General features: G+C 39.7%; 1 long non-coding RNA gene across 1 annotated transcript; it reads right to left on the bottom strand.

Annotated features, from left to right (window-relative positions):
* Positions 1 to 9,732: 9,732 nt before the first annotated feature.
* On the bottom strand, positions 9,733 to 159,495 carry LOC122813478. The gene is made up of 3 exons (XR_006366693.1): positions 159,458 to 159,495; positions 103,916 to 104,020; positions 9,733 to 9,828 (listed from the first exon to the last, which is right to left on the bottom strand). It is a non-coding gene; the product is annotated as an uncharacterized LOC122813478 (long non-coding RNA).
* Between the last annotated feature and the right edge of the window lie 93,663 nt (positions 159,496 to 253,158).

The raw sequence follows: 253,158 nt of genomic DNA, 5'->3' as shown, positions 1-253,158 counted from the left end.
ACTGTCATGTGTGTGTGTGTGTGTGTGTGTGTGTGTGTGTGTGTGTGTGTGTGTGTGTGTGTGTGTGTGACACAGATGACCTAGGCCACAGACAATTCTGATACATGTAGTTGACAAGTGCGGTAATGCTCCACCAGATGTGTCCAGGCACCAGAACTGTGACTTGAGCAACACAAACACATGCTAGAGTAAGGTTTCTGTATGTGCGTGTGCCTCATTATGGCATTCATGTTCATGTGTGTGTGCATTTCTAATGTGTGTCATCAGCCACAGTTGAACTGCGCATCCGGCATCCCCCACTAGGTGACTATGAAGGTTGTCCCCATTGCCAAATGTTTTGTACAGCTGCATCAGATGCCACATATCAGAAGCATTGCAGCTTCCAGGGCATCCAGCACACACATTCATTATTACGGGCTGGCCATCACACACAAACCACCACTTCATGAAGGGGAAGCCCTTGTGGATGATGTAGGCCCTACCACACTCACTGGCTGGTGCTTTGATGCATATGTGCGTGCAGTGTATTGCACACAGTACTTAGGGTATTCCACTATTGTGTGGAAACGACACATAATGCTGCCCAATACCTTATGGGAATTGGGGATATATACATCATCACTGACATGTGCTGACATGGCATTCATGAACTGGTGCAGTACCCTGGATGCTGATGTTTGTAAAATCCACATCATATCACCAGTTGATCTCTGGAAGGTACCTGTTGCTGGTATACTTAGGGCAACACATACCTTGGTTTCCACTGGGACAGGTTTCCCTCTGTTGGTTCTGTGTGTGAGACATGGCCTGCACAGATCCACAATCTTCTGCAGGAGGTCTCTGTCCACTCTATAGCGCTCTACTATCTCCAGCTCATGTAGCCCCTGGTAGGTTACCCTGTGCCTGCACACTCGTCTCCATCTACTCACTGTGTGATGCTGAGCAGCATTCACATTGGCACAACCCTCCACATGTTGCATATGTTGACGTATAATAGCAATGGCAGCCCCTAACATTATGTTGTCTCAGTTAAGCTTTTACAGTTTGCACTTCTCTTAGTATACTACAGTGTTGCAGTGTGTCTGAGAAAACATGGTGGACTACTGTTTGTAGAGTTGTACGTGCTGTGCTGTGCTGGCCTACTGTACTGGCTGTGTAATATACTCAGTCTGATTGTTTTCACCTGCTAGCTGTGGTAGTTCTCCTTGGTTAACTTACTGCTATTTGTTTACCTTCCTTTTCACTGTTTGTGTCCACAGTGAGCAGCGCTGTGCATAGGCGCACAGTGAAGTGCATATCCGCTTCCACGTGCGCATACAGGCTTATACATGCGTACAAACACTTACACTGGCTTACACAACATTACATGGGCTTCAACATTCTTACAGTAGCTTACTCATTCTTCAAGTCGCGCACACAGGCTGACACACATGCACACATGCTTACTCGGGCTTACAGGCTTGCACAGGCGCAAACATACTTCACCAGGTTTGCAACGAACTTCAGTGATATCCATGGCATACACCATCAGTTTACTGACTTTACCTAGAATAAATCATAACACGCCTCTTCCACTGATGAGTCACTGACAGCAGACATGTGACACACTGCTCCAATAAGATTACAGTGTTTTATACATACACACTCATGATGTCACCTATCTTCTACGCTGATAGTCCCCTTAACCTACTCTTACACCGTAGAGGCTTGGCCCATATGGCATGACAAATTGTGCTTCACTATCTTCAGCCTCAATTGCATAGGATTGCCTACTAATGCTTGGTTACATCTCTGAGTGTGCGCTTCCACACATAGCAACCACTACTCAGTAGCCATGTTGTCTTCAGCTTGCCATTCACCTGCATGACGCAATAACTTTTAACTGACATTACAATTTGTATGTATATTTTACATATTTGTCTTGTTTTGTATGCACAGAGCGTACTCGCGCCGCTGCGCTACGCTTAAACACCGGAGATCGGGGGAGCATAACTAGAGTTTTATTAATTTCCAATGGGAATACATGCCACTGGCCTTATATTTGGCCATTGGCATGCTTCTTCAACTAAACCATCCTTTATTTGCAGATGACATTGCTCCGTTTAGCTACTTGCAGAACGTTACTCGGTTAACATCCGTGTACATTTCTGCACATACCTCTACTCTTGCACGGACAGCTTACTGTTTCATGTATCGCATATTTTACATCATTTGCATAGCTTTCACCTACAAATGGGGTAATTTGCATATCCTAACATTGTCCGTGCAGCGTTCGTTTGAGGGGCTGTGTTACACGCCCCTACAGGATATTGCTGAATAGCTTGGCGGACATCTTGCCTTGCTCTACTCTTACTCTACTCGTACACCGACCAAAGCTTTGTGAATCCTGGCCTAAGCTTTGATGTGTGCTAATATGTCTATTTGTGGAGTAAGCATGGCTGTAGGTATGTTTTGACCTGCTACATCTGTCATTTCTACAGAGCACCTCCCACTTTCATCATTTGTAGAGGTGACAGCCCTATAGAAACTATATGTACAGCTGTGACATTTGACAAGTCCACACATACCTGTGGTCAATACTAAACTGACTACTTCAGCACTTTTCATACCTTCAGATTTGTCTTGTAGTGGTATAGTCGATGATACTGTTTCCTATAACATGTATCTGTTTCTGATACAAGATATGTCATTTTATTACACCACTACACACAATATATGGAGAAATCACAGGCCAGATGCCATTACATTCCTTTTGTAGGACACACCGGCCCAGAGTGTTGTGTTCCTCACAAAAGCCAACAGGTGCTGATCAAAACATATTCTGCTATCATCTACCTTATGTGTTCGCCGGTATTTGCGCTTTCCGTCAGTGGCAGAACTCACATGCGTGTGTGGAAGACTGAACACTGTATCGGGGACACTGCATAGCACCCTGAGGGACACATTTATGTTGTTTCTATTAACCTTCCACATTGACTATCACAGGGCATTAGTATTCATCCAGATTTGTCGAGGTACATGCTTTTGACTTATACATGTTTTGTCATTTGCCATCACATCTTTCTTCACACCTTACCACCTAATCGCACTAGTTCTGTACATTTATTTAGGTCAGGGTTACCTTCATACCTCTCAACTGTACACATTTTGGGTAAATGTCCCGAACTTAGACGTCTGATTTTGTTCCTTTTTTAATAATATTGTGCCTTTCTGGTAATTTAGTGGGAAGTCATTTGGGACTGTGGGGTTAGACAATAATGACAGACATTTGTTGTTTACAATTAATAACCCTCAAAACATTCATACTATTGACTGATCCATTATTCTATCAACGTTCTGACTTTGTAAGAGGAATATTTGAGATATTCCCTATTTGTACTTATTTTAAAATGCCTTTGTCCAGATGTCTTATTCTGATTGAGAGGTATGGTTACCATCTTATTCGTACGCATGTACGTCCATGATAATCGCTTACACAACACTAATATAACTCCCTATGTCTTCCCCCAATAATTTACATGATATCCAGTAGATGGGTTCTTCATTTTAGGAAGTTAGAGGCGTCTGCTATACCCACATAGGTATATTAATCACTCCCATGGGGCGGACCTCATAAATCTTAAATCTGTGCCAACCAACACCTAGGCACCTAGGCCCATTATTGCATACCCATGATTCCCAGACCTGACACCCCTCCACAGTAGTCATAACACATATTTAATGTGATTGATAATAAAGTATGACGACACTTCTAAGCACTATCCACTCTCCGCATGTCGGTACATATGTCTTACATTCTGTCAACCCATGTGTTATTACACTTGCACAAGCTACTGTTGCATGTACAGCTATATTGTAGTTGCGGATGACACTTCTTTGCAGCAATCATTACAGGACAGTGCGTTTATAGATTCATTATTTTTGGAGTCCTGCAAAGGACACCTATATCCATGTTTAAAGAGTAGGACTTACAGATCTGGCACACTGATACTTTCCGGGCAGTAGTTTTGAGAGCAGCAGTGTATTTACCTTAATTGCATGTCTGTTATGTGTATCCAAACTAGCTATGGTGTAACCTATTTATGTACATGTGTTATATCTACGAGGACATTTGTTTATGTTTGTTAGGTATATATCAATTGATGTTGTATGTGTTGAGTGTATATATATATATATATATATATATATATATATATATATATATATATATATATATATATATATATATATATATATATATATATATATGTCTGTACATTCTTTATTTCATATATTTATTTAGTTTAAGTCTGTGGATATATATATCTATACACAAATGTATATATCCATATATAGACATTACGTGTAGAAACCAGCATTCATTTGCTATGCTGTGAGCGGATTACACACGCACAGGCGCACTTGCATTTCCTTATTGTGGATTACGCGCAGGCGCACAAGCATATCCTTATTGTGGGTTACATATGTTTACTAAGTCTTTGTGCTTACGTGGACTTTATTACTTGTGACAGTACCAGTAAAATATCTGTAATCCGGTTAACGGACATATGCAAAACACACGTTCACCTTTACATATTTAAATGTCTGTACAGCACAGACGCATTCATTACACTTTAACATTATATGTGCTGTAGTCGTAGTTGAACCGGGACTGCATTCACGTTGGCCGGATGCTGTAACCACTATACGTTTGGTGTTATGACTCATTTATAGGCATACCCATAGTACATAGCTACATTAACATATGCCTCACCACTACACTTACGACACAGGCATCCATTCTCCTGCTGGGAAAAATGCGGTACTACATATTACACATTCCCTATTCCCTACTGCTCTGGACCCAAGCTGCATATTTTATCACTGCAGGGATATTCAGAACCCCAAGGCTTATAGTCCTGACACATACAAGTCTTTAATTGTCAGGGTGTTCATGTAGTGATCTGGGTTTAGGCTTGTCCGCCTCGTGAACGGAACTGACCTGACCGTGTTCAAATGTCAGACAAAGCACACGGACAGAGTTTGTCCATTTTAAACATTTTATCTGTGTTTACAGACAAAGGAGTTTGGGCACCTGTCAGCAGCTTATAATGTTGGCAATACATAATATGGGTGGGGGTAGTTACAATACATAATCCACGGTGTTGGTGTTCCTATTCATATTATTTTACCTGTGTTTACAGACACAGGTGTTTGGGTACCAGTCAGCAGCTTATAATGTTGGCAATACATAATATGGGTGGGGGTGGTTACAATACATTATCCACGGTGAGTGGTGTTCACATTCACATTTGACTATTTCCTGTATTCATTCATATGAGGATTATTATTTTGGACATAAATTAACTATGAATTAACTACAGGTATGCAGTAGTACAGTAAACATATGTGAAGGTTTGTTACAGTAAGAATGTACGGACCTCTGTAATACTCGGGGACTACCCCACATCCTTCACAACATTTCATGCTAATGTACATACTATTATTCTGTGAACTTTCAAAGTTTGTGAGAGCAGTACTTACATCTATCCCTATTTGTCCACCCGTCATTTTAGGCTTTGTCCAGATTTTGTTGCTGTAATAGGTTGAGTGGTGGTGTCGGTATGTGATTGGGTTGAATATATACTGTCGATAATTCAATGGGGAGTAGGCTTACCACCTCTTCCTCTTTGCGAGGGGAAGTCCCACTTTGGACAGTTGTGTCCTGCAACGACACCTAAGACATGGCAAGTGTCCTGTGATTTTAAGACGCAGGTATATTTCTTATTTTCTTTAATAGTTGCTTGATACAGGTATTTTGTATCTGAAACACATAACTATTATTTGGGTTAGCATAAGTTATTCACATGCTATAACATAAGCTTTTACCTTGGAAAACAAGTGTAATTCTGTCCTTTGCACTGGCCGGGGGTATGTTTTATCCTGCAAATTCTCACATTTCTACAAGGGATGTCCCACCTTGGGCATCTAAACAGGTGGCAACCCTAGTGGGGAGACCTGCATGGTGGACAGCTGTTCCATCCTGCGTAGTATGTTTTGTATGTCTGTGTAGACACTGAACAGTACCGTGACTACACATACATGTTTTGTCCAGATGTGTACAGTACTGGACAACGTGGCGTGTAAACAACTCTGGGGTTTCAACAGGTTACTTATCCCACGTGGGATGTACACACATTTTGCCGAAACATGAACGCGTGGGCATTTGGATTTATGTAACTGTGATGGGATGTTTACAAACGTGGCATACATATTTGCAATCCTGACACTGCCTAGGATGATACTTCCTACTACATATGGGGAATACTCGCTATGTGTAGGTGTACAGCTGCGCAAGGCTGGTAGCTGGATTTGGTGGACATTCGGACATGGGTGTGGGTTATGTGCTATACAGGGGTTGTTGCGTATTGCATTTGCATGCATGGGTTCTGCTTTTGGATATCCCGGTTCCGCATATAGCATCCTATGTGTATGTGCCATTACGTTCCTGTTCATGTGTATAGCACATTTTAATATACATATGTTTGTGTGTGTTTGGTATACAATTTGGACTGTCAGGTTTCTTTACGGTTGTTATATAGCCACAACTGCAAAGCTGTGTACTATCACTACCACTGTGGGACTGCTGGTGACCATGCCCATGGGGCTAGACATGTGTATTGGCGGCGCACTGACATGATGCACTTCACTTCCACTGGGTATAACTACTGACAGTGCAGTACATTACGGACACACGATTTTAAATATCATTTGTTCCATGGACGGAAACTCATATTGTGTTGCGTGCATTTCTGTTTGGTTCTCCATTTTGTGTGGCCGGGAACTGTCTTGCATGCTTTGCATACGTTTCATTATCCACGGACACTGATAGGTGTGATTACTATTGCAGGCAGGCTATAATATTTAGCAGTTTAGGTTGCTCATCGCCAGCTGACATTGACACATCTCTGGGCGCAGCTTAGTAACGCCTCATGCACTCACGCACGTGTCCTATGCACGGGGACGTGGTGGCAGCGCACCTTCATTAATATGCATATGTCGCTACTACACCATTACTTACACCGGCCTTGCACCGAGCTTCATGAATATGGGGGTTAATCTTTCAAAGCTGTTTTACAATCATCTAATTCTACCATTAATGTTAGTAATACGACACAGGGTCGAAATGTGTAAATATGCATATAACATTGAACCGTTGGGATTACATTACTCCTAATGTAGTGTGGCTTTATAAACTCTGTATTAGTGCCAACTTCAATGTTTTATTCTATTGTAACTGTATTTTACTCTATAATATGTGTTATTTTCTTGTATGCACTGTGATATGTGGAGCGCTTCTCCCGGAGCCTCCCCTGAAAATGAGCTCACCTAGGCCCAGTGGACCATCCCAGTAAACAAATGCAATCAATAAATAAATAGATAAATAAATAAATAAATAAGAGTTGACAATTGCCTTTAAACCCTTGACTGATCTAATTGCTTTGTTTTGCTAAGTTCTCCTCCCCTTTGCAATAAAAACAGAGGAAAACAGTTCCACAGTTTTTTGTCTTTTTTATATCAGCTGTTGCGCTCCTGACATTAGCAGGATTCATTGCCCATCTAAGATTGACAGCAGTACCTGATAGGGTAAACTACAGACTTAACTGTGTCTATGATATGTCATGCAGGTAGAGATGAATTTCTCTGCAAAGTATGTGAGAAGTTGAGTTTATAAAAAGTAAGTGAGCTTTCCCTTCCTTTGACTCCAATGCAAGGAAATACAATTTTTAAAAAGTGCAGTCAGGTTTCTGTTACCTGCACAATGCTGGAATCATAGTGTAGGGAGAAAAGAAACCACATTACCAAAGTGGTTAGAAAGACCTTCTACATAGCCCACCTCATCACGAAGGGTTTCACATCTAGATCAAGAGAGGTAATTGTGCCCCTTTATTCATCCCTCATCAGGCCCATCATAGAATACAATGCCCCTTTTGGGATGTACCTTACCTGACACCTGCAGCAATTAGAAAGACACCAAAAGTATCTCACCAAGAGGATCAAGGGTCTCAAACAGATGCCATATGCTGCTTGGTTAAAAAAACTCCAGCTCTACTCAGTTGCATACCGCCTACTTCGAGGCGATCTATGCCTGACATACAAAGCTATGTCAAATCCAGAATTAATGGACTGTCAGGCCCCAGTGGCATAATGGATAAGGCATTGGCCTCCTAAGAAAGGGATTGTGGGTTCGAGTCCCATCTGTGGTGATATAATCTTGAGGGTTGGGAGGGTGGCTTAATGGTTAAGGTGTTTGCCTTACAAACACAAGGTGCAGGGTTTGAGTCTCACAAGGGATAATTGGCTAAGCTTAAAATGGCTCACAAGGGCAGTTAGCTTAGTACAAATCTATGTGGAATGGGGAGGGTGGATTAATGGTTAATGTGTTTGCCCTACAAACACAAGGTGCAGGGTTTGAGTCTCACACAGGATAATTGGCTAGGCTTAAAATGGCTCGCAAAGGCAGTTAGCTTAGTACTAATCTATGAACCTATGAATCTATGCTCCACCTCCATAAATCTAAATCCCTTAGAGCCACATGCTGAAGGGACTTGAACCTCAGCACAGAAATAAATAGAACTTGCTGGAGGGACAGGTTCATAACCCAGAGGCTCCCTTTGCTCTGGAATAGAATTCCAGTTCATGTGAGGCAGAGCACCTCACTGAATCTCTTCAAGAAGAATCTTGATAGGTGGATGGGGGATCGTAGGTTTGTCCCAGGGATTACTCCTGTGTCACTATTAGATAGAGGCACAGTAAACTAAACCTTAAAAAGGGCACAGTATACTCAAATCAAGGGGTGGCGTCAGCCATACAGAATCGGGCTAGGCTTATAATTGCTTCAGGGCAGATAGCCTAGTATGAACCTATGAACCTAATGATTGAGTTAAATTGTATGAGAGGGTGTGTTTGTTTTCCTTGTCTGCTCTTGCCTCTATTTCTGTGTATCCTATCTTCCCACATTTCCAGCTTTATATACAAGAACACCCTCAGATTAACATAAAATGTTAAATAGTATTGATAAGCCACGAGAGCAGCACTGAGCCACAGTCAGCACAAAATCTCGTAGAAAGTTTCGAGAGATCTGTGCAGATCTGTACTTCCTGCCACTTGGTAAAAGTAGATACAAACATTCAAGACTTTAAGAACATACTGATTTTTCTGCACATAACTACACTCATTTCATGTCAGTTTCTGCCGATTCAGATATGTGAATGTGTATTGTGTGCTCTGTTTTTTTCAAAAACTGAGACGTTCTAAAATCAGTGCTGTTTGCGTATGCTTTATCCATTTTAGTACAGGAGTCGTAGAGGTGTGATTCACAGGTTCCCTTTACATATCCATGGTGTGACTATGAAAATCAGCCAAAGTCAGAGAAAGACAGACTTAAGGAAAAAGGGAGAAATAGAATAGTAACATTTATTTTACCAGGTTTTTCAGTTTTATAAAACAATCACTTACCTGTCATTTTCTTTTATTAGAGTTTTAGAATTCTTTATAAATCAGCTTGTCTGCAAAATAAATTTCCTCACCAGACTTTTAAGTAGTTGTACAGTTTCAGGTAATTGCAGTTGACTTTGATCATGAGTAGTTTCACAGTACTTTCCCAGAATTTGCTTATTTCAGGTGGCTTCAGTAATGCAATTCCTGTTCTGTTGTAATGTTTACATAAACATAAAAGATACTCACTGCAGGTACTGTGCCATGTTTTTTGTTCTGTTCAGCATTGTCATCTTGTATGACATCATAGGTAGCCTCTTCACCTGGTTTTATTTTCAAGTACATCTTTCTCTAATTAAAACAATTTTAGTTCATGTTAAACAATTTCTGTTTCAAACAAACAGAATTTAAATTTTGGATTTTAAATATCATATATCATCAGACTGTTATATCACTGCGCTTTGTTACCTAAAACTACAGGTTCAAAATCACTAAAAACAGAGATCAAGGTTAGATTCTATCATGCTCACATGCTTAATACAGATGACAGATTTGCTGCTAATTCATTTAGAAACAGCATGCTCTTATTATCATTAAAAAGTGTTTTATTTTTATTTAAAGAATCATATTTAAAGCATTTGTTTCTGTTAGATAAGATATGATTGAATGAAAATACAGACTGAAGCTTTCTGAGTCCAGCAGATCAACATGTGTGTCGTACAGAATTGCTGCAATGCTATTGTGGATCCAGGGGCAATGTCTTTGTGTCAGTGTACAGGGTTTCCACAGCAGGCGGACCACTTATCCCTACTCCATAAACTATACAGTAACTGTTCAATTTTGAGATTAGTAAGGGGGTTTGAGCTTGGAACTTTTTAATTCAGGAAGAATTCTAATAAATTGAAACTGTCTATGCAGCCCTTTCCTTGAGTTGCAGCATTAGTGATTTTTAGATATAGTGCAGGTTAGGGTCTATTTCATACACTTTTATAAATGTACAATAAACTGCGCAGCATCAGTTCCATGCCATGGGATGATTTTATATCTGGAAAATAACCACTTGAAAAGAAACATGGAATGACTGTGGTAAAAACAGACATTTTTAGCCCGTTTTCTAAAATAATTGACTGTACTTTAGAACATAGGCTAATATGGCAGATCATTTCAGCCTGAAAGCTGAAGTCTGTGAATGCCATAGCATCGACACATAAATGTCAATCTACAAAAACAGTGAAAGACGGAAACGTTGAAAGTCACAACGCTGAATGAATTCCCAGAAGCAACAGTGCTACACATGTAAGTTAAACTTAACTAAACAAACATAACGTAAAACAGTTTTCCAAATGTTTTTGTAGGGGGGCAAGCCCCCCTGCACCCCCCCACCACTACTTATATACACCAATTCTGTGACCGCACTACAGTGGGGAAAAGGATATATTTCCTCATCCCCACGATCACCTTGCTGGCCAGGGAAATTCATTCAATGTTGTGTCTTTCGGCGTTTCCGTCTTTCGCTGTTTTCATAGATTGTTTATGTGTCGATGTTATGGTATTCATGGACTTCAGCTTTCTTTGTTCTCATATAGACCTGGTCATTTATATGTCAGACAGTATCTATATAATTTTTATGTTTTGTGTCCCTACTCTAAGTGATCAAGAATCCCCATCATCAGCCCCACAGACCAAGCTGTTCAGCTTAAGGAGATAACTTATCTGCCCCTTTTTCCCCCATCAGGGTGAGTGTGCAGGTCTCACTACCCATTTACTCCCTTCTGGGGTGAGAGCACTATGAGCACTTCCTTCCTCTAAGAGGTCATACTCAGAGTAATGAGAATGGTGCTATCATATGCAGAGAAGTGAAAGTTTTTGTGTCACACACCTAACTATCCTCTCACTGGCAACTCTTAGTTCCAGGAATGCTGCTTCTAAGGGTGCATGCATGATTCCGCATATGACAAAGTCCCTTTCTGGGTGGCACATCACCATGTATTGTGGTCATTAACCCCACTTGTACTGTAGCATACTGTATCCCTCATATGCCTGTAGTGTATTGCAGCATACTGTGCCCCTTACACTCCTGTATCGTAGTGCAGCATACCGTACCCCTCATACTCCTGTATCATACAGCAGCATATTGTACCCCTCATTCGCCTGTATTGTACTGAAGCATACTGTACCCCTCATACTCCTGTATCATACAGCAGCATATTGTACCCCTCATTCGCCTGTATCGTACTGAAGCATACTGTACCCCTCACACTCCTGTATTATACTGCCACACACGGTACCCCCTCATCTTCCTGACCCTCATTTTCCCGTATTGTACTGTAGCATACTGTACCCCCATACTCCTGTATTTGTACCCCTCATACTCCTGTTATCATATTGCAGCATACTGTACCCCTCACACTCGTGTATCATACTTCACCATGCTGTACCCCTCACACACTAGTATCATACTGAAGCATACCATACCCCTCATACTCCTGTATTTATATCCCTCATAATCCTGTATCGTACTGCAGCATACTGTACCCCTCATACTCTTGAAGTGTATTGCAGCATACCGTACCCCTCACACTCCTGCATCATACTGAAACCTACTGTACCCCTCATTCTCCTGTATTGTACTGAAGCATACTCTACCCCTCATTCTCTTGTATCGTACTGAAGCATACTGTATCCCTCACACTCCTGTATTGTACTGCACCACACTGTACCCCTCATCTTCCTGTATTGTACTGTAGCACACTGTACCCCTCATCTTCAAGTATTGTACTGCAGCATACTGTACCCCTCATCTTCCTGTGTTGTCCTGTAGCATACTGTACCCCTCAAACTCCTGTATGTGTACCCCTCACCCTCCTGTATCATACTGTAGCATACTGTGTCCCTCACACTCCTACTGCAGCATACTGTACCCAGCATGCTCCTGTATTCGCACCCCCTACAGTCCTGTTTCATACTGCAGCATACTGTACCCCTCATACACCTGTATTATACTATAGTATACTGTACCACTCATACTCCTGTATTGTACTATAGCTCATTGTAGCCCTCATACTCCTGTATTATACTATAGTATACTGTACCACACATACTCCTGTATTGTACTATAGCTCATTGTACCCCTCATACTCCTGTATTATACTATAGTATACTGTAACACTCATACTCCTGTATTGTACTATAGCTCATTGTACCCCTCATACTCCTGTATTATACTATAGTATACTGTAACACTCATACCCCTGTATTGTACTATAGCTCATTGTACCCCTCATACTCCTGTATTATACTATAGTATACTGTACCACTCATACCCCTGTATTGTACTATAGCTCATTGTACCCCTCATACTCCTGTATCGTACTGTAGCATACTGTACTCCTCATACTCCTGCAGGTATTAGTATGGCAAAGTACTGGGTCATCACCTCCTCCTTAGTATTGATGGGTTGGCATTGGTCACTCACTCTCATCCTTCATTTCCTAGTACCTTCGACACTGCTTTGTATATAGGACTGTATCCCTCTATGCTGCACAGTTATATATTTAAAATCTTTTGTTATTAAGTCAGGTTTTATAATTGCAGCCACTCTTCTATCTTATTTTTTGTGCTCATCCATAAAAAACACAAAATACAGTTACAAAAACTGAACAATTTATGCTTCATTGAAATTCATAAGCATCAGGACTCTGACAATTATAAGTACATTTTTGCGTGAGCAGGTATATTATCTTAATTAAATATCAGCTTTTTACATGCTCCCTGTAATGCATTTTGTTGTTTATAGGTATGATGTGAACTGTTTGCTCTTTGTTAGTAAATTGTGAACTTTTTTACAAAAAAAAAAAAAAAAAAAAAAATGAAATTTATTGATGTAACTAAATTAAACTAGGTTTCTGATAGGTATGATGTGAACTGCTTGCTCTTTGTTAGTAAATTGTGAACTTTTTTACAAAAATAAAAATTAAATTTATTGATGACAGTAAATTAAGGTAGGTTTCTATACCTTGTTTTGTTCACTAGTAATTGTGTGTATGCATGTACATGTGTGTGTGTGTGTGAGTGTGTGTGTGTGTGTGTGTGTGTGTGTGAGTGTGTGCGCGCGTGCACACGTGCGCCCACCTTTGTTTATGTCTGTCTGTGCTAATGTGTGTCCACGTGTGGAAAATTAGTACTCCATGCTCCCATTATGTTGCATCATGTTTGTGTAACTTGGCAGAGTTACTATTTATTATTCCTTCTACAGCAATGTAGTAAGAGTGATGTTTGCCTCTGTATTGGCCATTCCATAAAAAGTATTATGAACATCAAGAAACTGGAAACAACCCCTCCCCCCCTCGGCCCCCTCCAAAAATAAAAATGATGGTAGAACTGCTCTATAATTGTGCAAAGTTATTGCCTTCACCTTATTAAAGCATTAAAGGCAAGGACCCCATTTATCTGGCAAGTGCTTTATAATTATGCATTGTTAACTGCATTATGTAAGAAAACAACTCTTAAATTATCCACATTGCAACTCAACAGGACTTGTATTTTGACAGGGCTTAACAAATTCCTAGAACCTTGACATGCAGACTCCTCAGGAGTCATTGCTCTTCTAGAACTTTCTTTTGTTAATGCCACAGTAACATAACCCCTGATCCTTTATATCACTACTAATACTATTTCCTCCCTCATCCATGGAAATGATACTTCCATTTTCTAGGTAGACTGTTTTCAAATTTTATTCAAATAGTAATTCAGGGACAACAAAAGCAAACACACACACACTGCATTGGTCTCAAAATTCCACTTCCATGTGTTTACTTTATGATATAAATATTTGGAATTCTTTGTTACCACATTTTTCCTTTTCATAATTAGCTTGTTTTAGGAGACTGCGCTTATTATGATTTACTACTGTCCAGTTTAGTTTTGCATTTTGCAAATCACATGCATAAATGAAACCCTATTCATCTGGATAACAGATAACAGCACTCTGTTACATAGAGGGCTTACAATTAAACAGACCTTTTTGCAATAATAAAAACCTTTTTTTTCTGGTATACATTCTTTTAAGAATAACTCAGTTTGTTTTTCTGAAGCCTGATATTTATTTAATTTCAATTCTGATCTGTTTATTTCTATCAATAATTGTTGTGGGAGGAGAAATCTTTGCATGAAAAATAACGGTGAGAATTCTAAATTTTATTAACCTTCTTTAGTTGTCCAATAATAGAAAGCTGTAAAGCACAGAGATATGAAAGCAAACATGTGCAGAATGTTAAAGAATAAACTTTATTCCCGGCTGGAATAATTTCGGAAGCATTTTTCACATAGTTAATATTAGCCAATAAGAAGTATGCATTGGCCTCCTCTTTCAGAAGATGAACAAAACAATGAGCAAAGATATACTGTTAAATACTGAAACCATCTGTTGTTGCAGTAAGAAGAAAATGCAATGGTGCTGAACACCTCAGTTGGAAAATTGGTTGTTATTGGGTCCTATCTTGTAGTGGTACGTCAGCTAAGAAATGCCATACTTAAAGACATACAGTCAGCATCTTCTAGAAAGAAAGTGTTGCAAAGTTCAACACCACTTTCAATATTTATTAACCAAACTCAAAGAACAAATGCTTTTTAGTACAAGGCTGTGTAATATGTAAACAGTAACTTATGTAAACTGGTAACTTTAATGCCAGCTCTTATTTCACTATAATATGGCTGTGGGAGAAGTATAGCTCAGTAAACTTATCTCCAGCCATCTGCTGCCTTTTTCAATGATGAATCCCAGCCTCTAAAATTGCTATTGTACAATACAATGTCACCCTTAAACATGGATGGGCTTCACAGACAGATCCTATCATCTATTTTTTTTAATGCTAAGGACTCTGAAATAATTTCTTTCTAAGGTGGAGGTGAGTGGACATTTAATAAACTATACTGGCCAATGAGAACAGTTTATTTTCTTTACAAATATAAAACATGTTGCTAAGTCCTTATCAGTTATTGACATAAAGCTTTGCAAGCCTTTTTATAGTGGACACTCCCCTTGCTCTATATATAAGCTAAATAGATCAAGAATAAGGGTCACCAACTCAAAAGGCCATATGGTAAGAATTGGTGCACTCCGGTTTCCTTTGTTTTCATTTGCTCCATATTGACATATTTTACTGCAAAGACTTTATAATCAAAGAAAGTCTGCAAGTTAGCAGGAGCTGAGTTATACAAAGTATTGCTGACTGAAACTTAGATGCTACAAAAACTATGTTATTCTGCCGTTGAAATGCCTCAGTCCAATGTGATCATTGCAGATGTCAGCATAAGTACCAGTGAAGCTGTTGCTACAACTTAACGTTTGACAACACAGAATTTAGACATCAGAATTCTTAGAGCTTTTAAAAATAACTTTGTGTCACTGCTTTTGGAAGTTGTTTGAATGGCAGTACCCTTCTCAGTAACAAAATAGCAAAATGAATTATGCACATTTTTGTTAAATTGCTTCTTCTGAAGGTTCTCCTGTGCTAACCTTATAAATCTTATCTGCTTCATCTTGTTATCTGTTTAAATAATGAAAACATTCAGTTGCTGCAATAAAGAAAAAGATGCAACAGCTTGCTACAATTTTTGAAGAAAATGGAAAGGGCGAAGATGCATAAACCACTACATAGACAGGATTACTCCAGTGTAAGTATAGGAAATTAAACATACAGAGAGGTGAGGTGAACTGAGAAAAGCTTCATATAATTCTTTTTTTTTTATTTTTTTATTTTCAAATATAATTGAATAAATTCCATAATATTTATAAATATCATCTAAATTAACTATTTACACTATTTACATTAGCCTGACACTATAACAAATCTAATATGTACAGTTGCTGTATAAGTATGTCCAATCCGTTATCAGAGTGTCTAATCAGTCATTGTATGATCAGAGATAAAACTTTTCCCCAAGGGTTGTTAATAAATGGCTTTGGATTCAATCTTAGTTCTTTAATTTTAGTTTCCAGTAATGTATTCCATCTTCTTCAGAGATTCATAGGTTGGTACTAGGCTATTGGCCCTAGGGCCTATACAAGCCTAGCCATAACAATTCCCTGGATATTTCTTCCCACAATATTTACTTCCCTGGACCCTGTCTATCAGGGTGACTGATGTGATCCACAAGGTGAATTTCCTATCTCCCATCCAATCATCAAGGTTCCTTTTGAAGAGGGCCAAGGAGGCACTCTGCTTGACATGTATGGGCAGTCTGTTCCAGAGTATGGGGAGTCTCTGGGTCAGGGACCTATCCCTCCAGCATGTTTTGTTCATTGTGATGACAAGGTTTAGATCCCTGGAGCATGTGGCTCTGAGGGATTGGGATTTCTTTAAGTGGAGCATGTCCAACAGCTCAGGGTTTGACATGGCCTTGTATGTTAAGCAGAGATCACCTCTGAGTAGATGATATGCCACAGAGTATAGCTGGAGTTATTTTAGATGGTCAGCATAGGGCATCTGCTTTAGGCCTGTGATTCTCTTAGTGAGGTATTTCTGCAGCCTTTCCAGCTGTTGCAATGTCTTGTGAGGTACATGGCGTTGTACTCTATAATGGGTCTAATGACGGATGAGTACAGTAGGACAATGACCTCCTTTTTTCTGGATGAAAAGCCCTTAGTGATGAGGTGTGCTATATAGAAGGATTTCCTGACTGTTGTGGTGATGTGGTTATCAAAGGTGAGACCACTGTCCACCTGTGTCCCTAAGTCTCTCATGACACTTTCGGTGTTTAATGTACTGCCATCTATGTGGTAATTCATGGGTACATGTTTTTTCCCAAAGAGGATAACTATACATTTCTTAGCATTAAGCTTGAGCCCATGGCTCTGGCACCAAGCATCTGTTTCTGTAAGGACCTTTTGTAGAATGTCCACATCATTTGGGGATTCAATAATGGCTCCCAGTTTGCAGTCATCTGTGAACTTTGTTAGCCAGAGTCCCTTAGTGTTGGCCTGTACTTCAGAGAAGTAGATGCCAAAAATGAGCGGTCCCAGGACTGAACCCTGAGGTACTCCACTTGTCACCTGTCTGGAGCTGGATTTGGCGTTGGCTACTTTTACATTCTGGGTTTTGTCAGTATGCCAGTTGGCAACCCATCGAGTGACATATGGATTTATGCCCAGCTTAGTAAGTTTATCTATGATTCCAGAGTGGGGGATGGTGTCGAAGGCCTTGGCGAGGTCCAGATAGGCTGTGTGGAGATCCTTACCCTTATCCACAACTCTGGAGACTGATTTGAAGAAGTCAGTCAGGTTCAGGAGACATGATCAGCCCTTCAGGAACCCAACTGGGTAGGGTCCAGTGTTTGAAAGTTGCCAATGTCTTTGTTTATAAGTTCCATTATAATGCATTCCATGCCCTTGCAGATCAGGCTCGTCAGACTGATGGAAAGTACAGTTGTGTACACTTACCATAAATGTAGATGTTCGAGTGTATTCACTGTTGCAGTCATTACATTTGGGTAATCCTGCTGGCAGGTTGCCCTCAGCTGGCCTGAATTCCAAAGTCTTGGGTCCTGCATCAGCTGCTGTCGCCCCTACCCTGACGTCAGGTTGTCAGGGGTATAAAAGAAGCAGCAAACGCCATTTTCTTCAGTCTTTCTTGCCCCAGATGTCAGGTGCCCCCTAAAAGGGTAGCCAAACATTATATATATATATATATATATATATATATATATATATATATATATATATATATCAATCAATAAATGCACCAATATAAATTTTACCTTCGTCTATAAGCAAATACACCACATAGGTTGTATAAATCAGAGAAGGAAAGATAAAATCCACAGAAAAAAGGGGGGATGGTGGGTGGGTAACCTGGACTGCAACAGTGAATACACTCAGACATCTACATTTATGGTAAGTGTACACAACTGTACTATGTTTTTCATGTTTCACTGTTGCAGTCATTACATTTGGGTAGAGTCCCAAAGCTATGGTTGGGAGGCTGGAGCTAAACAGCATTAGGAGCGGCTATGAGGCCCTGCAGCACTGCAGTGGCAAAGCCTGCCCTGGATTTAGAGTAGAGTGGCAGATGATAATGCTTTGTAAAGGTGTGCACTGAACTCCAAGTAGCCGCCTCTAAAATGTCTCTGGTTGGTACTCCCTTGAGAAAGGCTGCTGAAGTGGCCGCAGCTCTGGCAGAATGTGGCCTAATGCCCTTAGGCACTGGCTTGCCATGGTGTAAATAGCAGAAATGAATGCAGTGGCCTATCCACTTAGAAATAGTTTGCTTTGACATAGCCTTTCCTTGTGATCCTGCAGCATATGCCACTAGCAATTACTCTGTCTTCATGAAAGCTTTGGTTCTGCCCAAGTAGAATCTAAGCTGTCTGTGTACGTACAAAGAATGCAGAATTCTCTCCCCCTTGTTCTGTGGATTTGGATAAAAAGTTGGCAGATGAATAGTTTGGTTAAGAGCCACACTGAACACCACTTTAGGCATAAATGTTGGGTTTGTCCTCAGAGAGACCCTGTCTGGATAAAAAATGATAAAAGGTTCCACAGCCATGAGCGCCTGTAGCTCTGAAACTCATCTTGCAGAAGTAATTGCTAGGAGCAGAGCTGTTTTCCAAGATAAAAACTTTATATCAGCAGTAGCAGCTGGCTCAAAAGGAGGCAGGGTGAGCTTTTCCAAGACATAGTTGAGGTCCCATGCAGGTATTGGTGATCTCCTTGGAGGCCTTCATTTTTTGGCTCTTCTGAGGTACTGCTTTAATAAAGGATGAGAACAAATTGTTGGCTCTTTATTGTAATGAGCTGAAATGACAGAGGTATGAATTTTAATTGATGAAAATGATAGGCCTTTGTCCAGCATCTCAGTTAAGTATTGCAAAATCTGAGGAATATTTGGTACAGCTGTATCAGTTCCTTGTGCCTGGTTCCAAGCACAGAATCTCTTCCATTTTCCAGCATAAGACTTTCTAGTACTAGGCCTTCTGGCTTCCAGAATGACATCCATCACAGCTTTACTGAGAGGTGTTTTTTGTATGACTACATTATCCGCCATGCTGCCAGGTTTAATGTCCTGAGTTGGCTGTGCAGGATGTGATTGTTTTGCTGGGACAGTAGACGAGGTATTTGAGGTAAGGTCCAAGCTGGGCATAGAGACAAGTTCCTTAGGATTGGATACCAGTACTGGTGGGGCCAGTCTGGGGCAATCAGTATCATCTTTGACTTCTCCTGTCTGACCTTCAGGAGTACTTTGGGGAGAAGAGGCAGTAGAGAAAAGGCATATACTGACAGGTTTTTCCAGCTGAAAGATAAGGCGTCCACTTTCCATGCTTATCTTTGATAAGTCCTTGTGCAGAATCTTTTTATTTGGTAGCTGTGAGGGAAGGCAAATAGATTTATGTCCGGGTATTCCCATTTCCTTGTTATCATGCTGAAGACTTGTGGATCCAGCTTCCACTCGTGGGGATCCATAAGGTTTCTGCTTAGTTCGTCTGCCAGAGTATTTTCCTTTCCTGGCAGGAATTGTGCCTGCAGATGTACTTGGCAAGTCAAAGCTGTGTTCCACAATGTCATGGCTAGTCTGCAAAGGGGGTAAGAATGTGTGCCCCCCCCCGCTTGTTTATATACCACATGACCGTGGTGTTGTCTGTCTTTATCAGTAGTTGTCCCAGATGAAGTAGTTCCTTGAAGGCTGTCAGGGCATTTTGAGCTAGCATCTCTTTTTGATTGATATGTAGAGGCATTTGGATTGAAGACCATGTGCCCTGAATGCATCTTCCTGCCATGTGGGCCCCCCAGGCATAATCTGATGCATCCGTTGTTAGTGTCTGCCTGGCTGGGGATAATGTGAATGGCTGTCCCTTGTTCTGGTGACAAGCCTTTGCCCACCATCGAAACTCCTGTTGCAGGCAGGGAATGAGAGTAATCATTGTTTCCAGGCTGTGGCAATGTTGAGTCCAAACACTTTTTAGGTACCATTAAAGTTTCCTCATATGCAGTCTTGCACATGGAATTAGTAGGATGCAGGATGCCATGATGCCCAAAGCCTGCAGAATTTTTCTTGCAGATAACTGGGCCTTTGTTGCCAACATTTTAAAATAGGTATTGCAGCCAGGAATGTTATCTCTTGAGAGGGTACTAGTTTTGATTTATTTTCGTTGACTGTGTACCCTAGGCATGTTGGAAGTCTTTTCACAAATGCCAGATGTTGAAGAAGAATGTCCTTGTTCTCTGCTTGAATTAGACAGTCGTCCAAGTAAGGATATATTTGTATTCCTCTTTGTCTGCAGAATGCAATTACTGGTGCCAGGCACTTTGCAAAGATCCTGGGCGCAGTAGATAAGCCAAAGGGCAGTGCAGAGAATTGGTAATGCATTGAACCAGCCTTGAATCTGAGGTATCTTCTGCATGATTGTCTGAATGGAACATGCAGGTATGCCTCTTTTAGGTCTAAAGTCACAAGCCAAGCATTCTTGCCCAGCATGGGCAGAAGCTACTGCAAAGTCAACATTTTGAATTTTGGAATATCCAGGAATGTGTTCAGAATAGATAGGTCCAGTATTGGCCTCCAGGCCTTGTCCTTTCTGGGTACCAAGAACAGTCTTGAATAAAATCCTTGTCCCTGCTCTTGCTCTGGTACTTGCTGAATTGCCCCCATGTCCATGAGGGATGAAACTTGTTTTTGTGCCTCTCACCATTGATTTTTTTGGCAGATCTGGCCAGCCGTTTGCCTTTGGCAGAGTATGGAAATGGAATTTGTAGCCTTGTGACACTATATTTAGAACCCACTTGTCCTGGGTTATAATGTGCCAATTCTGAGCAAAAAGTGCTAATTTTCCCCCTAAGGGTGCTACCAGAAGAAAAGTGCTTGGTGCAGGCAGGGGAAAGTAATTGGGACTGCTTTCTGTATGTTTGTGCTTCATCTTCTCCAGCTCTGGAGGTAGAAGCAACCCATTGTTTTGACCTATAAGAACCTTGCGCCTGGGATCTGCCCCTAGGGCGTCTGGATCTGCCCCTTTGAGGTCTGTCTGACACAGGAAAAGACCGATTTTTTGTAGGTCAGTGTCTACTAAACCAAGGTGGCTGTACTTGTAAAAAATCTTTAACAGTTTGCATAGATTTAGCTTTGTCTTCCATTTTCTTTAACACCTCTTCTGCCTTAACACCAAACAAAGTATCATGCTGTAAAGGTGCATCTAGTAACTTAACTTTAAAATGATCAGGCAGATTTTGTTCCTTTAACCAAGCATGCCTCTTATTACAGAACCCGTAACTATGGCCCTGCAGAAGGCCTCCAAAGAACCAAAACTGCATTGCAAAGTATGCTTTCCAACTTGTTCAGCTGCATGCAATACATCCTGCATTTTCTTGTTTTCAACACATTCAAAATTTAACATCATCTTTTGATTAAGCAATCCCATGACATGTTGCTGATACTTGAGCATATGAAACTGACAGTTTAAGGCCCTTATAGCCAAAGTTGCAGATGTGTAAACCTTTTTTCCCCATCTATCCAGTGCCCTTGAATCTCTGTCAGAGGGGGTTGGGTTTTTTGCTGTCAGGGCCTTAACTCCCTTTGGACCCTGTGAAATAGTTTCTGGGTCAGCAGCAGGGTTTTTAAAAAGAAATTTGTGTGAATCAGGAACCCTGTAATATCTGTCAGGCTTAACAGGAGCTCAAGGGTCAAACTAGACTCTGAAAACACATCATCTACAATGTCTAACACAGGGGGAATGGCTAGAGGCCTGTGCTGTGGTAGTAAAAGGAAATCCCTGAGCCTCTTTTTACATTCTGAAAAATCTTGGCTTTCCCAGTGAAAATGCTCCCTCATGGTATGCAAGGTTTCCCCAAAGGAATAATCCTCAGGAGGGGATGCTGAAGGTATAGATTCTTCAGCATCAGAATCCTCATGGGGGGGTAAAGAATATTCCTGATCATAAGAGGAATCAGAAGAAATAGAAACCTGATCTGAAGATTCATAGTCAGTGTCTTGCCTAGGCCTCTTATCAGGAGGGGGATGGGAACCCCTGATCAAGGTAATCAGGTCTTCAGCCATTTTGATCATCTGTTTTTTGGGTATACAGGTCTGTGCACGTGGCTCATGAGTTTGTTTCTTTGCTTTAGAAGATGCTTTAGTCTTTGTCTTTGAAGCTGAAGTTGTTTTAATGTAAAGATGTTGAGGTCTGAATACACCCTCAGAAGCCGGTACCTGCTCAGCGGCTCCGGACCCATCTGAGGGATTAGCGCCCAAGGCTCCAATACTTTAAGTATCCAGCGGTATGGCAGACTCCACATGGGAGTCGGTAGTGGCCTGCGACTCTAAAGTAGCGGGTGTAAGGGGCTGCGAAAGCACCTCACTGAGAACCGGCAACTGGCTTAGGAGAAGCTTCGTCGCCGGTTTTGAGCCTCGGTTGTTTTTCCTCTATCCTTTTCTTTGCATTTTTTGTAAACTCCGGTAGTCAGATGGCTATCCAACGACATTTTAGGATAATTAAACCGGCTACCAAAATACTTTAAGGCAAAATTATACCGACGCTTAATAGTGCGTTGGTTAAATCTAGCACAAAACCGACAACAAGTAACGTGATCAGGGCCTAGGCAAGGAATACAGTAAGAATGAAAATCCTTATGAGGTATTTGCTTTCCACAAGTAATACAATTATTAACTTTTTCTGACATCGGTCTGGAGCAAGAAAAGCATTTCCCCAATGGGGTACTTAGCTTTATTGAAGACTTCGGTTCTGAAACTCAAACATGAAAATTTCAGGAGTTGGCCGACCTGCACTTACAAACTACTTCTGCTTCGGGCACCGCGCGGCAAGAAAGACTGAAGAAAATGGCGTCAGCTGCTTCTTTTATATCCCTGACGACCTGATGTCAGGGAAGGAGTGACAGCAGCCGACGCAGGACCCAAGACTTTGGAATTCAGGCCGGCTGAGGGCAACCTGCCAGCAGGATTACCCAAATGTAATGACTGCAACAGTGAAACACAAAGAACATCTGTAGTTTCCGGGATCCAAGGTGGATCCCCCCTTGTGGAGTGGGATAACTGTAGCTGTGCACCACTCAGTGGGCATGAAGCCTGAGGTGAGGCTATGATTAAACATGACATCTAGGTGAGGTGCCAGTTAATTTTGTAGTTGATGTAGCTCACAGCCCAGGATGTCATCTGGTCCCATAGATGTTGTATTCTTAACTTTGGAGAGTGCGGTTTCTACCTGTGTGGCTATGATTACCGGAATTTGGCAATCTTTTGGTATTGAGATGGGCCCTTTAGGGGGTGAGGGGGGTGACGTTGGCACTAAATCGATCTGCCAGGATATTGGCAATATCCTTGGGATCAGTATATTTAATGCCATTCTGTTATATGCCATTCTTGTTATACACTTTTTTGAGATTGCAAGTATAGGCCATACAAGATACATGTTTGCTTATTCAACTGAGAACCTTCATTTACATTTAATAATACAAGGGTTTTAGTTAAATAAAATGATTCATTAAATAAGGCTTGTAAAAAGTTATTAATACCATTCCAAAATGGCTTAATTTTAACACAAAGAAAATGGGGTTCCAATCTGCACTGAGTATTTGCTCACATCTCCAACATCTTCCTTTAGTGGAAGAATTAATTTTGCTAATTCTGTCTGGGGCTAAGAAGGCTCTGTGCCAGCATTTCCAGTTAAAAACTTTCCAGTAGTGTGTCAAGGATGTATATGTTATCGATAATAATATATTTGTTTTAATATCTTCAGCTAACTGTATGAGTGTCCTTTTGTTATATGTTTCCAAGTGTTGTTTTATAGTTTATCAATAGTTTGTAAAACTTTGAAATACTGTTTCCCATGTCAAAGTCATTATATATGATTTCATATATGTATTTTGTAAATTTAGGTATTTATTTAAATGAAGAACTATTAATTATTCTACTTAAATCTTGCAAGTAAGACAGAATACTCTGTACATTTAGCCAGTCCTGTTGTGGAATTTTGTATATTGTTAGTATTACTTGCATTTCTAAAACTTTTAGTTCTTTGATACATTGGAGCCAACAAACAAATCCTTTCTTTTCCCAGGAATTAATGATTCTCTAAATATTTTATGTGGAAAGTGCTTGGTGACTATAAGTGGTGTTAAAAACTCAAACCAGATTTTTAAGTCTATATTTGCATTAACAATTTTCCTAAATGAGTCAATGTAATAATCATACAAGTTTTAGTGGGTTTAGTTATGTGATATTTAAGCAATAACCGACACCGTGGTGTGGCATATTGAATATTTACCCATGGTTGGTGTGGTTTAATCCCGATGGCGAAGCCTGAGTGATTAAACAAAGGTAACCTTGGGTAAATCTTCAATATACCACAACCACAGAGCCGGTTATTGCTATTAATCAATGACATTATTTATTAATCAATGACATTATTTAAGAAAAAAAATACTTACTTTTCTTAAATAATGTCTTTCTATAATGGTATATTGCTGTTCTTCCGCCAGTTGTGGTATACTGCTTCTGTGTTTTGATGTACTGCGCATGCGTATGGGACTTGCGTTCCCATGCATACCCAGTACATCAATGCTTTGAAATGGAAGCGACGGAGAAAAGAAAGTCTCTGTTGCTCCATTTTTTCTCTTTTTTTTTTTATTGTAAAAAAAAAAAAAAGTTTTGGGGCAGTTTATACCAATGGAAAAAAAGTCCGGGCTGGCCAATCAGCATGCACATTTTTGAATATTAATAGGGAGACATTGTATAATGCAGGCTAATACATAATATGTGCCATGGCAGATTGTTTATATCTGTTATTTGAACTTTTTTTTGAAAATCAAGTTAATTCATTAATATTACAGTTAGTAACTCTTTCTAATTTGCAGGGCAATTTGGACGTAGCCAATCTGAGATTGTTTTAGATATTGATGCTTTTATATATGTTTCTATATCAGGAAAGTTTAATCCTCCCTGCTTCCATGGTCTGATATGATGTATTAATGCTATTCTGTTTCTTTTGGGAAACCATAAAAATTTTATTAGGCATGAATTTATTTCTTTACGTGTATTCTTTTCTGGCAACGCTTGTATTGCCCAGGTTGTATATAGGAACGTGGGCAGTAAAACCATTTTTATTAACGGTAGTCTGTCTTCAAATGTTAATATTATTTTGTTCCATTTTCCCACAGATACTTTAATTGTATTAATGATATTATTGTAGTTTTTTGAGACTAATTCATTATTATCCTTGCATAACTCAATTCCTAGATATTTTAAGCTATATTCTTGTTTCCCTATGATATGATCCCCCTTAGTTTGCAGTTCTTTCTTTTTATTTAGAAATAAAAATTTTGATTTTGATTTATTGAATTGGAGTCCTGAAGTCATGTAGAATTTGTCAGTTAATATATCTAATTATTCTGTCTCTTTTGCATTAGATAATGTTAGTAATATGTCATCAGCAAAAAAGCATTATTTTAGAATTGTATTGTTCATAAAAATCTATTCCTTTGCTTTTTATATTTTTACAAATTAAATCTGCCAATATTTCAATAGCCAGAGCAAATGGTATTGGAGACATGGGACATCCTTGTTTAGTGCCTTTTTGTTATATGTATAGATTCAGAGGTAAAAGGACCTAACTTGATATACGCTAAATTATTTGTATATATATTCTTTAGGAGATGAATAAAGGATGCAGGAAATTCAAATAGCTTTAGGGTTTTGAACAAATAGTCCAAATTTAGGAAATCCATGGCTTTCTCTACATATAAGCCAATTACAAGTGTTTCTTTGTTTTCTTTGTTAACATAATCTATAAGAGAAATTATCCTTTTAATATCGTCGTGTGTGTGTCTATAATATATAAATCCAGACTGATCATTATTTATTGTTTTGGATAGTGGTATTTTTATTCTATTAGTTAGTATTGTCATAATTATCTTATAATCATTATTTAATAATGATATAGGTCTATATGAGGTACAGAGGTTTGGGGATTTGTTTTCCTTTAGGATTGGTGTGATTAAGGAATATCTCCAAGAAGGTGGAATTAAAGCTTGTAGCTGAATTTCTAATAGAGTTTTATGGAAGACGGATAGTATCTTTAAAGGAAAATGTTTATATATCTCCATAATTATGCCATCTATACCAGGAGCTTTATTATTTTACCTTATTATATTGTATCTGTAATCTCTTTGTAGGATATGGGTGCTTGGAGATCTAGTTTTAATTTTTCTGTTTTTTTTTTTTATATTGGAACATGTTTTGTCTAGATTTAATTGATCGGTATGTATATTTTCTTTTTGGAAATGTTCCATATAGTGATTTCTATAGGCATCAAGCATGTCACCTATATCCGATACATTTTCCCCTTTTTTTCATGAAGGATACTTTTAATGTTATTAGCTTTTGATTGTATTTTGATTCTTGTAGATAAATTATGTAGATATTTGGAAGAAGTGGCCAAAGTTTTAATTTCTAGTTTTTTCTAGAGATAAACTAGTTTTTTGTGTTAGAATTTTGTTGTATTTATTGTTTAATACTTTTACTTTCTTTTTCATCTCCAAATTGTCTTGATTTTTTTCAGCTTTTACTGACAAAAGTATGGATTGTAGATCTAATAATTCAGAATCCCATTCTCTGATTTTTTTTTTATACCAAGTTAGGGTTTTGCCATATATATATAAGCTTTTGAGTCCCATATCATTATTTTATGTATCTCTGTGGTATAGTTAATATCTAAGAAGAACTCTAATTCAGATAATAGCCAGGGCTTGAACTCTTTAATTTTAGTTATATATGCTGGAATTCTGGAGTTAAAGATTAATGGTTTGTACCCATTTTGAAGTTTTAGTATCAGTGAATTGTGGTCTGAAAAGGGGCAAGTAGTGATTGAAAGATTAATGATTTTAGAGTGTAAGTCATGGTCAGTAAATATGTTATCTATTTTAGTTTGGGTACCAAATCTGTGATCTTGATGGGAAAACAACAAATATTTATCTTCTTTAAATTTGAAAGTATCTTCAAGTTGAAATGATTCTACCCACTTGTTTAAAGCTTTTGACACATTAGATGTATGCAGCTGTCTTTTATTTGTAGTTTCTGAAGTATCAAATATACAATTAAAATCTCCTCCTAATATTAAGTTGCCTTTATAGTTATTGGAAATGAAATCCAAGTGTTTTTTAACAGTTCCTGATCCAATGCCTGGGAACCAATATAGATTGGCTAGGGTCTATAATCTGTTATTATATTTAACTATTACAAATGCCATAAGGCCTTCTTTGTCTTCATACTTATAAAAGATTTCTGGGTTAATCATGTTTGTTTTCCATCAAATTGTTACCCTTTTTTACTTTGTTTTATAAGTGGACTGTGCCAATATTATATACTCCTTCAAATTCCATTTGTTTTGAAATGAGTTTCTTGAAGGAAGACAATTTGTGCTTTGTTCAATTTTAAATATTTCAGTAGATTTGATCACTTGCTATGATTGTTTAAACTACTGGTATTTAAAGATAATAAAGTTAAATCCATCTTATGTTATTTGAACTATGTATTTTTTTTTGTTTTAATGTGACTAGTAAACATTTTCCTCTGATAACTATAAAGTATAGGTTTGAGCTTTTAAAGGAAATTATCAGTATTATACTGTGAAGGTTTACCAATAAAGTAATATTTTGGTCAGGCATACTAGGCTAACTGCCCTTTTTGAGCCATTTGAGGCCTAGCCAATTACCCCATGTGAGAATCAAACCCTGCACCTTGTGTCTTTAAGGTAAACACAATAACCATTATGTCATCCTCCCACCCTAAAATGTTTTTGTAAAATAACAAGTTTAAATTAATAAATGTTACCAAACCTAAGATCTGCACTAGCCATGGAATGAAAATCATTCCTAATCTGATGAATAAACCCAAATCCATCAGATTATCACTCATACCTTGACAAATCAGAACATCTCTGCTCCATCAGTTGAATTATCATATGGAGAATATTTATAATAAGAATAAGCAACATTTATGTTATTTTGAACAGATATAGTACTATTGTAGATTAGACAGAATTCTAATACAATATGTCTACTTGTTATATAAGCAATTAATATTTACATAAAAGATAGATAACAAGGAATTCAAACATAGTAAAGAAGGATGCATCGTATATAAAACCTCAGTAAAAGATTATAGCACATAGTTATTTAACATATTCACCCTTACTGAAGTCTTTCAAAACTTATTACTTAATCTAAACAGATGATAATATTTATACCTAATGTTTATAATACAGTGTATTTTACTACATATGTCAGAAGCTAAATGTAATTGTTTATCAGCATTTAAGTAATCACTTTGTTTGTATAATCAGCAAAGGATAAACAGTGATTATTGTCAATTTTATGCTATTTGTTTAGAATGTGTTTGTTACATGCTGTGACATTCCTAGTTCAGGCTTCTATTGTTTACTTTTAACAACTTTGTCAGTTTGATGTCATATATAAAACAGTTACCTTGGTAACAGTTTAATTATCATGTATGGTCAAGATGGGTTACAAAAACTACAATTCAAGTTAAAGCAATTACATGACTTGTTATACATATTTACTTATATAAGAAAATCATCATGCTTCCCCTTGATGTTCAGCACAGTGTATGCCAATTATGACAAGTTAATACAGCAGTGTTATTATACTGAAGCCCGTGTTATTAAACTGAGTGGTTATTGTCAATTTAATACTATTTGTTCAGAATATGATTGTTACATTATGTGATATTTCAAGTTCAGGCTTCCACTATCTTTCTTGAATAACCCTGTCAGCCTGATGTCATGTACAAAACACTAGTTGTCTTGGTAACTGCTTAAGTATTACACATGGGCAAGATGGGCTAGAAAACCTACATTTCAAGTTAAAACAATTACATGGCTTGTTATAGATGTTTAATTATAGAAGAAAATCATCAAACTTCCCTTTGATGTTCAGTGTAGTGTATGCCACCTATGACAAGCCAAGACAGTAGTATTACTATACAAAAACCAAAGTTATTGAACCCAGATTTACTATCTAAATTCAGCGGCCTGGTTCATCTTTGTTACGATTATATATTTTGTGTCCAGATTACTGAAATCGAACACACATTCTCATTTACTTCCCTGCTGTAGCTTAGTTGCTTGACACAAGCTAAGCATTATGGTTGCTGTGCTCCCATTACCATAGCAACTTGGGAGCATCTGGGCACTGCCAGTGTGTCTGCGAACCACTCACCAGAGGTGCGTGATGCACCTGAAGCAAAGCCTCCCCTCACCAGCAACCCCAAGCCCAAACTCCCTCCATCCCAGTCCAGCAACAGCCAGGAAAAGAACAGATCCGCCACATAACACAAGCACTCAGGTCACTCCAAGGCAAGTACAAATATGACTCAGTCATTGTCCATGCTGGTGTGAATGACCTGAGACGTACCTCCCTGGGCTACATGAAAAGAGACATAGAGGAGCTCTCTGAGCATGTAGCCCAGGCCGGTATGACCCTGACCTTGAGTAGCATCTTACCCTCACCAAGAATGATGCCACAATATGAAGACAAGATAATCAATTTCAACAATTGACTTAAGTGTTGGTATCATTCAAAGGGGATCCAATGCCTGTCAGCCTGGGATGACATGCTCGACAAGCCACGATGCTTCGCTAGGGACGGCTTGCACCTGTCACCCTGGGCTTCGGATATTGGCAAAGGCTCTTGCTACCCCATAGTGCCTTTTTAAGCTAGGCTCAAAAGACAAACCCACCTCCATAGGTATCACAAGGGATAAGAAACTAAGAGTAATGCTACTCAATGCCAGAAGTCTAAACCTCAAGATGCATGCACTCGAAAGTCTCCTTAGCATGGAGAACATCGATATCTGTGCAGTAACAGAAACCTGGTTCAAGGTTCCCAAGAGCACCCCAGCACTACCAGGTTATACCTCATACCATGCTTTTCGCCCCAAAACTTGGACCGAACCACAAAAGGAGGGGAGTATCAATATTCGTCACAAAGATACCCACACCTCCAGGTTGGTGGCACAGCACGAAGCATCAGAGACTATCCATGTGCAACTAACTGTGGGTAAAACTGCCTTCCAGTTTATAGCCTGCTACAGACCACCCTCCCAAACACAGGAACCCCACTTGGCCTTCCTGAGAATACTGGAAAATATGAAGGTCTCTCCAAACACCATTATATTGGGCAACTTCAACTACCCAAACATAGACTGGGAGCATTACTCTAGCTCCTAGCCCAAAGGTTCCTAGAATTTATAAACTCAAATGCTATGGAACAACTTGTTACCACTCCCACAAGGGGGAAAACATACTGGACCTGATCATCACCAACATGGGGACACTATGCTCCAGACCAGAAGTGTATCCCTCACTGGTAAGATCAGACCATAAACTTATCTCACTGGATATTCACATCCCGACCCCACCCCTGCCCAGAAAACCACAGTGAAAAACTTCTCTAAAGCAAATTTCACACGCCTCAAAACCGAGGCGAAATCCTTCAAAGCCCCCGGGCCTGTGGAAAATATGGCCCAGACCGCAGAATCCTTTATAAACGCATTCTATGAACACCTTCAGGAATGCATGGATCATGCAATCCCAAATAAAACCAAGACCCAATCCTCCAAAGGCAGACGTCCTGTCTGGTGGACCCCAGCCATAAACAAACTGTACAATAGAAGGAGGAAGCTACTACATGATAGAGCAAAATCCCAAAAGGGAAGGCATCTCTGATCAGTATTAGCAAAAAACTACGGGCACTCATAAAATCGTCTAAGGCCAGCTTCGAGAGAAAAATTGCAAAGGACACTAAGGATAATCACAAGGCTTTCTTTAGTTATGTTAGGAACCTGGGTGGGAATTCCCAGATATGCTCAGAATTAGTCCAAAATGACAAAAAATACACCGAGCCCACAGACATTGCCAACATCCTAGCTGACAGGTTCAGTGCAAACTTCTCCCTCTCCCCACCAAAAGGACAAATATCTATCCCAACAGAGTGCTGCCCCTGACATCTCAGATGCTCAGGTAAGAGCCCCTCTCCAAAGCAAAAACACAGCATCAATGGGACCAGATGGTGTCCCGGCTGCCCTACATGAACTCCAAGAAGAGCTAAACCCAAACATAAAACTACTGTTCAATCTTAGCCTTACTACACGATATGTACCCAAAGAGTGGCGTACAGCAATAGTGGTCCCTCTCCACAAAGGTGGTGCCTCAATGGATCCTGGAAACTATCGCCCCATAAGCCTGACTAGCTTGGTCTGCAAAGCTATGGAAAGGATCAACATGGACCTCATAAATAAAGATATTGGGGACCTACAGACACTGGATCCTACCCAGTTTGGCTTTGTTAAGGGCAGATCCTGCCTCTTAAACCTGGTCGATTTCTTTGAAACAGTCACCAAGGCCATTGACGAGGGGAAGGTGGTCCACACAGCCTACCTGGACCTCAAAAGCCTTCGATACAATACCCCACTGGCATTATAGATAAGCTCACCAGCTTAAATATAAACCCCTATGTCACTAGATGGGTTGCAAACTGGCTCAAGGACAGAACCCACATGGTTAGAATTGCTGGAGCCATGTCAGACTCCAAACCAGTTACAAGTGGTGTCCCACAAGGCTCAGTCCTGGGACCTCTCTTGTTCGGTATATATTTCTCGGTACAGGCCAATACGGAAGGATTGTGGCTGACCAAGTTCGCAGATGACTGCAAACTGGGTGCCATAATCAACTCTCCAGCCGACACAAGCATCCTCCAAAAGGGCCTCATAGAAACAGACAACTGGTGCCAGAGCCATGGCCTCAAGCTAAACGCCAAAAAGTGTATAGTCATCCCCTTTGGCAAAAACAAAGTGCCCACAAATTACCACATAGGTGGTAATCCATTAAGTACAGAAGAAGTCATTAGGGACCTGGGGACCCAAGTTGATAGCAATCTCTCATTTGACAACCACATGGCCAAAGTGGTTAGAAAAACCTTTTCATATAGCCCACCTAATCATGAAGGGATTCACATCTAGAGCAGGGGAGATCATTGTACCTCTTTACTCATCCCTCATCAGGCCCATAATTGAGTACAATGCCCCTTTTGGGATGTACCTTACCAGACACCTGCAGCAACTGGAAAGACCCCAAAAGTACCTCACCAAGAGGATCAAAGGGCTCAAACAGATGCCATATGCTGCCCGGTTAAAGAAACTCCAGCTCTACTCAGTGGCATACCGCCTGCTCAGAGGCGATCTGTGCCTGACGTATAAAGCCATGTCCAACCCAGAATTAATGGACATGCTGCACCTCAGAAAATCCAAATCCCATCGAGCTACGCGCTCGAGAGACTTGAACCTCAGCACTGAAATAAATAGGACATGCTGGAGGGACAGATTCATAACCCAGAGGCTCCCTTCACTCTGGAATAAAATCCCAGTCCAGGTTAGGCAGAGTCCCACATTGACTCTCTTCAAGAGGAATCTTGATGAGTGGATGGGAGATCGTAGGTTTACCCCGGCTATCACTTCTGTGTCACTGTTAGACAGAGGCACAGTATACTAACCTCAAAAAAGGCATAGCAAAATTAATTTAAAATGGGTGGCGAAAGCCAAACACACTCTGGCTAGGCTTATAAATGCCCTAGGGCAGATAGCCTAGTATGAACCTATGAACCTATGAACCTATGAACCTATGAAAGCAAACAAGTCAGCAAAAACAGCTACTAAGCAGTTACATGACCTGCCACACACATTCACCTATACAGGAATACCACCATGCTTCCCCCCGACGTTCAATGCAATGTATGCCATTCATGACAACCCAAAATGGCAATGTTATTAAACTCAAGCCCATGTCATTAAACTGAATGTCTAATGTGAATTTAATGCTAGTTGTTCAGAATATGATTATTACATTCTGTGACATTTCAAGTTCAGGCTTCCACTGTCTCTCTAACCTGGTCAATTTGATGTCATGTACAAAAACATTGGTTATCTTGGTAACCATACTACCCCTGGTCAAGATGGGCTACAAAAACTACAATTCAAGTTAATACAAATAAATAACTTCTTATAATATAGTGACCACAAGCTGTTAAGCTTTATTGTCACTCTGTTATCATTACCATAGCAACCTGGGAGTGTCTAATACTGTTAATGAGTTTGTGAACTATTTATCAAAGGTGCGTGATGCCCCTGAAGCAACGCTTCACTTCACTAGCAACCCCAAGCCTGAATTCCCTCCCAGCCCGGCAACAGCTGGGAAAGAGCTGAAAGCAAACAAGTCAGCAAAAACAATGAACAACGAAAACAAAGCAAAAAAAAAAATGATAATTATAATGACATCTGCACCAGCTACCAGACACGGCTGCATCCATGCACACCACATCAGGACTGACCAAGCAGCACACAAAGCCATGATACCTGTCACAAATGCCATCAACCATATCTATACAGAATAATAATGACATAGAATAATGACGACATTTGTACTAGCCAGCAAACACAGCTGTATCCACGCACACCATTTCAGGATTGATTAAACCGCACTCGTAGCCATAATACCTGCCATAACTAAAACTAACCATAGTTAATCAGAATAACGATGACATTTGTAGTAAGAGCTTGCTACTATTATTAACCAGGATATACATGACATTTCTATACCATACTTTAACTGAAGAAGGCTTCGGTGGTGGTGCTGCAGTAGCGTTTTTGCTTCACAGTAAGACATTGTCCTGTTCGATTCTCAGCTAGAGTGTCTTCTGTGTGGAGACATGCGCGGATGGGCATACCTTCGTTGAAGGTTGTGTGTCAGGGCCGGCAACACGCCATGTAAAAATCTACTGCCAATCATTAGCGGACTGGAGTTCTGCTGTGGCAACCCCTAACCAGGAAAAAGCCGAAAGACACAACAACAACTTTAACTGAAGAAGGCATTAGTCTCCATGACAGCATTTTTTTTAAAAACACTCTACTGTTACTGCTATTTTATGTTGCTTTGTTTGGCTAATATATAATATAAATAGTAACCCATCTTGACCTACCTTTGTTTTTGAAGAATTATTGGACTTTAGAACATTCTGAATAAATCATTACTGTTTCTCAGTTGTTTAAAAAACCCTCCTTTTTTAAATAAAAACAGATGACAAGTGATGTACCATATCAGTTGATACTTTGAGAGATGTAGTTGTAAGAGTTATTTTTTGGGACAGCTATCTTGGAATCAGTTTTTTTTTTTTGTTTCTTCTTTCTAGCATCAGTCCAAGCATTTGTTTCTTTTATTATTTTAAGGGTAGGGGCCATCCATTCCATTCCTTCTGGAATAGGCATTATGTTGTTGTTTTTCATGAATATAGTAGCTTCTTTTAAGTCATTAAAGGTTCTCATCTCATTGGCAAAAAGTATTTTTATCTTGGCTGGAAAGGCAATCTGTGCTTTAATGTTGTTTTGTTTCAACAGTTTTATTATTGGCCAGACTCTTTTCCTTTGTTATAGTATTCTAGAAGAATAATCATTGTCAAACCTTATCAGGCTTTGATTGTATTTTAAGGGTGATTTTCTCCAAGCAGATTTTACTATTAGTTCCTTGTCCAGAAATGAAAGACATTTTATAACTATGGATCTAGGTGGAGTATTTGTTGAGTTAGAAGCAGGTTTCCTCAGTGCTCTATGCGCCCTTTCAATTCCAAATGAAAGTCCCTCTTTCAAGTCCAAAAATTCAGGAATCTAGGTTGTTAAAAATGAGATAATGTCTTCACCTTCAGTGTTTTCAGGCAGACGAAAGATCCTTATGTTGTTTCTCCTTTCCCTGTTTTCTAAGGCATCTATTTTGTTAAGCAGCCAAGTATTCTGTTTAAGCAGAAATTCTTATTGGGATTCTTTCTCTTTGAGTCTCCCTTCAATCTCATTTAGAGAAGTTTCTATAGTTGCTATTTTTGTCTGGTGTTTCTGTAATAGTTCCTTAAGAGAGCTGTTTTTGAAAATTTAATTTGAGGTTTTCTAAGTCATTTTAAAGCCATCAATCTTCAAAGATAGTTCATGTAAGGTAGTTGTTATCATTTGCAGTTCTTTTTTCAAAGCAGCATCTGGGTGAGAATTCCTTGAGTTGTTCATTTTCAGTGATTCAATATATCTCCAAGTTACTTGCCAGGAAAATTTTTGTATATCTCCACCAAAATTGATATTTATGTAGTTTAGTAGTTTTCTATAGATTTCTGATGTTTTAAACGTGACAATAATAACATTTTCCTATATTATTTTACTGGTTTTTGGAGCTCTGAAAATTCACTGCTCTCAGCTGGTCATCGAGGCTCCGCCCCAAAGCTTCCTGGAATTCAGACTATATAGGAATGCCTTCCTCAATAACCAAGGTTCCACCGAATGCTTACTTGAGACCAGCATTGGCCGTCACACAGAAAGTGCATGAAAGAAGAATGCATAAGATGGATGCATTCTACATGTTATGATTTTTATAGAACCTCATTCAGAGAGGATCTAATTGCCCTGTTTCATTTTTTAAATGATTTTTACCCTCTTTTGCCCCTCTAGTACACTGCATATAGTCTTTGCTCCATAACTCTTAAAATCTGAAATCCAATAATGTTTATAATGGACCTTAGCTTCTGTTGATGAGGGGAGTGGCTATAGATTTCGTGTGCCAACACCCAGAGACTTGACTACATCCAGTTTGCCTTCATTCATTTAGTGAGTTGAATTTCACTGGAGCAAGTTTAAATTATTTTATTTTTTTTGTAATAAGAACCACACCAGGAATCACTGACCAACACTTGTACAGTCTGCCAACTCCTGTACAGTTCAGTCTACTTTTCACTCATATGTTACCTGGGTAAACCCACACATATACTCTGTATTTCGGGGGTGACTCAGTAGCATCTTTGCATCTGACTTTCCTACTTAAGCAAACAGTATGCAGAAGAAGCACAAGGGAATCAAACCCAGAGCAAAATCAAGAAGTTCATTAACTGCTCACAGCATTAACACTATGTAATTCAGTGTCTTAGCTTACCTATTAAATATAGCGATTCTTCACCTATTTCATTAACTGGTCTTATGGATTATATTCACTCTTCTCCTATTAATGAGATCATCGGGGAAGAGTTACCAGATCCTGCTATAAACTGTCTGTACAAGTATCTATCTTGAATATCCCACACTTAGCTGCCATTTACATTTTGAAAATGTGTACATGAGCTACAACAGTTAATGGGATGAGTTTTCATCAAGGATTATGACTATGCCCAGTTAATGACCTGCTTCCTGTTGCTCCACATTTGCCTATCATGTGATTCTCAACAAACCAATGAGTCATAGACACACAAGGAGTGCTTGGGTTATGGAAATAATACCAGTATGTAAATGATTGCATAACAACATGCTATTGAGTGCCATTATTTTATTATTTATTTAACCAGAAAGTCTGACATACTCCAGATGCATGTCTTTGGAATGTAGGAGGAAAACAGAGCACCCAGAGAAAACCCATGCAAATGCAGGGAGGACATGCAGACTTCACACAGAAGGCACCCCGGCCAACAATCAAACAGATGAAGCTCTTGCTGTGAGGTGACAATGCTAACCACTGCACCACTGTGCTGCCCCTGTGCTATGAGACTCATCACATGTGCAATTGAGGAAATCAAATGCACTGGAGTAATTCAAAGGTGCAATAATCCAGTGCTAAAAGACCATTGCTCATCTGTTCTTTTATCAAAATTTCTTGGTGTACATGAGCTTCACTCACCCTAATATGTTAGGAATAGTATCAGCCTTAGCTGAATGGCAAATGTTAATAGCCATTCATGGAGTCAGTGCCCACAGTGTTCTTTGACGTCATCCAATGTGTTGCAAATAAGTCCATCCGAGGCCAACTTAACATCATTTCCATGACAAATAAAATCGCCACTTGTTAAGGTGTGGACAGAAACACCTTACTGGAATTTGAAAGCATGTGTCACCAATACATGGAACCAAGGGGTATGCATAGATTGCTTATTCCAGTGGTCAGTAAGGTGGGTGCAGAATTAACCATCTTAACTATAGGGAACTTCAATAGGGAACAAGTCAAAAATTTCACAGGCATCAGCTACACCAGTCCCTTGACATGCTGATGTGTGGATAGGAGCATATACGGTTTCCACAGACATCAGAGGAGAGAGTTGACATTATGCATGCATTTTACAACATAGCCCATTTTACTGAGTTCCTGGGAACCACCACTAATTGCACTTATATCAAGGCCTCACCTGCTCCATATGGTATCTGGTACATTAACAAGAAGTGTTCCCACTCCCACAAATATAAGGTGGTGTCCAAATCACAGAACGTTATATATATAAAATGTGATTGTACCCCGGAAGTTCCCATGACTCCCACCTATAGCACACGTGTGACCTCTACCAGCAGTTCATGCTGGGTGAGTTCAGGCAGGGTCATCTAGGTGGTAAGTCACATCACCCAGTGCAAAGACCAGGAAGTGTGGTTCCCATTTAGTTATGAAGCAGGTCATTTATACTGGAGTTCATCACTGTGTGTTGCAGGTGATGCTCGATATGCCTTAGAACAATGGCTAATGGCCACCATCTGAAACTGTCAGCCCATGGCTGGGATAAAGTATGGCAATGCATGTTTTCAGACATGGGACATTACTGAATGTGCCTTTAGTGTCATAAAAAGATATTCCCATTGCTTGAATAAATCCAGTGGCGTACTGCAATACATACCGAAGACATGAAATCAGTTATTTGAGATGAGCTTCATGTTACAGAATTTTTTGGCTCACTCAAAACTGACCATCACCTGCTCCAGTGCCTGCCCTTGTCCATCAGATTTACAGAACCTGATTTGACCTACCCAGACTTGAAACATGCATAGGGCCAACAAGGCGATGGAGATATCCTAGGACAGTGCCATCCTACTGCTGAAGGAGTTTTCCCCTTTAAGGTCAAATGGCTTCCTCCATGCACACCTACACAGTCTGAGAGGATGGCATGCAAGGGGTCTGCTGTGTATTGTTCACGATTCCATGTGCAAGTCAATCAAAGGCCTCACTCCTTGTAGGAAACACTCCTTATGTGACCCTGGCCTCATCCAGGGATCAACAGTCGAGGCATGCCTGAGAGTGCATATTCCCAATCAGTATGGGCATACCCATCCTCTGTGCCTGGACCATCAAGCACCTATGTTGGTCATGAAAGATCTGCCCTTGGGCTTATTTAGGCAGAGTACATTTAATCTGCATTACATCCAGTGTGGGTAGTTTTTGTGAAACAACTTGAAGTAAGTATCTACGGTTTGTCTACTAAGTTCCAACATGCAAAGAGGTTTTATAACCTCAGTTATGATGAAATGCATTTGTTGAATCAGATTAGTGCTGACAAATCCCTTCAGGTGATGAAACCCAATAAGGAAAGGGACAGTTTTAATCTCAACAAATGACTACACTGGAAGAATTCTTAAGTTATTTTACAACAATGATTTTTATGAGTCAGTCTTACTGAAAGAAATCATTATTGCCTACCTTCACATTGATTTATGAATTGATGAACTTCTTGAATCAGTCTTTTGGATATTAAATCAGTTTTTGGTTACTACAGCAACCAGGTTTGGGAGTTTTATTCCAACTGTACTATTCTGGTTCCTGGAGCAATACAACATGCTTATTGCAGGTTCATAGGTGTAATAACCACAAGGGCCTTTTTAAGCTAGCCATGCATCCTAAATCCCTGACAAGGTCTGATACCCTTGATAAGTGCAGCAGGGGTTTAGAAGATGAAACATTTACAAGCAGGGGCTTGAGAACTGAACCATTTACAGGTTGCCTGTGTCTGTTAGAGACATAGGTGCCAAACCAGGGATGAATTTCGATTTTCCCATGCAATTGTCCAAGTTGCACTTCACTTGGGTTAGGGAGGAGCTGTAACTTACATGGATGGGGATCCTGTCCCATGGATGGGGTAGTATCTGGGATAAATAACTCTCTCTCTCCAACAGGTCCTATTTATATCACAGGCAAGTATTAAGTCTTTACAATGGGCAATTCATGTGCTGTTTGTTTTGTTGATGTACAGGAGGTCCATCAGAGTGGGGGCTGACAATGCCCTGTATGCCAGGCATAGATCTCCTCTCAAAAGCCTGTTGAAGACAGAACACAAGGATAGGGCCTTCAGATGGTCTGCATAGGACATTTTACTTATGCTCTTTATTCTTTTAGTGAGGAACATCTGTGGATGTTCCAGTTGTTGGATATGCCTGGTTATGTAAATACCAAAGAGGGCATTGTACTCAATGATAGGTCTAATGAATGCCGAATATAGTGGAACAATGACTTCCTTGGATTTAGATGTCATAGCTTTGTTTATAAGTTGCGCAGCATAGAATGATTTCCTCACAACTGTAGACACATGATGGTCAAAGGCTAGATTACTATTTATGTGTGTCCCTAAGTCCATGACTACTGTGTCAACTCTAAGGGGTGTGTTGTCAATATGATAGTTAGCAAGGGTGAATGACTTCTCGAAGGATACTGTTATGCATTTCTTGGCACTTAGTTTTAGTCCATGCCTCTGACACCAATTGTTTGCCTGTGTCAGCCCCTCCTGGAGAACAATTGTGTCAGTGTGGAATTGAATGACAGCTCCTAATTTGCAATCATCTGCAAATTTAGTCGGCCAGAGATCATTGACATTGGCCTTGACTTCAGAGAGGTAACTGCCAAAAAGGAGCTGCCAAGGACTGATCCCTGAGGGACTCCACTTGTGACTAGCCTCTTTGTAGAGGTGGACTCCCCAATTCTAACTTCCTGGGTCCTGTCTATGAGCCAGTTGGAGATCCACTGGGTGACATATGAGTTTGTACCTATCTCTTGAGTTTGTCAAAAATGCCTGAGTGGAGTATTGTGTCAAATGAATTGGCCAGGTCAAGGTAGGCAGTGTGATCTATTTTTCCCTCATCCATTACTTTAGTTACTTTCTCAAAGAAGTCCAACAGGTTAAGTAGGCAAAATCTGCCCTTGATGCAACCAAGCCTGGTTGAGCCCAGTGTCTGGAGGTTTACTATATTTATTTTACATTTGTTTACCGGGATAGTCCAACTGGATACATGTCTATTTTCACCGGCGGCCTGGGTAGAAAAGCTCCACATAGACACACTTACATAGATTACACAGAAGTTAGCAAACAATTATAGAAACAAAGTGATTATATATAATGGGTTAGTAGTGTTCCCTAGATAGGACTCACAATTCTCAAGGACAGACAATTAAAGTATATCTATCTATTGATCATTTCCATGATAATTATTTCCATGGCTTTACATAAAAGATTAGTGAGACTTATGGGTCTGTAGTTTCCATGGTCTGTAGATGGCCCACTTTTGTACAGAGGGATGACTGTTGATGTTCTACATTCATGAGGCACAAAGCTTGTTTGGAGGTTACTGTTAAATAGTAATTCCAGAGGCTAAGATAGGTCATGTTTCATGTTATTTAGAAGGCATCCCAGGATATTGTCTGGGACCATTGATGCAGTGTTGTTGGTCTTAGAGAGAGCATTAAGGACCTGTTCCCTAGTGATAGTAGGCGGAGTTATATCTGATGGTATTTCCTATAGGAAGGTTGAGGTGGAGACAGGGGTAAAGTTGGAGCTGAATTGATCAGCCAGGAGGTTTGCTATATCTTCTGGCTCAGTATAGATGGCTCCATTTTCAATGAGCTCTGCACACAATTGTGTATTGACTTTCAGTTTGCAGACATAGCTATAGAATGTTTTGTGGTTGTCCTTAGCCTGAGAGGCCAAACCTACCTCAAAATTGGCTATGGTAGACTTTATTTGTCCTCTGAGTTGATTGTTTAGTTTGATGAGAGTGCTTTTCTCCTGTGGGTGCTACACTTCCTAATTTTTGCCATGAGTTTATTCCTCCTGTTATACAGCCTACTGACTTTGTGATTCCACTAAGGTTGCTTGTTTTTTGGGTTAGTTTTGTACTTCTCCCTGGTGGGTACAGCTGCCTCTATGCAGCTATTAACATGCTTGTACAGGGATTCTCTGAACAGTTCTGTACAGGCAGTAGTGTTCTCAGGGTTTATGGGTTCATAGGTTGGTACTAGGCTATTGGCCCTAGGGCCTATACAAGCCTAGCCATAACAATTCCCTGGATATTTCTTCCCACAATATTTACTTCCCTGGACCCCTGTCTAGCAGGGTGACTGACATGATCCCCGGGGTGAATTTCCTACCTCCCATCCAATCGTCAAGGTTCCTTTTGAAGAGGGCCAATGAGGCGTTCTGCTTGACATGTATGGGCAGTCTATTTCAGAGTATGGGGAGTCTCTGAGTCAGGAACCTATCCCTCCAGCATGTTTTGTTCATCGTGATGACAAGGTTTAGATCCCTAGAGTGTGTGACTCTGAGGGATTGGGATTTCTTTAAGTGGAGTATGTCCAACAGCTCAGGGTTTGACATGGCCTTGTATGTTAAGCCGAGATCGCCTCTGAGTAGACGATATTCCACAGAGTATAGCTGGATTTTTTTAGACGGCCAGCATATGGCATCTGCTTTAGGCCTGTGATTCTTTTAGTGAGGTATTTCTGCGGCCTTTCCAGCTGTTACAGATGTCTTGTGAGTTACATACCAAATGGGGCGTTATACTCTATAATGGGTCTAAATGAGGGATGACTACAGTAGGACAATGACTTCCTTTTTTCTGGATGAAAATCCCTTAGAGATGAGGTATGTCACATAGAAGGATTTCCTGACTGTTGTGGTGATGTGGTTATCGAAGGTGAGACCACTGTCCACCTGTGTCCCTAAGTCTCTCATCACATGTTCAATGTTTAGTGTACTGCCACCTATGTGGTAATTCATGGGTACATGTTTTTTTCCAAAGGGGATAACTATACATTTCTTGGCATTAAGCTTGAGCCCATGGCTCTGGCACCAAGCATCTGTTTCTGTAAGGCCCTTTTATTTATTTATTTATTTATTTATTTATTTATTTATTTATTCCAGTTTGATTACCGGGGAAGTCCACTGGGTCAACATGGCCCATTTTCAGTGGAGGCCTGGGGAGAAAAGCTCTGAAAGTGCATAAAAAATATTACATACAGGATTTCAACACAATCAAGAATTTAGAAAGCATTAAACAGTTTGCAGAAATACGATTTCAAGTAATACAGGACAGTATGACAGTACAATTCATACTGAAACTGAATAAAATTTTGTTTTATTTTTTTACATTAAGTTATGGTTATTATATTTGCATAGTATACCAGTATTTCTTAGAGACTCCTAAAAGATAGTTAAGGTTGAAGGAAGGAGAAATAGTGGTAGCGCTTTGAGTAAAAGTATTAGAGATAGAAATTAGAGCTCAATATTTACAATATTTACATGTTTTGTTGAGCAGGTATAATTACGGGAGTAGAAGGATTGTGTAGTATTTACAAGTTTTGTTGAGCAAGTATAGTTGTACGAGTAGAAGGATTAGGTAGTATTTACCAGTTTTGGTGAGCAAATCTAGCTCTAGGGGTAGAAGTAGTAGAAGTAGTTAAGTAAAGGGATAAAGCTGCAGCAGATTGCAGGGAGAGATAGATATAGTTGTAGGAATATGTCTGTAGGAGGAGGATAGGGTAAATGTATCAGAATAAGAAGACTCTTATACTAGAAGTGGTCCCAGATTAAGTAGGAAGGGGGCAGGGGCATTTCCGTTTAGTAGACAGGTGTTTGAAAAGTAGGGCCTTGACATTTTCAGTGATTGGGGTGGTTCTTAGTGGGGAAGGGAGGGAGTTCCATTTGTTGCCAAGGGCATAGGACAGGAGCAGCTGGCCAGCAGGATGTTTAGGTTTGTGGACAGAAATTAAGTTCTGATGTTCAGACCTAAGGGCTCTGTTGGGAATATAAGGTGGAAGGATATTAGTTAGAGCTGGGCATTTAGTAGGATAAAATATGAATGAGTGTGCTATGGAGAGTTGTAGGTAATCTAAGTGATTTGGTAGTTCTAGCCAGTTCAGGGATTGTAGGGTGAGGCAGTGATGAGTGGAGGTTTTGGCTTTGGAGGCAAATTTAGTGATTTTATTGCAGCGGCTTTCTAGTTTAGAGGTGGTAGAGGAAGACAGGTTGGTTAGGAGAGGAGCACCATATAGTAAGGAAGGAAGGAGAAAAGTAGAGGCCAGAGTGTGCCTTGTATTAGAGAGAAAGTGGTTGTTCCTATACAACATACCTAGCTTTTGGTGGTTTTTTTATGTTTTGTTGTACATGTATATCGAACTTTAGTTGTTCGTCAACAAGCATGCAGAGAAGTTTAGCGGAATGGACGACTTCTATAGGTGTGTTTGTTTGGCTGAGGATTTTGAAGTCACTTTTGTTGAAGGAGTAGTTCTTAGAGGGTGAGAATAGAAGAATTTTGAATTTGCTAGCATTAAGAGAGAGGTAGTTTTTTTGCATCCAGTTTTCAGTTTTGGAGAAGGCAGTTTGCATTTTAGACAGCAGTTCAGGGAGGTTTGAGGCAGAGCAGACTAGGGTAGGGTCATCTGCATATTGAATGATTTTGGTGTCGGGAATAGCAGTGTGGAAGTTGTTTATGAAGATGTTAAATAGCATAGGACCGAGGATGGATCCCTGTGGGACACCAGTGGGGGTGGGTAAGAAGGAAGAGATGGTGTTTTTCCATTTGACAGCCTGAGATCTTTCTGATAGGTAGCTGGAGAACCAGGAAAGAGTTTTTGGTGAGATGTGAAAGTTAGAGAGATGGTAAAGAAGATGGTTGTGGGAGATAGTGTCAAAAGCCTTGGACAGATTGAGTAGAACAGTAGATACTAGCTGTCCTGAGTCTCTGGCTTTATTAATGGTATCTAAGAAAGAGATTAGGGCTGTGTTGGTGCTGTGGCCAGGGCAGAAGCCATGCTGGGTGTGTGTGTGAGGAGGTTATTTTGGGTGAGGAATGGCATAAGTTGCAGGCGGATGCACTTTTCAAGGATTTTAGAGATAGGGGAGAGTAAGGCAATAGGGCGGAAGTTTGAGATGCAAGTATTTTTTCCTCCCTTGTGGAGAGGGAGGATAAAGGCTGAGCTCCAGAGTTTGGGGACGTAGGATTCTTTTATTAATCTGTTTATGATGATACTGATTGGGAGAGCGATCCCATCTGCAGCAAGTTTTAGATAGGATGAGGGGATGTTGTCGGGTGCATTAGAGCATGGTTTGAGTTTGGATAGGAGTTTTTTTATTAGAGTTGTAGAGACAGATTTGAGCTCAAATAGAAGAGGGTGGTTGTTTGGTGGGATTGGCTGGGGAGGGTGAGGATTGGCTGGGTTATTGTTAGGAGAGGATTTACTGAGGGCAGAAATGGTTTAGATGAAGAAAGAATTAAATTCAGAGCATAGTTAGAGGTCAGTTTTGCTAGGGTTGGGGCAGGGATTAGATTTTGAGCCTGGACGGAGAAGTGAGTTTATAGACTTCCAGAATTGTTTAGGATTATTATGACTGTTAGACTGGTGCTTGGTGCAGTAGATTTTTTTGTCTTTGTTGATTAGCTGTTTAGCAAGGTTGCAGAGCTGTTTGTATTGAAGTATGTGTTGGGCAGGTTATTTTTTTGGTGAAGTTTCCATAGTTTGCCCCTTTGGTGCATAATTTGTTTGGTCTCTTTGGTATTTGATCCTTTTATTTCTTGGGGAAGCTACAAAGTTTAAAGTATCAAGGAAGACAGAGTTGAAATGGTTTATAGCTTTATCAAGGGGTAGGGAGTTTAACATGTGCCAGTTCATTTGTTTGAATAAATTAGAGAAGGTAATGGGGTGGAAGTTGCTAAGGTTGCGAGTTTGGATAAATTGATGCTGGTAAGGGGAAGAGGTAGTAGAGCGATGGATAAAGGAGAATATCCACATATTTTTGTAGAATATCCACATCATTTGGGGATTCAATAATGGCTCCCAGTTTGCAGTCATCTGCAAGTTTTGTTAGCCAGAGTCCCTTAGTGTTGGCCTGTACTTCAGAGAAGTAGATGCCAAACAAGAGCAGTCCCAGGACTGAACCCTGAGGTTCTCCACTTGTCACTTGTCTCGAGCTGGATTTGGAGTCGGCTAATTTTAAAGTCTGGGTTCTGCCAGTAAGCCAGTTGCCAACCCATCGAGTGACGTAGGGATTTATGCCCAGATTTTATTTATTTATTTACATTTGTTGACCGTGAGTGTCCGACTGGATGTAGGTCCATTTTCAGCGGAGGCCCGTGGAGAAAAGCTCCACAGTTAAAATATACAGACAGTAGTTGCATTGGATTTACATAGCAATTATCAATTTGATCAACAGAGCAATTAACAATTACAAACATAGTTACAGATGAAGAACATAGTACATCAGTAGACAACTAGAATCTTTATCATCTGCGAAGCACATAACAGACATTAACAATTGTTACAATAAGACGTTCCTGCTGTATAATAAGTAGTTAAACTTATGAGCATCCGAGCTTGCTATAATCAAGGTAGTTAGTGGGGTGGAAAGAAAGGTAGTGGGTGGATGGGGTGGGGTGATCTTAGAGGGGGAGTTGCAAGGGCATAGCCAGCATGTTTTTAGGTGCGCTTTAGTAAAGTTTTGAAGTGGGTGCATGATGGTACGGAGGTAATTGTGGGTGGGTGGGAGTTCCATAATTTGGCTGTGGCACAAGAGAATAGAGTTATTGGCTTTAGTGACCTGTAAGTGATTTTTGCTGCTGGATCTTTGTTGTCTGGTGGTGCGATAGGGCTGGAGTAGATTCTGGTGGGATGGGACTTTTAGTGGATGGTTTACTAGTTTGTTGGCGAGTGTGAGTTGATACCATTGAAGGAGGTGAGGGAGTTCAAGCCAGCGAAGTTCAGCAAGTGAGAGACAGTGGTGACTACGGTAGAATGCCCCTGTGGCGAATTTGGCAATTTTGTTGTAGTAGGTCTCTAGCTTGTTTAGATTGCATTGTCTTAGGTTGGTATATATTGGAGAGGCATAAAGTAGGGTGGAGATAAGGTGGGAATTTGCTACTGAAATCTTTGCTGCTTTGGTGAGATGTTGCTTATTTCTGTATAACGCTCCTAGTTTTTTGTGGACTTTTTATGGTCATGGATATGTGAATGTCAAATTTTAGTTTATTGTCTATTTCCACTCCTAGCAATTTGGTGTGTTTTGTTGGGTGTACAGTGGTATTGTCTTTTGCTGTGATGTTAAAGTGAGAGTTGTTTTGAGTATGTTTGGTGGGTTGGAAGATGAGTAATTTAGTTTTGTTTGGGTTGAGTATTAATTGGGCATCGGGTAAATAGTTTCAACAGAGGAAAAGGCTTCCTGTGTGACTTTTTGCAGTTTGGGTAGGGACTGGGCTGAGCAGATGATGGTTGAGTCATCTGCATATTGTATGAGTGTGCCGTGTTTGGTGGCAGAGGCTAGATTATTGGTGAAAATAGATGAGTAGGGGTCCAAGGATGGATTCTTGGGGAACCCCTATAGAGACAGGTAGGTGGGGAGATATGTCATTCTGCTATACAATGGATTGTTGGCGGTCAGACAGGTAACTCTGAAAACAGTTGGTGACTGATTGAGAAAAGGATAGGTTATTGAGGACAGAGATGAGATGTTTGTGTGGGACCATGTCAAATGCTTAAGATAGGTCTAGGAAAGTAGCAGAGGAGAGATAGCCATTGTTTTTATGCTGAAAGATAGTATTAGTAAAGGAGAGTAAGGCAGTGGTGGTGCTATGGTTTGGTCGGAAACCATACTGAGTATTGGAAAGGAGATTGTAAGTAAAGCAGGTAGTCTGAGACCTGAGAGTGAATGCATCTCTCTAGTATTTTGGAGAGTGGAGAGAGAATAGCTATGGGGCGGTAATTTCTTATTTCTGTGGAGGGGCTGCCTTTGTGGAGAGGAATTATATGTGATACTTTCCATAGTGTGGGAACATAACTTTCTGATAGAGATCAGTTAATCAAGATGGATAATGGGTAGGCTAGAGCATCAGCTGTGATTTTTAGGTATTCACTTGGGAGATTGTCCGCTGCTAATTTGGTGGGTTTAAGTTTAGTTAAGAGTTTTTTTTTATGTTGGAGATAGGAACAGAAGAAAAAGAGAAGACACTGGGGAGATTACTAGTTGAAGGTGTGGGTTGGAATGGAGGGGGGGGGGTTGTTGTCTAGCTAGTGATAGTATGGTTTGTGTGAAGTGTGTGTTGAATGAGGTAGCAATATTTTTGGAGGAGTGAGAGATGTTAGGAAGAGGGGTACTGACTTTACCTGGGTAGAGGATGGAATTTATGGAGAACCAGAATTGCTTGGGGTTGTGTTGGGAGGAGTCTAGGGCAGACTGGTAGTATTGCAATTTGTCCTGTTTTATTAGCTTTTTGACTCTATTGCGTAGTTCTAGGAATTTCTGTCTAGTTGAGAGGGTTTTGGTTTTGCACCAGTGCTCCCAGGCTTTATCTCTGTTTTTTATTTCTGACTTAGTGGTTTTCTGTAGCCATGGGGAGGGTTGTGCTTTGGTTCTCGAAAGTCTTATGGGGGTGTGGTAATTAAGGATGCTCAGGAAGGTAGTATTAAAAAATTCAACTGCTTCATCAAGACTGAGGTGCTTTAGAGGATGCCAGTTACATTCTTTGAGGGATGAGATGAATGTGAGTGGGTTAAAGTTTAGTTTTTTACGTATTTGATGGTAGATGACCAGTTTAGCTTGGTATAGGTGTTTTTGAGTAGGAATGTTGGGGAGTGATCACTGAGGCTATCCGATAAGCAGCCTGCTATATATGACTGGGGGCTCTTACTGACTAGTATCCAATCCAGGGTAGTGTCCTTGTTGGAGTTTTTATTTATCCTGGTTGGCGACTGGAATAGTTGGGTGAAGCCATGAAGGTTTAGATGATGGGTTGGATGACTGCCAGAACAAGATTGCTAGTCAATATTGAAATCACCTAAAATTATAGTTTCTTGGGGGAGATGGTGGGTAGACCAGCTGAGGAGGTTTTCTAGTGGAGGGATGTTTTGGCCAGGTGGGAAGTAGCATCCAATTATGTTGATGGTTTTATTTTAGTTTATTTAGAGGTTGGTGTATATTATTTCTTCATTGCCTATTTGTGGAGCTGATGATTTTAAGATCTGAATGTTTAGATGCTGTTTAAATATTATAGCTACACTGCCTACTTTCTTGTTTAGCCAGTCTACTCTTAGTATGCTGTAACCGGTAGGGAGGATTTGCTCACTGGTAATGTGAGGTTTTAGCCAGGTTTCTGTCAGTATGACTACATCTGGGGAGTACAAGTCTATGGTGGTATGGAGTTCATGGCCCTTGTTGGATATACTTCTAATATTTAGGCTTAGTAGAAGGAAGTCACTTGGCTTTCTATTGGCTGTGATTTGGGAGAAGTTGTGGTTTCTAGTCTGATTATGAGGAGTGGGGTTGGAGATGGTGGGGCCAGGGTTGGGATGGATGTCTCCACTTAGGGCTAGTTTTGATATGTATGAGGTTATCAGCTTAGTAAGTTTATCTATGATTACAGAGTGGGGGATGGTGTCGAAGGCCTTGGTGAGGTCCAGATAGACTGTGTGGACTGCCTTACCCTCGTCCACAGCTCTGGAGACTGATTAGAAAAAGTCAATCAGGTTCAGGAGACAAGATCGGCCCTTCACGAACCCAAACTGGGTGGGGTCCAGTGTTTGAAGGTTGTCAATGTCTTTGTTTATAAGTTCTATAATACTGCGTTCCATGCACTTGCAGATCAGGGGGCTTGAAATTTGGCCAGGTTCTCACTTAATAGCAGGAGGTTAACCTTAGAGTAGGTCCTGAATATTCCAGGTTTAGTTGGGGGGGTTCAGGTTTTATTTTTACTTCAAAGGAGGCCATTTTGTGGTCAGACCTCACCAGGGAAAATATTACAGTAGGGAGTGTGCAGCACTCTCCCATATTAGTGAGGACCAGATCCAATATGGTTGCACCCCTGGTTGGTGTACTGACTATCTGGTTTGTGTTTACAAAATCCAGGAATCTCTGTGCCTGTATGTTTGGTGTCATATAGGATTCATATCAATAGTGGGGTAATTAAAGTTACCCATGTATATGGCATTGGGCTGGATTGTAAGTGTTTCTGATAAGTTTAAATATATGGTATGGGTTTCCTGTGTCATAGAGGGGGACCTATAGCTTGCAAGGAATTGGCATTGGATTTTGCATATGGTGATTTGAACATGGAGCAGCTCAAGTGCATTATCTTGTTTGACCAGCCCTGAAGTATATATTTTTTTTATGTAGAGACACCTCCACCTTTAGTCCCTGCCTGTGAAGTAGCTAGTCTAAATGTGTGGAAGGCATTATATCCTTGCACTGCTGCTGTGATCTCTGCAGCTTTAAACCATGTCTCAGTGACAGCACAGATGTCAGCATTCTCTAGGGTGAAGAGAGCTTCTAGGGAGTGGAGTTTTTTTTGTTTAGACTCCTAGCATTCAGCAGTAATACCTTTAGATTTTCTTGGTTTTGATTTGCTATGCTTGGCATTGCCTAAACAAGGCACTATGGAGGAAGACAATGTTTTATCTAATATTTGAAAGCCTAGAGGGGAGAGGAGCAGACCATCCCTGGCAAAGCAGCATGGTCTTTTCACCATCTCCTTCCATACTGACAAATATTGCACCCCCTTAGAATGACACCAGAAACTAAGTCAATTATTAAAGTCAATCATCTTTTGTTTATATTGTGGCATCATCCTTGGAGAAGGTAAATGCTGCTCATTGCTAGGCTCATACCAGCCTGAGACATATTCTGAGAGCACTATGATGTCTCTCTTCATATAGTCTAGGGAGGTACATCTCAGGTCATTTACTCCCACATGGACTACTACGTCTGAGTCATATTGGTACTTGTGGTCAAATGACCTGAGCGGGTGCATAACTTGGTGGAATCTAGTCCCTGATAAGCAACTGATCATGACTTTCTCCTTACTCAGCCTGGTGAGAGGGGCATCAGAGTGTCTCATGATGGAGTCTCCAATCACTAGAATGTTGGATTGTGTGGTGATTTGCCTTATGGGATTGGAGGTAGAGGCTCCATGAGATGTAGCTCTATGTGTTAATGTGGGTGTTGTTTTGAAAGAGTGTATTTGAAGCTGCTGATGGTATTTGTTATGCGTAGTTCATCTAGGACATCTGTGTAGTTTAGGAAAGTTATATTTAAGTGCCTCAGCATATGTGGGTTGATACATCTGCTTTGAATTGTGTGTGATAGGTGCAGCATTTGTGCTACTGACAACCGTATTGACATTAGGAGTACTTTTATGTGAGAGCTTTGCCATTGTGTGAATACATTTCTCACATACCATATCAGTTTGTTTTAGAATTAACTGGTTGTCAGTAAACATGAGGCAATTTCTACATTGCCTCAGGATGCCCATATCCAGCAATCTAGTAATGGAGACAGTGGGAAAGTTCATATCCATGTCAACAGACCCTTTTTTATTGTCCAGATAATCAGGAGTATCCAGCTTACAACTATGGGGACAGTGCTTGTCACTGCAAACTAGTTGTCCTGTGCACAACTAGATACTGGAGAAATTTAAATTGTGTTTTATTCCTAGATTCATACATTCATAGATTAGTACTAGGCTAACTGTCCTCGGGGGCCACTTTAAGCCTAGCCAATTACCCCATGTGAGAATCAAACCCTGCACCTTGTGTTTCTAAGGTAAGTACCTTAACCATTATACCAACCTCCCACCCCTTTTACAGGAAAAATGCCACTCAAGGTGTCTGAGTCTATACAGTGCACTGCCAAACACTTGAGGGGAAACTCATACGTAGACCCTGAAAATTTAAGAATGAAGTATTTAGGCAAATATTTTGAAGTTAGAAACAAATCAAGCAGTACTTACTAAAAACAAAGAATTAGCTTGTCAAGAATAATGAAAAGAGGGGAGTCACATGACTGGCTACTGCCTTGCTACTACTAGTGCTGGTCTCACTACAGCTTCACAGTACTGGGATACAATGCTCCTTTGCTTCTTCTCTCACCAGAATCAAAACATTAGCACCAATCCCAAGATAAGAAGCAGGCCACAGCCTGTTTGATGATCCACAGTCTTGTCCCAGATGATGCAAGGGTCTGTAAGCTTGCTGTAGCCTTTTCCTAGTAGATGCCTTGAATAGCAACCAGACCAGTCAGAACTGTTAAGCTCAAGCACTAACTGTCCAGCGAGAAACAGTCAGGAATCATTGCCCTCTGCTTATTCCCTCACCAGGAACAGAATTTAAGCACAGATTCCAAGTGTCAGCTATATAGCAGTTATTAGACTTTCTGGTGATGAGCATTCTCCAGGAAATAATGTCCTTGTTTTTTTGTTTGGCTGCTTTCTATTTTTAATCAGGTGTTGTTTACACACCTGACATTCTTGGTAAAGTGGGTCACCTGGGCCATACTCAGTGCTTTATCCCTGTACATCACTGGTGCAGGCCTGCTTCATGTTACTCAAAATATTGGTAAGGAAACAGCTACAGCATGGGCACATCAAAGTACTGCCTTAAAGACCTTTTGCAACAGTGGACATTAGGTGCAGATTCCCTGGAGCAACCAGCTGTAATGGCATCCCATGCAAGTCAGACAGACAGGTGGAAGAAAGGAAGGCACTGGCTGAAATAGTACCTGTTTTACTGCTATACATTACAGAATGGCAACACAGTGTAAAACTAAAGTATATATCAACACACTGTGACGTCATGCTGTGCATGAGACATTAATTTACCCACACAGGCGAGGTATGTGTGCAAGGTATAGTCATCATCATTTGCACAGGTGGGGTGCAACACAATGTCAAATGACAGCAACACTAGCATATGGATAAATGTCAAAGATTCATAAGTAGTTAATAGGCATGCAGTCCAGGAAACAATTAAGGAGCCTAGCCCAAATTCCCAACTGCCCCAAAGCATTGCCTGATTAAGTGACTTGCTCATGGTCTCACAATAGGCAAAGGAAAGTTGAGGGAACCAAACTGTGTACCATAGGAAGTAGCTTGTTAAAAGCTCATTGCTTTAATTTTCTGCACTAATTGCTACTCATGCAGAGAGTAGGATGGGGAGAGTGAGGGATTTTATCCACTGGAGGTGTGGAGCTCCCATGCTATGAATGTTGGCCAGGTGTACTATGTGCTACTTCATTTTCATGAATCAAGACATTGGCCATGCCAGGGTTTGAAGGTGACCATGATCATGGTCAGGGGTGACAGTTCTGCAGCATCCACAATAGAGTGTGCAATCTCCGTAAGCCCTGCCTGTGACCATTCACCTCTCATCCAGACACTTGGACATCTTCAACCACTATGGTTGTCAGGCGAACAATGGATGGCATTTTGTCACATGCCTCATAGATGCACCAATGAATGCCATATTGGCTAACAATGACCTGATTGTGCATGTTTGCTCCAAGTCCCTATATACCATATCACTCTGAATGTGCTGCAGATCATCCTGCAGTCCTTGCATTACCTGCATATGATCATTCAGGCCATACAGAATGTCCACCATTTCTATGGTGGTATATATAGTGGTTGCCTGTGACTGGATCATTGACCTACACATCCAGTGACTGAGGCCAAACATGGTACACAGGGCAGTGAAAGATATGGAGTCTTATCTGCTATGGACATTAATATGCTTCTTCCCTTTGATAAAGTGCATGCATATTAGAGACAGTGCAGCTGAGAGATACCATCCTTGCACTGATTTATGTAGCCTTGGTGAGGTACAGACTAACCTGGTGTTCAGCACTGAACATAGGTGATGCCAGAGGTTCAGCCTACCCTTCCATGACCACCTTGCATGTGCTACCATATCATATGACTGTGCCATGTGGTCATTGTCATCACTGTCAGCTGTAAATTCTTGTTGATAAGATCCATTGCTCCTACTACTACTGGAACTGTCTGGGTATCTTTCTTCCACATTCCCCTCATTTTTGCCTTTCTTGCATCTGTTTTTTGAACTGTTGGTAATGCATGATCCCATGATATATAAACTTAATCATTTTCTATGATGCTTTGTGGCTCACGTTTCCAGTGCTTTTCAGCTACTTCAATGTTATAATGTTTGTACAATTCCCAGTGCAACAGTCTTGCCACATTATTATGCCTTTCAGTATACAGTCATTCTGCCATTAGTATATCACAACCAGCAACAGGATGTGCAGCTGTTTCCAATTCTGTTTTATAAAACTTACGTTTGTCTGTTTCTCCCACATGTTCACTGGACTTTGTGAACCATCATGTACGTAGTCACTATCTGGAGCCACCAATATTAACCTTTCATCTTTTGGTTTAAATTCACCCCTCCTTAACCATTTCTGCAACTTGTTTTATGGATTTTCCACATTTCTTGCCTTCTCATCTGATCTTTTACCTTATATTCTTTTTTTGTTTTTTTGTCACATTCAATTGCTACCTGATTCTACCTACTTCAGGTTTGAGTTTCATTCCCACTTGATGCCAATATGCTTCTGCTAAAGTAAGCAGGGAAGTCATCTTAGACTTGTTCTCCTCATGTTTCTAAACCTTCACTAAATGTGGGTCTTGTGAGGTCAGCAGATATATATGCAGTCACACTATTGCAGATTTATACATTTGTTCTATAGGGTGCCCCTAATTTTTGGTGATTCTTTTTTTGATATCTTGTTGGACACATGTAAGTCAAATTTCAGGTTATCATCAACTGTCATGACTAGTATGCAGATGATTTATACAAGGGTGTTATCGGACACTGTTATTGAGAAATTTTGTATGAGGTGTGTAAGGGCTTTGAGAGGAATAGCAGCAACTTTGTGCTTTGTTTTTTTTTTGGATTGAACAGAAGCTGTGAATTATTGAACCAGCTTTCACCTGATGAAACTGACTCCTGAGTGAGGGGTTATAGAGTAGTTATTCTACTAGCAGAACAGATTAATGTGGAGTCATCAGCATACTGTATGAGGGATGCTTGACACTTGGCGGAGTGTAGGCTGTTGGCAAATATGGTGAAAAGCAGTGGCCCCAGTATGGAACCTTGGGAAACACCTGTTTTCATGAGTTTAAAGGATGAGTACAAATTAATCCATTTAACAGAAAGGTAACCAGAGAACCAGTTAGTGCACATTTCTGACAGGCCAAGTGAAGAGCATTGTTTTAGAAGAAGGCTATGGAAAATGGTATCAATGGCCTTGGTCTGATCCAGAAACATGGCAGAAACCAGTTGGCCTTTGTCCCTGGATTGGTTAATAATGTTGGTGAAGTTTAGGGGAGCTGTGGTAGTGTTGTGTCCTAGTCTGAAACCATGTTGGTTGGGGGTCAGGAAGTTGTTTGTAAATGTATCATTAATTGATTCTGAATGCATTTCTCAAGGATTTTTAAAAGAGGGGAGAGAATAGTAATGGGTCTAAAGTTGGATATATCACTGGGGTTGTCTCCGTTGTGAAGTGGGATGATGCAAGGTTTTTTTTCCCATATAGCTGAAACATGTGATCCTGAATAGACCTATTTATGAGAATGTCTATTGAAAATGAAACAGAGCTTGGCTGCTATTTTAGGAAATCACCAGGAATTCCGTCTGGAGTAAGTGTACTCAGTTTAAATGGTTTGAAGTATTTCTTCATTGTTATGATACATACTGGCTGAAAGGAGAAAGAGCGAGTATTAATAGATCTGGAAGATGAGACTGAGTGGGATATGGTCAGATTATTAGAGGAGGTTGATGTGTTTTGAGCTTCATTGTGAAATAGTTTAGCAATGCTAGAAATAAAGTGATCATTGAAAGTGTTGGTTGTTTCTTCCAGGGAGCAGTGGGGGTTGGGAGTTGGGTGTCCATTTGATCCGGGATGTAGTATTTTAGAAAATGGTGTCCCAGAACTGTCTAGAATTTTTGTACCATCTGTTCTGCACATTGAAGTAATAAAGGTTTTTGTCTGTTTTGATTTGATATTTGGCTTTATTTCATAAGTATTTATACTGTTAACAGTTTTTTTTTTCTGTTTTATTATTCAGTCATGACTTCCGGTCTTTATCTCTATTCCTCATTAATTTCCTGATAGTGGGAGTGAGCCAAAGAGCAGGCATGTTTTGCACTCTTTTAAGCCTAAGTGTGTGTGCATGGGGTTGGGGGGTGGGGGTGGGGCATGCTGTTTAGCAGTTGCGTAAATATCTTATTAAAATACAAAACAGAATCATCAAGTGACAAGACTTTCAAGATGTCCCAGTTGTGAGATCATAGTGAGGTGTTAAACTGATGTGAGTTGAAGTTTTTCATGTTGTGAGAGGATTTATATATGTTCTCCCTGGGAGAAGTATGGCTTTCTCTTGTGGCATATGTGGGCTGATGGTCAGTAATTGTGCTTGTTAAGGTGCTGTGGGAGCTTATAATATTGGTGTGTCTTGTTAATAACCCATATAAGATGGTAGTTTTACCATTTTCAGGTTGATTCTGATAGGATAAGTGTTAGGTTGGGAGAAATGTTTTAGGTTTATACTAGAAGTGGTTGTCTCAGAGGTGAGACTTGACCAACTGATGTTAACATCGCATACTATAATTGTCTCTCTATGTACATTGTGAGATTGCCAGGATAGGATGTCCACCAATGTGTTGATATTGTCTCTTGGTGGGTTATAAAGGGTTGCCATACATTTTGTTTCATGTGTGTTTAGTTTTAGGTTACACAGAATTATCTGACATTGTAGAAGGAAGGCATGGGAGACAGAAAAGGTGACAGGTTTATGCTGCTGTGATACATTTAATCCTACTCCTCCTGATTTATTTTTAATCTGTCAGCTCTAAGGATGTTAAAGCCAGAATTAGGGGGGTGTAGTATTTCTGTGTTACTGATATTAGGTTTTCGCCAGGATTCTGTTATTGCTAATATGTCAGGGGAATGATACTGTATCCATGTGTGTAATTCAGGAATTTTGTTAACAGTGCTTCTGAGGCTCATACAGAATAGATTTGTTTGTTGCCATTTCTTATTTTGTCTAGAGAGGAATTTAAGTTTTCAGGCAGGGTTGATGTATCATTTGTGGAGTGACATGGTGCCTGAGGGGATCCAGGGTTGGGGTAAATGTCACCTGCTAGCAGTAGAGTCAGTAGTACACTTATATGAATGTGTAGTTTAAGTTTTTGGGAACAGCTTATAATAGTACCTATGAATCTGCTTTGGCAGTGTGGAGTGTGATGCCTGTGCACTGGCCCAGTAATCAAGGAGCCTCAGTCCTCACCACTAACACCAGTGAAGGGCATCCACATTGGGAAGGATAACAAATACACACACACAGTAAAGTACAATTTCCCTTAAGAGCACACAGAGATCACAGTCAGTCTGTGGCTGGTTTCTCCCTTTCTTTCCAGATCCCCAAAAAGATTCCCCACTGGCACGACTATAGGGTACAGATCTCAGCCGAGTAGTCAAGCCAAAACTTCCAGTGCCTGTCTGTCCAACCAGTGCTTTGTGTCCCTGCTCAAGTAGCTGACACACACACACTTTGAGATTTGGTTTATATGCACACACACAGACACTCCTGGGGAAGGCTGGCACAAGTTCTCCAGCTATGCCCCCTCCTGCAAGGCTATAAAGTAGTAACCAGTGCCACCAACTACTCTTATTAGCTACTAAAAAGGCCCTTACCAAAGGGTATCCAATTATACTGTGCAATATTATTATTCAGATATAGTAAATGGACGAACAGCAAGGCTTATTTGAGTGGCTTTGTACAGTATCACCAAATACATGCAAGTACTCTACATCTTAAATTTTCTCTACACAAAACAGTCACAGTTGAATGGTTTAAATAATTTAATAATAAATAATGAAAACACAAGACAAATCTTCTCAGTTCAACACAGTACTAGTCAATAGTTCAGAAATCACAGGAAAATGCTTAAAATAATACTGTAGAATAGTCAGACATAAATAAGGAAAACTGTGAGACTAAATCTGACTAAATTTCTATCTAACTTTAAGAGCAATCACAGTTCTAAATAAATTTACATATAGAGCAAAGGCAGAGTACTGGTGAGTGATGTTCTCCAGACAAAGTCCAAAATGCTCTGATTCTCTCTCTGAGAAAGTCTTAAAAATAATACACCGCTGCTCATTCATTTTAGATTACAACATTCTTCTCTGGTTCCCAGGCTAACAGAAACACAGAGTTTTAACATTTTTTTGATCTTGCACCTGGCCAGGAAACTACAGCAATAAAAGACATTATATATGTAAAATCTAGCAATTAACTCTGGTCTCAAAACAATAGAAGGAATTCCTCAGCCCAGACATTATGTCTCCAAGCCTTGAGATCAATCATACAATGTTTGACTTATCAGCTTTCATCCAGCAGAGTGCACTGTGGCTATATTTTTGAAGTTCAACATTTAACACGGTTTTCTGACATTTTAAGAGGACAAGGCTGTGGATTATATTCCTATTTACAATGACATAGAATTAACTACAAAATTCTATCTAGCTAGGCTAGCAGCCTTCACATATCTTCACATGGAATATTTAGGTTTAAAAATGTCTGTGTTGTCATGTTTATATAAGTGCAGGCCTACACTGAACTGTCTACATGTAGAGGTTACATTCTAATCATGAGTCTTTTAGTAATACAGTAAATGATGTAGTCAGGGAGGTGTGTTCGGTAAGATATTGAGTAGATTAATAATATAAGTATGAGGGAGGTTAGAATGAGACATTGTATCATGGTGGGGAATGGTGAGTTTAGGTAATGGGGTGTTTTATATGAGAGCATATTTAGATGGTGATGAATAGAGCTCTGGTATTGTCAGTTATAATAATGAGAAGATTAAGAGGGTGCCTTAGGCTGGTTAGGTTTTCATGGAAGTAGTTATGAATTGGTAGTACTGCTTTGTGGGTGGGCCAAAGCACTTTTCACTTCTAGTAATATGGTGATGTAAGAGGTTATTATTGGTTAGTTAGGTTTTGGTGGAAGGAAGTTGTTGTGGATTGGTAGTATTTTTGTGGGGTGGGGCTAAGTGAAGAAATAAATGTAGAGCAGGTGGATGTAGGTGGCAATTAGGGGTGTGTAGGGGAGCAGAGTGAGCCACAGCTTATCAAGGGTGAAGGGAATGGATTGCACCTGAAGGTATTGTAGCTTGGTCAAGAAACAATCTGAGAATATTTTGTGGCCGCAGAAAATCATTTTTATTCAGTTTAACTCACTTCATGTGGTGAATCAGTCAGGGTGATGTATTGTACCTTCATCTCGGCATACAGTATCACATCAGTGACTTTGCAATGCAACTGTAGCAGCTCCCAATTATGACTACTTACAGCACTGATGTACTTTGGCACACTTTACCATAACTGGTCCCAGACAACCTAACTGGTTTTATTATTGTCAAGGATATAAATGCCATGTGTGGGTAGGGTAATTCCTTCACATCTTGACTGATAATTTTATTCCTGCAATTGTTCCTTTACTGGGGCCATGACAAGTAATTTAAAGCAGTGGGCTACACATGTTGGTCATTGTATGTGTGTATAACTCCTTGGATGACTTCTACATCTCAGAACTGCTCTCTTCCCTCCATCCAGTGGCCATATCCTTGTTTGATTTTGTGCTTTCATAATTCTCACCCTGTTCCATACTAAGAGCAAGAATGTGATCACAAGTTGCTTCTTGCAACACTGTACTGATGGCCAATAGTGCCATGCATATCCTGTGTCTCTTCCCGCTCTCTCTCTCTCTCTCTATATTTATATATATGTAGTCATGCCTTAATCAATGTACAATGCCTACTCCTTTCCCTGTAGCCTGTTTGCAGTCTGTGTAAATAGGTCATTTAATTGTCATGCTCTTGTGCTATGTTCATTGTCATGTTAAGTCTCCCTGTGTTGGGCATTTTCCAGTCATGCCTTTGTGCTATTTTACTTTACCCAGTGTACTGCTCTTATATATCCTTGTTGCTGCCGTGCACCATGGGTACTCTGTGTAGCACAGTGGTACACTACCAGGTGCTTTGCCTTCTTTCAGTATGTCGACATCAGTCCTCCTCACTAAAATCCGACCTACCTTATAATGATCATCTGCAATATAGGGGCCATGTGTTTCCTTTTTCTTATAAAATGGGCCTCATGGTAATACAACTATGATAATGATGTAGAATAATGTGATCACCTCTGAACTGTTGCCCTATGTGATCATCTCGGAACTGCTGCCATAATACATTGTACTATTGGGTCTATATTATGAGAATGAACACTTAAAATGTCGGGCACCGGTTTGTCGACACATTTTAAGTGAACGCTCTTATAAGCAAAAGCTTTAAAGATCTAAAACATTAAGTTCGAAATATCATAGTTAGCCAACACATGCAAATGTAGCAGTGATGTAAAGATGTGTACATTATGAATTATGCATGTTTACCTTAATTTTAGTGCGATCTCGGAGTTGGTAAATATAATTAGCAGGGGGGGGGGCTCAGCACCCCTGCAAAAATTTAAGAAAAATTAGTGTATGTGTGTTAACTGGTTTGTGTTTCGGGAAAGTGCCATTTTGGACAAGTGTAATTTTGGAGATTTACTGTTGACAATCGGTATGGTTAATTCATTTACTTTACAAACTGGAAGGATTGTAACATATATTTAGGCTGTACATTGCAAGTGAAATTTACTGTGTTTGCAGTTCATGTTCAATGTGGCAGTGGAGGATTGGTGATGGACAACTAAAATATTTTGATTATGTCAGTTTCAACTTTGTCAGCTTTCACTTAAAAGAGTGTTCACTTAAAATGTTTCGTCAAAGTTGTGTTTGACATTTTAAGCGTTCGTTCTTACAATATATAGGAGTGCTATCACCCACCATACAACAATATCATGCTCCTCCCTGCCCATCTGCAGGTTAAGAGTGCACATCAAACCATACTTATAAATGGAACACTAATACACTTGTCACTGCCTGTCACCAGGTTAATGCAGCATGTTCATACCATGCTTATACTTGGAGCACTATCACACTTGTCACTGCCTGTCACCAGGTTAATGCAGCATGTTCATACTGTGGTCATACATGGAAAACTATTGCGCTTGTCACAGCCTGGCACCAGGTAAATGCAGCATGTTCATACTGTGCTCATACATGGAACACTGTCAAGCTTGTCACAGCCTGTCACCAGGTTAATGCAGCATGCTCATACTGTGCTCATTCATTGAACACTATCACGGTTATCATTGCCAGTCACCAGGTTAATGCACCAGGTTCATACTGTGCTCATACATGGAGCACTATCACACTTGTCACTGCCTGTTACCAGATTAATGGTGCATGTCCTTACTGTGCTCATACATGGAACACTATTAAGCTTGTCACTGCCTGACACCATGTTAATGTGGCATGTTCATACTGTGCTCATGCATAGAACACTATCATGCTTGTCACTGCCTGCCACCAGGTTAATGCAGCATGTTCATACCATGCTCATACATGGAGCACTATCACACTTGTCCCTGCCTGTCACCAGGAAAATGCAGCATGTCCATACTGTGCTCATACATGGAACACTATCACGCTTGTCACAGCATGTCACCAGGTTAATACTGCGTGTTCATACTGTGCTCATACTTGGAGCACTATCACGTTTGTCACTGCCTGTCACAAGGTAAATGTGGCATTATCATACCATGCTCATAACTGAAGCACTACTATGCTTGTCACTGCATGTCACCAGGTTAATGTAGCATGTTCATACTGTGCTCATTCATTGAACACTATCACAGTTGTCATTGCCAGTCACCAGGTTAATGCACCATGTTCATACTGTGCTCATACATGGAGCCCTATCACGTTTGTCACTTCCTGTCACCAGTTTAATGCAGCATGTTCATACCATGCTCATACCTGGAGCAGTGCCACACTTGTCACTGCCTGTCACCAGGTTAATGCAGCATGTTCATACCATGCTCATACATGGAGCACTATCATGCTTGTCACTGCCTGTCACCAGGTTAATGCAGCATGTTCATACCATGCTCATACATGGAGCACTATCACACCTGTCACTGCTTGTCACCAGGTTACTGTGGCATGTTCATACCATGCTCATACATGGAGCACTATCACGCTTGTCACTGCCTGTCACCAGGTTAATGCTGCATGTTCATACCATGCTCATACATGGAGCACTATCACGCTTGTCACTACCTGTCACCAGGTTAATGCAGCATGCTCATACCATGCTCATACATGGAGCACTATCATGCTTGTCACTGCATGTCACCAGGTTAATGCAGCATGTTCATACCATGGTCATACATAGAGCACTATCACGCTTGTCACTGCATGCCACCAGGTTAATGCTGCATGTTCATACTGTGCTCATGCATGGAACACTATCACACTTGTCACTGCCTGTCACTAGGTTAATGCAGCATGTAAATACTGTGCTCATACATGCACTATCATGCTTGTCACTGCATGTCACCAGGTTAGTGCAGCATGTTCATACTGTGCTCATGCATGGAACACTATCACACTTGTCACTGCCTGTCACCAGGTTAATGCAGCATATTAATACTGTGCTCATACATGGAGCACTATCACACTTGTTACTGCCTGTCCCCAGGTTAATGCAACATGTTCATACCATGCTCATACATGGAGCACTATCACGCTTGTCTCTGACTGCCTGTTCTTGTCTTGGTGTTAGTGTTGGTGGCTCTGGAATTGTCCGCCCCTCCTGTAAGTCTATTTGAACACTCCTCCTCGGTCCTTCTCATTTGCTCACTTAACCGAGTACAGTGAGATCATATTCTGAGTCTAGTGTCCACTCCAATTAATACAGAGAGAAGATTTGAGAATGTCAACCCACTTAGGTTCATCCTTCCTCTCTCCTTGCACTTTACTAACAAAAACAAAATTGCACTTTATTCATCTGCTTTTACTGTATTTGTGTTTCCTCCTACTTTATTTTGCTTTTGCCTCTTCTTAAAGTACTCAATTTTATTTATTCTGCTGCATTTATTACTCCTTGGTAGTAGCCTGATTAAATTGTAACTGTTATTCTAAGTCTTTTGGTTTAAGAACTTGGGCTTCATACCTGTTGTTTTACATTGAGAAGGTTTGTGGTCTGCACTCTTGTGGGAGGAGAGGCTGGATTCTGCCCTTCTGAGCTGGAATTTCTGGTCACAGGCTTATTGTGCCTGCTTATTTGAACTGTTTCTTTCTGAAATTGGTGTGCCTTGTTGCCGTAGCATAGACCAGATTCAGGCCTGCTGAATCTAGCTTTGTTTGTATAACACTGATCCAGGCCATCTTTGTTTGGAGAAGGTTCACCTGCACCCTAGTGGCAGGAGTGTGCAGTTAGAACTTGTCTGATTGAAGACTGCTGGAACAGGGCTCAGTTTTGAGCTTTTTTCTGGTTAATTGGGTAACTTGTTTAAGGCAGTTTGCTGTCTATTGTTTTATATATATATATATATATATATATATATATATTGCACTTTATTCATCTGCTTTTACTGCTTTTGTGTTTCTTCCTACTTTATTACTAGGGGTGTTGACTACAACTCTGATCTGAGATATATAACAATAAGTATCCTTTTCTGTGCATCTAAAGTGTTTGTTTTTTTTTATTGTATCTGCTTTATTTTCTGAAAAAAAAAATATATATATACTTGTTTCCTGCCTTTCTAAGCTAGTATAGTCCATCTTTCAGGTTAGTGCTGAATTCAGGGCTGTGTTACAAGTCTCTGTGTTTGTCCATACCTTACTTGGATAGAATGAAACTTCTCTGTTCACCTGTGAGAGAGGGGAGCTTTGAGCAGCGTATCTATCCTTGCAGGAGTGGTTTCAGCCCAGAAATTACTAACTTATTGGCCATTTTGGTCTAATTTCTATCTCTTTCATTCCCTGCTACAAAAAACGCATTTGCCCAGTTTTGTGCACTGGGCAGCGCCAGTTAGCTAGGGTATAACTATTCCCGGCTTTACAAAGTCTCCTCTTTAATTTTTCCCTTGGAACTAAACAAACTTTCAACTTAAGCACTCAAACCATTCATTTCTTAGCCCAGCACTTGCTCAAAACTCATAGCAAGCACTTATAAACCCTAGCACTAGATCCCCCTATACTGTACAGAAAAATAAACAGAAAGCGTTCTGTGAACCAATAAAAGCCGCAAATACAGAACCCTCAAAACCTCTGTGTCTTGGGATGCCAACTCCACAAAATTAGATGAACCACAGCAGAACAGAATCAAGTCTCCAAAAAAAAGTAAAATCCACAACGTAACAACTGGTTGAGCGCTTTCACTCGCTAAAATGCGAGCTGTACTGTACAGAAGACAAAGCTCTCTATTCGACCTTACCAGCCAATCAGTAAAAACATTCATGGTACCTATCCAGTCATGTCCAAAGGGCATTTACAGATGTATTCTCCAGTCCAACTGATGAATCTGGGCATTTTGAGGCAATGTTACTACCACCAAACACTAATACATTTAAGAGATGCAATTATACAGCCAAACTGGAGGCTAAGCTCTCTCAACCCAAGACTGGATCAGACAGTCAAGAGGAGAAGGGAAATATGTGCATCACACTACCAGTCTCACATAGACCCATTAAACCAGCACTGGCAAAAAACACACATAAATACACAAAAACATACTCGGAGGCTCTAAATAAAAATCTGCAAAAGCAACAGAGACCTCCAAAGCAGACATCCAAGCAACCTCCACTCTCCAACACAAACCAAGAAATACATACTTCACAAAATCAGTGTGCCACGCAATCACAGCCCTTAAGGCAAAATAACATACCCAACACACTAGTAATAGATGACTCTATAGTCAGGCTCAATGATGTCCCACTAACTAGGCTGAACAAGGAGAAGGTTACTGTTAGCTGCCTGTCGGTTACCAGTATCCGCCACATAACACAAGCACTCAGGTCACTCCAGAACAAGTACAAATATGACTCTGTCATTGTCCATGTTGGTGTAAATGACCTGATCTGTACCTCTCTGGACTACATGAAAAGAGACATGGAAGAGCTCTCTGATCATGTAGTCCAGGCCGGTATGACCCTGAGTAGCATCCTGCCCTCACCAAGAATGATATCACGGTATAAAGAAAAAATTATCAATTTCAACAATTGGCTAAGCTTCTGTTGGCATTCAAAGGGGATCCGGTGTCTGTCCGCCTGGGATGACATGCTCGACAAGCCACGCTGCTTCACTTGAGACTGCTTGCACCTGTCACCCTTAGGCTTTCGAATACTGGCCAAGGCTCTTGCCACCCCCATAGTGCCTTTTTTAGGCAAGGCTCAAAAGATAAACCCACTACTGTAAATAGCACAAGTAACAAAAAACAGAGGGTAATGCTACTCAATACCAGAAGTCTAAACCTCAAAATGCACACACTCAAGGCACTCCTCAGTATGGAGAAAATCGATATATATGCAGTAACAGAAACCTGGTTTAAGGCTCCAAAGAGCACCCCAGCACTACCAGGCTACAATTCATACCATACATTTCAGCCACAGAACCTGGACCAAAATACAAAAGGTGGGGGCGTATCCATATTCATCAAGGATAGCCACACCTCCAGGTTGGTGGCACAGCACAATGCTTCAGAGATCATCCACGTGCAACTAACAATGGGCAAAACTGCAATTCATATTCTAGCTTGCTACAGATCACCCACCATGTCCCAGGACCCCCATTCCCCATTTCTGGAAACACTGGGAAACATAAAGGTCCTACCAAACACCCTAATAATGGGTGATTTCAATTACTCAAAAACTAACTGGGAGAACTAGTCAAGTACTAACTCCCTTGCCCAATATTTCCTAGACTTTATAAACACAAACACCCTGGATCAACTGGTCCACACTCCCACCAGAGGTGACAACATACTGGACCTGGTCATCACAAACATGAGCGACCAGTGTTCCATAGTGGAGGACAGCCCCGCACTGGTTAGATCTAACCAAAAACAAATTAATCTGGATATCCACATTCCGCCCCCATCCCCAGTCAAGGAAACCACCATGAAAAACTTTTCAAAAGCAAACTTCACGTTACTTAAGACCAAGGTGGAAACTTTCAAATCCCCCGTGCTAAAAGATAAGGCTGTCCAAGCTGCAAAATCCTTTACTAATGCATTCTACAGGCACCTACAGGAAAGCATGGATCGTGCTTTCCCAATAAAACCAAGACTCACTCCTCCAAGAAAAGCAAACCAGTCTGGTGGACCCTTGCCATAAACAAGCTATACAATAGAAGGAGGAAACTAGTACAGAAAAGAGTAAAATCCCAAGAAGGGAAGACATCCCTGATCAGTATCGGCAAGAAACTACGATCCCTCATAAAATCATCCAAGGTTAGCTTCAAAAGAAAAATTGCCAAGGACTCCAAAGATAACTGCAAGGCATTCTTTAGCTATGTCAATAATCTAAATGGCAATGCTCAGATCTGCTCGGAGTTAGTGCATAATGGCACAAAATACACTGAACCGACCAATATCGCCAGTATCCTGGCAGACAGGTTCAGTGCAAACTTCACCCATTCTCACCCCCAAAAGGGCCCATAACCATACCAGAAGAATGTAGAGCCCCTGCAATCACAGACACTCAAGTTAAAACAGCCCTCTCCAAAGCCAAAAACACAGCATCAATGGGACCAGACAGTGTCCCATGCTGCGTCCAACATGAGCTCAAAGATTAACTAACCCCTCACCTAAACACACTGTTTAAACTCAGCCTCTTCACAGGCTACGTACCCGTAGAGTGGCACACAGCAATGGTTATTCTGCTCCACAAAGGTAGAGCCACAAAAGACCCTGGGAACTATCACCCTATAAGCCTGACTAGCTTGGTCTGCAAGGCTATGGAGCACATCATCATGGAACTCATTAACAGAGAGATTGGGAACCTCCAAACACTGTACTCTACCCAGTTCAGCTTTGTTAAGGGCAGATCATGCCTCCTAAACCTGTTGTACTTCTTTGAGGCAGATACTAAGGCTATAGACATGGGAAAGGTGGTACACACAGCCTACCTAAACCTTGCAAAGGCCTGCAACACCATTCTCCCTTCTGGTATTATAGACAAGCTCACCAACCTGAACATAAACCCCTACATCACAAGATGGGTTGTCAACTGGCTCATGGACAGAACCCACATGGTAAGAGTTGAGGGAACTAGGTCCGACTCTAAACCGGTTACAAGTGGCGTTCCCCAGGGTTCATTCCTAGGACCCCTCCTGTTTGGCATATACTTCTCAGAAGTATAGGCAAGCACAGGAGGACTATGGCTGACCAAGTTCACAGATGTCTGTAAACTAGGGGCTATAACTGACTCTCTGGCTGACACAGACATCCTCCAAAAGGGTCTCACTGAGACGGATACCTGGTGTCAAAATCATGGCCTCAAGTTAAATACCAAAAAGTACATAGTCATCCCTTTTGGCAAAAACAAAGCACCCACAAACTACTACATAGGTGGTAGTCCCCAAAATATGGAAGCCATAATAAGGGATCTGGGGACCCAAGTAGATAGTAATCTCTCCTTTGATAACCACATTGCCATAGTGGATAGAAAATCCTTCTTTGTGGCCCACCTGACCACAAAAGGGTTTGCATCCAGATCAAAAGGGGTCACTGTGCCCCTCTACTCATCACTCATCAGACCCATCATAGAGTACAATGCCCTGTTTGGGATGTACCTTACAAGACACCTGCAACAGCTGGAAAGACAACAGAAGTACATCACCAAGAGGATCACTGGCCTCAAACAGATGCTTTATGCAGCTTGACTGAAGAAACTTCAGCTCTACTTGGTTGCATACCGCCTACTCAGGGGTGATCTCTGCCTGACATACAAGGCCATGTCCAACCCAGAATAGATGGACATGCTCCACCTAAAGAAAACCATATCCTTTCGAGCCACACCCTCTAGAGATCTAAACCTTACCACAACAATAAATAGAACATGCTGGAGGGATAAAGTCCTATCCCAGAGACTTTCCATGCTTGGAACAAGATTCCAATCTACATTAGGCAGAGCTCCTCACTAACACTCTTCAAGAGAAACCTTGGCGAGCGGATGAGAAACAGAAAGTTTATGCCGGGCATCACTTTAGTGGCTCTGATGGGTAGAGGCACAGGGAACTAATCTAAGGGTGTGGCGAAAGCCAACACATTCTGGCTAGGCTTATAAATGCATTTGGGCAGATAGCCTAGTACCTACCTATGAACCTATGACCCTATGCTCACAAATGGATCACTATCATGCTGTTCACTGACTGTCACCAGGTTAATGCAGCATGTTCATATCATGCTCATACATGGAACACTATGATGCTTGTCACTGCTGTCACTAGTTTAATGAGGCATGTTCATACTGTGCTCATACATGGAATACTAACACGCGTGTCACTGCCTGTCACCAAAGTAGCTAGGGCGTCCTGGAAGACAAGAAGACCAACAGGTGTCTAAACGCTGTTTTATTTGTAAAAAATACTGTAGCGTTTTCGCCACTAGAAACAAAGTAGCTTCCTCAGAGAAAACAGAAAAAAGGCGCCAAAACCATTTAAGTAACAAAGTACTAAAATACTTAATTACATCACTTCCTGTTCGGAAATTAATTAAGTGTACAAAACTACATAAACATAAATAAATGCCTAAAAGTAAGTAACTTCTATACATAAAAATGTCAAAAGACTTATACATAAGGTCATATGATTGGTATCTTTTCCAAGAATTACTAAAAAATGTCTAAAAATATATATATGTATAAATATGCATCAAAGTTTATACTAAAGAAACATACTAATTAACCTAAATAAAATTATTATATTTAGTATGTAGAAAGGACAACAAATTTAATATAGGCAGTGGAACCAGAAAAAATTGTGTTAAATTTAAAAGTTTAAAATAAATCTCGTACAAATAATAGCACCTTACTAATAATACTTTAAAAATCAAATTATCTCAAAAAAGCTTTATATTTTAAAATTGATGAGATATTACAATGTTCATTTAATCCTGGTGCATTAAATGCATCCAGTTTCAACTGCCATTCAAGTTTGCGATTTTCAAGCAATAGGGAGATGGGACCTCCTCGAAAACATGGTGGAATATGATCCACCGCCATAAAAAGAAAACTGTGTCCTGGATTATGAAATATATGTTTGGCTAACGCATTCTCACATTTGTTGTTTCGTATAGCGTAAACGTGTTGATAAATACGTTCACGAAATTTTCTGTCGGTTTTACCGACGTAAAAAGCCGGACAACAGACACAGAATGCGATGTACACAATAGATTTAGACTCACAGTTCATCTTGAATCTAATTTCGAATTTTGTGTTCCTGATACTAAATGAACTACCAGTTCTAAGCATTTTGCACCAATTACAGGTACCACAACAAAATGTACCTTTCTGTCTAGTAAAGCCTTCTACTTCAAAATTCCTTTGCAAAAGTTCTTTTATGTTAACCCCTCTTTTATACACCACTTTAGGGCAAGAACCCAGTTTTTCTAACAAGAAAGCATTACTTGAAATCAGATGCCAATTTATTTGAAGAATACTCATAATTTGATGTGAACTATGATTAAACACAGTCACAAATCGCAGAGGATAGGCAGCCTCCACATTGATTTCATTAGTAGTGTCATTCAAGCAGAGGCTGTTATAAGTCGTGCTGGATTCTGCAGTTTCATAAGAATGTGTAGATGTTTTATTTTCACAGTTAAGAAGTGGTTTATAAAAACCTCTTAATCTCTTATTATCAACTTCCAAAATTAGCTTGTCTATCAAAGTGGTAGGGTAACCACGATTTAAAAACAAATCTTTCAAAAAGTCACACTCTGCATGGAAGTCTAAAAGGCTACTACACATTCTAACTGCTCTGACCAATTGGCCCTTCACTATTGCACGTTTTTGTCTGAACGGATGGAAACTTGTGAAATGCAGGTAAGAATTGCAATAAGTAGCCTTCCTAAAGATCTTAGAACTAAATTTCTGAACTGATGTATTTTTAATTAACTTTACATTGAGATAATCGATCTCCTCATATGAAAAGACATATGTGAATTTTCAAAATGTCGTAGTGTTATTCAATAAGTCGACAAATGAACTAGCCGAAGAAGCATCACCCTTGAAAAGAATGAAGACATCGTCTAAGAACCTTGTATAATAACAAATGTTTTCCATAAATTCTGGTTTCCTGAAAATATTCTGTCTTTCCCAGTATGCCATAAACATATTAGCCACACTGGCTCCACAGGGTGAGCCCATGGCTACACCCTGTACTTGTAGATAGTACTCTTTTTTAAAAATGAAAAAGTTTGATGACAAAACAATATCAAGGAGTTCAGTAACGATGTCAATTTCATTTTTGGACGCTTTTAATTCTTCCATAAAGAGACCAATCCATTCTATGGCTTCCTGGTGAGGGATCGATGTATACAGATCAACAACATCAATGGTTAAAAAGTTGAAAGAATTATCAAATTTTACTCCATTGATGTTATCCAGGAAGGACCAAGAATCCTTACATATACTTGGTATAGTTTTGATGTATTTAGAGAGAATCGAATCTATCAATTTTGAACAAGGGTATGTCATTGAACATCTCCCATCCACTAACGCCCGCATAGGGGGGGTCTTGTCAGATTTTTATGAATTTTCGGTATTCTGAACATGACCGGGACCTTCGGTGTAATTATATCAATAAATTTATATGTTTCAACATCAATTTTACCTAAAAGGTAAAGGTCCCTTATATAACCCCTTAGCCTTTTGTAAGCGCCATTCATTTCATTCAACGACGAAATTCTATAAGCAGGAGTGTCCAATACTAAAAGCATTTTGTCAATGTACTGTGATTTTTCTAGGATAACCAAACCTCCCCCTTTATCTGGTTTAATGACTCTAACCGATGAATGGCATAAGTTGTTCAGAGCCATTATCTGGTCTTTGGAGATATTTGAATTGTTCCTCTTGAACCTACTATTAGAGCTCATATATCTAATATCCACCTCACAAATATTCTCAAAAAGAAGTAAACTATGATGAAGGGGGGGGGATTAAAGGTACTAGATAACCTCAAAGCATGATGTGAATTATTATTGTCAGAACCAAACAGTAACTTCAGATTCAATTTTCGTACAAAACACTTAAAATCAATAAGCAGTTTTGCTAAATCATAATTGTTCGAAGGAACAAAGGTATTACCCAGAGAGAGCAATTCTACTAATTCTGGGTCAAGTGCCACCTTAGAAAAATTATAAATGTTAAAGTCCCGTTTGTTATTAAAGACAATCAATGGCAAACCATCATTTGATTGAGTGTTATCTGAAATGTCTAGTTGTTCCAGTTCCTGTTCTTGGCTTTGTTCTGTCGATTGTTGCGGTACCCTAAAAAATTATTTTGATTAGGGGCTCTGTTGGTGTTACTCGAAGAACCTAAGTGTTCATTCTGTTGGCCAAAATTTTGAGCATTTTTCCTGGTTCTATTACTATGTCTTGGACCAGGAATACTGTCCTCCGGGACACTGTTTGTATTGTCTATGGCAGAATTAGGTCCCTCAGTATTATTGCTTGCAAGAGGGTTATTGTCCAAGTCACCAGTCACTCCATTAGGCTTAGTCAACAAAAGATTAGGATAAGCTTTTTGTTGTTGGTAAGCACTTCTATCTCTGAATAATCTTTTAGATTTATTGGTTTTCATCTTCACTATAAGAGCATCTATACTGGTGAAGATGCGGTTATAGTCATACTTAAATTTAAAGAAATCAAGATTAGACTTGATATCTGTGTCTAATAAATTAATTTCTTGTATTAGCTTATCAATATTTAACGTATAGTGCTTTATAATAACCTCTAGAAGTTGAGCGCCTTGTCTCTGAAAAAGCGCTGTTAAATCAGTAACAAATTCCACATCATATATGATACTTGACGGTGAAAAGTTATTTCTTAACCCCTTAGGGATTATATCTTCCTTTAAACATTGTTTAAAATATGCAACTTCAAGTTGCAGCTTTTTAAGTCTTAGTACCTTAGTGTCGAAGACCTTGAGTTTCTCCACAATACCTTCCGTTTGAATACTCTCCGAATTTGTACCCATCACCGGCAAATCCTGGTCTGAAGGCTTAAAAAAAGAAGAATAGTCTGCCGTGCTGTTAATTCATTCTGTAAGAGACGGACTGCCAATGAGCGCTGGGTTGGAGTTGTGAATAGATCCTGTTCGGTTAAGAGGGAGAACCGCTGGTTCCGTCCGGTCGTCAACTGTAGAAATACCTCGAATAGGCTGTGCTGGAGCTAAAGAAGATTGTGAACCATCGCCTGGTCGGTTACCATTGTTTCCAATTCTCTGAGCATCTGAACGTGAATTTAAGCGCAAAGAACAGTTCTGCTCTAAATTCTCCAAACGGTCGTTGAATCTGTCAAACTTCTGCGAAAGGGCCTGCAATAACGCAGGTATGTCATTATGGATGGGAGTATCCGTAAAAAATATATTTGGACTCCTCGGGCTACCTGAACGACCCGTAGCCATGATAAACCAATGGAACCAAAAAGCTGAAAACAAACTGTAGAAAAAGTAGCTAGGGCGTCCTGGAAGACAAGAAGACCAACAGGTGTCTAAACGCTGTTTTATTTGTAAAGAATACTGTAGCATTTTCGCCACTAGAAACAAAGTAGCTTCCTCAGAGAAAACAGAAAAAAGGCGCCAAAACCATTTAAGTAACAAAGTACTAAAATACTTAATTACATCACTTCCTGTTCGGAAATTAATTAAGTGTACAAAACTACATAAACATAAATAAATGCCTAAAAGTAAGTAACTTCTATACATAAAAATGTCAAAAGACTTATACATAAGGTCATATGATTGGTATCTTTTCCAAGAATTACTAAAAAATGTCTAAAAAATATATTTGTATAAATATGCATCAAAGTTTATACTAAAGAAACATACTAATTAACCTAAATAAAATTATTATATTTAGTATGTAGAAAGGACAACAAATTTAATATAGGCAGTGGAACCAGAAAATAATTTTATTTAGGTTAATTAGTATGTTTCTTTAGTATAAACTTTGATGCATATTTATACATATATATTTTTTAGACATTTTTTAGTAATTCTTGGAAAAGATACCAATCATATGACCTTATGTATAAGTCTTTTGACATTTTTATGTATAGAAGTTACTTACTTTTAGGCATTTATTTATGTTTATGTAGTTTTGTACACTTAATTAATTTCCGAACAGGAAGTGATGTAATTAAGTATTTTAATACTTTGTTACTTAAATGGTTTTGGCGCCTTTTTTCTGTTTTCTCTGAGGAAGCTACTTTGTTTCTAGTGGTGAAAACGCTACAGTATTTTTTTACAAATAAAACAGCGGTTAGACACCTGTTGGTCTTCTTGTCTTCCAGGACACCCTAGCTACTTATTCTACAGTTTGTTTTCAGCTTTTTGGTTCCACTGCCTGTCACCATGTTAATGCAGTATAATCATACCATGCTCATACATTGAGCACTACCACGCTTGCCACTGCCTGTCACCAGGTTAATGCAGCATGTAAATACTGTGCTCATATATGGAGCACTATCAAACTTGTCACTCCCTGTCACCAGGTTAATGCAGCATGTTCATACCATGTTCATACATGGAGCACTATGACACTTGTCACTGCTATCACCAGTTTAATGAGGCATGTTCATACTGTGCTCATACATGGAATACTAACATGCGTGTCACTGCCTGTCACCAGGTTAATGCAGTATAATCATACCATGCTCATACATTGAGCACTACCATGCTTGCCACTGCCTATCACCAGGTTGGCAGCATGTTCATACCATGCTCATACATGGAGCACTATCAAACTTGTCACTCCCTGTCACCAGGTTAATGCTGCAGATTTATACCATGCTCACATGCAGCACTATCATGCTTGTCACTGCCTGTGACCAGGTCAATGCGGCTTGTTCATACCATGCTCATACATGGAGCACTATCACACTTGTCACTGCATGCCACCAGGTTAATGCAGCATGTTCATACTGTGCTCATACCTGGAGCATTATCACACTTGTCACTGCCTGTCACCAGGTTAATGCAGCATGTTCATACCATGCTCATACATGAAGCACTATCATGCTTGTCACTGCCTGCCACCAGGCTAATGCGGCATGTTCATACCCTGCTCATACCTGGAGCACTATCACACTTGTCACTGCCTGCCACCAGGCTGATTCAGCATGTTCATACTGGGCTCTTGCTTGGAACACTATCACGTTTGTCACTGCCTGTCACCAGGTTAACGCAGCATGTTCATACTGTGTTCATACATGGAAAAATATCATGCTTGTCACTGCCTGTCACCAGGATAATGGGGCAATTTCATACTATGCTCATACCTGGAGCACTATCACGCTAGTCACTGCCTGTCACCAGGTTAATGCAGCATGTTCATACCATGCTCATACATGGAACACTATCATGTTTGTCACTGCCTGTCACCAGGTTAATGTGGCATGTTCATACTGTGCTCATACTGGAACACTATCATGTTTGTCACTGCCTGTCACCACATTAATGCTGCATGTTCATACTACAACCATACATGGAGCACTATGACGCCTGTCACTGGCTGTCACCAGGTTAATGCAGCATGTTCATACCATGCTCATACATGGGGCACTATCACGCTTGTAACTGCCATTCACCAGGTTAATGTTGCATGTTCATACCATGCTCATACATGGAGCACTATCACACTTGTCACTGCCTGTCACCAGGTTAATGCAGCATGTTCATACTGTGCTCATACATGGAGCACTATCATGCTTGTCACTGCCTGTCACCAGGTTAATGCACTATGTTCATACCATGTTCATGCATGGAACACTAACACACTTGTCCCTGCCTGTTAGCAGCTTAGTGAGGCATGTTCATAATGTGCTCATTCATGGAGCACTATCCCGCTTGTCACTGCCTGTCACCAGGCTAATGCTGTATGTTCATAGTATGCTCATACATGGAACACTATCATGCTTGTCTCTGCCTGTCAACAGTTTAATGTGGCATGTTCATACTGTATTCATACATGGAACCCTACCACGCTTGTCACTGCCTGCCACCAGGTTAATGCTGCATGTTCATACTGTGCTCATACATGAACCACTATCATGCTTGTCACTGTCTGTCACCACCCTAATGAGGCATGTTCATACGATGTTCATACATAGAGCACTACTATTACATTTTTCACTTTCTGTCACCAGGTTAATGCACTATGTTCATACCATGCTCATGCATGGAACACTACCACTCTTGTCACTGCCTGTCACCATCTTAATGCTATGCTCATGTATGGAGCACTACCACACTTGTGCCTGCCTGTCACCAGTTAATGCAGCATGTTCATACCATGCTCATGCATGGTACACTACTGTGTTTGACTTGGAGAAAGCATATGATAAGGTCACAAGAAATCTGATCTGGCCTCTCCTGTAAGAAACATTGATAGAATTAGTAGTGTAGGTTATACACAAGCACATAGTGATACATGAACAAACAGTGATTGGACTGACAGAGGCCATCCCAGTGGAAGTTGGCAATCATCAGGGTTCAACTCTAAGTCCACTGCTGTTCATAATAGTAATAGGCTCCATCGGCAAAAAAGCTGGATGGGGCAGATCAACAAAGTTACTCTAATCAGATGATATGGCATAAAAAGCAGGATCTGAATTGGAGCTTCAGCTAATGACAGGGGAATAAAATGCAGATAGGAAGACCAGGAAAGGAAACTGAGTACTGACTAGCTAAGACGAGACATTTGTCATTGCAACAAATGGGAGAATCAAAAGAAGCTGAAAATTAAGACTGAAGGAAATGCACTGGACTGGTTATCAAGGTATGTTGGTGATATTCGAGGAAAATGGAAATCTGAAAGTGGAGGTCAAAGCAAGAATCAGAAGGGCTGCAGTCAACTGCCACAGAGTGTCTGGTGTAGTGTGTGAGAGAAGAATGCCAAAGAAGCTGAAAAGTAAAGTTCATAAAATAGTACTGTGACCAGTACTTCGGCATGGTATATAAACCTGAGCAGAGCAGGCAGAGTAGTTGAGGAAGCTAGAGGTGATGGACAGAATGTGCCTAAGAAGGGTAGTAGGAAGCACACTGTGGGGCAGTTGAAGGAATGATGAAATTACAGCAGAAGCCAAAGTACCTCAAACTGCAGAGCAGGCCAATGAAAACAGATACCAGTGATTCAGGGACATGGCAGGAAAACAGAAGATGATTTGTTGAATATGGTTTGTGAGAGAAAGGAAGACAGAAAGGAAGAGGAAACAAGGCTATCCAGTAAAAAGGAGGCTGGATTGTGTGAATGAAGATCTGAGACAATCAAAGAAGACTGCCAAAGAAGGTAAGACAGTAACACTGAATTTTTGAGTCTGTATTATCATATCGCATGCTCAGTAGAGCGAACGACAGATAATCAACCCTAGTTAAGCGAAAGCTAAAAACATTGAAACTTTAGAACAGCAATTATTTTCCAATGGAAAACAATCGCTGTTCCAAAACAAAAAAAAAAAACGTAAAGCATTACTTAATGTAGGGGGTTTCATCCCCTACACCCCTCGACGTGGGGGGCTGTGCCCCCCACACCCCCTACTTAAATATATCAACCCAGAGATCACACTACAGTGCCGAAAAGGCAAAGTAGAGAAAGCTGTCAAACAAATTCTTTCCCAGGGAAAGAATTCATTGAAAAGCCGCTTCACAATTTTGCCTTTTTGCGCTTTACAGTTCGACAAAGGCTCATTCGACAACCTGTGTCTGCGACAGCGTAATAGGAAGCCGAGTTTTTGAAGAGATGGTGACAGTTGATGAGCCGTCTTGACTCCATGTAAAACATGGGGAAAAAGGGGATTTTATGATGATGATGATGATGCTCATACCATACTTGTGCATGGAGCACTACCATACTTGCTCATGACCATCTCCAGGCTAATGGGGCATGTCCACTGAATGGAGTATGTCCACATCATGCTCACGCATGCAGCCTACAAAATCTCTAGTGTAGTGACTCTGTACTAGTGATACTTTGGTGACTGCACTATTGCCACCCACTGGTGCTTGTAACAAGATATCCAAATGTGCAGCCACATAGACTGGACTAACATTTCAGTCATCAGGAAGACCAATAGAGTGGAAATGACCTCTCTAAAGAATAGACTCAGCTGAGTGTCTCCGTAGTACAGCCAGGAAACTTAGACATGTTTTATAATATTTCTATAACTGCTGCATAGGAGGTACTATAAGCATCTGCTGGCCATTATAATGGCCCATTATACAAAGTGAATGCCTGCTAAAAAGTTTTTAGAGTGATGAGTAATGCCACTAGTATTATCCAATCTGGTGAGCAGTGTAGCTTTTGCAATAGCAACATATAGTGGTGTCATCCTAACCTGTTCCACCAGAGGGAGACAGAGGCTGTAGATAGTGTGCCAAGTATTTATAGTAAGAGTTGTTTATCTGAGTTGATTTCTTTTCTTTTCTTGTTTTCTTTTCTTGTTTTGGCTACTACTGTTTACTTGCTTGAATTCTTTTGACAGTGTCACAGTGCACTGAAGTGTACCTGCTTTCTTTTACAGTGGCTGAGGATAGAGAATTTTTTTTTTTTTTCCATAATAAATTTTTATTGAAATATATTTTCCAAAAACATTACAAAAATAAAATAAACATCACACACATAATACACTATAACTACTACAAACCATTTATACAATATCTACATGAAATGCTTCCTATATTTAATATATTCCTAAAATCAGTATCATGCTAATATAATATTGAAGACCTTTTCCCATATTTTCGGGTTATTAATATTTTTGTTAGTTTGTTTCAGAAGTAATTTATGTGCTAGTATATGCTTTATAGCCACAAGCTTAAAATTATTCCATGATGTCTTATGTGGTTCTAGCCAATTTGTGGCTATATAGAGTTTCATCAGCAAAAAAATATTCATACAAATAATAGTTTGCGATCTGGAAAGCTCTCTTGGAGGAATGTGTAGAATCATAAATTCCCATGACAGTGTAGAACTTTGATAACCCATCTTTTGCAGTTGTACTTTAAGAGAGTTCCAAAGTTTAGAGAATTTAACCAGAATATGGGGAAAGAGAAGCTGTGACAGTGGTGGGGTATGTGATCTGTATCAATAGCTGCACTACATCTACACAACTGCAAGTCTGTTTGTAATACACATGTGCGCTAGTGTGTTTTATTTACACTGTAACTGCTTTTCTCATTCTTCTACTGGTTCAGCTATGCTGCAAGTTGTGGAGTGAAGGCAGACATCTGTGCTTAAATAAGCTGATGCACTCGCAGTTCGGTCATCAGTTCCAGACCTGCCTCATGGCAGGGGAATAACAGTCATGCCACTGAAGACACTCTAGAGGGCTTGCTTGTGGCCTCTATGACCAGTTTTCTGGTCAGTAGTGGAGGTTCCACTTCTAAGAGCAGCCCAAAAGCATTATGTGCAGTGGCTGGTTGTATCTGAAGTGTGACAGCAGTTTGAATTTGAAACTGGGACCATGATAAACATCCTGATGCAGCTTATAGAAGTGCATAATGACTTCTCCAATTTCTGGGTCACCAGAGGCAGAGCCCAACCATGACACCGGTCACTGAGGGACTGACACCTAGGTATGTTCTCCTCTGTCTCACTCAGACAGACCCCCTTCCCATATCCTACCCAATCTCTCGTCCTGTTGTTCCTTAATGTGTAATTTCCTAATACCCTGCTTGTAGTACAAATCTTCCCATCACTAACTGTATGCCTTTGTTTCTCCACTGTTGTCTCCATCTTTTTGTCCATACTCTCCCTGTTTCTCTATGTCTGTATTTTATGTTTGTCTACTCCTGCTACCTTCCTTATTCCACCTTTCCTTACCAGACAAGCTCTTTCTTACTTTCCAGAAATAAGGGATCAGATGAGTTAATGCTGTGAGTGGCTTAACAGGTAGCACACGTCATTGGTGATGAAATTCTTGTAGGCTGTGGGTTGTGTTCCCTTCCCAGCTGAATGGAGTCATTTTATTATTATTTTATTTGTATATATCATTTTGTAGACTGGGCTAGTCCCACTAGACCAGTGACCACTTTACAGGGAAACTCAAGGTGATTTTCTTACTCACTAAAGGGCATTTAGATAGGGCACCAGGGAACTTTCATACTCTTTTTATGATAAATGCTGTGGGATCTTTTACATCCACAAAAGCTACCCCCAACTCAGGTGGATGGGGCCTCAGTTTAATGTTTCATTGAAAGGATGGCACACTTAGGAGTGTGGCACCCCCCCCCACCCCCTTATGCTGTTGTGCAGTATCAATACTGGAAAACTGTTCCAAGCACCACAGGTGGGAATAGTTGTTCGTTCCTTAACACGTGACAATATCAGCCTTTCCCAATATATCAAACAACTGAACTGCTTTCTCCATTACTAACATTGCACTGCAGCATTAAGGGGTCTGTCTTGCTTTAAATGAGATGTCAAACCCAAGTTCCATTTACCTGAATTGGTGTCAACTCACAGCACTTATCAAAAAGAGCTGGCATGCAGTGAAATTAATTAAAATCTACCAGTCATAAAAGAAACAGCTAGAAGTCTCCATTTCACCAAATGTAACTTGTTCCTTTCTTCCTTATATATCTAATAGTTTTCAAAATATCAGTGTCATATCAGTGTGATGCCACTCATTAAAAGCAGGCAGCAGCAGCATCTGTCTCTTCCTCTGATTAAAGATCTGCTTGTTAGTAATCTGATTAATTGTAATTGTTATTCTAAGCCTCTTAGTTTTGGTTTAAGCGCTTGTGCTTTAGGGCAGTTATTTTACATTAAGAAGGTTTGTAGTCTATACTATTGTGGCAGGAGAGGTAGCATACATCCTTAAGTTGGGAATTGCTGGTTGAAGGCTTAGTGTGTCTGTTATTCTAAAAGTGTCTTAGTTCTGGTTTAAGCACCTGGGCTTCAAGCCAGTTATTTCACATTAAGAAAGTCTGTGGTCTACACTCTTGTGGGGGGAGAGGGTAGCTTCTGAGCTGGGAGTTGCTGGTTGAAGGCTTACTGTGCCTGCTTATTTGAACTGCTTTTTTTTCTGAAATTGTTGCACTTTGTTTGCTGTAGCACAGACTAGATTCAGACCTGCTAAATCTAATTCTGATTGTATAACTTGAGTACTGAACCAGACCATCTGTTGTTGGAGAGTGTTCCCTTGCATGGGTCTATATCACATCGAAATGTTGTAATATTGAACACCTAATAATCGACCAGTATTCATCAAAACACATTTGCACTAATCGATGAATACTTACAGGGCAAAGCTGTAGCTAGCCAGCTACATAATGTTGCCCTTTCCTCCACTGTAGTGCGATCTCGGAGTTGGTATATTTAGTTGGGGGTGTGGGGCGCACAGCCTCCCACATCGGGGGGAGTGGGGACATAGCTCCCCATATGGGTGGGTTTGTTTTAGGTTTAGTTCATTTCTTTTTATTGCAGGGCAAGTGTTTGTTTGTTTTCATCTATTCGCAAAAATGCGTTTAGATGAATAACGATCAATCTTTAAGTGTTGAATATTACAACATTTTGATGTATTATAGACCCCCCTGCACCCTAGTGGCAGGACTGTGCAGTTACAACTCATCTGATTGAAGGTTGCTGGAACAGGGCTCAGTTTTGAGATTTTTTATTGGTTAATTTATTTAAATCAGTTTGCTCTCATTTGTGTGAGTTCCCTCTTGTTTGCGCATTGCACACTGCCAAGCAGCAATGGGCTGCATTGGTGGTTATAGATGCAAACACTTCTGCCTGCAAATTTTCCTTTAGTACTCTGCTGGAGGTCCTTCAGTGAGTTCTCGTGATTGTCCCTCACTGACAAATGATACATTCAGTGAAACTCCTGAGGTACCAACACAGATTCTACCCACTAGCAGTTCTTATTTTTTGTCCACTTCTCCTGTCCTCTATGCTACCTGGTCCTTCCTGTCCTCTCCCTGTTTTATGACCACATTAAGTTACCGAGCATTATTGACAGACAAATTCCTACAATTTCTCCTGCCAGGATAGTTCACATAGGCATCCTGAGGCAATGTAGCAATTGCCTCATGTACACTGACAACCCACACAAATTCATTATGTGAGAGATGCATCTTTGTCAAGAATGTAGAATTAAGGGTCTCTCACTAATCTGATACTAAGCAGGTTGTCAACATGCACACAACACCAACCAAACCAACAACACATAAACCTACATATGCAGAGGTCCTTACCTAAACATCAGAGACATCACAAACACAAACACAAGCATGATTCCCATAATACGTCCTCTGCAAAACATAGTACACATAATATATCACACACCAGTGTCTCACCAGTCAAGCCCCTAAGGAATAACACAAAAACAAACATCTTAGTCACAGGCAACTCAACTGTGAGACACACAGATGTCCCTCTCGCCAGGTTGGATAAGGAAAAAGTCACAGTCCGCTGTCTGTCAGGTGCCAGGATCCACCACATCACACACACACAACAGACATCGTTATGACTCCATCACTGTCCATGTTGATGTGGACAAGTTGAGACATACCTCATTGGACTATATGAAGAGAGACATGACTGAGAGCTCTGATTATGTGTCTCAGGCAGTTATGGCCTTACCTTTAAGCAGCATTTTAACTTCACCTAGAATGATACCTCAATGCAAACAAAAAATGATTGACTTCAACAACTGGTTTAGTTTCTGGTGTCATTCAAAGGGGATCCAGCATCTGTCAGCCTGGGATGATATCACTGACAGACCTCGATGATCTACCAAAAATGATCTTCAGCTCTCTCCTCTGGGATTTTGGTTACTTGCTAAGGTGCTTGCCATCCCCATAGTACCTTTTTTAGGCAATGTCACAAGAACAAAATTCCTGACATAAAAATACCCTCCAAAAACAACCTCAAGATTATGCTGCTATACGTTGGGAGTCTACACCAGAAACTGCACTCACTAAAAGGAGCCATCGCCTTGAAGATGCTGTCATTTGTGTAGTCACTGTGACTTGGTTTAAGGCTGCTGAGAGCACCCCAGCTATACCAGGTTACATTTCCTTTCAGACATTCAGACCGTAAACTGAAGGTGTGTGAACTATTCATTAAAAATAAATGCACCTCTAGATTGGTTAAATAGCACAATTCCCTTGCAATTGACAGTAGGTAAGACCCCTCTTCTGGTCATTGCCAGCTATAGGACCCCCTCCATTAATCAGGACATCCACTCAGCCTACTTGAATCTATTTGAGTCAATCACGATACAACCAAACACCCTAGTTTTGGGTGACTTTAATTACTCATCCATTGACTGGGTAAATTATACATGTTCTAACTCACTTGCTCAAAGGTTCCTGGACTTTGTTAACTCCAGTTCCCTGGACAAACTGGCTGACACACCCACAAGGGCCTCAAACAACCTGTGTCTGGTTCTCGCCAACATGGGGGACCGCTGCACCACCCCCAATGTGTGGCTATCCCTGGAGGAATCTGACCACAAATCAGTCTTTCTAGACGTAACTATAACATAGGACCCCTTCCTTGACAACAAGTAGACTAAAAATCTTCTCCAAGGCCAATTACAACCTTTTACACAACAGCATAAATAACTTTGTATCTCCTCCTTCCACTGATGGCTCAGACACCTATGCTGAGTTATACACCAATACACTAATGCTTTATACGAGCACCTGTACAATTGTATTAACTCTGCCATACCTGATAGAACCAAAGCAAGAACATCAAGGAAAAACAAACCTGCCTGGTGGACAACTGCCATTAATAGGCTATACAATAGGGAAAAAATTGCTAAAAGTAGGAAGGAACGGTCAAGACTGGAAACACTCCCTCCTTGACTTAAACAAGCAAATAAGACTCCGAGTGAAGTCCTCCAGTGCTAACTATGAATCCAAATAAGCTTCCCTAACTAAGAATAAGCACAGGGCATTCTTTAGTTACATCAATAACCTCTAAGGTAAGGCCCAGATTTGCGCTGAACTTGCAGTTAATCGTACTACATATATAGAAATTGTGGATATAGAAAACCTGCTGGCTGCCAGGTTCAGTGAAAACTTCACTCCCCTGTCCCCGCCACATATACCTTAATGCATCCCTAACACCTATGCTGCACCTAGTATCTCCGAGGAGCAGGTCTTAAACACCCTCTCCAAGGCCAAAATGACATCCTCTATGGGACCAGACAACATCCTGGGCTGTGTTCTACATGGATTAAAAGAGGAATCAGCATTACCATTGGGCACGCTCTTCAATCACAGCCTAAGCACTGGGTTTATCCCAGCAGAATGGAAAACAACTACCATCATCCCTTTACACAAAGCGGGGTGCATCCATGGACCCCTGGAACTACAGACCCATTAGCCTGACCAGCCTTATCTGCAAGCCCATGGAACATATCATCATGGACCTTATTAACAAAGATATAGATAATCTCCAAATGCTCGACCCCATGCAGTTTGTCTTTGTCAAGGGTTATCATGCCTGTTAAACTTGGTGGACTTTTTCGATACAGTCACCTAGACAACAGCAAATCTGTGCATACAGCCTACCTAGACTTAGCCAAGGTCTTTGACACAATCCCCCACTCAGGCATCATTGATAAACTTACCTAGCTGGGTGTCAACCAATATATTGTCAGGTTGGTTGCAAACTGGCTCACTGGTAGAACTCATACAGTCAAAATAGGGGACTCCACCTCCTCCAGGAGACCTGTAACCAGTGGTGTTCCACAGGTATTGGTTCTGGGACCCCTACTGTTTGAAGTCTACTTCTCTGAAGTCCAGGATAAAACTAAAGGACTGTGACTGACAAATTTTGCTGATGACTGCAAACTGGGAGCGATCATTGAAACCCCCAGCGATATTAACAACTTTCAAGAAGGTCTTACGCAGACTAATGACTGGTGCCAAATTTATTGTCTTAAACTTAATGCAAAAAATGCATTATCATCCCCTTCAGTAAGGGTGATGTTCCTACAAACTACCACATAAATAGCAATACTCTAAGCACCCAGTCAATGGTTAGAGATCTGGGCACACAGGTCAACAGAAACCCTAATGTCGATCACTATGTCTCCTCAGTGGTAAGAAGGACATTTTATATCGCTCATCTCATAAGTAAGGGAATTGCCTCCAGAAAAAAATAGGTTATAACTCCCTTGTACTCTTCCCTTATCAGGCCAGTCATAGAGTACAACACTCCCCTTTGCTATGTTCCTTTCCACACACCTGCAGTAATTGTAGAGACCACAAAGGTTCCTTACAAAGAACATTCAGGGTCTTCAAGATCTGTCTTATGTGGACAGACTGAAAGCATTGCCACTTTACTCTGTGTTGTACAGACTCCTCAGAGGTGAGCTGCGCCGTGCATATAGTACTATCTCTGATCTAGCTTTAATGGAAGTGGTGCACATTCGCAAGTCCAATGGCACACGGGTCACTCGTTCAAAGGACCTTAACCTGGTATGTGACATCAACAGAACTGATTTGTCTTACAGAGGTTGCCCTACTTTTGGAACAAGCTTCCTATTCCTGTTAAACAAAGCCCCTCATTGGCCCTATTTAAGTGAAATTTGGACTACTGGATGGGTAACCGGAAATTTACTCAAGGGGTTCTACCTGTGTCCCTCTTGGACAGGGGCAACAGGTGCTTATTTTAGTGTCTGCTTAAACCAGACACCCTTGGGAACATGAGTTGAATGTGGCTAGGCTTGTAAGAGCGCTGGGGTCATTAGCCTAGTAACCGCCTATGATTCAATGATCTTATAATAGCCATAACCTATGCCATTTAAACCACAGGAAGTGGCAGCTTGGCTTTCTGCAAAGCCATGTCTAGCAGATGAAGTGTGAAATCCTTATGTACAGCTGTACAAGTCTCAGAAGACAAAGATGGCACCAACTGTAAATAGTAGAGTCCTCACCTACTGATCCACCAGAATACATTAAAACCATATAGGAGCAAACCATATGCATGATATTTATTTATCATTTTGTTGACCGGGAAAGTTTGACTAGGACAGAGCCTATTTTCAGTGGAGGCCTTGGGAGAAATGCTCCAGATGCATGTCTTTGGATTGTGGGAGGAAACTGGAGTCATCACCATCATCTTCTTTCGGCTGTTCCCATTAGGGGTCGCCACAGCAAATCATCTGTTTCCATTTCTTCCTGTCCTCTGCATCTTGCTCTGTCACACCAACCACCTGCATGTCCTCTCTCACCACATCCATAAACCTTATCTTAGGCCTTCCTCTTTTCCTGTTACCTGGTAGCTTCATCCTTAGCATCTTTTTCCAAATATACTCAGCATCCCTCCTCAGCACATGTCCAAACCAGGTACTCTTGCCTCTCTGGCTTTGTCTCCAAACCTTCCAACCTAGGCTGACCCTCTAATATACTTATTCCTAATCCTGTCCACCCTCATCACACCCAGTGCAAATCTTAACATCTTTAACTCTGCCACATCCAGCTCTAAGTCCTGTCTTTTTGTCACTGCCACTGTCTCTAACCCATATAACATAGCTGGTCTCACTACCCTCTTGTAGACCTTCCCTTTCACTCTTACTGGTTCTCATCTGTCAGAAATCACTCCTGACACTCTTCTCCACTCACTCTATCCTGCCTGTACTCTCTTATTTACCTCTCTTCCACACTCACCATTACTCTGAACTATTGATCCCAAGTAGTTAAACTCATCCACCTTCGCCACCTCTACTCCTTGCATCCTCACCATTCCTCTATCCTCCCTCTCATTCACACACATATATTCTGTCTTAGTCCTGCTGACCTTTATTCTTCTTCTCTCTAGGGCATATCTCCACCTCTCCAGGGTCTCCTCCACCTGTTCCTTACTCTCACTACAGATCACAATGTCATCTGCAAACATCATAGTCCACAGGCACTCCTGTCTGATCTAGTCTGTCAACCTGTGTATCACCATTGCAAATAAAAAAAGGCTCAGCGTTGATCCTTTATGTAATCCCACCTCCACCTTAAACACATCCATCACTCCCACCGCAGACCTCACCGCTGTCACACTACCATCGTACATATCCTGTACAACTCTTACATACTTCTCTGACACTCCCGACTTCCTCATGCAATACCACAACTCCTCTCTAGTCACCCTGTCATATACTTTCTCTAAGTCTACAAAAACACAATGCAACTCCTTCTGACCTTCTCTGCACTTCTCCATCAACACTCCCAGAGCAAACATCGCATCTGTAGTGCTCTTTTCCCGGCATGAAACCATACTGCTGATCACTAATCATCACGTCCCTTCTTAACCTAGCTTCCCATAACTTCATGCTATGACTGATCAATTTAATCCCTCTGTAGTTACTACAGCTCTGCACATCACCTTTATTCTTAAAAATCGGTACCAAAACACTTTTTCTCCATTCCTCAGGCATCCTCTCACTTTCCAAGATTTCATTAAACAATCTGGTTAAAAACTCCACTGCCATTTCACCTAAACACCTCTATGCTTCCACAGGTATGTCATCTGGACAAACAGCCTTTCTATTCTTCATCCTCTTCATAGCTATCCTTAATTCCTCCTTGCTAATCCATTGCATTTCATGATTCACTATCCCCACATCATCAAACCTTCTCTCCCTCTCATTCTCTTCATTCATCAACCCCTCAAAGTACTCTTTCCATCTCCTCAACACACTCTCCTCGCTTGTGAGTATGTTTCCCTCATTATCCTTTATCATATTTACCTGCTGCACATCTTTCCTAGCTGGGTCCCTCTATCTAGCCAATCGGTACAGGTCCTTTTCTCCCTCCTTAGTGTCCAACCTTTCATACAACTCTTCATGCACCTTATCCTTAGCCTTCACCACCTCTCTCTTTGCCATGCACTTCATCTCCTTATACTCCTGTCTACTTTCTTCATCTCTCTGACAATCCCACTTCTTCATTGCCAACCTCTTTCTCTGTATACTCTCCTGTACTTCCTCATTCCATCACCATGTCTCCTTGTCATCCTTCCTCTGTCCAGATGTCATACCAAGCACCTTTCTAGCCGTCTCCCTTACTAGCTCTGCTGTCGTTACCCAGCTATTTGGGAACTCTTCACTGCCACCCAGTGCCTGTCTTAACTCTTCCCTGAACTCCACCTCACAGTTACCCTTTTTCAATTTCCACCATTTGATCCTTTGTGCTGCCCTCACACTCCTCCTCTTCTTGATCACCAACGTCATCCTACAAACCACCATCCTATGCTGCCTAACTACACTTTTTCAGGTCACCACTTTGCAGTCTCCAATCTACTTCAAACTGGCCCTCCTACATAAGATATAATCCACCTGTTTGCATCTTCCTCCACTCTTGTATGTCACCCTATGCTCTTCCCTCTTGTTAACATACATATTCACCACAGCCATGTCCATCCTTTTCACAAAATCCAGTACCATCTGACCTTCTGCATTCTTTTGCTTCACACCATACCTATCCATCACTTCCTCATCCCCTCTGTTCCCTTCACCAACATGCCCATTGAAATCTGCCCCCTGGAGTATCCAGAGGAAACCCACGTGAACGCAGGGAGAACATGCAAATTCTGCACAGAAGGCACCCCAGCAGAGAATCGAACCAGAGAACTTCTTGCTGTGAGGTGACAACATTAACCACTGCACCACTGTGCCGCCCTGAGTAGTAACAAAAAAATCATATGAGTCACATAGTCCATGTGTGACCAGCTGTTCCCACTTAAGGACTTTGTTTAGAAAAAGGTTCATCATATCCTATCTACTCTTAACCAAAACTATTGCAGCCATAAAAATATTTTGTTTTTAGCAAGATAACCTGTACAAAATGTTCTGGACTGAAAGTTGTATCAAGGTCATGCAGTAATATGACATAATTAGAGTTCTTACTCTCAATAAACCATAGTCAGAACTGTAGAAACAGTGTCTTAAGATTCAGCTTCTAATGAAGCACCGGGCAGTCCAGCTGGTATAAGATGTAAATCTACATAAGCCTCCCAAAAAGCTGCAAGTTCTTTAAGCTACCTGGCCTCCAGCACACCACTACCATTGAAACTAAGAATAAATTTACCAGGAAAAAAAGTTGATTTGAAAAACCAATTGAACTAAGAATACCAACATGACCAGAAATAGCGGTATGCATTGCATTAGAAGAAAATTCAACCAGAATATACAAAAAGTCAATCGCAGACCTCCTGGAACCCTTACAAAAACAGAAGAGGCACCACACACCTATCTGAAACTGTTACATCTCATAGGTTCATAGGTTCATAGCTTTATAGGTATAGACTAGGCTAACAACCATCAGGGTCTTTATAAGCTTAGCTGAGCAACCCAACCCAGTTTTGTCCCCAAGTTCCTTGGACACATACATTGTGGGCTATATTAGAAATGAGGCAGCTAAGTGTTATATATGTGTAGGAGGGTATGTTAATTGGGGATTAATTTATTTACTGTTAACCTCTGTCCATCAGAGACATAAGGACCAGACCAGGGGTGAATTTGCAATTTCCTATCCAATGATCAAGGATTCATTTGAATGGGGTCAGGGATCAACTCTGCTTCACAGAGATGGGGATCTTATTCCATAGACTGGTGATCCTTTGAGACACATATTGGTCTCACCAGCATGTTCTGTTTATGTTGCAGGCAAAATATGGGTCTTTGGATCTAATGTTTCTGATGCTGTTTGTTTTGCAGAAGTGCAAGAGATCCAGCAGAGCTGGATCTGAGGATGCCTTATAGTCCAGGCACAGATTGCCTCTCAGTAACATGTAGGAGACTTGAGTATACAGATAGGACCTTAAACAGATCTCTGTTGGATAGGGTATTTATACCTTGGATTATCCTGGTGAGGAACCTTGGATGACATTCCAGCTGTTGCAAGTACCTAGTTATGTATATGCCAAAGGGGTTATCAGTGATGGGTCTGATAAGGGCCAAGTAAAGTGGTACTATAACTTCCTTGGACCTGGATGCCATATCCTTGCTTATGAATTGAGTAACATTGAATGATTTGCTTACTGACATAGAATAATTTTCTTACTATCTTGGCTACATGTTTGTCAAAGGCCAGATTACTGTCTACATATGTTCCTAGATTCTTAACTATTGGGTTAACTCTTAGGGGTGTTTTAGCACTGGCATAATTAGCTTTGGTAGATGATTTCTGAAAGGCATTATAATACATTTCTTAGCAGTGAGTTTCAGTCTGTGGCTTTGACACCATACATTTGTTTGTGTTGGACCTTCTTATAAGATGTTGGCATCATGGAGGGCATCTATGATAGCTTCCTATTTGCATCATTTGTGAACTTGTTGAGTTGGCCTTTTATATTAGCCTTGGATTCTGAGAAGTAGATGCCAAAGAGGCGTAGGGCAAACATGGAGCCCTGGTTGCTCTGCTGGTGACCGGTCTCCTTTCACCAGTCCTGACTTTTTTTTTTGTCAACAATATCTGAGTGGGGTATTGTACTGAATCCTGGTCAGATCAAGGTGGGCAATATACACCATTTACCTGTCATCCATAGCCTTGGTGACTCTCTGAAAGAAGTCTACCAGCTTGAGTAGGCAAGACCTTCCCTTAAAGCCAAACTGAGATGGTTCCAGGGTCTGTAGGTTACCAACGTCATTGTTGATCATTTCCATGATAATTTGTCCATAGCTTTGCATAGGTACAAACAGGATACTACCATCCAAAGACTTCTACCAGAAAAAAGAAATCAACGTAGCAGCAAATAGAATGAAGTAGAAGTCACCACGATAGTAAAAAATAATGCTGTATTTATTGTCGGAACAAGCGCTTTCACGTACTGCCAAGGTACGCTTCTTCAGGTTTGTAAATCAATTCATTCTATCAAATATTTATATACAAAATATTCTATCTAATAAATCAATTAAACAATTAATCAATTAGTCAGAATAACTCATCAACTATTCCACTGTTTCATTTTAAAGCTACATATTTCATTAAGCTTGTAAAACACATAATGAAATATAGCAGAATAGAGTAATATAATATAAAAATGAAAATAAAAATAAAAATAATACTTATCATTGTTGAATACCTAAATTCAATACTTATTCACTACAAAAATGCAAAATGTATAATGTATATATATATATATATATATATATATATATATATATATATATATATATACAACTAAGTTTAAATCTTGCAATTCATATGTCGCTAAAAATTCCATATTAACATATTTAAATAAATAACATTGCAAAGAACATATATATAAAATTATTACTTTAAAACTAAAAATATAGTTCCTTGACGGTTCCAAACATGAAGCATACAACATGAAGAATTAAAAATACATATCAAAGCTCAATATCCAGCACATCAAAAAAAGCACTCGTACAAACTAACTACATATGTTTAAAAACATCTCAAATGTTATAATATATTATTAATGGAGGCCAATGCCCATGATTCATCTGCGCCTAGCCAATACTGGCTTTATATTTACTGCCTGATTAAGCCCTGGTTCAATATGTGCTCTCATCCTTATAATACAATTTAATTCAACCAGCTCTAAGTAGCTCATGTTACCGCCTTCGCGTTTACTTTCATTTACTATCTGTAGTACCCTAAATTTAAAGTCATGATCATGAAACGCATACCTATGTTTGGCCGAAGAATTTGTTAAAATCATTTTCCTCATGTCATAACTATGGTTATAAATGCGATCTTTTAACCTCCTAGATATTAACCCTACATAATACGCCTCACATGCAACGCAGGTAGCCAAATATATTAGATTCTTAGAATTACATGTTGCATAAAAATTAGGTGTGAATGTGTATTCCAAATGTGGCAGTGTGAATTGTTGGTTTTTAGAAATAAAATTGCACATATTGCATCTATTACATGGATATGTTCCATGTCTCAAAGACTAAGATCGAACACAGGTCTATTCAATTTTTCAATACATAATAGTCTCTTCAGACTTTTACTGTTTCTATATCTAAAAGTAGGTCTATTGCCAACAACCTCTGCCACTTGTGTATCTAGTAACAATATCTTTCAATTTCTTCGAATGATGTTATTGATGTATTTAATGTCATTAGTATATCTGGTTGTAAAGACTTGGTATCATGTCGATAGGTTCTATATAGGTTTTTTGTTCTCTGCCTTTCATTGGTCTGAGGTTTAGAGCGAAAAGTTGAACATTTTACATCTTTAATCAGAGAACTAGAGTATCCCCTGTTAATAAAAAAAACCCTCTATTAAATTTATTTGTATATCTCTATCCTTATCATTGCTACATAGATGGGAGATTATCAAAAACTGGCTCTTAATGTTCGGGAATATATGACGTGGATGCATGCTATTATAATGTAATATTGCATTTCTCCAGCAAGGTTTCCTAAATAGAGTAGTGGAAAATGCACCATCCAGTTTTTTAAAGATAGCAACAACTAAAAAATCTATCTTACTAACAGATTTCTCCATGGTAAATCTCAGAAAGTCAGTTGTAGATTCTAGATAAGGAATCAAGTGTCTCAATAATTCATCATCTCCTTTCCAAAGTATTAGTATATCATCTACAAAATGTCTGTATAGTAAAATGTGCTTGAAAAATGCACTATCAAACAAGAACCTACATTCCCACTGATACATCACTAGATTAGCATAGGAGTTCGCACAGTGGGTGCCCATGGCTACTCCCCAAGCCTGTGCATATATAGTATCTTGAAATAAGAAGATGTTGTTATTCAAAACTATCTCTATTAGTGTACAAATCAACATTTGAGAGTCATTATCAAGTGTTCCATCTGCATGTATAAATTCCCTAATAGCCTCAATCCCATATTCATTGGGAATAGTTGTAAAAAGATTTTTGACATCCAATGATACCAAAATAGTTGATGGAGGTATAGCATTATCTATAACTAAAGTCTGTAAATCTTTTAGTAATTCATGGGTATCCTTTAAAATGGTTGGTATATTTCTGGCTAAGGGTCCCAGTTTAGATTCAATGTAGCGAGAAATGTTCTCAGTTGCCCATTTTTCACCAGATACTATTGGTCATAAAGGAGGGGGGAAAAACCCCTTTATGTACTTTGGGAAGGCCTTTAATCACAGGAATAAGAGGGGAATCTAGCAGGAAATATTCATATAGTTCCTTAGGAATTTGTCTGCACATTAAAAGGTCATATAGAGTATCTTGGACCTGTTCCACAATGTGTATTAATTGCTTATGTTCTATACGTTTATAGACAGCATCATCATTCAGCATATCTAGCATTAGCTTAGTATATAGGGTGGAGTCCATTACCACTATACCTCCACCCTTGTCAGCTGGTTTGAATACTAAGCTCAAATCCTGCTGTAAATTCTTGAGTGAAAGTTTCTCATTTGCGTTTAGATTATGAAACACATGCTTAGATTTACCTTTAGAAAAATAATCATACAAATCTTGTTCACATAACCTTGCAAAACATTCAACCTTCGGCAAAAGAGTGGGTATAAACATGCTTTTACATTTAAATTGTTCACCAGTATTGGAATTAGGCGTATTAGCGTCTTTAAACAGTAATTTTAATGTTAAAGTTCTCACGGAAAGACGTAAGTCATTAAGAACTTCTGAGAGGTTACTACCCTGAGATGGAATGAAGGAAAGTCCTTTGTTCAGAAGATCTACTTCATGCATAGTCAGTTCACGACTCGAGAAATTAAATACAAGTTGCCTCTGTTCCTGTTCTTTCTCCTTACCTCGGTGGTCTCCACTGAATACTTCCTATTTCTTCTTCCTCAACTGTTGGACCCCGTCAATATTCGGGTTCTGTATTCTACTGGTAATGGTAAAAAAGTACTTGGAGTTAAACCTGTGGCAAGTTTTGGTCTCACTCCAAGGGAAAGTGGTTCCTTTAGAGCTTGTTGATTCGGTGGTGGCGTTTCGCCTACTGGCAACTCATCTTGCTTCCCGGTGCTTAACGATGATGTCATCTCCGCATTAATCGGACTCAAAGACTCTAAAGAATCTATTGCATTGATAGTACTGTTATCAGCATAGGGCAGATGATTTTGTCGGGTATTGGATTGATCACCATATTTAGGCCAAACAAAAATTTGTCCGGATAAAAAATCATGATAATCTCTTTGTAGTTTTTTATATTTCAGTTGCTGCAGTCTATCACTATACGCGATGACTTGTAAAAAACATTGCATCAAGTTTTTTCTCATAGACTTCTCCTTTATATTGATTTAGTAGATCTTTATGCAAAGCCTCCACTTTTATAACTAGCTCATTTTCAATTGGAGTAAAGTAATCTAGTAAACGTTTTATATATTGATTACTAAAGTCTATATTCAATTGTTGCCATTTTTTCAAAAGTTCAGGGTGACTATCTCCATAGGTGGGCATGCATAGAACTCGCATGCCCCGGGGTATCACATGGAAATGAAGGCATGCCTCCAAATGCCTTCTCTGCCAAATTAGTCTATGTAATTTATATAGATCATTCTCAAATTCCCTGAGACCATTATAAAATTCTTTAAGGTTTTCCACAGTACCTGTTTTCCTTGAGGTGGTAGGAAGATGTAGTTCTAAGGTCAATAATGGATTGTCACGTTGATGAAAAATGTTATTCCAATCACTGGCATTGCTCCTAATTCCAGGATTACAGTCAAGTTCAATTGTAGGTGTTTCCATCGTGTGAAGGTAGAAAAATCCAAGAGAAGAACAACGAAAATAATAGGTACGAACAGGATACTACCATCCAAATACTTCTACCAGAAAAAAGAAATCCACGTAGCAGCAAATAGAATGAAGTAGAAGTCATCACGATAGCAAAAAATAATGCTGTATTTATTGTCGGAACAAGCGCTTTCACGTACTGCCAAGGTACGCTTCTTCAGGTTTGTAAATCAATTCATTCTATCAAATATTTATATACAAAATATTCTATCTAATAAATCAATTAAACAATTAATCAATTAGTCAGAATACCTCATCAACTATTCCACTGTTTCATTTTAAAGCTACATAATTCATTAAGCTTGTAAAACGCATAATGAAATATAGCAGAATAGAATGATATAATATAAAAATGAAAATAAAAATAAAAATAATGCTTATCATTGCTGAATACCTAAATTCAATACTTATTCACTAAATAAGTACAAAATTTATAATGTATATATATAAATATATACAATTAAGTTTAAATTTTGCAATTCATATGTCACTAAAAATTCCATATTAACATATTTAAATAAATAATATTGCAAAAAGCATGTATATAAAATCATTACTTTAAAACTAAAAATATAGTTCCTTAACGGTTCCAAACATGAATCATACAACATGAAGAATTAAAAATACATATCAAAGCTCAATATCCAGCACATCAAAAAAGCACTCGTAGAAACTAACTACATGTGTTTGAAAACATCTCAGATATTATAATATATTATTAATGGAGGCCAATGCCCATGATTCATCTGTGTCTAGCCAATACTGGCTTTATATTTACTGCCTGATTAAGCCCTGGTTCAATATGTGTTTCACCAGTCCTGACTTTTTTTTTGTCAACAATATCTGAGTGGGGTATTGTAATGAACCCTGGTCAGATCAAGGTAGGCAATATACACCATTTTCCTGTCATCCATAGCCTTGGTGACTCTCTGAAAGAAGTCTACCAGGTTGAGTAGGCAAGACCTTCCATTAACAAAGCCAAACTGAGATGGTTCCAGTGTCTGTAGGTTACCAATGTCATTGCTGATCATTTCCATGATAATCTGTTCCATAGCTTTGCATTTTAGACTTGTCAAGACTAATGGGTCTGTAGTTCCTGGGGTCAGTGATGGTCCATCCTTATGAACAGGGATGACCATTGCGGCCCTCTATTTACATGGCAAGTAACCTGTTTTGAGGCTGTAGTTGAACAGTGCCTTAAATGGTCCTGCTAGGTCATGTTTAGGTTACTTAGGAGGCAACTGTGAATATTGTTGGGCCCACTGAAGCACAGATTCTGGTCTTGATGATCACCACCAGGACCTACTCTCTGTTGATAGTTAGGGGGGATATGCTAGAAGAGATTTCACTGTGGGTAGGGGGGAGTAGGGGGAGTGAAGTTAGAACTAAATTTATCAGCCAGTAGATTTGCTATGTCTTCCTGGTCAGTGAAGGCTGTGCCATTTAGCACCAGTTCTGCACACTGCTGAGCATTACCTATGAGGTTCCTGGCATAGCTGAAGAAGGCCTTGTGTTTGTCCTTAGTCTAGGAGGCTATCCTGACCTCATAATTGGCCTTGCTGGACTTTATTGGACCTCATAGTTTTTAGTTGAACCTTGTAGCTCTTGTCTCCATGACAGAGCTTGCAGATTGCCTGCTATGGCTTTAAATCCCAAGGTGTACCCTGTGTAGAACATCAGTGATTCATGTTGCAATCTACCACCATGATAATTCTTATGTTAACCAACAAAAACAGGTGTAGCCTACCTAACATATTTTTCTGTCATACCTGTTATCTCATTCATTCCAGAAAAGTGGCACCACCGAAAGAGTGACAGATCATTAACTTGACAATCTTGCTAAAGACACATGTCCAAAAAGGCATAATGAAAAGCGTTGTTCTCTCTGTCACTACCCATCTCATTAAGGCTGTATGCTGTTAATATTCAACAAACAAATAGTTATGCGGGGCATACTTTTTCAATGTCTTTAACAAATGATGTGGTCCCCTTCAGTTTCTTGGCTTAACTCAGTTTACCCTGGGAAAACTCACTGGGAGCATCACCCTCTACAGGACCATCAGCATTAGAAGGTAACAAAACAAACTTATTCTGTTCCACTGTAATGTGAGACACCATTTGAACCAACAGGTTATGTTGAACACCTTCCAGTAAGACAGGAGAGGTGTCAGGATGAGAGTCTGTGGATGCAGGAAGGGTGGGAGTAGGGTGCAAACCCAGTACCTCTACTGTTAGACATGCATCTGCTGCTTTCAGGAGAGTAATGAGCTCAAGCTGAGCTGAAACAGAAATAAGAAGACAGTTAAACCAAAATATGATGTACTTTTACTGTGTCAACAATAAGGAACATCTCTGACTTCCATATGCCCCTCAATACCAACATTTTTCACTAACTTGTTTAGGGCAATCTTGTACTATATGGCATTGATATATGTAGAAAGAAAAATAGGATATGGGCTATGCACAATATTTCGGGTCTATATTATCCCAGCGAAAGTGCATATGAGCGACTACATAAAAGTCGACACATAATGCACGAAAGCTGAAAATCGTGAATGTCAGTGAAATCAAATTTTTCCTTGGGAAAAAATTCACGTGGATGTTCGCGAAAAAAAAATAAATTAAAAGCATAAATAGGTAGGTGGTGTTGCCCTCAACACCCCCATAACTAAATATACCAACTTCGAGATCGCACTATAGCAACAGAAAGGGCAACTCCAATGTAGTTGGCCAACTACCTCCTTGCCCTATGACAAAACCATTGAAATGCATTTGAGCATTTTGAGGTATTTGTGTCGCTCTTTTCGCATTCGCACAAAACAACTTTCACTGGAATACAATAGACCCCAGTATTTCAATGTACCCCTAAAAAAAATGTATGGGCATAATACTGCCTAATGCACAATTTTACCAGCATGCACTTTTAATGCACCCAACCTTTCTACCCCCAATGCCCATGTCCTTAAACTGCTCAAGTCTCTTATCGGAAAATTGTCAGATTCCTTTGCACATTGCTTTCTGAGATGAAGCACAAATCTTTTTGTTTTAAAACATCTATGTGAAACTGCATAAACAGCTTACTTTTCCCATTGCCATTAATGTCCAAATCCTCAACGTGCCTCCAACGTGGCACATTGTTTTAGATTCAACCGTACTAAGAAACTTTTTCTTCAAGCTAAAAACAAATGCCTTAATTACACACTCCAAAAACACAACTTCTATCAATAATAATACGTACTTTGCAGCACAACCACCCCAAAGTGTACTGGTGTTGGAAGTCTGCTGGAAGCAGTAGCAATAACATAAGACATTAATGTTGCATCAGCAGTAACAGACTGAGGAAGAGGAGAAGCAGGAGAAGAAGAAGGCACCTATTACTCCTGTTCTGGAAGAAATAACAGTAGTACTGTCAGCTTGCAAGTTTAACAAATCTTGACAGCCAAGTAAATTAGTGCATGATAAAAGGAATACTTTTTGGTCAAGGTTTTCCAGAATATGGCCCCAGGTTTTTTCACTGCTTTCATCTGCATCTGTAGAATCCAACATTTCCAATAATTCTGACTCACCAAGACATCTACTTTATATCTCAGAATTCTGTTTAGACTGATCCAAGGATTAACAGACATTTTTTTTCAGTTTGGCAAGGAGGACAGCATTACTATTGTCCATCAACACAGCTGAAGGCCTGGAAAAAGAACCAGTTACTGCAGCACTTTCCATGGCATTCTATCATAAATCTACATCATATAATTTTACAAAGAGTTAGAGATAACAAAAAGGAAAGGATATCATTTTTCAAGGAATATTTTCTGTAGGAATGTATTATTTGTTTCACTACTCACAAAAGGAACTTTTTTCATTGAACACCTAAACTAAATGATAAAAAGAATAAGTGTGCTGTTTAATATATGCATACAATTACAGTTGAGCAAAAAAGACCCTACATATATATATATATATATATATATATATATATATATATATATATATATATGTGTGTGTGTGTGTGTGTGTGTGTGTGTGTGTGTGTGTGTGGGTGTGTGTGTATCTTTAAATACTTCCAATCTAGGAAGTGGACTGATTGTTGCCATACCTTGGAGAAAAGGAAGTATTCCAGAAATGGCATCTCAGACTTAATATTTGTAATTCCTTTCTTTCGGCCATTCAGTCTCCATATTTTGGGACTCACAGTTACCCCTTTTTCAACCTGACTTAAACTGCAAACATATAGGCAATGTTTGCAGTTCAGCTTTGGCAACAACAAACTGCTTGGTTAATGTTTAAATAGAATAAAATAAATAAATACAAACATACAGTAACCAAATATCAGCCTCATACCCTGGACCTAGGAAACTGTGAAGCAGCCTACTAACTGTTGTGCCATCTCAAATAAATCTGAGGTGATATTCATTCTATGAAGGAACACAAGGTCAAAGAGGTTAGAACCGTCATGGCTCAAAAGGGAAGAAATAGATCCCAACAGAAAAGTCTATAAGATACAGAGCTGCAAATCTTTCCTGACAACTAAGATCTTTCAGGTCCCTGATTTTTTTAGTTTTGAATCTCTGAAGTTCAGTGATATGTTCAGACAGGTCTACTTTTAAAGCTTGATGTTCAAAAAATTTGAATTTCTTATGGTCGAGACCATAAGATCGAAGTTTTGAAACTTCGAAACTTAAAAAAAAAGTTTATATTCTTGCAGGGGGCAAGCCCCCCTGCACCCTCCCACACCCTCTGCTAATTAAATATGCCAACTCTGAGATTGCACTACAGTGAGGAAAACAGTAAATTTCCCATTCTGTGCCATACATCAGTCTCTATTTAAACAGTTTGAAGTTTCAACACTTCGATCTTATGGTCTCGACTATAAGAAATTCAAAGTTTTTAAACTTTGAGCTTGAAAAGCAGACCTATATGAACATATACATTAAAAAAGTGCACTATATTCAATACTGGATATAATGAGATACAAAAAAGGGGAATTAAGAATTCTTTTGTACTCAGTGGACATGCCTTTGAACATTAGATAAGCCATCAGCTTTCTGAACTACTGTGTCAAGTGATACTGAATTACCAGCAAGAGTGCCTAACCCTTTACAACAGTGCCTGATTGTAGAGGTGTGTTACTTACATGGTATCCGAAAATGTTTTATTTACTAAAATTAAATGTGATACATTTTTTTATCATTTAATTGTAGCCCTTTATGGTTTTAATAATTGTTAACATGGTCAAACTCAATTTGGAGCAATTGTGAATCAGTGGAACATTGAATAACAACTAATTTACAGTTGTTTTCAAACTTAGATAACCCCAGGCCAAGAGTATTGGCCTGAAGGTCTCTGAAGTAGATGACAAATAGGAAAAAAGTGCAATGCTGAGCCCGGTGGTACACCACTGGTAACTCTTTTGGTTTCAGTAGTAGACTCAGTGACTTTATATTTATATCCAAAAATGTATCTATCACTAAGTTTTAAGTAACAGGTAAAGAAATGGAGCTTTGATTCAACACTTACTGAAAAAAAATATTTCATCAAAGGATGTTTCTAATAAAGTGAATAAATTCTCAATAATGTCTGTGTACAAAATACTGCATGTAAAAATGTTCATGGTAAACAAAGATTTTCTCACTCAATCAAAACTAAATTAGCAAATGTCTGTGCAACCAATGCAGTCATAGCTACATCTTTTGTGTAAACTTTTTCCTATCAATTGTAAAAAGTTATTTTCCAAAACTATTTGAAATAATGAAATAAAATGTATTTCTGCATTAGTAAATGCTGTGCACTCAGACATCAGGTGGATGTAAAAGATCCCATGGTACCTATTGAAAAGAGTAGGAGAAGTTCCCTGATACCCTGGCCATACTTCCTCTTATAGTACAAATACCTCCTTGGATTTTCCCTGAAAATGGCCACTAGTGTAGTGGGACTGACCTGGTCAACAAATGATAAATAAACAAAACAAATTAAGGAGCTTTGCCATTATCTTCCTACATCTTGTGGGATAACTGAATATAATGATGCTATACCTGCAGTAGTCATAAACACTGACCTACAGCTCTCTCTAATAGTAGGTGCAAGCCTGTTCAGGAAATCCCCCCCAAAAAATGATAAATGATATTGTACCTCATGACATTTTATTCAAGTTGCTATCCATCAGAAAAACAAAGGAATAAATTCAGTTTTGAATGCCTTCCCTGAAAAAAATGGTCTTAAAGGAGGATGCATTTTTTGGAATTGCACAAAAAAAAAACCCTAGGCCATTCCTGGACTAAATATGTACATGTTTCCACATCTATTAAGTATTAAGTATGAATTAAATAAGACTAGCAAATATTAGGTCTATGTCTTGATGACCCAGAGTTATATCCCTAAAGATGACTTCTTCAAAAAATCCATCATTACTTAATATTTTGTTTCTTTCTACATGTTTCTCTTTATCCATAATAACTGCACTCCTTCTGTTGTCATTTTCATGTATCCAATTGTCTTTTTTCTCCTCAAACTACAAAAGGCTTCTGTTCTTTGTTTAATTAATTTATGTCGTTTTCTACTTGGAAGGATGTCATAAAAGAACCTTCAAATCTCTGCACAACACCACCAATGCCATCAAGGGTAGAATAACAGAGTGTTAAAGTACTGTTTTCACATACTTTACTTTTAACAATGTCACCTTCATGCAAATCCTTAGTAGAACATTTTAAATTTAATTTTTCTAATGCACAATTTATTATCAGTGACAGTGTTAATAAAGCTGGCATATTCAAAAGGATCAAATGGAAATTATTTGAGTAACAGTTATAAATGAGTAGTTGCAGAAATGTAGGCACTCAAGTTAATCAAAGCTGAAATACAAGCTTCTCCAGAATCATTTATTGCAACCTTCAACTGCCTCTCTGGTTGTTTATCTCATTCCAATGATTCTTCCTGTTCCAGTAAACGAGCGCCACTTCCGTGGCTGAAAAGATTCTCTATTGCTCATCTTTCCTTTCCCTTCATGAACTACATCTCTGTACAATCTGCCGTTCGTCACTTTCACTTTACCTGGCCAAAACATCCCTCCACTAGAAAACCTCCTCAGCTGGTCTACCCACCATTTCCCCCAAGAAACTATAATTTTAGGTGATCTCAATATTGACTGGCAATCCTGTTCTGGCAACCATCCAACCCATCATGTACACCTTCATGGCTTCACCCAACTAGTCCAGTCGCCAACCAGGATAAATAAAAACTCCAGCAAGCACACTACCCTGGATTGGATACTAGTAAGTAAGAGCCCCCAGTCATATATAACAGCCTGCTTATCAGAGAGCCTCAGTGATCACTCCCCAGCATTCCTACTTAAAAAATACCTATACCAAGCTAAACCTGTCATCTACCGTCAAATACGTAAAAAACTAAACTTTAACCCACATTCATCTCATCCCTCAAAAAAATGTAACTGGCATCCTCTAAAGTACCTCAGTCTTGATGACACAGTTGAATTTTTTTAATACTACCTTCCTGAACATCCTTAATTACCATGCCTCCATCAGATTTTCCAGAACCAAAGCACAACCCTCCCCATGGCTACAGAAAACCACTAAGTCAGAAATGAAAAACAGGGATAAAGCCTGGGAGCACTGGCGCAAAATCAAAACCACCTCAACTAGACAGAAATTCCTAGAACTACGCAATAGAGTCAAAAAGCTAATAAAACAGGACAAATTCCAATACTACCAGTCTGCCCTAGACTCCTCACAACACAGCCCCAAACAATTCTGGTCCTCCATAAACTCCATCCTCCACCCAGGTAAAGTCAGTACCCCTCTTCCTAACATCCCTCACTCCTTAGAAAATATTGCTACCTCATTCAACACACACTTCACCCAAACCATACTATCACTAGCTAAACAACACAACCTCCCTCCTCTCCAACCCACACCTTCAACTAGTAATCTACCCACTGCCTTTTCCTTTTCTCCTGTATCTACCTCCAACATAAAAAAACTCTTAACTAAACTTAAACCCACCAAATTAGCAGCAGACAACCTCCCAAGTGAATACCTACAAATCGCAGCTGATGCTCTGGCCTACCCAGTATCCAGCTTGATTAACCGATCTCTGTCAGAAAGTTACATTCCCACACTGTGGAAAGTATCACATATAATTCCCCTCCACAAAGGCGGACCCTCCGCCGAACTAACCAATTACTGCCCCGTAGCTATTCTCTCTCCAATCTCCAAAATACTAGAAAGATGCATACACTCTCAGGTCTCAGACTACCTCCTTACTAACAACCTCCTTTCCAGTACTCAGCATGGTTTCCGACCAAACCATAGCACTACCACTACCTTACTCTCCTTTACTAACACTATCCTTCAGCATAAAAACAATGGCTATCTTTCCTCTGCTACTTTCCTAGAACTATCTAAAGCATTTGACATGGTCCCACACAAACAACTTATCTCTGTCCTCAATAACCTATCCTTCTCACAATCAGTCACCAACTGGTTTCAGAGTTACCTGGCTGACCACCAACAATCCATTGTATGGCATAATGACATATCTCCCCAACTATCTGTCTCCATAGGGGTTCCCCAAGGATCCATCCTTGGACCCCTACTCTCCTCTGTTTATACCAATAATCTAGCCTCTGCCACCAAACATGGCACACTCATACAATACACAGATAACTCAACCATCATCTGTTCAGCCCAGTCCCTACCAAAACTGCAAAAAGTCACACAGAAAGCCTTTTCCTCTGTTGAAACATGGTTATCCGATGCCCAGTTAATACTCAACCCAAACAAAACTAAACTACTCATCTTCCAACCCACCAAACATACTCAAAACAACTCTCACTTTAACATCACAGCAAAAGACAAAACCACCATATACCCAACTGAACACACCAAGTTGCTAGGAGTGGAAATAGACAATAAACTAAAATTTGACATTCACATATCCATGACCATAAAAAAAGTCCACAAAAAACTAGGAGCGTTATACAGAAATAAGCAATTTCTCACCACAGCAGCAAAGATTTCAATAGCAAATTACCACCTTATCTCTACCCTACTTTATGCCTCTCCAATATATACCAACCTAAGGCAATGCGATCTAAACAAGCTAGAGACCTGCTACAACAAAAATGCCAAATTCGCCACAGGGGCATCCTACCATAGTCACCACTGTCTCTCACTTGCTGAACAGGGCTGGCTTGAACTCCCTCACCTCCTTCAGTGGTATCAACTCTCACTCGCCCACAAACTAGTAAATCATCCACTAAATGTCCCATCCCTCCAGAATCTACTCCAACCCTATCGCACCACCAGACCACTAAGATCCAGCAACAAAAATCACTTGCAGATCACTAAAGCCAATAACTCTGCTGGTGAAGCACTATTCTCTTGCGCCATAGCCAAATTATGGAACTCACTCCCACCCACAATTACCTCCGTACCATCATGCACCCACTTCAAAACTTTACTAAAAGCGCACCTAAAAACATGCTGGCTTTGCCCTTGCAACTCCCACTCTAATATCATCCACCCCATCCAACCACTACCTTTCTTTCCACTCCACTAACTACCTTGATTATAGCAAGCTCAGATGCTCATAAGCCTAGTACTTATTATACAGCAGGAACCTCTCATTGTAACATTTGTTAATGTCTGCTATGTACTTCACAGATAAAGATTCTAGTTGTCTACTGATGTACTATGTTCTTCATCTATAAATATGTTGTAAGCAATTGCTATGTTAAATTGTTAATCACTATGTAATCCAATGTAACTACTGTCTGTTAATTTTAACTGTGGAGCTTTTCTCCCTGGCCCTCCACTGAAAATGGACCTACGTCCAGTCGGACACTCCCTGTCAACAAATTTAAATAAATAAATAAATAAATAAATAAATTTCACCTCCATTAGAGGTGAGTTGCCTCAAAACAACTGGTCTGTCTGTGGAAGTGCATCTGCTTTGTACACTTCTTTGTTCTTAGTCTGCCATTTGCACATTTTTTCGGGGGAAATTTCCCTTTACCTCACGTGTGGATGTTGACCACTTTTTTCTTTTTAACTATATTAATGCCACAGAAGAAGAATCATTACAAAGACAAAAAAAAGAAAGATGACAAAAAAAGAAACATTCTACAAGGGTGAAGACAATAGCCATGTAAACTACAATTTTGCAGGCAATTTTTATTAATACAAAATGGGGTCAGTGAAAGGTAATTCTGGGGAAATGGGAACAGGGAAGTTTCACATGTAGGATAATTATCAGCAAATGTTTATGTGATGGTCAGTTAAGGGAATCAGTCCCAGTAAAGCACACAGATGGAAACAGACCAAAAGGGGAAGAACAGAGGCAGAGAAAGGGGAATATGTGAAAAGAAGGGGGAAATACATTAGTAATATTTACTCTACCTGGCTCTTCTGTTTTATAAATCAGTCTCTTATTTCTCTTATTTGTTGCTCACATTTATCACAGTTTGGGAATTCTTTTCAACTCATTTTTTTTATTTCCAATACAAATACTGTCATAAAATTTTCAAAATCAGAGAATAACAACTGCATTTAACTGGAATTTACTCACCTGAGGGAGCTTCAGTAAAACAATTACTTTTCCACTGTAATAGTTACATAAAAGGTACTCACTGCAGGAAGGGTGTTACATTCATTGTTCTGTTGGTCAGTGACATCTTTTATGACCTCATAGGTCACCCCTAGATCATTCTCTTCTGTTCCAAAGCATTTCATTTCCTAAATAAAATATATGTTATATTGATCAGTTTCCTCTTTGAACATATACTATCGTTCATTATTGTACAGCTAAATCACTGTGTTGATGGTTTATTTATGTAAACTGTTAAGTATAAAATCAGCAGCAATTCTGAAGGTCAGACGCAATTTCTATCATGTTTTCCTGCATAGTATGGGCAAGAGTTCATTTTTACCTTTTTTCTATGTGTTTTTATTACTGTATCATCTGCCAAGCATCAGATTTGGTAGATGGGCTAGCTTGCCCTGACATTCCTCTGTAGATGAAAATTTATCTCAGAAACATTAATGCAAGCAGTCTTCAAAGAAGTTTCTATTATGGCCTTACCTCCCTACCCACCTCCCCCAGTGAGAAATGTACAACCAAAGTCACTACAGGGATTACTACATATTGCCATTGCTACTGTATACTTCTATGTATCCAAGATTAAAACTATCTTCCTCATGGCTTGGTGATCTGAATGAACACCCCATGGTTATGTGTGTGCATCACCACTCCTCCTCAGAAGGGAGTATGGCACCATATGATGTAGAATGACACAGACTTCCCCCTTTCACCCAAGAACAGTCACACCCATCCTGCCCACACCACCCCCAACAGACATAGAGCCAGTAATCAGAATCAAAATCACATTTATTGGCCAAGTATGACACATACAAGGAATTTGACTCCAGTTTCAGTGACCCTCCCAATATGAATTACAAAAACGACAAACATACAGCTATTAAGAACAAGACAAACAACATACATGCAACAAAAATGTAAATATATATACACTTATACATACAAGGTGCAAAGTGCAACTCAGTGCAAGAAATACTGAAATACACTCTGAAAGGAGCAAGTATTAACAACATGTAAACAATACTGCAGAATCCTCGGAAGCTTGACAAAAATAATACCCCAGCCTAATAAGTTGAGTTAACTGTAAAATATACCTTGCCTGCCCATGTGCAACAAGCATTATTTGCCTTATGTAACTCTCTGTCCTGTCCGTGCAAGCACGCTTAATAGGTTTGCCCATAGACATACCTGTCTGCTTACTGTATATGTGCATGCTGCTCAACACAGTTTTCTGGCTGCCAACACTGTCGCTGGCCATGGAAACACGCTTGTATTCATGTTAGTGTGATGAGAAGCATGCATATGCTATTAGCATTGCTGTTAATCTTGTGAAGCCTATACGACTATTCATGATTCTCAAGGATTGTCTGGGAAATGCTTATGGAAACAAGGCAGCAATCAATATATCACTATCAAGTGGTAGTGATTTTTACATTTGCAATATACTGAAACTAAAGAGATATTCTGATTTTACATTTCAAATGGTAATACATTTGACATTTCTGCTAAATATGGATTTGGTGCAGTGGTGTACTAAAAGCACTTTAGCCATTCTATTACCTTGGTGTATAAGTACTCGTGTAGTTATAGCAAAGAAATTAGTTAAAGATAGAAAACAGCATTTATTATTTAACATTTCTTTTGTAAAATGGAGATAATGTTTTTACGCATACGTATGAGCAGCCTCGGTTAACCTTGCCGATCTCCTGCTTTGCTGGGCTGTGTTTACTGTATCGCCTTATCAGCTGCAGAGATCACTATTTTTTGCATGGCTGTTTCTCCGTCTCAGATTTTTTTTTTCCTTAATATTTCTGACATGATTACTTTTCCTGCTCTGCAAGGCACTGAAGTTATGATTGCACTTGCTTTGTATATGTGCCTATTTACTTAAACATTTATTTTCATTTCTGAAATATGCTTTCGATAACCACATCGCCACAACAGTCAGGAAATCCTTCTATGTGGTACACCTCATCATGAAGGGCTTTTCACCCAGAATAAAGGAGGTCATTGTCCCACTGTACTCATCCCTCATTAGACCCATTATAGAATACAACGCCCCATTTGGTATGTACCTCTCAAGACATCTGCAACAACTGGAAAGGCCTCAGAAATACCTCACTAAAAGAATCACAGGCCTAAAACAGATGCCCTACGCTGACCGCCTTAAAAAACTCCAGCTATACTCTGTCGCATATCGTCTACTCAGAGGCGATCTCTGCTTAACATACAAGGCCATGTCAAACCCAGAGCTGTTGGACATGCTACACTTAAAGAAATCCCAATCCTTCAGAGCTACACACTCCAGGGATCTAAACCTTGTCCTCACAATAAACAAAACATGCTTGAGGTATAGGTTCCTGACCCAGAGACTCCCCAGACTCTGGAATAGATTGCCCATACATGTCAAGCAGAGTGCCTCTTTTGACCTCTTCAAGAGGAACCTTGACGATTGGATGGGAGAAAGGAAATTCACCCCAGGGATCACGTCAGTCGCCCTGCTAGACAGGGGTCCAGGAAAGTAAATAATGTGGGAAGAAATAGCCAGGGAATTGTTATGGCTAGGCTTGTATAGGCCCTAGGGCTGATAGCCTAGTACCAACCTATGAACCTATGAACCTATTTATTAAGCATGGAAACAGTAAAGCACAGACTGTAACACAGATATTACACTAATCTGTCTGTGCTAATATTTTCTTGAATGCAAGCGGAAGTAGGACTGTATCTTCCTTCAAACTGATACACTTTTAAATAAATGTGCAGCTCATCTTTTTCGGGGGAGGGGTGTTGTCCAAAATCTTGCCATATAATTTCAGTATAGGGTCAACTTTCCACTATGTTTTGCATACTTAAGTTGCATTTTAAGTAATATCCTGTGAATTTTCTTTCGGCAATACAGTTTTACCTTCCTCTCAAAGGCAAAAACTCTACACATATAAAATGTAGCAATAAAATGGAAGTTTTAACATCCTTTATGATCAACCTTTATTAAACAAAACATATTTACTGTTAGACATGGATGTAGCAAATATAGATCATTGCAATGTGTGGTTTGATAATTTGCTGATTAATATGTATAAACATCTAAGGGGGTTGTGTAGAAATATATATACAGAAGTAATATAAATAGTGATCTCTCATTAAACTATTCATTATTAATACATTATATATTTGTTAGGTTAGGTGTTATGTTATTCATTTGATACTTTAACTACAACCTCCTCCACTTTGGGTAGGGTATAGTGCCTGACTGAGTTCAACCGCCTTGTAAGTGCAATTGATATTGTGGAAGAAATTACTGTATTGTACAATTATCATACTAATAAATATTTTCTGGCCTATACAAACAAATTTCTTTACAAAAATTAGCTACATGTAGTGCAAGTAATAGCTAAACTAATGCTTGCTTTGCATGAAATTAAGTGGTAATTTAAACTATCTTTCTTGTTTGTTTGTATATAATACATACATTTAGATACATGAAAAAATAATAGTATACTCATGCAGATGTACATCTGTATTTTATATATATATATATATATATATATATATATATATATATATATATAATATTTTATTTGGTTATTCTATTTTAAATATTTTGAACTATACACATGGATACTTGCAATTTCAATAAATTACTCTTTTCTAAACTTAATATGTATCCAAACTATGAGGGGGGCTATACCACCCACACCCCCCCAATGTGCAGGGCAGTGCCCCCACACCCCCTGACTATATATTCTAACTCCAGGGTTGCACTACAGTGGTGAAAAGGCCATATATAATTTTCAGTGAAATGTGTTTCAGTGAATTGAGTTTTCAGTGAATTCTGCTTTCAGTGATTTGTGTCATTTGACTTTCAGTGAAATGTGCTTTCAGTGAATAGCCCTAGACCCATATAAATATATATATATATATATATATATATATATATATATATATATATATATGTTTATATATATGTATGTCTATATATATATATATATATATATATATATATATATATATATATACTTAAAAATACTTCTTTAGTCATACATTTACATTTGTATTTATGCATAAAAGTATGCCTCACATAAACATTCCATATTTGTATACAGGTCTATTTCTGTTTACAGATGTGTTTATGCTTTCTCTTGCAATATAATTACATATAGATGCATATTTGCAGCTGCACATACTTTTCTCCTAGCATATACATTCAGATATGCCATATGTTTATATTGTATTTTTTAAACTCTGGCCTTCTTGCTTTCACCTGATCTACCAACCCAACCAGCTAGTCAGGCCTATGCTTCTACAGGCCATCATGCGTCTCTTGGCAGGGCGGGTGATCCTTGTCAAGGTTGCTAGGTGTTCATCCACCTTCTGCCAGCTGTCAATTTTCTTCCAGTCTCCTTGTTGGACTGGCTAGAAATGTGGCCTCATGCCATCACAGGTGCTGCTATCACTTGAATTCCAAGAACCAAAATGAGCTATGTACATTCTGGGCTATAAGCACAAGCCAAACCAAAAACTCCTTACTCCAGAAAGAGGAAGGTCCCAGCAGCCAAGCACAAGCCCACAAAAAGCCAAGGTGTAGTTAGTAGCTAAGTCCACAATAAAAACACTTCTTTATTTAAAAACTGCAAACAGCAAAAATAACATAATACATTAGTTGGGGAGTCTGAGGAGTGGAGTGTTTGCATTTTTTGTCTCATAGATGTTTGGGTAGGATATGAGCCCCCAGACATAGAGTCGAATCTGAGGGCAAGTGTTTCCACCGGTTTAGATAATTGTCCCACTAGTGCTGTTAAATTTGCTAGTGCATCCACTTGGTTTGGTGATCCATTGCATGTGCTGCTCAGAGAACCCTCCATACTGGACAAAACAAACAGGGTAAAAGCACAAACCAAACCAAAAACTCATTACTGCAGCAAGAGGAAGGTCCCAGCAGCTTTTTAAATAAAAAAGTGTTTGTATTGTGGACTTAGCTACTAACTATGCCTTGGCTTTTTGTGGGCTTGTGATTGGATGCTGGGACCTTCCTCTTGCTGCAGTAAGAAGTTCTGGGCTATGGTGTACAGGTTTGAAAACCCACTCTCTGTGGTGTGGCATCACAAAGAAAGTAAACCTGTATATCTTCTTCTTTTGGCTTTTCCCGGTTAGGGGTCACCACAGCGGATCACCTGTCCGCTCATATTTGGCAGTGCAGTTTTTATGGTGTTGAGTTGCTAGCCCAGCACTCAATCTTCCACAGAAGGCACACACACACACACACACACACACACACACACACACACACACACACACACACACACACACACACACACACACACTCACACCTAGGGCCAATTTAGGGTGTCCAATCCACCTACAGCATGTCTTTGGGAAGTGGGAGGAAACTGGAGCACCCGGAGGAAACCCACGCGACCACAGGGAGGACATGCAGACTCCGCACAGAAGGCACCGAAGGGTTGGGAGGATGGCCTAAAAGTTAAGGTATTTGCCTTACAAACACAAGGTACAGGGTTTGAATCTCACAGGGGATAATTGGCTAAGCTTAAAATGGCTCGCAAGGGCAGTTAGCCTAGTACTAATCTATGAACCCCAGCTGAGGATTGAACCAGAGAACCTCTTGCTGTGAGGTGGCAACGCTAACCACTGCACCACCGTGGACACCCTCACCACCGTGGCTGCCCTGTTACTAACAGGTTTGGTTTAACCAAATTGCTTTTCACATACTTTTTTTAAAGGAATAGTTTCACATTTCCTTTCCAAGGTGAATAAAATTCAGTCATGAATTCTTTAGTTTTTAATTTGCTTACATCTGTTTCTGCTTCTTTGATTTACTATTGATTTTGATATGAATAGTAAATATTATCAAGCATTAAACCCCTTTTTTAAGTGTGAAACTTTCAGTACTGCATTAGTGTCACTCATTTCCATTTCCATGGGTTTGAGTTGCTTTCCTATACAAAGATATGTCACTGTATATGTCATTATGAATTTAAATTAAACTTGGAGTGATTTAAGGTGATAAGGTGTATAACATTATGCAGGATGGCCATTGATTACACTTCACGGACATGCAGACTAGTTGAGATACAACTCCATTCTTCTTTTTATAACCATAGGGATTTTTAAGATTTACCAGGATTGTTCTGTGCATCCCTGAGGACAGTTGAGGTGTGCTGGGGATGCCACAGCTGCAGCAAATGTGTCTACAGGTATGTTCACAAAGTGTTTTTATGATGATTAGTGACTTACACGCTAACACATTACTACTATTCATAGAGATAAGTTTAATCTGCATAGGACACGTACAAATTACCTTGAACTTGGGTGAATAATTTTAAGATCAACATATTAACTTGCTTTCTCAAGATAGGCAGGAAATGCTTTAGGAAAATAAGAACTTATTCAAGTAATAAAAAGTAATATAAAATATAGAAATTAGTTCAAAACAGTTAATTTTAATCTTTGATAAAAAACTGTGTTTACTAGGAACAATATGTACTTTAGAGATCTGACAGTGAGATGGACGTGACTCGTGTATTTATTTAAGACATGAGTGACACTTATAAATATAAGTCATGACGAGCACTGAAATTGAGTGGGGAATAACTGGAAAAAAGTAAAAGGTATTTTAGAAATTATTTTTGGAGGCATTTACTGATTAAGATAGGATGAAACAGCTAGGCTTACAATGGCCTCCAGGTTGATAGCCTAGTAATCTTCTATGATGCTATGATCCTATAAGACACACTTGATATAAGTACATATTCTGAAGTAATTGAAGTGTAATAGACTGCATTTTCTCCTGTGTATTTTTATGTCAGGATCATACTTCTCAACTGTACAGATTTCTGCAGACTGTCCAGATTTTTGCCTCATATTTTTGGTCTGTCCCTCATAAACTTCTTGGTTTTCTGGCAAGTCACTGAAGATTGAAGTCACTAAATAATGATATACTTTTGTGTTTCAGACTTCATATTCTTTGGACAATTCATGCAAACCCAACTCCTGTTATTCTAGCAACTTTCCAAGTTTATGACAACAGTATTTAAAATGTGAGCCTTTTTTGGCCCTTTGTCCCCCCTCATTATGTTAGGCTTTGTCCAGATTTCTTGCATTAAAAGGTTGAGAGGTATGGTCAGGATACATGCTTGTATACTAGGGAATTTCTGTCAGTCATAAATGATAAATGGCAGTATAAATACAGAAAAGTGGTAGGGTAAGGGTAACAGAATATTAGCAATGACATAACATGACAGTGCAATGGTAAGTGCTTGCAGTATTACAATAAATGTACTGTGATGACATATAGGTTACTAGTAATTGAATTTCTACTTGCTGTACATCTAAATTAATATGGATCCTATATCACCTTGCATCTTTTTCTACTCAGGTCCTTTGATTTACTTATGATGAAAACAGGCATTCTTTCATTCCTGCATTTCTGGCTGATAGTGCACATTAACAAAGTACAAATAGATGATCAATGGTATGGTAGGAGGTACAAGATCCAAGACACAGCAGAGTCCTGCAGGACAAGTCATCATTCATCAACAAGTAACACAACCTCTCATTTGAGGTCCCAGTCCCACAGCAGTGTGAGATCAATATCTGTAGGATTTTCTCCATCAAGTAGGTCATGATATCACAGCAAGTCACCATCCAACTCATATGACAACCTCTCATGAAGATCTCATGTAGCTTCACCTCCTTTATCTCTAGAAGGTGTTGTGTTTGATACACTTGACCTTGACCTGCTGTGATTGGAGCTACACCATTCATGCATTTACCACTATACTCCTACACAAAGATGTCAATATATAACTGCAAATGTACTGACATAATAAAAAAAAACATGAATGTGGACTGTAATGCATTACTATGACAAGAATCTGCATACATTTCAATTCAATGAGGATATTACTTACATGTAAAAGAAATAGCTGGAAAAAAGCTGTATGTTATACAATTATCAGGAATTTTAATTCAACAATGGTACAGCTGTGAAATAACCAAAGAATGCAAGTTAAAATGTTAAAAAGGGTACATAATTATCCTGCCTTATTAACTAACACTGTTACCACTTCACCCTCAGCACTGGAAAAATATGAATTTCTGAGGGCACAACTTTTTGTGTATGAGAAAATGAAACAATCTGATGTGTAGTAACTTAACTCACTCCGTCCAATACAGCTCTTTTGAGTGTGTACTTTTAACTCTCAGTAGGCGTGGCTTGAGCCTTTATAAAATGACGTTACCACCTTACAGTTCTAATAAATAGTCGTTGACAGAGGTAAAATATCAACGCAATTGTGTTTGCCATCATGTATGCTTCAAGATAAAATATTCTGATACCTTGTGTGCAGCATAGTTTTGGAATTATTAATGCAAATATGAGCAAGCAATATTTGACACCTACAGGTGCAGTAGGAGGTAACTGCAGAAACACCTGGAGGCGCCACTCAGCTGTAAAAGAACTTATAAGTCATTTCAAATATGCACTAGAAAAACTGAAGAAAATTTGTATAATACTTAAGCCTGTGAAACATTTTCCATTAAACTGCAAATTATGAACTCATGTTAAATAAAGGAATAACACGTTTTATTCAATTTGTAATCTCATGACAATCATTGGAGTACAACACTTAAGCTGAGTCTTGTGAAAAATCAGTTAGTATGTACAATTACTCCTTTCAGCATAACTTATGACATCAATGAATAGGTCTCAGTGAGCACTCAGGCATAAAGTTTCCTAACAATAATATAAATATCTGTTCTGAAAAAAAAAAAATAAAGATGAGAAGGCATGCCTGATGAGCAGTGACAGCAGACCATGTACCCCACAGTATAGCCCACACATTACACTACACACATCAGTTATGTTCTACATGTTTTTCACAAGAAAGGAAACATGGACCTGAAAGTCATGGTCCATAGTTCTGCACTAAATGTTGCAGCTTTACCTTTGCATCCATATGCCATGCATGAGCCTGCCACATGGGATCCCTTACTGCTGCAGCTTTTTGGTCATCATAAGTCATAGTAAGACTAGAACTGGGAGCTGCATTGACATCATGGGTCACATAAACACTACAGCAGCGCATGATCCTGTTGTGCAGAATACAACATTCAGTAAGGGCACCCGCAGACTCATCCAGGCAGAAGTGAACTCTTTAACATTCCAAAAACAGTTCTGATAAGATGTGTCTGTGACAGGTCTGTACTGAGACTGTCTTCTGCAGCCCCACTTGGATTTCTCACTAGTGTCATGAGCCATGGCTCCAGTGGATATCAAGCATCACCTGAAAAAACAAAGAGAAGGGGGGGTACAAAACAATCAACAAAGATTAAGTGCTTTAGTATTAAGCATTACATTTTACAATGAATAAGTATTTAAATGATAAAAATGTTTCTTTTTTTCCACTTGCCAACAAGATGACTTCTGGGCATCCTACCATGTAGCGGAAAGGTGGTAGAGTGACACACTGTGCCAGATATGGGAATCATGTGCACTGCCAGGATGCTGGGCAGAGACATTGGTGATGCATCCCCATGCATCACAAACTACCTGGTAGTTGACAGAATGGTAGCTCTTCCTACTATGGTACCACTCCACCCCCCACTGTGGACCAGATGGGGCTATAACTGCGACACAGGCGCAATCTATTCTGGCAAGTACCTCAGGGAAACATGCCACCCTAGAAAAGGCATGAATATTCTGGGCTTGGTCCTGAGGTGACATCAGGAAATAGATGTACTTCTTTTATATCTTAATAAAAAAATATTCCTTACATAGCTTTCCCCATAACTTTTTTACTGTTTTACATTTCAAAGACATGTTGCATAGTTTCTTCTTCTTCTTCTTCTTGACAATGTAAACATATTCTATCACTTTTTTATATGGTGTATTCCCTTTTACTGATAATTTAAATATTACCAGTGTCACTAAAAATCTTGACATTCTATTTTCTGCTTACACCATTTACTTTCTATTTTAATAGCTCTAATTATTTTCATCTGTTAGATTTTCCCATGGTTTACACAGTAATGATTTATTACAACATTCTTATACCATACCCTTCTATCTTTTTCTGTATCATCAATTTTTATTTTCCACAATATTTTTCTTAGTAACACTTTATTTCTTTATTTGTACACACTTTTTTTCTCTTTTTCTCTTTTTTATTATACCTCAAATATATCACACTTATATTTATACAGTTTTACTGCTAATCTCTCAACTTTTTTATTCATCCACGCTAAGCCTTTGCACAAATTTAAAGAAGCAACATAAACCACTGTGTTAAATATTCCTAAACTCCCTTCATCTTTATTTACATGAAAAACTCTTCTTTTTACTGGTTTAATCTAAAGCCTAATATAATTGAAAAAAATATATATCTGCAATAATTCGTTTTCAAATACTGCTGGGAACATAAATGCACTTAAGTATGCTATTTTCCCATCAGTACCAAATGTATCAAATAAACTTTTTTTCTGAATGATAATATATATATGCTCCAGAAAAAGACAGGTTTATTTTATTTCTTCTATTGTTTTTCCCCACTTAATTCTACTTACATCTTTTTTTACCAAATTTTATACCTAACACAGAAGTTTTATTCATTGTAAAACATATATCCCCATCTTTACTTTATCAATTAAACTTTACTTTTCTCTTTAATTAAAGCCATCTTTATCACATCTAAATATTCATATGTGCAAAGTATTACTTCTTTTATCCAGATTTTGCTTTTGTAATGATTATAATATGATCTACATATGTTATAACAACTGAAGTTCTTAACCTTTCAGGGGTTATTTACCCACCTCCTTCATTTTGTAATTGATTTCACATACATTGGCATTCATAGCTAATTCAAAGAGTATACAAATCATTGGAAGTCCCTGTCTTACACCATTTACAAGTATGCATTGACATCATGGGTCACATAAACACTACAGTAGCGCATAATCCTGTTGTGCAGAATACAACATTCAGTAAGGGCACCCGCAGACTCATCCAGGCAGAAGTGAACTCTTTAACATTCCAAAAACAGTTCTGATAAGATGTGTCTGTGACAGGTTGTACTGAGACTGTCTTCTGCAGCCTCACTTGGATTTCTCACTAGTGTCATGAGCCATGGCTCCAGTGGATATCAAGCATCACCTGAAAAAACAAAGAGAAGGGGGAGGTACAAAACAATCAACAAAGATTAAGTGCTTTAGTATTAAGCATTACATTTTACAATGAATAAGTATTTAAATGATAAAAATGTTTCTTTTTTTCCACTTGCCAACAAGATGACTTCTGGGCATCCTACCATGTAGCGGAAAGGTGGTAGAGTGACACACTGTGCCAGATATGGGAATCATGTGCACTGCCAGGATGCTGGGCAGAGACATTGGTGATGCACCCCCATGCATCACAAACTACCTGGTAGTTGACAGAATGGTAGCTGTTCCTACTATGGTACCACTCCACCCCCCACTGTGGACGGGATGGGGTTCTAACTGCGACACGGGCACAATCTATTGTGGCAAGTACCTCAGGGAAACATGCCACCCTAGAAAAGGCATGAATATTCTGGGCTTGGTCCTGAGGTGACATCAGGAAATAGATGTACTTCTTTTATATCTTAATAAAAAAATATTCCTTACATAGCTTTCCCCATAACTTTTTTACTGTTTTACATTTCAAAGACATGTTGCATAGTTTATTCTTCTTCTTCTTCTTGACAATGTAAACATATTCTATCACTTTTTATATGGTGTATTCCCTTTTACTGATAATTTATCTATTACCAGTGTCACTAAAAATCTTGACATTCTATTTTCTGCTTACACCATTTACTTTCTATTTTAATAGCTCTAATTATTTTCATCTGCTAGATTTTCCCATGGTTTACACAGTAATTATTTATTACAACATTCTTATACCATACCCTTCTATCTTTTTCTGTATCATCAGTTTTTATTTTCCACAATATTTTTTCTTAGTAACACTTTATTTCTTTATTTGTACACACTTTTTTCTCTTTTTCTCTTTTTTATTATACCTCAAATATATCACACTTATATTTATACAGTTTTACTGCTAATCTCTCAACTTTTTTATTTATCCACGCTAAGCCTTTGCACAAATTTAAAGAAGCAACATAAACCACTGTGTTAAATATTCCTAAACTCCCTTCATCTTTATTTACATGAAAAACTCTTCTTTTTACTGGTTTAATCTAAAGCCTAATATAATTGAAAAAATATATATATCTGCAATAATTCGTTTTCAAATACTGCTGGGAACATAAATGCACTTAAGTATGCTATTTTCCCATCAGTACCAAATTTATCAAATAAACTTTTTTTTCTGAATGATAATATATATATATATATATATATATATATATATATATATATATATATATATATATATATATGCTCCAGAAAAAGATAGGTTTATTTTATTTCTTCTATTGTTTTACCCCACTTAATTCTACTTACATCTTTTTTCCCAAATGTTATACCTAACACAGAAGTTTTATTCATTGTAAAATATATATCCCCATCTTTACTTTATCAATGAAACTTTACTCTTCTCTTTAATTAATGCCATCCTTATCACCTCTAAATATTCATATGTGCAAAGTATTACTTCTTTTATCCAGATTTTGCTTTTGTAATGATTATAATATGATCTACATATGTTATAAGAACTGAAGTTCTTAACCTTTCAGGAGTTATTTACCCACCTCCATCATTTTGTAATTCATTTCACATACATTGGCATTCATAGCTAATTCAAAGAGTATACAAATCATTGGCAATCCCTGTCTTACACCATTTACAAGTATTTTTAATTTCTTATTGCTGCACATTAACTTACATAATTTCCTTTCTCACTTTTGTACTCTTTCAGTGTTATCTACAAGATTGCATGTCCAATTGTATAAAATGCATTTTAAGCTCTCCTATATTGATTATTGCTTTTTCTTTTTTATCCATGGTATCATCTACAGTTTATCTATCTTTAAAAATTCTTGACAATTATTCCCTTTATACTATATATATTATCTTCCATAATATTTTTCATTTTAGTTTCAAATCTCTTTTGTATTATTTTCATAAATATCTTATAATCATTATTATTCAATACTATCGGTATGCAGTTTTTTAAAATTGTCTTCTGTCTCTTTCCTTCATATATGGATTTACGTATTCCAATACATCATTTTTTATACATAAAACCTTCATTTAACTATTCATTCGAAATCTTTAAAAAACATATTTTTGTTTTTGACAGTCCCTTAAATTTGTATACATTTCAAACCATATTTCATCTGGTCCTGCAGCAGAATCCACATTTCCTTCTCCTAATACTTTAGCTAGCTTATTTAAAGATATATCCTTTTCCAAATCTTCATTTCCTTTTTCTGTTAACTTTTTTCATCCCGTGTTTTTTTCACTAGCTTTTTTCTTTAAACATGTCTTGTACAAATTGTAGTAAACTATTCGTAATCTTTTCCCGGGTTTCATTTCTTCTTTCCATTTCTCGTTACATTTTTTTTTATTTCTCTCATTATACTACCGTCTTCCTATCCTAATCTGCTTAAGTAACTCAATACTTCTCTTTGCTTATATAGCAATTCTTGTATTTTGTCTTGATTTCTTTCATATAATTCTTTTTCTTTGTCAAAATACTTTCTGTCATTATGTTCTAACTATTCCAATGCATCATTATGTGTTCTTTCATATAATTTGCTTTCTCTACTTTTCTCACATTGCATTGCCACTGTACAAAGCATTTTGTTTATACTTTTCCTTAAATATTGTCCACCATTCTGACCAATTTTTTATAAAATGCTGTCATAATAATATATCTCCATAACTATATTACTGTTCTTGTTCCTTCTTCATTCCCTGCTTTCTCATTTATTCTTTCTTCTTTCTTTGCCTATTTTTATTTATTCATTGTATTCCTTTATCTCTATCCATATAGCAAGATGATCAGAAAATCCAATTCAACTACCTCCCCTTCTTCTATATCAAAGCCTTCTGATACTATAAAATAATCTATTCTGTTCTATATATCCCCCTTTTATAAATTCATGAATTTTTGTCCCAGTGATTTAACGTACCACATCTTATAACTTCTGACATTTTTCTTTTCCTTTCATGCTTGCCTCTGAAATCACAAATTATAATATTCATATTTATCATTACATAGTCTAGCTGCAGTGGTGCAGCGATTAGCATTGCCACCTCATAGCAAGAGGTTCTCCCATTCTATTCTCGGCTGGAACATCTTCTGTGTGGAGTCTGCATGTCCTCCCCACAATCGAGTGGTTTTAAAGACATGCGGGTTGGTGTGTGCGTGAATGGGTGTGCCTTCTTTGAATGTAGGGTGTCGGGCTGGCAACTCAACACTGTAAAAAAATCCACTGCCAATCATTAGCGGACTGGAGTTCTGCTGTGGTGACCCCTAACTGGGAAAAGCTGAAAGACATTACTATCATTACATAGTCTAAAATCTGATGAAATAAGCTTTCCCATTCTTTACAGTTAAAATATATAATGTTATAAATCTATATACTTGTTCTTTCCGTTTTACATCTACACTGGTTAATCTTCCCATTTTTGCTTAAGTTACATCTACTTATTATTTATTATTTTTACTGTATTTCTACAGAATATGGCTATTCCATAACATCTCTCATTTCAGAAATTCCAGATTATCTTTTCTTCCTATACTTTCTCTGTTTGTAATCTTTCTTCATTTGTTAAAAATTGTGTGTCTTCTAATATAATTGCATTTACATGACATGTATTACACCAGTCCTAAACCCCTTTTCTTTTACTATATCCTTAGTACGATTCACATTTACAGAAAATGGTCTAAAACGTTCATTTTTCCCTTTTCCTTAGAGTTTTGGTTTCATAGTTCATAGTTAAACTACTGGGCTAGCTTTCTTAATAGGCCATTCAAATCCTAGTCGATTTCCATTCCAAAGGTTAAAATCAAATACTGAACCTTGTGTTTGTAAGTCAAACACCTTGACCATTATGTAACAATCAGAAACACAAATCAAGAAGTATACAAAAGTGAGGAAACAGTCCAGGTACTCAAATCACCACTTTATTAGATAAAATCCAAGGTCAGGCTCTTTCATCCTGTAAAAACATCAACACGACTTCTTCAGAACAAAGTTATTCACATAACTACACCTTAAAATACTACCACAGTCATTCACTTTACCCAATAAGCTTGGTTAATTAATTAGTCATTACCTAACATTAACCCTCAAGATGCCTCAACTTTAATAGACAGTTGATACTATTATATTCATTCAAACCTGGGTACATAAAAGCATTGAGCCATAATTGCCATTTCAATTCACAAAGTTCAAGATGTTCAGCCAAAAGCTTACCCTGTATATCTAGCCCAAGCTGCTGTATTAATTCAAATTGAAATTCATGATACTTGAATTCCATTATATGTTTGCTCAGGGCATTAGTTGGTTTACCTTTTTTTAATATCAGTCAAATATTCATACATTCTGCCACACAACCATGTAGTGGTTTTTCCTACATAGAATGCTAGGCAGTGCATACACTTTGCAAGATATACCCCATTTTTAGATTGGCAATTGAAATGTCTTTGTACTGAAAAATTTAAATCACAAAATGTAAAACTTGCGCCAGTAGACAAAATGTAAAGGCATTGTTTACACATCCCACATTTGAAATGACCCCATAACCTATTTCTAGTGTTACTGGTGTCTGATGTCTTTTTCTTTTCTAACATATTTTTGAAGCATTGGTCTTTCTTAAATACCATACTTGTCTTACTACCCAACTTATGGTTGACATTTTTGTCAAGGGTAAGAAAATGTCAGTTCTTGTTTAAAATTTTAACAGATAAACTGTCCATATTGTAAACTGTAATAAAAGAAAGGCTACTTTTAATGGATGTCACCCCTTCTTTTACCTCATTGACACTTACCAACATTTCATTCAATCGATAGTTTAAAATAGGTTTATAAAATCCATTTTTTCTCTCGAGTAACACTTTATTACTAACATTGTCTAACAACCAATCCGCATATCCCTTTTTCCTAAACATATCAATAATAACATCAATTTCTTTAAGGAAATCAACTTCTAATGAAACCATCCCAGCAGCCCTCACCAGCTGCCCTCTTACTACAGATGTCTTCTGATATGGTGGATGGTAGCTGGTGTAGTCCAAATAAGAATTCAAGAAAGTAGGCTTTCTATATATTCTCCATGTCAATTTCCCATCAGGCGGGTTTTTAAAAATCTCAACATCTAGGTAACATACTCTACCTTTATGACATGAATGTGTAAACTTGAGAAATTCTGTGGTATTGCTAATATAATTTAAAAACTCACTCCACAATTCCTCTGAACCTGTCTAAATTAAAAATAGGTCATCCAAAAATCTTGAATAATACTTGATTTTTGTACCTACATTTGATAATAAATTCAGATTCCCAGAGGGACATCAAATTTGCATAATTGGGGGCACATGTTGCCCCCATTGCAACTCCTACAACTTGTTTAAAATACTGTCCCAAAAAGAAAAGAAAATTGTTACAGAGAATAACTTCCATCAAAGTAACAATAAGATTAATAAGATGTTTGTACTTCTTGGTTTCAATTAGCTGTTTCTCTAGCCAACTTAGTCCAAGTCATGTGGTATAACTGAAAATAAGTTTTTCACATCTATTGTGACAAGCAACATTTCTTTGGCAACATTAACTCTGTTTAATCCTTTTAGGAAATCCCAAGAGTCCCTACTAATGTATCTTAAACCCTTTAAACCATCCTTTAGATAAAAATCTACCAGTCTGGCCATGAAAAAGGTCTTAGACCTCTTATCAACAATAGGTCTAAAACAGGGGTGGCTTAGATCTTTATGGATTTTTGGGAATCTAAAGATACTAGCTATTACTGGCACATCATTAACCATACAGTCATACTCGTCCAAATTCACTTGTCCTTGGTATAACATGTCAGCAAGTAAGGTGCCAATTTTTTTGAAAGCAATAGTAATTTCATTTTTGGAGACCTCAGCGTAGGTCCCATCCAGAAGAATAACATTTACGCTGTTACAAGAATCAACCTTCTCCATTACTACCATTCCATTGCCTTTATCAGGCTTCATAACTCTAATGTTTTTGTCATCCACAATATCCATTAAAATAACTTTTTGCTCACTAGTTAAATTGTAAATGGTAAGCTATTGCCTGAACATCTTGAACTTTGTGAACTGAAATGGCAATTATGGCTCAATGCTTTTATGTACCCAGGTTTGTATGAATATAATAGCATCAACTGTCTATTAAAGTTGAGGCATATATTGAGGGTTAATGTTAGGCAATGACTAATTAATTAACGAAGCTTATTGGGTAAATTTAATGACTGTAGTATTTTAAGGTGTGGTTATGTGAATAACTTTGTTCTGAAGAAGTCTTTTTGATGTTTTTATGGGAAGAAAGTACTTAACCTTGGATTTTATCTAACAAAGTGGTGGTTTGAGTACCTGGACTGTTTCCTCACTTTGTATACCTTAACCATTATATCAGCTGCCATCATTATTTATATATATATTCTTTTTCATCCATTTCCTTTCTTTTTTTTCTTTTCTGCTTATCCCTTTAAGTTTGTCTTTTACCCTTTTATCAATTGAATTATTGATTTTTTCTTTTACTACATCCCGTTATGTCTTCATTACTCGCTTCAGAACTTTGCTCAATGTCCCGTTTATTTATTTTTCTTTTTCCTTACCTTATTTTCATTTTTACAATCCATCCATAAATGCCCAATGCTGTTACAGTTATAACATTTCAATTCACATTTTTTGCACTATGTTGTCCACTTTCCAAGTACTTATTCTATAGTCTCTTCTCTTATTCCACATTCCCTTGACATGCTTCCCCCTCCACTTTTTTAGTTTGGCTGGAATAACTCTTGGATGCAAAAGTCTGATCCACTTACATTTTTCTCCAACAGTGGAGACCTCAGAATTCTAGTTGTCATCCCTGCATTTATAGATGCTGTCCTAACCCAACTCCTGAAGTGCCATCGTATAATTGAAGCTCCTACCATGTACAGACACCATTGAAGCACTTACTCCTGTAACTCACATCTTGCTAACATCTCAGTATCTTTAATGTCACTCCATCCAACCAAAATACTTTTATATTCAGTTCAGAGAAAAGCTGCTGTTCCCCCTTCTTGTATATAAAACTAGGGGATATCAGTCATACACTCTGCAAGGTTCAAGGTAAATATATCAAAACAGTCCTTAGAAGGCCCTGCTAAATGTAACACATTTCCTAAACCATACAGGTTATAGCTTCATAGGTAAGTGCTAGGCTAGCTGCCCTTGTGTCAGTTTTAAGCCTTTCCAATTTTTCTTTTTTTTTTTTGCTCAAAATAATCTCTCCTATTTGGTTATAGATTGGCCTTACCCATCCCATTTCATGGTAGATAATTATATATTACCTCAATGAGAATAACTGGGATCATGTCATAGATAATTTGAGGGGACCCATGTATAGGATAAAGCATTAAAGAGCTGCATCTGTCCATAAGTGGTACAGGGATCAGTCCTGGAGTAAATTTTCTGTTTCCCATTGATAGATCTAAGTTGCACTTGAAAATGGACAGGGATGAACTTTGTTTTATGTGGATGGGCAGTCTGTTCTGTAGGAGAGATATCCTCAGTGAAATATACCTGTCCCTTCAAACTGTTCTATTGATGCTGCAGAAGAGGTTTAGTTCCCTAGACATAGTATTTCTGATGCCATTTGACTTGCTGATGTGTAGTAAATCTATCAGTAATGGTCAACAGGATGCTTTGTATGCCAAACACAAGTCACCTGTTTGCATTTTGTAGGATACCAGGTATAGTGACAGTGCTTTGCGTCAGTCCATTTAGGACCTACTTATTAGGTCTGGTAAACTTATGCACGGTATTTCTGTGGACATTCCAGCTGTTGCATGTGTTTGTACAGACGCATACCAAAGGAAGTATTATATTCAATGACTGGTCTAATAAGAGCTCAGTAAAGAGGAACAATGACATCCCCAGATCTAGACACAATTCCTTTGTTTACAAGCTGTGCAGTACAGAAGGACTTTCTTACAGTAATAGACACATACTGGTCAAAAGTTAGGTCAGTGTTCATATAAGTTCTCAAATCCCAAACAACTGGGTCAACACTTAGGGGTGTATTGTCAATGTGGCAGTTCCCTGGGATAGATGACTTACCAAACAATACAATAATATATTTTTTGGCATTTATTTTCAGAATATGATTCTGATACCAGTTATTCATGAAACACAAAACTTCCTGCAGGTTGACTAAGTTATTTAGGGATTCAGTGACTGCTCCTAAATTGCAGTCATCTTTAGTCAGCCAGAGCCCTTTGGCATTGGCTTTTATTTCAGAAAAGCAGAAACCAAACAGGTGAGGCCTCAGCATAGATCCCTTGGGGACTCAACTGGTGACTGGTCTCTGTGGAGGTACCTTCCCCTATTTTGATTATCTGCGTCCTATCTATGAAACTACTGGCAATCCAGTGTATGACACGGGTTTATTCCCAATTTATTTAGCCTTTCTACAATGCCTGAATGGGGAACTGCATCAAAAGTTTTGGCCAAGTTAAGGTTATGTGGTGTATACTGTTTTGCCTTCATCCATTGCTTAGGTGACCTTTTCAAAAAAGGTCCATCAGGTTTAGTAAGCATGACCTGCCCTAGATGAATCCAAAATGAGACAGGTTTAATGTTTGGAGATTCTCTCTGTCCTGAATGATTAATTACATGATACATCTTTACACGGCTTTGCATATGAGGCTTTTCAGACTTATGGGTCTGTAATTGCTGCAGTGTGGAAGGTCCTCCCTTATGCAGGGGAATGATTGTAGCAGTTCCCATTCACTGGTTACAAAACCTGTATGAAGGCTGAGAATGAACAGTGTTAGGGGTTTGGCTAAATCATGCTTCACGTTGTTTAAAATGCAATCAGGGATACTGATCAGGCTCCATCGATGCAGTATTTTTATCTTTTTTTCCTGCACTTTTAGGAATTAATCTTGTATGATAGCCTGAGACAATCCAGCTTTGCATATATCTGACGGACGGATGGGCGGGAGGGGTAAAGTTAGAGCTAAATTTATTGGCCAGTAGGTTCATTATATTTTCAGCTTCAGTGCAGATAACAGCATTCACAATCAGCTTAGTGCATTGCTGCATTGTGCTTTTGAGACTATGAATATAAATAAAAAATGTCCTATGATTGTATTTGGCTTGGGTAACTATTTTAGCCTCAAACTTGGCTTTGGCAGATGTTATTAAGCACTGAGTTGGTTGTTTCTTTCAGTGACAAGTTCTCTAGCATTATAGGAATTACTGTTCTTACTTTTGGTCAAAATTATTTTCCTTTCATTCTAAAACTTGTTAATATTATGATTCTACCATGTTGCTTTGTTTTTTGGGTTTGCCTCATACTTATTCGTATGGAGTACAACTGCATTACTTTTTAATTTCTCCGAGTCTTTTTAGTTTCTAATACCATGACAGGAATATACACCATTCTTAAGTCAAAGTGTGATTAAATTTCATGGAATTAGTATTGTTTCAGCCTTTGATATTAGCCAAAATGCAGTTCTCAGCAGCTGCACCATGCCCAGAACCGACTCCTTCTGCAGTTCATACAAAGTTACATGCATCAGTAGCATATCTAAATAAGAATGTAAATTCTTTTTTGTTAGACCTATTGCTCTTAGTACTATTGGAATTGTCTGTGCATCCTTCTTTCACATTGCCCTTATATCTGCCTGCAAATTCTGGTATTTTATGACTGTGTCTCTTTATACGTAAGAGACTGTAGTCACTGGGTGTAGCAATTTTAATGATCAATGCTACTTTTATCTTCTTTTCATGGACTACTACTATATCCAGTTTTCTCGCATCTATTTTTGGAACTGTTGCTAATGGGTTATCCCATCTGATCCTTCTCCTTATAGTCTTTATTTTGTTTTTTGGCACATTCAGTTGCTGCATGATTTTTATCTACTTCTGGTTTGGTTTCCATTCCCGCTTGACACTGATAACTTCTGCTAAACTAAGCAGGGAGGTCATCTTTGATTTCTGTTCATGTTTTAAAACTTTCACTATGCCTGGATCTGGTGAGGTCAGCAGATATGTATGCAGTCCTACAATTGCAGATCGATACATGTAATCAGTTTTGAGGAGCCCCAAACCTTCTTCTGAATGAGGAATACGTAAGCTTGGTATACACTGATTTTTTTATATGTCATTTGATAAGCATGAATCATTTTTCTTGTTTTCCTCTCCAACCGATCTAATAGATTTTGAGGCCAGTCAATCACCCCAAAACCTTAAGTTAGAACAGGAAGAGCAAATTGGTTTAGAGTTTGGACTTTGTTCCTAGATGTCAGGGTTGTTTTCAGAATTAATTTTAGTCTTCTGAAATATTCCTTACTGAGTTTTTGTTTGCATTTGCTCATGTTTTCTTGTCCCTCCTTCATCAGTTCCAAAATATTTATATTCCCTCCTGCTCAAGTTCCTTTATATTACATTCCTGTCCCAGACTGATACAGATTTTTTTTTTGGTGCTGCAGCTTTCCTGCTTTAAATGTTGCTTTAACACATTTATGACAACCCAATGACGTACTTATGTCAAATGAAAAAGAGCTGACCACTTGCAGCTGTGCTTTCAGCTCCTAATCTAATGAACCATACAGTTTTAAATCATCCAGAAAAAGAAGAAGTCTTTGTACTTTGCTGTTTTCTGGAAGCTAAATTGTAAGCATGACCTAATCTGTTATGTCGCCAACTTAGTGGGTTAAAGTCAAGATAAAAGAGCAGAGGTGACAGAGAGTCACCCTGGAATATTCCCCTTTGAATGTTTATCCCTGGGATAATAATTTCTCCTTTATTATGACTTAGCTGTAAAGTGGTTTGCCACTGTTTTGTTGTTACTGTAATGTAATTGATCAATGTAGGGGTTTCTTATACAGCTGTAAGCACTCCTTTATGCATGAATGTGGAATGCTTTTTTTTAATCTATCCATGCCATACTTAGATTCTTCCTCTTTTTACAATTTTCCATTATGACTTTATTTAATAACAAAAGGTCCTTTGTTCCATAGGACTTTATTTTGTTACCCCTTTGTTTTACTGCCATGATTAAGTTTTCTTCTAAATCACTATAAACTCTGTTGGCAACAATTCCATTGTATAGTTTATACATCTTCAGAGGGCAAGTTATTGGTCATTACTTTTTAGGGTAGCTTGCAGGTTCACTGTTAAGGAGAAGTATTTTTTTCTTATTGTCAACCAGGTTGGTGTCTGTTCAGGGTGCACACATAAGTAGTTCCTAAAAAGGGCTACAGCTTTGTGTAAAGATGTTTTTTTTTTTCTTTTTTCTTTAAACACCTTTATAGAAGTATCACTTGTGGCATAGGCACATTTACATTTACATAAGTAATCAAATTGTATTAAGTTAAAATTAACAAACATTATGCTTCACATATATTGCTATATATCATATAACCTAAGCAACATCACATAAACTATTCAATTCCTGCCACCTTTTCACCTTTTTTAAACAAAAAATGTCTTTAGTACACCGTCACTTATTACATTAGTTATCATACATTTATATAAATGAAAACAAATCACACCAACACAATCCTAGTTTCAATCATTTTACATCACATACTGTACTGACCCTCTCCCAGTTGCAAATAATACACATCACTTATAATCTACCCAGTCATTTTTAGAAAGTTCCAGAACATCTTCCTTTTACATATTCTCTTCAGTTGCATCCTGCATCGTCCATTGCTCTTTCATATAGGCACTCAATGGTCTGTCATGCCACAACATTGAATGTGTTAGTGTTGCCACTGTTTTCTGCTCCTTCCCTTGCTGTGCAACTCCAACTGAAATTTTATACTGGTTTCCTACCAAAGGCTCCAGAATATCTTCATGTGGCAAGTGATCAGATGCTTTCTGTTCCCTGTTTCTCCTTAATGTGGGGACTCATTTTTCTATCATGCTGTGACATTACCAGAGTTGGATTTTCTACACTAAATCCTTTACTTCACAAGTAATGCATAACGTCAGTTACTATTTCTTTAACTTCTCCATTACCAATCCTCTTTTCTATGCTCTCCTTTTGTTTTCTTATTTTTTCACAGGTATTATGAAATTTTCCACATCCAGATGCCTTTGCCTGTATTACTCTTCAAATATCTTTGGTGCTGCTATTTTGTATTAAATGGTTTTACTTTCTCCTTTGTGTAAACATTGCACCACATTAAATCTCTTTTTCTTTCCCATGTCCATATTTCTTCTTCAGATGTCTTCCGCTCCTCCTGTTTCTCATTATGTTGAGGACTCATTGTTCCATTATGCTGTGTTATAACCTGTGTTAAACTTTCTACTCTAAATCCTTCACTTTGCAGGTATTCCATTACTTCAGCTTCTGTTTGTCTAACTTCTACTTTACTAACCTTCTGTTCTAAGCTTCCACTTTGTGATCTTATTTTTTGTAATGTGAAAGTTTTCATAAGTGGGTGCCTCTGTCTGTATTTTTATTCAAATATTTTTGGAGCTGCTATTTTGTATTAATTATTTTGGCTTTCTCCTTTGCATAAATATTGCACCATAGACATGTTGTAGGTGGATTGAACACTCTAAATTGGCCCTAGGCATGAGTGTGTGCATGTGTGTGTGCCTTCTGTGGAAGGTTGGGCGCCGGGCTGGCAACTCGACACTGTAAAATTCCACTGCCAATCATGAGCGGACAGGTGATCCGCTGTGGCGACCCTTAACCGGGAAAAGCCAAAAAAAGAAGAAGAAGAATCAGGTCTCTCTGTCTTCCCCATGTCCATGTTTCTTTCTTATACCATTTAAAAATCTCTAAGTTTTGTTCTTTATATTTTTGTACTTCCTCAGATGCTTCTTTTTCGATACAAGCCCATGTTGTTTTGGTCTATGTAATGTATTTCATGAATCTGATATATTAATGAATACAAATTTGCATTTGAAGCTTTTGACAATTTATTTTGTGCAAGTAGTTTTTTTATTTCCGATAATTTCTCAGTTAATCTTTTTAAGATCTTCTAAGCAGAAATCTTGGGCTTCTTTCATAATAGTAACAATACATAGTTTCTTTCGTATCCTTAGTAGTTGGTCTATCATCTTTTTGGCTTTTTTGGCTCTGCATTTTCTGTAGTTTTTGTGAACTACTACTTCTGTCTGCAACAGGGTGGCCATTCTACCCTTAGCTTGGGCTAAACCCATTGTACAAATGTTTCCATGTCTTGAGGATTCTACACTGTCATTTTTTCCAGTCCCGGCACTAGTGCACCTACCAGGATTGGGTGTTATTTTATTCCAGGAATTGTACATCCAGCTATCTTTTTTTAACATACTTCTGTCCATGACATATACCATATAAACAGTCTATGTATCAGAGTTATCTTAGTGAGATTTTGTAAAAACTGGGTCCACCTCATGAAGTACTCACCAAGACATCAGGATGAGTTCAATTCCAGCAATATTACTCTCTTTTGCTTGCTGATTATTGGTCTATATATCAGCTGTGCACATGCTGGTATAGTGTGGTGGTGTACATTTCTGTTTACTCAGTTGAGGTAGCTGGGTGTAGGGGGATTTGAAGCTTGTTAGTGTATTACTCATGAGTAAAAAAGTTATAAACTCCAAATACCAAAATATAGTGACAGGAGAACAGTATATAGTATATAGTATATAGGTATATAGTATATAGTACATAGGACAGGAGAAAAAAAAATTGCACTTTATTCATCTGCTTACTGTGTTTGTGTTTCTCCTACTTTATTTTTTTTATTTTGCTTTTGCTGCCTGTTCTTAAAAGCACTTAATAGCATTTATTCTGCTGCATTTATTACTGCTTGTTAGTAGCCGATTAAATTGTAACTGTTATTCTAAGCCTTTGGATTATGCACTTGGGCTTTAGACCAGTTGTTTCACATTAGGAAGGTTTGTGGTCTGCACTGTTGTGGCAGGACAGGAAGCTTACATCCTTCTGAGTTGGGAGTTGCTGATTGAAGGCTTAATGTCTGTTTGAAAGTGTATTAGTTCTGGTTTAAGCACTTGGGTTTTGGGCCAGTTTTTTTACATTAAGAAGATGTGGTCTGCACTCTTGTGGGAGGCTGGATTCTGCCCTTCTGAGCTGGGAATTTCTGGTCACAGGCTTACTGTGCCTGCTTATTTGAACTGTTTCTGAAATTGGTGCACTTTGTTGCTGCAGCATAGACCAGATTCAGGTCTGCTGAATCTAACTTTGTTTGTATAACTTGAGCATTAACCCAGGCCATCATTTTTTGGAGAAGGTCCCCCTGCACACTAGCAGCAGGAGTGTGCAGTTAGAACTTGCCTGATTGAAGACTGCTGGAGCAGGGCTCAGTTTTGATCTTTTTTCTGGTTAATTGGGTAACTTGTTTAAATAAGTTGTTCGTTTTCTATTGTTGTATATATATAAAAAAAAATCTGCATTCTATCCATCTGCTTTTACTATATTTGTGTTTCTTCCTACTTTATTACTAGTGGCATTGACTACAACTCTGATCTGAGATATATAACAATATGTATCCTTTTCTGTGCATTTAAAGAGTTTTTTTGATTGTATCAGCTTTATTTTCTGAAAAAAAAAATACACTTGTTTCCCGCCTTTCTAAGCTAGTATAGTCCAGTTTTCAGGTTAAGTGCTGAATTCAGGGCTGTGTTACAAATGCCTGTGTTTACCCATACCTTACTTGGATAGAAGGAAGTTTCCCTGTTCACCTGTGAGAGAGGGGAGCTTTGAGCAGACTATCTGTCCCTGGAGGAGTGGTTTCAGCCGAGAAATTTGTAGTTTATTGGCCATTTTGAGCTAATTTCTATCTCTTTCATTTCCCTGCTATAAATACCGCATATGCCCGGTTTTGCACACCAGGCAGCGCCGGTTAGCTAGAGTATAACGATTCCCGGCTCCACAAAGTCTCCTCTTCAATTTTTCCCTTGGAACTAGACAAACTTTCAACTTAAGCACTCAAGCCATTCATTTATCAGCCCGGCACTTGCTCAAAACTCATAGCAAGCACTTATAAACCCTAGCACTAGACCCTCCTATACTGTACAGGACAAAGCTCTCTAGTCAGCCTTACCAGCCATTCAGTAAAACAGTTCACTGTACCTATCCAGGCATGTCCAGAGAGCAGTTTCAGGTGTACTCTCCAGTCCAACTGGTGAATCTAGGCATTTTGAGGCAATGTTACAACTGCCTCATGTACACAGACAACCCTCTCCTCCTACCACCAAACACTAATACATGTGAGAGATGCAATTATACAGCCAAACTGGAGGCTACGCTCTCTCAACCCAAGGCTGGATCAGACAGTCAAGAGGAGAAGGGAAATACTTGCATCACACCACCAGTCTCACATAGACCCATTAAACAAGCACCTGCAAAAAACAGACATAAATAAATGAAAACATGCTCTGAGGCTCCAAATAAAAATCTGCAAAAGCAATGGAGACCTCCAAAGCAGACATCCAAGCAACCTCCACCCCCCCCAACATAAATCATGAAACACATACTTCACAAAAACAGTGTGCCATGCAATCACAGCCCTTAAGGCAAAATAACATACCCAACATACTAGTAATAGGTGACTTTATAGTCAGGCACACTGACGTCCCACTCAATAGGCTGAATAAGGAAAAGGTTACTGTTAGCTGCCTGTCAGGTGCCAAGATCTGCCACATAACACAAGCACTCAGGTCACTCCAGAACAAGTACAAATATGACTCTGTCATTGTCCATGTTGGTGTGAATGACTTGAGCCGTACCTCCCTGGACTACATGAAAAGAGACATGGAAGAGCTCTCTGATCTTGTAGCCCAGCCCAGTATGACCTTGACCCTGAGAAGCATCCTGCCCTCACCAAAAATGATACTACAGTATAAAGAAAAAGTTTCTGGTGTCATTCTAAGGGGATCCAGTGTCTTTCTGCCTGGGATGACATGCTCGACAAGCCACGCTGCTTCGCTAGAGATGGCTTGCACCTGCCACCCTTAGGCTTTCGAATACTGGCCAAGGCTCTTGCAAATCCCATAGTGCCTTTTTTAGGCAAGGCTCAAAAGACAAACCCGCATCCATAAATAGCATAAGTAACAAAAAACTGAGGGTAATGCTACTCAATGCCAGAAGTCTAAACCTCAAAATGCATGCACTTGCACTCCTCAGTATGGAGAAAATCGATATATGTGCAGTAACAGAAACCTGGTTTAAGGCTCCAGAGAGCACCCAAGCACTACCAGGCTACAACTCATACCATACATTTTGGCCACAGAACCCGGACCGAAATACAAAAGGCTGGGGCGTATCCATATTCATCAAGGATACCCACACCTCCAGGTTAGTAGCACAGCACGATGCTTCAGAGAACATCCACGTGCAATTAACAATGGGCAAAACTGCAATTCAAATTGTAGCTTGCTACAGATCACCCACCATGTCCCAGGACCCCCATTCTGCATTTCTGGAAACAGTGGGAAATATAAAGGTCCTACCAAACACCCTAATATTGAGTGATTTCAATTACCCAAACATTAATTGGGAGAACTACTCAAGTACTAACTCCCTTGCCCAACATTTCCTATAATTTATAAACTCAAGCACCCTGGGTCAACTGGTCAACTCTCCCACCAGAGGTGACAACATATTGGACCTGGTCATCACCAACATGGGTGACCGGTGCTCCACACCAGAGGTCAACTCCTCACTGGTTAGATCTGACCATAAACAAATCACTTTGGATATCAGCATTCCGCCCCCACCCTCGGACAAGGAAACCACCATGAAAAACTTTTCAAAAGCAAACTTCGCATTACTTAAGACCGAGGTGGAAAGTTTCAAAGCCCCCATGCTAAGGGATAACATTGTCCAAGCTGCAAAATCCTGCACTAATGCATTCTACGGGCACCTACAAGAATGCATGGATCGTGCTATCCAAAACAAAACCAAGACTCACTCCTTCAAGAAAAGGAAATCAGTCTAGTGGACTCCTGACTTAAACAAGCTATAAAATAGGAGGAAAAGTACAGTTTTGTACCTACCATAAATGTAGATGTTCGAGGATCCCCATTGCTGCAGTCCTTACTATTGGGTGTAGTCCGCTGTCCAGTCGGCCCGAATACCAGAGTATATGGCTGACGTCGGTCAGGGCGCATTAGACTGACGTCAGTACGTCAGGGTACTAATGCGCATGACCGACGTCATATCCTCAGTCTTTTCTTGCCCCAGATGTCAGAAGACCCTAAAAAGACAAGGCCCAAAATACCTGCACCAAAAATATGTACAATATATACAAGAATATATACAAAAATATCAGCATGTAACCTCACCTACACAACCACCCGTAAACACAGAGGGAAGGAGGGAGGGATTGGACTGCAGCAATGGGGATCCTCGAACATCTACATTTATGGTAGGTACAAAACTGTACTATGTTCTTCGTTCCCCATTGCTGCAGTCCTTACTATTGGGTAGAATCCCAAAGCAGAGGTAAGGGAGGCTGGCAAATCATAAAGAAGCAGGAGCTGACAACATGCCTTGCAAAACAGCTGTGGCAAAACCAGCCCTAGACTTAGAGTAGATAGGAAGGTGATAATGCTTAGAGAAAGTATGCACTGAACTCCAAGTAGCTGCTTCCAAAATATCCTTAGTTGCCACCCCTTAGAAATGCTGTTGAAGTGGCAGTAGCCCTAGTGGAATGAGGCCTAATCCCAGCTGGAATCTCCTTGCCATGATGGGAATAACAAAATGCAATGCAAAAGCCAATCCACCTAGAAATAGTTTGTTTTGACACAGGCTTGCCCTGCGAACTCAAAGCAAAAGAAACAAACAACTGCTGAGACTGCCTAAAATCCTTAGTCCTGCTTAAATAATAACGCAATTGCCTGTGTACATCTAAAGTGTGCAAAATCTTTTCCCCTTTATTTTGGGGGTCTGCATAAAAAGTAGGCAAATGAATAGTTTGGTTTAAAGCCACACTAGAAACCACCTTAGGCATAAAGGAAGGATTAGTACGTAATGATACCCTATCCTTATGGAAAATCAAAAGGGCTCTACTGCCATAAGGGCCTGCAACTCAGACACCCTTCTTGCAGAAGTAATAGCCAACAGAAAAGCAGTCTTCCATGACAAGTATTTCAATTCAGCAGTAGCCGCAGGCTCAAAAGGTTGTAGAGTAAGTTTTTCCAACACAAAATTGAGATCCCAAGCAGGAGTAGGAGCTCTACGTGGGGGTCTTATATTCTTTGCCCCTCTAAGAAACTGCTTGAACAAAGGATGCGAAAACAAAGGTGGGTCACAATCATAGTGAGCTGAAATTGCTGCAGCATGAATCTTAATGGAGGAGAAGGACAAACCTTTGTCCAATAACTCAGTAAGATATTGAAGAGCCACACTCAAATTAGGCTCAGAAATCTCCAAATTCTTTGCTGTACTCCAAAATAAAAATCTCTTCCATTTTTCTGCGTACACTTTCCTTGTACTAGGTCTTCTAGCTTCCATAATCACATTTAAAACTTGTTGAGGAAGTTGAGACCTGCTGTGTTTCAACACAGAATATGCCAGGCTGTTAGATGAAGAGAGTGAAGCTTGACATTGAGCAGATGACCGTCCTTCTGAGATAACAGATGAGGAATCAGAGGTAAAGGCCATGGAGGCTTCTTTACCAGACTCCGTAGTAGTGGGTACCAGTGTTGCCGAGGCCAATCTGGAGCTATCAAAATCATCCTTGGCCTGTCTTGTCTGACCTTTAATAGTACCTTTGGAAGAAGAGGCAGAGGTGGAAAGGCATACACATGAAGGTTTTTCCAACTGAAAGACAGAGCATCCACTTTCCAAGCTGTGTGATGAAACCCCTTTGTGCAATACTTTGGCAGCTGGTGGTTTAGTGGAGAAGCGAACAGATCTATGTCTGGAGTTCCCCATGACACTGTCAATTTCTGAAATACATGAAGATCCAGTTTCCACTCGTGGGGATCCATGATTTGCCTGCTTAACACATCTGCTAAGGAGTTCTGTGCTCCTGGCAGAAACCTTGCCTGAAGAGTTAGTTGCAAGCTTAGCGCAGTCTCCCATAAAATCATTGCTTGCCTGCATAGAGGATAAGAATGTGTTCCCCCTTGCTTGTTGATGTACCACATGACAGTTGTGTTGTCTGTTAGAATCAACACCTGCCCTGGAAGAAGTAACTCCTTGAAAGCCATTAATGCAAACTGGACTGCTAACATCTCCTTCATGTTGATATGTAGATGCTGTAGTCTGGCAGGCCACTTGTCTTGTATCCACTTTCCATTTAGATGAGCTCCCCAAGCAATGTCCGAGGCATCTGTCATTAAAATCTGACTGGCCTCTGGCCGGGTCACAGAGAGTCCCTTGTTTAGATGACATTCCTGAGCCCACCACAAAAATTCTTTTTGAAGGCAAGGTATTATTTGAATGACAGTGTCCAAATCCTGGCAGTGCTGTGTCCATACATTTTTGAGATACCATTGTAGCTTCCTCATATGCAGTTTGGCATTGGGAAGCACCAGAATACAAGATGCCATGAACCCTAATGCTTGAAGGACTGTCCTTGCAGTCAGCACGGACTGATGAGATAGTTGATGGAAGTAAAGTGATAGACTCTTTTGCTTGTCCGGGGTTAAGAGGCCATCTGGGCTGCTGTATTCAGTCTCACACCCAGAAAGCACATGTCTTGAGAGGGTACTAGACTGGACTTTATTTCGTTCACAGAATACCCTAGGCATCTTAGCACTGCTATAACATATTCCAGATGCTGTAGAAGGTCTTCCTTTTCTTGAGCCAGAATCAGGCAGTCGTCCAAGTAAGGATAGATTTGAATTCCTTGTAGCCTGAAGTAAGCTATCACTGGAGCCAGAACCTTTGTGAATACTCTGGGCGCAGTAGATAAGCCAAAGGGCAATGCAGAGAACTGATAATGAGAATTTCCAGCTCGAAACCGCAGATACTTCCTGCAACTTAGCCTTATAGGCACATGAAGGTAAGCTTCCTTGAGATCTAAAGTTACCATCCAGTGATCTTTGCCCAGCAGAGGTAAAAGCTGTTGTAATGTCAACATCTTGAACTTGGGAATGTCCAGATAAGTGTTGAGGATAGATAAATCCAAAATTGGTCTCCACGTGTTCCCCTTCTTTGGTACTAGGAACAGGCGAGAATAAAATCCTAGGCCCCTTTCTGATACAGGGACTGGCTGAATGGCCCCCATCTGGAGTAACTGAGAAACTTGCTTGTGAGCCTCTTTTCTTTGTGGAGGAGGAACGTCTGGCATGCCTTTGAAAGGGGCATTGTGTGGAAATAAAACCTGTAACCGTGGTGAATGATATCCAACACCCATCTGTCTTGAGTAATTAAATCCCAATTTTCTTTGAAAAGAGACAGTCTTCCTCCCAAAGGAGCTGCCAGACGAGAATCTACTGGCAGCTGAAAAGGCAGGTCATTGGGTCTGTTTACGAAAGGACTGACCCCTACCCTCACCAGAAGTCTGAGCAGGTGAACTTCCTGTTCTAGGCCTAAAAGAACCTTGAGCCCTGCCCCTACCACGTCTAGACCTACCCCTAGACTGGGAATCATAAGCAGGATATGTCCACCCCTTAGCAGGCCAATTTCTACTAAACTTCGGTGGCTGCACCTGCAAAAATCTTTAACAGTTTGCATAGACTTAGCTTTGTCCTCCATTTTCTTTAAAACTGCTTCCACAGGCGAACCAAACAACACATCAGACTGTAAAGGAGCATCCAAAATCCTTGTCTTAACATGCTCAGCTAAATTCTGATCCCTCAACCAGGCATGCCTGCGAAGAACAGAACTAGTGGCAGCCACCCTCGAGGAGGCCTGTACAGCATCAAAACCACATTGCAAAGAATGCTTACCCACTTGTTCAGACACATGAACCAAATCCAGCAACTCTTTACACTCAATACCTTCCGCCAAAGCATCCACCTTAGATTTCAATTGTGAAAGGAGATAATTCTGATATTTTAGCATGTGAAACTGACAATTCAACGCTCTCATGGCTAGAGTGGAAGAAGTATACACTTTCTTTCCCCACCTATCCAAAGCCCTTGCCTCTTTATCAGTGGGAACAGGATTTTTAACCACAGAGGCCTTAACACCTTTAGGCCCCTGAGAAACAGTTTCTGGATCCGCCCTAGGACTCTTAAACAAATACTTATGAGCTTCGGGCACCCTATAATACCTATCAGGTTTAACAGGAGCAGGAGGCAAAGAGTCAGGGTTCAGGGAAGCCTCTGCAAAACATCCTCCACCACATTCAACACAGGAGGTATAGCTAAGGGCCTATGCTGGGGTAAAACAAGAATTCCCTAAGCCTTTTCCTGGAATCAGAGTAATCCTGGCCTTCCCATTTAAAGTGCTCCCTCATGGAATGCAGAGTCTCTGAAAATGAGAAATCCTCAGGAGGAGAAGCTGTAGGAGTGGAATCATCCACATCAGAATCAGAATAAGGAGGATACTCCTGCAAATCTTCCGCAGAAGACTCAGAAGCCTCTGAACACTGTTCAAAACTATCAAACTCCGGTTCCACCCTAGGCCTCTTATCAGGAGGGGGCATAGAACCTCTAATCATAGTAATCAAATCTTCTGCCATTTTAAGCATATGTTTCTTAGGTACAGAACCCGAAATGCTAGGAGAAGCCCCCACTGAAGCTGAACTTGGCCTACCTCTCAAAGAAGTTTTGGCAACAGAAGGAGAGGCTCTAACTACCTTGGGAAGAGAAGGAAGAACAGTTACCTGAGAAGCCCCCTCAGCCTGGCCTACCTCCTGAGAAGGCACATCCTGTAACAGTAAAGTTTCTGCCTGAGACTCCATGGAAACTCCTGGCAAAACCTCTGGCTCCACAGAGCCTTCTAAAGAACCGACGTCCGGGACTGCCGGTTCATCAACCCTAGGCTTCGCTGTTTTGTCCTTGCGCTTCTTGGACGAAGCGGGCGTCGGAGCATCCGACGGCATTTTATAATTGCAACGCTTCCCAAACACTAACCTGGCACAGTCTAACCTCCTCTTAATAGTGCGTTTGTTAAACCTAGCACAAGAGCGGCAACCAACAACGTCGTGCTCAGGCCCTAAACAAGGTATACACAAGGTATGGTAATCCCTATGAGGTATCTGTTTCCCACAAGAAATACAGTTATTCACTTTTTCTGACATCCGGTTAAATACTGAGGCAAGAAAAAACCAAAATGTTCCCCAACGGGGTACTTAGCCAACTCTGCTTCGGTCTGAAACTCCGGTTTCGGAAATATTTCAGAACGCCAACCTGCACTCGCAAAACTGCTTCTGCATCGGACCATGCGGCAAAAAAGACTGAGGATATGACGTCGGTCATGCGCATTAGTACCCTGACGTACTGACGTCAGTCTAATGCGCCCTGACCGACGTCAGCCATATACTCTGGTATTCGGGCTGACTGGACAGCGGACTACACCCAATAGTAAGGACTGCAGCAATGGGGAACGAAGAACATCTAGTACAGAAAAGAGTAAAATCCCAAGAAGGGATGACATCCCTGATCAGTATCAGCAAGAAACTACGATCCCTCATAAAATCATCAAAGGTGAGTTCCGAAAGAAAAATTGCCAAGGACTCCAAAGATAACCACAAGGCATTCTTTAACTATGTCAAGAATCTAAGTGGCAATGCTCAGATCTGCTTGGAGTTAGTGCAGAATGTTACAAAATAAACTGAACCGACCGATATTGCCAACATCCTGGAAGACAGGTTCAGCGCAAACTTCACCCCCCCTCTCACCCCCAAAAGGGCCCATAACCATACCAGAAGAATGTAGAGCTCCTGAAATCACAGACACACAGGTTAAAACAGCCCTCTCCAAAGCCAAAAACACAGCATCAATGGGACCGGACGGTGTCCCAGGCTGCATCCTACATGAGATCAAAGATGAACTAACCCCTCACCTACACACACTGTTCAAACTCAGCCTCTCCACAGGTTACATACCCATAGAGTGTCGCACAGCAATGGTTATTCCACTCCACAAAGGTGGAGCCACAACACACCCCAGGAACTATTGCCCTATAAGCCTGACTAGCTTGGTCTGCAAGGCTATGGAGCGCATCATCATGGAACTCATTAACAGAGACATTAGGAACCTCCAAACACTGTACCGTACCCAGTTCAGCTTTGTTAAGGGAAGATCATGCCTCCTAAACCTGGTGGACTTCTTTGAGACAGTTACGAAGGCTATAGATGAGGGAAAGGTGGTACACACATTCTACCTAGACCTCACAAAGGCCTTTGACACCATTCCCCATTCTGGTATAATAGACAAGCTCACCAGCCTGAACATAAACCCCTACGTCACAAGATGGGTTGCCAACTGGCTCACAGACAGAACCCACATGGTAAGAGTTGCTGGAGCTAGGTCTGACTCTAAACCAGTTACAAGTGGTGTTTCCCAGGGCTCAGTCCTAGGACCCATCCTGTTTGGCATATACTTCTCAGAGGTACAGGCAAGCACAGGAGGACTATGGCTGACCATGTTCACAGACAACTGCAAACAAGGGGCTATAATTGACTCTCCAGCTGACACAGACATCCTCCAAAAGGGTCTCACTGAGACGGACACCTGATGTCAAAATCATGGCTTCAAGCTAAATGCCAAAAAGTGCATAGTCATCCCCTTTGGAAAAAACAAAGTACCCACAGACTACCACATAGGTGGTAGTCCCCTAAATACAGAAGATGTAATAAGGGATCTGGGGACCCAAGTAGATAGTAAACTCTCCTTTGATAATCACATTGCCAAAGTGGTTAGAAAATCCTTCTACATGGCACACCTTATCACAAAAGGGTTCGCATCCAGATCAAAAGAGGTCATTGTGCCCCTCTACTCATCGCTCATCAGACCCATCATAGAGTACAATGCCCCATTTAGGATGTATCTTACAAGACACCAGCAGCATCTGGAAACACTAGAGAAGTACCTCACCAAGAGGATCACTGGCCTGAAACAGATGCCATATGCAGCTTGACTGAAGAAACTCCAGCTGTCCTCGGTTGCATACCGCCTGCTCAGAGGTGATCACTGCCTGACATACTAGGCCATATCCAACCCAGAACTAATGGATATGCTCCACCTAAAGAAAACCATATCCCCTCAAGCCACACGCTCTAGGGATCTAAATCTCGCCACAACAATAAATAGGACGTGCTGGAGGGATAGATTCCTGTCACAGAGACTTCCCATGCTTTGGAACAAGATTCCAATCTACATTAGGCAGAGCTCCTCGCTAACACTCTTCAAGAGAAACCTTGACAAGTGGATGGGAAACAGAAAGCTTACCCCAGGGATCACTTCAGTGGCTCTGCTGGACAGAGGCACAGGGAACTAATCTAAGGGGGCGGCGAAAGCCAACACATTCTGGCTAGGCTTATAAATGCCTTTGGGCAGATAGCCTAGTACCTACCTATGAACCTATAATAGCATAATAGTCAATGTTGCAAGTAAAAAACTCCAGTCACTCACAGCTGCAGGCAGTCAATATATTCAAAAATTCCAGTATAGATCCAAAATATAGTCAAATCCAGTAACGAATGATTCCAAGGCAAAGTAAAATCAAAGATTTAATAAAAAAGTGAGTGCTTTCGCGGTACACCTGACCGCTTCTTCAGACTTTAAAAAATGTATAACACAGAAAGCTGTTTAATTACTATGACTAACCAATCAAAAACATTTAGCAGCATACTCATTAAAAGTTAAAAGTGTATACACATAATAAAGAAATAACATTTAAAACCACAAATTTAAATCCATTTTCATTTCAGTGTTTAAGTGCAGGTGCTTCTAAAAAAGGTTTGAGGGAAACTTTACTGTTTAAGCCAAGGAATTTGTCCACTTTAAAGAGCATTATCCATTTTTGTTTATTCGCTTCTGTAATGTTCTTTATGTCCCCTCCCCTCATGTTCTCATGTATGATTTCCAGAACAAAAAATTTAAAAACATGTTCATTTCCCTTATCCATGACATGTTGTGCTAGAGCATTTTCTGACTTCTTATTTTTAATATCCCTTAAATGTTCTAATATTCTTTCTTTCAGACTACCATTCATCTTACCTATATAAAACATGTGACATACAGTACAGAAACTAAAATAAATTATATTTTTTGTTGTGCAGTCCGCATAAAAGTTAAATTCTATCCTTACAGCCAATTGATGATGTGTAAAATGACTGCCACTAAAGATGTGTCTACATGCTAAGCAGTTTCTGCAAGAATATGTGCCCAGCCTATCAGAATATATAAATTTCTTATCACTACTAGCTCTATAACACAGATGTCTTTTCAATTATTTGTTATTAATAAATGAGAAACTTGGTTGGGGTGTTAATTCATCTATCAATTCATCTGTTGTACCGAAAATGTTCCAGTTTCTTTTTATAATGGTACAAAAAGTACTTATATCATTGGAATAGGGTAGTGTTACTATAAGGGAATTATTAATGGTATGATTATCCATCTCTAGTCTCTTATTGTTCTCTTCTTGAGTTTCTTCATATTCACCATAATATGATTTGCATCTAGTAACTCTGTGCTCCCATGCATTACTTATGCAATTATATATATCCTTTTCTTTATAACCTCTATCTAGGAATTCATGTTTCATATCTAATAGGGCTAGTTTTAGTTGCAAGTCATCATTATGCAGACGCATAACTCTGTACACTTGCCCCTTAAGCACATTGGGTTTTACGTGATTGGGGTGCATGCTCTTATTGTATAGTAGGTTGTTCTTTCTCATTGGTTTTCTGTATAGGCTGGTTCTAATCCCTTGTAGTGCATCTTTGTTCACCTTAACATTTAAGAAATCAATCTCTTGATTTGAATATTTGTAAGTAAATTTTAAAAAGTTGGTGGTCTGATGTAAATATGTGATAAATTCCTTTAATCTTTCTTCTGTGTCATTCCATAGCATAAAGATGTCATCCATGAAACATACGTACCATTTTTAAGGAATCTTTATAATAATCGTTTTGGAGAATTTCATTAGTTTCCCAATATGCCAAAGCCAGGCTGGCGTAGCTATTGGCACAGGGTGTGCCCATAGCCACGCCAACCTTTTGTAAGAAAAATTCTTTATCAAAGGTGAACACATTGTTTTCCAAGATAATGTCTAATAATGCACATATTAGCCTAACTTTATTAGAGTTCATACCCTTTTGAATCAGAAATGTTCTTATATTATCTATGCCCCATGTATTAGGTATGACTGTGAAAAGTGATTCAATGTCTAGGGCGACAAAAATGTATTCACCATGTGTATCTGACATTTTGGAATATAAGTTCTGTATAAACATCTTAGTATCTCTAAGCACATTATTACAACCTTCTAGAAAAGGGCATAAGTTATTTTCAACAAATATAGAAAGGGGCTCTGTAGTCCAGCCTCTACTAGAAACTATCGGTCGCATTGATGGTATGGTAGACTGTTTATGTATTTTAGGTAGGCCATACATGTTTGCTACCAATGGACAATCAGCTGTAAAGTATTTAAATAGATGTTCTGTTATCATTCCTGTGATAAGCAAATCAAACACCAAAAATGAAATGTTATCAGTAATCCCTTTTACAGCACTCTTAGAAATACATACATATGTGTTCTTGTCATTTAAAAGACTTTGCATTTGTTGCAAATACATATCTCTGTCTAATACTACAACTCCCCCACCTTTATCAGCAGGTTTAATTTCAATACATGACATTTCCTTTAGTTCATATAAGGCCTGATATTCCATTTGAGATACGTTGAAGTAATTAGTTTTAGTGCCTGTACAAAATGCTTCTCTAATATCATTTTCACATACTTCTAAAAAAGTTTCTATAGTAGAATGTGGTGGAGGGATGTATGCACTTGGTTTCTTAAATACATCATAACAATCATTACTGCCTTTAAACATTGTATGCAGAGTAAGTTTTCTACCAAATAATTTCAATTCTCTCAGTATGTCTATCATATTTGCTTTTTGAGAAGGTATAAAGTTTAAACCTTTAGCGAGTAGTAACATATGTGCTTCAGATAATATAACTGAGGAAATATTAATTACTAGACGTGATTGTGTCATTTCCAGCTCTTCCCCTTCCCTATTGGGTCATTCAAGCTGTTCAAATGCTGGATTCTTCCTCTCCTTACGCGACTCCTCGAGCTCTCTCTTATAGGTAGCGGATTCTTCAATATAAAACTGTTCCCTTTTGAGGTTTTAGAAAAAACATCTTCTCCTGAGTTAACTCGAGTTGTTTTAGGTCTAACAACTCTGTCGTTCTCTATTATAACTGCCTCCTTTTTAACAACTTGTTCAGTGTCTGCTATAGTACTGTCCATAGTTTGCTGGCTATGCCTCTGTATCACAGAGTGCTCTCGTGCATCCTCTTGCACATTTATTACTTCCGGTGTAACATTGGAGGGTGGATCTACTGGCTCTGATGTTACAGCTGAAGAATCAGATGTTTGCCTCATCGCAGAGTCCACAGAATCAATATTAGTATTGCGGATATCACTCTGTTCCCTTGGCCATGAAAAATGGCACCTTTGTGGAAATCAGCAAGATCTCTATGTAGTTTACGGACCTTAGTTGCCTGAAGCCATTTTTCATACGTAGTAATACCATCATATATAATGAATCCATTTTATCACAGTTAATAGCTGCTGGAAAATGGTCATAGATTTCATTTTGCAATGACAATATCTCATTTAATAGCTCTTCTTCTAGAGGTTTAAAAAAATCAATAAGCAAGTGCATATACTGGGCACTTGGATTCAAATTCAGAATCTGTCATTGCCTCAGAAGTTCCAGATATGCTTAGCCATAGTTGGGCATAGTGAGGACCTTAAGTCCTCTTGGAACTATCTGATGTTTCAGGGAGACTTCAAAATGAAAGTGTTGCCATTGCATACGCTTGAATTTATACATTTTATCTTCTAGTGTTTTATATTTGTTTTGAAATTTCAAAAACAGATTTCTATCATTTGGCTCAGGCATAACTTCCTGCATAATACTGCTGTGTAAAAGAGGGTCGGTCATAACTTCCAGAATGTTGTTTAAATGCTGATTCTTATTTAATGGAACTCCAGCTTCATGCATTAGATTATATGGAAGTTCTATTTGTATTTGATTTAAAAGACCTAGTTAACTTACCATTACGTGTAGATAATAAAATACCAGATACCACTCCTCAGGATAAATGTAACACTGCTCAAAAGAGTAAAATCACAAATACCAACGGGAAAAGTAGCAGTGAAACAACGAAGCAGCAAACGAACCATAAAAAAAACTGTTTATAAATAAACTATGGTAAGCGCTTTCACTATTAGCTTCTTCAGACCAATATAAAAGACACATTAAACTAATACATTTAAATATATAAGCTCAGCCAATCAAAATGGTCATACCAATTAAGAATATTCTCCTCCATCTTAAAGCTAAATAGCATCATGCTGTTAAAAAACAATTATTTATCTAGGAATGACGAAAAACTAAAAAATATGTATATAAAAATCTGTACTATGTGGATGTCTATGTAGGATATATATACCGCAAATGTCAAAGTCAAATACAAGATAAATAATTGTTTCCAATGGATTGTTTTTATTCCATATTTTTATTCATATTTGTATTCCAATGGTAAAATGCTTATGTTGATTAATAGTGTGCTTTTTAACAGCATGATGTTATTTAGTTTTAAGATAGAGGATATTCTTAATTGGTATGACCATTTTGATTGGCTGAGCTTATATAGTTAAATGTATTAGTTTAATGTGTCTTTTATATTGGTCTGAAGAAGCTAATAGCAAAAGCACTTACCGTTGTTTATTTAATAAACAGTTTTTTATGGTTCTTTTGCTGCTTGGTTGTTTCACTGCTACTTTTCTTGTTGGTATTTGTGATTTTACTATTAAGTGTACCAGAAACCTCCACAATTGCACCTTCCCTACTCATGTTAGCAACCACTGGAAACATATGTCCCTTCTTTGATTTACTGCCTGTGACAGGCATTCAGACAAAACATCTCTATCCCTTTCAGCAAGGTCCCCTGCTAACTATCAGCTCCTTTGTTGTTAAACTATGGCATTTTATGATAACGTGCTGAGGCTTCCCACTAGCAGCATTTAGTAAACTTGTTCTATGAGTCCCGTCATCTTGTTAGCAAGTCATTTATTAAGGTAGATATCCAGTTTTCCACAAAAGACCCACATAATTTTGTTTATTTCTTTTCTGTAAGCCAATAATACTAGCTTTCTCTCACCTACATCTATACTCCTACAGTTCCAGTCCCAGCTAGACACATTCCAAGGCATCTTTCTTGTATGTCATTTTCCCTTCTGCTTATCGATCGCTAAGCCACACCTATCAGATATGAGTCCATTCTTTTCCTGGAGGTGATGGATTACTTTCATATCTAATAAAGCAAGAGTTGTCCAGAGAGGCTACAATCCAGACAAATTCTGGAGAGATTGGTGCTCTTGTCTTCATCCTGTTCCCCTTGGGTGGAGATGTTGGCACCTACATCACCACAAAGATCATGTATGCTCTTCTGTAAGTTCACACATACTCTGCGGCTGATAAGAGCTGTTATCATTAGCAAAGGTGGTCATGCCAATGTCACCTCTGCACTGTCCACCATTGTTTCATATCATCCCTGCCCTTCTGCTGTGATCTGTTTAGGAGTAATGGCATGAGCTGGCTGGGATACACCATCTAAAAAGCCCATGCATACCCTGATCCATTATTTAGCACATGGACTGCTAATCAAATTTGGGTCATCTTGCTTGTAGTCACGGCTTTAATCTCTACTTAATGGCCTAGATTTTAGGGCATCTTTTCACTCTGTAATCTCCCCATCCTTCCTCACCAGCTGGGATTACAACTTCTTTACATTCTAATCATCAGTACTATAACTTGCTCAGCTTCTGTTCTAACTGCCTGTACTTCTGTAAGCATCAGTATCACGTCTGTAGAGAGAAACACTAAAATCTGACAGATTCCTGTCAATCTTTACTCCCATTATGCACATACAACATGCAATCTTCCCTACACAGATCTCCAGAGTATGACTCACTAGCATCCAGCAGCTATACACTTCGAAGTATTACTGCTAGACGTCCACATGAAAACTAGAAAATATATACATATATGATATTCCCCATATGAAACAAACTCTTCAAATACTTCATATTGCTCAGGTTCTCTAACACTGCTCTCAAGACTGGCTAAATTTAATTTTCAGAGATATCTCTTGAGTGATACTTAAAGACACAGTGAATTTCTGGGCCTCTGTCTTTTGCTGAAAAAAAATTCAAGTCTGCATACACTAAAGCACAACTGGTGATTCCCTCCTGGGTGAGGAATGTAAACCTATATATTCTGTCTGTGACTGATAGAGCTGGTTTCTGTTTTACCTGCTCTATTCTGTTTTCTGTTTTAAGAAATCTGCTTCGCCTGGTGTGTTTGTTCTATGTGAGAGACAGACACTTAAATTAGCTAGGCTGCACATTTCATGTGTTTTTTCATTGGTTAATTGTCACTTGAGCGATACTTAAATATTCAGTGAATTTCTGGGCCTTTGTCTTTTGCTTAAAAGATTTCAAGCCTACATAAACTAAAGCACTACTGGTAATTCCCTACTAGTTTTGCTCACCCACCGTCTCCTTTGTTGATCTGCTTATTAAACCTGGTGATTTTAAGCTGCCCATCCCTATTGTAAATTGAACTTAAAAAGCTCTCCCTTTCTAGGGCTTATTAATCAGCTTATCTTGTTTTAAGTGACTTTATGAAATCTTTACAATTGAGTGGCTCTTGGCTCATGTATACAAAATAAAGTACTTTTGTTGAATAATCACAGTTTTAGGCTGTTTAAAGTACACTGCTGTATACATATTTTAAGTTTTTTTGTGGCAGCATTTCATATCTTTTAAGTTTCTTTGTGGTACCATTTCATTCCACACATACCTTTACAGTGTTTTTACACTAGGAGGACTGGCACTATTCATCTAGTAGCAGTAGGCATTTACCCAGTCTATCTAAGCTGGAAAACACACAAAAGTATTTTTTGCACTTCTCTTATGATTGTACTTAAGCAGTTTAAAAAAAACTGTACTGTCTGTTGCTGCTTTACATAGTTAATTGCACTGCATTACATCGTATCTGTTAGTTGTAGGGCTGTTGTCGATAGCTTGTGTGGCCTTGTTAAACATGGGCTCTAAAGCAGCTATTCTACTTTGAGAAGGTGTTTTTCTGCACCTTTGTGGCAGAATTGTGTTGATCTAACTTGTCTGAATTGAGGATTCCTGGTGCAAGGCTTATTGTGTGCTTTCCTGATTGGTAGTTAGCTTAAAACTTGTTTCTCTCTGCTCATATTTAAACCTCGTGTTTGTGCAGTGCTGCTCTTTATTCAGTGGCAGTTAGCAGTACCCTTTATAGACACAAAAGCCTAGAAGCTAAGTTTTTCTCTAAACAGTTGTCAGAGAAACCCAAGCTTTTCTGCTGCTCTAGGAGTAACTTAACTGTGCACAGAGCAGTTTTGCCTTATTGATCAAACGTAGCCTACACAAAGTATAAGTCCCTCTTGTAGTCTCAATGCTACTGGCACAGTCCTGTCAAATTGACCTATGCCCTTCCCTAATAAAATATACAGTAAGAGTCTGTTATCATGGATGGGCAGTTTTCCACCATCTCTCTGGCTGACTTGATAGACATGGGCATCCTGAGGCAATGTAGCTATTGTCTCATGTATACTGACAACCACTTACTCCTGAAACAAACAAACAAAACAAACAACACTTTATGTGAGAGATGTAGTTGTACAATGAAACTGGAGGCATGACTCTCACATAATGACAAATCAAGTGTCAAACAAGTTGTTAACATATACAAATTTCCCGCACTAAACAAGGACATGACACATAAGCCCATATATGTGGAGGTACTGATTAGTAACTTACCACATACACAGCTAATGCAAAAAACAACCACAACACATAATAACACACACACCATTGTCTCAACAAATAAGCCCATAAGGGGGCACAAAACCTACCGTATTTATTAGAGGTGACTCCATTGTAAGACACACAGATGTTCCCCTCACCAGACTGGATAAGAAGCAGGTAATAGTTAGCTGCCTGTCAGATGCCAGGATGTAGTCAATCAAGCACTCAAGTCACTCAACCACAAGTACCAGTATGACTCAGTCATAGTCCATGTGGGGGTGAATGACTTGAGATCTAGCTCACTGGACTATATGAAGAGAGACATGGTTGACCTTTCAGATTATGTGCTACAGGCAGATATAAGCCTAGCCTTAAGCAGCATTCTCCTTTCCCCAAGTATCTAAGTATGATGCCACAATATAAACAAATATAACTGAGTTTAACAATTGGCTTAGCATCTGGTGTCAGTCCAAGGGGATCTAATATCTATCAGCCTGGGAAGACATGGTTGACAGGCCACATTGCTTTGCCAGAGATCATCTGCATATATCTCCTCTAGGCTTTCAGATACTGGCAAAGGCATTAGCCACCACTATTGTGCCTTTTTTTACACAGTGTCAAAATAACCAACTTCCCAACATAAAAAAATCCTCTCTAGATAAACTCAAGGTATTGTTAATTAATGCTAGAAGTCTAAAGAAGAAACTGCACTCCCTGGAAGCACTTCTCACTTTGGAAGATACTGACATCTGTGTAGTCACAAAGACATAGTTAAAACACATAGAGAGGACCACAGCTATGCAGGGCTAAAATGCTTTTGATACTTTCAGACCCCAAACTGAGCATGAAAAAAACAGAGAAGGAGGTGCATGCATCTTCATTAAGGATAAGTACACCTCAGGACTGGACAAACAGAATGACTCTCTTGAGCTACTCCATGTCCATTTAACTGTAGGCAATACCCCTACCACATCATAGCTAGCTATAGGTTCCCCACCATGAAACAGGAAAAGCATACCACATACCTGGACTTACTAGAGTCACTTGCCATACAGCCCAACACCTTACCTGTGGGTGATTTAATTATCCTACCACTCACTGGGAAACATACACAACCATAAACATGCTAGTTCAGAGGTTCCTGGACTTTGTCAATGCAAATGCTCTGGAACAGCTAGTTAACACACCCAGAAGAGGCTAAATTGTCCTGGACATAGTACTCACTAACACAGGAGAGCATTGCACCTCCTTGTGTGTTGTTACCCTGGTAAGACTGGAAAATAAATCACCTTCATTCGATGTAATTATAAGACCAAATATCCCATCAAGCTCAAAAATGCTTAAGAATTTTTCAAAGACAAACTACGTCCTGCTAAGTGATGGTATAAGACATTTCAAAGCTCCTTGAATGCAGATAACATGGACTCCTATACAGAGATGTATACCAATCCCCTGCATAACCACTTAAGCAGTTGTATAGAATCAGCTGTAAATCCCCAGATTAAAACCAGATCTTGGCAAAAAAAAAAAAAAAAAAAAAAAAAAGCAACCCTGGCTATACAACAAGCGAAGGAAACTAATGTCCAAGAACAAGAGGGAATTGTCTCAGCAGAGGAAGAAATCCCTCTCTGGCAAATTAGAGATATTGTCACATCCTCCAAAGCTAATATAAAGCAAAAATAGCCTCCCTAGCTATGGATAACCACAAGGGATCCTTTAACTATATCTGAAATCTAAAAGGGAACAACCAACTATGTGTGAACTGGTTGTGGATGGCACCACCCATAATCAACCAGAGGTAACAACCAACCTGCTAGCTAACAGATTTGGGGCAAACTTCACCCCCCTGTCCTCTCCAGTCATCTCCTAAAGAATACCTGCCACCACTCCTCAGCCTATTACCTCATCTTGGCACAGCATCAGTGGGACCAGACAATACCCCAGGTTGCCTTTTAAACAAGTTAAAACATGACCTAGCAGACCCACTTAGATCCCTGTTTAACCACAGCCTGTGAACTGGCTATGTTGTGGCAGAATAGAGGGCAGCAACAACAATAATCTCGCTGCACAAAGGGGGACCATCAACCAACCCTGGGAATTATAGGCACATAAGCTTGACTAGCCTCATCTGCATGGCCATGAAAAGAATCATTATTACCTTATTAACAAGGATATAGGTAATCTCCAAATTCTGGACCCATCCCAGTTCAGATTCGTTAAAGGAAAATTATGCCTGTTAAACATGGTTGAATTATTTGAGAGAGTCACCAAGGCCCTGGACAAGGGAAAGAAATTGCATACTGCCTATCTTGACCTAGCCAAGGCATCTGCTACAGTTCCCCATCAAGTATTACAGAGAAACTCTCCCATTTGGGAATTAACCTCTACATTACCAGATGGGTAGCCAAGTTGCTCGCTGACAGGACACACACTGTCAAAGTGAGTGACTTCACCTCTAGTACAAGACCTGTCACCAGTGGTGTACCACAGGGTTCTCTGCTAAGCCCCTTACTGTTCAGAATTTATTTCTGAGAAGTCCAGTCAAACTTGGACAGCCTGTGGCTGACCAAGTTCACTGATGATTGGAAACTGGAAGCAATCCTTGAGTCCCCAATGATGTTAATATACTCCAGACAGGATTAATGCAGACAGATAATTGGTGCTAAAGCCACGGATTAAAGCTAAATGTAAAACAATTAATTATTATGCCCTTTGAGAAAACTGATATCTCTGCTAATTATGTTAGAGACAGCTCTCCCCTAAGTATAGGCCCACTGGTACATAATCTGCATATTTAGGTTGATAGCAACCTGAACTATGACCACCACGTATCCACAGTGATAAGGAAATCCTTCTGTGTGGCACATCTCATAAGTAAAGGCATCATATCTAGATCTAAGGATCTCATAATTCCATTATACTGAACCCTCATCAGACCAATAAATGAGTACAATGCTCCCTTTTACGTGTACCTCACTAGACACCTACAACAATTGCACAGACCATGGAGGTTTCTAACCAAGAAATTACAGGTTACACAAAACAAGCCTTACAGGGAAAGACTGAAAGCCCTGTCACTGTAGTCTGTCTCCTACAGGTTGCTAAGGCATAACCTGTGCCTGTCTTACAGGGCAGTCTCTGACCTGGCCCTGATGGAAAGGTAAATGTTACACATTTGCAAGTCAAACTGCATGAGCGTCACTCACTCCAGGGATCTTAACCTAGCTTCTGAAATGAAAAGGTCATGTGAGAGAAATCGATACATTTTCCAGAGACTGACGCTTCTCTGGAACAAGCTTCCAATTCATGTGAAACAGAGCGTCTCCATCTTAAAACACAACCTAAATCAAAGGGAGAGTGACCTCATATTCACTGCTGGAGTTTTGTCCATGTCCCTCCTGGACACAGTAAGTCATTATTAACTACCATAGACCCTTACCTCTGTGGAATTCACTCACCTAACCACTGAAAATTGGGGAAACTCAGGATAAATATGGGTAGGCTTGTAAGGGCTCTAGGGCTGTTAGCCTAGTAACCTTCTGTGAAACTATGAACCTATGGTGGACCCCAGCCATAAACAAGCTCTACAACAAAAGGAGGAAGCTACTACAAGATAGAGCAAAATCCTTGAAAGGTAAGACACCCTTGATCATTATAAGTAAAAAACTAAGAGCTCTCATAAAATCATCCAAGGCAAATTTTGAGAGAAAAATCGCCAAGGATTCAAAAGACAATCATAAGGCCTTCTTTAGCTATGTTAGAAACCTAGGAGGAAACTCCCAGATATGCTCAGAATTAGTTCAAAATGATGTGAAGATTACTGAACCTACACACATTGCCAACATACTGGCTGACAGGTTCAGTGCAAACTTCTCACCAACAAAAGGAGAGATATCTATACCAGAGGATTGTAGCCCCCAAACATCTCCAACGCCCAGGTGAGAACTGCTCTCTCCAAAGCAAAAACACAGCATCCATGGGACCGGATGGTGTCCCCGGCTGTGTGCTCCATGAACTCAATGAGGAATTAAACCCGCAGTTAGGACAGCTGTTTAATCTTAGCCTCACCTCAGGATACGCACTCCAAGGAGTGGCGCACGGCGACTGTGGTCACACTTCACAAGGGCGGTGCCTCCACCGACCCTGGAAATTACCGTCCCATTAGCTTGACAAGCCTTATCTGCAAAGCCATGGAGAGGATCATAATGGAACTCATAAATAAAGACATAGGGAACTTGCAGACTTTGGATCCAACCCAGTTTGGCTTTGTCAAAGGCAGATCATGCCTTTTAAACTTGGTTGACTTTTTCGAGACAGTCACCAAGGCCATTGATGAGGGAAAGGCAGTCCATACAGCCTACCTTGACCTGGCAAAGGCCTTCGACACAATACCCCACTCAGGTATCATCAAAATCTCATCAGCTTGAATGTAAACCCATACATCACAAGATGGGTTGCAAACTGGCTAAGTGACAGAACCCACAGGGTCAGAGTTGCTGGAGCCATGTCAGACTCAAAGCCTGTCACAAGTGGTGTCCCACAGGGCTCAGTCCTGGGTCCACTCTTGTTCGGCATCTACTTTTCTGAAGTACAAGCAAACACAGGAGGGTTATGGCTGACAAAGTTTGCAGATGACTGCAAACTGGGCGCCATAGTCGAAAACACATCTGACACAGATATCCTTCAGAAGGGCCTCACAGAAACGGATAACTGGTGCCAGAGCCATGGCCTAAAGTTAAATGCCAAGAAATGCATAGTCATACCCTTCGGGAAAAACAAGGTGACCCCTAGCTACCATATGGGTGGCAATCCACTGAGCACAGAAGAAGTCATCAGGGATCTGGGGACCCAGGTTGACAGTAGCCTTTCGTTTGACACTCATGTTGCTAAAGTAGTTAGGAAAACCTTCTACATTGCCCACCTGATCATGAAGGGATTCACATCTAGATCAAGGGAGGTCATCGCCCCCCTGTACTCATCACTCATTAGACCTATGATTGAGTACAATGCCCCATTCGGAATGTATCTGACCAGACACCTGCAGCAGCTGGAAAGGCCCCAAAAGTTCCTCACCAAAAGGATAAAGGGTCTCAAAAATATGTCTTATGCTGCCCGACTGAAAGAACTCCAGCTCTATTCAGTCTCATACCGCTTGCTCAGAGGTGACCTGTGCCTGACATATAAGGCCATGTCAAACCCTGATTTGATGAATATGCTTCACCTCAAAAATCTAGATCCCTCAGAACCACAAGGGCGGGAGACTTAAACCTTGACACGGTTATTAATAGAACATGCTGGAGGGACAGATTCATCACCCAGAGACTCCCTATGCTGTGGAACAAAATCCCGGTACATGTGAGGCAGAGCACCTCGCTGGCCTTGTTCAAGAGGAATCTTGACCAATGGATGGGGGATCGCAGATATACCCCAGGGATTACTTCAGTGTCACTGCTTGACAGAGGCACAGCAAAATAATAGGCATAGTTTTATTCAAACTAAAGGGGTGGCGAAAGCCAAATAACTATGGGCTAGGCTTATAAATGCCCTTGGGCAGATAGCCTAGTATGAACCTATGAACCTATGAACCTATGAACCTATGACCCTATATGAGACTGTCAAAAAGGTTCATATAATACACTACCGAATATGTTCCAAGCATCATCCTTAGACTTGTTTGTAAGCACATTTTTAGTCATTCTTAATATTAACATTTATTGATCAATACCAACTATGTGCTATTATATTTTTTTCAGTGCATCTATATATTTTAGGCCCATTTAACATCAATCATACATATGACTGAATCATATTTAGAGTCAGCTAATGACTGGCAAACTTTATCACCATAATATAATAACTCAGCATTAAGTAAACATTGCATTCAGAATGTTTTCATCTAATGTAAGGCATTTACTATCTGCTGTTTGTCACTTTCCAATCATTTCTGTGTTTACCAGAAAAAAAAATATTGACTTGTTATTATATGGGTAAAGAAACTGTGTATTCCACCATCATGTGATGAATAATGATCTTAGGATTATGAGATCCCCAGTAGACATGGATTTGAACAGCAGACTCTAAAAACTTGACCTTTTATTATACAATGACTGGACATTAACATAAAAATATGCATGCTGATTGGTCAGCCCAACCAGTGTGCCCATTGTAAAATCCAACATATACCAATAGAAAAAAGTGTGGCTGGCTGGACTTTCTTCTATTAGTATATGCTACAGCTTTTTAGTTTTCTTGAGCTTTAAAAATAAATAAATAAATAAAGTTTGAAATCTGGACAGTTAGTAGGTACAAGAGAGACAGGACTGATAAAATAGTAGGAAAATCAGGTATGCTATGCAAAACTAAAGAAACATAGCTGGTTTTCCTTGTATTTTCTCTGTCCTGTCTCTCTCATACCTCTCAAGGGTCCAGATTTCAAGCTTTATAAAAAAAAAAAGGAAAATTAAAAAAAAAAAAAAAGCAATGGAGATCTTCCTTTTTCTGTTGCTTTCTTTCCAGAGCACTGATGTTCTGTGTAAGCATGGGAATGTAAGCCCCAGGATACGGAAACAAAGTGGAAGGACACCATGGCTCCATTATACAAGGACATTACTTAAGAAAAGTAAGTCATTTTTCTTTCCTAAAATAATGTAATTGCATAATAGCAGTAACCCATGGCTGGGTGTGAGTAATTCTGATTTATCCTGGGTTAGTTTTGTTTGGTTACTTGGGTTTCGACCTTGTGACCAAACCATGCCAACTGTGGGTAAATCCAGCACTACCCACACCTAGTCATGGGTTATTGCTATAATAATACAAAATAAAAAAAATATCAATCCATGATCCACTCAAAGCAGTCACACAGCTATGGTACTTGTTATTTCTTTCCCTAGAAATGGGTGTCTATCAATCTATATAAGGACGGATTTTACACACCATAAGTCTATCAACATTACCTATGTATGGCAAAATATTAAAGGCATTGGCCAAATCAATGTATGGTACTTTGACTGATAAACCATTACCAAATATAGCAATGACAGTCACATAAATGTTGACTCAATCAAATCAGGCTGATCCCCCTTCAAGAAAACCATAGTGAGTTATGTTCATAAGTTTGGTGCACTGTTTTCCTTTCTAGAAGGCCTGCAATATATTTTGGAAACACTTTGAAATAACTGATGCAAAATTTCTTATGTCAGAAAAATAAGAATGGGTTTACCCTGAGAGAGGGGCCTGCACCCTGGAAAGCACTGCGGTTCTAGCAGCATCAAGTGAGCTCTCACCGGCCATTGAAAATCTAGAGGAGAGTGTGTAAGTCTCTCGCCAGGCCGTACCCATATCCGTAGCAGGTCTCCAAGGTGAACACCGTCTGGCATGTTAGAACAAGAAATAGTATTCAACATTACTCTGAGATTATTCATAATGTCACTACTTGTTCTAATCCAGTGGATATTGCCAACATACTGGTAAATAAATTTAGTGTCAGTTTCACCCCAGAGATATCTATTCCAAGACCTCTTATCTCTGATGGAAAAAAGCCACTGACTATCATGAAAGAACATTTACTGAAGGTATTTCCAAAGATGAAGAATACCTCATCCAATGGGCCTTAACAACATAACAGATTGCCTAATCAAAAGCACTAGGCAATCACTTGTGGACCCAATCCACAACTTCTTTAACCTTTGCCAAACACGTGGCTTTGTCCCACGGGAATGGCACACAGCTGTTGTGATGCCACTTCATAGGTGTGGCCTCACCACTGACTTGGGAGTTACAGACCTATCAGTGTAACAAGTCTTGTATGCAAAACCATGGAACATATCATAGCTGACATAATTAACTATGATATTAGAAATCTTGACAGACCCAGCAGTCTGACCTTGTCATGGGTGCAGCCTGTCTAATGCACCCAGTGAATTTCTTTGAGACAGTTACTCAGGCCATGGACTATGAGAAAGTGGTTCACACAGCATACCTTGTGCCTGCCAAGGCATTCAAAGCCATACCACATGCAAATATAGCAAACAGGCTGAAGGAACTCCAAAATTACCCACACATGGTTAGGTGAATAGCCAACTGGCTTAGACACAGGACTCAGTAAGGATCTCCTCTGAGATCATGAAGGTGGCCAGTGGATATCCTCAGGGATCTGTGCTGGGGGCTCTTCTATTCAGTATCTACTTCTCAGATCTCCACTTTTCAAATAAGGATCCCTGGTTAGCGATGATTGTAAGCTGGAAGTCAAGCCCCCCTCTGATATACTGACACTCCAACCGGAGCTTTACACTTGTCAATTACTTGTGTACTAAAAATGGACTTAGACTCAGTACCACAAACTGTAAAATTTCCGCATTTGGTTATCATCCCACTATCTCCTACTTATAGTATAGATAACACTCAACTTCAAAATGAAAAGGTTGTGAGAGACTTAGGCACTTGGATGGAAAGTCCCCTTAAATTCGACCATCATGTTGCAGCAGTGCTTAGGAAATCCTTTTACCTTGCAGAACTCACAGCAAAAATAATTTCTTCTAGATAAAAATAAGCCCTCACCTTGTACTGTACAATGATTAGACATTACAGAGCACAACACCTCCTTTGAAATGTATCTTACTAAACAATTATTTTATTTATTTTATTTTATTTTATTTTACATTTGTTAACCGGGCTAGTCTGGCTGGATACATGTCCATTTTCAGCAGAGGCCCGAGGAGAAAAGCTCCACTATAAAACTATACTTATACAATTTAAAATGATACAATAGTACAAATAAAAAACATACTAAAAAAGTATAAAATTGAATCCGTTCATCTGAAGATAACTAAATGATACAATCTTGATGTTACCAATATAAATATGTTGTCTGTATGAATATTAAACTTGTACACTTTTGCGAAACTGAGCTAAAAAAAGAAAAAAACATGAGAAAATTGCTTTTGCTTAGATCGCGGCACAGTGGGGATAATGGAATATTTCCTTTTCTCCACTGTAGTGTGATCTCAGAGTGAGAATATAAAAGCAGGGGGTTGTGAGAGGCACAGCCCACCACATAGGGGGTGCAGGGGGGCTTGCCCCCTGCACAAAGTTGATTACTGCTATCTTTTTTTTAATCTTGTGGGGGTTTTTTTTGTTTTTTTTAGCAGACTTTCGCGAACATGTGTAAGACTATTTCTGTTTCGTTAAAATGTTTCATCGGTAATTAGACATCAGAAGTTTGCAACTAAAGAGATCATGGGCTGAAAAGATCTGAACCACAAAGAAAGACTGGAGGTTTTGTTGGGTCTATATTAAATCAGCGAACGCTTAAAAAAGCGAACGCTGATTTATCATCCCTATGTAAGTGAAAGCTTACAAATCTGAACACTCGGAACAGTGATTTTTTTCCCAGGGAAAAAAATCACTGTTCCAAAACAAAACAAAAAAAAACCCCTTTAAAACAATACATAAAGTACTTAAATATACCAACTTCGAGATCGCACTACTGTGCCAAAAATGGCAAAGTAACTAAGCGGCCATTTGAATTCTTTCCCAGGGAAAGAATTCTCTTAAAAGCCGCTTCTCTAGTTTGCCTTTTCGTTCTTTTAAGTTCGATTAAGGCACATTCGAAAGAATGCGTATTTGATCACTTAATAGGAACCCGGCTCTGTCCCTGTAGTCAGTTTCATACAGACTCCTTAGGGGTGATCTGTGACTTGCTTATTGGCCTATAAGGGATCCAGTAGTACAAGAGATCTTATACTGCCATAAATCAAACAGTCCAGCTAAAACAAAGGACCAGAGATCTAAATCTACTCCAAGAAAAAAATAAGACAAGCAGGAGGAATAGAAATGTCACAGTTAAGCAGTGTGACAAAGCTGTCTGCTTTTAAGACAGCTAAACATATGCATTGAAATTCACCCCTAGTATGACTGTCCTGTCTGTCCTTGAAAGGTACAGACAAGGTGGAAATGGCTTCATGTCTCAGTTACCTTGTTACTCTTATGATCCCATCATCTTATGTAGAGCTAGAACGTGGTCCAATGGGACCCTAGGCAGGGAAATGGACCAGCCTCTCTAGCCATTCCAGAGTCCCATTACTTTTCCCCTCCCAGTTACCATAAAACACTGTTCAAAACTATCACTGTACATAATATTTGCTTCTTTACTTTTGAGATAAAAATAGAAATGTGGATTTAATTTAAAACTTTTAATGTAGTAATCATTTGTTGACCAAGTTAGTCCTAGTAGGCTAGTAGCTTCTTTGCAGGAAAGCCTTAGTAGTATTTATAGTACTAAATAAAATTTTGCTTGGACATTGGGGAACATCCTCTTCTGTTTTCTATAGCTCAGGTGGATGCAAAAGATCTCACAGTCTCTACCACCAATGCATGGGGCCTCAGTTTAACATCTCATCCACAGGATAATAAACTCAGGACTGCAGCAACCCCCTTATAATGTACTACAGTGTCAGCAATCCATCTGCATGGTGTGGGAGTAGAACCCACAGCCTTCTTCACTAAAGGCAAGTTTGCTACCCGTTACATTAGTAAGACTGATTTCAAATTTTATAGGAAAAACTCTGATGGCCATTTGCTAAACAAAACAATTGCACACTGAAAACAGACTTAGCATGAGCAACAGTAAACCTTTCCTCCCTTGAAGCTCACATTCATGGAAAATGCATTGAAACTTACATTCATTGAAAATGCACCCGGACAGGGACAGATTAAGTGTATTTTGGTCCCTGGGCTGTTTTCAAATCATGCACCCCTTGAACAATTTTTAGGACCATGCATAAATGCATGTGTTATTTGATTTACATTCCTGAATTACTGTATTTTTTGTTAAAAACAGCAACATTTATTAGAGCACATTTTATATTTCTAGATTTCAACATTTTTCAGTGAAACAAAATGTATAAACCGTAGCCATTTCAAACATTTCAACCATTTGGGAGATGGTTCTTGTCACCTGCAGCCAAGATACGATTCATTAACTAAACTGCCTTAGTTAAAAAGGGCATTACACACAAACACACACACACACACACACACACACACACACACACACACACACACACACGCACACACACGCACACAATCACACACACAATCACACACACAATCACACAAACACACACAATCACACAAACACACACACACAATCACACACACACAATCACACACATGCACACACACATGCACACACACATGCACACTCACACATGCACACACACACACACACACACACACACAATCTCACACACTCACACACTCACACACTCACGCGCGCACACAGACACACTCACACACTCACGCGCACACACACACACACGCACACACAGACACACACCTTGTCATCTCCTGCTCTTCTAACAGTCTATCTGCTGTGAAAATCACTCAAATAAATCATGCTTGTATCAAATAGTACACTACCTCTGCTTCAGAAATCATCTCATCCAGCTGCTATAAGTGCTTTGGAAATCAAGTTTCATACATTGTTCATGTGTGTGCACATGTCTGCTTCCAAAGCAGTAAGATGCATATGTGCAGATGCAACAAATTGGTAAAAATAGAAACATTATACTGTCTTTTTTTGTTTGTTTGTTTTACTTCAATTAAAATAATCTTGTGTCTGGGCAGCACACCTCTCCCTAGCCAGCAGGCCCCTCCTCCCCAGCCAGAATAATCGATTTCTTCCAGTCATTTAGGATTGCACATTATTGGTGTAATATAACCATTGCTGTTTATTCTTAATTCTATATACCATGTGACAAGATAGATTTTGAATGGGTCTTGTAAAAACTATGTTTAACTTTATCCAAGACATGCTTTACTGTGTTCAGAGTAATAATTGAATGTTAACTAATATAAAAATAGTCAAATTTGGCAGTGTTAAAGTTTTAGAATAGTTATGATTCACAGAGCTATGTGCAAAATATTCATTTAATATTATTTCAAATTTCAACAAATATTTCCTCTTCATCTTACTATTTACAAATGGTACAAAAAATAACATTGTTCACGTGGGAATTCATATACTTAATAGAAACATTTTTTTTGTTTTATCAGAACAAACAATTATATTTTCCTTAAATTTATTTAGTGCACTGAATGATCTGATGTCCTTCTACTTGCAGTATTACACTTTCACTTTTGCATCGCTGGAAAATTTCCTGAATGTTCTAAAACTAAATTCCTTCTTTGCAATAAATAGCTTGATGTTTTTTTTTCCATCAGGTAGGGGTCCTATAACTTGATTTCCTATTTACATTTAGGTTTAATACACACTGCCCAGCCCTGCTTTTCTAAGGCCTTTTTAAAATATTCTCTTTGTTTAAAAAGAAACACACACACACACACACACACACACACACACACACACACACACACACACACACACACACATATGAAAAAAAATCACAAGCCCACGTAATAGTGTATACTTACAGTTACATTTGGTTGTCCTGAATTAACAACAGCAGTACCTGAAGGGATTTAATAATACAGTTTACAATCTTATTTTTAATTTATTTTACTATTTTTTCAACACAAAGTACAACCACAACTAAATGAATAACACATACACCACAAACTCAAACTGTAGACCTATTACAAGAAAGAACTTTTACAAACTAGATAGCATACAATAACATGGTACGCAACATACAGAAATCTAACAAAATCAGTTATGCGTGTTTCTGTTTATTAAATTGTTTTACAACTTAACAAAGTAATCTATACCCTTTTACTAACATTTAAAAGATACTTGAGATATCTTTTAAAGAATTCCACACAGCAGAAATAGAACTCAGTTATTAGCTCAGAAGAAATGTACATTAGGTACTTGGGTCTTTAGGTCAGCAATTATATCCATGTCCCCTACAAGTAGCTCCAGCCAATCCAAGCTATGATTATCGAGTGTTTTGGACTCACAGGCTTTGCATCTTTAAATTCCAGTGTGAGGCCATCGTCTTAATGATTATATCAGTCTTGGTGGAAATAAGAAGTTTGCAGTTTCTGCTTAAATTAATTAATGTGAAAATAAAATTAACATTAAGCTAAAATATATAGTTAGTGAATACATTTAGAAAAAGGGATTGTTTGGGGAGTAGATCTAGATTCTTAGGTTCATATGTTCATAGGTTTTACTAGGCTATTGGCCCTAGAGCCTTTATAAGCCTAGCCAAAAAGGTACCCTGGCTTTCGCCACCCAAGAAAATTATTTTCCTGTGCCTTTGTCGAGCAGAGCCACAGACGTGATCCCCGGGGTGAATTTCCTATTTCCCATCCAATCATCAAGATTTTTCTTCAAGAGTGCTAATGAGGAGCTTTGTTTGATATAGATAGGTAGTTTGTTCCAGAGTATGGGAAGTCTCTTGGACAGGAATCTATCCCTCCAGCATGTTCTGTTTATTGTCGTGACAAGGTTTAGGTCCCTAGATCATGTTCATAGGTTCATAGATTAATACTAGGCTAACTGCCCTTGTGGGTCATTTCAAGCCTAGCCAATTACCCCATGTGAGAATCAAACCCTGCACCTTGTGTGTGCAAGGTAAATACCTTAACCCACGACATGTAGCTTGGAGGGATTGGGCTTTCTTTAAGTGGAGCATGTCCAACAGCTCTGGGTTTGACATAGCTTTGTATGTTAGGCAGAGATTGCCTCTGAGTAGGCTATATGCTATGGAGTAAAGCTGGAGTTTTTTGAGATGGTCTGCGTAGGGCAACTGTTTGAGGCCAGTAATCCTCTTTGTGAGGTATTTCTGCAGCCTTTCCAGTTGTTGTAGATGTCTTGTGATGTACATACCAAAAGGGGTGTTGTACGCTATAATGGGTCTAATGAGTGAGGAGTAGAGGGGAACAATTACCTCTTTTTTTCCTGGATGAGAAACCTTTTGTGATGAGGTGTGCCATGTAGAAGGATTTCCTGGCTACTGTGGTGATGTGATTATCAAAGGAGAGACTACTGTCCACCTGTGTCCCAAGGTCTCTTATCACACTTTTGGTGTTAAGTAGACTGCCACCTATGTGGTAGCTCATGGTTACAGAGTTTTTACCAAAGGAGATGATAATGCACGTTTTGGCATTGAGCTTGAGGCCATGGCTTTGACAACAGGCATCTGTCTCAGTGAGGGCCTTTTGTAGAATGTCCACATTGTTAGGAGTTTCGATTATGGCTCCTAGTTTGCAGTCATCTGCGAATCTCATTAGCCAAAGACCTTCTGTGTTAGCCTGTACTTCAGAAAAGTAGATACCAAACAGGAGAGGACCTAGGACTGAACCCTGTGGTACTCCACTTGTCACTGGTCTGAAGTCAGATTTGGAGTCTGCTACTTTTACAGTGTGGATTCTGTCAGTAAGCCAGTTGGCAACCCATCTTGTGACATAGGGATTTACACCTAGTTTAGTGGGTTTATCTATAATTCCAGAGTGGGGATGGTGTCAAAAGCCTTGGTGAGATCCAGATAGGCTGTGTGAACCACCTTACCCTTGTCTACGGCTTTGGCGACTGCTTCAAAGAAGTCTATCAGGTTTAGGAGACAAGATCTGTCTTTTACAAACACGAACTGGATGGGGTCCAGAGTTTGGAGATTACCAATATCTTTGTTTATAAGTTCCATGATGATATGTTCCATGGCCTTGCAGACCAGGCTTGTTAGGCTAATGGGGCAGTAGTTCCCAGAGTCAGTGATGGCTCCCCCTTTATGGAGTGGGATAACTGTCACTGTGCGCCATTCAGTGGACAAAAAGCCTGAGGTGAGGCTCTGATTGAACATAGTGCTTAGGTGGGGTGCCAGTTCATTCTGCAGTTTGTATAGAAAGCAGCCTGGGATGTTGTCAGGTCCCATGGATGCTATGTTTTTGGCTTTGGAGAGTGTGGTTTTTACCTGTGTAGCTATGATTACAGGAACTTTGCATTCTTCCGGTATAAAGATGGGCCCTTTAGGGGGTGAGAGGGGGTAAAATTAGCAATGAACCTACCTGCCAGGATGTTGGCAATATCAGTAGGTTCTGTATATTTAGTGCCATTGTGTTGTAACTCAGAGCAGATCTGAGTGTTGCCATTGAGATTTTTGACATAGCTATAGAATGCTTGGTGGTTGTCTTTAGAATCTGTGGCAATTTTGTTTTCGTAACTAGCTTTGGAGGATTTTATGAGGGATCTTGGCTTCTTACTGAGGCTGACCAGGGAGTTCCTCCAATCATGGGATTTTACTCTTTTTTGCAACAGTTTCTTTCTTCTCTTGTAAAGTTTGTTTATGGGAGGGGACCATCAGACTGGCTTCATTTTTTTGGAGGATAGCATCTTGGTTCGGTTAGGGATAGCATGATCCATGCACTCATGTAAGTGCTTATAAAGTGCATTTGTGTAGGATTCAGCAGTTGTACCTCTATTGTCCATCTGCATGGTTGTCGCGAAGTTTGCCACTTCTGTCTTAAGAAGCGTGAAATTGGCTTTGGAGAAATTTTTTACGTTGGTATCCCCTAATGGGAGTGGGGGTGGGGTGGGATGTGGATGTCTATGGTGGTTAACTTGTGGTCAGATCTGACCAATGAGGAACTGACCTCTGGTGTGGAACACCGGTCCCCATGTTGGTAATGACCAGGTCTAGGATATTGCTGCCTCCGGTGGGGGTGTGGATAAGTTGATCCAAGGCGTTGGAATTTATGAACTCCAGAAAACGTTGAGCAAAAGAATTGGTACATGAGTAGTTTTCCCTGTTAATGGTGGGGTAGTTGAAATCGCCCATTATTAGGGTGTTGGGTTGTACCTTAATATTTTCCAGTGTATCAAGAAATGAGGAGTGTTAATCCTGGGGCATGGTGGGGGATCTGTAGCAAGTTACAATTTGGATTGCGGTCTTGCCCAGAGTTAGTTGCACTTGGATAACCTTGGATGCATTATGCTGAGCAACTAGCCTGGAGGTGTGGATATCCTTAATGAATATGGACATGCCTCCACCTTTAGAATTTGTTCCAGATTATGTGGCCAAAAGGTGTGGTATGAATTATAGCCTGGTAATGCAGGGGTGCTCTGTCACTGTACAGATGTCGATGTTCTCCATTTTAAGAAGTGCTTTGAATGAATGCATTTTGAGGTTTAGACTTCTACCACTGAGCATTGCCCCCAGATTTGCTTGCTTGCTTGTACCTGTTACGGTGGTGAATTTGTCATGTGCCTAAAAAGGCACTATAGGGGTGGCAAGAGCCTTAGCCTGTATCTGGAATCCCAAGGGCGACAGGTGCGGGCCATCTCTGGCAAAGCATTGTGGTCTGTCGATCATGTCATCCCAGGCAGACAGATACTGGATCCCCTTAGAATGACACCAGAAGCTAAGCCAATTGCTGAAGTCAATCATTTTGTCCTTGTACTGCGGTATCATTCTGGGTGATGGCAGGATGCTACTCAAGGCTAGGGTCATACCTGCCTAGGCTACAAGATCAGAGAGCTCCTCCATGTCTCTTTCCATGTAGTCCAGGGAGGTACATCTCAAGTCATTAACACCAACATGGACAATGACAGAGTCATATTTGTACTTTTTGTGGAGTGACCTGAGTGCTTGCATTATGTGGTGGATCCTGGCACCTGACAGGCAGCTGACAGTAACTTTCTCCTTGTTTAGCCTGGTGAGTGTAACATCAGTGTGCCTGACTATAGAGTCACCTATGACTAGAGTGTTTGGTACATTGTTATGCCTTATGGGCATTGGTTGAGTGGCACACTGAGTTTGTGGGCTATGTATCATTTGGGTTGTGTTGGAGTTGGTTGTGTTTCTGCTTTGGTGGTATCTGTTGCTTGAGCAGATTTTTATTGAGAGCCTCCATGAATGTAGGTGTGTGTTTTGTGTTTCTATGTGTGTGTTTTGGTGGTGTAGGTTTTGAGAGACTATGTGATGAGTGTGGTGTGGTGTGGTGCAAGTGTTTACCTTCTGCTCTTGACTGTCTAGTCCAGTCTTAGGTGAAGAGAGCTTTGCTTCCAGTTTGGCTATATAAGTGCATCTCTCACAGGTTGTAGTGTTGGGTGGTAGGAGGAGAGGGTTGTCAGATTACATGAGGCAATTGCTGCATTGCCCCAAGATGCCTAGATTCATCAGGTAGACAGGAGAAAACACTGGGAGGTTACCCTTAGACATGCCTGGATAGGTGCTTATTTATTAAGTATTAAAAACTGTTTTCCTCTAGACAAGTGATGGAAGTTGAGTGCTGTAGTAATTTGTAGCTTATTTAGTGCTTACAATGAGTTCTGAACAAGTGCTGAGCTCAAATAAACATATTTTAGTGCTAAAACTAAAACAAACTAGCTAGCTGTAAAGGAAAATTTGAAGAGCAGACTTTATGGTGCTGGGAATAGTTTAAACCTGGCTAAGCGGCGATGCAAAAAGTCTATTTTTTTATATAACAGTAGCAAATGAGCAAACTAATTTAAACAAATTAACCAATAAAAAGCTGGAAACTGAGCCCCATTCTAGCAATCTTTGATCAGACAAGTTCTAAATGCACACCCCTGCCACTAGGGTGCAGGGGAACCTTCTCAAAAAAAGATGGTCTGGATTAGTGCTCAAGTTATACAAACAAAGCTAGATTCAGCAGGTCTGAATTTAGTCTATGCTACAGCAAACAAGGTGTACCAATTTCAGAAAGCAGGCACAATAAGCCTTTAACCAGAAACTCCCAGCTCAGAAGAACAGAATCTACCCTCTCCTCCCACAAGAGTGCAGACCACACCTTCTTAATGTAAAATAACTGGTCCAAGGCCCGAGTGCTTAAACCAGAACTAATACAGTTTTAGAATAATAGACACTAAGCCTTCAATCAGCAATTCCCAACTTAAAAGGATGTAAGCTGCCTGTCCTGCCACAACAGTGCAGACCACAAACCTTCTTAATGTAAAACAACTGGTCTGAAGCCCAACTGCTTCAACCAAAGGCTTAGAATAACAGTTACAATTTAATCAGGCTACTAACAAGCAGTAATAAATGCAGCAGAATAAGTACAATTAAGTACTTTTAAGAACAAGCAGCAAAACAAAATAAAGTAATAAAATAGGAAGAAACACAAATACAGTAAAAGTAGATGAATAAAGTGCAATTTTTTCATATAAAAAAAACGAGCTAACTGATTTAAACAAATTACCCAATTAACCAGTAAAAAAGCTCAAAACTGAGTCTTGTTCCAACAGTCTTCAATCAGACAAGTTCTAACTGCACACTACTGCTGCTGGGGTGCAGGGGAACCTTCTCCAAAAAAGATGGCCTGGATTAGTGCTCAAGTTATACAAACAAAACTAGATTCTGGATGCCTGAATCTAGTCTATGGAACAGCAACCAAAGCTCACCAAATTCAGAAAGAATAACCAGGCACAATAAGCCCTTAACCAGAAATTCCCAGGTCAGAAGGGCAGAATCTAGCCTCTCTTCCCACAAGAGTGCAGACCACAAACCTCCTTAATGAAAAATAACTGGCCTGAAGCCCAAGTGTTTAACCAGAACTAATAGACTTTTAGAATAACAGACACTGAGCCTTCAATCAGTAATTCCCAACTTAGACGGATGTAAGCTACCTGTCCTGCCACAACAGTGCAGACCACAAACCTTCTTAATGTAAAATAACTGGTCTGGAGCCCAAGTGCTTAAACCAAAAGGCTTAGAGTAACAGTTATAATTTAATCAGGCTACTACCTAGCAGTAATAAATGGAGCAGAATAAATACAATTGAGTACTTTTAAGAAAAAGCAAAAGCAAAATAAAGTGAATTTTTTTTTTTTTTTTTTTTTTTTTTTTTTAGTAAAGTGCAAGGAGAGAGGAAGAAGGAGCAGAAGAAACATTCAAGGTTAAGAACCTAAGTGGGTTGGCCTTCTTAAATGTTATCTCTGTATTAAGTAGAGTGAACACCAGACTGGGAGGGGCGTCCCAGACAAATTTATAGTAGGGGCGGGAAACTGCAAAGCCACAAACTATAACAACACCACAACAACAGGGTGGGGGAAGGTAAAACAGTTTCAGGACAAATGAGAAACAGAAAACAATGCCAGAAAATATATACAATAATTCAGTCAGGCAAAAAATAATTCAGTCAGGCAAAATTAAGACAATGCAGAACTCTGAAAGGTTAAAATGCCAAGAAATATACTTATCAAAGATATATTTCCAGATTGTTTGAGAATCACACTTCAGCCAGAACACCAGGAGTTTCCAACAGTGTATGCAGGAATTTACAAACAGAAACTATTTTTAAATCAGCAAGCCTTGAAGCAATCAGATAACACAAAAGCTGTTAGACCAGCAGTTTCAGGACTGATGAGAAACAGAAAACAATGCCAGAAAATATATAAAATAATTCAGTCAGGCAAAAAATAAATCAATCAGGCAAAATTAAGACAATGCAGAACTCTGAAAGATTAAAATGCCAAGGAATATACTTATCAATCAGTGATATATTGTCAGATTGTTTGAGAATCACACTTCAGCCAGAACACCAGGAGTTTCCAATAGTGTAGTATATACTAAGCTTACAACCTAAGTGGCCACTGAGGAAGTTAGAGAGACCCCCTCAACAGATAACTCTGTAAATCCCCAAGAACAGTAAACTGTTACAACATATTCATGGTCTGAATGGGCAGTATCCCATCCAATCTTCAAATCTGTTTTGAAGATAGTGAAGAATTGTTTTTTGCTCTATGCAAGGGAATGGGATCTGATCCAGAAGTAACTCATACTCCGTTTCTAAACTATGGACCTGTCTCCCACCCAACACCATGCTAACTCTTAGCCTACCTCTCTTTAAAGCGTTTTTAAAAGCACACCTAAACAAGTCCTGGGTCTGCACATTTTTAACTGCTTTCTTCTACCCATGCCATCTATCCTTCTTAGTCTTCTTTGCCCTCTATATTCTCTGAAGCCTCCAAGTCCCCATACTATTTCACCCCTTCTAGAAGTTAAGCTATCAGATCTCACTTAGTCCAATATAAAGCCTATCTTCACAATCAATATTCTGCTAAATACACTAAACTTGCCTCATCAATTAATCTGCTGTCAACACAGAGTAACATTTTAGAAGTTAGGCTAATCACTAAGCAACTTTGCACAATTGCATCCTTCTTCATAACCAGTATCATGCACAGAGTTAAATATTCTATTTTTGCTTAATTGTTTAATTGCAGAACTTTACATATGACTATACTTAGTAATGTTTTTAAAAGATAAGAAAATATATTAAACAATTGTGCTTCTGCCCTCAACCCTAACCTGTCTACAATGTATTATGCAAAGTCACAACAATCATTTTATTCTAAAAACTGTAATTGATCTGTACACATTTACCAAATTGACAGAACTTTAAATATGACTATACATAGTAATGTTTTAGAAGTTAAGAAACACACTAAACATATGTGCTTTGCTCCCAACCCCAACCTGTCCACAATGTAATATGTAAAGTCTTATCAGACATTTTATTGTAAAAATTGTAAGTGATCTGCATATGTGTAACTAAATGTCTAAACATGGAATTTTATATATGTACCTAAATGTAGAAACGTGGGGCTTTTCTCCCCGGGCCTCCACTGCAAATGGGTTATATGACCCAGTCGAACTATTGCTGAAAACAAATGTCAAATAAATAAATACAATAAATAAGGGATATACTGGGATAAGTCCATGCTGTGCCAGAGGTATTATTGGCATGGGGGTGGAGACCTAGGTCTTTATAATGGATGTCATCAGTGCAGACCTTATGGAGGTGGATGAGATTGATAAGGGCAGTGCCATCCATGATCTAAAATCTTAGCAAAGACCCTTATTGAATACCCTTTAAGAAACAGATCATAGGGAGTGTTTTTTAGACTTCTGAAATAACTGGGGTAGTTAATTCCATTAAATATCTTGGTTAGGCATCTTTGAGGCATTTCAGGCTGGTGTAAATTCTTAGTGAGGTACTTACAGAAAATGTTGCTATCATGGTCAAAGATGTGTCTGATTATTGTAGAATAAAGTGGGATAATGACACATTTGACTCTAAAAGTGAAACACATAAGAATAAGTTGGGCTACATAGAAGGATTTCCTAGACACAAGTGACATCTAGCTATATAAAGAAAGAAAGCACATTGTTTACAGAGGCACCCAGATCCAAAATGACTGCATTAGTTTCAAATATCAGAGACATTTATATAACAGGAGGGAGAGGTGTTATATTTTCCTTAGGTAACCATGCTGCATTTCTTAGGTTCATGGGTTCATAGGTTCATACTAGGCTATCTGCCCTAAGGCATTTATAAGCCTAGCCAGAGTGTTTGGTTTTCGCCACCCATTTTAAAATTAATTTTGCTATGCCCTTTTTCGAGGTTAGTATACCGTGCCTCTGTCTAACAGTGACACAAAAGTGATAACCGGGGTAAACCTATGATCCCCCATCCACTCATCAAGATTCCTCTTGAAGAGAGTCAATGAGGGACTCTGCCTAACCTGGACTGGGATTTTATTCCAGAGTGAAGGGAGCCTCTGGGTTATGAATCTGTCCCTCCAGCATGTCCTATTTATTTCAGTGCTGAGGTTGAAGTCTCTCGAGCACGTAGCTCGATGGGATATGGATTTTCTGAGGTGAAGCATGTCCATTAATTCCGGGTTGGACATGGATTTATACATCAGGCACAGATCGCCTCTGAGCAGGCGGTATGCCACTGAGTAGAGCTGGAGTTTCTTTAACCGGGAAGCATATGGCATCTGTTTGAGCCCTTTGATCCTCTTGATGAGGTACTTTTGGGGGTCTTTCCAGTTGCTGCAGGTGTCTGGTAAGGTACATCTCAAAAGGGGCATTGTACTCAATTATGGGCCTGATGAGGGATGAGTAAAGAGGCACGATGACCTCCCCTGATCTAGATGTGAATCCCTTCATGATTAGGTGGGCTATATAAAATGTTTTTCTAACCACTTTGGCCACGTGGTTGTCAAATGAGAGATTGCTATCAACTTGGGTCCCCAGGTCCCTAATTACTTCTTCTGTACTTAATGGATTACCACCTATGTGGTAATTTGTGGGCACTTTGTTTTTGCCAAAGGGGATGACTATACACTTTTTGGCATTTAGCTTGAGGCCATGGCTCTGGCACCAGTTGTCTGTTTCTATGAGGCCCTTTTGGAGGATGCTTGTGTCGGCTGGAGAGTCAATTATAGCACCCAGTTTGCAGTCATCTGTGAACTTGGTCAGCCACAGTCCTTCCGTGTTTGCCTGTACCTCTGAGAAATATATACCGAACAGTAGAGGTCCCAGGACTGAGCCTTGTGGGATGCCACTTGTAACTTCTAACCATGTGGGTTCTGTCCTTGAGCCAGTTTGGAACCCATCTAGAGACATAGGGATTTATATTTAAGTTGGTGAGCTTATCTATAATGCCCGAGTGGGGTATTGTATTGAAGGCTTTTGCGAGGTCCAGGTAGGCTGTGTGGACCACCTTCCCCTCGTCAATGGCCTTGGTGACTGTTTCAAAGAAATCGACCAGGTTTAAGAGGCAGGATCTGCCCTTAACAAAGCCGAACTGGGTAGGATCCAGTGTTCTGTAGGTCCCCAATATCTTTTCTTATGAGGTCCATGATGATCCTTTCCATAGCTTTGCAGACCAAGCTAGTCAGGCTTATGGGGTGATAGTTTCCAGGATCCATTGAGGCACCACCTTTATGGAGAGGGACCACTGTTGCTGTATGTCACTCTTTGGGTACATATCCTGTGGTAAGGCTGAGATTGAACAGTAGTTTTATGTTTGGGTTTAGCTCTTCTTGGAGTTCATGTAGGATGCAGCCCGGGACACCATCTGGTCCCATTGATGCTGTGTGTTTTGCTTTGGAGAGGGCGGCTCTTACCTGAGCATCTGAGATGTCAGGGGGGCAGCACTCAGCTGGGATAGATATTTGCCCTTTTGATGGGGAGGGGGGGGGCTTGCGCTGAACCTGTCAGCTAGGATGTTGGCAATGTCTGTGGGTTTGGTGTATTTTTTGTCATTTTGGACTAATTCTGAGCATATCTGAGAATTCCCACCCAGGTTCCTAACATAACTAAAGAAAACCTTGTGATTATCCTTAGTGTCCTGTGCAATTTTTCTCTCGAAGCTGGCCTTAGACAATTTTATGAGTGCCCGTAGTTTTTTGCTAACACTGATCGGAGATGCCTTCCCTTTTTGGGATTTTGCTCTATCATGTAGTAGCTTTCTCCTTCTATTGTATAGTTTGTTTATGGCTGGGGTCTACCAGACAGGACGTCTGCTTTTGGAGGACTGGGTCTTGGTTTTATTTGGGATTGCATGATCCATGCATTCCTGAAGGTGTTCATAGAATGCGTTTATAAAGGATTCTGCGGTCTGCGCCGTATTTTCCACAGGCCCGGGGGCTTTGAAGGATTCCACCTCAGTTTTGAGGAGTGTGAAATTTGCTTTAGAGAAGTTTTTCACTGTGGTTTTCTGGGCAGGGGGTGGGGTCGGGATGTGAATATCCAGTGAGATTAGTTTATGGTCTGATCTTACCAGTGAGGGATACACTTCTGGTCTGGAGCATAGAGTCTCCATGTTGGTGATTATCAGGTCCAGTATGTTTTCCCCTCTTGTGGGAGTGGTAACAAGTTGTTCCATAGCATTTGAGTTTATAAATTCTAGGAACCTTTGAGCTAGGGTGTTGGAGCTAGAGTAATGCTCCCAGTCTATGTTTGGGTAGTTGAAGTCGCCCAATATAATGGTGTTTGGAGAGACCTCCATATTTTCCAGTGTTCTCAGGAAGGCCGAGTGGGGTTCCTGGGTTTGGGAGGGTGGTCTGTAGCAGGCTATAAACTTCAAGGCAGTTTTACCCACTGTTAGTTGCACATGGATAGTCTCTGATGCTTCGTGCTGTGCCACCAACCTGGAGGTGTGGGTATCTTTGACGAACATTGATACTCCCCCTCCTTTTCTGGTTCAGTCCAAGTTTTGGGGCCGAAAAGCATGGTATGAGGTATAACCTGGTAGTGTTGGGGTGCTCTCGGGAGCCTTGAACCAGGTTTCTGTTACTGCACAGATATCGATGTTCTCCATGCTAAGGAGAGTTTCGAGTGCATGCATCTTGAGGTTTAGACTTCTGGCATTGAGTAGCATTACTCTTAGTTTCTTATCCCTTGTGATACCTATGGAGGTGTTTTTGTCTTTTGAGCCTTGCCTTAAAAAGGCACTATGGGGGTAGCAAGAGCCTTTGCCAATATCCAAAAGCCCAGGGGTGACAGGTGCAAGCCGCCCTAGTGAAGCATCGTGGCTTGTCGAGCATGTCATCCCAGGCTGACAGGCATTAGATCCCCTTTGAATGACACCAATACTTAAGCCAATTGTTGAAATTGATCATCTTCATTCTTAGCATTCATAGTCAGCTTATGATTCGGACACTAGTCATTAGTAAGATCAAATGTTTACTGGAGAATCTGAAACCTTTGGTGAGAACTGATAACTACAAGCGCTTTCTGTTAAAGTAGAGAACAAATTTGTCAGCGGGTGTTTATATTAGATGAATGAGGGAATAAAATTATCTATTGCATCCAGACCAGAACAGACTTTCTATAGCTTACGCAACTGGGTGATTTTGATTGAAGCTATTCCAGAACAAATCAAATGCTTGGATCTTGTAATGCTTAACAACATCACAATTAAGAATAGGTAAAGATCAATAAACTGTTTCTAACATGTTGGCATTTGTGGAAGGATGGGCGTTTTTGCAAACAAATTAAGTAAGCTTTCCTTGACAGTCACTGAAATCATCAGCCTTCCCACTAATTGACTAAAGTTGGTTGGTCAATTAGCATGGTCTAGAAAATGTGCGACAGTTGTGGTTGCAATGAGAAAGATATCACTGATGGCTCAATACCATGTCTCTGAATTGAACACTAATACTGTCAGACCTGATGATGATAGCATTTTCTTTAGTGACCCATGAACCACATTAGCAAAGGCACCCTGCCTGTACTCACACATTGACACATTCAGAGCTCACACACACACGCACACACACGCACACACACGCACACACGTACACAGACACACGCACACAGACACACACGCACGCACACACACAACATTCTCAGTAACCAATCTCATCAAAAATAAGCCCCCCAAACCTGATCACTCTCACAGAAACAGACATACACATGTGCACATAATACAGCAAACACACATATCTATAATCTTGATTTCCTACCTAACTCATCTAGTACACACACACACACAGACACACACAGACACACACAGACGCACACGCACACACACAGACACACACGCACGCACGCACACGCACGCACACACACACACACACACACACACACACACACACACACAGACACACACACACACACACACACACACACACACACACACACACACACACACACACACACACACACGCATCTTTGCTAAACGTGCTTTCATAAGAGTGAAAGGTTGACTGCCATATTTAAACAAAGGTCGCTTTTTCCTTCTACAGTAAAATATTACTTGCCTAAGTCATTTAGAATTATTCCTTCTACCAAATCACACACTGTGGATATTTCTGGGCAAAGAGGACATGGCTAATTAGCATTAACAGCTTCTTTGGACCACTATATTAGCTTGTGGCTAAGACTGCAATACTGCTTTCTGCACTGAGGTCTTGAGGGAAAAAATCTCATCAGTGGAGCAGTCTCTGAAATGGGAAGGCATAGCAGGATGCAGAAACTTTCCACACTAAAGCTTCTACATCATACTAAGTTTTTTTTAAAGCCCAGGGCATACATCTGAAGAAATTAAATGATTCTAATCTTTTACATTTCTCAGTTGTATAAACTGGTCATTTAAAACACTGCATTGTTCAATGAAATATTAGGATTCTGAACCACTGGATGAAATAAATTTATAACAAAGAAACAAACTTTTGTTATACTAATGTTAATGCCATTAATACCATGGTGACTTAATGTTTGACTAACACTTTTAGCAAAAATGTGTTATAAATACAAGGACTATTACTTGACATGAAGTACTTATATCAGACATATACCCAAAGAGGTGACCACTCCTTATAGCTTTGGGAATGTAAAATGATATAATTTAATTTGTGATGCTTGATATTGCATAAAAAATACATACATTAGGAAGTTTTACATCACTCTAATTTTTCATATGAAATTTAAGTAGGTTTGGAAAACCAGAAACGTGTTGATGTGTCATTGTGGATACTTTGGAAGAATTATTTGTAAATGGGGTACAAAGTAGAATAACGTCATATGTAGTAGTGCCTCTGATGCTTGACAGATTTACTTGCTTTGCACCAAATGGCTGCACCTCTCACTACACGGCTTGAACATACTTCCCTATATCCATGGCAGGACCCCATAGTGCTTTTTAAAGCAGACTCCAACTAATGGACCTCCCATCTTAATAAAAAAAAAGAACTAAAAAACAAGATCATATCAAGATGGCTGTGCTCAATCCCAGGATTCTCAATAACAAAATGTCTGACCTTGAGTATCTCCTGCATTTGGGGCATATCAGAGACCAGAGTCTCTTCATCCAATTTTTTTCTCTCTTTTGTAGTTTTTTTGACCTGATGGCAGCTCTGGTGGGGTATTTATAATTGTGGAAATCATATCATGTTTAGGCAGATAACCAGAGATCAACAAACAGAACTCAACGAGATACACATCACACTAAATACTACTTATAGTTTGTAACAGGACCACCCACTATGTCCCCCTAAAATCATGTTCAGTACCTAAATACATTTGAATAGTTTTCTTTAAGCAAAATCTTTATTATTCTAGGTGACTTCTTACTTCTATAAAATGGGTCACCTACATCTTAAATATAGAATATACCCAAACATTCCTAGATGAAATAAACAAAACCACTGGACCAGATCATCAAAGAACCCACTAGAGGTCAAATATCCTTGGCTTAGTTCTTACAAATTTAACACTGCATTTAATATTCCCTTAGTATCTCCCTCCCCATTTAAGTCCAGTCACAAATTGGTAACCTTCACTTTCAAAATTGTGAAAAAAGTGGAAACTAATATCTCAGTATTTAAGGATTTCAAATGTACAAGCCTCCTCAAATTCTTTGATGAAGTCTCAAAATTCACATGCAGCAATATTACGCAAGACATTGATATAGTTTATAACTGCAGAGGAAAAAAAAAACATTCTACTCTTAGCTAAAGAACTATATAAACCTGGCTGTCCCAATTAGATATACATATAATGGGAGAGTTAAAAGGAAACTATCTTGATGGTCCACAAACATAAATAAAGTATACAGTAAAAGAAAAAATATATATACAGCAAAACAAATAACATGGAAATCAAGGTTATCATTAAAGAGCTGACAAAAAAATTGAAATCATGCTATTAGTAAAACCGAGGCATCCCATGAAATTAGAGTCATCAAATCCTTCTTTAGCTATGTCAGGAAACTAAGAAATAATCGGCAACATAGCTCAAACCCTATTCAAAATGGCACTTCCTACTCAGATCTAGTGGACAAACACACAACACAGTTCAAAACATATTCAAAAGGGCATTTCTTACTCAAATCTAGTAGACAAACTCACAATATAGCTCAAAACTTGTAGAACCACAAAAGAACCGTAAAAACTGTACTGCACCACAAAAAGCGAATCCAATTCAGTAAAAAGGATTTTTTCCAAAAAACACTCGAATGGCAAAAAATTGCCTATAATTGATCCACATATGATACAAAAACTGAAGAAAATCTCTAGCGCCTCGGCAAACTTGCCTTTAACAGAGTAAAAACTTATTGTATGCATTTGCTTCACCTATATACTAACACATGACACACCCTCTTAAGTTATCAATTAACAAATAAAGAAACAGCATTCTAGCACATAAAACAATATCAACAATTCCTATACTTATAACATACTTTTCCATGAACAATAATAATTTAACCCACTAGGATTTAATGTATTAAATTTCAAAATTAAACATAACTCTTTCTTTCTTAATATATATTTAACGTGTTGCTCATTTGAGTAAGTATTTCCTTTTACACTATCCAAAACTGTTACAATTAATCCTTCTGGTTTACCATTATGAAATTTATAAAAATGCAAAGCTATAGGGCTGGTTTGTTTATTATTTTTTATGTCTCTGACGTTCCTTAATTCTACATGCCAGAGACCTTTTGGTTTCTCCCACATAAAATTTGTTACATGGACATCTCATACCATAAATAACTCTCTCTGTATTACAATTGAATATACCATTTGTAACAAAGGAAATCCCATTTATGGTATTAAATTCCTTAACTATATACTTACAAATACTACATTTGCCACATGCTCTCGTGCCTAAATGTTCTATTTGCCTTACCATTGTCATATTTGGCATTTTAAAACGACTATGTACAATAAAGTCTTTTATACTTTTACCCCATTTATACGAAAAACTTATTTTTTTTATTACTTAAAAAATCTACTTCATTTTTAACCAAATTCCAACTGTATTTAACCTGTTCCTTAACCTGTTCTGACAATACAGAAAAAGTAGAAACAAAATAAATACTGTCACTGATGTCCCTATAAATTCCATCATTTGTTTTTTTTTTTTGTGGTGCAGTATAGCTCAAAACTTATTCAAAACAGGACTTCCTACTCAGATGTACTGGACAATGCGAACACACTAGCAAACAGATTCAGTACAAATTTTATGCCAGAGACAACTATCCAAAGCCCACTTAGCCAAAATATCTCAAATTTTACATCGTCACTACATATATATATATATATATATATATATATATATATATATATATATATATATATATATATATATATATATATGGTTTACTATTAAAATATCGAAACTCAAAAGAAAAAAAAACGGTACTTAACAGCAAACTAATTAGCCGAAATTACACATTACCTAAAAGTCCTGATGTTGAAAATCAGCTGTTAATGCCAAAAATATCGAACACGACATTTTACGGCATTTACCAGCAATGCCACCCTTGCCGTAACTCACTAACAACTACACCTAACATCCCCTGTGTCCCCCACACCCCCCATAACTATATATTCCAACTCTGAGATCGCACTACAATGAGGAAAGGGATGCATTTCCCTAAATGCACTGTACAGTGATCCCTGTACATCGCTTCGAATGTTCATATTTGCGAATGCACAGTACATTCGCAAATATAATGTTCGATCATTTAGCTTGCACACATATGAACTATTCAAACATCTGTAGTTAGAATAATTCATAGGTGTATAATGCTACGTCGACATTTTAATAGTATACCTATATATATATATATATATATATATATATATATATATATATATATATATATATATATTTGTGTGTGTGTGTGTTTGTGTGTGTAGAGAGAGAGAGAGAGTGTGTGAAGGTGCTTTTTTAGACTAAAAACACTCCAGTGCCCATGATAATATACCTGGATGCCTACTAAACAGCATTAGGCAGACATTGGCAGAGCGGCTCCTTAAACTATTTAACCTGAGTCTAACAACTAGCTTTGTTCCTGATGTCTGGTAGATAGCAGTTATGATGCCACTTCATAAGGTGGCCCCATCACTGACCACTGAAGTTATAGGCTCATCAGTTTGACTAGCCTCTTTTGCACAGTCATGGGACATAACATAACTGACCTGACTATGCATGGTATTAAAAAGCTTAACAGACTTGACCCACAGTAATTTGGCTTTCTTACAGGTAGATCTTGTCTAATGAATATGGTAATCTTCTTTGACAAGGTAACACAGACTGAAACATGGTCATGCTGTCCACATAGTGCACCTTAGCCTGGCCAAGGCATTTAAAAACATTCCTCATGCTAAATAATCTGTACACAGATTGGATGTTTAGATGGAGGCTTGGTCATCACATGAGTTAGTGCTTTTAAATTTTAAAATGGCATCTGATGAAGTTTTTTAATGAAAAAATGAAAGTGCTTATCTTTGTGGATTTTAACACTTGTGGATTATGTGTGTGAATACATTTTACTGGCATGTACTTTCTCTCAGCATTGCTTTCTTGTGATTTTGATGGATTGTGAAGGTCTTGTTCAGTTTTCGAATAATCTGCAAGCTAATGTGCTTCAAACAGATCCCTGTGTTATAAGATGGATAAGTAATTAGTTAAGAGACAGATCTGCAACAACTGGAAAGGCCACAGAAATACCTCACTAAAAGAATCACAGGCCTAAAGCAGATGCCTTCTGCTGACCACCTTAAAAAACTCCAGCTATACTCTGTCGCATATCGTCTACTCAGAGGCGATCTTTGCTTAACATACAAGGCCATGTCAAACACAGAGTTGTTGGACATGCTACACTTAAAGAAATCCCAATCCCTCAGAGCCACACGCTCCAGGGATCTAAACCTTGTCATCACAATAAACAAAACATGCTGGAGGGATAGGTTCCTGACCCAGAGACTCCCCAGATTCTTGAATAGATTGCCCATACATGTCAAGCAGAGTGCCTCTTTGGCCCTCTTCAAAAGGAACCTTGACGATTGGATGGGAGAAAGGAAATTCACCCCGGGGATCACATCAGTCGCCCTGCTAGACAGGGGTCCAAGGAAGTAAATAGTGTGGGAAGAAATAGCCAGGGAATTGTTATGGCTAGTCTTGTATAGGCCCTAGGGCTGATAGCCTAGTACCAACCTATGAACCTATGAATCCCACACAATGTGGGTAACACGAGCTTCCTCAGAGAACATAACATTAACCGGGGGTGTTCCACAGGATTCAATACTGGGATATCATTTAACATTAACTTCAGATCACAAACCAGAATCTCTGATTAACTAAATTTGTGGATGGCTATATACTGGGTGTTATCCTCATACATATAAAGGTTCATAGGAGGTTACTAGGCTAATGGCCCTAGAATCCTTACAAACCTAGCCATATTTATCCTGAATTACCCCAAATATCAGTGGTTAGCTGAGAAAGATTTGCAGAGGTAAGGGTCTATGGTAGTTAACACCAACTTCCTCTGTCCTGGAGGAACATAGTTACCACCCCAGGAGTGAATTTGTGGTCACCCATCCACTGATCTAGGTTGCGTTTGAGAGGGTCAGGGAAGGGCTCTGTTTCACATGAACTGGAAGCTTGTTCCAAAGAAGTGGCAGTCTCTGGGAGATGGATCTTTCTCTCCAGCATGACCTGTTCATGTCAGAGGCTAAGTTAAGATCCCTGGAGTGACTGACCCTCCTGCAGTTTGATTTACAAATGTGTAACATTTACATGAGGGAAGGGTCAGAGACTGCCCTGAAAGCCAGGCACAGGTCCCCCCTTAGCAACCTGTAGGAGACAGAATACGATGACAGGGCTTTCAGTCTTTGCACGTAAGACTTGTTTTCTGTGCCCTGAAATTCCTTTGTGATAAACCTCTGTGGTCTCTCCATTTGTTGCAGGTGTCTGGTGAGGTACATGCAAAAGGGAGCATTGCATTCAATTATTGGTCTGATGAGGGCAGAGTATAATGGAATTATAACATCCATATATCTAAATGCAATGCCTTTATTTATAAGATGTGCCACATAGAATGATTTCTTTACTACTGTGGATACGTGATGGTCAAAGTTCAGATTGCTATCAACCTGAGTACCCAGATCATATACCAATGGATATACACTTAGGGGGTTACTGTCTATAATGTAATTAGCAGGGATGTCAGCTTTCCCAAAGGGAATAATAATGCTTTATTTTACATTTAGCTTTAATCCATGTTAACCCTGTCTACAGTGTATTAACATTGTGGGTACTCAGTGATTGCTCCCAAATAGCAGTTGTCAGCAAACTTGGCCAGCAGCAGGCCATCCAAGTTTGGTTGGACTTCTAAGAAATAAATTCAGAACAGTAAGAGGCTCAATACAGAATCCTGTGGTATGCCACTGGTGACTGGTCTTTTACTGGAGGTGAAGTCATCCACTTTGACAGTATGTGTCCTATCATTCAGACAATTGGCAACATTTCTGGAAATGTAGAGGTTAATTCCCAACTGTGAGAGTTTCTCTATAATACCCGAGTGGGGGATTGTGCCAAAGTGACAGAAAGGCCTCAATGATTGGTGTCAGAACCATGGCCTTAAGCTCAATGCCAAAAAATGTATCATCCCCTTTGGGAAAAACCCAGTTCTCATGAATTACCACATTGATGGGAGTCCACTGAACACAGAAAACGTTATAAGAGATCTGGGAACACAGGTTTACAGCAACCTCTCTTTTGAGCACCACGTTGCCACTGTGGTTAGACAGTTCTTATATGTGGCAGATCTCATTACTAAGGGTTTTGCATCCAGGAAGAAAGAGGTCATTGTCTCCCTCGACTTTTCCCTGATTAGGCCAGTCATTGAGTACAATGCCCCATTTGGCATGTACCTCACTAAACACCTACAAAAACTGGAGAGGCCACAAAATTCCCTCACAAAGAGGATCCTAGCTGATCCTAGGCCTTAAATATTTGTCCTATATGGACTGACTTAAAAAACTCCAACTATTTTTTGTCTCATATCGCCTACTTAGAGGTGATCTCTGCTTGACTTACAAAGCCATGTCTGACCCAGCTCTGCTAGAAATGCTACATCTAAAAGAAATCCCAATTTTTCCACACCACATGCCCCAGAGACCTCAATCTCATTACCACTATCAACAGAACATGCTGGAGGGACAGGTTCATAACCCAGAGACTGCCCATGCTATGGAATAGACTTGCCATACATCTCAAGCAGAGCACCTCACTGACCCTCTTCAAGAGAAATCTTGATGAGTGGATGGGAAATAGAAAACTCACCCAGGGATCACTCCAGTGGCTTTACTCGACAGAGGCACTGGGAACTAAGGTCGGGTGGCACAATGCCAGGGTAATCCTATGGGCTAGGCTTGTAAAGGCCCCAGGGCCATTAGCCTAGTACACACCTATGAACCTATGAAATGCCTTGGCTAATTCTAGATAGGCAGTATGTACTGTTGTTCCCTCGTCCAGGGCCTTGGTGACTTTCTCGAAGTCAACCTTGTTTAACTGGCATGATCTACCTTTAACAAATCTGAACTGGTTTGGGTCCTGAGTTTGGAGATTACCTATGTCCTTGGTTATTACCAAATGAATCTTTCCATGGCCTTGCAGATGAGACTAGCCAAGCTTATGGGGTTATAAGTCAGCTGATGGCCCCCCTTTGTGCAGAGGGATTACTGTTTTTGTCCTCCATTCCACCAGAACATAGCCAGTTCTCATGCTGTGGTTAAACAAGGATCTCAGTGGTTCTGCTAGGTCAAGTTCTAAGTTGTTTATAAGGCAACATGGGATGTTGTCTGGTCCTACTGATGCCATATTTTTGGCCTTGGAGTGCACCAAGATGAACTGTGCTCTTGATATAATAGGCTGAGGAACAGTGGCTGTTATATTTGGGGGAATGACTGGAGGGGACATAGGGTGAAGTTTTCTCCAAATCTATCAGCTAGCATATTAGTTATTACCTCCAGATCAGTATAGGTGGTGCCATCCACAACCTGTTCAGTGCATAGCTGGGTATTCCCTTTTAAATTTTGGACTTAGTTAAATAATGCCTTGTGATTATCTTTAGCTAAGGAAGCTATTTTTGCTTCATAATTAACTTTGGAAAATTTAACAAGCTCGTTAAATTGTTTGTTTAAGTTAGAGAGGGATTTCCTCCTCTGCTGAGCCAGTTCCCTCTTGTTCTTGAGCATTAGTTTTTTCTCTTGTTGTATAGCCTGTTTATACTATTGTCCTCCCAGGGTGGCTTGCTTTTTTGGCAAGACCTGCTTTTAATGTAGTCAGGTATATCCGATTCTATACAACCGCTTAAGTGGTTATACAGGACATTGCTGTACACCTCTGCATAGGAGTCCATGTGAGAGGGCATTGAAACTTCATATACCATCCCTTAATAGGAGGTAATTTGTCTTAGAAAAATTCTTAAGCATTTTTGAGCTTGATGGGGTATCTGGTCTTATAATTGCTTTAAATAAGACTGATTTATGGTCCAATCTTTCCAGGGAGAACATCACATGGGGGGTGCAATGTTGTCCCATGTTATTGAGTACTATGTCCAGGACATTTGAGCCTCTTGTGAATGTGCTGACTAGCTGTTCCAGAGCATTTGCATTGACAATGTTCAAGAACCTCAGAGCCATCATGTTTGTGGTCATGCACATTTCCCAGTCAATAGTAGGATAATTAGAATCACCCATGTGTAAGGTGGTACACTGTATGGCAAGTGACTCCACTAAGAACAGGCATGCGGTATACTTTTCCTGTTCCATGGTGGGTGACTTATAGCTAGCTATGATGTGGTGGGGGCTTTGCCTATAGTTAATTTGACATGGAGTAGTTCAAGAGAGTCATAATGTTTTATCAGTCTTAAGGTGTACTTATCCTTAATGAAGATGGATACACCTCCTTCTTTGGTTCTTTCACACTCCGTTTGTCGTCTGTAAATATGGAAGGCATTGCATCCCTGCATGGATGGGATACCTTCCATGGGTCTATATTGAAAACTCGAACGTTGACTTACCTGAACACCTAAACACTGACACATATTCTGCGAACCGCAAATACACCAAACGCCCTAAACCACGAAATTCAAAAACTCGAAATATCATAGTTGTCCCATCCCACCGCCCGCTACATACTACCTAACTAAATAAACCACATATATACACTAAACAAAACCCTACTTCTAACCTTAAACTAAACCCTACTTCTAAGCCTACACTAAAACTTTCATATACCACCAAGTATGCACTTAACTTAACCTGCATCCTAACCCTAAGGTCCGTAACTACCGCACACTTACCTTAAAAAGCTATACCTAAACAAACTAAATAATCCACACACATACACTTAATAAAACCCTACTTTTTACCCTACATTAAATCTAACATACATTACCATCTATGCACTTACCTTAACCCGCACCCTAACCCTAAGGTCCATAACTATCGCACACTTACCTTACGGAGCTGTACCACAGAAGGGCCAACCATGATGAATCGACATTTTGGATTTCGCACTTCAGGACGATAGATGTTTTTGCGGTTCGATGAAGACGTGCCGGCGTTTAGGTGTTCGGGTAAATCAACGTTCGAGTTTTCAGTATAGACCCCCTTCCACACCTTTGAACCATGTCTCAGTGTCTACACAGATGTCAGCATCTTCCAAAGTAAGGAGTGCTTCCAGGGAGTGCAGTTTCTTGTTTAGACTCCTAGCATTAAGCAGCAGTACCTTGAGTTTATATATAGAGAGAATTTTGTTACGTTGGGAGGTTAATTATTTTGAGACTGCCTAAAAGAGGCAGAATAGAGGTAGCTAATGTCTTTGCCACTATCCGAAAGCCTAGAGGATATGGGTGTAGACCATTTCGGACAAAGCAGCATGGTCTGTCGACCATGTCTTCCCAGGCTGCTGACAGATATTGGATCACATTAGACTGACACCAGAAGCTAAGCCAATTGTTAAAGTCAATCATGTTTTGTTTGTATTGTGGCATCATTCTTGGAGAAGGAAGAATGCTGTTTAAGGCTAGGCTTACACTTGCCTGGGACATATAATCTGAGAGCTGTCATGTCTCTCTTCATATAGTCCAGTGAGGTATGTTTCAATTCATTCACCCCCACATGCACTATGACAAAATCATACTGGTTCTTGTGGTTGAGAGACTTGAATGTTTAGTGACTTGATGGCACCAGCCACCTGACAGGTAGCTTACTGTAACCCATTCCTTTTCCAGCCTGGTAAGGGGAACATGCGTGTGTCTCACAAAGGAGTCACCTATCACCAATATGTTAACTTTTGTGATGGTAGCCTTATAGGCTTATTTGTTGAAACACTGGTGTGTGTTTTTATGTGTTGTGGTTGTGTTTTGCATTGTTATGTATGTAAGTGGTTTCCATTTGGGAAGCCTCTGATTTTTTGGTAAGTTACTAGTGAGTACCTCTGCATATGTGGGTTTATGTGTCATGTCCATCTTTATTGTGGGAAGTGTGTGTGTGTGTGTGTGTGTGTGTGTGTGTGTGTGTGTGTGTGTGTGTGTGTGTGTGTGTGTGTGTGCATGTGTGTGTGTGTGTGTGTGTGTGTGTGTGTGTGTGTGTGTGTGTGTGTGTGTGTGTGTGTGTGTGTGTGTGTGTGTGTGTGTGTGTGTGTGTGTCAAATTTCATAGTGTAACTACATTTCTCACATACAGTATTTGTTGGTTATAGGAATAAGTGGCTGTCAGTATACATAACACAATTACTACATTGCCTCAGGATGCCCATGTCTATCAGGCTGGAAAGACAGATTATGTAAAACTGCCCATCTATGAGAGCAGGCTCTTACTGTATGTTTTATTACAGAAGGAAATGGACTGATTTAACAGGATTATGCTGATAGTGCTGAAACTACAATAGGAGCCTATATTTTGTGTAGGTTAAGGTTGATCAATATGACAACAATGTTCAATGCACAACTGAGTTGCTCCTAGAGCAGGAGAAACACTTGAGAGCATTCCACTGACAGTTGTTTACACAAAAACTGAGCTTCTAGGTTTTTGTGTCTATAGAAGGCTTCTCTATATATAGTTCATGCTGCAGCTCCACGCAAATGCGAGGCTTAAATATAAGCAATGAGAAACAGTTTTAAGCTAACTACCAATCAAGGAAGCACACAATAAACCTTCCAACAGCAATCCCCAGCTCAGATGGGTTAGATCAGCATACCTGCCACAAGGGTAAAGAAAAACACCTTAATGGACAATACCTGGTTTGATGCCCAAGTGTGACAAGACCACACAATCTACCTACAACAATCCTACAACTAACAGATATAATGGAATACAGTGCAATTAACTACTTAAAGCAGAAGCAGACAATAGAGTTTTTTGGAAACTGCTGAAGTATAGTCCCAGTATATACGAGAAGTGTAGAAAGATACTTAGAGCCCTTTTGTATGCTTCTCAGCTCAGACAGAATAGATAAACACCTACTGCTACAAGATGAATAATCCCAGTCCTCCTAATGTAAAAGTACAGTAAAGGAGTGTCTGTAGTGAAATGCTGCCACAAACAAACTTAAAGATACAGATACAACATTGTATGTTAAACAGCTTATAAAAGTGTGGTTATTCAATAAAAGTCTTCGCTTTGTACAAATAAGCCAAGAACCATTTAATTGTACAGAATTTATAAAGGCACTAAAAACAAGATAAGCTGATTAATAAGCCCTCCAGTCAATAAAACTACATGCAGAAATCTCAAGTGTTTCCCCAACCTAAACAGACCAGGCTACCTCCCAGTGCACTAGATGGAAAATCTACTGAACTCTTGATGTAAAAACAAGTGCTTGCTAAAGTGCAGAAATATAGTACTTTATCTAACAGCTAGCTAGATAATGAATTCAGAGCAAGTAAATCAGTAGAACAGACAGTGAGAGGCAAAAATCCGCTTTTTCAATATAGGCACAAGGAAAGGCAAATAAATAATTCTAGATATCAACAGCAGTGTAGAAAGAGATAAGGTTATTTAGCTCAATTTATGATATGGGTTGTCAGCTTAAAATCGCCAGTTTTAAAAAGCAGGTCAACAAAGGCGAGAGTGGGAAAAGCTCACCAAGACTCTGACACAACTTGCTGTGACAGAAAGGTTAGTTTGCTTTTGATTTTTGTATTTTGTATCACTTTATTATTTTGTATTCTGTGATTTGTTTTTTTACACTGTGTTTTACATGTATTCTACTTTGAATTGCATATTAAAACTTGGAGAAAGAGAACAGCTGTCTCTTTTGTGAGTCACACAGAATTTTTTCCCAACCTCTCACAACTGCCTTTCTAGTTGCCTGCCCCTTATGTTAATTTGACCACATATCTCCTTCCCTCCCTCCTTTCACTAGCTGTTGTGAGTAGGCACAAAATTATCATTTTGTGAAATCACTCCCCTTCAACTATTTAAATTTATTGGCCATCCCACTGCATTCGATAGAGCCAAAAACAAAAGTGCACTCCCCCTTTCAATCTATGTTGCTCTTTTAAAATTAATGGCTCTCCACTTAGACAGCTGAAACTTTAGTTACCCCCTTTTTCATATCTAACTGCTTAGTGCACACTGTAGTTTTTATATTAATGCATTTTTTCATCTTACTTTTAAATATCTATTTCAAGACGACCAGTTATTGGAGAGCCCACATTCTGCCTCTCAGTAGCCATCTTGAGATTATATTTCTCCTGGTGAGAGAAGGAGCACAGGGACATTATTTCCTGGAGACTGCTGATCACCAGAAAGCCTAACAACTGCTTCATAGTTATATATATTGTGCTTATAGTCTACTTCTGGTGACAGGAGGAGAAGAGTGCATTGATTCCTGACTGTTTCTGAATGGACAGTGAGTATCTGTGCTTAACGATGCTGATTAGTCTGGTTGCTATTCAAGGCATCTACCAGGAAAAGGCTACAACTAGCCTACAGACCTTTGCATCATCTGGAACAATACTGTGGATCACCAAACAAGCTGGACCTGCTTCTCATCTTGGGATTGTTGCTAATGTTTTGCTTCTGGTGAGTGAAGAAGCAAAGGAGCATTGTATCCCAGCAGTCTGAAGTTGTGGTGAGAAAAGCACTAGTAGTAGCCAAGCAGTAGTCATTCATGTGACTCCCTCTTTTCATAATTCTTGACAAGCTAATTCTTTTTTATATAAGTACTGCTTCATTTGTTTCTAACTTCAGAATATCTGCCTAAATACTTCATCCTTAAATTTTCAGAGTCTACATATTAGTTTCCCCTCAAATGTTTGGTTGTGCCCTGTACAGACGCAGTCACCTTGAGTGACATTTTTCCTGTAAAAGTACAATGGAAATTTCTCCAATACTTAGTTGCACACAGGGCAACTAGTTTGCAGTGACAAGCACTGCCCCCAGAGTTGCAAACCGAATACTCCTGACATTGCTTTATATTCTCACTCCAGCTATCTATTCAGTAAAAAAAGGGTCTGTTGCTATGGATATGAACTTTCCCACTGTCTCTGTTACCAGTTTGGTGGATATGGGCATCCTGAGGCAATGTAGAAATTGCCTCATGTTTACTGACAACTAGTTAATTCTCAAGCAAACTGATATGGTATGTGAGAGATGTATTTACACAATGTCACTGGAGGCAAAGCTCACATATAAAAGTACTCCCGATGTCAATAAGGTTGTTAGTACTACATATCGCTCATCTTGTACATCTGAATAAGACGGTGAGGCTTGGGTGCTTGTTTAAGTAGTTTATTACATACAAATACATCAGGATGGATGGCAGGAACATTAAATTTAAATGAATTCACTAACTGACTGACTACTACACACATGCATGCTGTCACTCTGGCTGCTCCCTCAAAATGGCACACTTGCTTGCACATGCTCAGTACTTATATGCACGTGCCCACTGATTGGAATGCTTCTTAAAGGTAGATCACACACTCTGACCTATGTCCTCCCTCTTTACTGAGGTGTCTCATATTGACAATGACATTTGAATAGGCATGCAGTTATACAGACAATAATAAACAAAACAACAGTCATGTCCAGGTTGCCGTGTATCTGGAGCTAGGTCTGGAAATGTGACCTGATCTTGTAATGTAGGACTGGGTTTAGCAACAGGGACAGTAAGTGAGGAATGTACTACTTCAGGATTCTCTGGGATATTCTCAGAAACAGGGATTGCTGACAGAATGTCTTCTGGAACAGGAACATTAGAGTCTTTATTACAGGCAAGATGCTGTAACACTGGCTTGGACACTGGTAATACATGCTTCAGATTCCACCTAATTCCATTCCTTGAGATTCCATGATGTATGATCTCAGCTCTTGACACAAATTTTTTACAAATCCAATGGGATCAAAAATTTTGTGCCTGCATCCTCACTATCTCCCCTTCTTTTAATGGACTGAGCAGTTTGCTGGTTTTATCATAGTAGGACTTCTGGGACAAATGCTTTTTAACAGTTGGGCTTTCACTGCTTTGTCGTTTTTAGCACATGCAACCAATAAATTGCTGCTGAATAGTAAAGTGGTTCTAGTTTGTCTCCACATAAGTCTCTGGATAGGTGAATCAAGATGATCATCATGTGAAATGTTTCTGAGATTAAGCAAGTTTACGAAAACATTGGTATTGTTACATTTGGATCTCTCTAACAGCTGTTTTGCACTTTGAACTGCACGTTCAGCCAAGCCATTTGACTGCAGGTACTCAGAACTACTCATAATATGAACAAAATCCCACATTTCAGCAAAATCCCACATTTCAGCAAATTGTTTGAACTGCTGACTTGTAAACTGTGCACTATTGTCAGAAATGACTGTGTGGACTACCGTGGACAGAAAAATCTCTCTTCAACTTAGTAAGAACAGTATTGGAAGTTAGGTTAGGAAGTAGGTCAATCTCCAACCAATTTGAATAAGTCTATTAATAGCAAGTAGTGTTGACTTGCACTCGAAGATATCTGTGGCTACTGTCGACCAAGGTAGTTCAGGAATCTGGCTTAACTGAAGTGGTTATTTTTGTTGATGCGGTTTAATACTATTACATACAGAACAAGATGAAAATACTTTCTCAACATATTTTGACATAGAAGGCAAAAATACTAGTCCTCTCACCTTTCTTTTGATAGAATCAGTTCCTGGCTGGCCATGATGCAAGATCTTAATATACTCTTGTTGTAAGAATTTTGGAACAATCACTTTAGGACCTTTCATGATGATATCATTGTCTGATAACATCTCATTTCTGTATGGAAAATACCGCTGCACATCTACTGGTAAACAAGATTGTTTTGAATGCCGTCCTCAACTGATAAAGAGGTTGAGCTTCTGGAGAATTAGATTTGAAGCTGTGTAAGTGCTAAGCTCATTAACATGTGTGCAAGAAAATTTTCTTACTTCCATGACTTCAAAATCAGGTTGCTCATTCTCATGCTGTGCTGTGTTTTTCTGGGCGATCGGGATAAGGGATTAGAAAGATAAAGAAGTTTGCCTTTTGTGTAAACAAGATTGAAATTGTACTTTTGCAATTTGAGCATCATACGTTGCAATCTCGCAGGAGCAGTGTCCAAAGGCTTTCTCAAAATAGTGACAAGAGGTTGGTGGTCAGTTTCTATCTGGATAGGTTGGCCATAAATATAATCATGGAACTTTGAACACACAAACACAATTGCCAAAAGCTCTTTTTCAATCGGGGCATACTGCATCTCAGTTTGGGTAAGAGTTCTCGAAACGTAGGCTACTGATCTACCCTCGTGAAGAATGACTGCACCAAGACCAAACTTAGAAGCATTACAGGAAAGAGTCACTGGTTTGTGAACATCATAGTAGCATAGAGTTGGTGGACTGGACATTTTCTATTTCAGGACATCAAATACTCTTTGGTGCTGTTCTGACCAGGACCAGGTAACATATTTGCATATCAGCTCTCTTAACAGTGATGAAAGTTAATTTAAATTTAGAATGTTGTTGTGTCTTTTGGCTTTCGGTTAGGGGTAGCCACAGCGGAACTCCGGTCCGCTAATGTTTGGTAGTGGATTTTTACGTGCCGAGTTACCAGCCCTGATGCACAACCTTCAGCGAAGGCACGCCCATTCATGTATGCCTCCACACAAAAGACGCTCTAGCTGAGAATCGAATGGGACAACGTCTTGCTGTGAGGTGACAACACTACCGCAGCACCACTACTGTGGGTTCTTGCCTAAATAGTTGAGCATGCCAAGAAAAATGTTGCAAGGCTTTTGTGTTCTCTGGAGCTAGCATCTTGAGAATTGCTGTTTGCTTGGAAGGATCTGGTCATAAGCCTAAATTGATAAACAAATGACCAAGACAAGTAAGTTCTCGTAGGCTGAATTTACACTTATGAGGATTTAGCTTAAGATTCACTTCACAAGCTCTGTCCAGAGCTGTCTTGAGGTTTCTATCATGTTCAGCTTTACCATTGCCTCCTACTAGAATGTCATCTACAATAATAGCACATGGATAGCCCAAAAAAATTTCTTTCATCGCACATTGAGAGTTCTCAGGCAGAATTTATTCCAAATGGCATTGTTAGAAATCTGTACCTCCCGAATGGTGTACTGAATGCGGTTAACAATGAAGATTTCAGATCAAGCAAAATTTGCCAAAATGTACTCTTTGCATCTAAGACAGAAAAAAACAGTGGCATTTAGCATTAGGGCAGCAATTTCCTTGACTGTGCATAGGATGATGAAGTCTTTTAATGCCTTGTTCAAATCTCTTGGGTCAATACACATTCTAATATCATCTGAGCTTTTCTTGTGAGCTACCACCATGGAGGATACCTATTTAGTTGGTTCTTCTACTGGAGGAATTACTCTAAGCTGCACCATTCTGTCTAGCTTGGCTTTGACTCTGTTCTGCATAGCTACTGGAACATTCTGTGCCGGTCTGATGCCTGGGCTGACCTCTGGGTCTAACTTCATAGAGTACACAACTGGAAATTTTCCTAGCTTGTCTTCAAAAATATCAGCATACTCAGAAAAAATAGTTTGGGTGAAATTTGAGCTGTTATCATTCAAGCTTACATGGTGAACTTCTTTGTTAAATGAAAGCAATCCCATTTTCAAACTATCTCTGAGGCTTAATAATGACTACACATGTCTCTTGACTAGGTAAAACTGCAAGTCATAGCTGTTTCCAGCAGAGTAACATGAAAGCACTACTGAGCCCTTTGTTTGAATCTCTTTGCCACCTTAAGCAGCAATTTTCGCACGCTGTTTAAAAAAGCTGTTCCGCAACTCTTACTCTAGCAAATGTTTCTGCTGACATAACATTGCACTTTGAACCAGTATCTGCTTTGAGCTCTATGGGATTCCCATTAATCAGAACAGTACAAAAGATTTCATTTTTTGCCCATAAATCTATTGTATTGACTGTTTCACCAAGCACAGACACACCATCAACATAAAAAGTAGGGTCAAACCTTTCTGCTGGATCAACTTGCCTCTTTAATTGCCTTATTTGATTTACAAAACCTTTTGAAATGATTCCACTTTTTACAAGAATGGCACTGCTGACCAAAAATTAAGCACTTTTCTCATTTGAGCTCATGAGTTCCACCACAATGACGACAGTTGACTATGAGGCTAGCTACAGGTTTTGCTGAGTCACCGCTGTGCTTTGCTGCATGCACCCTGGAACTTACTGAAGTTGCGCTGAGTTTTGCTGAAGTGGCCAACAGTTTTGCTAGGGAGGTCCTGGGTGTGGCCCTGCTGTAGGCCTGTATCTTTTAACCTCGTGCTACATACTTTACATCACCTCTGGAAGGTACTAGAAAACAAGCTCTCTCATTTGTAAGCATACTTGTGTGCTTTTCTGTAAGCTTATATATCTAACAAAGCTCAATGACCTTGCTTAACATTAAATCACAGTCTCGAAGCAAAATCTTTCTCACTGTATAATTATTAATACCACACACAATCCAGTCTTTTATCAGCTCATCTCTCAGATCACCAAATCTGCACGTTTTAGCCTTATTTCTCAAGTTGGTTATATATGCTGCAAAAGTTTCACCAGGCTTTTGATCTCTAGTGTAAAATAAGTGCCTTTCCATTGTAACATTTGTTTGAAGGTTACACATTTCTATAAATTTACATTTTAGTATTCAGAGTCTTCACATTTTTCAGCCTGTACTGCAATATGGTGGTTCTCTCCCTCCACTGCAAACACAGCAGGTGCATACACAAATTAATTCTTTCAATGGCGTCTGAACCAGATAAAAGAATAAATGTCTTTGTACACACGTCTTTGTCAGAAAAAGCAGCCTGTGTGAAATTATCATACTTTTGCTCAATCGTTCTCCAGTTCTTTGCAATATTGTTATCAAACGCAAGTGGTGTGGGTCTGTGAAATCCTTCTGTCATGCCCACAATTTATAATAAAACACAATGCAATCTTGACCCTTGGAATTATGCAAAAATATGCACACACAGCAGCTACTTGTAATAATAGTCAAATGCACAATAAAGTCTTTGATAGACTGTACTTTGCAAAATATTCTTTGAAATGACTGTACTTTGTGAAATACCAGGACACTTGTCGTAATAAGGCAAAAGAACTCAATTCCAGGAACGTATAAAAAAATGTATAAAACATTATTTTATTCGGTATTCACCACAGATAAATGTTAAGCGCTTTCATGATGTCAAGCACGACTTCATCAGAACAATTTAAAATACAGACTTCCTCTGTTTAAATACCCACTCCCACCTATCAAATCACTTCCAACTTTTGGTGTAATTAATTCATTATACAAAGGTGAAAAAGAAATAAAATCAAGTACATACATAAACAGTTAAAATCATTTAAATTTAAAATTCATAAATGTTCTGCTTGTTTCTTTAAAAATGGCACTATACTGATCATTTCATTCAACATGGGTCCCATTGTGGCATTAGTTTTAATTTGCCACACTATTTCCTTCATCTCTAATTTATTTTTCCAGTTGCCCCCCTCTGGTCTTTATCCACAATTTCACAGATTCCAAAGAGAAAACCTGAGCAATGGGGACTAGCTTTTAAATGTTGACTAAGGGCATTGTTGTCATCCCCTTTTCTTATAGGTTCATAGATTAGTACTAGGCTAACTGCCCTTGCGAGACATTTTAAGCCTAGCCAATTATCCCCTGTGAGATTCAAACCCTGTACCTTGTGTTTGTAAGGCAAAGACCTTAACCATTAGGCCACACTCCCAACCCCTACTTATTGCATACAAATGCCGTAAATACATCTACGAAAAACCCTCTCCGTCTTCCCTGTGTAGAAAAATTTACATTCCTGACATGAGGCTAAATATATCACTCCCCTAGTATTACAGGTACCTGATTTTAAATATATTGTATACCCTGTATTTCCTAACTCCACAACTGGAGCTGTTAAAATGGATTTACAGTATTCACAACTACCACACTTTCCCATTCCTTTGTTAACAACTTTAAAAATAACTGGGTGCTCCAACAAAAATTTAATATTGAAGTCGGTTTTAAAAACAAAATGTGGCTCATTACCCCGGACCTCCAAAAGACCTTCTTTGCCGTTAAACACAACTCAATTCTTTTTCACAATTTCCTTAATCCTTCCTGAAGTTTCTCCGTATGTCAACAGCCTAGACCTATTGAACTGGTCCGTACCTTCCCTCCTTGGGCCGCCTGCCAGAGTCGTATCAGTCCCAAGTAGTGTCATATATCGAGATCCGTAGGAATCCATAACCCGGGTACATAAATCGTATACCAAATTGGTAGGGTACCCTCTATCCAGAAAGAAGGTGACCAATGTCCCCATTTCCCTTTCTTGTATCTCTTTTTCAGAACACATTCTAGCCATACTCACCATCTGGCCTTTAACAATGTTCTTTTTTTACATACAAAGGATGACAACTATTGAACTCTTAATAATCGTTCGAAAAAGTTGGTTTTCTAAAGATTTTGGATGTGAATTTCCCATTAATAGTATCCTTAGTTAATGTCACATCTAAATAGTTGATGGAGGTCTCTTCAAATACACTACTGAATTTAAAATAATCGCATACATTGTTCAAATAAGAAATAAATTCATCATGTTCACCTTTGATCTTCCACATAATAAATACATCATCCAAAAATCAAAAGTATAGAGTCCAATAGTTTACGTATGCACTAGATAGCACATGTTCCTTTTCCCACATGTACATAACTAAATTGGCAAATAAGGGAGCACAGCTACTCCTCATTGCCACCCCCTTAATTTGCCTGTAATACTCTCCTTCAAATATGAAGTAGTTGTTCATAAGTATTATTTCCATTAATAACATAATGAAATTAGTCATGGTGTTATTTAGGGTAGTCAATTCCCTCAGGGCTGAAAACAAATAATTTAACCCTTCATGGTGAGGTATGGAGGAAAATAAGTCTACCACATCTACAGTGGAAAAACACACTCCATCACCGTAAAAACATTGTTTTATCCTAGAGAGAAAATCCCAAGAATCTAAAATTAAATGTTCTATTGGTCTCAATGTTGACCTAACCATTCTGCCCACAAACACCCCTAGAGAGTATGTGGTACTATTTTGAGAGGTAATAATTAACCTGTATGGGGGATCCAAAATGTTTTTATGGGTTTTAGGTATCCCGAACATAGTTGGTACTGTGGGGTGGTCATTCCTCAAAAATTCAAATGTTGCTTCATTAATAACACCCTGTAACAAAGAATCTTCTAGTAACATTTGAATCTTCCTGTGAGATATATTTGTCTCATTTCTAGACACCAATTCATATTTTCCTTCACCTTGTAACATAGAACAGATGTTATTAACATAATCTGTCTTTTCCACTATGACCATACCCCCTCCCTTGTCCGGTTTCATAAACCTTAAATTAGAATTTCTCCTAAACTGGTTTAGTAAAATATTTTCCTCTTTGGTTAAGTTATAATGTCTTACATTGTTCTTTTGTGTTGTTTCATATATCTCTTGGGAACATAGTTGATCGTATATAGCTATAGTAGGCTGCATAGGTGGGTTAAAACAGCTTTTCTTTTTAAAAACCTCCCTTTCCTTACTATCATGAATATTATCTTTGTTTAAGTGTTGCAAATTTAATTTTCTAGTATATAATTTAAGCTCTGTAATTGTCTTAATCATGTCCGGTTTCCTGGAAGGTACAAATTTCATTCCATTTTTAAATAAGGAGAATACATTTTTATTCACTTCAGTATTAGCATAGTTAACTATATTGAATCCCTGGTAGTTCAACAATACACCATCAAAAGAATATATAATTTCATTAGAGGCTAACGGCAGCTGTTGTTCCGCCACTGACGGAAATTGTTGGACGTGTCTTCGCCCTTGCTCCACCCTTTGGGTCTAAAAAAACCCCATTATTTCAATAATTAGTGTTTTTATTTTGTAACCTCTCTGATCTCCTTAGTACTGGATACTCTTCCTCGTACTCAGGGTAGGGATCGTATTCCCTTAGGCCATTGTTACTAGAACTTGTCTTGTCCACCCCTCCTATGTTAACATCATCTTTTTCAACTGAGTAAGCTTTACACAAGGGATAAGCTATCTTATTTTTATATTCCAACTCATCCCTTTTTAACTTTTTTTGTTTCCTCTTTTTATTAATTTCAGCTAACTGTTCAACTTTAATAAACATTTCATCATACTTGTTCCCATAAATTTGAAACTGTGCATCCTGTATAACATTTTCATTTAACCCATCTATTTCTGATATTAGTTCTTTAATTTTGTTACTGTTGACTTTAATTATAAATTCCATCGACTCATAACCATGTCTGTTGAACATTTGTAACAGTTCAGTACATTCAGGCTGTCCCTCTAAAATTCCATTCGGAAAACGAAAAATCCTCAGTCCTTTAGGTACTCTACAATTTTTAATACTTTTGTTCAAGTAGGCTTTTTCACATTGAAGGTTCCGCACCTTCACTAACTTGGACTCCAATTCGTACAGTTTTTTATCATGATTAAAGTCAGTACCTTTTTTGTTTTTTTGAAAAGGGCACCTTGTTGTTGATCCATTCCCTCAAACGAAAATTTGTTGACTCTGGCGAATTGGAAACTGCTCTCTGACCACATGGAATCGAATCCTGTGTACTAACAGCCGTTACTGCTCTTAGTGGTTCCACACATGGGCATGATGATGTAGGGCAAACGTCATCATTACTGCTCGCTCCCACTGTCAACTGTTCACCAGCCCCTGTTTTTTGTAGTTTTTCTACAGTCTCTTGTAGTAAAGTCACTTTATTGGTTAAAGCCATAACCAACTGCAAAATGTTAGTGTTATTTGAAGACAAGCTTTCGTTTAAAATAACACTTGCATTCGCCTTCTCCTCTTCAAAAAACAACGATATACCTGGATCGCTCATAATAGTACTCGATTAATTTAAAAAAAAAAACACACAGGAACTAAGTCCTTGTGAATATTGCCTGTTACAACCACACTAGTGAAATAACTCCAGAACCAAGATAGTAGTGTAAAGTGCCTAAAAGCACACTTGTAAAAACCAGGATACTTGTCATAATAAGGCAAAAGAACACAAAGAGATGAAGGAAATAATGTGGCAAATTTAAACTAATGCCACAACTGGACCTGGGTTGAATGAAATGTTCAGTATAGTGCCATTTTTAAAGAAACGAGCAGAAAAATTATGAATTTTACATTTAAATGGTTTTAACTGTTTATGTATGTACTTGATTTTATTTCTTTTTCACCTTTGTATAATGAATTAATTACACCAAAAGCTGGAAGTGATTTGATAGGTGGGAGTGGGTATTTAAACAGAGGAAGTCAGTATTTTAAATTGTTCTGATGAAGTCATGCCTGACATGATGAAAGCACTTAACGTTTATTTGTGGTGAATGCCGAATAAAATAGTGTTTTATACGTTTTTTATACTTTCCTGGAATTATGTTCTTTTGCCTTATTATGACAAGTGTCCTGTTTTTTACGAGTGTGCTTTTGGGCACTTGTACACTACTATCTTGGTACTTTGTGAAATAACTGTACTGTAATACTACACACACTTAGGTTCATAGGTGTGTACAAGGCTAATGGCCCTGGAGCCTTTACAAGCCTATCCCATAGGATTACTCTGGCATTGTGCCACCCGGCCTTAGTTCCCAGTGCCTCTGTCGAACAGAGCCACTGGATAATCCCCAAGGTGAATTTTTTATTTCCCATCCACTCATCAAGAATTCTTTTGAAGATGGCCAGTGATGTGCTCTGTTTGACATTTATGGGAAGTCTGTTCCATAGCATGGGCAGTCTCTTGGTTATAAACCTGTCCCTTCACCATGTTCTGTTGATTGTGGTAATGGGGATGAGGTCTCTGGAGCATGTTGTGCAGAGGGATTGGGATTGCTTTAGATGTAGCATTTCTAACAGAGCTGATTCAGACATGGCTTTGTAAGTCGAGCAGAATTCGTCTCAAAGCAGGCAATATGAGACAGAAAATAGTAAGATTTGTTTGAGTCTGTCCATATAGGACAAGTGCAAGTGTTTGGTTTCATAGGTTCATAGGTACGTACTAGGCTATCTGCCTGAAGGCATTTATAAGCCTAGCCGGAATGTGTTGGCTTTCACAGCCCCCTTATATTAGTTCCCTGAGCCTCTGTCCAGCAGAGCCACTGAAGTGATCCTCGGGGTAAACTTTCTGTTTCCCATCCACTCGTCAGGGTTTCTCTTGAAGAATGTTAGTGAGGAGCTCTGCCTAATGTAGATTGGAATCTTGTTCCAGAGCATGGGATGTCTCTGGGACAGGAATCTATCCCTCCAGAACGCCCTATTTATTGTTGTGGTGAGGTTTAGATCCCTAGTGGGTGTGGCTTGAGGGGATATGTTTTTCTTTTGGCGGAGCATGTCCATCAATTCTGGGTTGCATATGGCCTTGTATATCAGGCAGTGATCACCTCTGAGTAGGTGTTATGCAACCGAGTACAGCTGAAGTTTCTTCAGTGGAGTTGCATAGGGCATCTGTTTGAGGCCAGTGATCCTCTTCGTGAGGCACTTCTGTGGTCTTTCCAGCTGTTGCGGGTGTCTTGTAAGGTACATCCCAAATGGGGTGTTGTACTCTGTGATGGGTCTGATGAGTGATGTGTAGAGGGGCACAATGCCCTCTTTTGATCTGGATGCAAACCCTTTTCTGATACGGTGAGCCACATAGAAGGATTTTCTAACCACTTTGGCAATGTGATTATCAAAGGAAAGATTACTATCTACTTGGGTCCCCAGATCCCTGATTATGTCTTCCATATTTAGGGGGCTACCACCTATGTGGTAGTCTGTGGGTACTTTGTTTTTTTCCAAAGGGGATGACTATGCACTTTTTGACATTTAGCTTGAGGCCATGGTTTCGACACCAGGTATCTGTTTCAGTGAGACCCTATTGGAGGACATCTGTGTCAGCTGGAGAGTCAGTTATAGCCCCTAGTTTGCAGTCATCTGCGAACTTGGTCAGCCATAGTCCTCCTGTGCTTACCTGTACCTCTGAGAAGTATATGCTGAACAGGAGGGGTCCTAGGACTGAGCCATGGGGAATGCCATTTGTAACCGCTTTAGAGTCAGACATAGCTCCCGCAACTCTTACCATGTGGGTTCTGTCCATGAGTCAGTTGGCAACCCATCTTGTGATGTAGGGGTTTAAGTTCATGCTCATGAGCTTGTCTATAATACCAGAATGGGGAATGGTGTTGAAGGCCTTTGTGAGGTCTAGGTAGGCTGTGTGTACCACCGTTCCCTCATCTGTAGCCTTGGTAACTGTATCAAAGAAGTCCACCATGATCTGCCCTTAATAAAGCCGAACTGGGTAGGGTCCAGTGTTTGGAGGTTCTCAATGTCTCTGTTAATGAGATCCATGATGATGCGCTCCATAGCCTTGCAGACCAAGCTAGTCAGGCTTACAGGGTGATATTTCCTGGGTTTTGTTGTAGCTCCACCTTTATGGAGCAGAATAACTGTTGCTGTGCGCCATTCTATGGGGATGTAGCCTATGAAGAGGCTGAGTTTGAGCAGTGTGTTTTGGTGAGGGGTTAGTTCATCTTTGAGCTCTTGTAGGATGCAGCCTGGGACCCCATCTGGTCCCAGTGATGCTGTGTTTTTGGCTTTGGAGAGGGCTGTTTTAACCTGATTGTCTGATTTCAGGGCCACTACATTCTTCTGGTATGGTTATGGGCACTTTTGGGGATGAGAGGGGGGGGGTGAAGTTTGCACTGAACCTGTCTGCCAGGATGTTGGCAATATCGGTCAGTTCAGTGTATTTTGTGCCATTCTGCACTAACTCTGAGCAAATCTGAGAATTGCCACTTAGATTCTTGACATAGCTAAAGAATGCCTTGTGATTATCTTTGGAGTCCTTGGCAATTTTTCTTTCAAAGCTAGCCTTGGATGGTTTTATGAGGGATCATAGTTTCTTGCTGATACTGATCAGGGATGTCTTCCCTTCTTGGGATTTTACTCTTTTCTGTACTAGTTTCCTCCTTCTGTTGTATAGCTTGTTTATGGCAGGGGTCCACCAGACTGGTTTCCTTTTCTTGGAGGAGTGAGTCTTGGTTTTGCTTGGGATAGCACGATCCACACATTCTTGTAGCTGCCCATAGAGTGCATTAGTAAAGGATTTTGCAGCTTGGGCAGTGTTATCCTTTAGCATGGGGGATATGAAACTTTCCACCTTGGTCTTAAGTAACATGAAGTCTACTTCTGAAAAGTTTTTCACAGTGGTTTATTTGACCAGGGGTGGAGGCAGAATGTGGATATCCAGAGTGATTAGTTTATGGTCAGATCTAACCAGTGAGGGGTTGACCTCAGTTGTGGAACACTGGTCGCCCATGTTGGTGATGACCAGGTCCAATATGTTGTCAACTCTGGTGGGGGTGCTGACCAGTTGATCCAGGGCATTTGAGTTTATAAATTCTAGGAAATGTTGGGCAAGGGAGTTAGTACTTGAGTAGTTCTCCCAGTTAATATTTGGGTAATTGAAATCACCCAATATCAGAGTGTTTGTTAGGACCTTTATGTTTCCCAATGTTTTCAGAAATGTGGAATGTGGGTCCTGGGACATGGTGGGTGATCTGTAGCAGGCTACAATTTGAATTGCAGTTCTGCCCATTGTTGGTTGCATGCGGATGATCTCCGAAGCATTGTGCTGTGCCACTAGCCTGGAGGTGTAGGTATCCTTGATAAATATGGATACGCCCCTGCCTTTTTTTATTTCGGTCCGGGATTTGTGGGTGAAATGTATGGTATGAGTTGTAGCCTGGTATTGCTGGATTGCTCTCTGGAGCCTTAAACCAGGTTTTTGTTACTGCACATATATAGATTTTCTCCATACTGAGGAGTGCCTCGAGTGTGTGCATTCTGAGGTTTAGACTTCTGGCATTGATAATATTACCCTCAGTTTTTTATTACCTGTGCTATTTACGGTGGTGGGTTTGTCTTTTGAGCCTTGCCTAAAAAAGGCACTATGGGGGTGGCATGAGCATTGGCCAGTATTCAAAAGCCTAAGGGGTGACAGGTGCAAGCCATCTCTAGCTAAGCAGGGTGGCTTGTCGAGCATGTCATCCAAGGCTGACAGACACTGGATCCCCTTTGAATGACACCAGAAGCTTAGCCAATTGTTGAAATTGATCATTTTTTCTTTATACCGTAGTATCATTCTTGGTGAGGGCAGGATGCTACTCAGGGTTAGGGTCATACCGGCCTGGGCTACATGATCAGAGAGCTCTTCCATGTATCCTTTTATGTAGTCCAGGGAGGTATGGCTCAGGTCATTCACATCAACATGGACAATGACAGAGTCATATTTGTACTTGTTCTGGAGTGACCTGAGTGCTTGTGTTATGTTGTGGATCCTGACACCTGACAGGCAGCTAACAGTAACCATCTCCTTGTTCAGCTTAGAGAGTCACCTATTACTAGTGTGTTGGGTGTGCTATTTTGCCTTAAGGGCTGTGATTGTGTGGCACACTGCTTTTGTGAAGTATGTGTTTCATGGTTTGTGTTGGGGGGGTGGAGGTTGCTTGGATGTCTGCTTTGGAGGTCTCTGTTGCTTTTACAGATTTTTATTTAGAGCCTTCGAGTATGTTTTCATGTATTTATGTGTGTGTTTTGCTGGTGCTGGTTTTGTAGGTCTATGTGAGACTGATGGTGTAATTCCCTTCTCCTCTTGACTGTCTGGTCCAGTCTTGGGTTGAGAGAGCTTAGCCTCCAGTTTGGCTATATAATTGCATCTCTCACATGTATTAGTGTTTGGTGGTAGAAGAGGGTTGTCTGTGTACATGAGGCAGTTGTAACATTGCCTCAAAATGCCCAGATTCACTAGTTGCGAGTACACCTGAAAATACCCTTTGGACATGCCCGGATAGGTACAGTGAGCTGTTTTACTGATTGGCTGTCTTTGTCCTTCTCTAGAAGGCCTAGGATCCTCTTTGTGAGGTACTTTTGCGGCCTCTCCAGTTGTTGCAGGTGTCTAGTGAGGTACATGCCAAATGGGGCATTGTACTCTATGACTGGCCTAATGAGGGAAGAGTAGAGGGAGGCAATGATCTCTTTCTTCCTGGATGCAAAACTCTTAGTAAAGGGATGTGCCACACAGAACGACTTTCTGACCACAGTGGCAATGTGGTGGTCAAGAGAGGTTGCTGTCAACCTGTGTTCCCAGATCTCTTATAACACCTTCTGTGTTCAGTGGACTACCATCAGTGTGGTAACTCATGGGAACTGGGTTTTTCCTCAAAGGGGATGATGACACATTTTTTGGCATTGAGCTTAATGCCATGGTTCTGTCACCAGTTATTGGTCTCAGTGCGGCCTTTCTGTAGGATATAAATATCACTTGGAGTTAATAATGGCTGTCAACATGTAATTATCTGCAAACTTTGTCAGCCAGAGTCCCTTCGTGTTGGCCTGGACTTCTGAGAAGTAGATACCAAACAGGAGTGGACCCAGGACTGATCCCTGTGGGACTCCACTCATGACTGGTCTGCAGTCTGACTTGGAGTCAGCTACTTTCACACTGTAGGTCCTATCTGTGAGCCAGTTTGCTACCGACCTAGTGATATAGGGGTTGATGCCTAGCTTAGTGAGTTTTTCTCTGATTCCTGCACGGGGAATGGTATCAAAGGCTTTGGTCAGATCAAGGTAGGCTGTATGAACCAGCTTGCCTTCATCCACAGCTCTTGTGACTGAAGAAGTCAACCAAGTTGAGCAGGCATGATCTACCCTTCACAAAACCAAACTGTGTGGGATAAAGGGTTTGGAGATTCACTATATCCTTGTTTATTAGGTCTATGATTATGTGTTCCATAGCTTTGCATATCAGACTTGTCAGGCTAATGGAGCAATAGTTTCCAGGGTCTGTAGTCACTCCTCCTTTGTGGAGAGGGATGACTGTAGCAGTGCATCATTTGGTAGGGACAAAGCCTGAGGTGATGCTGTGATTGAACAGTGCACACAACTGAGGTGTCAGCTCACTCTGTAGTTCATGTAGAACATGGCTGGGGATATTGTCAGGTCACATAGAAGCCATATTCTTGGCCTTGAACAGTGCTGTTTTAACCTGTGCAGCAGTAATACTGGGTCTCTGGAAATCTACTGGTATTGTGATTAGTCCTTTGGGGGAAGAGGGGTAAAGTTAGCACTGAATCTGTCAGCCAGTATATTGTCAATATCTGTTGGCTCGCTATAGGAGGTATCATTGTGCAGTAGCTCAGAGCAAATTTGGATATTGCTGTGGAGATTCTTTACATAACTATAGAAGGCCTTGTGGTTGTCTTTACTATCTGCTGCAATTCTGTTTTCATAGCTGGCTTTAGAGGATTTGATGAGGGATCTCAACTTTTTGTTGAGGCTGATAAGGGAGTTTTTTCAGTCTTGGGACTTCACCTTATTCTGCATCAGTTTCCTCCTTCTGTTGTAGAGTTTGTTTATGGCAGGGGAACCACCAGATTGGCTTCCTTTTTTTTTTTTTGAGGAGAGCGTCTTGGTTCTATTGGGTATGGCGAGATCCATGCATTTGTGTACGTGTTCGTGCAGTGCATTGGTGTATGATTTGGTGGTCATGCAACTATTCTCAGTTTGCATGGGTGCCGTGAAGTTCGCCACCTCTGTTTTTAGGAGCCCAAAGTTATATTTGAAGAAGTTTTTCATGGTGGGTACCTTTGCGGGGGAGGGGTGTGTGTGGATTTCTAAGGTGATTAGTTTGTGGTCAGATCTAACCAGGGAGGAGTTGACTACTGCTGTAGAGCAATGGTTGCCCATGTAAGTAATGACCAGGTCAAGGATGTTGCTACTTCTAGTGGGGGGTAAGAATGAGCTGGTCAAGGGCATTGGAATTAATGAATTCCAGGAAACGTTGGGCAAGTGTATTGACACATGAGTAGTTTTCCCGGTTAATGGAGGGGTAGTTGACGTTGCCCAGTATGAGAGTGTCAGGTTGGACCCTAATATTCTCCAGGGTGCTTAGGAATGTGGAGTGTGAGTCTTGTGAAATGGTTGGGGACCTATAACAGGCTACAACCAGAATCTCTGTCTTACCCAATGTTAGCAGCTCCTAAAGTATCTCTGATGTGTTATGTTGGGCTACCAGTCTGGAGGTGTGCACATCCTTTATGAATATGGAAACACCACCACCTTTGGAATTTCTGTCCAAGTTCTGGGGCCGAAAGGTGTGGAATGAATTATAGCCTGGTAGTACAGGGGTGCTTTTTGCTGCCTTGAACCAGGTCTCTGTTACAGCACAAATGGCAATGTTCTCCATTTTAAGGAGTGCTTTGAGCGAGTGTATTTTGAGATTTAGACTTCTAACATTGAGCAGGATGACCCTCAGACTGCATTTCTTTGTAGCTGTTACGGTGGTAATTTGGTCTTTGGAACACTGTCTAAAAAAGGCATCAGTGGTGTCAGGAGCCCTTGGTCAGTATCTGGAAGCCCAGGGGTGACAGATGCAGGCCATATGTCAATCATATCATCCCAGGCAGACAGATACTGGATCCCCTTAGAATGACACCAGCCAGTTGTTGAAATCAATCATTTTCTGCTTGTACTGTGGTATCATTCTGGGTGATGGTAGGATGCTACTCAGGGCTAGATTCATACCCGCCTGGGCTACATAATCTGAGAGCTCCTCCATGTCTCTTCATGTAGTCCAGGGAGGTATGTCTCAGGTCATTCACACCCACATGTACAAAGGCAGAGTCATATTTGTACCTGTTGCTGAGGGACCTGAGTGCGTGCATTATCTGGCAGATCCTGGCACCTGACAGGCAGCTGACTGTTACTTTCTCCTTATTCAACCTAGTAAGTGGGACATCAGTGTGCCTCACTATTGAATCACCTATGACTAGTGTGCTGGGCATGCTGTTTTGCCTTAGGGGCTTTGGTTGAGTGGCAAACTGTTTAGGAGAGTTGTGTCTCATGATTAGTGTTGTGTTGTGGTGGTCGAGTGCGTTTCTGCCTTGGAGGTCTCAGCTGTTTGAGTAGATTTTTATTGACAGCATCCACAAAGGTGGATGTGTGGTTTGTGTTTTTATTTGAAGGCAGCGCTGGTGTGTGTTCTGGAGGGCTATGTGTTCCATGTGGTGTGGTGCAAGTGTTGACCTCCTCTTGACCAGCTGTTCCAGTCTTATACGTTCATAGATAGGTACTAGGCTATTGGCCCAAGGGTCTAAGTAAGCCTAGCCTACAAGGTTCCCTGGCTTACACCACCCAAGAAAGTTATTTTCCTTTGCCCCAGTCGAGAAAAGCCACAGAAGTGATCCCCAGTGTGTATTTCCTATTTCCCACCCACTCATCAAGATTTTTCTTAAAGAGTGCTAATGAGGAACTTTGCTTGACGTAGATGGGTAGCTTGTTCCAGAGTATGGGAATTCTATGGGACAGGAATCTATCCCTCTATCATGTCCTGTTTATTGTGGTGACAAGGTTTAGGCCCCTAGAATGTGTAGCTCAGATAGATTGGGATTTCTTTAGGTGTAGCATGTCCAACAGCTGTGGGTTTGGCATAGCTTTGGATGTTAGGCAGAGATCACCTCAGAGTAGGAGATATGCTACAGAGTAAAGCTGGAGTTTTATGAGATGGTCAGTGTAGGGCATCTGTTTGAGGCCAGTAATCCTCTTTGTGTGGTACTTCTGTGGCCTTCCCACCTGCTGCAGATGGCTTGTGAGGTACATTCCAAAAGGGGCGTTGTACTCTATAATGGGTCTAATGGGTGTCAAGCAGAGGGGAACAATGACCTCTTTTTTCCTGGATGAGAACCCATTTGTGATGAGGTGTGCCACATAGAAGGATTTCCTGACTACTGTGGTGATATGATTATCAAAGTAGAGACTACTGTCCACCTGGGTCCCAAGGACTCTTATCACACATTCGGTGTTAAGTAGACTGCCACCTATGTGGTAGTTCATGGGTACAGAGTTTTTACCAAAGGGGATAACAATACACTTTTTGGCATTGAGCTTGAGGCCATGGCTCTCACACCAGGCATCTATCTCAGTGAGGCCCTTCTGTAGGATGTCCACATAATTTGGGAACTCGACTATGGCTCCTAGTTTGCAGTCATCTGTGAATTTTGTTAGCCAAAGGCCTTCTTTGTTAGCCTGTACTTCAGAGAAGTAGATACCAAACAGGAGAGGTCCCAGGACTGGACACTGTGGTAATCTACTTGTCACTCATTTGAAGTCAGATTTGGAGTCTGCAACTTTTACAGTGTAGATTCTTTCAGTGTACCAACTGGCAACCCATCTTGTGACATAGGGATTTATACCTAGCTTAGTGAGTTTAGCTATAATTCCAGAATAGGGGATGGTGTTGAAAGCCTTGGAGAGGTCAAGATAAGGTGTGTGAACCACCTTACCCTCATCTACAGCTTTGGTGACTGCCTCAAAGAATTTGATCAGGTTTAGGAGGCATGATCTGTTTTTCAAAAACCCGAAATGAGTGGGGTCCAGAGTGTGGAGGTTACCAATTTCTTTGTTTATGAGTTCCATGATGATACATTCCATGGCCTTACAGACCAGGCTCATCAGGCTAATAGGGCGATAGTTTTCGGGATCAGTGGTGGTTCCCCCTTTGTGAAGTGGAATAACTGTTGCTGTGTGTCATTCAGTGGGCACAAAGCCTGATGTGAGGCTATGATGATTGAACATGGTGCTTAGGAGGGGAGCCAGTTCATTCTGAAGTTCATGTAAAATGCAGCCTGGGATGTTGTCTGGTCCCATGGATGCTGTGTTTTTGGCTTTAGAGAGTGTGCATCTTTTACCTGCATAGTTATGATTACAGGAACTCTGCATTCTTCCTGTATAGATATGGGCCCTTTAGGGGGTGAGGGGGTGGGGTAAAGTTAGCACTGAATCTATCTGCCAGGATGTTGGCATTATCAGTTGGTTCTGTAATTTTCTTGCTGTTGTGCTGTAACTCAGAGCAGATCTGAGTGTTGCCACTGAGATTCTTGACATAGCTATAGAATGCTTTGTGGCTGTCCTTAGAAGTAATGTTGATTTTGTTTTCAAAGCTAGCTTTGGAGGATCTTATAAGGGATCTTAGCCTCTTACTGAGGCTGACCAGGGAGCTCCTCCACTTATGGGATTTTACTCTCTTTTGCAACAGTTTCTTTGTTCTGCTGTAGAGTTTGTTTATGGCAGGGGAACACCAGATTTGCTTCCTTTTTTTGGAAGATAGCATCTTGGTTCTGTTTGGGATAGCATGATCTATGCACTTGTCTAAGTGCTTATAGAGTGCATTTGTGTAGGATTCAGCAGTCATAACTGTATTGCCCATCTGCATGGGGGTCATGAAGTTCACCACTTCTGTCTTAAGAAGCATGACATTGGCTTTGGAGAAATTTTTTACTGTGGTTTCCTTAATGGGGGGTGGGGGGCATGTGGATATCTAGGGTGATTAGCTTATGGTCGGATCTAACCAACGAGGAGTTGACTTCAGGTGTGGAACACCGTTCACTCATGATGGTAATGACTAGGTCTAGGAAATTGTTGCCCCTGGTAGGGGGTGTGGATAAGTTGATCCAGGGAATTGGAATTTATGAATTCCAGAAAGCATTGAGCAAAGGAGTAGGTACATGAGTAGTTTTCCCAGTTAATGGTGGGATAGTTGAAATCGTGTATCACAAACAAATTCCCCTGCATGTAGGAGAAGTTGCGGCAGCAAAGAGACAAATTAAAAAAAAAAAATGAAGCCAACAACAGGTGAACCATAAATAAAAGTAGTTTATTAAAAACTACTAGAAGACATATTATTATAAAAAAAAACACACCCGGTTTTTAATTAAATTGGCCTGGCCTTCCCATTATTAGGGTGTTTGGTTGAACCCTAATATTTTCCAGTATATCAAGAAATGAGGAGTGGGAATCCTGGGATATGGTGAGGGATCTGTAGCAAGCTACAATTTGGATTGCAGTTTTGCCCAGAGTTAGTTGCACTTGGATAACCTTGGATGCATTATGCTGAGCAACTAGCCTGGAGGTGTGGATACCCTTAATGAATATGGACACACCTCTGCCTTTGCTGTTCCGGTCCAGGTTATATGGTTGAAAAGTGTGGTATGAGTTATAGCTTGGTAATGCAGGGGTGCACTCTGGAGCCTTGAACCAGGTCTCAGTCACTGCACAGATATCGATGTTCTCCATTTTAAGGAGTGCCTCGAGGGAGTGCATTTTGAGATTTAGACTTCTAACATTGAGTAGCATTACCCTCGGTTTTTGCTTGCCTGTTCCTGTTACGGTGGTGAATTTGTCATTTGAACCTTGCCTAAAAAAGCCACTATAGGGACAATAAGAGCCTTAGCCATTATACGGAATCCCAGGGTTGACAGGTGCAAGCCATCTCTGGCAAAGCATCGTGGTCTATCGACCATGTCATCCGAGGCAGACAGATATTGGATCCCCTTAGAATGACACCAGAAGCTTAGCCAATTGTTGAAGTCAATCATTTTGTCCTTGTACTGCGGTATCATTCTGGGCGATGGCAGGATGCTACTCAGGGGCTAGGGTCATATCTGCCTGGGCTACAAGACCGGAGAGCTCTTCTATGTCTCTTTTCATGTAGTCCAGGGAGGTACATCTTAGGTCATTTATATCAACATGGACAATGACAGAGTCATATTTGTACTTGTTGTGGAGTGACCTGAATGCATGGGTTATGTGGCAGAACCTGGCACCTGACAGGCAGCTGATAGTAACCTTTTCCTTGTTTAGCCTGGTGAGTGGGACATCAGTGTGCCTGATTATACAGTCACCTTTGACTAGTGTGTTGGGTATGTTGTTTTGCCTTATGGGCTGTGGTTGAGTGGCACACTGAGTCTGTGGGCTATGTGTCATTTGGGTTGTGTTGGGGGGTGGAGGTTGCTTGCATTTCTGCTTTTGAGGTCTCTGTTGCTTGAGCAGATTATTATTGAGAGCCTCCGTGAATGTTTTTGTGTTTCTACGTGTGGATTTTGGTAGTGTAGGTTTAGTGGGACTATGTGATGAGTATGATGTGGTGCAAGTGTTTACCTTTTCCTATTGACTGTTAAGTTCAGTCTTGGTTGGAGAGAGCTTTACCTCCAGTTTGACTAGATAAGTGCATCTCTCACAGGTTGTAGTGTTGGGTGGTAGGAGGAGAGGGTTGTCTGTGTATATGAGGCAATTGCTACATTGCCCCAATATGCCCAAATTCATCAGATAGACAGGAGAGGACACTGGGAGCACAAATAAGCAAATTCAAGTGCTAAAACTAAATCTGTGTCTCTAACTAGACTAGTTACAGGAAAGAAACAAGTGCAAATTTGGGCTTTTAAATCAGAAAGTTGAGAGATGCTTACCACTCCCTCTGATAAGTTAGAAGGCTTCCCTCCAACACAGAAAGGCTTGGGGGGGCTCAGTAGCTTACAAACAGTCCTGGATACAGCAAATCTGTATCTGGACTAGACTAGTTAAAGGAAGGGGGGGGGACAAGTGCAAATACGGGCTTTTAAATCAGGCAGTTGAGAGAGATGGAAAAACTGCCCAAACAGCCAATAACTACCATTTCTGGGCCAGATACCACTCTTTATGTGGTAGATAGGTTACCTAGTGCTTACCACTCCCACTGGAGAGTGCGTGGCTTTCAATTTGGATATATAAGTGCATCTCTCGCAAGTCTGAGTGTTGGGAGGTCAGAGGAGAGGGTTGTCGGTGTACATGAGGCAGTTGCTACACTGCCTCGGGATGCCCAAGTTCACCGGTTTAATAGTAGAAAGCACAGGGACTGACCTTTAGACATGCCTGGAGGGGTGGGTATTAATAATAAGTACTGGCCCTCTTTCCTTGTAGAACGTTTAGCGCTGGTAGCACTTTTGTGTGCTGCAATAATTGCTACAAGAAGTCTGGTATAGTAAAGTGCTTGACTAATAAGCTAGTGAAAGTGCAGGAGAGGAGAGAACTAGCAGATCTATGGGAGAAATTGAAGAGCAGACTTTGGCATCTCTCAAAATCTTACAAACAGTCCTGGATACAGAAAATCTGTATCTGGACTACACTTGCCAACACTTTGCCCACTTTGGATATTTCAAATAGCTTTAGTTAGTGCGAAAAGGTAGTGCATTGCAAAAAAATACTGTCATTTTCAGTTTGTATACATTTTATGCAATTCAGATATTGTTTCAAACATTTCTGCATTATTTTGAATACTTCTATTAATATGGCTCAGTTTCGGACTTTTTTTAATTAGAAATTAATTTTGAGCATTCTGAGTTATTTGTTTTATATTCATTGTGAAAAAAAATCATTTAAGCGAGTTCTAGTACCTGGAATTCATTTCTGACCTGTTTGCGAGTCGTTTGGGCTTCAGAGGATACATCGTTGTATATCCCTACACTTCTAACCAGTTGCCTCATGTTTCTGACTCTGGATCCCATTCTGACACCATGTCACTCATCTTGTACTGTACAGCTGAATAAGACGATGAGGCTTGAGTGTTCGTTTACATAGTTTATTACATACAAACAGATCAAGATGAACGGCAGGACCGTTAAACTTAAACAAACTAACTGACTGATTACTACACACATGCGTTCCATCACTCTGGCTGCTCACTCAAAATGGTACTCTTTCTTGCACGTGCTCAGTACTTATATGCAAATGCCCACTGACTGGAATGTTTGTTGAAGGTACATTACACACTCTGAACGCATGCTGTACCCATCACACACAATTCAAAGCAGACATTTAGACCCACATATGCTGAACTACTTAAATGTGGGTCTACATTATGGGATTGAAGAATCTCTTCTTCGAATACATAATAACTGACACATATACACCGAATGCCATAAACCACGAATGGCCACATCCTCTAATTTTTTCCTTGGGAAAAAATTCAGTTGGCCATTATCGGGAATCACCCTTTTCTTCAATGTAGAGCAATCTCGGAGATGGTATATTTATTTGGAGGGGTGAGGTGCACAGTCTCTCACATTGGGGTGTGTGGGGGGTGAAGCCCCCAACTTAATTAGTGTTTTAAAGTGTGTTTTTTTATTTTACGGCCAAGTGAACTTTTTCCAGAGGAAAACATTTGATGACGTGGCCGTTCGCAGTTTACAGCATTCGTGCTGATTACTATGTGTTTGAAGAAGAGATTCTACAATCACATAATATAGACCCCTTAAATGTAACCTTCCTGCACCACAAAGACCTCCTAGAAGAAGTACATGTAACAAATACCCTCAGCAGCCCTGAATACACTCTTTCAAAACAACAGTCACATCAACACATAGAGCCACATTTCATTGACCCTCTACCTCTAAACCTATAAGGCAAGCCACCACACAATCCAATATTCTGTTTATTGGAGACTCCATCGTGAGACACAATGATGTCCTGCTCACCAGGCTGAGTACGGAGAAAGTTACGGTCAGTTGCTTATCAGGGGCTATGATCAGCCACATTACTCACACACTCAGGCCACTGGACCACAAGTAGCCATATGACTCAGTCATAGTCAATGTTGTAGTTAATGAGCTGAGATGTACCTCCCTAAACTATATGAAGAGAGGCATCTTGGAGCTCTCAGAATATGCATGTCAGGCTGGTACAAGGTTAGCATTGAGCAGCATTTTACCATCTCCAAGGATGATGCCACTCTACGAAGAAAAGCTGATTGAATTTAATAATCGGCTTAGTTTCTGGTGTCATTCTAAGGGGATGCAATATTTGTCAGCATGGAAAGAGACAGTCAACAGCCCACGCTGCTTTGCCAGAGATGGTCTGCACCTCTCCTCTCTAGGATTTTGAATATTAGCTAAAACATTGTCTTCCCCCATAGTGGCTTTTTTAGGCAATGCCAAACTGAAAGTACTTCCAACATAGCAAATCAAAACTATGAAAATCAAACGGTATTACTGCTCAGTGCTAGGAGTCTAAACAAAAAACACCATCCCTAGAAGCTATCTTCACCCTAGAGAATGATGATGGCTGTCCAGTCAAAGAGACAAGGTTTAAAGCCAAGGAGAACACACCAACAGTGCAAGGTTATAATGCCTTCCAGACATTTAGAACAGTTACTACACAGACAAGGAGTAAAGGTGGAGGTGCCTCTATTTACATCAAAATAAATATACCTCAACGCTGGCTAAATATAGATGGCTTCCTTTACAATGAGCTCTGCACACAATTATGTACTGCTTTTGAGGTTGTGGACATAGCTTAAGAATGCCTTGTGGTTGTCCTTGGCCTGGGAGTCCAACTTCAACTCAAATGTGGCTTTGGTAGATTTTGTCCTCTGAGATGTTTGTTTGGTTATATATTGATTTTGTGATTACATCAGGCTGGCTTGTTTTGCTATTTAACTGTACCCTCCAAACTGGGTCTGTGCCTCATGAATGGAGAACAGCAACAGTCATCCCTCTGCACAAAGGTGGGCCATTTACAGACCCTGTAAACTACATACCCATAAGTCTCACTAGTCTTATATGTAAAGGTATGGAAAGAATTATCATGAAAATGATCAATAGTGATTATAGTAAACCTGCAGACACTGGACTCAACCCAGTTTGGTTTTGTCAAGGGCAGATCATGCCTACTCATCCTGGTGGACTTCTTTGAGAAGGTCACCAAAGCAATGGATAAGGGCAAAATGGTTCACACCTATCTTGACCTGGCCAAGGCATTTTGCACAATACCCCACATGGGCATTGTTGACAAACTCAGGAGATTAGGTACAAACTCATATGTGACATGATGTATAGTCAACTGGCTCACAGACAGGACCAAGGAAGTTAGAACTGGGTAGTCCACCTCTACAAAGAGGCCAGTCAGAAGTGGAGCCCCTAAGGGATCAGTCCTTGGCTGCTCCTTTTTGACATTTACTTCTCTGACATCAAGGCAAATGTCAGTGGTCTCTGGCTGACTAAAGCTGCAGATGATTGCAAATTGGGAGCTGTCATTGAATCTCATACTGACACAAATGTTCTCCAGGAGGGGCTGACACAGACAAACAATTGGTCTCAGAGCCATGGACTAAAACTAAATGCTACGAAATGTTTAATAGTATCCTTTGGGAAGTCATCCATCCATGGTAACTATCATATTGACAACACACAAGCAATTCCAGAGGCTCTGATATGTCATATTTTATGCTATTTAGAAGGCATCCTGGGATATTGTCTGGGCCCTTTGATGCAGTGTTATTTACCTGTTCCCTAGTGATAGCAGGGGAGTTATATTTGATGGTATTTCCTGAGGGAAGATTGGGGGGGGGGGTAAACTTGGAGCATAATTTGTCAGCCAAGAGGTTTGCTATATCTTCTGGCTAAGTACAGGTGGCTTAATTTACAATGAGCTCTGCACACAATTGTGTATTGCCTTTAAGGTTGTGAACATAGCTAAAGAATGCCTTGTGGTTCTTCTTGGCCTGGGAGGCTAAACTCACCTCAAGTTTAGCTTTGGTAGACTTTATCCTCTGAGATGTTTGTTTAGTTTGATGTGAGTCCTTTTATCCTGCTGGATGCTGCACCTCCTAATTTTTGCCAAGATTTTCTTCCTTCTGTTATACAGCCTATTGGTTTTGTGATTCCACCAGGCTGGCTTGTTTTTTGAGATAGTTTTCTGAATGATACAAAGTCTGAAACTCAAATGTCTGTTAATATTTTGTGACTTTAATCCTCAATGATTTGCCACATAACCATAACTTTATGCAAGATGGACCAAAAATATGGGGCAAAAATCTGGACATTCTGCAAAAATCTGTACAGTTGACAGGTATGACTGAGATTCAGAAATTTGCTCCACACTTGCCTGACCTAGACATTTTTGAAAAAGGATTTAAGGTCTAACTCTTTTCCTCCAGTGCAGCTGTTTTGAGTGTGTGCCTTTAACTCCCAGTGGGTGTGGCTTGAGCCTTTAAAAAATGAAGTCATCACCTTACAGTTCCAGCAAATACTCATTGACAGAGCTCAAATACCAATACAGTCGTGTTTGCCATAGGGTTACCACCTGTCCCACTTTGCGAGGGACAGTCCCTCTTTGGACAGTTGTGTCCTGACAAAAAAATTGTAAAAATGGCAAATGTCCTGAGATTTTAGGACAAAATTATTTCCTATATTTTATGTAATAGTTGCATAAAACAGTTATTCTGTATCTAAAATACCTAAATGTTATAAGAAACAGAATAAGCAACTAAAATGCTACAAGAATAAACTTTTATTTAGGCAAAAAATTTAAGTTCTAACCTTTTTACTGATCGTGGGTATGTGTCGGCCTGTAAAATCTGATATTTGTACCAAAAATGTCCCACTTTGGCCATTTGAAAAGGTGGCAACCCTACTGTATGCTTCAAGATGAAATATCCTGATACCCTGTTTGTAGCGTAATTTTGTGATTTTTAATGCAAATATGAATAAGTAATATTTGATGCCTAGAGGCACAGTAACAGGTAACTGCAGAAATGCCTGGAGATGCACTCGGCTGTAACGAGTTAAGGAAATGGCAAGGTGTAAATGGTCATTAGGATTAGTTACATTATATTTATATGAAATTACAATCCTATTATCCTAAAATAAAAAGACAGGAAAATATTCTGTCTTAGTATAGAAACCTTGGAGCATAAACAGAATGTTAGATTGTTTCTACTGGTAATATAATTTGTGATATTTTTATTAAAATCTACGGTTATTCTCACTTAAAAACCTCATCATTCTCCAAGGCCAAGAACACTACTCAATGGGTTCCGACACTATCCCAGGATTCCTCCTTAATAGCATGAAGCAAGAACTATCAGGACCGTTAGAAACACTATTTAACCCCTGCCTTCTAATAGGCTTTGTGCCAAATGAATGGAGGACTGAAGTAGTTATACCACTGCACAAGTGTGGGCCACCCACAGACCCAGGGAATTATCAACCCATAAGCCTAACTAGCCTGATATGTAAAGCTATGCAGACAGTACTCATGGATACCCTAAATGACAATATAGGGAACCTTCAGACATTGGCCCAAATCACAAATCAGTTCAGTTTTTGTCAAGAGCAGGTCTTGCCTACTCTGCTTGGTGGACTTCTCTAAGAAATTCACCAAAGTGATAAATGAGGGCAAAATGGTGCAAACCACCTACCTCAACATGGGCAAAGCATTTGACACAATATCTCACTTGGGTATTGTAGAAAAGCTCAGTGAACTAGAAATAAACCCCTGTATCACCACTGGATAGCCAGTTGGCTTACAGACAGGATCCAAGAAGTTAGAATAGGAAAGTTTTTTCTCCAAAAGAAGGCTGGTTACTAGTGGTGTGCCTCAGGGCTCAGTGCTGGGGCCACTACTTTTTGGAGTCTACTTCTCTGAGGTGAAAGCTAACATCAAGGGCCTCTGGCTGACCAAGTCTGCAGATGATTTGAAACTGGATGTAGTCACTGAATCTCCCAAGACACAAATATCCTGCTAGAAGGGCTGACACAGACTAACACTTGGTGCCAGGTCATGGTCTAAAACTCAATGCCAAAAAAAGCAACATAGTATATTTTAGGAAGACAAGCACTCCTGCAAACTACTACATCGACAATACCCCACATAAGAGGAGACTCTTTAGTTAGGGACTTGGGAATGCATGTAGACAGTGATCTGGCATTTGACCATCATGTGTCTACTGTAGTGAGAAAATCATTCTGTGAGGCACAACGTATAAGAAGGGTATAGCATCTAGATCCAAACATATCATTGTTCTGTTTTACTTTGCTCTCATAAGACTAATCATTGAGTACAATGCCATCTTTGGTATGTACCTGACCAGGCATATGCAACAAGTGGAGCATCCTCAGGAATTCCTCACAATAAAAGTATACACAGTGGGGAAAACAAGTCCAATGCAGGCCATCTTAAAGCCTTGTCCTTATATTTGGTCTCCTACAGGTTGCTGAAAGGTGATATATTCCTAGATTACAAATCATCCTCTGATCATAGGATCATAGGAAGTTACTAGGCTATTGACCATGAGGCCTTTATAAGCCTAGTCAAGAGTTTAGACCACATTTAGAGAAGTCAGCACCCAATGCCCCTGTCTAGCAGGCACACGGGTGGAATCCCATGGGTGTATTTTCTGTTTCCCATCCAGTTATTTAGGTTGCACTTAAAAAGGGGTAAAGAGGTACTCTATTTGACATGGAGAGGGAGTCTATTCCACAGATGGGGGAGTCTCTGGGATACAAATCTGTCCTGCCAACAAGTCTTATTGATGTCACATACCTTTAACTCTACTGCTCAGGCTTCTAATAGTCATACCTATGTAATAACAAGAAAGCCCTAAGCACATTGCAACAGAAACAATGCCTTTAGAATAAAAATTAAATCTGTCTGTATTTTTATATTATATAGTAAATGCTCTAACAAGGCCACGGTGGTACGACAGTAGTGTTGTTACCTCACAGCAAGAGGTTCTCCCGTTCGATTCTCGGCTTGGTTTGGGAGTGCTTTCTGTGTGGAGTCTGCATGTCCTCCCCGTGGTTGGGTAGCATTCAAAAGACATGCATGCGTAAATGGGTGTGCCTTCATTGAAGGTTGGGCGTCGAGCTGGCACCTCGGCGTTTCATAAAAATCTACTGCCAATCATTAGCGGACCGGAGTTCTGCTGAAGCGACCCCTTACCGGGAAAAGCCAAAAGACAAACAGCATCGTAAATGCTCTAACATTATATAGGGTCCCTGTGTGTGTGTGTGTGTATGTGTGTGTGTGTATATATATATATATGTGTGTGTGTGTGTGTGTGTATATATATATATATATATATATATATATATATATATATATATATATATATATATATTTATATCTGCAAGTGGTTACACATATAAGTGCCAGAACTTTTACTTGTAGAAGGTATAGAAATAGTGGTGTTCTCATGTTGTAACAAATGCTTTATGCTACAGTTTTTCTTACACTCAGAAGTAGAATGACTTCCAACAACATTAACTAGGTCATTACTCCCCTCAATAATTTTCCATTTGTTAAAAATAATGTTTTTAATTCTAAAACTATCAGTGGACATATCTAATGTACAACAGGTTGCCATATATGAATTGTATATAACTGGCTTGATTGAATTTTTTTTATCAAAACTTGTTATTAAAATCGGTCCAAACTTTCCCCATCTTTTTGACCTAATCTCCTCTGCAGAACTTTGTAGCATATTCAGTTTATATCTTCTCTCTTTAAACAAAGATATTATGAACAAAATTTCTTCTTCAAAATCACCAGCTAAACTAGTGCTCATTGAGGCCTTTATAAATTGATCCCAAGGAATATTGTTTTTAATAAATTCTGAGTAATTGCTTTGATAATGGCTATAAAAGTTTGAAAAAGTGCTTTTGCAATACATTTTACTCACAAACTTCTTTGTTGTAGAGTTTCAAGTCAATATTACATCAAGATAACAAACTGAATTACCTTGGTCCCCCATCACAAAATTTAAAAAGCTGAAACTCTGATTTAAACTATCAATAAAATTAGAAAAATTCATAACTCTCATCTTGAAAAATAAAAAAAAATCATTGACAAAGTTTCTATAAAAGACTATATATATTCTTTGAATAATTAATATTATGCAAAACTTCCATCTCCCACATCCTAGTACCAGGCTCACAAAAGCTGGAGTTACAGTCGAGGCTATCACTACACCATTTCTTTGCTTATAATATTTCTTATTAAACAAGAAGAAATTATTGTCTAGCAAAATCTCAAGTAGTGCAGAATAAAAATTAATAGTGCTATAGTCTGTGTTAGTATATTTGTTTAAAAATAACCATATATTATAGAGGTAAAAAGGGACATTATAGCTACTGTTAACAAGTAATTGATACCTTCTTGATATTTATAATTATCGCTAAAGACTCTAACATTATCTAAAATGTCCCATGAATCCTTCATATATACGAAGGAAGCCGTTGAAATATTGGATATTAAAATGGAATCAAAAACAGAGATATTCCTTCAGTACTTCCATTTGGTGCAGACCCTATGGGACTAAAAGGCGGGTTAATAGAATTTTTGTGAATTTTAGGTATGCCAAAAAGCACACCTACCTTTGGATGTTCAACCAACAGAAACTTATAAAGTTTTGAAATTCATTTCACCATTCATCAGAAATTCATAAAAACAATTATGAATATATTTAAAATGTTTTTGTACTTCAAATAAAGTTATTTCTAAATAATTGTCTTTGTTAGCCAATTTTTCTTTTATGGCTTTAATGTAAGTTTCAGCATTCATAACTACCAAAGCTCCCCTTGTCTGCCTTCATAAACTTACGATGTTTTAAACTTGTAATTTCTTTCAAGGCTTTTCTTTCATCATTATTTAAATTATAATATGGTTTACAGTACTTTTCTTTCAACACCTGCCTGAGAGCCCTTTCACAAAATTGCTCAGACTTTTTTATGGTATGATGTAAAGTAGGTTTATACACAGACGATTTAATAAAACAACCATTTCTAAAGTGCATAAGTTTTACCAAATCATTTAGATGAAGTTTTCTGGTGAAAAACTTTAATTCCAGGATGGTCTTACTTAAATTTGCCCTATGACAGGAGATGAAACTCAGTAGGTACTGATCAGCTGCCTGGTTTAAATGAAATTGTCAACAAACCTGCAGTTAAAGATAGGGTTAAGAAGGCACTTTACTAATTAGTTAGTTAGCTGTGCTAATTTAAGTGTATTTAAAGGAGTTTTACAGTTTTGTAATTATTTCTGAAGAAGTCATTTTTGTTTGACAAAAGCATGGAATAAAAGTTTTGTGACACTAAAGTGCCTCGGCAACTTATTTCTCTGACATACCAGTGTTTTTTTTTTTTGGGGGGGGGGTTAATTAACCAATAATTCATTCATTCATTCCCTATCTCAATCCAAACAATATGCCAAGTCAGAAATGAAACTGAGTAAACTGAAATAAATACAGGACATAATGTTAACAAAGCACACACTTCTGCCACAGTTTGATAGCAAGAGCCCTCCCAGCTCCCTCAGATTGAATGAGATACATTTTCTGTGAAATGTGTTTCTCTTTCATTCACTATGTGTGACTGTGGACTTAGTAAACTTAAGTAATGGAAGTGTAAGGATAAAGCACCATATATTGACTGTGCAGGGGAGCTTGTCCCCCCAAAAAAAGAACTTCCTTTTATAGTATATTTGGTATAATACATTTTTTTAGTTAAACACAATTCTATTAAATGAGTTTTCATTCATATTTGTTCAGATATTTTTGATTCGGTGAAGCATCATTCAGTCAAAACAACCACATTCTTCTAATAGGTTCTTTGGCTAATGACCCTTGAGGATCTTTAGAAACTCAACCATCCATTCCCATGAAGTTTTTTTTTTGCCCTTGTAATTTAATGTTACACATTTCAATAAAGGATGGGGTGCTACTCCAGAGATGCATTTGGAGTTCCCATTAATTTGTCTAGATTATGTATGAATAGAGTAAGAGAGGCACTTTGCTTTATGTGGAGAGGAACGTAATTTCAAAAAAGAATTCTAGGTGATACATATCTATCTCTCTAATATGTTCTACTTATGTTGCAGAAAAGATTAAGATATTTTGAGTGGGTGTTTGTGGCACCACTGGACTTGTGAATGTGAAGTAGGTCTGAGAAGACGGACTCAGTCGAGGCTCTGTTCATGAGTCAATGGTCATCCATCAGCAGCCTATACGATATCAAAAACTGGCACAAGGCTTTGAGATGATCACTGTAATTCTTATGATTTAGATCCTTGATTTTCCTGGTGAAAAAATGCAGTGGGCATTCAAGTTGGGAAAAGTAGTTGGACAGATATGCCTGTTTTTCCTCTCTCTCTATTTCTCTGTATGTATGTATGTATATATATATATATATATATATATATATATATATATATATATATATATATATATATATATACATACATATACTCTTACACACACACTTACATACAAACATGCTTATCTATCGATTGATCTAGCTGTCTCTTTCTCTCTCTCTCTCCCTCTCCATAAATTAATAGCTATGCATTAATCTCTGTGTGTGTGTATATATATATATATATATATATATATATATATATATATATATATATATATACGGGTCTACGTAAAAATATGAAAAGACTACTTACTCGAATCCCAAATCAACGAAATGTGGTTTCGATATTGTCTTATCAATGATTTAGGATTTGAGTAAGGGGCCTTTCGATACTTTGAAGTACACCCATACATACATATATATATATATATATATATATATATATATATATATATATATATATATATATATATATATATACAGACTGTAGATGGTCTCATGTTGTTGTAAGATGTTCACATGTACTGTTTCACAACACTGCATGGAGTGAAGGTCTAGTGACTAAATAAAACTCAAAGTATAATATTTCCTAACAGTTTTGCCAGCTTTGTCAACTGATTAGTCCTACTCATGATAATTCAGTGTTACAACACACTTCATTTGACAGGAAAAACTATAAAAATATTAAACACTTCAGAATATCAATAAAGATTTTGAAGCAGTAAACAAGCAATAGAAGATGCAGATATAACACTCTGTATTTTGTTACAACGTCAAACTAAAATTTGGTGAGGATCTTACTTACAATTTTGACCTGTAAGATATGGATCCGCCTCATTGTCTGTATCGCTTCTGCAAAACAGATTTAAAAATAGATGGAAAGGCTATAGTGAAATATATGGCTTATTCTACAGCTGCTAATACCTGTGTATCAATATAATGCATGATGACAAAATACATTATGAAAGCAAAATATATTTTTTATCTCTGCATTGAATATGTACTTTGAAAACAGGTAATTGCATAATAAAACTATCAGCTGACTGTTGATTGTAAAAAATAGACTGGGCTGATTTAGAAATCTAGAAAACTATAACAAACAATAAAAATAAACTTGACAACAGATGTTGCAATTTTCATGAACCAGCAGAGGCAGGAGATCTATCCAATGAAACAAATAAAATTTTGATATTAAAATTTTCAGGTTTATTATCCTCACGTTTATGTTGGAAAATTTTGACATGGAAATATATTCATAGAAGTTTTATTACACCATTCCAAATATCAAAATTTAGTAAACCAGAAATTTCTAAATACTTGAGATGTGGTAAAATAACCAAAGCAGATCAGATGCATATATTTGTGGATTGTGAAAGTTGATAAGTATTCGAAGGATACAAATCATTTCTTTAAGGGAATATGGACAGATAAATGTGACTTTTCAAGAGCGACAATTTTGGCAAATGCTCATATATCTTCTGTTATAACTAGCAATTAATATTATATATTCTTCTATGAATCCAAATTTAAGTGTTTTTGTATCTCTTTCCTAATTGCTTGGCACTGGGATTCTGGTATCTGATATGGTAGCAAACATACTTTCTCACCAGGCACAGTGTCTGTGCAGTGCTGAATTAAACCAGTTCTACTAAGCAACTGTAAGAATATGTCCTTATTCTTGATTTACAGATTCTTTTACCTCTTATTTTTAGACATATATAATCTCCTCCTTTCTGGCTCAAATGTTTCAGATGCACTAGTGCAACTGTTCAGATTCAATTTTTCTTGGTTGTCTCACCTTCTAATGCACTTCACTTGTACTATAATTTCAACAATCCCTTCTGTTTGAAAGGAGACTATTTTCTACAGTCGGAATAGACACAAGTACTTTATCCCCTGGTCTGACTTCTTTGGGATGTGCATTTTTATCATATACTCTCTCTCGTCTCCTGAGCTGTCTCCATGTTTTATTTAAAAAGCATTATACTCCTGGAGTTCAGAAACTCTATTAAACTTTTAAATGAGATATTTCCTTCTACCTGTGTCTCTTTTGCAACATCTATCCAACTTCAGGCATGTCTGCCATATGTAGTAATTCAAAAGGCATGAACCCACTTGATGCTCAGATTACTTCTATTTCAGCAATGAACACATGCAGTGGTAGTGGTCCCAGATTCTCCAGTCCACTTCCATAGTCTTCTGTAATTTTTTAGCAAAACACTCAATTAGCACATCTCTTTGGAAGTAATGTACAAATGTCCTAAGCTGTCTTATTAAAAAATATATATATATAGCAAAGTTTATGCATCATTCTGCACATGAATACAATACCCTTGCCAGTAACACCAAAATGTATATCTGGTCATTGATAATTTCTTGGGCAGTCCCTACACTGGAAAAAACAGTATAGTTATTTTGCTATGGCCTTTGCATTGACTCTTCATAGCATAAACCACCAAAGTGGAGGAAAACAGTGCTGAAAACCACCAACGAATAAAAACTGATAAGACACCAAGCCATTACTGTGGAAAGATGAGACTTGGATCCGGGTATTGAAACTTTAATAAACGTCTTAAAAACAACAAGAGAACATTAACATTTTAACGCATTCATTGCATTTTCATCCAAAACTAGCCTTCACCAGATGTAGAAAAACGTACATAGGAAATAACACAGTACATATGCCCTACTACCCATAATTCAGTCCAAGATAAATTGAATCACATTAAATTAATTAATTTGACCTTTCCATAATACAAAACAATTAGTGTAAACCAATTAGTATCAGTATAACAAAAACCTATGTAATTTAATTTCTCTGAATATTAATGTCAAAAAACTATTATTAAAATCTCTAAAATAAATAAATGTATAAATATCTCTCCCTCTCACTCGCACTCTCTCTATATATATATATCTATTTATCTATATATATATATATATATATATATATATATATATATATGTATACACACACACACACACACACACACACACACACACACACACACACGTATAAAAATAGCAAGCCATAGAAACCAACCCACCAAAATCTAATAAATTCATAAATCCTGTGTGGAAAAAATAAGAATAAAAACAATTAAAATATGTATAAATATAAATATATATGCACAATCATTATCCTACGATCTCCATCTAGTGTCCAAAATCCATTATTACACTTAATAAAATACAAACAGCTGAAAATCACATATATAAACAGTTCTCAAAGGTAAAATAAACACGTGTGTATTTTTTTTACATGTTTTAAAATATCATACCCTAGTTTCCCTCAAGTTTAAAGCTGGAGCTATAGATATGTATTCATTAAGCCCAGGTAGCTTATTCACTTCTAAAATAAGCTGACGATATAATTCCTTATACTCGATTTTTGTCTCCCAAGGTCCACCCCTGGCATGAATAGAAACTTCTTCCAACACAAAAAACTGGAACATACAAGAATTATACTTTATTATATGTTTATATAACAGATTTTGTTTTCATTTTTACTCATAACATCATAGTCATGCTCATAAATTCTTCTGAGCTTGTGTTTGTTCTTTCCTGCATAAAAAGCTTCACATGCCCCACATAGATTCATAGGTTCATAGATTGGTACTAGGCTAACTGCTATTGCGAGCCATTTTAAGCCTAGCCAATTATTTCTTGTGAGACTCAAACCCTGCACCTTGTGCTTGTAAGGCAAACACCTTAACCATTAGGCCACCCTTCCTATATAATATATATATATATATATTATCCCCCAATGATTATAGTTGATGTGCATCTTTCTACTAATATATTTACTTCTACTGTTAATATACACACCTTTACTGTTTAAAATACAAGGACAATACGAACAAGCTCTACATTGAAAAGTTCCAATGTGTTTGTATCTTTCTTTTTTGAGGGTGCTGTTACCCCTATGTGACACTGAATCAGGACAAATGGTGACTGATGAAATAACACCCTGCCTCATGAAACATGAAATAAAAATTGGCTAAAAGGCCTGTGTGTGTGTGTGTGTGTGTGTGTGTGTGTGTGTGTGTGTGTGTGTGTGTGTGTGTGTGTGTGTGTGCATAGAGGGAATGAACATCACCCAGGTCTTGGATGAGGGGAAATCTGTGCATACAGCCTACCTAGACTTAAAGAGGGTGTTAGACACTATCCTCCACTCAGGCATCATTGACAAACTCACCCAGCTAGGTATCAACCCTTATATCATTACATGGGTCGCTAATTGGCTCACTGATAGAATCCATCTAGTCAAAATCAGGCAACCCACCTCCAACAGCAGACCTGTATCCAGTAGTGTTTTACAGGGATCAGTCCTGGGATCTCCCTCCTGTAAGTCTGTATTTGAACACTCCTCCTGGGTCCATCTCATTTGCTCACGTAACCGAGTACAGTGAGATCATATTCTGAGTCTAGTGTTCACTCTACTTAATACAGAGAGGAGATTTGAGAAGGCCAACCCACTTAGGTTCTTCCTTCCTCTCACCTTGCACTTTACTAACAAACAAAAAAATCACTTTATTCATCTGCTCTTACTCTATTTGTGTTTCCTCCTACTTTTTTATTTTATTTTTTATTTAACATTTGTTGACTTTATTTTGCTTTTCTTAAAAGTACTCACTTTTATTTATTCTGCTGCATTTGTTATTGCTTGGTAGTAGCCTGATTAAATTGTAACTGTTATTCTAAGTCTTTTGGTTTAAGCCCTTGAGCTTCATATTGGTTGATTTACATTAAGAAGGTTTGTGGTCTGCACTGTTGTGGCAGGACAGGTAGCTTACATCCATCTAAGCTGGGAATTGCTGATTGAAGGCTCAGTGTCTGCTATTCTAAAACTGTATTAGTTCTCATTTAAGCATTTGGGCTTCAGGCCAGTTATTCTACATTAAGAAGGTTTGTGGTCTGCACTCTTGTGGGAGGAGTGACAGAATTCTGCCCTTCTGAGCTGGGAATTTCTGGTCACAGGCTTATTGTGCCTGCTTATTTGAACAGTTTCTTTCTGAAATTGATGCACCTTGTTGCTGTAGCATAGACCAGATTCAGGCCTGCTGAATCTAGCTTTGTTTGTATAACTTGAGCACTGATCCAGGCCATCTTTTTTAGAGAAGATTCCCCTGCACCCTAGCGGCAGGAGTGTGCAGTTAGAGCTTGTCTGATTGAAAACTGCTGGAACAAGGCTCAGTTTTGAGCTTTTTTCTGGTTAATTGGGTAACTTGTTTAAACCAGTTTATTCATTTTCTATTGTTTTATATATATATATATATATATATATATATATATATATATATATATATATATATATAATTGCACTTTATTCATCTGCTTTTACTGTATTTGTATTTCTTCCTACTTGGAGTAGTCTATTTAGCTTGTTGTTTATATTGCCCAGCATATACTATGTGCAAAAAAACATATTAAACATTAAAGCGTAAATTTTATGAGCATATATACAAAAGAATAAAAAAAATGCTAATCTCTGTATAATATACACACAGTGAAGTATGCCCTACAGCTAAATACCAGTTTTGTGTGGTGTTAATAAAAAAAGAGGAGGGCCAGGCATGGCAAATAAAAAAAATTGGAATGGAAACTTAGATGCAGATTTTGAGATCAATCAAGAAAACACTGGACAAAAAATGATTACATCTCTACCTAATTATTAGCTTAAGGCTATTAGTATATAACTTGTTTAGTTTTTTTTATATACTATACAAGTTACATTTATTATTTCTTTGTATATCAACTCAACTTATAAAAGTTTCTATGTCTTGGTTTTAATGTATTTATATATATATATGTATATATATAATATATAATAATTTATTTTTTTTAATTTTACATTTTAGTTTTGTCCTTTTGTAAAAAGGCTTCGATTTGATAATTATTCAATTATTATTCAATCATGTATATATGTGTATATACTCAGGGACCCCTCCCTCTTTTGAAGTGATAAGTTGCATAGCAGTATGAATACAAGCAAATAATATGCGTTAATTTTGGATTAATGGCTTTATTGAGTTTTTTATTTGGTACTGCATTGTGCATTTCTACTATTGTATTTGCGTTTTGGCGTTTCATCCCTCACTGGCTTTGTTTTGTTCTGATTTCTTCCTACTTTATTACTAGTGGCATTGACTACAACTCTGATCTGAGATATATAACAATAAGTATCCTTTTCTGTGCATTTAAAGTGTACTTTTGATTGTATCAGCTTTATTTTCTGAAAAAACAAACAAAAAAAAAATATATATATATATATACTTGTTTCCCACCTTTCTAAGCTAGTATAGTCCAGTTTTCAGGTTAGTGCTGAATTCAGGGCTGTATTACAAATCTCTGTGTTTGCTTATGCCTTACTTGGATAGAAGGATGTTTTTCTGATCACCTTTCAGAGAGGGGAGCTTTGAGCAGCCTATCTGTGTGTGGAGGAGTGGTTTCAGCCCAGAAATTAGTAGTTTATTGGCCATTTTGGGCTAATTTCTATCTCTTTCATTTCCCTTCTATAAAAACTGCATTTGCCCAGTTTTGCTCGCCGGGCAGTGCAGGTTAGCTAGGGTATAACTATTCCCAGCTCCACAAAGTCTCCTCTTCAATTTATCCCTTGGAACTAGACAAACTTTCAACTTAAGCACTCAAGCCATTCATTTTTCAGTCCAGCACTTGCTGAAAACTCATAGCAAGCACTTATAAACCCTAGCACTAGACCCCCCTATACTGTACAGAAGGACAAGGCTCTCTAGTCGACCTTACCAGCCATTCAGTAAAACAGTTCACTGTACCTATCCTGGCATGTCCAAAGGATAGTTTCAGGTGTACTCTCCAGTCCAACTGTTGAATCTGGGAATGTTGATGTATTGTTACAACTGCCTCATGTACACAGACAACCCTCTCCTCCTACCACCAAACACTAATACATGCAAGAGATGCAATTATGCAGCCAAACTGGTGGCTAAGCTCTCTCAAGAGGAGAAGGGAAATACTTGCATCACATCACCAGTCTCACATAGACCCATTAAACCAGCACCTGCAAAAAACACACATAAATACATGAAAACATACTCGGAGGCTCTAAATAAAAATTTGCAAAAGCAACAGAGACCTCCAAAGCAGACATCCAAGCAACCTCCACCCCAACACAAACCATGAAACACATCTTCACAAAACCAGTGTGCCACACAATCACAGCCCACAGGCAAAATAACCCAACATACTAGTAATAGGTGACTCTATAGTCAGGCACACTGACATCCCACTCACTAGGCTGAATAAGGAGAAGGTTACTGTTAGTTGCCTGTCAGGTGCCAGGATCCACCAGATAACACAAGCACTCAGGTCACTCCAGAACAAGTACAAATACGACTCTCTCATTGTCCATGTTGGTGTGAATGACCTGAGCTGTACCTCCCTAGACTACATGAAAAGAGACATGGAAGAGCTCTCTAATCACGTAGCAAGGCCAGTATGACCCTGACCTAGAGTAGCATTCTGCCCTCACCAAGAAAGATACCACGGTATAAAGAAAAAATTGTCAATTTCAACAATTGGCTAAGTTTCTGGTGTCATTCAAGGGGGAATCCAATGTCTATCTGCCTGAGATGACATGCTCGACAATCCACATGGTTTCGCTAGAGACAGCTTGCACATGTCACCCTTAGGCTTTCGAATATTGGCCAAGGCTCTTGCCACCCCCATAGTGCCTTTTTTAGGCAAAGTTCAAAAGACAAACCCAGCACCATAAATAGCACAAGTAACTAGAAAACTGAGGGTATTGCTACTCAGTGCAAGAACTCTAAACCTCAAAATGCACACACTCAAGGCACTCCTCAGTATGGAGAAAATCAATATATGTGCCGTAACAGAAACCTGGTTTAAGGTGCCAGGGAGCACCCCAGCACTACCAGGCTACAACTCATACCATACATTTCTGCTACAGAACACGGACCAAAATACAAAAGGCGGGGGCATATCCATATTCCTCAAGGATACCCACACCTCCAGGTTAGTGGCACAGAACAATGCTTTAGAGATCATCCACGTGCAACTAGCAATGGGCAAAACTGCAATTCAAATTGCAGCTTGCTACAGCTCACCCACCATGTCCCAGGACCCCTATTCCACATTTCTGGAAACATTGGGAAAAATAAAGGTCCTACCAAACACCCTAATATTGGGTGATTTAAATTACCCAACCATTAACTGGGAGAACTACTCAAGTACTAACTCCCTTGCCCAACATTTCCCAGAATTTATAAACTGAAACACGCTGGATCAACTGGTCAACATTCCCACAAGTGGTGACAACATATTGGACCTGGTCATCTCCAACATGGGCGACCAGTGTTCCACACCGGAGGTCAACCCCTCGCTGGTTAGATCTGACCATAAACAAATCACTTTGGATAGCCACATTTCCCCCCCACCCCCCAAATCAAGAAAACCATCATGAAAATCTTGTCAAAAGCAAACTTCACGTTACTTAAGACCGAGGTGGAAAGTTTCAAAGCCCCCATGCTAAAGGATAATGCTGTCCAAGCTGCAAAATCCTTTACTAATGCATTCTATGGGCACCTACAAGAATGCATGGATCGTGCTATCCCAAGCAAAACCAAGACTCACTCCTCCAAGAAATGGAAACCAGTCTGGTGGACCCCTGCCATAAACAAGCTATACAATAGAAGGAGGAAACTAGTACAGAAAAGAGTAAAATCCCAAGAAGGGAAGACATCCCTGATCAGTATCAGCAAGAAACTATGATCCCTCATAAAGTCTTCCAAGGCGAGCTTCGAAAGAAAAATTGTCAAGGACTCCAACGATAACCCACAAGGCATTATTTAGCTATGTCAAGAATCTAAGTGGCCGTGCTCAGATCTGCTCAGAGTTAGTGCAGAATGGCACAAAGTACACTGAACCGACCGATATCACCAACATCGTGGCAGACAGGTTCAGTGCAAACATCAACTCCCTCTCACTCCCAAAAGGGCCCATAACCATACCAGAAGAATGTAGATCCCCTGAAATCACAGACACTCAGGTTAAAACAGCCCTCTCCAAAGCCAAAAACACAGCATCAATGGGACCAGATGGTGTCCCAGGATGCGCCCTACATGAGCTCAAAGATGAACTAACCCCTCACCTAAACACACTGTTCAAACTCAGCCTCTCCACAGGCTACATACCCACAGAGGGGCACACAGCAACAGTTATTCCACTCCACAAAGGTGGCAACAACCTCGGAAACGATCACCCTATAAGTCTGACTAGCTTGGTCTGCAAGGCTATGGAGTGCATCATCATCATGGAACTCATTAACAGAGACATTGGGAACCTCGAAACACTGGACCCTACCCAGTTCTGCTTTGTTAAGGGGAGATCATGCCTCCTGAACCTGGTGGACTTCTTTGAGACAGTTACCAAGGCTATAGATGAGGGAAAGATGGTGCACACAGCCTACCTAGACCTCGCAAAGGCCATCGACACAATTCCCCATTATGGTATTATAGACATGCTCACCAGCCTGAACATAAACCCTTACGTCACAAGATGGGTTGCCAACTGGCTCATGGACAGAACCCACATGGTGAGTGTTGCGGGAGCTAGTTCCTACTCTAAACCGGTTACAATTGGCATACCCCTGTGCTCAGTCCTAGGACCCCTCTTGTTCTGCATATACTTCTCAGAGGTACAGGCAAGCACAGGAGGACTATGGCTGACCAAGTTCGCAGACGACTGCAAACTAGGGGCTAAAATTGACCTCCAGCTGACACAGACATCCTCACTGAGACCGATACCTGGTGTCAAAATCATGGCCTCAAGCTAAATGCCAACAAGTGCATAGTCATCCCCTCTGGAAAAAAACAAAGTACCCACAAACTGCCACATAGGTGGTAGTCCCATAAATACGGAAGATGTATTAAGGGATCTGGGGACCCAAGTAGATAGTAATCTCTCCTTTGATAATCACATTGCCAAAGTGGTTAGAAAATCCTTCTATGAGGCCCACCTAATCACAAAAGAGTTCGCATCCAGATCAAAAGAGGTCATTGTGCCCCTCTTCTCATCACTCATCAGACCCATCATAGAGTACAATGCCCCATTTGGGATGTACCTTACAAGACACCTGCAACAGCTGGAAAGACCACAGAAGTACCTCACCAAGAGGATCACTGGCCTCAAACAGATGCCCTATGCAGCTCGAATGAAGAAACTCCAGGTGTACTCGGTTACATACCGCCTACTCAGAGGTGATCTCAGCCTGACATACAAGGCCATGTCCAACACAGAACTGATGGACATGCTCCACCTAAAGAAAACCATATCCCCTCGAGCCACATGCTCTAGGGATGTAAACCTCACCACAACAATAAATAGGACATGCTGGAGGGATAGATTCCTGTCCCAGTGACTTCCCATGCTTTGGAACAAGATTCCAATCTACATTACGCAGAGCTCCTCACTAAAACTCTTCAGGAGAAACCTTGACGAGTGGATGGGAAACAGAAAGTTTACCCTGGGGATCACTTCAGTGGCTCTGCTGGACAAAGGCACAGGGAACTAATCTAAGGGGGCGGCAAAAGCCAACACATTCTGGCTAGGCTTATAAATGCCTTCAAGCAGATAGCCTAGTACCTACCTATGACCCTATGAACCTAGCTCTACTGTTTGTGATCTATTTGTCTGAAGTACAAGCAAAAACTAAAGGTCTATGGCTGACAAAGTTTGCTGATGACTGCAAACTGGGAGCGGTCACAGAATCTCCAAATGATGTCAACATCCTACAAGAGGGTCTTACACAAACAAATGATTGGTGCTAAAGTCATGGCATAAACTCAATGCAAAAAAAAACAATATCATCCCTTTCAGTATGGTTGATGTTACTGCTAATTTCCACATCAATAGCAATACCTTAAGTACATACTCTGGTGAGAAACCTGGGCACACAGGTTGACAGCAAGCTTACCTTTGACCACTATGTCTCCACAGTGGTAAGAAGGGCATTCTATATGGCTCATCTCATAAGTAAGGATATTGCCTGCAGAAAAAAAGAAGTTATAACCTCCCTGTACACTTGTCTGATCAGGCCAGTAATTGAGTACAACACCCCTTTTGGTATGTACCTTTCCAAGAACCTGCAGAAATTGGTGAGATCACAAAGGTTCCTCATAAGGAAAATTCAAGGTCATCAGCATCTGTCCTATGTGAATGGCTTGAAATCACTTGTCGCTTCATTCTGTTTCATACAGACTACTCAGAGGCGAACTCTGGCTTGCATAAAAGGCAATCTCTGACCCTGCTATATTGGAAATGTTACATCTCCATAAGTCAAATGGTACATGGGTTGTTCACTCTAAAGACTTTAACTTGGTATGTGACATTAGCAGAAGCTGCTGGAGGGACAGATTTATCTCTCAGATGTTACCACACCTGTGAAACAGATTGCCACTTCATGTCAGCCAGAGCACCTCATTGGCCCTTGTCAAACACAGTCTGGACATTTGGATGGTTAATCATAAATTCACCCTGGGGGTTCCACCTGTGTCTCTCATGGACAGGGACAATAGGTGCTGATCACTGAAATAAGGAGAGAACTTGCCTAGGCTTGTAAGGGCCCTAGGGTCATTAACCTAGTAACTTCCTATGATCCTATGATCATCCATGACTACTGATATATCTGTACCTATCTTTCTATCTATAGGTTTCAAAAGAAACTGATAAAATGTATAAACTGGATGACAGAGAAATGCAGCTCACGTCAAGTGTATAGACATCACGTCAGGTTGTGATAGAAAGGTCACAGTAAAGTATTCCAATTTGCTTTATACAAATGCACGCTAGTCCTGCAAAGATAATAAGTTGAGTGTTATCATCTCAGCAGCAGGGTCAGTCATTTTTATCTACAGACATCCCTCAAATCCAAAAATTACATCTACATTGTTGATTGCATTCTTCTCAGAAGAGTGCCAACAAATTAACAATAATGACTTAAGTCACATTTCAAAATTGTTTCACACAAGCACACAGTAACCAATGTATTCAAACTTAATTCACAAACACACACACACACACACACACACACACACACACACACACACACACACACACACACACACACCTGAAAAAGGGTGGCCGGTTCAGTTATTAGTAAGCCACAAGCATATAACTGAGTACTATCCATAGATGGATTAGACTGTTTTTAAATTGTCATATTCAAGTCAGACAAAGTGATAATACCTAATCGGTTAAGAGATATGCTGGAGAAGGTCTGTAGCTGGAATTCAGAAAGAGTTAGTGTGAATGGCTTTTGTGCTCACTGTAACCCTTTTCAATAAAAAAGTCTACCCTTTTGCACTAATTTTCTGCTAGTGGAAGCATCAGCAGAGAGGGTCATCCCAAATGCCATGGTAGATGGTAATACGGCAATCCAGGGCAACAGCTAATACTAATTATCCATGTGATCTGCCTTGGAAATGCCTATGGCTACTGATTTATGTTTCCTAGCACGTTTCTTAAGCTATGACAGGCAGCTGAAAAATTTAGCACCGCCAAAAGATGGCAGTCACCAATTAACTTCAATGGAAGAAGTCACAGTGCAAGTAAGTTCAGAGATGTTCACTGGAGACATCGGGGAGCATGTATGTCTTTGGCAGTGTGTTCGCATATTTGTAGGGGTATTATTGGAAGCTGATGAATATGTATGCATGTGTGTGCGTGCTTGCATGTGTGTATGTAGTTGCAGTGAGGGATTAGTTTGTCTGGGTGGTTGCAGTACAAGATTAGGTAGGGGATCAAGAGTGAGTGCGTGCACGTGTGTGTGTGTGTGTGTGTGTGTGTGTGTGTGTGTGTGTGTGTGTGTGTGTGTGTAGTGTCTGTGTCAATGGGATGTATAGTCCTCCCAGTATACTACTATTGCACAGGGTTGAAAGCACTAGTGGCAAAAGAATTGATTCAAATACATGTAAATGAGCTGTCTCTGAATTGCATTTTTTCACAAATTATGTAAATTGACCTAGAGCAGGGAATTTATGTAAGTGCAAGTGATTTTTCTGAATCTCAGGGTCTGAATCTCACTTGCATATTCTGATGTGGAAGGAGAGAGGCAGGGAGAGAATGTGATGTTATCTGTTGGCCAAAACTTTCACAGCAGACAGAACGAGTGTCCCAAAGCTATGATGTTTGGAATATGTGCCACAAACAGAATATTACTGAAGACATGCTGTCATAGGGTATTCCAGAATAATGCCGGAAATGATTTGTTTCAGTTCAAGCCTTAGCATTTTGTAATTTTCATGGTTTATTATACTAAGTTTCTACACGCAGTGTTTAGATACAAGGAGGACAAGTGTTATTAGCATTTTAAGGAGCACATTCTCAGGATATGGTCTACCAGAAAATATAATGCCAGGCAATGGATGTGCTTATTAATCAAAGGATCAAGGGTTTTGAAATAGATTGGTAGTTTAAACAAATTATGGCAAGTCCAAGGTAATCCATCAGTAATGGTTTGATAGTATGGTTCAGACTAAGAAGGATCTCATGGAGGTTCAACGCATACTAACAAAAGAATACTGTTAGACATTAGGTTTGGAAGGTGCGGAATATTAAGTACTTACAAAGAATGGCAAGAATTTTTAAGTGGGTCTGCTTAAAAGCGTAAAAGTCTTGGCATCTTATAGTTGTGATCCCACACCTAGTATCATTCCTATTTTCGTGAGTAGTATACTGCAGAAGTATGAGATTAATCCTATCATTGGATCTATTGCTAATAAGTATAAGGTTCAGAAGAACATTTCCTTGGAATGGTTTCATTACTAGTATCATAATATAGAAGCAACATCAGAGAGTTGTTGAAAAAGAGTCAAAATGAACATAAATTCTAATGTAACCTAAATGTCTAACTGTTGTCTAGCTTAAAGAAATGAAACAAGAGCAAGAGGACAAGCACTGAAAACTGTCCATGAAAGTCAAGCAGAAGCAGTTGTTCTAGGAAATGTATTGGGATCAAATCTTAATAAATACAAGGATCTGATGTACTGGAAGTACAGAGGACATCAATAGAAAGCTATCAGTTTTAAATCATGATGTTAAGTCAAAGGCATGAAATGACGGGTCAGATAAGGATGCAAACCAATTAAAAAAGAACGATGCGTGCAGATGGGTTTAATTATTTCACTTCCTCTGCTGTTCATACAGACGTGTCTGAAACTATTTCACAAAGAGGAGGGGCAGGCTAAGAGAGATATAATCACACCGGCAGAAAGCAAAATCTAAGGCTAGAGCTCAGAAGGAGCTTACTGACTGAACTGACAATATACCGGCTCTAGCTGAAGCTGATGTGTAGAAAGGACTTGTTCAATTTTCCAGGTTTGGAAGAATAATTTGTAAAGAGCAACTCTATACTAGCTATACACAACTGTACAAATATAAAATTGAAAATCTCAATATAAACAGCAAACAGAATGAAAAGTATATCTTACAATGTTTGAAACATTTAGATGATCTACTTGAATTGTATGAAACAGCTCATGTCTCAGGTAGGCATGTGCCTTGCATTGATCAGCGCTCTATCATCACTTAGAATGATAAAACCACACTCACTACAATTCCAGTCTCACATAGACCTACCACGACAGCAAACCAGACACATAAACACACAAAAACATACTCGGAGGCTCTAAATAAAAATCTGCCTAAGCAGCAGAGACCTCCAAAGCAGACACCCAAGCAACTGCTACCCCAAAACAAAACACGTGCAACACATACCTCACAAAGCCAGTGTGCCGAACAGTCACAGCCCTTAAGGCTAAACAACACACCTGATACACTTGTAATAGGTGACTCTATCGTCAGGCACACCGACATCCGGCTCACCAGGCTGAACAAGGAGAAGGTCACGGTGAGCTGCCTGTCGGGCGCTAGGATCCGCCACATAACACAAGCACTCAGGTCACTCCAAGGCAAGTACAAATATGACTCAGTCATTGTCCATGCTGATGTGAATGACCTGAGACGTACCTCCCTGGACTACATGAAAAGAGAAATAGAGGAGCTCTCTGAGCATGTAGCCCAGGCCGGTATGACCCTGACCTTGAGTAGCATCTTACCCTCACCAAGAATGATGCCACAATATGAAGACAAGATGATCAATTTCAACAATTGGCTTAAGTATTGGTGTCATTCAAAGGGGATCCAATGCCTGTCAGCCTGGGATGACATGCTTGACAAGCCATGATGCTTCGCTAGGGACGGCTTGCACCTGTCACCCCTGGGCTTTTGGATATTGGCAAAGGCTCTTGCTACTCTCATAGTGCCTTTTTTAGGCAAAGCTCAAAAGACAAACCCACCTACATAGGTATCACAAGGGATAAGAAACTAAGAGTAATGCTACTCAACGCCAGAAGTCTAAACCTCAAGATGCACGCACTCAAAACTCTCCTTAGCATGGAGAACATCGATATCTGTGCAGTAACAGAAACCTGGTTAAAGGCTCCCGAGAGCACCCCAGCACTACCAGGTTATACCTCATACCCTGCTTTTTGGCCTCAAAACTTGGACCGAAAAACAAAAGGAGGGGGAGTATCAATATTCGTCAAAGATACCCACACCTCCAGGTTGGTGGCACAGCACGAAGCATCAAAGAATATCCATGTGCAACTAACAGTGGGTAAAACTTCATTCCAGTTTATAGCCTGCTACAGACCACCCTCCCAAACCCAGGAACCCCACTCGGCCTTCCTGAGAACACTGGAAAATATGAAGGTCTCTCCAAACACCATTATATTGGGCGACTTCAACTACCCAAACATAGACTGGGAGCATTACTCTAGCTCCAACACCCTAGCCCAAAGGTTCCTAGAATTTATAAACTCAAATGCTATGAAACAAGTTGTTACCACTCCCACAAGAGGGGAAAACATACTGGACTTGATCATCACCAACATGGGGGCTCTATGCACCAGACCAGAAGTGTATCCCTCACTGGTAAGATCAGACCATAAACTAATCTCACTGGATATTCACAGCCTGACCCCACCCCCTGCCCAGAAAACCACAGTGAAAAACTTCCGCAAGCAAATTTCACACTCCTCAAAACTGAGGTGGAATCCTTCAAAGCCCCCGGACCTGTGGAAAATACGGCCCAGACCGCAGAATCCTTTATAAACGCATTCTATGAACACCTTCAGGAATGCATGGATCATGCAATCCCAAATAAAACCAAGACCCAATCCTCCAAAGGCAGACGTCCTGTCTGGTGGACCCCATCCATAAATAAACTATACAATAGAAGGAGGAAGCTACTACATGATAGAGCAAAATTCCAAAAAGGGAAGGCATCTCTGATCAGTATTAGCAAAAAACTACGGGCACTCATAAAATCGTCTAAGGCCAGCTTTGAGAGAAAAATTGCACAAGACGCTAAGGATAATCACAAGGCTTTCTTTAGTTATGTTAGGAACCTGGTGGGAATTCCCAGATATGCTCAGAATTGGTCCAAAATGACAAAAAATACACCGAACCCACAGACATTGCCAACATTCTAGCTGACATGTTCAGTGCAAACCCCCCCCCCTCCCCACCAAAAGGGCAAATATCTATCCCAGCAGAGTGCTGCCCCCCTGACATCTCTGATGCTCAGGTAAGAGCCGCCCTCTCCAAAGCAAAAAACACAGCATCAATGGGACCAGATGGTGTCCCGGGCTGCATCCTACATGAACTCCAAGAAGAGCTAAACCCCAACATAAAACTACTGTTCAGTCTCAGCCTTACTACAGGATATGTACCCAAAGAGTGGTGTGCAGAAACAGTGGTCACTCCCACAAAGGTGGTGCCTCAACGGATGATGGAAACTATTGCCCCATAAGCCTGACTAGCTTGGTCTGCAAAGCTATGGAAAGGATCATCATGGACCTCATAAATAAAGATATTGGGGACCTACAGACACTGGATCCTACCCAGTTCGGCTTTGTTAAGGGCAGATCCTGCCTCTTAAACCTGGTTGGTTTCTTTGAAACAGTCACCAAGGCCATTGACGAGGGGAAGGTGGTCCACACAGCCTACCTGGACCTCGCAAAAGCCTTCGATACAATACCCCACTCGAGCATTATAGATAAGCTCACCAGCTTAAATATAAACCCCTATGTCACTAGATGGGTTGCAAACTGGATCAAGGACAGAACCCACATGGTTAAAACTGCTGGAGCCATGTCAGACTCCAAACCAGTTACAAGTAGCGTCCCACAAGGCTCAGTCCTGGGACCTCTCTTGTTTGGTATATATTTCTCGGATACAGGCCAACACGGAAAGACTGTGGCTGTCCAAGTTCGCAGATGACTGCAAACTGGGTGCCATAATCGACTCTCCAGCCGACACAAGCATCCTCCAAAAGGGCCTCATAGAAACAGACAACTGGTGCCAGAGCCATGGCCTCAAGCTAAACGCCAAAAAGTGTATAGTCATCCCCTTTGGAAAAAACAAAGTGCCCACAAATTACCATATAGGTGGTAATCCATTAAGTACAGAAGAAGTAATTAGGGACCTGGGGACCCAAATTGATAGCAATCTCTCATTTGACAACCACGTGGCCAAAGTGGTTAGAAAAACATTTTATATAGCCCACCTAATCATTTATGGGATTCACATCTAGATCAGGGGAGGTCATCGTGCCTCTTTACTCATCCCTCATCAGGACCATAATTGAGTACAATGCCCCTTTTGGGATGTACCTTACCAGACACCTGCAGCAACTGGAAAGACCCCAAAAGTACCTCACCAAGAGGATCAAAGGGCTCAAACAGATGCCATATGCTGCCCAGTTAAAGAAACTTTCGCTCTACTCAGTGGCATACCAGCTGCTCAGAGGCGATCTGTGCCTGACGTATAAATCCATGCCTGACCCGGAATTAATGGACATGCTGCACCTCAGAAAATCCAAATCCCATTGAGCTACGCGCTCTAGAGACTTGAACCTCAGCACTGAAATAAATAGGACATGCTGGAGGGACAGATTCATAACCCAGAGGCTCCCTTCACTCTGGAATAAAATCCCAGTCCAGGTTAGGTAGAGTCCCTCACTGACTCTCTTCAAGAGGAATCTTGATGAGTGGATGGCTAAATCGTATGTTTACCCCGGGTATCACTTCTGTGTCACTGTTAGACAGAGGCACAGTATACTAACCTCAAAAAAGGGCATAGCAAAATTAATTTAAAATGGGTGGCGAAAGCCAAACACACTCTGGCTAGGCTTATAAATGCCCTAGGGCAGACAGCCTAGCATGAACCTATGAACCTATGACCTGCATAGACAGGGTAAAAGGTGGAGGAGTCCCAGTTGATATTTGTAAAAAAGTGTTTCTCTAGGTTAGTTAAACAGGACGATGCCTGGAGTTTAGCCGCATGGAAATCATTTATCTATTTTATTTTATTTTACATTTGTTTACCTGGAAAGTCCAACTGCACACAGGTCCTTTTTCAGCACAGGCCTGGGGAGAAAAGCTCCAAAAATAAAAAGTACAAAATCAAAAGAACAAGATAAAAAGTATAAAACGTACCAAAAGTACAAAACGATTCACAGAGGTAATCTAAGATAAGTGATGTACATTTAAAAAAAATAATGATTAGGACTGTTAAACAAAATTATAGGTCAGCCTCTAAATTCCTAGAATCCCATAGCTCATATCTAGGTCTACTGAGACCCTCACTATTAAACCAAATACCTTATTCATGGGAGACTTTAACTATCACTCTATAGAATGGGAAATATGAACTGCCTTTAACTCGTACCCCCAATTCTTGGAATTTATTAACATAAATTCCCTTGACCACACACCTATGCACACCCAGCATAGTTTCAAACACACTGGATCTGGTACTCTTCAATACGGGAGAGCCCTGCCCCCAACCCCTCAGTGTCATTATGAAGATTGGGGAAGATGGGTGAAGGCTGCCAGCCTAGCCAAATAGAATTTGATACATAATTCTATCATTTGTAAATATAAATGTAAACTACAGGCTTGTTGTTTTAAATGTAAAGAAATGCTGTTACAAAAGTGTGGCAACAGTTCTCTCTACTGATCCAGTAAAAGCATGTGGTGACCCTTTCAAGGGAACAGTGGTGCCGAATAGTCTAGATGAAGAAATTCTTTCTACTGTTTTAACCAAGAGTTAAATTGCTAGACTTAAACATGCAAATGTATTTTTACTGCTCTGTTCCTGACCAGCTGCAAGATAACAAAAGGGGGTGTTAAGAATGTAAATGTAGTTAATGTGTCAGCCTGGGAACTCCAGGGAGTGTAAAAAGATGATGTAATGTTTTATCATAACTGCAGTTTCAATTTAAACAGTGAGAACAGAGATTAGTAAGCATTTTGATTTTGGACATCTAACTCAGCACTGCCTTGCTCTATGTAAGTAATTTATTTTAGAAGTATGTGTTCTTGTAGAAATAGCTAGGACTATAAAGATTAGACAAGTTTTTTTCTGTTATGTCAGAACTAAGTTTCTGTGTGATCTCTGAACTCGAGTGGCACTATGGTGTAGTAGTATTGTCGTATGTTTTAATATGTATTATTAAATATTTTAAAAATATTTTAACTGTGGCTGGTTTGTGTAGAGATAAGTAAGCTCTAGAGTACATTGAATGTACTCTAGTGATCCTGTAATAAGCACTTTTAAAGCCTTAAGATTGCTTATGTTGCACTACTATTGGATAATAATATTTCACAGTAATAATTGGACACCCTTTTAAGGGCCTTTGGGTAGCTGATAATTATTAGCTGGTGGTGGCAGTTATTACTACCATATAGTCTGGGTAAAGGGGCACAGCTGGATAATCTGTGTCAGCCTTTCCCAGGAGTGTCTGTGAAGTTGTATAAATACTTATCTCAAAGTGTATCTGTGTTTGTGTCAGCTACTTGGGCAGGGACATGAAGCACTGGTTGGACAGAGAGGGTACTGGAGGTTAGCTTGCCAGCTAGGCTGAGATCTGGACCCTATAGCTGTGCCAGTGGGGAGTGTTATTGGGGACCTGGGGAGCAAGGGAGAAACCATCCCCAGACTGACTGCGATCTCTGTGTGTATCTAAGGGAAATTGTACTTTACTGTGTGTATTTGTTATCCTTTCCTCTCTTATGAGACGCCCTCCCTGGTTTTGTTGGTGAGGATTGAGGCTCCTTGATTGCTGGGCCAGAGCATGGCCATCACAGTCATGTCCTCACTGGTAAGGTCAGATGACAAAGCTGTCTACTTTGAAATAAAAATGATCTCAGAAACACCAGAAAAACATATAACAGTTAGGAATTATTTCAAAGCAAACACTGTCCTTTTAAGCAAGTTTGTCAAAATTCATTGCCTTTTTTAACCTTGAGTTCACTGCAATCTATGCAGACTTATTTACAGAGACCCAGTACAACCATGTAAATCAGAAGTGTAGCTGGTTCAACCAGCGCCCTATTACAGTATTGTGAATGATCACCCCAACCCCTCTGCTCTTCAAGTAAAAAAAAAAAAAGCCAATCAATACATTGAAGTGACTGGTTTATTACAGTTAGATCTATGTCCCCCCAGCTCTTCCACTGAATAGCCAAAAAAAGCAGACATTCCATTTACTGGGACACCCATCAGGTGGCCAGATGCACAACCCACACTTCTGTCTCCCAAACAAGCCATTCAGGTCACATCTCTGTGCCCTACCTCCCCAACCTTCCCTCAACATAGTTTCTTTTAAACTGTAGCAAACTGTTTGTTACAAATGTACCAATCAGTTGCTACAATTTATACCCTGTGTGCATGGAATGCTACAGCACTCTTGCTTTAGTTAAAAAAAAAATCTCTTTTTTAAATTGTAGCAAACTGCTTCAATATATGAAGCAAATGGTTGCTACAGTTTTGCATGGAGTACTATAGCACTCATGTTTAGTTTAAAAAAAAAGAAAAAAGAAAAATAAAATTACTTTTAAACTCTAGAAAGCTGCTTGTTACAAATGTAGTAGTCAGTTGCTACAGTTTATAAGAAGCAAATGTCCAGCCATAAATGGTCCAGTTTGCGGCTGGACATTTGCTTCTTCTGTTATTGTGGTTTGTGTTTTTGGCTTTCTGAGTTTTTTGCTACAGTTTATACCCTTCCTGCATGGAGTTCTACAGCTCTCATGTTTTAGTTAAAACAAAAAATATATATATATTTTTTTACTTTTAAATTGTATCAAACCACTTGCAACAATGTAGCAAGCAGTTGCTACAGCTTAGACCTCACACGGTAGCCTACAATGCTCAGGTTTAACCAAAATACAATACTGGCTTTTAAAAGTTGGTATTGCATTGACAAAAGATTGAGATTTTCTGGTCACAACTGCCAACACTTTGAGCCCAAGGCAGTTGCCACTCTTGCCCCACCCCAACTATGCTACTGATATAAATGGGTATACAGAGACTGCTGTACTGATTAGAAGTAAGCCCAAAGCAAACTCCAAAACAAACCACACTGGTAGAATCATAACCTTAATAAGGTATATAAAAAAGGAAAAAAGTCATGGCTAAAATCTGGAAGAGCAACTCCCATAATGATAAGAACTCTCTTATTCAACTAAACAGGAAAATAAAAGGCCTAATTAAGTCCAACAAGGCCAATTATGAGGAGAAGATACCTCAAAGGCTAAAGACAACCACAAGGTCTCCTACAGTTATGTCTGCAACCTCAAAGGCAGCACAAAGGGGTGTGCCGAGCTAGTGGTCAATGGTGCCACCTTCACTGAGCACAGCAACATAGTGAATCTGCTGGCTAACAATTTCAACTCAAACTTCACCCCCCACTTCCCTTGTCTTGCCCTTGAAGCACCTATTGGCATAGCCTCCCTAAAATTATTAGTAGGGAGAAGGTCCAGGCTGTGCTCACAAAAGCCAAAAACATAGTCTCAGAGTGTCCCAACAATATCCCAAGATGCCTTCTAAATAGCTTGAAACAAGACCTATCAGTATCACTTGAGTCACGTTTCAACTAAAGCCTCAAAGTAAGCTTTTTATCACAAGAATGGGGGACTGTAATGGTTATCCCACTTCACAAGGTTGGACCATCAACTAGCCCCAGAAACTACAGACCCATTAGTCTGAATAGTATGGCTTGGTCAAGGGAAGCTCTTGCTTACTAAACCTTCTAAACCTGGTGGACATTTTTGAGAAGTTCAGCAAAGAAATGAATGAGTGGAAAATGGTATTTACAGCTGATATAGACCTGGCTAATGCCGTCCATACAATGCCCCACTCATGTATATTTGACAAATTCACCAAATTGGGCAAAAGCCCCTACATAACTCATGGATTGCCTGCTGGCTCACAGAAGGGACCTGGGAAATCAGGAGTGGGGAGACTACCTCCACTAATAGACCTGTCACTGGCAGGGTACGTCAGGGCTTCATGTTGAAACCACTCATATTTGGCATTAACTTGTTGGATGTAATGCCTAATGACAAGGGCCTTTGACCAAGTTCACAGATAATTTCAGATTGGGAGCTGTCATTCCCTACAACGCAAACATCTTAGAAGAGTGTCTAGTACAGACAAATTACTGGTGCCAAAGTCATGGGTTAAAACTCAGTGCCAAGAAGTGCATTATATTACTTTTTTGGAAAATGGCTAACCAGGCTAATTACTCATTGGTTCATAGGTATATACCAGGCTAATGACCACCAGGTCCTTTATAAGACTAGCTGTGAGTTCAACTCAATTATGTCCCTATATATTACAAGCATTTATTAAGAGGGGGTATGTTAGTTAGGAAGTTTCTAGACATTATGGAGGGGCGTATGTTATTTTGGACATTACTATCTGCCACTGTCTTAAAGAGACATTGGGGACAGACCTGGGGTAAACTTCCAATTTCCCATTCATTGTTCAAGACTACGCTTAAATGGGGTTAGGGATGGACCTTGCTTTACATGGATGGGGAGTCTGTTCTAGAGCACAGGGTTCATCTAAGACACATCTCTGTCTTGCCAGCATGTCTTATTTATGTCACAAGCAAAAATTTTAAATCCTTGGATCTAGTGGTTCTGATGTCGCTTGTTTTGCTGATGTGCATCAAAGCTGGATCCAAGGATCACCTCTCAGTAACCTGTAGGAGACTGAGTATAGACACTGGGATTTAAGGCAATCTGTATATGACAAAGTGTTTATACCCTGTATTCTCCTGGTAGGGAACCTTTGTGGATATTCCACCTGTTGTATATCTCTGGTTAGATACCTTCCCAAGAGGGTCAGCTCTTAGGGGGTTTGTTATTATCAACCTATATGGATAATTTAAACCCTATCCATCAAAATGACACCCCTAACAGTTGAACCAGTGGTCAGGAATCTAGGAACATATGTAGACAGTAATCTGGCCTTTGACCAAAATGTAGCTCTAGTAGTAAGAAAATTATTCTATGTTTAGTTAAGGACATGGTATCCAGGTCCAGGAAAATCACAGTACCACTTGATTTGGTCCTTATTAGACCTATCATTTAGTATAATACCCCCTTCAGCATGTACATGACCAGACATATGCAACAACTGGAACACCAAGAAAAGGTTCCTTATGAGGAGAATCCAGGGTTTAAACACACTGTCTTATACAGCTTATTTTAAAGCTCTGTCTGTAAACTAGGTCTCCTACATGCTAGTGATAAGCGATCTATGGCTGGAATACAAGGCATCCTTGTATCCAGCTCTGATGGACCTTTTGCACATCAGCAAAACAAACAGCATCAGAACCACTAGATCTAAGGTTTTAAATTTTGCTTGCAATGTAAATAGGACAGGCTGATGAGACAAATATGTGTCTCAGTGGATCCCTATGCTCTGGACCAGGTTCCCATCCATGTGAAAGAGAGTCCATCACTAATCATATTTAAACATAACCTTAACCAATGGATGGTAAATTGGAAATTCACCCCAAGTTTGACCTCCATGACTCTGATAAAGGCAGATAGTAACTATACTATATATATATATATATATATATATATATATATATATATATATATATATATATATATATATATATTTCACTGGCTTGTGTGAGTAAGCACAAAATTATCATTTTGTGAAATCACTCCCCTTCAACTATTTAAATTTATTGGCCATCCTACTGTATTCCATAGTACCAGCATACAAAAGTGACCACCCCCTTTCAATTTATCTTGCTGTTTTAAAAATAGTGACTCTCCACTAAAACTTAACTTTTTAGGCAGGTAAAACTTAAGTTACCTGCTTTCACATCTAACTTATCTAGTGCACACTACAGTGTTTAGGATAAACCATTTTTTTTCATCTTACCTTTAAGCACCCCTGTGACTAGCAATTGCTCTAATACCTGCTGGAAAGCACTAGGAAGCCTTAAACTGATACAAGCACTCAACTCTCCTTGCCCCCTATTCCCACCCGCCCCCAGTACTCGTACTTTTATAACCTCAAACCACTCCCCCTACTGTCCACTAACTTCCTGTACCTCACTACCGCCCTCTAAGATCAAACGGAATATGACATCACCCAGGAAGTTTATCATACTAACTCTTTTTCCCCTCCTACTTGTCCCTTACCTAGCTACCCTATATGAAACCTGGTCTTACATAGGCTTCCACCACCCAGGCTACCAAACCAACCCCTCACCCATAATTAACAACAGAGGCCATGACTCGACTCTACTCACCCACCTTGTTAGAACTCGAACGCTATGTAATTATCAAACCTACCAATATTAGGCCAAATGATAAACATTACTACAAACTTCTACTCAAAGCCCTCAAATTCATTACCACTCTGAATCACAGACTAGCCACAGATGGTGATATCCACCCCAACCCTGGCCCTTCCCTCCACTCAATTGTAATTCCACCCTATCCTCCTCCACTTCTCAATCTAAACTCTAGACCCTTTAACTCTCTTCTGACCTGTCATCTAAACATCAGAAGTGTAAACAATAAGATTCACAACCTACATGCCCTTTTAGCTACTTGTTCCCCAGACCTACTATGTCTCACAGAAACCTGGCTTAAACCAAGTACGAAAGACACACAGATAATCCCACCAGGGTATGATATACTAAGAGCAGACCGAATAACTTGTAAAGGTGGCGGTGTAGCCATACTCTACAAAAATACATTACAAATCTCCCTTGCCTCTCCACAACCCCTCCTAACAAACAATGCCGAAATTCTTCTTGTAAAACTTCAACCAAACAAACATAAAAGCATAAATATAGCATGTATTTACACCCCCCCAGGCAACAATAATAACAAAACCTTAGAGGACTTTCTCCACTGGTTAACTCAAACTCACCCCCAGGAATCCATAGTGTTAGGTGACTTCAACATCGATTGGAATTCCTTCTCATCTAGCTCCCCATCTAGCAGCATAAATCTACATGGCTTTTCTCAGCTCATATCCACTCCTACCAGACTAGGTAAACCCCAAAACAAAGACAGCATCCTGGACTGGATCCTTACTAATAAAGATCCTGACCAGTACTCAGCAGGTACTCACCCAGAGGACATGAGTGATCACTTACTCACCTATGTTATCAAATTCAAGAAAATCACCCCCTTCTTACAACCATAAAAAAATCAGGAACAATAATAAATTCAACGCCCATTTTTCAAACTGAACTTAAAGCCCACAACTGGACAATACTCAAGTCTCTTCCTCTTGAAGAGGCAGTTATCTACTTCAACACCACCTTCCTCAAGATTCTAGATTCCCATGCTCCAATACGGTCCATTAGAACTAAAACCAAAACCGTACCATGGCTCTCTAAGGAAACAAAATCCAAAATCCTATCTAGAAACAAGATGTGGGTCACATGGCGTACCTCTAAAGACCCACACTCCCACCAAACCTTCCGCAACTTAGAAATGAAACTAAAAGAATGATCTTAAATGATAAAAAACTTCTTCCTCCACCTCCAACACAAACACCTTAATAATCCACAAAGATTCTGGGCAGGCTTAAACAAGCTCCTGCACCCAGGCCAGGCAACCACCCCCACTCCAACAACTTGCAAACAACAGTGCCCTGTAAACATTGCTAACACATTCAATAGTTTCTTCACAGAAACTATACAATCCCTGGCCACACAATTCAAACAAACAACCAGCCCACTCCACTACCCATGCCAGCAGAATACTACAACTACATCAGATCATCTATTTACCTTCGATCCAGTACCCATATCCTTTATAACATCTTTTCTTAGAAAACTAAAACCCACTAAGTTAGCAGATGAGCTTCTCCCAGCTTAGTTTCTGCAAAAGCAGCTGAGGCCATTTCCTATCCCGTCTCCATAATCATAAACCATACCTTGTCAGAAGCCTTCATCCTCCATATGGAAAATGTCCCACATTATTCCTCTCCATAAAGGTGGTAGCTCACTAGAGCTAACCAACTACAGACCTATAGCTATACTCTCACCCCTGGACAAAATTATGGAAAAGTGTGTCCACAAACAACTGATGGAACCTCACCAAAAATAAAATTCTAGCTAACTCCCAACATGGCTTCAGGCCAAATCACAGTACCACATCAGCCCTACTATCCTTTTCTAATACCATCAATAACTTCAGAAACAATAATAAACTATCATCTGCTCTTTTCTTAGACCTCTCCAAGGCCTTTGATATGGTGAACCACATTCAACTCCTCCATACATTAAAAACTATCACTCAGCAATTCCACGCTGAAATGGTTCCAATCCTACCTGTCCAATAGGCAACAGGCTGTTCTATGGCAGGACAAATTATCTACATGCCTACCTGTTACACTTGGAGTTCCCCAAGGATCTATTCTTGGCCCTCTTCTCTTCACCATCTTTGTTAATGACCTGCCCACAATCACCCCCATGCCACATGCATTCAATATGCAGATGATTCGACTATCATCAGCACTGCCTCCAACCTGGCAGACCTCACTGCTTCAACCCAAGACACCTTCAACCTAATAGAAAATGGTTCTCAAGTCGACAACTAGTTCTCAACCCCAACAAAACAAAACTACTTACTTTCTCACCCACTAACAAGACTCTTCCCCACCTTCTCTATTACCTCCTCCAATGGAATCACTATATCACCAGAAGCTCACACAAAGCTATTAGGTGTTACCATTGATAACTCCCTTAAGTTTGACACCCATTTCAATCTTACCATCAAAACCGTCAATAAAAGCTTGGCTCTCTATAAAGTAAAACACTTTCTCACTCCTCATGCTAAAATTACAATTGCCAGCACACACCTACTATCAACTCTTTTCTATGCCTCCCCTCTTTACAAACCTAAACAAGACAACCCTTAACAAACTTGCTTCTTGTTACAATCACATAGCTAGATTTGCCACAAATTCCACCTTTAGAACGCACCACTGCACTAACTTGAAGCAACTAGGGTGGTTAGAGTTTTCCAGCCAACTCCATTTCAACCAACTCAAAACGGCTCACCAGATACTGTATCACCCAGAGAAAACACCAGCTCTGAAAACATCATTCACCCCTATATTAACCTGCAATCTTTACGCTCCTCCAATAAGATCTTAGCTCAAACTACCAAAGCCAATAATTCTGCTGGGGATTCTCTATTCTCAAACTTTGTAGGTAAAATGTGGAACTCCCTACCGACCATGCTCACCTCAGAACCCTCACTCCTACAATTCAAAAAAAAGCTTAAACCCCATCTCAATACTCTCTGGCAATGTCCCTGTTCCAAACCTGATTAACCACTATCATTTACCCTTCTCTTACCTCACTATCCTTAATCGCTTTTTAACAAGGCGCCTCGCCTTTGTAACTGACCTATGTTTTTTTTATATGCTGCTGTTTTTTTTTTTTTCCCAAGATGTGATGTATCTTTATATTGTATTTAGAACTCAACTATCTTCCTTTTTTTGCATTAACAGTGTTCATATGTCTGTTATGTACTTGGAGCTTTTCTCCCCGGGCCTCCGCTGAAAATGGACATGTATCCAGTCGGACTCTCCCGGTTAACAAATGTAAAATAAATAAATAAATAAATAAATAAATAAATAAATAAATAAATGATCATAGGCACTAAACAGCCTATAATTGCAAAGTACCTTGCTAAGGCAAGGGAAAACAGCTCCTGTACTTTACAAAAAAAGTACCAAACAAGACATGTCCCTGGGTCAGCTTCCAGTCAATTCTCCTGTCCGCCTGGTGAATCTGGGCATACTGGGGAAATGCAGCAATTGCCTCATGTACACAGACAACCCTCTCCTCCTATTACCCAACACTACAACCTGTGAGGGATGCACTTACATAGCCAAACTGGAATCAAAGCTCTCTCCACCCAAGACTGTGCTAGACAGTCAAGAGGAGAAAGTTAACACCCGCACTATACCTCAAGCAACACATAGCTCTTCTAAACCCATACCCACCAACACTCACACATAGCAACATTAAATCCACATATGTGGACACCCTTAACTGTAACCTGCCGAAGCAACAAGGACCTCTGAAGCTGAAATGCAAACAAACACCAATCACAACCAAAGTGTCACATAGCTTACAACACCAGTGTGTCACCCAGCAACAGCCCCTAAGGCAAGACAACGTACCTAACACTTTAGTCATAGGTGACTGTATAGTCAGGGACACTGATGTCTCACTTACCAGGCTGAACAAGGAGAAAATTACAGTCAGCTGCCTGTTGGGAGCCAAGATCTGCCACATAACGCATGGACTCAAGTCACGCCACAACAAGTACAAATATGACTCTGTCATTGTCCATGTTAGAGTGAATGACTTGAGAAGTACCTCCCTGGACTACATGAAAAGAGACATGGAAGAGCTCTCGGATCATGTGGCCCAGGCAGGTATGACCCTAGCCCTGAGTAGCATCCTGCCTTCACCCAAAATGATACCACAATATAAGGACAAAATGATTGACTTCAACAATTGGCTAAGCTTCTGGTGTCACTCAAAGGGGATCCAGTATCTGTCTGCCTGGGATGACATGATCGACAGACCATGATGCTTTGTCAGAGATGGTCTGCACCTGTCGCCCCTGGGAATCAGGTTACTGGCTAAGGCTCTTGCCACCCCATAGTGCCTTTTTTAGACAAAGTTCAAAGGACAAAACCACCATCATAACAGATACAAGGACGCAAATTCTGAAGGTAATGCTACTCAATCCTAGAAGTCTAAACCTCAAAATGCACTCTCTCGAGGCACTGCTAAAAATGGAGAACATTGATATCTGTGCAGTAACTGAGACCTGGTTCAAGGCTGCAGAGAGCACCCCTGCAGTACCAGGCTACAACTCTTACCACACTTTTTGGCCACCAAACCAGGACCAAAACACTAAAGGTGGAGGAGTGTCCATATTCACCAAGGATATTCACAACACCAGGCTAGCTGCCCAACACAATGCGTCTGAAATTCTCCAGGTGCAATCAATACTAGGTAAGACTGCAATCCAAATTGTAGCTTGGTACAAATACCCCACCATGCCCCAAGATACTCACTACACCTTTCTAAACATACTGGAAAATATTAAGGTGCAACCAAACACCCTACTACTGGGTGATTTCAACTACCCTACCATTAACTGGGAAAACTACTCGTGTACTAACACCTTTGCCCAACGATTCTTGGAATTCATAAATTCCAATGCCCTGGATCAACTAATCCATAGTCCCACCAGGGGCTCCAATATTCTGGACCTGGTCATTACCAACATGAAAAATAGATGCTCCACACCTATGGCCACCCCATCGTTGGTCAGGTCTAACCATAAGCTAATCACCCTTAACATCCACATCCCACCTCAACCCCCAGTAAGGAAACCTCCATAAAAAACTTCTCCAAATCCAGCTTCATGCTACTCAAGTCAGAAGTGACAAACTTCATGACACCCATGCAGACGGGAACTCAAATTTCGACTGCTGAATCCTACACTAAGGCACTGTATGAGCACATCTACTCATGCATGAATTATGCTATCCCAAATAGAACCAAGATGCCCTCCTTCAAAAAATGGAAGCCAATCTGGTAGTCCCCTGCCATAAACAAACTTTACAACAAAAGGAAGAAACTGTTGCAGAAAAGAGGAAAATCCCGAGATGCAAAAAACTCCTTTACCAGCCTCAGTAAGAAGCTGAGATCCCTCATAAAATCCTCCAAAGCTAGTTATGAAAATAAAATTGCCAAAGATTCCAAAGACAACCAGAAGTCATTCTTTAACTATGTCAATAATCTAAATGGCAATGCTCAGATCTGCTCTGAGTGACAACAGAATGGCATTAAATATACTGATCCCAAGGATATTGCCAATATCCTGGCAGATCAATTCAGTGCCAACTTCACCCCCCTCTCACCCCCTAAATGGCCCAACTCAATACGGGACAATTGCCAAATTCCGGTAATAACGGCCACCCAGGTAAAAAAATGCACTCTCCAAAGCTAAGAATACAGCATCCATGGGACCAGATGACATCCCGAGCTGTGTATTACATGAACTACAAAATGAACTGGCACCTCACCTAAGTGTCATGTTTAACCATAGCCTCACCTCAGGCTTCATGCCCAATGAGTGGTGCACAGCTACAGTTATCCCACTCCACAAGGAGGGATCCACCTTGGATCCTGGAAACTACCACCCCATCAGTCTGATGAGCCTAATCTGCAAGGCCATGGAATGTAGTATCATGATACTTATAAACAAAGACTTTGGCAACCTTTAAACACTGGACCCCACCCAGTATAAACAAAGACATCCACAACCTTTAAACACTGGACCCCACCCAGTTTGGGTTTGTGAAGGGCCGATCTTGTCTCCTGAACCTGACTGACTTCTTTGAATCAGACTCCAGAGCCGTGGACAAGGGTAAGGCGGTCCACACAGCCTATCTGGACCTCGCCAAGGCCTTTGACACCATCCCCCACTCTGGAATCATAGTTAGACTTACTAAGCTGGGCATTAATCCCTATGTCACTCGATGGGTTGCCAACTGGCTTATTGACAGATCCCACACTGTAAAAGTAGTCGACTCCAAATCCAGCACCAGACAAGTGACAAGTGGAGAACCTCAGGGTTCAGTCCTGGGACCGCTATTGTTTGGCATCTACTTTTCTGAGTACAGGCCAACACTAAGGGACTCTGGCTAACAAAGTTCTCAGATGGCATCAATCTGGGAGCCATTATTGAATCCCGAAATGATGTGGATACTCTACAAAAGGGCCTTACAGAAACATATGCTTGGTGCCAGAGCCATGGGCTCAAGCTCAATGCCAAGAAATGTATAGTTATCCCCTTTGGGAAAAAACATGTAGCCATGAATTACCACATAGGTGGCAGTACACTAAACACCGAAAGTGTGATAAGAGACTTAGGGACACAGGTGGACAGTGGTCTCACCTTCAATAACCACATCGCCACAACAGTCAGGAAATCCTTCTATGTGGCCCACCTCATCACTAAGGGCTTTTCATCCAGAAAAAAGGAGGTCATTGTCCCACTGTACTCATCCCTCATTAGACCCATTATAGAATACAATGCCCTGACTGGTATGTACCTCTCAAGACATCTACAACAACTGGAAAGGCAGCAGAAATACCTCACTAAAAGAATCACAGGCCTAAAGCAGATACCCTACAATGACCACCTTAAAAAACTCCAGCTATACTCTGTCACATATCATCTACTCAGAGGCAATCTCTGCTTAACATACAAGGCTATGTCAAACCCAGAGCTGTTAGACATGCTACACTTAAAAAAATCCCAATCTCTCAGAGCCACATGCTCCAGGGATCTAAACCATGTCATCACAATAAAAAAAACATGCTGGAGAGATAAGTTCCTGACCCAGAGACTCCTCAGAGTCTGGAATAGACTGCCCATACATGTCAAGCAGAGTGCCTCTTTGTCACTCTTCAAAAAGAACCTTGACGTTTGGATGGGAGAAAGGAAATTCACCCCGGGGATCACATCAGTCGCCCTGCTAGACAGGGGTCCAGGGAGGTAAATAGCGTGGGAAGAAATAGCCAGGGAATTGTTATGGCTAGGCTTGTATAGGCCCTAGGACAGATAGCCTAGTACCAACCTATGAACCTATGAACCTATACCTAAATTAACATTCTCCCCTGTATAACCTTTTGAAACTTCCTAAGATACATTGTCCTAATAAACACCCATGATACATAGGGATAGAATTGTGCCAGGTTACACAGTTAGGCTTATAAAGGCCCTAGTTGTCATTAGTCTAGCATATACCTTTGAAACTATGACATGCTAATGTACACTTAAAATGTATATTTATAAAACTTTTTTGTAATGATTATACCTCATCATTTACTTATAGAAGCATAGCTTACAGCTTTCTAAAAAAGGGTATGTAGAGTATAAATTTATAAAGACATTTTGCCTTGAGGTAATGAATGATACACAGTATACCTTATCCTGAGAGTCGCAGTAATGTTCGAGTCATCATATGCAAGGTCTTGTGCTTCGTTCCTCTGTCATTCGTGACAACTTCACAGAAGAATCTTATAAAAACAGATCAGTATGGGGGAGACCAGAAGTCAGTTTTCTGAGTATCTTACCATCACTGTTACTGTTTGATCTTTTCTGAGCTAGTGATGATGTTGTACATTCTGTAAAGTTTATTGGACCAGACGCTAGACTTAAAGATATAGAAGTTTATTGGAAGTGATCATTGCCCACCGCAAACCCGAAGTATTTAACGTGAAAAGGACAAATGGGCATATGTGGATAACCATTGTCCATTTGCAATCCTGTCCTCCATGCTTCTCAATAATTTAATGAAAGTAAGGAAGACAGACTGCCTGTAAGTGATTTATAAAGTTGAACCTAGACTCTGGAAATCTAGAGATGGTCTTAATTTTAGTGAGAAGAAATTCCACTCATTGAGCACATAGTAAGGAAACGTCTAATGCTTTTTATGAAGCATTGTAAGGAATACTCTAAACAATGTAGTGAAAAGACATTGACATTAGAATTTCTTGGGCTTTGAGTACACATTTTGAGCTTGGAAAGGGACTCTAAGCAGAAGGAGTGAATGTGATTGTAGACCATCTTATAAGTTATAACACTGAGGTTATAGTGGCTCTTTGTGTAATTGGTAGAGACTGGCTTTGCCATGGGCAGTGCAGTGATGTTCAAAATGTGGCAAATACACTATGAAGCTACGAATTTTACTAAGGATAACAGAAAGACTAGTACAGTTATTCGAGGTTCTGGTGGTTATGGATGGTAATCCACACTCAAGGATCAGAATAAGCAGTCTCTTGCTGACAGTACGTCTTGCTACATTTTGCTGCAAGTGGTTAGAAGACTGTATAATTTTTTATAGGTTTGAGCCTGAGGTGAAGGTAACCTGCTAACCAAAAATTAACCAATCAAATCCACCCCATAATGCAGGGGGATAAAGCCCTTATTGCCCCACAAATCCCACTAGGCACTGAGGCACAGAACCCTCCGTTTAAAGACACAAAACAGTACTGTAGATAGGATCACTGCAGCTCCAAATTGTCGAACACCAGATGGACGAGCAGGAAAGGTTAAAAAGTTCTTTTATTGCACACAACAAGAAAACCATCCAAGTAACCACTCCAAGTAACCAAGCTTTTCGCCTGTTCTTAACAGGCTTTTTCAAGTGTATTAGGTTGCTGCTTCATTCAGAGTTTATACCAAACCAACCCTGCTCATGTGATTAAATTAATTGCATGATTGTCATCAATTGATTAATACAAAATATTTAAAAATACATACCCTAAAACTGTAATTCTTTTCAAAACATTAAAACTGCAACTTTACTATCAAGTCTTTCCGTAGTTTGCATATAGGAAAAAAGTAATAAATATATATGTAACTGAACTTTCAAAACCTAAAAATATAACTTAATACTTTGTGTAAACTTACTGTGTGAAAAATAAGTTACAAAAGTTTATGTTGAAATGGAATACTTTCCTTTCGGGTACTTTAAACACACATTTTGTAACCACAAACACATTTACCTTTTTCATAACTTCAGAACAATGTGCAAGTTTTGAAAATATCAATTAAATACTTACTACCATATGAACACATAAACGACATTAAAACAAGGAAAGAGACAAGTGCGTTTTACAAGCATTCTCTCAGTTGTAAAAACATGGCATTAAAGTTTTTTGTAGTGGACAATGTAAAACAAGACTTGAGAGGAGGAGACTGGGAAACAATGCTGGGGATCAAAGAATTAACCTGGCAACTAAGGCTTAATGCAACCAAATATCCAGGCATTAATGAAGGGATAAGTTTAGGGGACATTCTTAGGGCTAGAAGAAACAGGATCAACTGAAGTACCCCACATTGTTACAACTTTTAGGGGTAACTGTATTAATGGTTCTGAATCTGGTCATTGCTGAGTTTCTAAGGTTCAACTATCATCTAAAAGCATTAAATATTAAAATAGTCATGTTTACAGTATTATTAGTTGTTTTATTGTAACCTAAACCAAGCAGTATATTTTAACATATTTTTTTATGAATTAAATAGGTTAGGGGTTTGTAGTAAGTATTTAATTGATATTTTCAAAACTTGCACATTGTTCTGAAGTTATGAAAAAGGTAAATGTGTTTGTGGTTACAAAATGTGTGTTTAAAGTACCCGAAAGGAAAGTATTCCATTTCAACATAAACTTTTGTAACTTATTTTTCACACAGTAAGTTTACACAAAGTATTAAGTTATATTTTTAGGTTTTGAAAGTTCAGTTACATATATATTTATTACTTTTTTCCTATATGCAAACTACGGAAAGACTTGATAGTAAAGTTGCAGTTTTTAATGTTTTGAAAAAAGAATTACAGTTTTTAGGGTATGTATTTTTAAATATTTTGTATTAATCAATTGATGACAATCATGCAATTAATTTAATCACATGAGCAGGGTTGGTTTGGTATAAACTCTGAATGAAGCAGCAACCTAATACACTTGAAAAAGCCTGTTAAGAACAGGCGAAGCGCTTTGTGGTTACTTGGAGTGGTTACTTGGATGGTTTTCTTGTTGTGCAATAAAGAACTTTTTAACCTTTCCTGCTCGTCCATCTGGTGTTCGACAATTTGGAGCTGCAGTGATCCTATCTACAGTACTGTTTTGTGTCTTTAAACGGAGGGTTCTGTGCCTCAGTGCCTAGTGGGATTCGTGGTACTGGTTTGTTTTCGTTGTATTGCTTCCTTATTGCCCCACAGACAATCCATATTACTCTAGTAACAGAAAAGCTGGAAGGACAGGGCAGGAGAGGATGGAAGTGAGTAGCTAATGCAGACCTGCCCATACTG

The sequence above is a fragment of the Protopterus annectens genome, chromosome 1.part1, assembly GCF_019279795.1.
Source record: "Protopterus annectens isolate FY-2018-M chromosome 1.part1, PAN1.0, whole genome shotgun sequence".
Lineage (NCBI taxonomy): Eukaryota > Metazoa > Chordata > Ceratodontiformes > Protopteridae > Protopterus > Protopterus annectens.
This window is presented reverse-complemented; position numbering and strand designations above follow the sequence as displayed.